The 287,128-nt window shown below is 48.3% G+C and overlaps 4 protein-coding genes across 6 annotated transcripts; 2 read left to right on the forward strand and 2 right to left on the reverse strand.

Annotated features, from left to right (window-relative positions):
• Window positions 1-2,336: 2,336 nt before the first annotated feature.
• On the reverse strand, window positions 2,337-114,756 carry MINDY4 (MINDY lysine 48 deubiquitinase 4). Of its 2 annotated transcripts, XM_065938924.1 has the most exons (18): window positions 114,622-114,756; window positions 108,563-108,682; window positions 104,845-105,059; window positions 102,220-102,466; window positions 97,852-98,279; window positions 64,298-64,356; window positions 59,206-59,312; window positions 56,377-56,493; window positions 55,087-55,175; window positions 46,484-46,582; window positions 44,797-44,860; window positions 43,633-43,698; window positions 37,371-37,438; window positions 25,772-25,835; window positions 22,308-22,469; window positions 15,814-15,994; window positions 15,159-15,231; window positions 2,337-4,629 (listed from the first exon to the last, which is right to left on the reverse strand). In XM_065938924.1, exons 1-18 carry the CDS (start codon window positions 114,682-114,684, stop codon window positions 4,581-4,583), a joined length of 2,271 nt encoding a protein of 756 aa, XP_065794996.1. In that variant the 5' UTR covers window positions 114,685-114,756; the 3' UTR covers window positions 2,337-4,580. The 2 variants fall into 2 exon arrangements, with proteins under 2 accessions (XP_065794996.1, XP_065794997.1); XM_065938925.1 differs by lacking the exons at window positions 2,337-4,629; window positions 15,159-15,231 and adding an exon at window positions 23,222-23,366 and having other exon boundaries at window positions 15,858-15,994.
• Window positions 114,757-127,766: 13,010 nt separating this feature from the next.
• Window positions 127,767-132,058, forward strand: INMT (indolethylamine N-methyltransferase). The gene is made up of 3 exons (XM_065939850.1): window positions 127,767-127,933; window positions 129,351-129,558; window positions 131,455-132,058. The coding sequence occupies exons 1-3, from the start codon at window positions 127,780-127,782 to the stop codon at window positions 131,882-131,884; spliced, it is 792 nt and encodes a 263-aa protein (XP_065795922.1). The 5' UTR covers window positions 127,767-127,779; the 3' UTR covers window positions 131,885-132,058.
• A 27,108-nt stretch (window positions 132,059-159,166) lies between these two features.
• On the forward strand, window positions 159,167-204,154 carry CRHR2 (corticotropin releasing hormone receptor 2). 2 transcript variants are annotated; one of them, XM_065938772.1, is made up of 13 exons: window positions 159,167-159,322; window positions 169,006-169,096; window positions 175,672-175,797; window positions 188,985-189,070; window positions 190,595-190,704; window positions 191,041-191,158; window positions 193,225-193,378; window positions 193,904-193,964; window positions 195,392-195,464; window positions 200,625-200,710; window positions 200,906-201,041; window positions 201,458-201,499; window positions 202,633-204,153. In XM_065938772.1, exons 1-13 carry the CDS (start codon window positions 159,236-159,238, stop codon window positions 202,771-202,773), a joined length of 1,311 nt encoding a protein of 436 aa, XP_065794844.1. In that variant the 5' UTR covers window positions 159,167-159,235; the 3' UTR covers window positions 202,774-204,153. The 2 variants fall into 2 exon arrangements, with proteins under 2 accessions (XP_065794844.1, XP_065794845.1); XM_065938773.1 differs by lacking the exons at window positions 159,167-159,322; window positions 169,006-169,096 and adding an exon at window positions 175,360-175,511 and having other exon boundaries at window positions 202,633-204,154.
• An 11,876-nt stretch (window positions 204,155-216,030) lies between these two features.
• GARS1 (glycyl-tRNA synthetase 1) lies at window positions 216,031-258,394 on the reverse strand. Its single transcript, XM_065938603.1, has 17 exons — window positions 258,118-258,394; window positions 250,724-250,825; window positions 249,747-249,849; window positions 248,589-248,730; window positions 247,057-247,145; window positions 246,567-246,643; window positions 241,084-241,229; window positions 238,515-238,664; window positions 234,946-235,108; window positions 233,083-233,247; window positions 226,844-226,952; window positions 226,284-226,428; window positions 222,312-222,397; window positions 220,718-220,827; window positions 218,661-218,754; window positions 217,918-218,108; window positions 216,031-216,329 (listed from the first exon to the last, which is right to left on the reverse strand). Exons 1-17 carry the CDS (start codon window positions 258,337-258,339, stop codon window positions 216,204-216,206), a joined length of 2,220 nt encoding a protein of 739 aa, XP_065794675.1. The 5' UTR covers window positions 258,340-258,394; the 3' UTR covers window positions 216,031-216,203.
• Window positions 258,395-287,128: the final 28,734 nt, after the last annotated feature.

Below are 287,128 nucleotides of genomic sequence, written 5' to 3' on the forward strand. Positions count from 1 at the left end.
CACAAATGCCTGGCATTTTTGCCTGGCAATTACAGCTCCCACAGGCCTGTGAGGATTAGGGAATGATTAGGGAGTGAGGAGGACTCTGATGGTTGGAGAGAAATACTTGCAGATGGACTTGGTGGCCTCTTTACCCCCTTAAAGTGTCAGGATCCAGTAAGGAATCAGTGGCCAGTGAGGATCATCCATGGGGCCGCCACTGGTGAAGGCCACAGCATTGGTCCCCCCACCATTGGTTCCTTGCCTTTCTGCTAGGACTGCTCCCCTGGGGCCACCACAGTAGACCCTGGATGTGCCTCTTTCTCTGCCCCACACCCACACCCCCACCAAGGAGAAAGGTGAAGGAAAGCTCTGAGCAGCCCTTGTCTCCAGAGAAAACACCCCAACTCAGGACCTGCTGTCTCGGGTCTTCACCTCCTCAGCCCCCTCTCCTAATCCTCAGAGCCCCTCAATTACGTCATCCCCAGTGAGACCAACCCACATCATGGATGCTGGTGGGCTCACATGGAAGGATCTTCTATCCATTCTCTGCTTGTCAGAACCCATCCTGATTCACGGTCAAGGCTAGATGCAGTACCGAGGCACCTCTCCTCACTCATGCTGGAAATATGAAGAGCAAACACTTCCCTGGCCCTTGGGATGTGCAGTCCTGCTCCCCGTGCTCACGGTGTAGTGACGCCCCTCGTCCTCATTATGACCGGATGAGGGCTCACTTTACCGATGAGGAAAGAGGACCAGACAGCTTATGTCAAGTGCTCACAGCTACACAGGCAGGAAGCAGTGATTCAGGACTAAACTCAGGCCTTCTGCTCCCGATGTGACTTCTTCCCCCTGTGTCTATATGGCATTCCACTTGCTCGCTTCTTCAGTTCTTCTTCATTATGGGGATGAATTTTGTGTTTCTAAACTGTGACCCCACTAAGCTTTAGGGCAGAGCTTCCAAGGCTCTCCCCTCACCACTCCCAGCCCTCCCAGGAACCTGGGTCCACGGTTGCCCGCTCTTCCATCAGCAGCGCCTCTGATGGGCCAGGCCCCAGCCTGGCTCCTGACTTCTGACTCAGACACACACAGAGACCCTGGGGAGCAGTCAGGTGGGGTCTGGATGAAACCCCACCTTAGGATTTTCCCCAATGCCCCTCTAATCCCTGGCCCGACTCTGATCCCCAGGGAGTTCTCGCAGCTCTTCTGGAAACTCTTACCTATGCATCCGCTGTGTAGAACTTAGAAAGACAGATGCGAACAGTTCTGCCAAGGTTGGACCATCACACCCGCCAGCTGCAGGAGAAGGTGAGAAAGCCCTGGGCTGGCGGTGGGGCCGGCCAGCAGGTGGTGAGGGCTTCATTGAGGGGGCATCCGTGTACTGGGATCCCCTTCCCCACTTCCTCCTAATAAAGCATGTCCTCTCCCGAAGCCAAGGGAGGGAGGCTTCAAGAAAACGCCTCAAAAGTCAGTCATGTGAGCCCTGAGTGTGGGACTGTCCTTGACTCCTGCCTGGGGATAATAAGATGCCGCTGCTCCCGATGGGTGGCTGAGCAGACAGGCAGGCTGAGGGGAAAAGATCCGAGGAGATGAAGATGTGCTGGGGCTTTGCTTGGTTCAAACATGGATCCTGCAGAAGGAAGACTCCAGTCTTTCTGGAGTTGGGAAAAGAGGGAGGTTGACTCTACTAGAAGTGGGGGTGGGGCCAGTGCTGGGAGCCTCCATGAGCTCCAGCTTGGGGATGAGTCACCTGACTCAGGAGGGACCCCTGTGGTTTAGAGGTTCCCCCATAAGACCAGCAGGAGGAGAAGGAACTTTCCAGTGATGAGAGCATGAACTTAAGTATTGCCATCAGCCTGGTCTTACTGTTCACACTGCCAGAAGAGCAGTGGGACCAGACTGCCCTTTCATCCAGAGGCCAAGAGACCAAGACCACTGAAAAGAAATCCAAGCGGAAATGCAGACAACGTCCCTTGGTCTCTGAGCGGGACTGGTTCAGGAGGCACCAAGGGTACCAAATCCCAAGGATGCTCAAGTCCCGTAGCTGGGCTCGCAGTATTCGCTGGTGCAGAATCCATGAATATAGAGAAGCAACTGTAATGAGAAAGAATAAAGCTGCCTCCTGCTCGCATCCCACAGAGGTCTGCTTGTTCAATAAACTGACTCCCCCGTGCACATGGAGGCCAGAGAGGGAGCAGCCAAGCCCAGGTTCAGCCCTTGAGAGGCCACTCAGCCCTAGGATATGGTTCTTAACCTTTTGGGGGAAAAGAGAGGGACTTGTTGCAAGATCAAAGCTGTGAGGTAAGCTACAGACTCTCTCCACAGAAAATTACACAAATGTACATGTGCACAAAAAGTTTAATACAATTTGGGGGCACTATGGACCCTCACCCACAGTCTCCCTTGAAAACTCTGCAGCCCAGATGGGAAATCCATGTGCAAGGAGGCAGGGCCTACATTTCATTCTTACAAGTTTGGCAGCAGCACCGTGGGCTCATTCTGATGTGTGGACCTGGAAGAGGGTGGTGTCGGGCTTTGCTCATCTTCCTTTCCAGAAAATTCCAGGCCAGGGGCGTCATACTGCACTTGTACCTGTGTCTTGGCTTCTAGAAAAAGTGCTTTTGTGATTTGTTGGAACTGATCTCCTCAAGCAATGCTGGGAATATTTTGATTTCTCCAGCTCCGCCAATGGTGCCCTGGTCAGGAGGTTAAGTGTTTTATTGAAAAGACACACTTTTCCTTCCCAGGCTGATAAACAAGGCTGCTGCAGGGAAACCGACTTCCTCCCCCGGGTCGCTCAGCTGGAGCAGCCTAACCCTGGCCAAGGAAAACAAATGCGTAAACATTTCAGGGACATATAGGAAGCGTTTCTGCTGGACGCCTGCAGTGAATGGCCACTGGAGTTTACACAGCAAACCCCACGGGGGCCTCGGCACAGCCAGGACAAAGCACTCCTGGCCTCTCACTTCCCTCCCGGCTCCTACTTGCTGCTCCCCAAAGACCCATAGTCCTGCCACTGCTTTTACCCAGCCCACGAAAGCACTAAACAGGCTCTTTAGTGGTCACCACCAAACACCAGCTTTGCCTGCTGTATATGCTTGGCTCTTAAAGAGAAGGGAGGGTCTCCTTTCGGCCAGCACTGCAGGGGGATCACAACCCCCGAGCTGTTTGTGTCCTGAGCCTTAAGGGGGGACATGGAAGCTGGTGACTGGCTGCTGTCCAGTGTCTACAATTCTCCCCAGGTCAGGGCAGATGTGGGAGGAGCGCATGCCTGGTCCTTGCGTGTGAACACTCTGCTCTGCAGGCCCCACTCAGAATCCCAGCCAAGCACTCGAGGGGCACAGCCAGGCGTGTGTGGGGTGGGGGTGGGGGGACTTGTCCACGATGCAGCTCCTGACTCCTACATGGACAGCCAGGTGACAGAGGTCCCTGGAGGCCATGTTCTACTTCTGGGTACCCTCGCTCAGTCCACTGTGGGGAGCCACGGCAGAGGGGTCCGTAGCTTCCATTTTTGACAAAACTCTCTCTGGTCTCCTTCTTCACCAGCCTCCCATTGCATTTCTATGCTTGCTCGTGCTCCTCTTTGGAATCTGTAGGATATAAATTATTGGAATGAAGGAGGCTCCGAGTACAATTTTCTCTTCTCGGGTGACTATGGAGTCTTCCCTGTTCCCACCTACTCTACCCTCAACCTGGAGTGCGAGGATCTCCATGGGCTCTGCCCATCCACATTTCAGCCAGTTTTCTCCACACATGCCCCACTGCAGTCACACAAGGGACCATATCTAGTCCTTCTCATCCTCATCTTACTGTCCTCCAGGGCCAAAAGGTCCCTCCCTAGATGGTTCTCTTCCCCATACCTGTTTGGCCAGGTGTAGCCTACCCTCCAGGTGCACATGTCCGTTCTCATAGGGCCTCACAGGCATCGAGGTCAGCCCTGAGATGGGATCCCAGGGGGCCTGAGTTACTCCTGGTCAGGACTGCTTATGGAGCTTGGTGTCTCAGACATGGGCTGATCAACAGAAGGCAGACCAGACCATAAGCCCAGCCAGGGACACCTCTGGGCCACAGGGTATGTCTCACATAGAGACTCTTGCTGGGTGATGACTGAGTCCAGAGGTCTCCAGGGCTCTAGCCCCCTCCACCCGTCACCATCCCCCGCAGCTATGAACCTCGCAAACCTTAAGCTTCCTTTGCAGCAACAGAACAAATGAGACTGGGCCTCAGCAAAGATCTGACTCCTGGTTTATAGAAACCAACTCTCAGAAATAACGAGTGCCCTGGATCCCTCGGCTGACCACATCAGAGGTCTGACGAGGGGACGGCCTGGCAGGGAGTCAGGGAGGGATGCACAGAAAAGGCAGCAGAGGTCCCACCAGCCTCCCTTGGCAGTCACAGCTCAGCTGGGAGGGGCTACACAGCAGTGCACTGGGCCCGAATCGCTCCCCGGCAAGCCCTTCATGGAAGAGGCAGGCAGGTTTTGGACACTTCTGCGGCAGTGCTGGTTCAGGTGCTGGCCCAGACTTGTCCCTGAGGCCCGTGGCTCTGCCATCACCCCTAGTGATGAGAGGTGGAGCCATGAGGCTCATCCCCACAGCGGGTCACAGGATGGGTTCCGAGCCATTCCAGTTCACTGATGCGCCCTTCCACCTAAGAACAGAGCGACAGAGAGTTAGAGCTGCGGGGCCACAGAGGAACCATCTCTTGTCTTCACTCACCTGATCTCCCATCTCCAGGGCTTCGAGGATTTCAAGTTTCATCATGTCCATGTCACCCCTCCACACCCACAGACAAACCTACACGCCGGGTCCCTATAAGACAAATGCACCCAAAACCCCTTGACAAGCCGAGTGATCTACACACATCTGAGTTCAGTCACTCTTCAGGGGGGGGCCAGATGGTGGCACTTTAAAGGCACATGGGAAGACCCAGATATGGAGAAATCCTGGAGGTTTCAAGGCACAGAAGGGGGTCCAGTTGCCGGAGCCCAGAAAGGTAGGCAGGGGGCATAGGGAGCCTGCAGGGGCTGCCACACAGGACCTAGGAGGCCTCAAAAGGATTCTGGCCTTTGCTCTAAAAACCACGAGAAGTTAGTTAAGTGCTGTGAGCAGTTCAGTAAAACACAGGTTTGCATTTTCAAAAAATTACTTTAGGAAGCTTTAAGAAGCAGTAAGTATGATTAAATAGGAGTTCAGAGTTAGACAGGGCTTACTGGTGGATCAGATGTAAAGAATCTGCCCACAATGCACAAGACTCGGATTCGATCACTGGACTGGGAAGATCCCCTGGAGAAGGAAATGGCAACCCACTCCAGTATTCTTGCCTGGAGAATCCCATGGACAGAGGAGCCTGGCAGGCTACAGTCCGTGGGATTGCAATGAGTCAGACACAACTGAGCAACTAACACTTCAGCAGAGTTAGATATAATTTAATCATACTTCAATCCCCAAATTAAAGTTATTATAGGAGAGACCAGCACTTAATTTTAATATTAGTACATGAAACTAGTTTTCTATAAAGGACTGAGAGGAATCACATTTATAGCAGGCGGAATATTTTGGAAAAATCTGGCATTGAGTGCATTATACACAAACGTACATCCTAACATTATACAAACCAGGAAACAGATGTTGCATACCTCAATAGCAGTACTAGAACATGGAGTTTGAGGCTGGGGTTTTGAAATGTTTCCCAGGGTGTGGGGTTTGGGGAGCAGACATTTTCAAACCCTAAAGTTTATAAGTCAAAATTGAAATTATCACAGAGAGGGAAGAATGGGACACTTTTTTTTACTTTACTTGTACATCTGCACTGGAAAACCCAACACAGGCAGACTTCATTTTATTGAGCTTTTCTTTATTGCACTTCGAAGATACTGTGGGGGGTTTTGGTTGTTTGTTTGTTTGTTTACAAATTGAAGGTTTATGGCAACCCTGCATCGAACAAGTTATCAGCACCATTTTTTCCAACAGCATTTGCTTACTCTGCAGTTCAAGCTGTTTCATTATTACTATCTTTGTTACCGTTATCCATGATCAGTGATCTTTGACATTATTACAAAAGATTACGACTCATTGAAGATCATGACGGTTAGCATTTTTGGCAATAAAGTATTTCCTAATTAAGATATGCACATTGTTTTTTAGACATCATGCTATTGCACACTTGACAGACTACAGGATAGTGTAAACCTAACCTTCATATGCACTGGGAAACCAATAATTCATATGACTTGCTTTACTGCATGGGTCTAGAATGAACCCACAACATCTCTGAGGTCTGACTGTATCCCTGAGATTGCACCTGCAGCAAGATGGCAGCGAACAGGTTCTCTCAAAGTAAGACTGCCGCACTTTCCAACCGAGTGCTCAGAAGTACAATGAAGTTTCAGTCGTGGTTCGCCATAAAGCCAGCATTTTCCATCTTCATGAATAACCTAGAACCCCGCTGAATTTCTCTCCTTCCTTCCTCAGGCTTCTGCTCTTTGCCTTTCTTCATGACTGTGCCTGCCTTTCAGGACCCCATCTATGTCTCTGAGTTTCCAGTTGAGAGGGACAGCCTTGCAGAGGCAGGGGGATTCATACTCGTTCTGTACTTCCAACCCACTTTCCTCCCGATGACCAGCAACTTCTTCGTCTCTGTAAAGACTGTAAGACCCCCATGGAGTATTTTTCACACTTTACATCATTCCATTTCCCTTCAAGTGAGCAAAAAGATTTCTTGTCATTTGGAGAAGAAAAAAAAACTTAGTGTAATTTTGTGCTCCTTGCTCCCATGGAAAGGTGTGGTGTGGGTGACAATATTTGCATATACCTCATTTTGGAACAATTATTACGGCATTCTCCTCCTAGCTCCACTGAGGCCTCCACCCTGCCCAGGGCTTCCATAACTCCCCAGGGAATGTAAGAATGTAACGGCTGCCATAGTCTAGACACCGGGCACAGCCCTGCCCTGTGTCATGCGTGTCAAGTGACAGTTTAAGATATTTTCATCTGGTCCAAATATGAACACTGGAATGCATCTTCTTGTTAAAACACTCGCATAAAAGGCTGTGGACGGTGGAATAGCTGCTCAGCCATGAATGTTAAACTATTTTAAGAAACCCTCCCAAACTAGCTCTGCACTCCCTTCAGTTTCATTTGGTAGCGTCCTGGGATGTTGCACGATCACACCCAAAATGGGGTTGTATGGTTTTTTGGCAAATTGGTTCTTTTCTTCTTGCATAAAAGAGAGGTACCATTTCATCACCCGAACCACTTGGTCCCTGGAATCCTTCCAGTCTCAGATACTCGGAGGCAGGTCTGGATGTGCAAAAGTTTGCATACATTTCTAGAAGAGAGTTTCTCCCAAGAGTAATTGTCAGAAGAACTACCTTAACAAGATCCATTCCAAGCATAACCTGTGATAAGAAATGCAGGATAACCTCTCATGCTCTGCCACGGACCTAACCTCTGCTTCATCATCAGTCATGTCTTGTGTATCAACAAGGTCAGCATCACCTGTTCCATTGGAATGTGGATTAAGTGATTTTTTGGTACCCGAGTGCTTTAGACAGTGTCCTGAGGTGCTGTGTTGTTCGCACTGAGATAGATCTAGAGGAACCTATTAGACGCTTTGGGGTTGAGCTAATTTGATGGAACCATCAGCATCAGAGCATCCATCACTGCTTTAAGGAGAGACACTGGGATGGTGTCTGGAGACAACATAGCAGCCCCAGAAGGAGTCAGGCTTCTCCTTGGTGAAGAGTGCCCACTGCCTGCCCTACTGGCGCAGGACCCTAATGACAGCTCACCGTAGCTAATAGAGGTCCAGCTGGTGGGGAAGACGGGTAGAGGTCTGACTTCCACAACCGAGCAGGCTCTGGAGGTAAGATGAGCTGAGAAGGGTTGCGATGACCACAGGTTCCAAGGGAGTATGTGGACCTACTGCACCTACTGGGTAAACAGCACTTGAGCAACCTGCAGCCACATAAGGCAGAGCCTCATTGATTCTACCATGCAACTTGAGGTTTTCAATTTGCTTTCTCTGCTCATCATCTTTGCAGTTTTGAAACACATCATTAAAAACCTTTTACTGTTCTGTTAAGATTTGTAGAGGAACATGTGTGTATGTGTGTTAGTTGCTCAATTGTGTTCGACTCTTTGCCACCCCATGGACTGTAGTTCACCAGGCTCCTCTGTCCATGGAATTTCCCAGGCAAGAATACTGGAGTGGGTTGCCATTCCCTTCTTCAGGGAATCTTACTGACTCAGGGATCGAACGCGGATCTCCTACATTGCAGGCAGGTTCACTGCCAACTGAGGCACCAGGGAAGCCCCGTAGAGGAGCATCAGCTTCCATGAAGTTCCTATCAAAATCTTAGACACTAGGAGCACATCCTGAATCCAGATGCCCAGATGAAAGGCAGAGAAAAGAGCAACATTCCTGCCTACAGCCTGCCTCCAGACAGGCACCAGGGACCCAGATTTGCAAAGGAGAAACTACTGCCAAGACCAGTTTGGATTCTTGCCTCCAGTCATGGAGAGAATGAGGGGAAGAGTCAGAAATAGAGTAGATTTCCTGTATCCCTATAAGATCCACCCTCAGCCTGGTCCCCAGTGCCCTTCCCTCATCCCTCTCCATGCCTCACAGCCTCACCCTCCCCATACTGACAGGCAGATAGAACCTTTTCCTCTGAGCTCCCAATTTGACAAAATAGAGTTTGGTTTCAGTGTAGGGGTGAGTCACTCTCATCTGCTGCTAGACGCCCATGTCACACCAACCAGTCAGTGAGTCCTAAGGTCCGGCTGTGGGGTTGATGTTGGCTTTGAGGCTTTCCATAGAGGTAACCAACCCACCGCACCCTGGCCAAGAGGTACTGAGGCAGGGAGAGTAGCAGAAACACAGAAAGAAAGCAGTGTACAACTACAACAGGAAAGCGAACATGTTTTAAAATTAAAAGAGCTCAAATGCTGGGATGCTGTGTTTATGAAGGGGATGAATGGTTCCCCGGGTGGATGGTTCTGAAAGTCTACAGGCCAATTACAAGGATGAATAAGAACTCTAAACATGCAATCAGGGGCTGATAGAGAAAGGGAAGGGTGAATTGGAGTGGCTTCTCGGTGGGCAGGCAGCATCAAAGCTCACTCAGCTATGAAGAAGCAGGGCTCCCCAGCGTGGGCACAGTGGGTATTTGGGGCTGAATAGTTCTGTTGCAATGGCTGTCTTGTGCACTGCAGGACATCTGACACACTCCCCCCAACCAAGGACAACCCAAAACGTCCCCAGATGTTGCCAAATATCCCCTGCGGTACAAAACTGCGGTACAAAACTGCCCCCAGTCAAGGACCACTGGTTCAGGGGTTGAGCTCAGTGAAGACGCGGTTGTCCCCATAGCTCAGGTACACTCAGCGTCCCGGGCAGGCCCATCTCATGATCACGACTGAATCCCTTTCCTCTCCAGCAGCCATCACTGAGCGGAGCAGCAGTTACCTGCCTCCACAGATTCTCAACACTGACAGAACTGGTGTATTTCAGGGGAAACAAAGCTGACTTGCTGTACCAGTGGGGAGAAGAGAGCAGGCCTGCTTTTAAAGCCGCCAGAGCCGACCTGTAGAGATACACCCCAGAATTCCTCTCGCTCATTTTGGATTTCCAGACAAGTATCCAGTGTGCCAGCATCGCATCCTAGGTGCCAGCCACTGGCAGCCAGAGCAGCTACAGAATGAGCCCCAGGGGCTGCCTCTCACTTGAGAGCCTGGCCAGAGCTGTGCCCTCTGGGGGAATCATAGCGACTGAAACCACCTATGCTGGCCAGGAACCACAGGAACCAATCACGTGAGTTACTTTACGACAGGAGGTCCTGGTAAGGAACACAGAACAAGCCAGCGTCAGACTGAAGAGTTCGGGAAAAGGTCAAAAGGAGACATGTCCGACCACCTCCCAGAATCCTTTTCACCGGCATCTATCTTGGCTGAGCCGTGTGTGCTTCAGCAGCAAGGACCCTGATTAAGAGTGACTGGCCAGAGACAACCCAGAAACTAACCCCATCCCCATAAAACCCGAGACTGTGAGCCACGTGGCAGAGCAGTTGTCCTGGGTTCCCTTACTGCTCTCCACCCGGGCACCCCTTCCCAATAGTCTCTCACGCTGTCAGCACACGTGTCTCCTCGGACACCTCATTTCCGAGTGTTAGACAAGAGCCCACTGTTGGACCGCAGAAGGGGTCCCTGTTCCTGCAACACCTGCACCTGCAATGACCATCCTCCCTCTCCACCCCGCATCCTTCGGGGTCAGATCTAGCACCCCTCCTTCCAGAAGTATCCTTCCTCAGTACCGCGGCCAGGCTCCCCCCACCACACTGTCATGGCATCTCCCTCTCCTGCTAGACTGTGAGCCCCTAACGTGCAGGGCTGGTCTCACTTGCCTGCATCCCCTCCATGACCGCTAGCTCAGTGCTGGGCTCCCAGGGGTGCTGCTGAGTGACCATGACCCTGCACACCCACTACCCCTGCTATCCCTCCTCAAACCTGGGCACCAGCAGGAAAACCTGAGTCTTCACACTGCACTCCCCCTCCCCTTTGACCCCAGTGGGCACTGAGATCTGCCCAAGGCCCACCTCCCCTCCCTTCCCTTCTGCCTCCTCCCATTCTTCCTCCTCCCCACCCATCCTCGGCCAACCTCGCGTGTGAGTCCCCCAAGGTCTCCAAAGGAAAGGGAATGCTTTCTCTCAACCTCGCCACAGCTCAGGGAAGGCACCATTATACCCAATCCACAGATGGGAAATGGAGGTCCAGATGGAACCAGACCTGGAGCCTCATGATAGTAGCAGAGCCAGGACTCAGTCAGGGTCTCCAGACTCCCGTTCAATGCTGTGCAACATGGCGTCACATATTCCATGAACAAGGAACACCATGGGCCGTTGTGCCTGTGGGCTGCAGGGAGGGGACTCAGAAGAGGGGGGCTGGGCGGCAGGAGCACCCAGGGTACTCTCCCTCAGTGGGTGGGAGGCACTGTGAAGACAGCACCGAGGCAAGAAGGGTGTTTGCAGAGATTCCTCAGGCTGTAGGGGGGAGCAGCAGAGGGAGGTGGGCACTCGGCTACAGCCCCTCAAAGGCACCGTCCCAGCTGAAATTACATTTTCCATTTTTCGTCTGATCCTCCAAACAGAAACATCTGTGGCCCAGCCCCAGGCCCCAGTTATGAGTTCTTTCCTCTTTTCTCTGGACTGTTGACAACCGTTTCATTTTTTCTCCCCCATTCTACTGAGGCTGGAAGCTTGAGAGAGGTTACTGTGTGTGCCTTGTTTGGAAATGACCATAAATCAGGCTTTTTTTTTTTTTTTTTTTTTTTTGCTGAGATGGCTAGAGAACAGAGGAGGGAGGAGGGTAGGGGACAGACACAAGCAAAGGTAACAGGAGATTCTATGAGGCCGAGGCATGCGTTACGCTAGAGAGTGGAGATGGTCCGGGACCTGGGGTGGATTCCAATTAGGATGCTCTTCTCTGAAGTCTGGCAGTCTGGTCTTGTGCAATGTCACCATGGCAACAAAGCCAGGTGGTGGGAAGTCACCCTGCCCGTTCAGTGACCTTCCACTGGGCTGGGACAGCATGAACCTAAGCTCCAGACCCTGCACCGTTCTTGACTCGGGGTGTGGCCTGGGGCCAGACCCCAACCCTAGAGAACCCTGTCCGTAGAAGGAAGGGCCATGTCAGAAGTTGTCCAAAGGCCTTCCTGTGGACCCAAGCAGGCCGCCAGATGGCCAGGCATGTGGCGTGCCTCATGCGGTTTAGTGTGAGTGTCAGAGGCTCTTACAGGGCAACAAGAGCTGAGTCTGAGGGTGGGCAGTGCGTCTCTTCCTGCATTGCAACAGAGTTGATTCTGAACTTGACTTCTGTCCATTTGTGAACTCTGAGAGCAAGACGCAAGTCTCAACCAGCTGTTTCTTGCATAGAGTCAAGTCCAGAAGTTTCATGAGGTTGGAGTGATGATGGAGAAATCCCACCTGCCCTCAAGTTGGTCTATGCTGCCGTGAGGCCTGCCTTTCAGCAGGTGCTTGGACTCTGACTGGCCTTGGAAAGGACCTGAGCTCAAGCCATACCCACTTCCTGTCAAGGCAGCAGGACCTATCCCCCAAGAGGCCGGGCCCCAGCACTAGCGGGTCTCACTGACCTTGAAGGCCACTTTCCCAAGTTTCTCCCTTTGAGCTGTTTGAGAATCTGGGATGAAAACAAAATGCAAAGCCTTTGTAATCCAACCCCTTGGAACAGGATCCCAGGAGGCTGGACCTGCTGTTTCCCATTACAATGGTATGTTATCTGACGGGTACACAGGGGGAAAAATCCCACATTCCCTCTACTCACTCACCCACTCAGCTTTCCGGGAATGATGCTGGGAAAAGTCGTGCCGTGTTAACTACCCAGAAGGACCCAACAGGGCAGAGCAAGTGATGGGAGAAGTTGAATTGGTCTCAGCAAAGTCCACACAGGGGTGCAGCACTTAGACCTGGGCGGGAAGGGGGCAGCCGCGGAGCCAGGATGGAAGTACCTCAGGGCAAGTGTGTCAGAGCAGGCCAGACGCTGGAGGCTCAGCATCTCACTTGACGGCTGACCCTCACCGGGCAGCCAGGGAGCAGGAGGGGGAGGTGGCCACCATCCCCACCAGCCACCAGAGCACCAGTTCTCAAAGGGCCGCCCTAGGACAGCAGCAGCTACAGTCCCCAGGAACTCGAGAGATACAGATTCTCAGGCCACATTCCAGACAGACTGAACCAGAAGCTCAGGGGTGGGGGTCAGGGGGCACGGGATTTGTGTTTAACCATGCCCCTCCAGGAGAGGCCCGCTGAACCCTGGGGACCACGCTCTAGAGCAAACCTTCCCTGTGAGGGACAAACACAGACATGCTAGACCACTGATCCCCAGCAGCCAGCAGGGAACAGCTCTATTCAAGGGCTCACTGGCTATCCTACCAGGGGCCCCAGGCCAGTGGTCCCAAACCCTGTGTGTTGCCCACACATGATGATTTTCTACCTGTGACGAGCACTAAAGAGCCCTGCTGGAGGAGATGCCAGGACTCAGTCTAGCCCAGGCTGCTCCCGTGACAGTGAGCAGGGATGGACGAGGGCGGGGCAGGGACTCAACCTGGACCGCCTGCCCCAGGCCAGGGGCTCAGGGAAGCCTCTCCAGGTCATTTCACATGCCGTCATTTCACTGCTTCATTTCAGGGCCCGTGGCCCCACCCCAGGGGGGGAGAGGTAGGTCCTAGGAGAAGAGACCACTGACAGATGAGGGAGAGGAGCCTCAGGCCCACGTTCATACTTGGAAGTCTCTGGACTGACCAGAGCCCCGTCATTCAAGCACTTGTCAATCAGGGCTGAGCCTACAAAGACCAATCCCTGGATCCCTGGGAGGCACCTGGGAAGCCGAGTTCTGCAGCAGAAGCATTCTCAGGAAAGGAGGACTTACTCCAAAGAGGGTCAACGGAGAGGTTCAGGGCAGTGGGCCACCGGGGAGGGCTGCAGAGGTCTTCAGGGGAAGGTCCCAGGGGTTTGGAGGTGGGCAGAGCCTGCGCCCAGGGCGCGGTCCGGAGCCCTGCTGGGCAGACCCTCCTGCAGGAAGGATGCCCGGTGGCCCCCCACCCTGTCCTACAGGAGGTGCCAAGGTCGGTGTCACCTCCTTCCCCCCGCTGCTGCCCGTCTCTCATCACTCTGAATGAGTGACCCTTTGTACATGAAAGGAAAGCGGGCTGCGTGTGCCTTTAATCCTCCCGACGAAAGAAACACCGGCACATGACCCCACAGGAATGCTCCACCCCGGCCCGGCGGGCAGGCAGGTGGACGGATGAGCAGATGAATGCATGAGTGGGGGACAAGGCAGATGTCCCCACACCTCCTCTACGTCCCTTCCTGTGTTTGTGGAGCCTATTTTCTCTCCTCGGCTCTATTCAAGGGCTCACTGGCTTGTGGGTGGCTGGGCAGCAGCCCTAGGCTCCAGGTGAGCCCCCTGGATCTCAGGCAGTCAGAGACGCGGGGCCCCAGACATGGCCCACATCCTCCGCCCCAATCGCCACCACTTCACAAACAGGAAAACAGAGGTTCCGCCCAAGGCCACTGGGAGTCGTGAACGGTTGAGACAATAATATCCAGGACTGTGCAAGGCACTTGGTGATGTTCTGGGTACTCTTCATGACAGCCGTGTGAGCCAGGCCTGGCCATCAACCCCACTTTACAGACAAAGTGAGGCACAGACAGAAGTCCAATGGCTCACTGACAGAAAGCGGCACGGCTGGGATCCAAACTCTGGGACCCACGCTCACCACGTTGGCACGTTCTCCTGCTCCCCTGCTGGAACCCGGGTCTCCTCCCTCCTGGCCTGCCCTCCCATGGCACCCTGAGGCCTCTGCGTCACCACCCAGAGGCTCTGAGAAGGGTCAGCCTGAGCGTTGGCGATTCCCCCTGCCTCCCCGCTGCAGAGTGCCGCCCCAGCTCTGGGCCTGGTCAGGGAACTCCTGAGTCAAGTGAGTTCCCTGGCCTGATCCTCAGTCTCCCTAAAGACCGAGGGTGGGGTGATAGGACTGGAGGACCCCCACTGCCTTGGAGGCTCCAGGGTGCCTCCACTGGGTGTTCAGAGGGCCCCACCTGCACCAGCAGAAGGTCCAGGGCCGCCCCTCCCCGACGCAGAGGCATCACTTCTCCAGGAGGCTGTAGCTGAGCACACCTTGGCCAGGCCGGGTCCTCCTCACTTCCGATCCTATTCAAGTGCCTCCCCGCCACCACCCCCCCACCCGACACCACCAGGTAACCTCACCTGTTCTTCCTCCTTTGGGCCCAACAGCACTCACCACATCTGGCAGCTGCTGCTTTGAATGAGGAGGGGTCTCAAGAGGCACCAGCTCACCACCCCCACTGCCTGACACGGGGCATTTTAACAAGCTGTCTGAAGACATGTCATCTCACAAATCACACGCTTCTCCCTGGGCTCCAGTGACCAGAAAATGCCACGTATGAACCAGCCCCAAGCACTGAGTCTTTCCCGTCTGCAGGGGTCCTCCATTCCCCATCACACACACCCCTCCTAGGTGGGGACAATCCAGGAACCCCATTCTCCTTCCTATAGACCACCCCCCCACCGCTGCACCCCACCCCCCCACCCCTCCGCCACCACTCGGGCAAGGCTCGGCAGTCAGAGATGAGCCTGACTCACTTGGTTCTGATGCAGAGCTCAAGGGGAGGGACGAGGCCGTTGTCTCTGTCCTCCTGGACAGTCTGGGTGGTGTCTGGGGAGGGAGGGAGGGAGAGGCACACGGTCATCAGCCAGGCCCGGGCTCACCCGAGGTCAGCATCAACAACCCTACTCCTCAGACCTGAGTCCTCGGGCACCTACCGCTCTTCTCCTCTCGTTTGGACCCTCCTTGGCTCCTGCCCGTCAGCTCTGACCCAGATACCACAGAACCTACACACTGGCCTCCCATCTCCAGTTTCTACCCCACCCTCCTGCTCCACTTCAGCTACCAGAATAATTCTTTCCAAAAACATATCTCATCCCATCACTCCCCTTGCTCCAAAACCTTCCATGGCTCCCCTTTGCCTGGAGAATAAAAACCCAAACTTGCTGGCGTGATGCGTTTTCCTGTGTAGTCTCCACCTCACCTTCTACCCTTCAAGCCCACCACTTCTCAAGGCCCAGTGCTGGCCCCCTCCTGCAGGAGGCCCTGCTCTTACTCGCCCTCTGATCCCCCAGTCCCAACAGTCGAGCCTGCATTGTTCTCTGCCTGCCCTGACTGGGCGTGCTAAGGCCGGCGTCCCCGACCAGTCTGGAGGCTCCCCAGCCGCACAGGATGGGTGGGAAGGCGGCGCACCCACAGTCAGCCGGATCTGCTCCTGCTGGTTGGCCAGGCCGTCGTAGTAGTACAGGTCGAAGAGCCGCTCGGTCCTCCAATCTCGCAGCAGCTCGAGCTGCTGGCTGAAGAGGACACTGAAGTGACTCTCACTGCACACCACCCAGATGGGGAACCTCGGAGTCTTCAGGAAGCAGCCCACCTGGACAAGGAGAGGGAGCAGATGGAGATACCTGATGCAACATGGCACCCAGAGAAGCAGGTTGGCGCATCTTCTGTCCAACCCCAGGCCTGGGCTGGCCTCAGCGAGGCCCAGTGAGGGATCCCGGCCTGTGTGTGCTGCTCACTGACACAGGGCTGTCCCTGCCCACTGAGCCCCTCACTCCCAGGGCCTTTGCCCTACAGACAGTCAGGGAGATACCCCAGCCTGAAAGCCGGGCATCACCCTCCCCTCATCTCTGGCAGCCAGTTGGCATGTGGTGCCGCCCATCGTGCCACTGAAGGCCCCCGCATGTCCAGCCCCTCTGCCCCCAGCAATGACCTCCTGACCGGTTCTTCCTACACCCTCCCCTCCCCAGCCGTAGCCACACAGGGCCTCTCACCAGTCCTCAAGCTAATCCAGCAGGGCAAGCCTCATGCCTGCGCCCTGTCCACGGGTACACCTCCCTTCTCCTTCAGGTCCCGCTTCATCCAGATGACCCAGTCAGAGAGCACGCATCATGTCCCCCTTCTGGGTCCCGGGGTGAGGATGGGAACTAGGTACCAAGTACCCACCCTCCTCTGTCACAGTGCATCCCTCTGCCCTATGACAGCATGTCTGCCTGCCTCTCGCACGGACTATATACCCTTAGCAGCAGTGCAGGGAGTATCAGTCGACACAAGCAAATGTTTGCTGACCGACGGTCCTGATGATTGAAACAGAACATGAGCTAAGAATTTAGCTTGAAGACAGGTGGGGCTGGAGCCAGGTGGAGAAGGGAGGGAAGGCCTCTGGGTGAGCATCTATGCGTGATGCCAGGACAGATGTTCAGAGACCTTCAGGGAACAGCAGGCATCAGGGAAAAGCAGGGAAGGGGAGAATAATGGTGCAAGTTCCTGAGGAGGAAATCCTTTGGAAAGTCCCCAGCAGAGGACCTTCATGGTGGAGGAGTGCTGTGGGCAAGGCAAATGCCCAGGATCAACATCAGCGCCCTCCTGTTGTTGGATCTGCAAAGGGGAGAGGCGGCGCCCGGCCCCCCACCCCACTCAGATGCGTGCCTGGTCTGCCCCTTGGTGGCCAGACTTCGACACGCTGTCTCCCTGTCACCTGTGATTCCCAACCCTGGGCCCTGGCTGATTCAGTTCTGTATGTGCAGTGGGCCAGGCTTGATTCGGCCTAATCCCCACCAGCCCCGGGGAGATGTTTGCACACTCAGGTATTTACAGCCGCAGCCTGTGGATTAAGGAAAGAATGGGAATTATTTTTCCAGTGGGGAGATGGGCATACTTTCTCTGGGGCCCGTCCCAGAAGACTGGGCCTCCCATAGCCCACCTGGAGCTGGGATGTCTCGGCCAGAGAGGCTGTGCTCTGGGGAAATGCTTGCTTGTGAACCTCTGACAGAGGGTAGTAGGGTGAACTTCACAAAGTCTTCACTTTCTCATTATCCAAGCACCCTGCCCATGTCCTACTTGGCCTGCTAGGCCCTCACCCCAGCCCCCTGGGAACAGTAAAGCGTGACTACAGAGCTCCCTCCTTGGTGAGGGGGGCGGGGAATTCACTGTCTTAAGGGACGTGGCTGGACGTGCCTAAAGCCCACTGCAAACTTGGCTTCCGTTCCAGTTAAAAGAGGCTTTTCTGGTGAGGGCATCACCTCGAACAGAGAGCTCTGCAGACTGGGAAGCCAGAGCTCACTCATTGCAGGAAAAAGTGCCGTGCAGCCCGCCAGGAACCGGCGTCTGCAGAATCAGCCACCTTGAATTTTCCAGCAGAGGGACAAAAGGGCAGCTTGCCATCTAAGCAATGGTCAAAAGATTAAGGGCAAAAAAAGCTGCCCGGGGAATTTATAAATGAGTTTTCTCATTCAGGAGCCCCTTCCAATTGGGTGACTTTTTTCCAAAGACGAAATTGGCTTCCTGTGGATTCTAGGGTAGCTGACCAAAGGCCTGGGGCGAGGAAGGAGGGTGGGGGCACATTTCCCGTCCCCCCGGCACGGCCCCAGCCTTTCTCCTAGTGGGTGAACGTGCAGCACAATCTTCAGGGATTACAGTTGACCCTTGAACAACATGGGTTTGAACCGTGCGGGTCCACTCATACATGGATATTTTTCGATAGTAACTACTACACTATTACATAGGGTATGGCCAGTTGACTCTGGAGGCAGAGGAATGGCGGATATGGAGAATCTATGATGAATTATATGCAGATTAACCCCTGAGTGGCTCAAGGGTCAACTTGCATTTTTAAATGGATTCTTGCATCTTTTGCAGGACAGAGGTGTGTGAATGCCTCCAACCCATTCACGGACTGCCAGCTTTAAAACCCTAATTTAAAAGGATCAACATTTGACTGCAGCAAAGTGACAGTCCGTCATCTCCAAGGATCGCCTCCTTTCCACGTGACTTATGCTTCAGACCCAGACGGTGAAGGACCCTAGAACAGCCTATCCTTGCAGGGTTACCCATGGGTGGAGATAGTAAACAAATAGTCACACAGACACATTCGCACCACATGTCAGTGAAGCTAAGATGCCGTCAGAGTCACCATTAGTTGTGTCACTAAGAAAGAACACAGGCTGGCAATTAAAGCCGGACGCATCATCAACTGCCACTACACACCAAAATCTCAGAAGTGTTCAAATGTGGGGCAAGTTTGCATCTCAAAAGCAATGAAATGGGATATGTAATACCAAGAGGAGGCCTGTGAAGGAAAGAATTAAGATTCTTGTGATGGAGAACAACAAGGTGGGCAGGGGGCCACAAGAGGAGACCTCTACTGAGATAGAGTGATGAGGTTAGGAAAGGCTTCCTCTTAGAAGCGACAGTGAAGTCAAAACACGAAGAATGGGAAAAGCAGGGACAAGATATAGGGCCTTATCAGTCAAGGGAAGATCTGGACTATAGTCTCTGTATTAGATTGCTAGAGCTGCATAACAAAGTTCCACAGACGGAGCAACTCAAACAACAGAAATTAATTTTCTCACAATTCTGGAGGCTGGAGGTCCCAGGTCAAGATGTCAACACGGTTGGTCTCTTCTGAGGCCCCTCTCCTTGGCATGAAGGTGGACAGCTTCTCCCTGTGTCTTCAAGTGGTCTGCCCTTAGTGTGTGCCCATGTCCCAACCTCTTCAGATAAGGACACCAGTCAGCTGGATTTGGGCCCAACCATCGGACTTCTTTCACCTTTGTTACCTCTTTAATGGCCCTATCTCCAAGCATAGTCACATTCCAAGGTACTGCCAGCTAGGACTTCAACAAATGAATGCCGGGTTAAGGATCGGGGAGAAGACACGATTCAGCCCATAACAGTCTCAGAGGGCTGGGAATCCATGGAAAGTTGTTAAGCAATGGAATAATGTGATCGATCTACTCTTTTAAAGATTACACTGGCTTCAGAGAAGGAGCCCGATTGGAAGGAGGTGGGGACAGGAGCCAGAGGCCAGCTGGGCTGCCACAGGTGTTCAGACCAGCGAGGCTGGTGGCTTGGACAGGGGTGAAAGAGGACTTGAGAAGCAACTTAGGGTGAGAGCCCCATGACCTCTTGATGGACTGGACGCACTCTTGGTTCAAGTAACTGGGCAGATGGTGCTGTTTGTGGAGCTGGACAAAGGGGAGGAGGGTGGCGCTTGTAGATCTCTCCCTGCCAACTCAGTCTTTGCCCAGGTCCCTCCATGACGGCAAGCAATGAACATGACTTACAGGTCATGGGGAAGCCCTTAAGTTAAATTCCCTGTGCTGTGTTTTCCTCCCTGGCCTGTCAGTCCCCCATCACCATGGCCACCAGGAGCCAGGAGGAGCTGGTCTTCCCAGTGCAGCCTAGCCTTCACACTGAGCCTGGGGATGCAGGGAGTAAGGGGAAGTCAGATGGGCAAGGCCAGTCCAGTTGGTCATGGAGAACAAATCAGGCTCCACAGGACACAGCCAGGCTGGAGTGGGAAGGGGTAGGGGCTCGTTACTTATGGCAGGGGTGCATTTTTTGGCCCAGAGTTGCCTCTGCTTCTCCCAGGGCACAGGAGGAATGTGGGTCACCTGACAGGACCTATCACCCCCCACAGACACGTGAGGGCCCAGAACTCTGGCTCCCAGCCAGAGGCTGCACTGAGAAGCCTGGAGATGGGCTGTGAGTGAAGGCAGGCCTGGCTCCATGAAAGAAAAGCTTCAGCCTTATCAGAACAGCTCTGCTGTGAACATCATTTCCAGGTTGCTCCAAACACCAGATCTCCCCCATAAGCACATCTGGGCTGCCTGGTGGAAAAAGACCAGGCCAGGCTGAGTGGGGGCCCTGGCTCTGGGTCCAGATCTGGGCCTGGATGCTTAACCTCCTTGAATTCCTTCTATTTGATGTGGCTAATCATGAAGGCCCTGGGGAACTCAGAACCAAAATGACGGAGGGTGGAGTTCCAGGAGATGAAAGCACTCTGGTCAACTGCCAGGCTTCCACCTTCTCCTTCAGATGCCTGGTCCTCAGAGAGCTCTGGGGAGAAGAGGAGAGGCCCAGGGTTCCTTCTTTAACAAGGCCGCTGTCCTAAGGCAGAGGAGCAAACCACCCCTTGTTTCAAGGAGAGAGAGTGCCCATCTCCAATCAAACAAACAGTGGGGACTGGGGTGGGGATTCCATGTGGATCTGAGGATTCAGATCATTGTAGGATCTGAATTTCTGCAATCAGCATTTTACTCTAAGGAAAGGATGATGCCCAACTGATGTTCCTGTCAATTACCCCCAACAGACCAAAGGAAAATAGTTTATATTTAGATCAACACCCTTCACACAAGAGTGAGATCAGGGCTCTTAGTAAGCCTTGGGATTCTGTGAGTCTGGTCAAGATTACCTCTCAGCCCGTGGAATTTTAGGTGAATGCTTGCAGAGCCCACACAGGGTCCAAGGCTCAGGGTGCCTGGTGCATCTCATGGGCCACATGGCTGCACTCCCGGGTGCTCTCCTGACATCAGCACATCTGGGAATGAGTCATTCATTCTTTACTCCCTAAGTCTTTGGAACCTACAGGGTTGCTTCCTGTCTGTGGTGGTGGGGGTGGGGGGTCACCCCAAGATGACCCCCAGATGTCATCCCCAGATGTCTGGGGATGGGGCCACCCAAACAGTGGTGTTCAATGGAGACAGCACACTTGAACATGTGATCATGCAGGAAGGCCATGATGAAACTGAACTACCCCACATACCCATCCACCTAGCATGCTCTGAGCATCCCTTGGCTCAGTCTCTGCATCCCTGGTTCTGGGGATATAAGATCTGTGAGGCCTCATCCTGACCCTCCAAGAACCTCTGCGGGGCTGGTCACTGCAGAAAGACCTCCTGCTACTCCCTCAGGACAACTCTTTCGTGAAATCAACCACAGAATAATTCTTCCCTGAAGACATGAAGACCGAGACTCGGAGAAGGCTTGGCAGCAGGCAGGGACAAGGACACAGGGCCCAGTGGTCCCCTGCCCATGTTGCCAGAGATACTGTCACCCTACCCTCTGCCCAGCTTCACCTGGGGGTCACATCCTTTCTAAGACCCCAGCTGAAGTGACAGGAGAGATAGAGGGACCAAAACACTTGCAAACCGACTGAGACCTACTACAATTGAACTGTGTCCACTATAAAAAAGATCTGTTGAAGTTCTAGCCCCCTGTACCTCAGAATGTAGCTTTATTGGGAAACAGGACTGCTGTAGGTTACTTAGCTTAGACGAAGTTAGTGGAGTAGGGTGGGCCCGCAATCCACATGACTGTCTCCTTCTAAGGAGACATTGAGGGAGGAGATGGCCGTGTGACACGGGAGGTAGAGATTGTAGTGACACCTCTACAAGCCAAGGATCACCAGGGGTTGCTGGAAAACACCAAACACTATAAGGGACGAGGAGGGATTCTCCTTGTGGATTTCAGGAGGAGCGTGGCCCTGCCAACACCTTGATTTTGGACTTATATTAGGAGAACTTGTCCTCCAGAGCCATGAAACACCACATTCTGAGGTTTTAAGCCACCCGGCTTGTGACGCTTTGTTGAGACAGCTCTAGGAAACTAACACGGTGCCCAAGACCTCAGGTCCTGATCACTGGAGAAGACGCCCTGGCCAACACAGACACACAACTATGGCCGTTTGACGCCACAAATCCCCTGAAGTCCCTTTCCTGGTGTCTGCTGGCTGTGGGTGTGAACCTGGATGGCAGGGGAGCGGCACTTCTCCTGAAGCTTTGGTGATTGAGACTGGACCCTGCTCCCGGGACCTGGAGTCGAGCTCTCCTTCTCCTCCCTGCTTCCTGCGGGTCCCCAGGAGCTGGGTTTCTGGGTCTCCGGGGGCCCGAGCGCTCCGAGGGTACCTGGCACACGTTGTAGTGCTCAAAGAGGGACAGGAAGCCTATGTCGCTGCGTGAGGAGATGCCTTTGAGGAGCGTGATGTTCCCGTTCCCAGAATCCAGCTCCACCACATCGTTGAAAACATTGGACACGGCCTTCCCGGTCAGGAGCAGATTGACAAGTTCCTGTTGATGAGAGGAGAGACCAACATCAGAGGGGCCATACCCAGCACTCTCCCCGGCCCTCAGGGAAGCTGCCAGCGCTGCTCATCAAAGCGACTCTGGGAACTCATCCGTCTTTACTCCACAGCAGTCACTGAGCATCAGCTGCACCCGGGACCCCGCTGGGGGGCAGGGGGCGGTGTTCCTGATGGAGGGAAAGAGTGGCTCCTGACCCCGGGCGTCCGGGTCTAGAGCAGGGAGGATCAGGTACGGGCCTGCATGCCTGAAGAACAATGTAGGAAGTGACCGGAGCTGTAAAAAATGTGTGCATAGAGCACTCGTGGCCCACACGGATGCGGGACCACATGACTGAGTCAGAGATGCTTTGTGGAGAAGCGACATTTGGGTGGGTCCTGAAGTGTTGGACTTTCTTTTCTTAATAAGCTTTTTTATTTTGAAATAATTTTAGAGAGTCAAAAGAAGTTGTAAAAATAGCACAGAGGGTTCCTGTGTACCCTTCGCCCAGCTTCCCCCACAGATAACATCTTGCGCAACCAGAGCGTGTTCTCAAAACCAGGAAGCTGACAATGGGGAGACACCAGAAACTCAGATCCAGGCTGTACTAGGACTTCACCAGCGAGGGCAGGGTCTTCCAGCAAGGAGGGAGAGGCGAGGCCAGCAGAGGCAGGGAGGTGGGGGCGGGCGGGCCCCGGCCTGGGCTCCTGCTCTGGCTCTGGCCCTGTCAGCAGCGTGGCCTCGGGACTCGTGCCGCACACCTGTCAGGCCGACGCGCCTGCTGACCCCAGAACCACCAGACTTGCGGAGCAGTGACTCTTTGACCATCTCCCTCAGGCAGTGTCTCCTGGGCCGAGATGGCTGCAAGGGCCCTGCCGTAAGCAGAGCATCCAGGGGTCCAGCTTCCTGTTAGGAATGGGGAATCAGGCTCACAGCTGGGAAAGGATTTGCCCAGGCCACGCAGCTGCTTAGCAACAGAGCCGAACGCCCACCCTCACTCTCCAGCTCCCTTTCCAGCGTCCCTTCCCTCTCTCCTCACTCGTTACCCCTGAGGGGACCATCTGGCCAGCCAGAGATACAAGATGAAGGGCAACTTTTAAGTATCTGCTGCACCACTAAGGAAGGTTGCAAGAGCCCAGCCTTATCGCTGGGGCAGGACCTTCTGTCTGACCCACCCCCTGCCAGGGCTGCTGTGCTTCTGAGGCCAGCCCTCAGGAATCTCCCCGGTGGTACGTGGGAACGGCCGTAACAGCCCTTGCCCATCATCAACTCTGGAGGGCAGAGTTCACAGAAGTGTTTTCCCCTGAATTGTGAGAGCAATGTGCAGGTTAATAACTCTCTCCGTCAATACCAGGATCTCTGGCCCAGAGGTAGTAAAAGAGGCCCCTCTGATGGTCGCAGAGGGGCCATTATTGAAGGGAGATGCCGAGGGGGCCTCATTGTATTCTTACAGAGGAAGCAAGAAGGAATTTGGAGGAAATGTCTGCTCTGAGATACTGCACCTTGGGGGCAGTGGCTGCCGAAGAAAGGCACAGACTTCTCCAGATACATTCAAGTGTTCACAAATGGCTTTCGACGGGGAGAAAGATCCTGCTCTCCATCTGAGGGGTATCTCAAAACCTTCCTCAGAGCAGGAAGCCTTCTCAAAATGAGAAGTGGCGACAGGCCGCTCCCTGACCCTAGTCTCAAATATCACATAGTGGCAAAGCTTAGTGGTCACCTGACACCTCACAACTCAAATTGTCATCCATGGACCAGCAGCATCGCCCTTCCTGGAAGCCTGTGAGAAATTCAAAACCTCAGACCCCAGTCCAGGCCCACTGAATCTGAGCCAGCTCTTCAACAAGATTTTGTAGGATTCACGGGCACATCCAAGTTCAAAAAGCACTGACTTAGGGATTTCCCTGGTGGTCCAGTGGCTAAGAATCCACCTTCCAATGTAGGAGGCTTGGGTTCAATCCCTGGTTGGGGAACTAAGATCCCACATGCCATGGGGCACCTAAGCTCATACACCTTAACTAAAGAGCCTGTGCACCACAACTGAGATCTGATGCAGCCAAATACATATATAAATACTTTAAAAAAAGAAGAAGAAGAAGAAGACTGATCTAGTCTCAGTGTTTCACTCTACAAATGAGGAGACCATGGTTCAGGGAGGGGAAGAAAACTGTCCCAGCCCATGCCACAAGTGAAACTGCCAACACAGCTCAGAATTCAGCCCAGGCTCTGTTCTATATCCTCTGTATACTGCTTAAGTGACCTCCCCTGAGTAGCACTGCTCTGCCTGTGTGGGGAAGCTCCCACAGAGAGGACAGGTAGAAAGACCCAGAGCGGGCTGGACCACCCCCAGTGGCTGCTCAGCCTGAAACCTTTCTCTGGGGGCTGGGCAACAGCCAACCTCACATCTCCTTGGGTGCCTGAGACAAACCACAGGCCCTGAGCTAGCCCTTGCATGGTGCCCAGATGTGTTTTCAGGACTGGCATGTGTGAGCCAGGACCCCGAGGACAGCTGGGGTCAGCTGTCCTCTGTGGGCCCAGCAGCCAGAGAAGCTCCACCCAACCAAGTTTGTGCTCCACACGCTGCCCCCAGAGGCACTTAGGGTTGGGTTTAACCGTGGCCAGGTGGCTACTCAGGGAGGCCTTGCCATGCAGAGAAAAGCTCAGGCAGAAGTCAGGTGTAGCATTTGGCTCCCAGTCCTGACGCCTGATGACAGGATCTTAAATTTATTTTTATTTATTTATTTTTTGGCCGCACCTTGCCGCATGTGGGATCTTAGTTCCTTAACCAGGGATTAGACCTGTGACCCCTTCAATGGAAATAAGGATTCTCAACCACCGGACTTCCAGGGAAGTGCCTGCCATGATAGGTAAACAGATCCTTTTCCTGTATTACCGGGAAACCGGGAGGATTGAAGACAAGCAGTTGTGCCAAGGGAGACCTGCTCTCCACAAGGCCCCTCTGTGAAGATGCAGAGGGGAGGGTGGTCCTAAAGACAACATCCTGTACAAATACAGGGGGCCAGGGCCGTCGTCGCCACAGCTGGACATGGGTCCCTCATTCACGCCGGGGCTCTGGGCTGGGCAGTGCTTGGGTCTGTCTCTTTGGCACCTCCTGTGGCTACAGGCACACATATTCGGCACAGTAAAGCCTAAAAGCAGAAGCTAACCCAGGGCCCCTTTCTAGGTCTCTGTGATGAGGAAGCCCAGCAGAACCTGAAAGCTGCTCGGGGAGAGCTAGCAGGAGCAAAGACAGAAGGGAAGAGGAAGGGAAAGACGTGCTAGGCTGCCCCACATCCTACCACGGCCCTGACCTGCGTGCAGTATCCGTGTGCTCCAATCAGGTGGCTGGTGGGGACGTCGAAGTCCTGGCGGACACTGGGGAGCAAGAAGAAAGGGCTGTTAGCACGTCTCTGCCTGACTTGGGCTGCTGGGCAAACCTCAAGGAGGGCCTGGAACTCCCCTGAGGTTCCAGGCTGAGGCCCAGGACTCCGGCTTTGTCGGGAACCCGAGTTTCTGTGCTCTGTGCCCACCCTGGGGCCGGAGCCTGGGACTCACTCTGCTCTGGGCAGCCCTCTATGGGCAACCAGAAGTTGGGGATGGAAGCATGCCACAGCAGAAAAGGGCCCTGGGTTTGGAATCTAAACCCTGCATTCACACTCTGTCACTTACTGATGGTGGGGACTGGACATCCCCTGCCCTGTCCTCAGTCTACAGGTCAGTTAAATAGGAGGAATGACCTCGAATGCCTCCTTGAGTCCAAAAAAAAAAAAGAAAGCTACCGCCACCTGGGCATAAACTCTGTACGAGGCCGAGTATAGTCACTGTTTCCTAAACCCTGAAAGAAAACCAAGGCTCCAAGAACTGACTTGCCCAGGACACTCAGCTCATGGTTGATGGCGCTGGAGGGGGACCTAGTTGCCAGTCTCAGTGGCCTGTGTTCCCCTCGCCCCACGTCACACCTGTGGCTCCACCTTCAGAATGGGTGTCCCCGCAAAGGCACAAGGAGAAAAGCAACTTTGCCAAAAGAAACCCATCAAACTGAAAGAAAGAGGTTTCTAGGACTGTATGCTATTGGGGGCCAGAACAATGCAGGGTGTCACGTCAGCAGTGGCCCTGTCACATGTGAGGTCAGTACTAGGACGCAAGCCCCTTGCCCCTAAATCTCAAAACCATCATATTATATGGAAAACTCACCATAAGGACATGACTCCTTTTACCCCAAAGTAAATCCCTTAGGACACAAAGCATTGTTGTTGAACAGAGCTGTGCGATGGGTAATAGGAAAGGAGCTCCCCTCCACTGACTGCACTTATACAGAGGACACCATTTCAAACCTCCAGCCACCGGGGGAAATGGCAATTACTATATATTATAGACACGGCAGGGCTTCCCAGGTGGCGCTAGTGGTAAAGAATCCACTTGTCAATGCAGGAGACGTGAGAGATGTAGGTTTGATCCCTCGGTCAGGAAGATCCCCTGGAGTAGGAAATGCCAACCTGCTCTAGTATTCTTGCCTGGAAAATTCCATGGACAGAGGAGCCTGGCGGGCTACAGGCCATGAGGCTGCAAAGAGTCAGACACGACTGAGCTTTTATAGATGTGGAAAGAAGCTCAGAGGTTAACACCGGGGGTAGGGTGTTACGTGAGGCCAGGGAGCTGGCTCCCCCTATAGTTGCCCACCCAGCATGGGCCGTGGCCTGGCCTACCCCCTACATCCCCACCCCAAAGAGAGCGCCGAGAGATAGCCCAGAGGTAGAAAGAGCCAAGTAATCATGACGTTTGTTTTTCCTTCCAGTGGAAGAGAAGAAAAACCTGGCCTCGGTTTCATGTGTTAAATCTAAGACCTGCCGTAAGTCCATAAACCTAAAACATATTACTGTGGTCAAACGGGGATGGTCCGTGGTCCACATGGCCCTGGGTTAGCACTGCAGGGCCCAGCCAAAAACCACTGAGGTGGGAGTCCTTCAGAAGGGCCCTGGAGGCTGGCCCACCAGACATGGCCCAGCAGGCCTGGGAAGGAGCCAGCTGGGGGGACGGGGGGACAAATGGCCGAGGGTGGCATGCAGCTGGTGCTGGATCGGGCAGAAGAATTGATGGAAATACTCCTTGTGGCATACACAGGCATCTTCTGAAAGGAAGAAAATAACCTCAGAGGGGCCCTGGGTAGACTGATAAGCATCGCTGGCCCCGAGCCGCCCCAAAGCTTTCAGAAGCAGTCTGATCTTCATAACCTCACAGTCTCATGTTCACCCAGAAGGGCTGAGCGCCTGCGTCAGCTGAGAGCAGAGGGACGGGCAGAGAGGACAATGGGAGGAAATGGTAATTGCATCCTTAGGTGCAAACATGATGGGAAATTCAGAAGTAGACTCAGATATTAAAAGGGAGGAACATCTGTATTTCATATCAGGGCATTTGGGAGACGCCAAGGAGCAGCTTATGGCTTAAGAGATTTACAACTTTGGCAAATCTAGATGCCCAGACCTCCCTCCAGGGGAAATCCCTGGAGAGCTGAAAGTGAGGAGTCTCGAAGCAAAGAAACAGCAGCTTCTGCTCTGCCCAGAGATGAGGCAATTCACATGGCAGGGCCAGCACCAGGTCTGAGTTCTAGCCCCCGTTCGCCGTAGGGTCACAGACCTCCCCTCTCTGGGTGTCAGTCTCCCCTTTTGAAATATGAGGGGCTTTGCGCAAGGTCAGGCAGTGTCCCAGGTGTAGGGGCTGAATCAGTTGGGGGGGGGAGTAGCACTGAAGGGCTCTAGGGTCCCTACCTTCTGGGCTTCTGAGCTTCAAGCTGCAAAGGGCCCTCCCCTAGGACTGACCACCATTCCAGTCTAATGAGCAGGTTATTACTTACATGGTCCTTCTGGGGGCTAGACAACACTGGACCCCAGGGGAGTTCTGCAAAGCCCGAGGACCCAGGCACCAGGCTGGGTGACAGGAGCCAGGAGAAGCCAGGGCCTGATGAAGTCTGTCCCCTGAGACCGTCCTGTACTGGGGACCCCCTCAAGGAGCAGGAACTTGGCCTGGGTTTTAGATCGCAGGAAGTACCGAGCGGTGGGAGCCTAAGTGGACCTGCCCAAGGCAAGGAAACTTACGAGGAGGGGCGTGGCTCTCGCTGCCCTGCCACCAACCTCCTCGGCATTCTGGAAGCCAAGGGCCAGAACCTGGATCAATGGTCTGGGGTGATGAGCCAACCCTGGGCGTGTCCAGTCCACCTGCTGACAGAGGAGGGGCCTCTGCCCAGGGTGCCAGCAAGGACAGTTTCTCCCAGCTCTGCCTCTGTCGGGAGGTCCTGAGATGCTGCTCTGCACCAAGAAACAGAACGAAGAGGGCATCAGGGCTAGCACATCCCCCAGGGCCCAGCATTGTGCAGATGGGAGAATGAATGGCCAGAGAAAGGATGCAGCTGGCCCAGAGGTAGTGACAGGTGCCAGCTCACTCTCAGGCTGAAGCTGGTCTGAGAGCTCCACTGGCTCTGTCCAACGCTCCCTCCAGCACAGGGCTCAAAGGGACAAAGGTTCTGCCTCTGAGCAGCTTCCAGTGCACAAGCCTCGGACCTGCAGAGTCTGCGGTCTCCGACACTTTCAGGAACACCTCCCTAAAGCCTTGGAGGCCAGTAGGCAAGAACCACCATCTCCGTGATGATGGGGAAACTGAGACCCAGAAAGGAGAAGAGACTTGGGGTCATACAGATTCGGCAGGCCAGGACTGTGTCCCTGACCTGACGCCAACATCACACAGTGCAGCCTGAAACACATGATCATAGTCAGCCCGGTCGGCCAGCTCCAGACAGGTACGGGAGTCCTGCAACCCCGCTGCTGGTTGCCACCCTCCCTGGCTGAGACACATTTTGTCCCGTCACTCTAAAGCCTACCCAACACGCGAGTGAACATGTGAATCTGGGCATTTTGTGCAGAATTTCTGAATAAGAAGGATACGCCCAAGTGGCCGAGAAATAGGGTTCTGATCTATAGCCAAAATTCACCTAAAATCAGTGTCCACGAGAGGCGGGGTCAGTGGGGTCCTGGCCTGGCTGGGTGACCTCGGGCAAGTCACTGCCTCGCTCTCAGCCTGTGTCTTCATTTATAAAACCAGAGGCCTGGAGCAGAAAGGTCTCCAGGGACCTTCCAGGATGTGAACAAGTGTGTCTGGTCCACAACTCTGATATTTAAAAAATCATGCCTAAAAATAGTTGGTAATTAACCAACTATTTTTAGCAGGAGGACCTCACCAGCCACCTTCCCTCCACCTGACCTCTGGGGCGCCAGGCCCAGGGCACCCCCAGACCCCACTGGGCCAGCTCCTGCCTGTCCCTCCCAGGAGACCCTCCCCTAGATAATGCACCTTCCACTGTACTCCCGGCCACCTGCAGTGGCCTCCAAAAACCATCACCTATTGCGGGGACTTCTATTGACTCTTGAGGGCAACATCAACAGTGAAAGGACAGCTGCGGAACAACTAAGAGAACCTGGACTCTCAACTCAGGGACACTGGGATTACTGCCCTCTCTGAGCCTCAGTTTCCCCACCTGCAAAATGGGTATGTAGACACCTCTTTCTATTACAGAATTGCTGTGAGAACTGGATGAGATGAACTATATAAAGCACTTGACATTTGGGAAATGTCACTTCCTTTTTCCTACGATAACAGCCATAACAACAACAACAAAAAATAACAATGACTGAGTGGCCACGATTCCTGGAACTTCGACTATTCGTATCACGGCCAAGAACCCAGAATAGATGGAGGCTCCACTCCCAGTGACTGAACTGTGGCCATGGATATCTTAAAAGGATCTGGATGTGGTGGATACTGACTGTTTTCTCAGGAAGGTTGACAGGGAATTGACAATGAGTCACAACATCTGGGTGTCAGGTCCCCTCTGCCACCTGCACTGTGACCTTTGGTAAATTGTTTTCTACCTCTGAGCCTTGAGTATGGCATCCCCTGACAGGGATAACAATAACCACTTCAAAGGGTTGTTGCGATAAGGGATGAGCCCATAAAAAAGACTCGCAAACCCCAGACAGCTCCCCAGATGGGAGGGAACGGGTGCTATTTCCATTCTGCCGGCAGGGGCCCTAAAGAGGAACGGGTAGATGGGGACCCAGGAACAGGGCAAGGTGTGGGGATGGTGAGAGGGACAGGCCTAAAGGAAGTAAGAGAAAACAGAGATGCCCAAGCCCCTCGCTCCCCATCCCCTTTCCCCCTCACCGCTCCTGTTCCTCCCGCCACGTGCCAACACCTTCCTTCCAACCACACCTGGAGGATCCAGTCCCTGAAGACCTCTCAGCTGGCCTTCGCCTGCTTTGTCCTTGCTGCCTGCCACGACCCTTCCAGTGAAGCCCTCAAGCTCTGCTAAATGTCATCTCATCCATAAAGAGACACCTCCCATGCCCCAGGAGAGAGATGCCCCATCTCTCTGTGGACACCCCCTTCTGAATAGCACTCCCCCAAACCCACTGCTTTCCGGGTGCCAACCTTGCTCCTCCAAGCAGCAAGGACCTGGAGGGTCAGGGTGACACTGTGCATCCAGCTCCACAGCGCCCAAAACTGGGCCCTAACCACGCAGGTGCACAGCGGATGGACCCCAAATGATGTGAGCCTGCCCACACCCATCTTATGGAACAGCCTCTGGAAGTGGGGTCCCAGGGCATGGTCCGAGGCAGGCAGAAACAAGCTTCCCACCCAAGCAGCTGGAGAGAGACTGGAGATTCCTTCCAAAGGTGAATGGTCTCTTCCTCCTCCTACCCAGGCATCTGAGCGAGCCTTTCGTGGAACAAGCAGATATAGCCCTAGGGTCAATGGGTAGGGCTGCTGGGTGCACCGGGCATCAGGAGACCCTCCCAGCTCTGCCCCTAACCCCGGGGTGGTTTGGGCTTGGTCACCCTTCTCTGCACCCAGCCCCCGGGCTCTGCCTGTGGGCGGACCTGCCGCCTTCAGCCACGCCCTGCTGGCTCTCACTGGCCATGACTAGCCATCTCAGCATCTAGGACCAGACCACGCTGGCTGAAATGGAGTGGAGAGTGAAGCCAGAAGACAAACATCAGTTTGTTTGGGACTCCCTGGTGTCCTGTTTCCCACTCTCCTTCTAAGTGGGCGGACATGGAACAGAAGTGCCTGTCATTCCCCACCCAGCCCAGGAAGGGCCATGTAGGCACAGGATATGCGGGTGATGGCATCAGCTGTGTGCCAACCTGCCCTGAATCCTCAGAGCCTTGGTCCCCACAACTGCAAAATGGAATAATGACTCCAGGCCTATGGGCCTGCTCCTTGGGTTACCGTCAGCCCCCAAAGCCCAGGGTAGGCTGTTTTTGCCCAGCCTCAGCTGAGTGGGAGGGATGCCTGCTTCTGCCCACCTCCAAACACTGCCTGGGACCCAGCTTCTGGAGGCTGTTCCAGGGGCTGGGTGTGGGCAGGCTCACATCATTCGGGGCCCATCTGCTCTGCACCTGCAGGGGCCCAGGGCCCTCCCTCTCCCCTCCGCTTCCAGCCGGGGCTGCACCCTCAGAACCTGGCTTCCTCGGGGTGAGAGAGCGGACCAGAGAGCTACAGGACAGTACTCTGATCATTGCACAGGAGCTGGGAGACGTGGGAGCTGCGTGCTCCCAGAAAGGGAACCCAGGAGGAAGCAAGGTCAGTCAAAGGAAGGGGGCCTGGGGAGAGTGTCTGCTATTTCCAATGACAAAGTATAGGCAAGCCCTTTGGGTCTGCCTCCCACATACCACCTTGACCTCTTCAGACACGTCTGCTGAAAGCACTCACTACCCGGCCTCCTTTGTTGTTCAGTTGCTAAGTCTTGTCCGACTCTTTGTGACCCCGTGGACTGCAGCATGCCAGACTTCCCTGTCCTTCACTATCTCCCGGAGCTTGCTCAAACTCATGTCCACTGAGTTGGTGATGCCATCTAACCATCTCATCCTCTGCCACCCTCTTTTCCTTTTGCCTTTAAATACAGCCTCCACTGGAATTCGAACCCAGGTTAAAGATGACCTGGAGTTCACTGAGAAAGTTCCTCTCCTCCAGTCTCCCACCTATAATCAAAAGAACTTGCCATGTCGGGAATGAGGGCCATTCACCATTTCACTTGGTCCCCATGTCCCACCTGGAAGAGACAGGGGAGAGAGGCCAGGCTCCATTCAGGGCTGCAAAGCAGTGTGGAGTCAGGGCACCCGGTCTGGGCAGTTCTGTGTGCACCTCCCTTCCTGGACTCGAGTTTAGGGGCTGTGACAGGAGGGTGGAGGAGAACACTGATGAGAATCCTATCTATCCCTTTCCACCAGGACTGCGTGTCTGCGGCCACCAAGATCCTGTGATTCTCAGCCAGAACAGCCCTCTGCTCAAATCCCTATGTCACCAGCCACCAGCCAGCCCAGCCCCCCTGAGGCAGACCAGAAGCTTCACCACTGCTTCTCTCCATCTCCGAGGGTGTCCTGCAGGGCCCAGATCTAACCCACCCTCAAGCTCAAGCCCCCTCCAGCTCCTGGATATGTCCCACACCTCGAGTTCCTCACCACACAGCCCATGCCTGCCCCATCCCTTCCCCAGCCAGTGTGGTGGGTCCCTGGGTGGGGGAGGAGGGGTTGACCACCTTCGGGGGCAGCTCCCTGAGTTCACAGGCCCCACAGTAGTTGCAGCCCAGGCCTGGCCACCGTGAGGTTTCAGAAGTGGGGACACAGCACAGCTCCCTGCAGGCTGAGGAGTGCCAGTGAAAAGGCTCCCTGGAGCCCGCCAAGCAGGAGGCTCCCCTGGGAACACGGCGGAGACACAGGGAGCAAGAGTGAAGAGACAGAAGGGAGGACACCCAGTCCCAAAGACACTGTTTGGGTTTCTAGATCCAGCCACTCCCAAAGCCCTGGGCTTCGACATAAATCAATTAATAGAGCGCTTTCTGCTTACGGTAAGAACTGGCTCTGTTACTTGCCTTTGCCTGACCAACGCTCATGGCTAGCCTTCAGTTCCAGGCTGTTTCACTGTGTTGCTGTTTCCACTGCGGAGACGGTTACAGAGAGCACAGAGCCACATGCAGCGGGGGCTGCTCGACACCCTCAGGGCCTGGCTTGTGCTGCTCAAAAATTACTTCAGCAAATGACAAAGTACTGCCTCGTCTGGACTTTCAAGACTGCCCTTGGGAGGAGTCGGGTGGGTAGGGAGGTGGGAGGGGGGATCGGGATGGGGAATACGTGTAACTATATGGCTGATTCATGTCAATGTATGACAAAACCCACTGAAATGTTGTAAAGTGATTGACCTCCAACTAATAAAATAATATTTAAAAAAAAAAAAAAAAAAAAAAAAAAAAAAAAAAAAAGACTGCCCTTGGGCATCGAGAGTTGCCACTGCAATGAATGCCAAAGGTCTACTGAATGAAAAGGTTTTCTTCACAAGCCGTCCCCCCACCCCACCCCCTGGGCCTAAGTCACCTGAGGGGCGTCGCCCGAACCCTCCCTGTGCCGAGGGGCTGGCACACCCCTGCGCTGCCCTCTGCAAGGCCTGGCACGGAGCTGACCTTGACCCCACAACCCTGAGCATCTTTGGAGTTTCTGAGAATGTGCTGGGGAAAGTTCTGGGCCAGGCGGTTTGGAAAGCAGGGGGGCTAGGCGAACATGAAAGCTTGCATGAGATTTACTGTAAGCAACTCGAGATCTTAGGAAAGAAAATAGATGGCTTGAAATCAAGCAGAAAAGTAATAAAGCCTTCTCAGGCTTTGCACTCAGCCTAGAGTAAACAAAACTCAAAGGCCAGCTTTGCTGCTGTTCTTTCAGCCTCTGAGGGTGAAGGGGGCAGGCTGCACCCTACAGCATCTGTCTGTCCATGGTACCCTCACCCAGGCTCCACCCAGCGCTGGGGATAGCCCATGGACAGGAGGAAATGACTCTGGGGGGACAGCCTCCTCTGGGACTCAGACATGAGTCTCAGAGCCTTGCTAGGGGGAGGGTAGGCCATGCCCTCAGTCACACTCACACTCCCGCACACACACAGTCAAGTCACCCTTCCCACAGTCTCAGGCACAACCAACAACACCCACATCATCTCACACCCGAGCCTGCAGACTCACTCATCTCTCATCCACACACATCCCGCCACACACGCACACAGACTCACACTATGTTTGTGAAGAACTTGGTGTGTTTCCCAGCCACCCCTGCCCCGCTTCTCCTGGCTGAACAGCATATGATCTGAGAGACTTGTGCTCTCTTTTGGGTTACCGCATTATGCCCCAGATCACCCTGAAATGGTATCAAAGGATTCAGCAAAGCTAAATCTGAACCCCAGAGCAGGAGGCCCTTAGGTTCGCCTGGTCCCGTGGTTTTTAAGCAGTGTTTGCAGAACTGGGATTTCTGCAAGGAGCAGTCTCCAGGCAGCAAGGAGGACCCACCACCCATTTGCAGGACATCCCCATGGCCTGATCTACACCACGAGGCACCCAGCCAAGAGTGAAGGCAAGACAGGACAGCACAGGACAAGAGAAGCTCTGAGCACAGCTAGGATAGGACTGGACTAATCACAGCCGCCATCCAAGACCTCCCACCCCCGAGGACCTGCTAGCCACACGACAGGTATGTCTGCATTTAACCATGTGAGGTTGGAATGATCAGTCCCATTTTACAGAACTAAGAAACGGGCTCAAAGGTGTATGGAGGCAGGCATGAAACCAAGCCTGTTCTACTCCCAAGTTCAAGTCCTTAAACAACAAACCCCAGAGAGTCCTGTCTGGGACCCGGCTGCCTGAGGTGAGCTGTGTAATTCTTGGGCAAATCACTCGACTCACCTCTCAGAGCCTTATTTTCTCATCTGAAAGATGCTGACAGAGGTGGCAACAGTGCCACCTAACAAGATTTCTGTGGGGATTAAACGCGTCTTGTGTAAAACGTTACAGCCAAGGACCTGGCAGGCAGGAAGCTTCCTAGATGTTGGCTGCTGTCCTTCTTACTTCTGTTGAGAATGATCTCTATGCTGTCCATTTAGAAGAAGGGAAAGGGGAGCCACAGGAGTAAGACAAACCCCGCCAATGCGCTGCCAGGGTCAATGCTTGAGCAGGTGTCTGTGAGGTCCTCCTGGCAGGCAGGGGCCAGGATAGCTGTAGTTGCCCAGGAAGGTTTCAGATCCACAGGCCTCCAGTTCGCACGGAAGGTCCTCAGGGGCCCTGAGCAGGACAGACCATCTTTCCATACTCTCTCTGGGGCCAAGAGGACCCCCACAGTGTCGTGTCTGCATGTGTATCTGTGTGTCTGAGTATGTGTATGTCCCTTTCTGCATCTGTGCGTGGTGGAGGCGGAGGGGCCTGGCAGCCCCTTCCCACAGGCGTGAGGTTGTGCTGGTCCAGCAGGGCAGCCTCCCCAACACAGATGCCCCACAGGTACCATGGCTGAGGCAGGCACCTAGGGGTCTGACTTGGTTGGATGGGGCAGGGAGGTGGCAGAAGCCACCCCAGTGATGGAGCTCCAGAGAACATGAAGCAAAGCCTGGATGGGGGGCCCCAAGGCCCCTCAAATGGACACGGCTGCCCGAGCAGCTCCCTAAGGAGCATGCACATGAACAGTGGGCCCAGCTTCCAGGCTGGCAAGTGGCACCAAGAACAGAGACACTCTAAGCACAGAGGCCTTGATCCCCACAGTCAGGGGGTCCCCGTGCAGAGGGGGAAATGGGCCCAGAAGATTGCAAAAAGGCCTGGTCCTCCTGTCAGGGAGCTCAAGAGTATCCCCCACATACCCATCAGCCCAGGGATTAGCAAACCCAGGCCTGGGGAGAACACAGCGCAGCGGCTTATGGTCTCCATGCACGTGAGCCCAGCCAGGAATGAATCATATCATTATGGCAGGATTAGAAGAAAAATGCCATTAGAAAGTGCACACACACGCATTTAATAAGGTCAGTAGCAGTGAGCAGCAGGCCGGTCCGGAGCACGAGGCTGCAGAGCCCCGGCCTCCCGCTCCTCCCACCAGCACCCGAGGCCTGGGGGAAAGTGGACAAGACCCACTCAGGCCCAGAATCAGGGAGCAGGCAGGCGCCTCCTTATGCCGGGCCCCCCGCCAGTCTGGGCACCCCATGGCTACTCTTTCCACCTCCCCAACTCAGAGTTGCTTCCAAATCTTCCCCAACACCATACACATCCTGCTCCCCTGTCAAGTGAAATTTTGTCCCCCTAGCTCTCCATGTCCTCTGGGGTCTGCACTCTGCTTGGAAGTGGATGGGGTAATCGATTGTGTTTTACAAACCTCTTAATGTGCTATTAATCTGTTACCCTCCCTGGTGACATAATGCTCAGGTGACAACTATGGAAAAGAGGCCTAGAAAGCACCCAGGGAATGAGGGTGATGGCAGAGCTCCAGCTCTCAGGAAGCCTGGGGGCCTGAGTTTGACGGGATGCCCAGAGTACAAGTTGGGTACCCAACCTCCCTGCTCCCCCAGCCTCTAAGGCCCTGGTGCAGCCCCAGACTCAGCCCTCTGAGTTAGCTCTAGACACAAACCTGGAAGCCTTTGGGACTACTTTGGCCCACAGCATGTCCACAGGACTCTTGGTCATCTCCCAGCTCCCAGTCTCAACTGTCCAGCCCTGCACACATCCAAGGGAGTCCACATGCACTCTCAAGCACTCGCCCACTGCAGTGCTGCTAGGACCCCAGGGGTGCTGTAAGCTCTTGACGGGGTGAGGGGGGATGTCTTTTGGATCTGAGTCCCCTGCGCCCCCCCCCCCCCCCCCCAGTACATGCAGGGAGATGGAGGAGAAGGTAGTGCTGCCCACGTGTACAGAGGATGTAACTGTTCTCTCCCCGACTAGCCTACTGACCCCCAGTTCACTGCTCCATTCATCCTTTCCACCAGGTTCACTGAGCACCCACTGCCCACCAAGCTCTGCAGTGACCAGACAGACAAGCCCAGCTCTGGGAACTAGGAGGGGAAGATACTCACAGTTCTGTGGATCTGGACAGGATGGCCGACAGTGTGAGCAGGACACATCCGTAAGGGCCTGCTTCAAACTGGAAAGAGGAGAAAGCAGTGAGAACTATCAAGTGTCTGTACCTCCCTTCTCTGTGTTCCTTGGGGACCATACCCCAGGGAGCAGGCTGACTCCAAGCCAGCCAGCGACTTCGAGCTGGGTCCCAGAGGTGGCCCCACAGCAGACTCCATGCAGGTCTCCCAAACCAGATTCCCAAAGGGATGAGGAACACACAAGCCTCAGTGGGAGCAGAGCAGATGTGGTGCGCCTGAGGAAAACACCCATGACCTCGGAGTCTTGGAAGCTCGCGGACAGTGGTGGCCTCCACTACCGTGCAGGTGTCTCCTGCTGATTATCACATCTAAAACTACCACGGGCCTGTAGGATAAATACCATATTCACCTCCCTCTGCCATGTGAGGAAATGGGGGCTCAGAAACTGAACAACTGGCCCAACGTCACACAACTTGCAGGCCGCCCACTGGGAATCCTGGGGGCTCCCTCTGATTCCAAATCCCTTATTCCTAAGGGGTCCTAAGAACTGCACTGGTCAGGGAGCAGGCTGGAGGACGGTCAGGTGGGGAGGTGCCAGTGAGGTGAGCCTGGCAAGCGCAAGGGCAGAGCCTGTCTTTTCAAAGTTTTTTGCTGTTCATCATGAAATTTTTTGGATTAATTTTTAATAGTTTTTAACTATTGCACTAAAATATTATTTGTGCTGATTACTATGGTTTGAGGGGACCCCTCTGAATTTGAGGAGTGCCCCACTTGCCTTCCCCTAGTCTCAACCCTGGTCTGGAGCCGGAGGTCTGCTGCCTGGGTTTACATCCCGGCTCTGCACCCCCACTTCTAGCTATGTGACCACAGGGAGATTTCTTAATTTTTCGTCCCCAGTCTTCTCATCTGTAAAATAAGGATAATACAAACAGGAACCATCCTCATGAGGCTGTTGTGAAGATTAAGTGAGATCGTCCTGGTAAAGTACTTCCAACAGGGCCTGACACCTGCATTAGCGGTCAGTATGGTGCTGGGTCCTCAAGGCCCACCTGGCCAGTGAGCGCAGCAGGCCCAGCAGGCCACGAATGACTAGGATGGACTATGTCACTTTTGCTTCCGAGAGGAACGCTCTCCCCGCTGCAAATGGGTGTGAAGGCCTTACTATGGGGACGATACCACTTCCGTGAGTTATTGTTGGAAATGCTACCTGCAATAATAGTCACTGTTATTAATGGGTGATCAGTTTCTTTTTGAGCTTAAAACTGAAAAAAAAGTTTACTTTCCTGGAAGAATGAGAATTATATAACTTATCATATTTCCACTTTGGTTTTGCCTTGGCTGCTAGGAGGCTCAGAGCCAAATATGATGTTCAACTACTCAAACTATTTTAGCTCAAACTTCTGATAATATTTTCTTTTCATCAAAATTATAGAGTTTATCAGGGGAAGACAAATACTGCATGTTATCACTTTTATGTGGGATCTAAAAAAATTAATGAATTAATATAATAAATCAGAAACAGACTCACAGATATATATCAGTGAGGAGAGGGAAAAGGGGAAAGGCAAGAAAGGGGTAGGGGGTTAAGAGGTACAAACTATCTTGTCAAAGTGAAAGTGTTAGCCTCTCAGTTGGGTCTGACTCTTTGCAATCCCACAGACTGCAGCCTGCCAGGCTCCTCTGTCCATGGAATTCTCCAGGCAAGAATATGAAGTGAGTAGTCATGCCCTTCTCCAGGGGATCTTCCTGACCCAGGGATCAAACCTGGATCTCCCGCATTGCAGGCACTTCTTTACCATCTGAGCCACCATGGAAGCCCACAAACTATGGTGTATATCACACAAACATATTGTACAACACAGGGAAATACAGTCACTATTTTATACCTTTAAATAGAGTATAATCTATAAAAATATTCAACTGCTATGTCATACACCTGAACTACATTGTAAATCAACTACAGTTCAATTAAATATGTATGTATTTTCTAAATGTTACATACACATACAATCTTTATTTTCACCCAGTCATTTAATTCGTCAAGTCATTCCAAAAAAAGCAATTACTGGATGAACTTTTTGTGCCAAGAGGATGTGGCTGCTAAAGCTCTACTTGGGAACTTGGGAACAAGGTGGACATAGGTCTGCCCTCACAAGAAGTAACTCAGGAAGGAAAGAATAGCAAGCAACTTGAAAAAAGAGGGGTGGGAAAGGGACTCTATGCTGATGGGAAATACAAGGTTCCCTGGAAACCCATAGGAAGGGCCGTCAATACAGACCTGAGGCTTTGGGAAGGAGGGAGTGTCAAGAGGGAGTGTCAAGGAAAGCTTTCTGGAGGAAGCAATGTCTGGACAGAAACCCAAGGGACAAGGAGGAATCAGAAGAGAAGGGAACTTTGTTCCAGGTGAGAGGAAAAGCATATGCAAAGGCTCAGATGCAAGACAGGGCAGGTTTATTACTGTTGAAGCACCGAAAAAACAAACACACAAAATCCAAGGACATCATTTCTTATCTCTGTGTGAGCTCAGTCATGTCTGACTCTTTGCGAGCCCATGAACTGAAGTCCACCAGGATCCTGTGTCCATGAGGTTTTCCAGGCAAGAATATTGGAGTGGGTTGCCATTTCCAATTCTAGGGGATCTTCCCGACCCAAGGCTCAAACTCGCATCTCTTGCATCTCCTAAGTAAGTTGTTTATTTTTTTTTTTTTTGGAAGGGGGAAAGGAGGGTGGAGCAGAAATGGAATGAATGAATTAACAACAATCTTAAATCAACTTCATCTAATTCTGTGACCTCAAGCTGGTCACTTCACTTCTGTTGTCTTCAGTTTCCCATTTGCAAAATGGGGATAACGAGTATCTCCATTGCATGTTTCCTTCCTTGGGTTATGGGGCACATCCTATGAGGCCAGGTCGGTGGAAATGCTCTGACAATTGCAGAGTAATGCTGATGTCCTTGCATGGGGATGGGGGTGTGGTGGGGGGGACAGAGGTCCAGGAGGATTCAGGCCACCACTACCCTTGTCATGGCTCTACTACAGGCTTGCCTGTTGCCTTAGGGAGTGACAAAGCTCCCTGGATCTCAGCTTCCCCTTCCGAAATGCCTACATACTTCTGCCAATTGTCTGGGGAGGCCACGGCACTTCCAGGGCCTATTTCCCCCTCTTTGCAGGACTGCAATGAAGTAATGAACACATATGCCTGTTGTAAGCCTAACTCTCTCTGCAAATGTAGAGAACTATTATTATCCTCAGGCCAGCCTTTTCCACAGTCCTGTGGACATCTCCAAGCGGCACTCACCCTGAGCCAAGGATATGCCTGTCTGTGTGGACAGGTTAGGTGAGACTGGACATGACCCCCACCCGGGGCATCTGGCCTTTGCCGGAACACGACTGAATGACACCAAATATCCCATTTGGTTTTAAAAAACATTTATTAAAATTATCTCATCAAATTCCAGCTGCCAAGCCATGGAAGGCCACAGGGCAAAGTGCCTGCATTGAAAGGAGAGCCCAGGCAGGCAAATGGGCCGGAACGCACCAACAGGGTCTGGAAAAATGTCTGGTACTGCTTGGGAAGAAGGGGCCATTCCCCTGAGCTACTGGGACTCTGGAGAGACCCAAGTCCACTGAGAAGCCCAGTAGGAGGCAGGGGCGGGACCATCCCCCAGCTCACAGAGGGCGGTGGCCAGACATCTCACCAAGAGGGTGAGCTATAATGAAAACACAGCAAGGAGGCTATTTATTTTGGGCAGACGTGGCTCAGTGTTCATTTCCAGGCCTGGCACGAGGAACCCCTCTTAGGCCCAGGCCATGAAAAATGAATTTGGTGAGGGTAGTGCTGAGATGGCTCAACAGTTTCCAGCAAAAACACAAATTCAACTGCAGGTGGGAAACACCGCCTTCCAGAGCAAGGGCCAAATATTGACTGCGCGTACCCAGAGACCAGTGCCAGGAGAGAAGGGAGAACTGCCCTGAGCCCAGAGGTGTGGCGGGAAGGCGGCAGCTCCCACTGCTGACGAGGACCCCACTTGCAGAACCTCTTTCACATTCACTGCCTGGCTTGGGCTTCATCGAAACTCCTGGGGGTACAGGAAGAGGGAGGAGGGAGACCCCATATAAATGGACAAGGATGCAGACGATCTTCGCGCTGAAGGGTCACTGCAGGGCCATCAGAGCAATGACGGGGCCTCAGATCTTTGACCGTGTGAGCAATCACCCCCTCCTATGACCCACAGTAGCCCCACAGGGCTTCCCTCTTCCAACTCTGCTTCCCCTGACAGTGTGGACATAGGTGGCCTTGGTCCTGGCCTTCCTGAACGCACATGATGCTGTCAGGAGTTGCTCATCTCTCAGATGCATTGCTGTATGCTCACACTGCTCTGGTGTGTTTAATAAAAGGCGTCCTTTCTGCCTGCTTAGCTTGCCTCATATGTAATTTGGAAGACATTCCTTCCCACGCGTTTAAGGTTCTTCTTTAAGAATCACAGTTGGACGACAAAGAGCTGAAAGTTACCCACCAACTGCTCCACCTTCTGGTTTCCAGATGAGGCCACTGAGACCTGGTGACATTCCTGAGGCCACATGTGACCAAGGAATAAGACAGAGAAGGTCCCAGAGCCCCTGCTCCAGGCCGGTGGTGAGCGCGCTGTGTCGACAGACTGCCCACTGGGTGATGCCCGTGAAGAAACAGAGAAAGCCGGTGCAGGCAGCCAGTGACAGCCTACCCAGGACTCCCAACGCCAAGGGCAGGACCCCTCCTACATCAGATCCCCTCCCACATACCTCCGGGGCAGGCCAGGCTCTGGGCCCCTCCTCAGGGAAAGTCATGCCCAAGGCAGCAGCTCTGGGGAGTGGACTGCAGGTGGCCTGGCACCTCGGGGACCGCACCCTCCCTGTGCAGGTCTCATGCAGGTCCCCTTCTTCTACCTAAGGGGCATCTGTGCTGTCAGGGCCAGAACACTCCCCAGGCTATGCCTGGACCCTCAGCGTCTCCCAGGAATTGTCCCCGAGGAGGGTGTTCTGACAGCAGGCGTGTTCAGCCTGGTCCCATAACCAGTGTGTCCTCCCGCCCTCTGGGCTCACCACCAAATGCTCTCATGCCTTCTCTGGAGCCTGAAAGGGCCAATCCCACAGCCTGGACAGCTGAAGGGAGCGTGGAGGGGAGGGAGGGAGGGAGATTGGCCTGTGCCCCAGAAGAGGGTGGTCTCGTTGCCTTTCTCTCCTGCAGCCCGGCACACAGACATTAGAACCGTGTGGCCTGGTGATTGGGAGTCTCACAGGGCGTCCGTCCCCAGCCATGGCTCAGGCTGCTTCCTCTCGGCCATGCTTCCCTCCCACTTCTACCTGACTATAACTAACCTGTCTCAGGGTTGTCTTAAGAGATCATGACCCGCCCACAGTGATAAAACGCCCGCAGTGGAAGCCAACAACCACTGGGAACGTGGAGCAGGCACAGTGCTCCAGGCTCTCCGTACGCAGAGCTGAGGCTGGCTCCATCACCATCCTCACGCTCCATAGGAGGAAACTGAGGAACGGAGGGTGCATTAGGGTGCCCAAAGTCCCAGAGCTACCAAGGGGTGTAACCTAGATGCAAACACAGGGAGATGGCTCCAGAGACAATGTTCTTCACTCCTGGAGCCCCATGGCTATAAGCCACACTCTGAATTCCCTCAGCTCTCTGAACCCTGGCTGGGTGCTGCCCCATCTCACAGTCAGGAGTCTGACGTATGGCTCTCCTCCAGTAGAGGCACACCCCAGTGGCCCTGGCCAGCCCAGCCCTGCCTCCCAGGACACCACGCAAGGTCCTCTATTATCAGGGTCTCCAACAACAGTGCACACACCTCCAACCCAGCCCAGGGATCCACGTCCTAGGCACCTCCCCAGCTGATATGGGGCCCCACCCACTGACAACGGGGTCTTTACCTCCAGAGGGAGCTGCTCGCCCTCAGACAAAGAGAAGGCTCTCATAATCACAGTCTGATCACAGCTTCCCTTAGTCTGATCCCACTCCATCCCTGCTTTGCTTCTGCAGTCCTGGCTACGGCAGCTCCTTTTATCTGTAGCTGTGGCCCAACGTCCAGGACTCAGTGACAGAGGTCGGATCCTCGGCCTCCCAGCTGACATCACCCCAACGCCCCAGGCTGGGGATGAATGGGGAACAGCCCCAGCTCACCAGCATCTCTTTGGCAAAGAAAGCAGAAGCTGAGCAATGCACATCCCAAACACTAAACCATGGTTCATACCTGATGGATGCTCTGCTGAAGAAAAGTCACCAGCTCCTCATAGCAGGTCAAACTGTGGAGGATGAGCTGAGAAACAAACATACAGGGTGAACTGCCCAGGCCCGGTGGATGGACCCCATGCTGGATGAGCTTCTGTGGCCCTGACTCCCGTAGTGAGCGGACCCCACTGGGGAATGAGTCTGCAGTCAGAGAGTGGTGACCTCGGGAGCAGAGGTGCAGAGGGGCTCCCGCAGCTATGTGTGACTTAAGGGCTGCAGGGTCCAGTTGGGGTCTCTGGGGCTGCCAGCTTGCTGCAACACGGGACCTGCCTTTAGCGATCCAAGGATTCAAGACATCGTGGGACAAAAGCCCAGGAGTCCGCATATCATGTGAGGTTGACGGGTGGGGCCGCACCCTGAGGGCTAGTCTCAGATTTCTGAGAAGCACCTTGAGGGCAGGGTGTCCAGAAGGGTACAGGGTGAGTGACCCTGTACCAGATCACCACCGCCAGCCAGTTCTAAGCCCAGCAGGCAGCGTCCTGAGTTCAATGCAAAGCAGTGGTCATGAGTCTCCTGGGCTTTCTCAGGCAGGTCAGAAAAAAACACTTTTCTAGAAAATATTCAACAAAGTGAGGTCCTCAGGTGGGATCCCAGGACACATATGTCCAAAAAGAAATAAACAAAGTAAATGAGAAATTCTCAGTGAAGCAGTTAACGTGTGGGAAAGTGTCACAGTTTCTGCATGTCCACACATCACACATTTCTTTCCCGTCCTTGTCTTCCTCGGGTCTGGCTTTGTCCATCAAAGCTCTTCTCTGCTCTCTACTTCCTCTCCCTCCCACCCACAGCATCCTCTCACTGCAATCCCAGAGAGGATGCTATGACATAAGAGGGCACAGGGAAGGCTGGGTTGAGCCAAAAGGCATTACGTACAGAATGCTGCAGGGACTTCAGATTCTGTACAACCTCAGTGTGACAGGGCTCCTGTCAGCCTTTTAGCCATAAAGCCAGTTCTGGCTGGAGTCCATTGGAAAGCCCCCCACCTCAACCCCAGGTAGAGGATTCTGCTGGCCTGAGCACAGGGAGGGCTTGCCCAGCCCCAACTGAGGGAGGATTTACTTATATAAAAGGAGACTGTCCCCAAACAAAGCCAAAGTTTGCGTGATAATTTTCCAGAAAGCCGTACTGTTTCTAAGACTCCATCTGCTTTGTATTTCCCTGTTGGACTGAAGTGCTGTGTTCCCGAAGCCCTAAAAAGGAAAGGGAGATGCATGAGTCTCTGCTCTCAGAGAAGACATGCCCTAGAGCCAGGGCGAAACCACACAGCCACTCAATGAGGACAAACAGAAGGGTGGCCCAGAGGAAAGAAGGGAGCCAAGTGCTTCTTCTGTGACTTCTTTGAAGTCACCCACTAAGCTGGTCCCGAGAACCCCACTAACAGGCGGGGGTGGGAGGTAAGGGGGTTGATATAGAGTGGGAAGAAAGACAGCTGAAGGAGAGCCTGGGATAACAAACCCAGATCCTGGCAGCCAAAAGTCTGCCTCTCAGCCACTGACGAGCGTATTTCCAGACTAAGGAATGCTGACTTGCCCGTGGTTTTTAGGGACTTGAGGAAGTCCAGCCTCTGTCCTTTTGGAGGTCATCTGTTTACACAGCCTCTGTGTGTGCAGCCAAAAGCAGCAGGGACCAGAAGTGGCATCTGGGTTTGGGGCCACTATGACATGAGCCTGCTGGGCAGCCTTGGACTGGCCACTGCCCCTCTCTGGGGCTTGTTTCTCAATCTGTAAAGTGAGGAGGAATTGAACTTTTCTCCATCTGCTCTCAGGGCTGCCACGCAGATCCTAAGGGCCAGGGTTTGTAGGTTAACTGGAACATGGGTACCAAGGACAAGCACTCGATGAGAACAACAGTGGTGACGACGATAATACCTAACACTGACCTGATACTTAGTATGTGCCAGAACTTATCCTGAGTGCTTCATATGACTCTTTATCATTTATTTATATGAATAAATGATTAAACTGATCAATGATACTACCATTTATTATATATCATTTATACTGACTCATTCAATCCTCACAATCACTCCATTAAGCAATCACTGTTATCACCCCTATTTCCCAGATGAGTAAACCAGTTAGGCACAGAGAAGTCAAGTCAATTAATCAAGGTCACACAGCCAATAAGCAACAGCACCGGAGTCAGCCTTTGGAGTCTCTTAAGTGCTGTGCCCTCCTGACCACTGCGCCCCGGCGGGGTGACCCCCTTGACTAAAGCTTAGCCACACAGCTGGAATGAAGTGAGGCTTCCACTCTCCAGGGTCAGGCTGAGGAACCGGCAGACCATCCCTGTGGATTACGGGGGTGGGGTCCTCCATTAGCAGGACAGGGCAGCAGGGAGAAGACTGCGCTGGCTCCACCACGCCATCTCACCTCTGAGTCTCCCCATCTGAACACGGGCCCAAGAGACACAGCAAATGGGAGCGTACTTTGGGGACTGGGTCGGCCTAGAGGCTGTTTTCCAGGGTCTTCAGATTAGAGAAATACAGAGGGGAACAGGCTGCCAGGGCCCAGGGGTTTTCCCTGGCAGGTTACAGCCCCCAGCACTCCCTAGGGATGGGATCCCTGGATCTGACACCCTCTCAACGGAGGCCATGCGGAGGGCTGGCCCTCTCCCAGGGCAGGGCTGCCCAGAACATCAGAGCGACTCTCTGGGCTCCCCCTGACCTGGAGGACACAGACACGGTCCTTCAGCCCAGACCGCCTGCGTGAGAAGACGATTTCCCCAATGACGAGAAGACACACAGCCAGCGTGCCTGCAGCCCGGCCCGCCCAAGGTAGAGCAGTACCAGCACAGCCCTGAGAAGCACTTACAGTGTGACCACGGCTCTCTCGCGGCCCCCGGCCCGCCACACAATGTCTGCAATGGCCAGGGCCAGGCAATGGGTCCTGCGAGCGTTTGAAGGCTGCAGCCTGAGGACAGAAAGGGAAACGTGCTTAGGCCTGTAGTGGCAGAAGTTAGAGACGGCACAGCCGTGAGGCAGAGGACCTGTCCTTTCCTCTGCCACCCAGAGGCCTCAGACAGAACCTGGGACGGGGGCCTCCGCAGATGAGGACCAAGACAAGAGCCGAGAGGAAGGGGGCCCCTGCAGGGCTGGAGGAGGAGCAGGCTGAGAAAATCACCGACGGGAGCCAAGGGGCCTCTGGAGACTTGGCAGGACCCTGAGGTGTGTGCAAGAAAAGGCTTCGAGTTCTGGCAGAGCCCAGGAGACGGGGCCCAGAACTGCTGCCGCCCCACGCAGAGGCACAGCCCTGACCCACCCTAGCTGGGCCAGTCCTGACACCTGGACCCCGGAGACAGCGGATCATGCAAGCAAAGAGGTGCCCTGTGCTGCTCCAGCTGATAGGGGATGAGACCCAGAGTGTGAAGGGAAGTGGCCTGACTTTCTGATTACTTAGACACGGGGTGTGGAGACGTGGGAAAGGAAGGATTCCTGAGGACTGCAGGGTTTGGCGTGAGCGTATGGTGAAGCTGAAATGTGGGCACAGGGCGGGGAGCAGGGAGATAGGAGATGCATGAGGGACCTCCCCCCAAGGGCCCCCCATGCCCGCGCCCTGCCTCAGGTGAAGCTGTCGTTCTAATGCCCAGGAGAGCAGCTTGGGCTGAGTAGAGGTTTATGGAACACCAGCCTGTGAAGTGTCCTGGGCAATCTGAATGGCTATCATTTCCCAGAGAGAGGATGAACGAGGCAGAGGCGGGGCCAAGGCTAGAGTCTGGTAGAATTCCAATATATGAGGGAGGCGGGGAGGGAGGCAGGAAGGGCAGAGCTCAGAGAGGGGCCAGTACTATCTTAGGACTAAAAGGGTTTAAGAAGGACAGGCAGTCAGCAGTGTCAACAATGGCAGAGAGATCTCTGGTGGTGCTGGTGGCAAAGAACCCACCTGCCAATGCAGGAGACATGAGACATGTGGGTTCGCTCCCTGGGTCGGGAAGATCCCTTGGAGAAGGAAATGGCAACCCACTCCAGTATTCTTGCCTGGAGAATCCTATGGACAGAGGAGCCTGGCGGGCTACCGTCCATAGCGTTGCAAAGAGTTGGACGTGACTGAAGTCACTTACACACACACGAGAGGCCCCTAGTGCACGAAGTCAATAAGGGAGAAGAAGCAGCAGTCAAATGCAGACGCCCTTTCTGTCTCCAGGGCGCCACAGAGCTGTGCTTCTTGCCCAGCCCAGGATCCTGGGAAGCTTTCCTAAATTCCTACAGAGGCAGGCTGAGTGAGTGTTCTGCTACCGAAGGAACAAAAGGGGCTTGATGCCGGGGCTCCCAGGAGCATGGAGGGAGTTCCCATGCGTTCAGTTACCAGGTACCCTGAGCTCCAGGCTGAGCTGTTGGGAGAAAACTGGTGTTTGTCCTTCTTCCCCAGGGTAGGAAAGGAGACCCTGGAGACCAGGACACAGGTCACCATGGGGGGCAGCACACGGTCACAGCCTAGAACCTGGGACACAGAGCCGGCCGTCTGCACCTAGGCTGTTGTGATGCAATGCCTTTAAAGTGGGAGGCGACGTGACATAGGGTCCCTCCATGTCCCACTTCCTAAACTGGCCATAGCAGTCGTACTTCCTGCATCGTGTCAGGCGATTTACATGAGATGATGTGCGTCAGGTTCACGGCCAGTGCCTGGCGTGTGGAGGATGCTCCTTAAAGGGTACCTTTTGCTGTCGTCTTTATGGAAGTGTCCCCTCTTGACATTTGGCTGTGGCCAGAGAGTTGACAGGACGGTGAGCCCCTGACATCTGGTGTGTAGTGATGAGCCACCGACACCAGGCAATCTCTCAGCGAGACAAGCGAGCGCGCCACCACTTGAGAAACGAGACCCAGTGCCTGGGGTGTCCGCAGCCTCAGGAAGCCTGCCTGCGCCTCTGGAAACCGTCACCCCGCCATCACCACCCGACACTGGGGAAGCACTGGCTGTGGGCCACTGTCAACTATGAGAACAAAGGTGAGGAAACATCGCTCTGGGACTCAGGAGCGGCCGCCAAGGACCATGGAGGGGCGGGAACACAGGGCTTGTCAAAGGAGAAAGGACTAGACGTTCATCTCTTTGCAATCCGAGCCCATGGATGTGGACTCCGTCATCCCCACAGCTCCTGTTTCTGGCCCTGCCCCCAGCCAGGTGACAGTCAGTCATGCCAGTCCCAGCTCCTGAGCACCCACGCTCATCCTGGTCTCACAGGTTTTAGTTACAGACCCCCTGAACATGTTTCTGCACAAAGTCCTGGTTCTCTCCATTGGCTTCCATTTAGCCCCCCCAATCCTTTCCTGGGCCTCCTCTAGAGCTTTCTTTTGAGACAAGCTTTCCAAAAGGTGGCAGCATGGGGGCAAGTGCAGTGGTGGGGACTGCGTTCCATTCCTGGTTCACTCGGGGAAGCCCCTTGCCCTTGCTGGCCTTAACCTCCCCACTCGGAAATGCAGACACCGGACCAGATGTCCCGAGCATCCTTCCAGCCTCGCCCTCTGCCATGCAGCCAGCTGCAGGGTATCCAGGGCTGTGGTGGGTGCAGATGACCAGAGGAAGTGGGGAGGTGCTGTGCTGAATCACTGGGCCTCCACTTTCCCGAGGGGAACTCAGTGTCTGCCTTCACTTTGATGACAAGGGTGGTGCTGAACTGCCTTCTTCCAACCCCGACCATGAACCCAGCACCTGGCCGCGCTCCTAAACCAAGAGAGGCTTCTTTGCTGCTGCTCAGCACTCAGTTGTGTCCGACTCTGTGTGACCCCGTGGACTGTAGCCCACCAGACTCCTCTGTCCATGGGATTCTCTAGGAAAGAGTACTAGAGTGGGTTGCCATGCCCTCCCCCATGGGACCTTCCCAACCCAGAGATTGAACCCGGGATCTCCTGCATTGTAGGCAGATTCTTTACTGCTAAGCCACCAGGAAAGTATCTTTAAAAGAATCTAATTCCTCGCAGGAGCAGTGCAGGATTTGTCTAGGGATGGCGATGGGGGTCAAGGAGGAATACGTCCTGTGTTTGGCTTAATTACCCAAGTCTTTCAGATTAAAAAGATGGCTCTACCACCCTCATTAACTCAAAGCAGGCTCTCCTGTCCACTCTGACATGCCTGCCAGTCTGAGCCTACAGAAGAATCAGAGGAAAGCTGGCGAGCGACTTCGGGTCTTTCTGCCCCCTTTCAGGGTCACATGCTGCCAGCGCAGGCCTGGGGACCACTGGATCTGGAATCTGAGCCTGGCTCCACTGACCAATGTCTGGAGGGGCCTTGGGCAAGCGCCCCTCCTTCTCTGGGCCTCAACTTCCCCAGTTGAGAAGGGAAGTGGAGGCAGGAGGACAGCTCCCTGGCCCATGGTGTGTCCCAGGCCCTCAGGGGAACGAGGCTCACCATCGCTTCCCACGAGCTGAGCCGGCCGGCGCAGCCCCTCCTGGAGTGGAAAAACACCAAGTCCTGCCGTCCGGCTCCATCCTCCCCAATTGAGCAGAGGCCGGCTGCCGGCCTGATGGAATGAGTCTTAATGAAGCCAGACAGCCCCGCAGAAAAAACACCACCGCTGCCAAGAAGCCTTTACTTCAGCATGATTTCCCTGGAGGGCGCAGTTACATCCTTGTGCGGCTTTCACAGAACCGTTTCCCCATCATTTGTTGGGGAGGCAGCGAGCAGAGGGGCATCCCCACCAGGCCTGCAGACGCAGTGCTGGAAGGCCCACCAACCTTGGTCCAAGAGACCCCCAAGGGCCCAGTGTGACAGCTGCGGATGCTGTCCCAGTCCCTGTGTGACGCGAGGGCCTTTGCAGTGTTCCAAAGGGAACAGAGGAGCTTGCCTGCTTTTTTTTTTTTTTTTTAAGCCGGATCATTTCTGAAATCTCGGATTTCAGAGTCAAAAGGGAGGACTGAAGTTTCAAACCCAGCTCAGTGCACACAGCTCATGCAGCAATGTCAATGACCCAATCAACGTCGAGATCATACAAATAAATCCATGCAGCCAGAGGGGCTGGGGCTGCAAGAGGTTCCTGCAGAGATGTCTAATGTCACCCTTTCCTCACATGAGGCAGCAGATCCCCAGGGGTTCACTGGACTCTTCGGCATTTTTTTTTCCCCAAATTAGGAAAAAAGGGGAGGTTCCTGCCCAGAAGCCCTTTGTGAACTATAGCACCTACAGAGCTGTACCTATGTCACTGAGAGTCTGTCTGGGGTCCAGCCCTCGAGTGTTTTAAGCCCACGACACTTAGCCTCCTGGCGCCAGCCCCTTCCTGGCCTCTCTGGCCATTCTGGTACTCTGAGTTTCTTGCGGGGCACAGTATGGAGTCACACATAGGGTGTCATGTACCAAGCTTGGCTTTACCTTGGAGGCCAGGTATGAACCCTAGCATCTTTCTGTCTCTGAGCCTCAGTTTCCCTGTATATACCCTAGTAGGTATATACAGGTCCCACCCACTTGCACAGTTCTTGATTTATGAAGGACTAGGTTTCATTTCCTAAGTCAGTCTTGGGCAGGACAGAGATTCACAAATGGAGAAAGTGAATCCCACAGGCCCACGGGCTGTAATCCAGGTCTTTGGCCAGTCCAGTACTCTCTTTAGCAGCCCCCATCCTGGGACAGGCTAAGACCCCAGAGCCGAGCACTGCCCCAGCCTCAGCACAGGCACTGACAGGGTGCACCGACACCCACTTGGCACGAACAACTTTCTATGGCCTCTGATCTGCAGGGCCTCACTTCTGCAAGCAAACCCAGACTTTTACCCTTCCATCTCTCAACTGCCAGCCTCAGGCCCCAGCCCCGCGCTCCCCTGGCCTTTGCTTGACCCAAGTCCTAGCCTGAACCCAGGAGGACTCTCTCCTCTCACCCCCAATCGCCTTCCAGTCCCAAGGCAGCTTCATGCCTCAGCAAAGTCAGGCCCACTGCACGGCAGTGGGAGGAGGAGACACGGGAGGAAGGTGTAGAGGCAGCTGGTGTCCCGTGCCCACAACCTGTCACCACTGGGACCTCCCTGAGCTGGTCCCCCACAGAGCCACATCTTCCTGAGTCCCCTCAGGCACTTGCAGCGGCTCTGGCTAGACAAGGGAGCCTGGGTCCCTAGGCCAAGCTCTCTGTCCCTCCCTCTAGGCTGGTCATGAAGAACACCCACTCTTGGGTCTGCATGGCCGTCAACGTGAGTAGGAAGGCAGCCCACTCTGCTAGGCCTGCATGGAAAGCAGCTCTCGGTGCAGGGCCCCAGGGAAGGGACTTACCAGGAGCACCTCAGTTGTGGGGCTCCAAAGAAAGGTGAGTCACTCTTCTGTAGCGTGAATCCCTCCATGCCTCTTGTGTGAGGGGACCCTGTCTGGCCAACCGGCCGAGCTCTCCCGGCCAATCTGCACAGGCCTCCTCCAGCCTGGCCAGGCCACCATCCCCCAGAGCGGGGTTCCTTCCCACCAGGCACACCCCACACAGAAACCCCAGCAGCCAGCAGCTCCTTCCAACCTCCTCCGGCTATGCACCACCAGCTGGCCCCAAGGGCCCTCAGTCAAGGCTGGACCCAGCTCTTCTCTCTCTGCTGATACAGGTTTCTTTCCACCCAGAGCCTGTCTTGGGCCCCTAGCTGGAATGGCTTTCTGCCTCCCAAACCCTGACTTCCTTCTCAGGTGTGGAAGGAAAGCAGAACTCTCTCCCGAGGACATGCCTGGGGATCCAGAGGCTGTCACACCCCTCAGTGGGGCTGCAGGGTGGGAGACGAGAAACCAAGTCTGCCATGTGCACAAACAGCCCTTCGGGGAGCCAACTTCCTGACTGTTGGGAAATGACCCACAACTTCCCCTGAGAAGCCCAAAGTCCAAGTTCAAAAGCAGCTCTGAAGGGGCATGGGGCTGAAATGAATTATAAAACATCTTCCACAGTGGCCAAAGCCAAGGCTTGACCTGAGCAGGCTGCTGGGCCCTGAGGGCCCTCTGGTAGCCCCGCCCTTACCCACCCACCAGCCCTGAGCCCCACCCTGCCCCTCTACAACTCTGCCCTGGTCACCCCAGGCAACTCTCAGCTCCTCTCCCTGCCCTGGGGCCTCTGCACATGCTGTTCTCCTTACTGGAATACCATCCCCTCCCCTCCCAGTCAGCCTGGATAACTCATGCATTTGTCCATGGCTTCATTCAACAAAAATTCTGAGGGCCTTTTCTGTGGACTAGGTCCGGGGCTGGATGCCAGGAACGAGCTATGGACCAAGAAGTCCAAGAAGACTCCTGTGCTCAGGGGTCTTGTGTTCTGGGGTGCAGACGATGGGCGGGTGATGACTTGGGATAAAAACGGCATCTAGCGGTAGGGGGCTTGCAGGCAGCAACTGGGGAGGTCGGGGAAGGCCGCCCTGAGGTCACAACGTCCGCACAGTGAGGAGCCAGGGGAGGAGTCTGAGGGATTTGCTGGGAGAGGAGAAACCAAGGGAGGAACAAGCTCAGGCAAGGATGTGTGTGAAGCCAATTGGGAGTCCTGCTCACGATCCAGATCTCAGCTTAAGATTAAAGTGCCATGCGTCTCCCCACAACCCTCTATACGCCCGGGTGGGCCCTGAGCACTTGGCCGGTCCCGTGACCTCCCACTCGTCTGGTCTTGTATTCAGGCGTAGGTCCCACGAGGGCAAGCCCACAGTTGCCATGCCAGGCCCCGCACTCCCTCCAAATGCCTACTAAGTCCTCTCTGCATGCATCTCTCCTGTGCAAGGAGGGAAAGGGGACAGGGGGTGCACATGTGCTCAGAGAGGATCCCTGTTCCCCTTGAGAGCGGGCAGCCAGAGGCCCCTCACTCGGCCAGTCCCGCCCAGCCAGTCAGGAGCATCCGGGACCATCACGCATGGCACGCGCCTCTCCCGACCACAGCACGGGCAGCACTTCACTGGACTGGACTCCCGAGCAGGCAGAGGGGGGAGGAACAGGACAAAGTCCGACCCTGCTGTGGAAATGCCATGTCACTGGGCTTCTGGTGACATACGCTATGCCTCTAGGTAGCATCTTTCGGCTTGAAATCAAACACCTTGATTATCACTTCGTAAACTAATTAGACAAATCATCTTATTGGACAACTTATAAAATTTCAGGCATGAAAAGATACCTTCACTTGGACTGTCTAAGGCCACATGCTTTAAGCTGGTAAAACATGTTTCATTTGTACCAAGCTTGGCAGGGTACCTGGAGAACTAGTATCTTTCCCAGTAAACCGAACATGAATAAATGGGGGATATGGGCCTTGTTGTCTTTGGAAAAAAAGAAAAAAAAGCTACCAAAATGCCTATGTCAAGAGTCCCTTTAATTAGGGTTCAGGAACTAGCAGAACTAAACTGTGACTTTCAAATCTGGTTAATTACAACTTTGGAGAAGAGAATGGAAGTGTCTACTGGGTATGAGGAATATTTTCTTTCTGGGAATATTTTCTTTCTTCATCTGGGGATGTGTTCATGGGTGTGTGATTTTGCAATAATTCATTAAACAGTACAGGAGTTGTGCACTTTCTTGAGCTGTGTACTCTTCTGTATGTATGTTGTGGTGGTGGTTTAGTTGTTAAGTCATGTCCAATTCTTGTGACCCCATGAACTGTAGCCTGCCAGGCTTCTCTGACCATGGGATTTCCCAGGCAAGAGTACTGGAATGGGTTGCCACTTCCTTCTCCAGTATGTATGTTAGATTTCAACTGAAAAAAAAAAGAAAAAAAGAACAAGGGCCAGAAGTTCTTCAAATCTGAGGGTTACTCAAAACAATTGGGAATGCAGTTATAGGTTAAGAGAGCTGCGTCTTCAAATTGGCCAAGCTGGTCTGCCCCTGGCCAGCCCCTCAGTAATCCTTCTAACTGAGCACCGACCACGGGGTAGGGTCAAGGTTTTCTCTCTGTCCCTCAACCTCACAGAGCACCCTGGAGAACAGAGAATGCATCTATTCCTCTCTATATCACTTGTGCCTACACAGAATGTTCCAGAAACATCTGTTGAGACAGTGAGCGTGAGAGTGAGCGTGAGAATGAGCTGTGTGCAAAAACTCAGCGTGTGCGGTGGAGAATGAATGGCCGAGGGTGGAAGCCATGTCCGGTGGGGCTGGTTGGACCGTGTGTGGGGAGATGGCTGCTGGCAGAGATGGGGTAAGGAGGGGAGGGAGGGGAGGCCTGGGCTCAGCACAGGGGTCAGTGACCTGGGTGTGGACAGGATTCGGGCAGCTGCTGCTCCATTCCTGGGCTGGGGGGTGGTGAGGATGGCCTGAGTTTCAGTGCTGCTCCAGCTGCTGCTTCTCATGTGGAACAGGACTTAACAAGCCTGCCCGCTCACAGGAGACAAACACATTCAGGTCATTTAAACAGGCCCGTGCTGGCCCTGTTAGCCAGCCTCCACTTCCCTTTCCAGAAGACGGGAAATATCAGGGAACAAACACACGTTTCCTTGCTTATTTGTTCTGGACAGTGAGGAGAAGCCTTGGGAAAAGAAGACATTGCCGGAACGAGCGCTGACTTACCGAGCGCAGCCAGAGCTGCTATCTGCTTCAAACAGGAGTTTCTGCAGGACACAGCCCTGGACAGCCGCCAGGACCCCACAGGGACCACCCTGCAAAGAAGGACACGCGTGAGTGCCTGTGAGCACTGACCCATGGCTCAACCTTCTGCTCCTCCAGAGCCAACCTCCGCCCACAGGTGACAGAACACGGGAGCCCAGGCCCCTCAAACAGGGGTCTCTGTCATGGTGTCTACTCCCCTGAAGTGCTGACTCTCAGCCACGGGGAGAAGGTGGTCAAGACCCCGGCACCCACTGCTAGAGGAATGTATGTGTGATGTGTGAATGTGAGGTGTGTGATGAGAGGAAAGCAACTCTTCACAACCCACCAGAGGCCATCGTCACAGATGTCCAGTCATCCAGAGACACGGTTCCATGTTCACAGGCTGAGGGTGTCAATTATCTACCCATCCTAAAGGCCTCCTCCTCCAGGAAGGCTTCCCTGACCACCTCAGCTAAACGCAACCCTCTTGGGCCACCTCCACTTGTGTGAGCAGCACTGTCCCCGGCCAGTAGCCTGTCTCGGTACCCAGTAGGTGTGTCTCAGAGGGAAGGGGCTCCTTGAGGAGCTCAGCCCTGCAGCCATCAACAAGTACAAGTACTGTCAGAGCAGGGTCCGCAGGTGCTCTTGAACTCCGGATGCAAGAAAATGTGCCGACTTGCCCAAGGTACAGGCAGAGGCAGGTGGTCTTGGGGTTTTTCCTCCCCCTGCCCCACGTCCTTGGGGCAGTGTGGGTCAGGGGGAGGCTCCTGAGGCTTGAGAAATAGAATCTGGATGAACTGCTGGATTTTATAATATCTTCTGGCCCTGAAGATACGCCTTCTGGGAAATGTGTTTAAGCCATGCTCAGATCCTGCCACAAGCTACGTACGTTTCCCTGCCATTTATGCCCTCTCCTCCTCAGGTCTCCTGGTTGCACACCAGATACTTCTGCCCCCTTCTGCAGTTCCTAGGCATTCACAAGCCTCCCTTTGTTCAAGGTGCCACCTGTTTCCAGCATCCTTTCTCCAGCTCTACCTGAAAAATCACCACTCGAGGTACTCAGCTAAAGGACCCTCTCTGGTAACCCCAAGTAGATAGAGGGGGCCCCACCCAGTTCCCTCTCAGTGAGGAGTCCCACATCATGCAGCACTTACATTAGGGGTCATGTTCCCCAGCCCTGCTCTGCCAGCCACAGTGAAGTTCCTGAGATGGGTGACAATGTCCCTGATGCGCCCAGAGAAGGGTCCCCGGGGGCACGTAAAAACAACCTGCCTTGTTCTGCACAATGCCATATTTTAAGGATACTGAGTCATTAAAGGAAAAACTCTGAAGTTTCCACTCTTCATTGAAACAGCAAAAGCTGGAACCAAACAGAATGGTCTTTATGTCCTGTCAAAAGAAGAAAGAATTTTATTGATTGTTTTAAAAGCAAACAACAACACACGGCTGGGTGTTTGCATTCCCACAGGAGCTGGTCTTGAATTCTATCTAGCAGGGTAGTCTGTTTTCCAGCAGGGTCATCTATTCCTTTTTGTTTTGCAAACCCATTTTTCTCATATTTGAGGAAAGAGAAAATTGACCCTGAGGGTCTTACCTCTGGAACATCTGTAAACCTAACCAGCCTGTGCTGACTCAAACCAAAATCTTTTTAGGTTCCTTAGACATTCCTTAATACACAAAATTTTAGTCTGACAAGGGACCTTGGGGATTCTTGGCTGCACATGATAATTACCTACAGAGCTCCGAACAATCCTGATGCTCAGACCCCATGCTGGACCAACTGAAGCACAACCCCTGGGCGTCATATGCTGTGATCTGTAGTTGTAAATGAGTTCAATGCACAGCCGAGTTTGAGAACCTCTAGCAAACTATGACCCACAGGCCAAATCCAACCCTCTACTTCCTTTGTAAATACCGTTTTACTGAAATGCAGCAATACCCATGTGTTTACATATTATCTGTGTTTACTTTTAGATTACAATGGCAGAGTTGTGTGGTTGCAATCGAAAGCCAAAAATACAGGATCTAGCCCTCTGTGGAAAAAGTTTGCCAGCCTCACACCGGTACAACCCCTTCCTACGCGTAAGAATCTCAGCATCGCCAGAGGGTGGTGCCCGGTGCTCCCCAGAACTTGAACACCCCGACCACCAAGTGAAGGGGTTCCCACTATCTCCCAAGGCAGCCCCTCCATTGTTTCGCAGCTCTGTCTTCTTCAAACTTCTGGCTGACACTGCTCTCCCATCACACCAAGCCTCACCCTCCAGAGCCCCAGAAAGCGCCAACAATTCCCCAATGACCGGCCCTCAGATGAGAAGGCGGAACCTCTCCCCAGACGTCCCTCCCTATGCTGGCTGCCTCTCCTCTCTCTGTCATGATTTTACTCCCCAGGGGATCTGAAGGGCCAAGGTGAGGATTCTGTCACTACACCCTCAGAGCCCCTTTCCAGGTCATATCTTTCCTACAGACTCATATCTCCCTCTAAGATCAGTTCTTTCTTTTCATTGTGCGTGCAGGCTCAACAGTGCCCAAATTTTATCGACCCCATGGACCATAGCCTGCCAGATTCCTCTGTCCATAGGATTTCCCAGGCAAGAGTACTGGAGTGCGTTGCCATTTCCTTCTCCAAGGGATCTTCCCGACCCAGGGATCAAACCCACATCTCTTGCAACTCCTGCATTGGCAGGTGGATCCTTTGCCAACTGTGCCACTTGGGAAGTCCTTCTTTTCATTAAGTACAGGGGAAAACTCTGTGACAAAGCACTTTTCCCCACGTCATCAATGTGGGCTGACACCACACAGGAGAGAGGGGTGGCTAAATCAGGGCTTGGTTCCCCTTCTTGTACCAACTACAGTCATCCATGTATTTGGACTGAGTTTCCCGAGAGCCTAGAAACTATAGGAGCCTGAGTTTTCTGGCTGGAGCCTATGCCTGTTCTCTCAACCACAGAACGACAGCTCTCACCTAGGCATCGTATAGTTGCCAGGTCACAGGGCTGCGAGCCTGGAAACCTGGGTTCTCCTCGCTGTGGGTGCCATGCGTCCTGGCTCGTCCTTTCTCTGTGGGGGCCTCCCTTCTTTCTGCTATTTTTTGAGATGCTAATACTGGGTGGTCTTTAGGGGCCTCTGAGGGCCCCTCCCAAAATGACAGTATCCACTACAAAGAATCATAGCCTGTGGCTATGTCTGTGGCTAAGGACAACCAGAGCACTTACTGCCAGGCGTGGGACTACTTAAGACCGCTTGCCTGACCCCCTCCCTGTGGTTTCAAAAGAAGGAAGGGAAAGAGAGGGGAGGGATGAAGAGGGACAAACTCTAGAAAAACCTTTGACTTTTCATCTGTGTCCTCAGCAAATACTTGGTAAGTAGGAAGAGAAGAGGGTCAGCTGTGTCCCCAGGAGTTTTATTTTCTCTTCCTGAATCCTGGCTGAAAAGCCAGTGGAGGACAGCAGGAGCCTCATTCCATCCTGCAGGAACTGCTGGCCATGGGGAAGGGCGAGGCCCTCTGGCACTGGAGATGGAGAGGAGGCCAGGACATCCCCGCAGAGGAGGCTGCTAAGGCCCGGAACTGGCTCCCAGAATCCTGTGGCTTCAGGAGGCCACGAGCATGACCGTAGATGGTGCTGAGACATTAGCCACACTCCCCTGTCCTTCCCTCGCTGCCGCCTAGCCTGAGCACTGCTCAGGGGACCAGTGGAGGAGCAGAGTCGAGCTAATGAGGATTATTATTCTGGTCCCAGCTCTACTCTGGAGCTGGCGGGTGCAGACCTGGTGAAGCAGCTCTGGGCCAAAAGAAAAGCTGGATCCTGGAATGTTTCAATGAAAAGACGTTGTATCCTCACCTTTACTCTCGGAGAGGGAGAGGGAGCTGCCAGCACTAGGTCCCCGTTTTCCTGACTCCCCGCTCATGTTTTTTCCCACATCACATGCAAATTTACATTTCAACAATGACTGAGAGATTATAACGAGATGAATGAAGGCAGAGAGAGGAAGATCATCTCCTCCCACCAACTCAAATCAAGACACCTTCAAGTCATACCACACCAATTCACACCAATTCAAATCAAGAAATACATCACCTCATTCTTTGCAGTTCACACCTACCTTCGCCACCGAGAGGTCAATGGGCTTGGATACTACTTGCAGCTTGAGCATTGATGAGGCTGGAGACAGGATGATTTCTTCCCTTACCAGTTCATCTTCCACATCCTCTGAAAGAAAATCGTGGCCATGTGAGCTCTTCGTCATGATGTACAGAGAACAGATTAGAAGGCCATTTAACACCCAGGACACTGATGAGTGCTGAGAGGGTTGGGGAGGAGGGGTCCTCTACCACCCACCCCCCTGTGGACCCTCTGGGGCTCCCAAGCCCCCATCAGAAGGGAGAAGGCAGAGCAAGAGCCCGTGCTCCTTGTCACCCCATGCTGATCCAAGGACACTGGCAGCTGGGACATGGCTCTCAGTCCACGAGAAGGCTCTGCTTGTGGACATGCAGGAACAAGGGCCTAGGCCTAAGTTGTTGACTCAGGCCCAGAAAAGCCTGGCCCAGATTTGATTCCCCCAAAAGGCAGACATGACCCACAGATCTGTCCCCCCCGAGGATAAACATGAAAAGGGCAAACTTAGGAAAGAAAGTGCTGCCCTTCCTGAGAGAATAATGACAGTTATAATAGATCATCACTATTGTGGTTTTCACTACCTATGTTTATCCCCTAAGCCCCACTCTCTCCTCAAGAGAGTAATTCTTATCACGCCCATTTACAGACGAGGAAACTGAGGTTGAGGCAAGCTAAGTCATTGACCTAAAGTCACCCAGATGGAAAGTTACAGAGACAGAATATATCCCAGAGAATATCTCCCAGGCCAGCTCCCAACAGAGAATACCTCCAGAATATATCCCAGAGAATATCTCCCAGGCCAGCTCCCAACAGCTCTGCCATCCTGCCAGTCAGACCTCCATGGATCTCCAGCCAAAAGGGACACTAAGTCACATTGCAAATACAGCCTTCTCACAGCTGGAGTGATGGAGGCCCAGGGAAGGTCCCGGAGTGAGTGCTGGCAGCACCAGCCTGAGCCTTCCCTGGCAGGCGAGGCTCCCTCTCGCCATTACACCTGCTGTGGCGCCACTTACCAGAACCCTCAGATGCGGGACCCACATGAAAACAGCCCAAGGCAATGATGCTGGTAGAGCTCAACAGGTTGCTCTCCAGGGAGCCTCTGGAGACTTTCTCCCACCCTTTTCCCAAGACTAAATGATTACTTAAAAAGCATGCCACACTGTATAGACCTCAACATCATCTGCCATTAGTCTGTGCACGTGGGACCATAGAAATGTCACAGTCCCTGCCGCGCATCTTCTGAGATACTGTCCAAAGGTCAACATCCCCAGGACACGTGCCTTAAATCTTACTCTACAGTCTCCTTTTCTTCCCTGGAGAAGGACCAGGCACAGCATGAGGCCAACTCCTAGAGGCTCAGTCCACTGAAAAGGAGAAAGATTCTACTTTTAGGCTGAAACAGAAGTTTCCAGTAAGTCTGGAATTTAAATGAGAAACTTTCTTAGTGAGGGTCTCAGAGAAAAGCCACCCTATGACCATGGTCTTACAAAAACACCTGAAATAAAGACCAGAAGTTCACACAGTAACATACTGTTATGTTACACACAGTAACCGGTCTTGAAAGCATGCCACTGGGTAGAGAAAGTAAGAAAGAAAATGCAATTTATAACACAACACAACACAATTTACATCCAGTATAAACACATGCACGCAAAACAACTCCAAACATTTTTGCATGAACACACACAAGCGAAAAGAAATCACTAAATACACAAGGGTGGAGTGGTTGATAGTGAGGAAGGTCATGGGAGTGTGGGGTGGGGCTCAAGCGAAATCAGGAAGGAAAGGTAAAAGGGAGGACAGTGGGCAGCTTTTCAAAGATCAAAACTGAGAAAGTTCACTAAGGTATGGAGATGTGTGATTAATTCAACCCTAGGCATCTAAGGCCCAAAAACAGAGGAGGAGAGGAACTGAGTGATTCCACCAGGCCTCAGCAATGCCTCAGCCCGGACTGCTTCTGGGAGGCCCAGAGAGGGCAGGATTTAAGCCTATTTGGAGGCTGCTGTTTAGTCTGGGATGTCCCAAAGGGAACCAGGGCTGAAACGTGCTCTGCTCAAGCCCATGAACTAAGTCTAAGGATGGAGGCTGGGGGCTCACGGGAAGCTGACTGGGTGGAGCCCACAGAAGGAGGCGGCCTTGGCCTCTGCCAGGAGGCAGTTGGCGCCTGCACAGGGAACTGGTTCAGGACAGCTAGGCAGGCGCAGATGTGGCGGGATCGCCGTGCAGGGGACAACAAAGCACTCTGGCATGACATGTTGGCCATGCAGACAAACCCAGCTGCAAATGCTGATGGTTTTCAGTTGCTATTTTTAAGGCCCGGTGTAAATGTCTGGTCGAAAGAAAGCAAGGGATTTTATTTCCCATACCATTTAACTTACTCTTTGGAAAAAGAAAACATATACATAACCTCAGAAGTACTTAATAGAGGCCTGTCTTTTTCCAGGTCCCCACTCAGTATTTCCCATTGACTACAAGACATCTTCTGCTGGAAGTGCCCCAATGCTCCAGACTCAGGAATCTCAGCACTGAACCCCTCCAGGCTTCTATTTTGATTACAGAATCCATCTCCCCAGCCCTCCACCAGGGACCCAGGCCAAAACCTCAACCCTCTCCCACAGAGCACACTGCTCTAGCCTCCAGGTTATCCTGCCCCCAAAATGCCTCATAACACTGCCCACCTCCCACACTTTCCCTCTCCACTTTTATAGCAACGTGCCACTATTTTTCTATTTGCTCATCAAGCACTTTACTGAACACCCATGATGTGCCACTGGGTATGTGGGACAGAAGAGGTCCAGAGATGATGAAAACACCATCCCTGCCTTCAAGGAGCTCACTAACTAAAGAGGGGGACAGAAACCTAAACAAATAACATGATGTCAGTGCTAAAATGGAGATTAGGGCAAAGGTTCTAAGAGCAGAGAGGAAGAGACAAGTAATCCTGCCTACAGGGTCAGAAAAGCTTCACATAAATGGTAAATACTTGAGCAGGGTCTTGAAATACCCAGAGGATTTCCCCAGATAGGACAGGGGCTCAGTCACCTCTTTTCTAGACTATTCCAAGAGCCCCCCCACCAGTCTCCCAAAATCCAGGCTTTACCCCTAAAACTCATCCTCCACCCACATCCAGAGACGGCCTCAAACATCATTCATTTCACATCTCTGCTTAATAAGTCCTTGTCCATCCTTCAAAGCCCAGTCTAAATGATATCCACTGTGGAACCCACCACAGACTTGGCTAAATCGCCTCTTGAAGCAGTGAAGAGCTGCTGGTCATTTACTTTGGTGTGGTTTTCAGAAAACACCTCTCTTCCTTCATCCTACCCAACTCCGCCCTCCAGGAAAGCAAGAGCACTTTTCATCACCTCCGTCCATGTTCAACAGTCCTGTTTGTGCCCGGACATGTAAAAGCTAACCAAAGTGGGCAGAAGTGAACCCAAGAAAGATGAACTAGGGTGAGGAAGGGAATGCTGTCCCTCTAAACAAACTGCATTCCTTGTTTCTGGTTGACCCACCCCAAACTTCTCCTCCACTCTCTCTGGGTAACTGGGTTCCATAAGAGGACTCTGGGCCTCTGATCTTTTATCTCAGTGTCCTCCTCTAAATCGTTAGCTGAGCCACCAGCAAAGAGAGGCTGGCCTCCCTCTGGAAAACCACACACACTTCAAAGAGCTGGGTTCTGAGAGAATTGCTAAAAGCCTTCCTCCCAGCAGAAGCCCTCTGGGTTCTGAGGGCCGGGAACCGCTTCACTTTACATCCAGACAGGAGTGGCTTTCATTAGAAAACCTTAGAATGCTTTACAGAAAGGTTTCAGATGCCAGTGTTTTCTGGCTCCATGCTTCATTCTGCACAGCCCTGTGCCCAGTGAAATCTGCCCCTTCCTGGGTGGGCCAACGATCCCACCAGCCATTCCTGTGAGGAACGGTTACCTCTGAAGAAAACTAAGTAGAATAAACAAACCCCCTGCTTCCATCACTTGGAGGCCAGTCCCTGCCTTTCAACTTCATCAAAGCAAACCATCAGACAGCCTGTCTCACACCAGGCACTTCTAAAGGGCAAGCTGCTTTCTTCCTTCGTGTAAAAGGGAGTGCTTAAAAGGAGAGGAAAAGGATGTGAGTAGCTCCCAGCCCTTGTATGCCAAAATGGTCCAGAAGGTATCAATACATTGCCGGCTTCCAGGAGAAGAGCAAAGGTCAATGGCACTCAAGCCTCGTCCTTTCATGTCTGGTCCTTGGTTGTCATCCTTTATTCTATTCCCGGCTTTTGCCAAGGCCTGCAAACATATTAATCTTTGGGGAATAGAGAATTCCAGAAAGAGGAAAAATGGTGGCTTCAAAGAGAAAGAGTGGATGGACAAGTTCCTGTCTAGATCTTACAGAGGAGGTACTCAGATGCACACACAGGTGGAAGGGCATGATGCACCCCACGATTTGTATTTTACACTTCAGTGAGGTGGTGTGTGTTAGTCGCAAAGTCGTGTACAACTCGTTGCGACCCAATGAACTGTGGCTTCCCGGGCTCCTCTGTCCATGGGATTTCCCAGGCAAGAACAGTGGCGTGGGTTGTCATGTCCTCCTCCAGGGGATCTTCGTGACCCAGGGATTGAACCCAGGTCTCCTGCATTGCAGGCAGATTCTTTACCATCTGAGCCACCAGGGAAGCCTCAAGGATATGTGGGTAACAACTTTTAAAGGATGGGCTTCTCCAGGCAGAGATGTACTAATATTTCAACTGCGCACTGTCTTCTAGAGACTTTTATAGGTTCTGAGAAGCCCTAAAAGAACCCCCAAATGCAGAAAATGCTACTCTGCCCCCTCTCTCCCAGTGTAGATCTAGAAGTGTAGATTTCTAGATTTCTCCAGGTGAGACGGGCAGTGGAAGATGGATTTGGACATCAACCAAAAAAGAGAGAAACCTGCTCTACTCTCTCGGCCAGTCCCTCCTTCCCAAGGTCAGGTGGGAGAAAAGGAGCCCCGCCCCAGCCAGCAGAAAGCCCCACCACCCACTACCTCCCAGACAGACCAAATGAAGACCACTGGACCCTATTGAGCAAGCACAGAGGCCCCAGTGGTACCTACCAAGCTGCAACACCTCCAGATCACCTTCGACCTTGTTGGACACTGACAACTGATTTTTCCTAGAGGAAAAAAAAAAGGGAAATGTCAATGCAGCATAGGAGAATATCAGAGAAATGCAAACAACAGAGAAGAACAGGAGGAGTGCCGGCTGGGCCTTCAGGAGGGGGGTTCTCTCCAGACCTGGCCCTGCCTCTCTGTGTGTGCCATCTACCAGCACTCTACCTTGCTGAGCCACAGGGTCCACGTCAGATGGGATCAAATCACTTCTGGGGCGCTTCTCAGTTGTGCACACACACAAACACACCCCGGCCAAGACAGGATGAGAGACCCTGTAGTCTGACACTTGCCAAGAGCTGAATGCAAGCAATGTTGCTGACGCCACTGTAATACTGCTGGGAAACCCTCGCACGTGCACATGCACACACGCACACACACGAATCAAGTTCCTGCAATCACTGCACAGATTTTCTTATCTCATTTTTTTGTTTGTTTCCTTTCTCCCAGCTTTCTTGTAAAGCTATCAGCAGCCATTTCTCAGAAATCTCTAGAATGCACCAGACAGAATACCTTCTGTGATTCTGACTAGTAGATTTAGGGATGTGCACACAGAGCCTTCTTTAAACAGCCCACCTGTATTTCAGCTCTCTTTAGATTTTCTTTTCCTTCAGCATGCTTCATGTGAACTAAAGTAAAATCTTTTTTTAAAATGTATTAAAAAATAACAGCATTACATCACCCTCTTGAAAAATCCATTTACTATGTTAAAAATGACAGCTCTTTTGAACATAGCATTGAAATGTATTTTCCTCCAACATCCTTGCAGGATAAGATATGATTGAAGTAACAATCGTAATCTTGCCACAGTAGGTTCTATTGAATTGGTTTCCTCCTGAAGATGCATGAAGGGGTGCTGAGTGGAAGACCGCAGAGGACGCACAGTACTGAATCCCCCAGCACTACCGCTTCGGACCCCAGGGTTCCTGTCTCTGGCGCTGGAACACAGAGCACCTCCCCATCCTTCCCAGGCAGCCCTGAGCCTCTCGCGTCCCCCTCCACTCAGCGAAGCCCACTTTCCTCAATTCGAAACCACAAAATTCCAGGCTACCAGGGTTCTGCAAGCCTTCTTGTGGGGAATGGTGAAAGAACAAGTTAACTTGGAAAGAAGAGCTAAGACACGGAGGGGCAGCAAGCAGAAGGACGTGGTGAGGAGGGTGCGGTTAAAAGAGAGGCTGTGCCCCCGCCCCACCCCTACCCCGCCCCCGCCACAGCGCCCAGCAATGAAGAGCTGTGTTTTCATCAGACACCTCCGCCGACCCCACCTCCCCCAACCACCGGCGCTGCAAGGGAAGGCAAGGACCCAAGTCCCACTTCTTCTATCCCCTCTGTCACCATTTCATCCGGAGACTAAGGCGCTGTACCTCAGTGTCCCGGTCTGAAAAACCAGGACTTGGGTGCAGGTGCTGGATGGCCTCTAAGAGCCACCTTGAACCGTTCTGAGCTGGAAATGTCAGGAGGAAAGATGCCTCTGGACCATTCCACTGCCAGCATCTCTCTGGTACCCATCTCTGCTCTCTGCCTCTCACAGCCCTCTAACTGGTTTCCTGACCCCAGGGTGATGCCCTACCTGGTGCTGGCCTCACATCTTCATGAGTATCAAAGGCATCTTTCCATAAAGAAAGTCTGACCATGCCACGGCCTGGCTGAAATTCTTCAAAAGTTCACCATCATCATTATCATCAACGGTCATCTTATTTATAAAAATGATGGCAATTATAACAGCAGATGCGTTCTGATTTCTTTGACTGTTGCAGCATCAAAAGTTATCTGCTCCTCAGAAGAGCCTTATGAAGTGGTCAGTGCACTGAGTCTCAAAGAGGTCCAGTAATCTCCCCAGAGTTACAGCAAGTAGTGGCAGGACAGAAATATAAACCCAGGCAATGACACTGTCAACTAAAAAAAAAAAAAGCACAATGTGAGGGTTGCAAGTTTTATTGGGGACAATATGATGTCTACAGCCTGGAAGATAGCTTCTCAGGTGGCTCTGAAAGACTGTTCCAAAGAGGTAGAGGGAAAAGACAGTATATATGTGATTTTGGAAAAGGGGGAGTACATGCAGTCAAGCACATACTTTTTTTGTAGAAAGTTTCTGCTGATCTCATGAAGCTTCGGGTAGTCACAAGAAACAACCATCACCAGGAAGAATTTTAGTCCTTTTCTAGATATGAGGAGATACAAGAACTGGGCTCATAAACTCCGCCCTGAGAATATCTAACTATCTAAAGACGTGTCCTGCCAGTTTCTCAGAGTACAGAGTATCTCACTCTTCATCCTGAACTCCTTTAGGGAGGTGTTACAAGTCAGCAGCTGCAGCAGCACAAAATTTAATCCTTGTGGAATTAGATGCCAAGCACCCACGCTAAGTTCCAATTCATGGTTGACAACGCCAAAGATAATGGCAGCAAACACGACATATACTGCTTGCTCATAAAACAAGACCCAAGCCCATTAGTGTGCCCGCTGGGCTGCTTGTGACCTGGCCACCTACCACCCCAGCACCACCTGCCTCTGCACCCTCCCACTCCACCTGCATATCCTCCGTGCTAACTTCTCAGCCCACACTGCTACACCTTTGCACAAGCTGTTCATTCCTACTAGAATATCCTTTGGCAAACTCACACTCATCCTTTTCAGCCCAGTTGGAATGCTACCTTCTTCTCAACTCCAAAGCGTGCATGTATTCGTTTCTTCACGCAGTCACCTAGCAAGCGTGTGGCAGATATTCAGTAGGTCTGTCTCCCTGCCCCAATGAGACCCAGTTGTGTACAATAAACATACACAAGTTGCAATATGACATGGCACAGTAGGCTGAATAATGGCCCCCAGAGATATTCACATCCTAATCCCTGGAAATGGAAAATGGTAACTGATATGGCAAAAAGAACTTGCCAAAGAGATTAAGTTAAAGATCTTGAAACGGAAGAAAGCATCCTGGATTATCCAGGTAGGGCCAACCTAATTACAAGTGTCCTTATAAGAGGGAGGCAGAAGGAGATTGGACACAGCAGCGGACAGGTAGGATGATAATGGAAACAGAAGTTGAAACGATGCACTTTCAAGATAGAGGAAGGGGCCATAAGCAAAGAAATGAAGGTGGCCATGAGGAGCTGAAAAAGACAAGGAAACAGATTCTAGCTGTTAAACAGCTAGCCCTGCCAACACCTTGGCTTTAACACAGCGGAACTGATTTCAGACTTCAGTCTTTCAGAACAGCGAGACAATAAATTCATGTTGCTTTAAGTCACTGTATTACTGGGTGATTTGCTGGAGCAGCCGTGGGAAACTAATACGTACAGAGAGAGAAACACCAAGGAGGGACAATGGACTACAGATTCTCTTGATGGCCTCTGTGTCCTGCGTGCCCTGCACCTAGTCGCTGCTCCAAAAATGGGGCCAAATACCAGAATGACCCTCACACAAGCTAGGCGGCTCACACGGTCACTCAATTTAGAGGTGCCAGAGCCAGGGCTCAAACCCAGGCCGCTGGCTCCAAATGCTCTTTTGCTCTTTCTTGTATTTGGTGCCTCCTTTCCCTGCCCAGAACCCTGTGGACCAGGGTTCTGCCTGTGGACCAGAAGACAAAACCTACAGCCCCGAAGTGGTCACCTTGGCTCCCAAGCGCGAAGCCACAGGAGCACGCAGACTGGCAGGAGCCACGGGGAAAGGGCAGGGATGATGTTCCCGCCGTGCAGGGCACAGCTGGGCCTCTTCCCGGTCATGAGACTTCCACCCTGAGGCCATCCATCAGCCACGAGAGTCGGGCTCAGATGCTGTGTGCCACTTCCCATAAATCTCTTCACCAGCGGAGACTTCAGTCGTGCTCACACTTAGGGAATGTGCTATTGTTCCTTTCATGTGTCCCTTTGTGGCATAAGCATAACACAGTTGAAAAGGTCAGTTTAAAGGCATGTTCTTGCCTTTGAGTGAAAACTATTATAAGCAACAATGACAAAAAGATAAATCAAGGATTCAAAACACTTGAATCAAGGATAAATCAAGGATTCAGACAAGTGTCAAAGTGTGCATCTAATAAATCTAGGGGAGCCAGGCTGGAAACACCCACTTGCCTGCTGGAACCAAGGCCTCCGTTTTCCAGCCAAGACCCTCTGTGGGCTCCATACTCCCCACCCCCAGGAGGGGCAAAGGCTATGGCACTGCAGGTATTCAGGGCTACAAAGAGCCAGGACTCAATCCCTGGATAACTGGGTCTTGGGTAGGTAGAAAGAGCCACTCAGAGACCAGAGTTTTTGCCCTTGATCCCCCAACTCTGAGTGACCCCTAGGCAAGACACTCACCTCTTCAGGCATCAGACATCTCAGTTATACCTTGGAGAAAGCCTGAGCATGGCTGTGGAACATGGCCAGGTGGGCAGGCTCTGAGAGGACAGACATGCCCAGCTCATGCTATTCTTGAAGATGTTCAACTGCTTTTGCACCGAACACTCAGGATAGTTCACCAGCTCTTAGCATAAAAACAGACAAGGAGCTGTTCTTTCCCCTGTGTTTGATACTGGATACTTGACTAAATTAGTTATGATTATAAAAGAAAGCTGTCCCATGAGAAGAAACACATTGATCACTTACTATATATTCTATTTGATGAAAACATGGAACCCAGTGTGAATTGATCCCACTCATGTTGCTTCCCTGGTAGCTCAGATGGTAAAGAATCTGCCTGCAATGCAGGAGACCTTGGTTCAATCCCTGGGTCAGGAAGATCCTCTGGTGAAGGCAATGGCAACCCACTCCAGTATTTTTGCCTAGAGAATTCCATGGATAGAACATGGGGTCGCAAAGAGTTCGACAAGCAACTAACACAACAACATGTTGCACAAGAATCCAGAATGTAAGAAATTTACATAAAACTTCCCAGCACACCTCACTGAAGCAATGTAAAATTATCTGGAGAGACACTTCTACAAAGCAAGTCACACAAGCTTGCCCAGGAAAGAGAGATTTTTTAAGTCCCAACTAAAAATATGCTTAAAACAAACAAACAAAAAAAACTTAAATATATGAGATGATCCACCATAAGTAAAAGTCAACTGACACAACAAGTAGGACTCTCAAGAACTTGAGATAACAGAACAACAATCTAAAAGAGGCTGTAATTAGAAAGAGTAGGGGAACATTTTTAAAAGGAATGGAAATTATACGAAAAGAAACAGACACTATAAGAAAAAGATGGGCTACTCTGACAAGCAAATATAGTCATGAAAAATGAGAAAACTTGGGGCATACAATGATGGTGATGGATAATACCATACAAATACATATTCTGTTTTAAATCCATGAGTCTGCTAATAGAGGAGGAAGGAGGGGCAAAGGCAGGTAACAGAAAGCTCTATGAAACATGCCACCTAGTAAATGGGAAAGGAATGATAAAATGACAAAACAGGAAATCACCATTTTTTACATTTCTAATATGGGAAAAGATCATCAATGGATATTCAAACCATGGGTTAAGAGGTTTTTGAGGCACAGAATATTCACATGGTCTGAAAGTTAGAGTCCTTATTAATTGCAAAGGGGAAGACTGCCTTTATGATAACAGAGAGATTGGCAGAAAACCTAGAGGACTAATACAACTTAGCATCGCATCACCAAAAATAAACTGACATCATGTGCTCCTGACGTTAAGTAATGGGAAGTATACAGCATCACATAAGTATTGTCCTTAACCAAAAACTGTTTAACATAAACCCAATAATGAAACAGACAGATCTAAAATGTGGTCATTCTATGAGACAAGAGCCTATATTCATCATGAAAAATTGAAAAGAGACAGAAATTATTTGAGATTGAAAGAGATTAGAGAGACATGGCAACCAAATATAGGTGAACCTTAAATGGATCCTGGGTTGAAAAACTAAAGCCCAAAGAACATTTTGGAGCCATCTGGGAGAAATTTGATCATGGGCTTTACTTTAGTGGATGTTACTGAGTCAATGTGAAATTTCTCGGTTGTGATACTGGTGCTATGGTTATATTCTTGTCCTTAGGAGATGCAAACTGAAATATTTAAGGGTGAAATGCCATAATATCTGAATCTCAGTTTCAAATCAACCAGCAAAAATATTTGTGGATAAGGGAAGAAGAGGAGACAGAAAACAAATCCAAAAAAATCTTAGAATTACAGAAGGTAGGTTTCTTTCAACTTTTCTATGGGCTAGAACATTTTTACGGGTGGGGGAAAACTGTTGAAAAACTTAAAAAAGGAGATTAGATACAATGAAGAGATAATAAATTACTAGGAACAATGAGATGACATTTATTCAGAATGCAGCTCAATCAGAGGTCAAATATATGAAAGAACAAATAAGAGACATGGAGGGAAAAAAATTTTAAGCCTAATATACATCTAAAAGGAGATCCAAGGACTCCCCTGGTGGTACAGTGGTTAAGACTCTATACTCCCACGGCAGGGGGCACAAGTTCAATCCCTGCTTGGGGACCTAAGATCCCACTTGATGCGTGGTGCAGCCAAAAAATTAATTAGTTAAAGTAAAAAAAAAGGAGTTCCAGAAAGAAAGCATAAAGAGAATATGAAAAAGGAAATTATTAAAAAGATAACTGCTAAGAATCTACCAGACATGAATCCTCAGAGAAACATAATAAATTTCAAACAGTACACATGAAAATAAATGCACACCTAGACACGTCATCTTGAAACTACCAGAATACTAAAGACAATGAGAAAAACCTTAGAGAAGGGTAGATTATCTATAAGCAACAATTACTTTAACAAAAAACATCTTTAGTATTAAAAATATTAAAGGTAAGGACAAAATGAAAACATTTTCAGACAAAGACTAAAAATGTTAACCATCATAGACCTTCACTGAATGAACGACTAAGAGACTTACTGCAGGAGAAGAAAACTGAACCCAGAGGGAAAGAGCAGGATGCACGCAATGGCAGAAAAGAAATCTGTGAACATTTAGATAAACCTAAATGAGAGCTGACAATAACAACTAATCTAGAGAAAGCTTTTAAAAACAAAGGGATAATACTAGACAATAATAAACAGGGAACCTGGGAGGGGGAAATGATCAGAATTAAAGCTTTCTAAAATCCTTGCATTTTTTTGAGGGAGCAGAGATACTGATTAAACTGAAAACTTTAAGTCATCTCAGCTAACACATAGCAATTACTCTGCCAGATGTTAGTCTCAGCACTTGATGTATTAACTTGTTGAGTTCTCACCACAAATGTTTGAAGTAGGACAATTATTAACCATTTTACAGAGGTTCATGTTGGGCTAAATTTTCATGTTGAATTCCTCCTTTTGTTATTCTGTAAAAAGTAGGTTTATCACTTATAATGCTTTTTATCCTATTTTGATTTTTATCCAATAGTGTTTAGCTACATTAGCTTTTAAATGGTTGGCATGCAAGTGATATGTTTTTTCCCATTTCTCCATGCTTAGTTATTCTCCTTTTCTCCACATGTATCATATGAAGTACCATGTTGCTAATTTAAAAAATCGATTTGAGTGTCTTTGTCTTTTAACTGGAGAGTTTAATTTGTTCACCTTCAATATAATTATTGTTATACTTGAATTCATTTGTCCTGTTATATTTTACACTTTTCTTTTGCCATACTTGTACTTTCTTTGTTTTCTTCTTTAAAATAAAAAATCAGCCATTTTAAAGTGAACAATCCAGTGGTATATAAGGCACTCACAAATCTGTGTAACCACCACCTCTTGGTAAAGAATGTGCCTGCAATGCAGGAGACCTGGGTTAGGATCCCTGGGCTGGGAAGATCCCCTGGAGAAGGGAAAGGCTACCCACTCCAGTATTCCTGTCCTCCCAACAGTGACTCTGCACAGTCCTGGCACTTAAAGGCTCTTATTAAAGACTGAACTTCGGAAGGGGTTAGCCTTGGTGAGGGGGATCCCTGAGGGCAAGCCAATATAAAAAGAACTTTAAAAAAAAGTTCTCCATAGAAGAAAAGATCTCTTCTTTCGATTTTCCTGCTGTTTCTTTCTGGCTTCCCAGAGAGGCTCAGCCAAGCTCCCCCAGAAGAAGGCGCAAGGTGCAGGATCATGGTGAGTTAGACTTGGAAGGCGCTTGGGTAGTAACCTGGCATAACCTTTGGACTTACAGATGAGGAAACAGTGCTCTGGAGTAAGGGGGCTCCGCCAGTGTCTCCACCTTCCGGGTGCTCAGCCCGAGGGATCCACGGCCCAGCCTCGGAAAGAGCTCCACCTTCCTGGGCCGCCACATCCACAGGCGTTTTTAAAATTAAGCCGTCAAAGAACAAGAGGTCTCATCAACGGCTGGGTTATCAAGAAGTCATCATGTGTACACATCTCAGCTTTATACCCGGCAGTTGTCAGTTCTCCAACTGTTGACCTTCAACATATAAAAGGAATCTTTTTTTTCCCCTCTCTTTTCTCTTACGGATGTGGAAAACCTGACTAGAACTGCCTGGTCTGACATTTCCTGTGAGAAAGCACTCTGCTTGGATACTGTGAAAGCAATCTGCCTTAACAATTCAGTCCAAATAAATTATCTTCCTGAAACGAGTGAATGACTTTAATTGGGAATTGGGCTGCATACCCAAGACTCTCTCATCCGGGCTGGACAAAGGTGGGACAAAGATAGGGATCGCCTGGTGAGAACGGACTGGGAGGGGGGTCCCCAATGGCCCTGTGTCCTCCTGGAAAAGCCATCGGCTCAGCCCATTGAGCTGGAGAGAACACACGTACTCTCCACCTCCTGAACCATTGTTCTTTGGGGGGTGAAGATCTCTCAGTTCAACTATCTTTCTGTGTGCGCCCCTCCCCACAGGCTCTGGCACACACACCCTTGGCCAGAAGCGTGCAGAGCCAGAGCAAGATCCAAAACCAAGTCCGACAGTTCTCCTTCCCTGAGCTGGGCTGGATTCTGGCACATTCCAGGAGCAGAGAAGAAATTAACCCCGGGTCACCAAGGCATCAGACTGGGAGGGTTCCTCAAGGGCACACAATTCACAAAACAAAACTGTACCAGCTGCGACCTTCCTTCAAGTTATTCTCCCAATTTGGCACAAGGCCTCGACATACAACTAGTCTTCAACGGATGCTCCCTCTGAAATCCAAGGGGGTATCCGGAGTAGCCAGTGCCTTGTCCAGGGGATCTTCCAGACCCAGGGATTGAACCCGGGTCTTCCGCATTACAGGATTCTTTACCGTCTGAATTCTTTACCAGGGAAGCCTCACCCAGCTAAGGCTCATGCCTCTGTAAGGGCTGGAAACGCTAACTCAGACCAACTAATCTAACCCTGCCACCCTGTCAGGGGTGGGAAGGGGAGGGAGAGCTTTTACTAATACCTAGAACCCCTGTGTAGTGGGCAAAGCCAGAAACAGAATGTTAGGCTCCAGATTCTCACCACAGTTCATTTTCATCTATCCCATGTTGGATGTTGGAGGCACCAACTGTGTTTTCTAAAGACCCAAAATGCACTGGGTCCGGTGGTCGCTCTCCCCTTAATGAATGCACGCTAGCAAGATTTGTGGCTCTCCCAACTCCTATCTGCCTGCCCTTCTCCCAGGCTGCAGTTTCCTGGGTGTGGCTGAACTCAGCTCCACAAGGTGACTGGTGCTGAGGGGCAGGCATTTGCTCAACAGGCAGTGAAAAAGTGGGTAGAGAGGAGGTGGCTCCAGGGGAAGAAAAATATCCTCTTGAAGGACAAGTGGTCTCCCCGGAGTACAGCTCTGGGATGCGGCCAGATCACTGAGTAATCACTCATTCACCACCCGCACTGTGCAGCTAGCTCACCAGGCAGAGTGCCGCCAGCCCGTGACCCTACCTCCCCTTGCTCCCACCTCCACCCCTCTGCCCACCAGCACGAGGCCGTGTGGCTCCGCCAAGCCCAACCATTGTGGAATGCTTCTTATTGTTGTTTAGTCACTAAGGTATGTCCTACTTTTTGCGACCCCACAGACTACAGCCCTCCAGGCTCCTTTGTCCATGGGATTCTCCAGGCAAGAATACTGGAGTGGGTTGCCATTTCCTCCTCCAGGGGATCTTCCCGACCCAGGGAACAAACCCGCGTCTCCTGCATTGGCAGGCGGGTTCTTACCTCTGAGCCACCTGGGAAGACCCCGTGGGATGCTGGAAGAGCCCAATCACCAGGGCTGATGTGGTACCTGGCCCACACCAGGAGCCTCGCCCCTCCCACCAGGGGCCCCAGACTGCGCACCCAGCAGGTGGGGTCACTAAGGCTGTCTCTGATTAGGGCTCCCGACAGCGGAGTGAAGACCTGAGGGGATGATTCTGTCAGAGACAGATCCCCCAACCCTGCCCTCCCCAAGACTCGTGTGACAGCCCAGGATGGAAAGGACTGCCTCTACGACCTTGGCCCTGTCCCAGGAAGTCTAAAGTCACACTTGGAGTTATAAAAGGGAAGGTTCCAAAGTGTGCCTGAGAGGCATTACATAAGAGTTGCCGCCGGTCTCCATCGTGGATTGGAAAGCTGTGCGGAGATGTTTACTTAGCTGCTAAGAGAAGCTGCTTTTTGGCACCAGGACTGCTCTTTACTGTCCGAATAAAGGACAACACACCCCGGGAAGGAGCTGTCCCAATGACCGAGGCTGACTTTTTCCGAGTCCCATTAAATGTTAAACCCACTTGAGTTCTGTTTGGTAAAATAGGCCAGAGGGTGGCTTAAAACAACTTCTGGGGTGAAATATTTTAATTTTGAACTCACAAAACGTTTCCCTGCGTTAAGCATTAATAAAAGGGCCTAACGCAGCAAGTTTGAAACAACACTGTCTGGGCCCAAGGTTAACTTCATATCGACCCAGAGGAATCGGGTGGAGAGGGAGGTGGGAGGGGGGATCGGGATGGGGAATACATGTAACTCCATGGCTGATTCATGTCAATGTATGACAAAAACCACTGCAATGTTGCGAAGTAATTAGCCGCCAACCAATAAAAATAAATGAAAAAAAAAAAGGAAAAAAAAATAAAAAGAAGAGAGGGAGGCAAAAAATTGGTCCTAGAGCAAAAATTGGTAAAACAAAAACCAGAATGAACTTTAAGTTTGATCTTTCTATTAAAAATGGCAAAAGATTAATTTAAAAAAAAAGAAAGAAAGAAACTGGGGTTCACTTACTTTTAGAAAAGGTGAGGAGGTGCACACTTGAATGACACCTTTTTTCTGGAGCTCCTGTCTTTCCCCAAGCAGATGTGGATGAATCCTCCCTTGCCCTGAGCTTCCACTGTCCTTTCTGTGACAGTCTGAGGGTTCTAATTTTTGTCCTTTCAATAAGTGTTTATTTGGGTGCTTATTTCTGCTTTACCAAGCACAGTTTTTTATTTATTTCTGACAAACAGCTTTGCTGCATGGAAGCAGCAAAGGGACGTTTTAGCCCTATTTTCAAAAATGAGGACACTGAGGTTTGGAAAGGTAGAAATATTCCAACACAGATCAGTCCTTGGCACACAGGTCTGTGACCAAATGGGGGCCATAGGTAACAATACAGTGAATCTTTCCTTAGGCTTAATTTGTTCATTTCAAAGCTGGGACTTTTCTTTCAAGATTGGATATATATTTAAATTTTACAGAATTGTTCTAATGTTCTTACTTAGCAAGAAAAATAAATAATAATAACCTGAAGAGTGTCTGATTTCAGTTCAGTTCAGTCGCTCACTCATGTCCGACTCTTTGCGACCCCATGGACTGCAGCTCACCAGGCATCCCTGTCCATCACCAACTTCTGGAGCTTGCTCAAACTCATGTCCATTGAGTCAGTGATGCCATCTAACCATCTCATCCTCTGTCGTCCCCTTCTCCTCCTGCCTTCACTCTTTCCCAGCATCAGGGTCTTTTCAAATGAGTCAGTTCTTCACATCAGGTGGCCAAAGTATTGGAGCTTCAGCTTCAGCATCAGTCCTTCCAATGAATATTCAGGGCTGATTTCCTTTAGGATGGACTGGTTGGATCTCCTTGCAGTCTCTCAAGAGTCTGCAAGAGTCTCTCAAGGGACTCTCAAGAGTCTTCTCCAACACCAGAGTTCAAAAGCATCAATTTTTCAGAGCTCAGGTTTCTTTAGAGCCCAACTCTCACATCCATATATGACTATTAGAAAAACCATAGCTTTGACTACACAGACCTTTGTTGGCAAAGTAATGTGTCTGATTTACCATGAAGTTACTGCGACTTAAGCTTCAGGGATCCTCTTGCACAGGCCCTGTTACGAGGTCCTAGTGTTGGCACAGTCTTCTATTTTTGTCAAATTTGCAAAAATGAGGTAGGTGTATGCTCTTTATCTTCAAGAGACACCCAAACTGTGAAAGTTTCAGACACACCGTGTCTGGATCTGAACATGAACCCAGGCAGTTTGTTTCGGCATTTTTGTTTGTATTTTGCTAATCCATGAACCCCACCCAGAGATGACCCATCCTACCAGTAGATGCCCCAGCGTCTCCTCCACCCCAGGCACCCTGTGAGTGTCTTGTCCAAGTTCATACAGAGCTTTCTGTACCCAGCCAAGACTGGCTCCTGAAGCCCCTCTTTCTTCCACCCCACGCTGTCCCATCACACACACAAAAAAGGAATCTCCAGGAAATTTTGACCTACTCCAAAAACACAGAAGACTCATTGTTTTATGGGTCTTTCTTAGAAAAAGGAGAAAGGGATGCTGTTTAGATCCAAGTGAGCTTTGCAAACTTAGAACATTACACCACTCAAACACATAAAACTGGAGAGCTATGGAATTTCCCTAGGTGAGCCAGTCCCCAATCAGGACACGCACACCCTGGACTAAAATTAGCCATGTCCCTGAGCCAGCTCGGCCGCCTCCCTGTGCCTCTCCAGGCAGTGTCTGCACTTGATGTGGAGGGTGAGGGTCCTCAGATACCAAGAAGAGTGTGACAGCCCTTGCTCTCCCCTCTTAGGGTTCCCACCCCTGCTTCCCAGGAGGGTTCCCAGAATTCATCATGGGGGGCTCACAGGTGGAGAGCCTGGGAGGCATGGGTATTCAGTGGGAGGTGGGACACTGATAAACACAGCTGCTCAAAGGTGGGGAATCTGTGCTGGAACTTTCCATGAGCCCCAAAGTGGGGGGTGCAAAGGATCCCCCTCATACAGAAGTCAGGAAGTAGAGACTCTGGATTTTAGCACAGGGCAAGTATTCCTTCCCAGATCCTTAAGCTGTAACAATATTCCATGAGAGTTTGCAAGAAGGAAAAAAAAAAAATCAAAGCAGCACATTCTCTTTTCTCCTTGATAGTGAAACTTCTGCAGAAGTGGAATGAAGAAGCCCTTTGGCAAGGCTCTGGCTCCCTCGGTTTCTAGGGATCTAAATGCGAATAACATACCACGCAGGAGACTGAAAACACACGCCCTGCAAAGCCCTCCGGAGTCCTGCTCCTCCAGGCGGCCACACCCTTCTGCAGGAGTGACCTGGCCCCCGGCAGGGTGGACGTGCAAGGACTTACAGACTGCAGCCTCTGCTGGGCTGCGTGGGTGAGAAATGGTCCCATAAGCACGGCTAACAGGAAGAGCATTGACCAGATGTGGCTGGAGCCTTTTCCAGGACAAACAGAAAAACCAGATGAAGCAGCTGGACCCATGTCGGGCAGTCTCCTGTTGGAAATGTCACGTTGAGCCTCACAGTGTGGGTGCAATCAAAGGATCGTAAGTTTTGAGAAAACATCCAGAAGGTCCTGAAAGGGAAGATGTGGCCAGTTTGTACTGTGGGCGTGCAGATTCCAGGTCCAGCAGTGTGGGTGAGGGAAGATGGATGTGGGAAGGGAGCTAAGAGTGGGCTTCCCAGTGCCACACAGGACGACAACAATGGAGGCTGCTTTCTGTGCGTCTGGAAAACATATTCAAGTTTTGTTTCTGTCACAGTCACTGGTTCCTTGGAGATCAAAGGACTTGAGGATGCCCATAAGAAACAAGAAGAAGCTGAGTTAGGGTGTTCCCTCCGTGTCTCCTAGGCTCGCCTTGGGTCTATACTATCACCTACCCAGATTCCAGCATCTAATGACCCTATTACATTCTTCGTGATCTTTACTGAGAGATAAAAAATAGATCCCACTGACTATTCATTTTTCCTATTTGTTCCATACATATTTTCCCTTTTTATTTTGAAAAATGTTAAACCTACGGGAAAATTGAAAGAATGAATACAATAACATCAGTATACTATTCACTAACAGTAACAAATTGTTAATATTTTGCGGTATTTGCTCTCTCTCTCCAAACACACACACATATGTACACACTTTTTTTTTTTTTTTTTGCTGGCTGGGCTATCTGAAAGCAAGTTGCAGATATTACTATAGTCTTAATTCCTAAGAACAAGAACAGTCTCCTGCAAAATCCACTTTGGGTTTATTTGTATGACAACACTTTTTAAAACCAGAATCTTTGTTTAAGCTCTCCCAGGTTCCTGCATCTGATAAGTCTATCCTTTTGGAGTTATTTTCTTTAAAAAGAATCATAAATTAGTCATGATGTCTTTAATAGGCCAGATCTGTTTTTGATTTTTGTCTAACATGGATACTTTCAACTTCTCTTTTCTTCTTTTAATACACTGTGGGAGGTGAGGCTCTGGGTTGTAGAGTGGTGTGGATGGATTTCCTTGGCAGCTTCTGGCACTGGTTCCTAGACACTTGTTGAAATGTCCTTATAAGTTCATCTGCCCTCTGCATAGTAGCTTCTGGAACAGGAACACTCAATGTGTCATTGCTCCATGAGGAGGTGAGTAAAAAAATGAGGCAGCCTTGCAAAAGAGCCTCCAGTCCTCAGATGAGCTGTTGCTGTTGCTCAGTTGCTAAGTCATATCTGACTCTTTGCAGGCTTCACTGTCCTTCACTGTCTCCTGGAGTTGCTCAAACTCATGTCCATCAAGTCGGTGACACTATCCAACCATCTCATCCTCTGTGGCCCCCTTCTCCTCCCACCCTGAATCTTTCCCAGCATCAGAGTCCTTTTCGGTTTGGTTTCCATCAGTGACTTTTTGAGTTTGCTCCATTTTTCTTCCTTACTCAAAATAAGAAGGGGGAAGGTCAAACAAAGTGAACTGGGATCAAAGGAAACACTGTCATCACTTACAGGAGCTCCATCCTCCATCAGGGACTTCCGGTTGCTGTTCACTCCCTTACAGAATCTAACGGAGCCTAGGGCCCTGAGCAGCAGCCTTGAGAGCAGGGACCACAGCTGTGTGGGCCAAGCAAGGGCAGTTCACTGTGCCAGCCCACTCTCCAGGCCCGGCCTCGGGAGAGCTTCTGGAAAAGAGAACGGTGTGCACGCAGCTCCCCTGGGTCCTCAGTGCACGGGGAGTCCACCCCCTACAGAAAAGGGACTGCCCTAAACCCGGGTCTGGGACCCCAACCCATGCTCCAAGCCTCAGCATCCTTGACTGTGACCCACACAACAGGACTGAACATTGCTCTTTGACCATCACCGTCGTGCATAATCTGCCTCTCATCTCTCACTTCCCATCCTTGTCTTACAAAATGCCCATTTATTCAGGAATACGTCCATCCATTTGAGACACAGGGCATTTGGGGTAACTAAATAGTCGGCAAGAACATAGGTGTTTATTAATTATTGTAGGCCCAACATTTTACATACATTATTTCTCTGACACTTCACAATATAAAAATTACATAAACATAAAAGTAGGTACCCCGTCCCATTTTTAAGATGAAGAAATGAAGTTGTAATGATTTTTTTTAAAACACACACGCACACACCATCTTACTAAGAGGTAGATCCCTCCAGTTCTAAATCTTGGGCCCTTTCAACCCACCATGCTGAGTTGCCAAATATATTCTAGATGGAGAGTCCCATTGCACAGTCTCAGAATACAATAAAATGCTATGTTTCCCAAATAGCAGTCCTCAGTAACTTAACAAAGCTTTGCTTAATTGGGATACATTTCAAAGAACCCAAAAACTCTGCTGAGCAGAATTGGCTCTTTCACTGAGGATTTAAAAGGTACTCTGGGAACTTGTAATGCCCTGGGCCCGTCATTATGGACATCAATTATCATCATGGAGCGTGGCAGAAAATGAATCTGGCTACTGTGGCCGCTGCTCGCTCCCAGCCTGCCCCAGCAAGCGCTTCCTGCCTCCTTGGGGTCTCTGTGAACCATCAGCCTCTCCCCTCTGGTGCTGGCACCTAGCCCTTGGCTTACAGACGTGCTCACATCTCTCCGTCCTTGAGACAAAGACTCTGCTCCCTAGCCCTCTCCCCTTTTGAACTGCCATCCTGCCCTACCTTCCCATCCCCTCTAACTTCTTTGAAAAGCCCCATGTTCTCATGTGTGTCCTCACCCCGCTGCAGGAGACCTTCTGTCCCGTCCCTACTGAAGGTGCTCTCTCCGAAACCACTCCATCACCAGTCCCAGTGACCTTCCCAAATTCCCAGCCAAGGGCTCGAAGCTGCCCACAACCTCCCACTTCTTGCAGACCCTGTTTTCCCTCACCTCTGGAGTCCTTCTCCGCTCCGACCGCTCCTCTTCCTTACCACACCAAACATGTGCTTCTCCCACTGCAGGACTCTGACCCTGGCACCTTTATCCTAGACCCTTGGACATGACCACCCGCTCCAAGGACTTCGGCTCTCAGCCCCTCCCAGACACCCCTCTCTCAGTCCCTCGGAACTGTCTTTCTGCCTCACTCCTGACTGTGGAAACAAGAGCCCCACTGGACATCTCCAGGAACAGCCTCCTCCTCCGCTTCCTGACCCAGTGCCTCCCCCATCGAGTCCCCTCTCCCTGCCGTCTGCATGCCTGGCCTCCCGAGCCCTCCAGGCCTACAACCTCCCTGCACGCCAAGTCCCAAGGACTCCCCTCCCAGGTCCCCTCCTCCTCGCCCCTCTGTACAGTTCGGTCAGGGCCCACCACACCTTCTGTCAGGCTCCTGCTCCCGGTCACCCTTCTTAGTCCTGCAGCACCCCCAGGCTAATCTTCCTGAAGTACAGCTCTAACTAGTTAAAAAAAAAAAAAACCACCACCACCACCACCTAACTAAAAACGCCAGAGGACTTTCTGTTTCTCTCTACTGCTCTTTAGCCTGGCTCTCGAGCACCATCCAGTCTTTCAGCCTTCTCTCATCCCGGTTCCCACACATGCCCTGGGTTCCAGCTATACCACCTCACCCGCCTCCTCACACTTGCTCACACTGGCCTCTCAGCTTGACATGCACCCGCTCCCTGAATCGCCAGACCAGCCCTCTCAGTCCTTGCCCAGGTCAGCTCCCCATCAGTCCTTCCTCAGACAGCAGCCTCAGGATAGGGGTTAAGATTGAGGTGCCTAGCGCCAGACTGCCTGCAAGTACTCAGGCTGGTTAGTCATTCTGTGCCTCAGTATTTCCACCTGTAAAATGGGACTGATAACCCTCCTAGTACTGTCAGAATTAAATGAGGTGATACATCGAACGCTCTTACAATCTTACAACAGAATAAGTATTCGATAGATATCAACAACTTAATTATCCCTAAAACAATACACACTCCAGCTCCAGACCTGTCCCCTTCTCACTTTCTTTCTTTTTTTTTCAATTCTGTGGAACAGTTATGTGTATGGATGTCTCAGTCTCTTTGGGGCAAGAACCACATCTTCAGCATCTCTCTCCCCAACACTATTCGAACAAGCAAGAGGCGCTCCATAAACACTTTGTTGAACTGAATAAAATTAAATAACAGGTATTTTGATAGAGATCAAGGACTGTTTACTCTATTGGGAAGCGGCCCTACTTCTGAGGGACCCATGGCCGCGAAACTGGCCTCAACAGGAAATGGAAGGAATCCCATGGCTTTAGTAACTTCTTGTGGAATGAGCAGAGAAAACAAAATAGAATTTTCTGGAATGAGGCACACACACGGAATTCAGCTATACAGGAAACCAACCCGGCGGGTCATCTCTGTGATTTGCAGAACTCTGCCCCGAATGCCCCTGATAGAACTCAGCCTCAGAGGCCATCTTTTCAAGGTGGTGGCAGCAGCCCAAGTGAATCACGGCCACCATTTAGGAAAAGCAGCTGAGGGCCTCACGAGGGAAGGTTCCAGCCAGCAGGATGGAGCGGGCTTTGGCAGGGGAAAGACTTCAGCTCTTTTCCCCAGGCCCCAAGGTACCAGCCAACCCTATCAGAGTTATACTCAGGGTGGGAACAAGGATGCCCATTTTTGTCCTAAATCAATGCCCTTTCCCAATCCTTTGGAAAGTTCCAAGTTTAGGCTCTTTCTCCATGAGCCACATCCATGTATGTGCACCATACATGCACATCAACCAAAAATATCGCGAATGCAGTAGAACACAATGCAGGCCCCAGGAAAAAAAGGAGGGGCTGAGGAAGATCCAGGGAGCCGCTTCAGTCTTTAGGAATGAGATCCCAAGGACATGAGCAAACTTCTCCCCCTAAAATCTCAGGAGGAAGGTATAGAAAAGAGATGAGTATGTCAGGCATTGTAGTGAGGCCCTTGGCTGGCCCCCAACTGGTCTATCCCAGCCCTGCTCTGCCTCCAAGGCCTGGCCCAGGACAGCCCCCTCCTCTAAGATCGTATGGCACCTCAGGGGCACCATTCATCTGGCTCTGGGACAGATGCTGCCTCCTATTTTTAGGTGACCTCCCTGCTTGCTAAACCACTAGTCCCACTCTCCTACGTGTCTGCTGAGCTCCCCAAGGCAAAGCCTATCATTTAGCTCCATCCGATACATTTGGAACAATTCTGAACAAAATTGAGGGAGGCACAGACAACTCACCTCCATACTCAGATGGCTGACAATCCAGCAGCAGAAACATAGGAGTCTGTCAGCTCCCTCCAGTGTGACATGTGCTGTGAAAGGTATGAGAAGGGGCTCATGTCCAGGTATAGCAGGGAAGAGATCAGAAAGGCTTCCTAAAGAAGGCAACGTTCAAGATGACTTCCATACGGGACATCACAGTTGTAATGGGCTGTGCTGGTAGGTTGGTGAGTTGATGTGTTGGTGAGTTAGATAGTTGGTTGATTGGTTTGTTGGATGGATGGTTAGTTACATGAATATATGAATAAGAAATTAAGGAGTGAATGAAAGCCACCAAGTGAACCTGAAAATAAAGTTTGGATTGTTCCAATTCTATTAAAGATGATCAACTTAAGTTTCGTGACATTGTCCCAAACAAATCAGCATGATTTTCCCTTTCATTCTCCTTATGATGCACATGCTCTCTTTTGCTCAGTATAGATTTCAAGGTCCAGGGATATAGCTAGGAAAACAATGACAACAAAGAAATACAGCCCACTCCAACCTCAGAGTTCATGGAAGTAAAAATGAGTTATCAATCATTGTGCTCTATCAATGATTATCCATGATACTAAGGAGTAGAAGGGAAGCAGCCAGACTATGGGCCAGGCTGGAATTAGGTACCTAGGATGCAAAATTTAAGGAGGCACTCAGTCTCAAGTTGATGGAGGTGACTACGCCACAGGTGAAACACCTTAAGAGTGAGTGCCTCCTTAAATTTCACTCGGATACCTCTCTGGCTTCATTCTCATCCTGACTTTGTTGCTGATCTCTGTATGGACCTCTCTCTGGTTCTGGTAGCCAGGGTCTGCTGGAAGATAGCTCATAGACCAGCCTATAACGTCTTGGAGTAAGGAAAGAAATGCAGCCAGGAAATAGTTTCCATATACCTCCTCTGCTGACATTCATCTCCCCCAAATTATTCCTGAGCATTAATGGCCTCTTTCCATCTAGCAGTAGCAGCTTCCACTGCATGGAATATCTTTCTGTCCATGTGCCATGGACCCGGGCCTGGGGCAGAGCTGGCAAGGCTCAGGCGTGGGCAGAGGCGGCTCTCAGAGCTGCCATTCTGATGTCCAGAGATGGACAAAATGAGACCATTCCTCCTTCCAAGGAGGGGGTGGAACCTCTCTTCCCTCTTTAGCCACACTTTCTTGATCTCAAAGGAAATTTGAATCATGAGAAGTCTCTTTGCCCTGGGGGATGCATTGGATCAAAGAAACTCAGAAATCCCAGAAGTGAAGGTATGTGGCAGCTTTAATTACCGCACAGGGGAAGAGCGTCAACCCCGCTCATGGAGGACTCCAAGTGGCCCCTAATGTGTGCTAGAGTCGGTTCTCATGTTTACTCTCCTGCGCAGTACTAGGGAGAAGCCAGCATTCGGAGGAGACAGAAGTGGCATTCCACTGGGGGTTGGGGGATGCACGTGTAGTGTCAATGTTGGGCAAGAGGTGGGAAGGAGAACCTGCTGGGCACAGGGACCAATGGCGGGTGTGAAGGGCAGCCGTGCCCCCCCAGAAGACTGGTCCCCGGGGCCAGCATGAAGGGGAAGCTGCACAGCATAGGGGCCCCAGGCAGGCCACCTGTCTACACGGGGCTTCTGGCCCACAGGAAAGCAATTGTGTGTGATCTATGTTTCAAGAGTCAGCTAATTTCAAACCTCCTTAGTCCGACATAAAGTCCAAATAATGTGCAGAGACAAATGAAAGTGGGATTCTCTCCATGACTCGTCCCAGGCAGTACAGATGTTGTCAGACTTGGAATCCTCGGATAGAGGGAACAGTCAATAAACCGCAAACGCCACATCCTCTGCTCAGCCTCTGCCAGGCCCCAGAAGGCAACATTTGCTCCCTCTCACGACACAAACAGGCCTGGGCTCATGATCTGGAGCCTGGGCGGGGTGAGAACCGGAGGGACTGGATCTCATTCATCTGTCTCCCACCCAAGTGTGCTGTCATCCTCATCGGTAGGGGCCTGGGGAGAGTCACACAACAGGGCCACCCAAAGTCTCTGGGGGTCCTGAAGATTGATGCGGGTCTGCTGCCACCTACTGTCCATTTTCCTGCAAAACCAGAAAACTGGACGGGGCACACCCAATGTCGGTAGTTGAATCCCTGAACTGACTACTGGCTTTGACAGAGGTGGGGACACTGATGCTGTGGTGGGGCAGTGGCTGTGCCCAGGCTGCAGAGACCCACGCAGAACACGGCAGGCTAATCACAGCTACTCCTCACCCAGTGTTACTAGTTCACCATGAGGTTTTTGCATTAAATGCAGCCTCTTCAAGCCCAAGGCTGCCCTGCCCTGTCAACAGAGCCCCCACCTGCTTCTGGATCTTCCACTCTTCTGTGAGGACCACAGTTAAGCACCCGATTACACAAAGCATGGGCTTCAGAGCAACCAGCCATCTCATCCTCTCACATCCCCAGTGCCAGATTTGGACACCAAGAAAGCTCAAAGCCACCTCCTGTCTGAGACAGCAGAGCATTGCTCAGCTATGATGCCAGTGATGGGTTAACACGGTGCTCTCACAATAAGAGCTGAGGGGGTCTCGATGGGAGGGGCTGTCTGCGTGCCTATATCAGGTTTCACTCCAGCCTGCCCCTCTGGGGTCTGTCTCCTCACCTGTAAACGACCCCTGTTTGGCCTGCCTCACCAGGGCATCCTATGCACCAGAGGGGAGAGCCATGAGCAAGCTTTGGAAATGTCTATTTCCATTATCCCACTGGGAGCTGGGGGAGCATAGAAGGAATCATGAGGACTGACATGGAAGATGCAAGGAGTCCCTTGCCTGGTCACCCCCATCCCAGGTGCTGTCCATGTTGGCTGCTAACAGCTCACAGCTGCACCCTTTGCCAGAGACCAATCCTTCATAAAAGTCAGCCAGGAGGTGGCATGCTGCCCCCCAGCATGGGCCACCCATAGCCAATGGCTGACACAAGAAAAATAGGCCCTCTCCTGGCTTAAAGGTGGAAGTGGCTCTGGGTCAGTCCACACTCTCATCTCCCTGTGGGAGGAGCCTGCCCCCCCAACATCCTCCCCTGCCCTTGCATGTGTCCCTCACTGCCTTTCTCCTGAGGGCACACTCCCGATAGATTACATGTGCCTGACCCTCCATCTCAGGCTTAGCTTCCAGGACACTGGTTCTCCAAACTCGGCCTGCAGCCCATCACCTGGAGGGCTTGTTAAAATACACTACCGGGTTTCACCTCCAAAGTTCCAATTCCGCAGGTCACACAAGTTGTGTTTCTAACGCATTCCCAGGCGATGCACGTGCTCCTGGTCCAGGGATCAGAGTCTGAGAATAGCTATTCTTGGGACTTTGACCTAAGATAGAAATCATTCAACAAGTAACAGGCAAAGGGGCTGGAGGTGTCAGGATTAAACCATGTAGCACTCAGCCTGCCTCCCAGTCAAAACCCTGCAGCTGGAACAGGAGATCACCATGCCTCCAGCAACAGAACCCCATGCTAGGGGCTGGAGGAGAATCTGGGTTGCCAAGTCCTGCCTGTATCATTTTACAAGAGATCAGAGGAGCCCACAGTCCAGGAGGGACTCCCAAGGCACAGAAATCCAGTTTGTACGCTCATTCTCTACACAAGGTGAACATCAGGGGGTCAGTCAAAAAGCCTGTGATTCCTGGATCTCAGACAAAGTGGAAGTTTGAACTGGACACAGACAAGGCCATGTGTAAATGGAGGATGAGGGGATGTCAGGGACTGTGGTGGCTGTTGTTGTCACTAAATTGTGTCTGATTCTTTGCAACCCCAGGACGGATAGCCCACCAGGCTCCTCTGTCCATGGGATTTCCCAAGCAAGAATACTGGAGTGGGTTGCCAGTTCCTTCTCCAGGTGATCTTCCCAACCCAGGGATCGAACCCATGTCTCCTGCATTAGCAAGCGGATTCTTTACCACTGAGCCACCAGGGAAGTCCTCAGAGATGGAGACGACCCTAAAGAGCAGTCCATCCAATCCCTTCCCTTACAGACAGGAGCACAGAGGCCCGGAAAGGGCTGGAGATCTGACCAAAGCAGACCTTCTACCTGCAAACACAGGGAAAATAAGTGCTCGATTTAAAGGCAAGACAACTGCTTTTACTGTCCTCAGAGAAGAGCTGTGAGCAATCCTATTACATGGCCTCTAGTAATAGTCCTGGTGTGGGAAACAACCTCTTCACAGCTTCACTAAGACCCCAAGGCCAGAAGAGAAGAGAATTGTCCTGTCACAACAGCATCAACAGGGCCTGAAATGAGAACCACAGGACAGCTGACTGCTCACATCTGCAGATTCCAGACACAAGGTCCCTGACTCACAGGCCACAGGGAGGCCAGTCAACAAAGAAACACAATTGGCTTGATAAAATGTATCCCGACAGGTGGGCAATGGACTGTGTCCCAACGTCCATGACCTAACCCTGCTCCTTCCACCGTCTTCCTCATTTCAGGGAAGAGCAACTCCATCTCCCAGTTGTTCAGCCAGAAACTTTGGCATCATCCTTGCCTCTCTTTTTCTCTAATGCACACATCTAATCCATGGGCAGATCCTGTTGACTCAACCACTTACAGGTTCCCCTTCCACTCAAAAGTAAAGCCTTCCCATGAAAGCTTTCCTAGGCTGAAGTGGGGTAAAGCCAAGAAGCAATGACCTTCGGACACATCTTGTTAACAGAGGCACAGAACAAACTGAGATCCAGCCCAGAGGCTCAGGAGCACAAGGCTGAGGGTGGTTCCAGGGGAAGGAGCTCGGGAGTGCCGCTCTGATGGCTGTTCTCGGTGAAAGCTGCCTTTGTAACAACTTAGTGCAAAGCGCTGATCACTATTTTCACTTTTTGTCTTTTCCTTAAAAGTGAAAATCCTCTTTGGATTTATTTTGCTTAACTAATATAGGTCTTTAGTAAAAGTGAACTGGAATAAAACTAAACTCAAAAAGCAGAAGATCCATGTATGTGTGTTTCCTCTAGCTCATGTCTCTTCACCTTCACTGACACTACCCGATTCAAGCCACCGTCAGCTCTCCTGAAGACGGTTGCATTGCCCCCTGCCCATTTTCAGCCTCGTCTCCTGAATCTATTCTCAACCCCAACCAGCAGCCAGAGGGATCCTACTTAACACGAGTCACCACAGGCCCTGCCTCTGCCTAACCTCCAAAGGCTCCACCATCACCTAGAGGTAAAGCCAGCACCTTCAGAGGCCTCCAGATCCCCCTGCTCCCTCACCCCCTCCCTCTCCTCCTCTCTCCCTCTTCTGCTCAGCCTGAACAAGCAACCCCAGGACCTATGCATGGCTGCTCTCTCTTTGCATTTGCTTTCAGGGATCAAAAGTTGGTTCCCTGTCTTCCTTCTGGTCTCCTCTCATGCATCTTCTCAAAAAAGGTTTCCCCAGCTACCCCTTTGTAAAACAGCTGCCCCAAAGAAAGGGCTCTCCATCACACTTCCTTGATTTATTAATACTTTTCCTCGCAGCACACAGGTACATTGTATATTTACCTGTTGGGTGGTTGTGCTGGCTGCCTCTCCCCACCAGAAGTATATACTCCGTGAGAGCAGAGACTTAGTCTGTTTCATCCACATGGAATCCCCAGTGGATAGAGCTATGTCTGGCACACAGGAGCCCATCACAGGTGGAGTACTGGCAGAAGTTAACCATCTCTCCAGGGTGAGTGAGGGGGATGCTAATTTGCAGCATTTGCCAATTTTCTGGGGCTTCCCAGGTCATGCAATGGTAAAGAATCTGCCTGCCAATGCAGGAGACACAGGAGACGCGGGTTCAATCCCTGAGTCGGGAAGATCCTCTGGAGTAAGAAATGGCAACACACTCCAGTATTCTTGCCTGGGAAAATTCCAAGGACAGAGCAGCCTGGTGGGCTATAGTCCATGGGATCACAAAGAGTCAGACATGACTAAGCACGCACACATAGCTAAACATGGTTTAAACACTCCTACCATGACCAAGTTCAAGTTACTACCTTGACATCAGACATGGGAACACTGGGCTCTGTGAGCCAGGACAAGCTGGCTGTAACACACTATGGCATTCATTAAAGAGTTATTAATAAGTTAACTGAAAAAATGAAGATTTACGCGAATTGATGTGGATTTTTTGAGGACAAGCTCCATCAACTCAGGGTCTAAAGTCAAGTCTCTCTAAAACCAAGGGAGTACTGCTTGAGGAATAGGAATGTCACATGTTGACTGGTGACAACTGTCCTGGAGGCTTATACTGAGAACAGGAAGGGTCCTACATATTTTGAGCAAAAGTTCTAAACATACCCTGACAGTGAAAGCAGAGCTTATGGAGGGACTGTAGGACACTTGCAAGAGCTCAGGTGAGTCATCTCCCCTCTGGTCCCTAAGCCCTGCTCCCCAACTGCTAAATGAAGGGCTTGGATCCTGAGGACCTTTCTACCCCTGACAAACTATAAGGTTAAGAATTGAGACAGACCCTAAGGCAGCATCTATTCCACTCTGCTTTTAAAACACCCAATTGAAAATATCTTTTTTAAAAAATTCAATGAAATTAAACTTGAATTTCATGGATTCCCATCATTCTTTAAGCTTGTCTTCTGGGAAAACATTCACCGTCCCCAAGGTGACATCCATCAGTGTTCAGGAAATTCATAACTGCCCTGAGCTCACTGGACACACCATGGCAGCCCCAGAGCCAGACATCTCCACGCCTAACCCCGGAGCTCCCAGGGACCGACCAGGCTTCCCTGGTTCCCTTCCCACAGGTGATCCACATGAAAAAGACAGACACATAAAGACAGTCAAACAGGGGAGAAAGCCTAGAAAAGGTGAAAACAACACAATTTCTTCTGAGAGTGGTAGAAAGGGCTACCTGAGAGGCTAAAAGTAAGCATTTTAAAAATCATAAGGAGACCAAAAAGATTTTAAACACTGCAAGAAAAAACCAGTTGCCCTCTGTAGCAGGCAGGTTAATGTTAACCCCTAATAATGCTCATTTCTTAAGTTCTGGAACCTGTAAAATGTTGGGTTATATGGCAAGGGAATTAGGTTCCAGATGGAGATAAGGTTGCTGGTCCGCTGATCTTGAGATCAGACTATCCTGGATATTCCTGATGGAACCCAATGGAACCAGAGGGATCCTTCAAAGGGGAAGAAGGAGGCAGAAAAGGGAGAACCAGAGAAATGGGAGCCTGAGAAGGATGCAGCCAACACTGATGGCTGGGAAGATGGAGAAAAGGGCCACAGAGCAAGGGAGGTGGGTGACCTTCCGAATCTGGAAAAGACAAGGAAACAGATTCTCGCCTGTTGTTCAATCGCTCCGTCGTGTCCTACTCTTTGCAACCCCATGGACTACAGCACACCAGCTTCCCTGTTCCTTCACTATCTCCCAGAGTTTGCTCAAACTCATGTCCGTTGAGTCAGTGATGCCATCCAATCTCTGTCGCCCCCTTTTCCCCTAAAGGCTCCAGAAGGAACAGAGCCCTGCCATCACCTTGACTTTAGCCCAGTGAGACTCAATTCTGATCTCTATCTTTCAGAAGCTAGACATTGCCGATGCGGCCACTGCCATGGGTTGAACTCCCAAGGGAGGCCAATGGTACTTTTTAACTTCCTGGCCCTGATTACACCCATGGTTTCAAAGGAGACTGGGCAAAAAGTACATGGCTGCAGCTTCCACAGCCCACACACATCTGGAAAACATAAGTGGAAGACAGTTCCTATTTTCAAACATCCAGCATGTTGTGCGCTGAACTAATATGCAGAAAATCAACCACAGCATGGTCCAGGTGGCCATGGGAAGGCCCAGGGGTTCACTCTGAGTAACTCCAACAAATGACCGGCCACCGTACCCCGAGAGAGTGCTAGAAGCACCACGAGTGAGGCTGCTCCCAACCAGACTATCAACCATCCCCAAGTGCCCCTTGGGGAGCTACAGGCTTGAAACAGTGAGCTCTGGGACTTGTAAATAAAGAATTGGAAGATATGCTCTTAGTATTGCACGTGAGGTTTCTAAAGGGCCTAGTCTGGGTGATAGCAAGACATGCAAATGTGTCGAAGAGGCAGAGTGAGGCCAGGGTTACAGGATCACCTTGGTTGGGGCCAGAGTTCCAGCAGATCTGACTGATGGTGAGAGAAACACACCAAGCGCAGTCCTGACAAGCCAGCAACAAATGACAGGTGGCCCCAAACCGCCGCAGCCCCCACTGTGAGAGCCCAAACGGCTTAAATATTTTTTAAGTATCTTCTAAAGTCAAAGGACACCAGGAGGAAACACAAATCAAAGCAGAAAATAGTTCCTTCAGCAACTGAGTCAGATCTCAGGAACCAGGGCCAGAAGGGGCCTGACTGCACAGATATGCATGTTCCCTGGCATCTCAGCAGGTCCCATCCTCCACCTGTCCCCTCTCCCAGGACACACGCTCACTCCCCCGCCCCCAGGTACAACATCCATGGCCATCCCTGAATCTGATGTTGCAAGGCCCAGCAAAGGCCCCCAGTAGCCACCTTCCCTCCAGCGTCATTAGGCCTGAGTGATGGAGCATGTGCCATGCATATGAGCCAGGTCTGCTGTCCTCTCACTGTCCCTTGTCAGTTTTACAAGAACTGCATATGCACACAACTCTCTCACCTGAAGAGTTCACGGGATCTTATACACACTAGGACTTAGCCCTATGTTTACTGAATTGAATTTAAAAAAAAACAAGTGATGGGCAGACAGAGCTGCTGGAGAGGGGCTGGGAAGGACAGGAGGTGGTGTTCTGCGGGATTTATCAGGTGGGATTACTTTGGCCCTGGTTGCAAACCAAGCGTGCTACAGCTTTGAGCAGGATAGCTGCCAGCAGCACAAAGCCGCCTGACGGAGGTGACCTGCATCTCCCCAGAAACTTGACAGGTTCCTTTAATCCTCTGTGCCTCAGCTTTCTCACCGAAAATGCAATAATAATTGCTGGGGAGGGAAGATGCTTGTTCTCAGCTCCCAGAGTGTCCTGGGTGTTTGGAGGAAGTTCTACTGGTCTACCCCATGGACCTTTCCTCTCCTCCTTTCTATTCACTCCATCCTGAGGACTATGTCTTATCTGATGGGCTAATTGGGGAAAGAAAGGAAAAAGAAACATCAGGCTCAACTGCACTCTGTCTCTGCTGGGAGTGAGCTGCTCTTCCAGGGCCACCCCTCCCACCATGCGGCCTGGGCCTGAGTCGAGGTGAAGAAGTCTGTCCCACTCAGAGCACGCGAGGACTCATGGCCTGCTATGTCTTCTATCTTTCCATTATCAATCTCAGAGATGATATGCATTTTACCCCAATCTAGTTAATACCCTTTGTTTTATTTGGCAATCTGTTCAGAACTCAGGAGAATACTATTTAATGACAAACTCCCCTCTTCACCAGAAAAGAACTAATAATATCCACCTCAATGGATTATCCTAAAGAGCAAATGAGATAATATACACAAGTGTTTTTGCATGGTGCTCAGCATACAGGGAGTAAGTAGAAGGTAAACAACAAAGCTCCCAAAATGTTTACTGATATAAAGATCAACACTATGATCACATGTTAAACACTCCTAGTTGTACCTCACCTGGTCCTGAAGGAGGGGGCAGTAGCAGCATGTTTACCTGCCACCCACCTCTTCCTATAAGACAAAGTTCATACTATCTTTCAAAGGCTTGATAACTGGTCAAAGGCCACAGTTTTTATAAAGGGCAGAGGTGGTTTGCCAGTTCAAGTCATCAGACTCCAGAGCCCATTTCAGGCAATGATAGATGCTGTAATAAACAATAAAATAGGCTAGAGGTGATGGGGTGGAGGTAAAGTTAGTCAAAGAAAACCACTATGAGTACAGAACATCTGATTGACAAGAAAGAGACAGTCATGAGATGGTTTGAGAGCAGGACCTTTACAGCAAGGGGACGAACCAGTTCTTCCTCATGTAGAAAGAAGCAAGAGAATAAAGATCTGTATTGTCAATCCTAAAAGAAAAGAGAAGTAGGGAACTGATCCTACCAACATAATAGGCTATAACTACAATGCAATAGTACTAAAAGCTATGGTCATGTGTTTTTTTTAATTAAAAAAAAAAAGTACCAATGAAACACAGAGAGATCAAAGACAGATCCATGTCTACATGGGTAGAGAAGGAAAAGGCAACCCACTCCAGTATTCCTGCCTGGGAAATATCATGGACAGAGGGGCTGGGCGGGCTACAGTCCATGGAGTCACACAAGAGTTGGACACAGCTTAGGAACAACAACAACATCTATATGTGAACTTAGAAAAGAATCAAGACAGCTCCATAAATCTATGGGGAAAGAACAAATTGTAGAGTAGGTGATGCTAGGAAAACTGTCTTACTATTGAATATATGGAGAAAAATAAAAGTGAGTCTTTCAGCCTAACAAATACAAAAGATTAAATACCTAAATGTGAAAGCTAAAATTATAAAGTTAATGGAAAAACATAAGAGAATATCAGTGAAATCTAAAGGAAAGAATGAACTTAATAAAGAAAAAATGCAAATCATATGCCAAACAAGAAATTTCTTAATTATGTCAAAATTAAGAATTTCTGTTCAACAAAGGAGATAATGGACAAAGTTATGGGACAAATAACAGAATGACAGAAGTTATTTCACAAAGTCTAAAACTAATGAGAGATTAATATCTACTTAAAGAAAATTAACTTCTCTTAACCACTACAATTATTCCTATGCAATGTCTGGAATTTAGTTTATCAATGCAAAGAAACAGGACAAAATGATCAAAACCTGAAAGAAAAAAGGACAGTATCAATAGACCTATAGGTGATCCAGATATGGAAGTTACCAAACAGGACTTTAAAATGACTGTGAATAATATGCTCAAGAAAATAAAAGATGGAGAATCTCACAAAAGACTGCTATTTTTTAAAAAGAAATAGAAATTATAAAACTGAAAAATAATTAAATTAAGAATTTATTATATATATTTAATAGCATGGAAAAGAGAAGAAACATGAACCAGAAGGTAGCTCAAAAGAGAATACCTAGATTAAAGTAGAGAGAGAAGGGGAAAAAAAAGATGGAAAATATAGGAAAATATTCTTTCCTATCTAGTACATGTGTAACTGGAAGGCCAGGAGAAAAAAAGAGAAAATGGGATAAAAGTAATATTTGAAAAGATAATAGATAATAATTTTCAAAACAGATGAAAGGTAGCAATCCCAAATTGCAGGAAGTTCTACATATCCCATTGTGACTCAGCTGGTAAAGAATCCGCCTGCAATGCAGGAAACCTGGGTTTCATTCCTGGGATGGGGAGATCCCCTGGAGAAGGAAATGGCAACCCACTCCAGTATCCTGGCCTGGAGAAGTCTATGGACTGTGTAGTCCACAGGGTCACAAGAGTCACACACGACTGAGCAGCTTTCACTTCACTTCACTACATACCCCAAGCAGAATCATCAAAGAAAACCATGTTGAGGCACATGATAGTAGCTCTGTTGACATTAAAGAATGAGAAAATCTTAAAAGATGGGGGGAAAAGCAGCCAGAGTAAAAAAAAAAAAAAAAAAAAAAGACACACTACCTCCAAAAGAGTAACACAAAGATAAGACAATGGAATATTTAAAGTCCCGAAAAAATAAACCACCAATCTAGAATTCTATACCCATTGAAATATCCTTCAAAAATAAAGGTAAAATAAAGACATCACTAAACAAAAATTGAAAAAAATGTAACATACCTGTTAAAGAAATACTACAGAAAGTTAAGTTCTGTAAGCAAAAGGAAAATGCAAATGCAATAATTATTTCAACTAAAGCAAAAAATTATCAGACAAGATTTAAAAATCCAAATACATGCTGCCCATAGGAGATAAACTTTAAATATACACTAGACCATAAAGAAATCTTAACAAATATCAAAGGACTGAAATCATAGAGAATATTTTATGAACAATGTAGAAATAAACTAGAAATCAACAACAAAAAGATAACCAGAAAAATAGCCCAAAGGCTTTGAATTAGTCGATACATGTCTAAATAACCCATGGGTCAAAAGAGTAAATCACAACAGGAGTGAGAAAATAACTAAATTATATGATCATATAATATATTAACGTGTGGGATACAGACAAAACATTACTTAGAGGGGAATTTGTAGCTTTAAAAGATATTACAAAAGAAGAAGGCTGAGGTGGGTAGAAGGTGGGAAAAATGGGTGACCTGTTTTTGTTCTGCTTTCTTTTAGTTCAGTTTAAATACTTAGCTTTTAAAAGGAGAAAGCCTGGTAAACCCCAAAGGCTTTTAGTTGGCACCCTTAAATATGAATAAATAAAAGTAAAAAGATGGAAAAGATATACCATAAAAACACTAATCAAAGGAAAGCTGTGGTAGCTATTCCTAAATAGACACTAAGGCAATAAGTATTACTAGAAATGCTCATAATAATAGAAAAGTTTCTCCAACAGAAAGTTATAATAATTCTATATGTATAAGTATCAAATAAACTAGCCAAAAAATGTCTAAGCAAACTGGCCCAGCTTATCCATGGTCACAAAGGGACTTAATGGACTACATCTGTTTAGCTTCCCTTGTACTACCAATGTCTGTCACACATTAGATGCACAGTAAAAGACTAAAACAGCAGAACTACAAACCAGGATGCCTATCTTTTTTTTTTTTTTTTTTTTTTACCATTTCTGACCATTCACCCTCAGGGGTGTTTCAAGCAACCAGGAAATGCTGTTGATCTTCTCACTGCTGTCCGTAGGTTCCTGGACAGGATGCCTATCTTATACCAATCCTGCAGAAATTACTAGTGCTTAAAGCACTGCAAGTAAATTACTAGTGCTTAAAGCATACACAGGGGCTTCCTATCTGATGCAATGGTAAAGAATTAACCCGCCAGTGCAGGAGATTTAGAATACACGAGTTAGTTCCCTGAGTTAGGAAGATCCCCTGGAGTAGGAAATGGCAACCCGCTCCAGTATTCTTGCCTGAAAAATTCCATGGACAGAGAGGCCTGGCAAGCTACAGTCCACGGGGTTGTAAAGAGTCAGACATGACTGAGCACACACGCACTTTCTTAAAACCTATACAACACACGCAAACAAAAACACGGTAACCTAACAAGTATAAGATGGTGTTTACAGGCATGATGGGCTTTGAACTCATCTGTAAGTTGAGGACTACCTCCTTGCTGGTTTAAGAAATATTATAGAATAATATATGAAAAGTGTCCAGTATAGTGTCAGGCGCTAAGTAAACACTCAATGGTAGCAATTAATATATGTAAGAAATATTGAACATAATTCTGGAATAGCAGTCAACAAACCCCCTAAAAATTAAAATCAGAAATGCCAAAAGAAGAAGAGGAGGAAGAAGGGACAAAGAAGAAAAAGTGGCTGAGAATCAATAATTCAAGATACATATCAATAAAATAGAAAATAATAGCAAACTAAACTCAAAGAAAGCAGAATGAAAGAGTGGAAATCAATAAATTAGAAACTAAACCTACAACACAGAGGATGAGATGGTTGGATGGCATCACCGACTCAATGGACATGAGTTTCAGTAGACTCCGGGAGTTGGTGATGGACAGGAAGGCCTAGCTGCGGTTCATGGGGTCGCAAAGAGTCGGACACGACTGAGTGACTGAACTGAACTGAAACCTACAAAGCCAAAAGTTACCTCTTTGAAAGAAAGAGCATATAATTCACAACTCCCTACTAAAACTAGTTGGGAAATAGAACACAAATTACCAGTATCAGGAACGGAAACAAAGACAATCTTGAAGATCTTACAGACTTTAAAGTGACAATAAGAAGACATTATAATTACACAATTTTATATACATAAAGTTAAAATATAAATTAAATGGTTAAATTCCTTGGAAAAATACAACTTGCCAAAACTGACACAAAATGAAATAGAAAAATTTAATTATACATAAAAACGGATGCTTAGTTGTGAAAATACACAAATGATACCTAGAAAGACAAACAAATGCTAAACTGCTTGTGATTATGAATGACTGTTTTTTGCTTCTTGTGTTTTTTGGTTTCCTATTATGCACATGCTAACTTTTAAGAAATAAATGCTATTTTTAAAACATTTAAAAAAGATAATTTTAATTAAAAATTTTTTATTTGAATTCATAATTTAAAACCTTTTAATTCAATGTTCAGAAAATTCTCTCAAATATTTAAGGAAGAAATAACACCAATCTTACACTAACTATTCAAGACTGCTTAAAAAAAAATAAAAGAGGAACTACTTCTAGCATATCCTAGATATAAAAATCTAACAAGGCTGTTGTTCCAAGAAAAAAATTTGCCAGTCAGTCTCCTTTATGAATTTATATACAAAAACCGTACACAAAATACTAATAAATTAAATCAAACAATATGTACAATTAATATATGACAGCCAAGTGTGTTTTATTCCAGAAATGTAGGGTTGGCTTAACATTCAAAAATCAACCAGTGTAGGAATCCTCAAGGCCCACTGTGAAAGATAAACAGAAGGACTCAGGACAGGGTTTTTAAAAACTGCCCCTCACGGAGCCTTGTGGGAGCTGATTCACCGTCATACCTCTGGCCTCCACACACCCCTTATACCACGTCAGCCTGACCCTTGAGAAGTAAGGAGAGCCAAGGAAGCCTCCCCAAAGCCTCCTGCTGTGTGGGCTCTGGCCTGTTTTCTCCCTGGTGGGATGACGAGCATCACCTCTCCCACTTCACAGCCACACTGGGAGCCCAGGGAGCCACTCGGGACTGGACGGTTCTCTAAAAAACCACCACCCGGGCACAGCACACTCACCTGAGGGATGGGGGCGGGCTCCCCTGCCGTTCAAATGCTCCCTCCGGCCTCTCCTGGGTCATCGGGACATTCCCATTGGACAGGGAGAACTTCGAGGCAGTTTTGTTGGCCTCTGAGCCACCGTCCATGGCTGGACTGTCTTTGGAAAGGTCTCCCCACCTGCCACTCCCCCTGGGGGGCAGCTCTTTGCCTGGCAGGTGAGGCGGGCTGCCAGGCGAGGTTCTCCGCCTTTCCCTCGCCAGCTCGCTGAGCGGGCCCCGGGGGCTCCTAGAGGTGGAGGCGGTGCTGGAAGCTGGTCCCTCCGGCGGGCTGGAACAGCTAGAGGTGTGAGTAGAGAGCTCGGGCTCTTGCGGGCTCCCGTCCTTGTGAGGCTGGGCAGCACTGCTCAAGGCCGGGGACCGCCTCAGCAAACGTCTGCGGAGGGAATCCTGAAAGGGACAAGGACAGAAGCAGAGGTGAGGATCCCCTTGGAGGAAGGTGGGAAATAACCTACTCCAAGACTATGATGCTCCCTCCCCAGGGAATGTCTTTTCCATCCTCAATTCCTTCTCTTAAAATTCTACCTACCCTCTGAGGAGACTCTCGGGGGCCCCACTTCTCTCTTACTTTCACAGCACCCCACGAGCATAAACCCCAGGAGCATGCCTCAGCCCCCTCCCATACCCCTTACAGAGAGCTCCAGGGTCAGACGTGTTCTAATTCCTGAACTGCCACCTGCTGGCCATGTCCCCTGTGACAAGTCATTGAACTTCTTTGTCCCTCACTTCCCATTCCTGTAATCTAATCTGTCTACAATCTGCTATCTGTAATTTCTAAATCCCAAAACCTCTAAAAAATGAACATTTCTGTTGGATTCCTATGGCAAATTCTTTTTAATTGTTATGAAGTTCCTTGTAGTCTTTTTTTTCCCCACCATATCATGGGGCTTGGAGTATCGTAGTCTCCTGATCAGAGATCAAACCCTGGCCCTCAGCAGTGAAAATGAGGAACCTTAGCCACTGGATTGTCAGGGAATTCCCTTGGGGTCTTTTTTCATGCATGAATATTCATATGTTTTGTTGCAGATATGTTTTGTTTATGGGATGCTACACCAAACCCTACTTCAGATGTTCTGTGGTACATGGTTTATGCACTCTATTTCCTTTCTGAAGTTTAAAAAAAAAAATCTAAATTATAAAACACGTTTGGCCCAAAGGTTTTGGATAAAGGACTGGGGACCTGCAGTGCTGACCTCCCACAAGATCACGGTGAGGGCTAAAGAAGAGACCCAGACCCATGTACGGCAGTAGCACAGAGCCAACCCCTCGAAGCAGCCGGCAAATGTTATAACACTACTGCTTAGTATCTTTGCCCCTGTCTCCACATAATCATAGCCCTACCCCGTCCTGCCAGTAGACCAAGTGATGGGGGCCGTTATTCCTTCCTCTCTGGTGTCCCCAGAACTTCCCAGTTCAGTGACCTATACCTAGTAAGCAATCAAGTCTTGCTCACTTCCGAAATGAAGGAACTTCAGAGGAGTCAACTGAAGTGTCCTCTCTATCAATCATTAACCAGTGAAATGGTTACATGCTGTTACCCATCTGAGGTGGAGGAGTAGAGGGAGGGGACAAAAATACACCTGCTGAGCTTTTTCTGGACCTCTCAGCAATTCCAGAAATAATCCTGAGCCAAATGGTAAAGCCTGTGCCAAAAAAAGAACATCTAATTTTGTCCTGTTCCCACCCAGTGGAAATTACTAGGCACCATAAACCTCCTCCGAAAGCCACCCAGGGCATCCCTTGCCACAGAGCAAAGAAAACATTAGTCATTGTTCCCAAGGAGACCCAAAAAACTTCCGGCCAAGGGCAGGGAACCCAGCCTCTTACTCAGCCTTCGAAAGTGCAGAGCGGACCTAGCAGTAAAAAATGATGCAATACCTAGCAAACCTCGCTCTTTTCTCTTGAATGGCCAAGGCACTCAAAAGCCCACAGGACACCTTCCAGGAAGGTGGGGAAATTCTGGGGAAATTCTGCCTCAGTGTCCCTTCACAAGATTCAGATACCCCAGGAGAAGAGAACACCTCAGAGGAGAACTGCTTCTCCTTTGGGGAGGAGTTTGCAGCAATCTCTCAGTAGTAAAGGAGGTCCAAGCCCTCGCCCTCACACCTCAGTACTGAAGGGGACTGAACTGCACAGACTTGATGATTTGAAAGTTATGGTAGGCAGGACCTCCCTGGTGGTCCAGTGGCTAAGATTCTGCGCTCACAATGCAGGGGACCCAGGTTTGATTCTTGGTCAGGGAACTAGATCCCACATGTCACAACTAAAGGTTCCTCATGCCACAATGAAAATCAAAGATCCCTCGTGCCCCAACAAAGACCCGGCACTGCCAAACAAATAAATACATATAAAAAGAGCAAGTCATGGTACGATAGGACCCTAACATTCAACTGGTCCACCAGTTCTCAAAGTATAGCCCATCAACCTTAGGGGTCTGCGCCCAAACACTTTCAGAGAGCTCAAAACTATTTTCATTATAATAATAAGATATGATGTGCCTTTCTCACTATGTTGATGTTTGCAGTGATGGTCCAAAAGCACTGATGGGAAAACCTGCTGGCCTTCAGCACGAATTAAGACAGCGGCGCCAAACTATACCACTGCTCGAGGTATTCAACCACACTTACAACAAAAATGCTAATTTCACTTAAGAATGCCCATGCTGATGCACAGAAAATGTTCATTGCATCCGATCTTGATCCTGTGTTAGACATCTCTTTAATAATCTATGTGACAAAGTAGGAGGTATATATAAACATTGTGCGGGATAGAGATGATGAAGGCTGTGACTAGGCAAAGCCCTATATGCAGCCATCTGAGTTGTGAGCTGAACTTGCTACTATTTTTTATGGAACCACTGACAGATGAACTATGGTTAATTCAGACAGGTATTTGGCAGGCATTTTCTTGAAAATAAATTGAACTCAAGGGAAACAAATGATATATTGTTGCCAGTGATCAAATACAAGTTACCTTAAAAATCAGAATTTGGAGAAACATGTTTGCCATTATGAACTCCAGGGCTTCCTGATACTTAAAAACTTTCTGATGAGTTGAGTGATAACATTAACAAATGTGATTTTTTATATGGTTTCTTGTATAATGAAATGTGTCAACATTCAGAGGCTCTATATAACTTCATAAAACAATAACTTTCACATGACCAACGCATCATGTTACTAAGCCATGCAGTGGTAAAAGATTCATTCAAAGTGCAAGACAAACCAATGAAAACTGATAACACACAAAAATTTCATTGGGATGGTTTCAGATTCCACATTAAGAAACAACTTGTCTAGCTTTGATGTAATAGTAAAGAATAACCCTAGTTTTCTGAAAAGACAATGAAGAAACTTTTCCCTTTTCCAACTGCATGACCATCTCTGAGCCATGAAATTCCAGATCTCAAAAGAGGTCTTGGACACCTGGTCTAACAAACAAGACCATGGCCAAGAGACCATGTCCAAAAGACCTTTAGATTCTGTCTGAAAATCTCACAAGATGTAGGCAGGGGCAGAGAGAGTGTCCACTGCTTTTTGCCTTTAATTCCAGATGAACGGGAAGAAGAGTGCTGGCCCCTGAAGCCTCACCCGCATGTATACATGCTGCCCCAAGAGTGAGGGTGACCAGCGTGGACACAGATGCCCTGCTTTTGGTTTGCTCAGGCGCCCTGATTTGACGGACACCACACTATGAGTTTGGTGTTTGACTTTCCCTTGTTCTGTCCCTCTTTTGTTTTACAAACTCCTTTTACATTCATCCTCTCCTTTGCTTTAGTTTCTCATCTGACAGGACCCTACCATAGCCTCTTTTTAAGGGAGACTATAGAACATTGGTGTTAAATTTTTAGAATTTTTTTAAAGCAAAACCAAACTATAAGGATTGGGATTTCTTTTTCTCTTTTCACTGTCATGTTTTTAAAAATCAAAAATATGTTCTCTAGACTTGGCTGGGTCCCCCACTCCTGAACTGCAAAGATAAACCTTGGTCGATGTATTCTCACTCGGCAAAGGAACATAGAACCATGGTAACTACCTGGTTGATAAGATGGGTAAACTGAGGGCAGAGTAGGTGATGAGGCCATGGCCCCACAGGGAGCTGGCAGGAGAGCTAGGGAATGATAAAAGGCCCCTTCTTCTTGCCCATCTCACGATATATATCCTCCCTTCTGGAGCTGTCTTGTGGGGCACCCTAAATAAACCCAGACACCCCTTAGCCATGCTTATCCTCAATTTCCACACTCATAGCACCAAGCTCAAGCATCATAGCTCATAGTTCATAGCTCATAGCTCATAGCTCATCATGCTCATAGTTCAAGCATCAAGCCCACCTGTGGGGAGCTGGCAACGGGCCCAGCCATCATGCCTCGGAAAATCAGGCCAGACTTTGGCCTGACCTTCTCTCCCATCCTCTTCATGTCCAAGGAAGGCTCTGACATTGGAAGCTTGTCCATCTTCTCCCAAGCAGAAGCCACAGGGGGGCCTTCACCTGGGACAGTCTTTATGGGCCTACTTTTGTGCGAGGACCTTTTGGATGATACAAAATGACCAAGTACATCCCCATCAAGACTGTCTTGTCTGCAAAAAAGGGATATTTCCATTAAAACAGAGTCCTCAAAGGAAATCGCTAGCAATAATAATAAATTGCACAGTCCACAGGCACTCACAGTAAGCCCATTCACAAATCTGTGGTGATTTCTAACCAGTTTTATCATTAAAGGTAAGGAAAAGAGCAGACTTCGGTATCTGGGCAGGTCTGGCCTACAGAATGAGACCAGAACCAAGAAACAAAATCAGGGTTGATGACTGATGCTAGGATTCCTTGAATTGTCAGCATAAAGAGCATCCTTGTTTCTCCCAGACCCCAGTGATTAAGGAAAACTGTCATCCTTCAATAAAGTAGTCCCCCACTCCACCCCACCTATAGTATATATAGGGTTTAGTACTAACCAGGGTTCCAGGTGTTTATTGGGGGTCTTGGAATGTATCCCCCATGGATAATGGGGAAGGATGGTATAGTCTTGAAAGGGGTGGAGCCCCATCACTGCACACCATTCAAGGTGGTGGATAGAGACCTTTGACAAACTTGGTGTTCCCAGTTAAAGTTCAGCAAAGTTAGGCATGGCAACAGCTTCTTTTCTTGGGTTGCTTGGCATTGAGAGAGAGAAAGAATAAGAAAGAAAGATGGTGCACGTGTATGTGTGTGTATGTTTAAGAAAGTAAGAAAGCAGGACTTCGCTAGTGGCCCAGTGGCTGAGATTCCACACTCCCAATCCAGGGGGCCCAGGTTCGATCCCTGGCTGGGGAACTAGATCCCACATGTTGCAACAAAAATTGAAGATTCTCGTGCCACAGGTAAGACCCAGTACAACCAAATAAATAAATAAATAGTTTTTTTTAAAAAAAGAATGCCAATTCATTTTTTTTCTGAGTTCCTAAAGGACTTATTTTTCAGATTTTTTCATCTCTCCAGTGTTCTGTGGCCTTTCAGAATTCTATAGCCATTTTCAAGAACATGCAAACAAAGGAAGCCCTTGAACCTTCTGAATCATGGAAATTAAATTACACATTTTGAATCATAAGTATCCTCTATCACAGAGTGGTCCATTCCCATGGCCTCTAGAGAAAAATAACAGTGCTCCATGACAGGGATTCTGAAAACACAGTGTGGGAGGCTGAGTGACAGCCTCCTGAAGATGTTCACACCCTAAACCCTGGAACCTGTGAATGTGTTACCTTAAATGGCAAAAGAAAGGGATTTTGCAGACATGACTATGTTAAGACTCTTAAGATAAAGAGGGAGGGAATAAATGTATACATACAAGTGACTCACGATGTTGTACGGAGGAAACCAACACAATGTTGTAAAGCAATTATTATTCCAGTAAAAAATAAACAAAAAGAATCTTGAGATGGGCATATTACCATAGATTGGCTGGGTGGGCCCAGCACAATCAGAGGGGTCCCTCTTAGAGGGAGACAGGAGGATGAGTCAGTAGTAGATGTGACAACAGAAGCAGAGGTTGTAGGGATGCGCTCTGAAGACAGAGAAAAAGGCCACAAGCCAAGGAATGGAGGCGGCCTCTAGAATTTAGGAAGGAAACAGATTCTCCCCTCAAAGTTTCTAGAAAGAACCAACCCTCCTGACACCTTGCCATTAGCCCAGTGAGACCAATTTCGGACTTCTGACCTCAGAACTGTAAGGTAATAAATTGGTGTCACTTTAGGACATCATGATGGTTCAGTTTTGTAGGTCAACTTGTTTAGGCTATGTTCCCAAAGTGTTTGGTCAAACACTAGTCAAGATGTTGCTATGAAGATATTTTTTAGATGTGATTAATATCTACAATCAGCTACTTAAGTAAAGGATATCACCCTAGATAATATAGGTGGGTTTCATTTAATCAGTTGACGACCTTAAGAAAAAAAACAAAAGTTTCCTAAAGAAGTAATTCTGCCTCAAGGTTGTAACACAGAAAACCTGCCTGAGCTTCCAGCATACTAGTCTGCCACATAGATTTCAGACTTGCCAGCCCCTACAACCACATGAACCAATTCCTTAAAAATAAATCTTTAAATACATAGCATTTATGCATACATATATTTATGCATGTGAGCTAAGTCACTTCAGTAGTGTCTGACTCTTTTAGACCCTGTGGACTGGAGCTCTCCAGGCAAGAAAACTGGAGGATGGTTATCATGCCATCCTCCAGGGGATCTTCCCAACTCAGGGATCGAAACACATTTCTTAATGTCTGCTGCATTGGCAGGTGGGTTCTTTACCATTAGCACGACCTTGGAAGCCAATGTACATTTATACCTATACACATTTATATATCCTATTGGTTCCTGCTGGTCAGGTATCTCTGGAGAACCTTATTACAGCCACTGAGCTTATCACAATTTATTACAGAAGAAATAAGAAACTAATCCACAGTATAAATGAGAAGAGATACCTGGTTTTACTTATTTCTGACAATGATGTTCTCCAGCTCTCATCTTCATCTGCAAGGTCATATATGTTTATCAAAGCAGTCTCTGAGCTTCTCGATGGTACTGAAAGTGCAGGGATTGATGTTTCTTGAGTAACATTGTTACCAATATTCCCAAAGTGATCCAGAAAGTATCTGGTAATGAGTTCAAGGTTTGTTTTTAGAGGATTTTCCTTTGCCTATCATTGGAAGAAAAAAAATCCTTAATTTATTCACAGCTTTAGAGGAAGGGTGGGAAAAGCAGCCACTGCAATTCTTTGACATAGTTTATTAACTTCTTACTCAATCATACATTCTCTCAGCAAACATTCACTGACTACTTATTATATGTCAAGTTCTGTGTTATGTAGCAACAGAGATAAAAATAAAACCAATACCTTCAAAGAACTAGCATCCAATGCTTGAGACAGGAGATTCAGTGATAATAAATGTAATAAAATGTGATATGAACAGAGGCATACCTAATCAAATTTTCTCTTGGTTTTTTTCGCCTGGAAATAAATTTATAAAATATATATCCTTTCATTCAAAAAAAAAATTAAGTCTTTATGATCACTAACTCTACTAGTTTATAAACATTTGAGACCTGAATGATTTCTTAGTTTGTGTACACTATGTGTGTGTGTGTGTGTGTGTGCTAAGTCACCAGTCTTGTCCGACCCTTTGCGGCCCTATGGACTGTAACCTTCCAGGCTCCTCTGTCCATGGCATTCTCCAAGCAAAATCCTGGAGTGGGCTGCCATGCCCTCCTCCAGGGGACCTTCCCATGGAGGATCTAACCCTGACCCAAGGATCTAACCTGTGTCTACTGTGGCTCCCGCACTGCAGGTGGGTTCTTCCACTGAGCCACCTGAGAAGCCCCTTCTGAGTCTGTGGACTCTACATCTAACACTGCACGCAAGGAAGGCCGGACAAACAGCAGCAGCTTAGTGCAAGAGCCCAGAGAGGCAGTCAGGATTGACTTAGTGTACCTCCCAATCTCTGCAAAAGATAAAACGAAACCCTTTGGTAGTAGATTTTGGAAACAAGTGGTATCAGTACTTTCCTACCCTGACAGCACTAAATATTACCTTTGAAGGTTTCTTTCAAAGACAAATTCTCAGGCCTTGCTGAGTCTTAATAAGCCAAAATCACCAAAGATTAGAGCCCTGATTCCTTTTAGAAGTGCCCCTAAGTAATTGGCATAGACAGAGTTATCCAAGCTGGTCTCAGGAGCTAGCCCATGTGTCAGTCAGCACCCCACCTGCCGGGTAACATTCAGGCCCTTCGGAAAGGCAGCCAGGCATGGGGCAGGTGGTGAGTTTGCACTCAGAGTCATAAAGTGCCTGATAAAGAGCCTGGCACAAGGCACAGAGCCTGAGCACTGTGGGACCAAGACCCACAGGTTATGACCAAGCTCAACAGAATCATCAGGCAGTCAAAATCAGGGGACAGTTCTATTTTTTAGAACGGGACCCAAACTATTTTGTCTAAGTCTAAATGAAACTTACAAGGAAGAGAGTTGGGGGTGGGGGGTGTTGGGGACATTACATAATTTACTTCAATCTTCTTATTTTTCTTTCAGTATGAGAGATTTGGGGCCCTAAATACCTGAATTATACATTGTGGTTTTTCATCACTTTGCTCATAAAGATACAGCCTTTATACGAAACGAGATACCATTTTTCAAAACCTTAGTTTTACATAAGCATTTTATCATGGCATAGTTAATAGGGGAAAACAAATTACTAAAATTAACATTAAATTGCAGGGCTTTCCCAGAATCACCCTAGTTTTGAGCTGAGTGAACATCAAAATTATGATGACACAGATAAATGTGTATATTTTCCTGTAAATTATTAGCCCCAATGTGTAGTATAATAGCTAGTAACTACTGGATAAATCGAATAATCAGGGTACTTATCAAGATCTAATGAAAACACCTTAAGGATCTTAAGATAATAGCTACCCTTAGGGAGACCATACTACAGTGAAGAAATAAAAATAACTTAAACGGCAAAGGTGCTTCTGGAAAGTTAGGTAAAGTTGCACTTTTACAAAAATCTCACTGTGCCACAATGGTTAATTGAATTTTCTGCTTAACTGTCTCAACTCTCTCTGGAAAAAAAATCTTTGTAAAATGTACAATGCACTCTCCTGCCTTGTAAGAGTCTTCTGTCTACAGGACTTCAATCAAGTGCGAACAGGAGATGGAGGGGCCCGTGTGTCACCATAGGACCCCGAGCACGAAGGTCTTTCCAAGGCTTCTGGAAAGACTTCCACCTGGCTTCCACTGTTGATAAATGCTGAACAACATGTCCATGAGATTCTTTCCACCTCTGACACTATGCCCTCCCACAAGGCAACATCTGCTGGAGAGCCCCTTCTTGAATCTGTCAGCTACAAACTGGCGCTTGCTGAGGGCATTTGCCATCTGCCTCTGTGGAGATGACTCCTGGCTGCTGCAGCTCCTGGCGCATCCTGGGGGAGTTCAGGGTGGAGACTGAGGCACTCTGAGCTCCAGGGAAGCTGGTGGAACAAGTCTTAAGACAGTTTTCAGGAACTGATATTTTCAGGATATCGCAATATTTTTAGGAACTGATTTCAGGATCCTAATCCTTGCAAGCTCCTCATCTCTAGAAAAGCATTAAAACCCTTCATGATGACATCAGCTCCTTGTGACTAGCAGAAAATCTCTTGTAAAGAAGCGCTTGACTGCACTGAACTCCTGCTGCACCAAAATCTTATATATCGCCCTTCCCCCACTGCCTCTTTGGTGCAGTCTCTCAGAGCCATCTGAGATGCTGCCTCCCAGGCTGCAGTCATCGCTTTGCCCCAAATAACACTTAACTCACAACCCTCTCATTGTGCATCATTTTTAGTCGACAAGTCAAATCATAAGATTCTTCTAACAGAAAGAGCAATTAATTCAGAAGGATAGTTTTATTCATTCATTCGTATCTTCACTCACTTGCTCGTTCATTCATTCATTCATAAATACACACTATTTACTATCTCATCAAGCATGTATGAAGTATGCGGATATAACCGGTAACCTAAAGTGTCCAGAGTAGTGGGGGAGGCAGATCCTAAGTAAACACCCACACAAATATTCTATTATAAGCATAATAAGCACAACAGAAGAAAACTATGCAATATCCTGAAGGTTTATAACCAACGGTGGGGGGATCAAGTAAGCACCCCCATCGCCACCCAAGGAGGTACCTATTCCATTTGCTATCTCAACTCCAACACACCTGGGTTAGTTGAACCCAAACCCCCCATCTGCCTGAATTAAATGTCACAGTGGCCTTAAGAAAAAGGTATTACTCAGAGCTGAAGAAAGAAAACCATTTGGAGGCAAAGAATGGAAAATTTAGCATAACTGAATGCTATATTCTTCAGTACAGTCTTAACTAAAAATAGTCTCTCGAGAGAGGAGGGAGCACAGGGAATAATTGTTAACAGACTCAGGCCCGGGTGCAAAAATGAGCCCCATACGGTGCAAGCGTGCTCTGACAGTGGGGTGGGGCAGACAGAAGCTGGAAACCCAGCACACAGTTGGGATTTGTCTGTTTCTCCCTGACCGCAGGTATGGCAAGCCTCCAGCCACTGGTCTCTGATGACCTGGCAGGGCTCATGAGTACCATGACATTACCAAAATCCATTCCAGAACTCCCCACCACACTTTAAAAGCATGTACCTTGTTCTCCTTGTAGAGAAATTCAAGATGCAAAACCTTTCGGAGATGGTTTCTGCTGTTTATGCTGAGATCAGAGCGTGGGCGTTCCTGGTCCATGGTCACACACGTCTTCTTTAAGCCCTGAGGGAAGCACTCTAAATCACTATTTACCATTTTAAATCTAAACCTTCCCAGCTCTGACGCAGAGGATCAACAAAAGACTGTTGATGTTCATTATGGTCATCTCCCACCTTCCTCACTGGATATTGGGAGGACTGAAAACTGACTTAAGAATTTATTCTTATGTAACTTTTACACTTGACATCATCTTCATGATTATTATTCCAAATCTTACAGCCACACTGTGGGCAGAGCTCAGGCTGAAGCTGTCAGCACATTTTAGAGAAAAAGAAAGTGAAATCCAGGTAACTGTCTCGCTGCCCACCACTGGCTCAGGAGCTCAGGGTTTGGCTTAGATTTGGGGCCACGAGATATGAAGCTTTAAAAATAAACAGGAGGAAATACATAAGCAAAAGGTCAACAGTCATTCCCTTCTTTTTGCAGATGGGGCGCCAGGGTTGATTTGTCCAACATAACAGAATGGACTCACAGAGCTGGAGATCTGACCATCCCGGACTGTGAGGAGGTGACACCAGGACCAGACTCACAGGAAGCACGTGGTGAGCGTCTGCTGTGTCCCAGCGCAGCTGCTTTCCATCCTCCAGCCCTGAACTCCCAAAAGGCCCGGTCCTTGGTGCCCCTTAAGAGTCTGGTTCCTCCTTTTGAAAACAACCAGAGCAGCTGCAGCCTGCCCACCTCCCCAGATAGCGATGAGCACCGAAAGGCAGAAGAATGGGAGATGCCTCACACGCAGCTCAGCCTGGCACTAAGGGATCCCCTTGCTCTTGATGGATCCAGACTGCAGTGTGAGCCAGGCTTCAGTGGCTCCCCCAGGCTTTGCGTTCAGAATTGTGCAGAGACTCTCAGTGGTGGGAGAACAAGAAAAAAAACTGCTGCCTGCCATGAGCTGGGCCAACAAGAATTTGTGAAACAAGACATATGAATACAACCTTGAACCAAAGAGAAAAAAAGGAAGTTTCTAGTCAGCTATTTACTGACCATCATCCATGTGCTCACTCCTGTTTTCCAGTTTCCCTATCTGTGAAATGAAAGCAACAAGCCATTAGTCCACCAGTTTGTCTGCTAGGGGCAGAGTAGTGAAAAGACCAAAGTCCTGACCCTCATAGAGCTCACCCAAATGACAAGTACAAAGGCCTCGTGGCAGCTACAAGGAGACCAGTATAGCTAGAGCCATATAACTAGGGGAAAGTGGCAGGAAATAAGGTCAGAGAGGTTGCCCAGAGCTTGCTAAGCAAAGGCCTTTGTTGGCTTTTGTGAAATGGGAAGGCTACTGGAGGACTGGGGAAAAAGGAGCATTCTGAACTAACATATTTGCAAAGGATTGCTTGGCTTCTAGGTTGAGGATAGACTATATGGGACAGGGGACTAAGCATTAAGACTAGGCTATTGAACAATTCACATGAAAGATGGAGGTGGCTTGGACCAGGGTAGTGGTAGCAGAAGTGTACAAAAGTACGCTTTATGTACATAAAGTATTATGTACTTATGTACATAAGTATTCTTTACGTGCTCTGATGGTAAAGCTTACAAGTGTACAGATGGACTGCATGCAGGGTGCATAAGAAGGAAAAAGCCAGGGATGGTTCTAGAGGCTTTGGCCCAGGCAGCCATACAGTTAGTGGTGTTACTGAAGTGGGAAAAATTGCAGGCGGTAGAATCAGGAATTGAATTTTGAATGTGTGAAGTTGAGATGTTTATTGGATATCCAAGTGGAAATGTAAACTAGGCAGTTGGAAAGAATGTAAGAGTTCAAGGAGAGGTCTTGGCTAGAGACAGACATTTGGAAATTGTCAGCATGTCGATAGTAATGGAACCCACAACAGTGGTGGAAGTGGCTGAAAAATGAGAAGAGAAGAGAGTCAGAGATTAAGCCTTTAAATCCACCAGCACCCACATGGCTTCCCTGGTGGCTCAGACAGTAAAGAATCTGCCTGCAATGCAGGAAATCCCAGTTCAATTCCAGGGTTGGGAAGAGTTGCTGGAGAAGGGATAGGCTACCCACTCCAGTATTCTTGGGCTTTCCTTGTGGCTTAGCTGAAGAATCTGCCTGCAATGAGGGAGACCTGGGTTTGACCCCTGGGTTGGGAAGATCCCCTGGAGAAGGGAAAGGCTACACACTCCAGTATTCTGGCCTGGAGAGTTCCACGGACAGAGGAGCCTGGCAGGCTACAGTCTATGGGGTTGCAAAGAGTCGGTCACAACTGAGCAACTTTCCCATGCACAGCTTAGGAAGCCACAGGAAATTTGCCAAGAACCCGAGAAAGAGTGACCAGAGAAGTACAGAAGGAAAACCAAAAGGAGGTGATCTCCAGGAGCCAAGGGGAACGAGCTTCCACGAAGGACATAACCAGCTGAGTTCAACACAATTGTTAGACCAATAAATGTAAAGACTAAAAATAAGAAGTCACTGATGAAACTGACAAGTGCTGTCTCCATGGATTGAGGGGGACAAAAGCCTGATTAAAGTTTGAGAAAACAGGGAGAAGAATTAGAATCAGAGCATACATAGTCCTTTCATACAGTTTTGCTATAAAAGGGAGAAGAAAAATAGACTAGTAGCGGGAGGGGCTTGGGGGTCAAGATGGACTTTGTAGGAGCATGTTTACATGTTGATAGGACCAATCCAGTAGAGAAGGCAAAAATGTATGATACAATACAGAGAGGGGATGGTAACTGCACCAGTGTCCTGGAGCACACAGAGGCAACAGGCACACGGGGAGGGCTTGGCCTTACCCAGAGGATGGCGAACTCATTCCCAAGAACAGGAGGGAGGATGGGGCAAATGGTTCAGGCCCAAGAGGGTTTGTTACTGTAGGGCATGATGGAGTTTTCTCATGAATGCTTCTATTTTCTTAGTGAAATTAAGAGGGAGAAGGGGCTTTGGAGCTTGAGGAGAGAGATGTGTGAAATGTCCATCTAAGACTGGAGACTAGAGAAGGAAATGGCAACCCACTCCAGTATTCTTGCCTGGGAAATCCCATGGACAGAGGAGCCCGGCAGGCTACAGTCCATGGGGTTGCAAAGAGTCAGAAACAACTGAGTGACTAAGAACAAGACTGGAGAAGTATAACCAGGTGGGCAGGCATCTCTGAGGCATCACAGGAGTGAGAGACCACGAATTGATGGTGAAACCATCAACATAACGGTGTGCTTTTCCCCAGCCTCATTCAGCTCCGCAGTGCAAGCAAGGAGGAGGCCAAATACAAAGAAGGGAGAGACAGACACGGGAGCTGAGTGGGGTGTTGAAGGGTGATGTATGGGTAAGATGTGGGGAGAGGCCACAAGAGGGCTGAGGGACCATGAAAAGTTGGCAAAAACAGTGGAATGGAGATGCGAGTGAGGCTGAAGAATAGTTTATATTGGACTGCTGCTGGGAATGAGCTGGAAGTGAGGATGATGGGATACTTGGAACTGGGATTATGGAAACGACAAGCTTAAGGCATGACCACCTGCAAGAGGCGGCAGAGGCAGGCTAGGACATGTTCTTGCAGGAGAATGCAGCTGGGGCACGAGCCTGGTGGATCCTGCCACTGCCAGGAGACTGTCCTGATTCTCCCTGTGGAGGGATCACACTTGGAGGAGGCCAGCATAGCTGGGCATGATGTAGGATGGAGGGTAAAGGAAGCAGCAGTAGAAGGTAAGGTTCAAGGGGGAGCTGGCAGCCAGGTTGTAGGGAGCCTGGGAGGCCCGGGCAAGGCCTTCCCTGGGATTTATTCTAATTGCAAAAGAAACATATGGGGGGCACGGTTTGGGCAGAGGAGTGGCATGATCTGACCTGCTCACCCCAGGCAAGTTTATTCAGCTCCCAGTCTTATCATAGTCTTTTGTGAAAGGGAATAATTATAATGTATTTCAGCACTGTTACGAGGGTTTGAGAAAATAAACAGGCACCTGGAAGGTACCTCACCTCAGGATGAGAACTCCCTTGGTTAGGTAGGTAGGTACCTGCTTTGCACCAAGCCGCAGGGACAGTCCACAGTCTCTGCCCCAGAGCAGAAAGCTGATCTGGGCTGCAGTCCCAGCTTCCATGCCTTTCTGAGTGACTGTGGGTAACAGACTCCTTTCTCCTCTTGGGGTTTAGTGTCTCCCGACGAAAAGTCAGAAGGAAGAGAGGAAGCCAGGTGAACCAGATAACTGCAAAGGCTCTGCCCAGTTCAGTATCAGCAATGTGAACCTGTCTAGTGGGTGAGACAGGCAGATGCATAAACTATAACATGAGTGCTCATGAGCAGACCACAGACAAACGAGTCAGTTCTTCCAGCCACAGGTACCTGAGACCTCTTGAAGGAAATGGGACTTGGGATGGAATGTGGGTGGAATAGGGGAAAGCATGTGAGAGAAGCTGGAAATGAAACTAGACTGGTAAGCTGGGGTCAGGCTACAGGGGAGCCTCAAACATCAGGTGAGGATTTTGGATTTCGTTTCCACTCAAGGGAGGACAGACATGGGGAAGACTCTCGGGGAGTTCCTCTTGGTAGTCCAGACTTAAACAATGGCAGTGGTCATCCTCACAGGGTGTATCATTGATAACCTGTGTGTAGCCAGGGCTAGGTGATGGTGGGTCAATTAGTCATAAAAACAGAGCTGATACAGTTGAGGCCACACTGCATTTTAAATAAAAATACATTTTCGAAAAGCAAAGAAAGACACTTTCAAAACAGGGGCACATCAGAGATGTCGAATGTCTACTATGTGCCAGATACAGTGGCTGGAACCTGTCTGTAGATCATTATTAATCTTCACTATAAATCTGCCATGGGCAGGTCTTATTATTCCTCTTCTGTTGTTGTTTAGTCACTAAGTTATGTCAGACTCTGCGACCCCATGGACTGTAGCCTGCCAGGCTCCTCTGTCCAAGGGATTTCCCAGGCAAGAATACTGGAGTGGGTGGCCATTCCCTTCTCCAGGAGACCTTGTGTGTAAGAGCGATGGGTTCGCTCCCTACACTCCTACTATACATGGTGTTTAACTCCCAGCAACCTCTTCCCCAGCCCGCTTTCATCTCCACTGTCAGGACAGGTGACAGCCAAGGACCTCCCCAATTTCTGAGTTCTCTGAAAACTCTCCCAGCACAAGATAATGTGCTCCGCTGTGCTTAGTCGCTCAGTCGTGTCAGACTCTTTGCCACCGCATGGATTGCAGCCGGCCAGGCTCCTCTGTCCATGGGAGGCTCCAGGCAAGAATACTGGAATGGGTCGCCACGACCTCCTCCAGGGGATCTTCCCAACCCAGGGATCGAAATCCAGGTCTCCCGCATTGCAGGCAGATTCTTTACCGTCTGAGCCATCAGGGAAGCCCAAGGGATAGGCTAGGTAGGGATAGGCTACAGGAGTGGGTAGCCTATCCCTTCTCCAGGGTATCTTCCCCACCCAGGAACCGAACCGGGGTCTCTTGCATTGCAGGTGGATTCTTACCAGCTGAGCCACCAGGGAAGCCGGATACAAGATAATAGAACTTAAAACGACCTCCCTCGATTGAACTTCCCATTGATGAACAGGACTAAAGGGTTTGACTGGCAAGAACTTTTTTTAGCCCTCTGGGTTCCCTTTGGGAGGAAGTTCTTTCCTAGTGGGATGTAAGTTTGATTACATCAGAGTCGGGCAGCCGTGCTGGCCTGCTGGGCTCCCAGTGCCTCGGGAACTTTAGGAAGATGAGGAGGGCGCAGGCCCGGGCTTCGCGAGCCGGGAAGAGAGAGATCCCTCTAAGGGCGGCCGCGGTCCTGTCCCTGCTTGCAGGAAGTGAGCGGAGACAGAAATGGCTCCTGGGAAATGTAGTTCCCAAAGCCCGGGGAAAGGGGCTCTCACAGCAGGCATCTCCAGGGCGGGCCGCGGGCAAGGGAAGGGCTCCATCCCAAAAGGTCTCCAGAGCCGGAGAGTCTCCAGACTGCTCCCCCACGCAATCAAGCAACTTCCCAGAACTGAAAGGGCGGCGCCACGTACCTTTCTGCTGAGAAACTCCCTGACCAGGGAGGCCGCCACCTCCTCCACGAAGAGGCTGTCCATGCTCCGCTTTGGCCGCGAGGCCGCAGCGCCGCAGACCCAGACCCCGGGTCCGTTGCGGCCAGTATGGCCGCGTTGCCGTGGCGACGGTGTCAGCAGGGCCGGGGAACTCCGCCCCTCCCCTGGGAGTGAGCCGGTTGGGAAGGCGGGAGGAAAGGGGAGGAGCATCCTTCAAACTTGCTCTGAGAGCGGGAAGCAGAATCCAGAAGGCACAAACCCAGCGCATCCCAGGGACCAGGCCGCGGGCTCCCGACTTGTGCGTCCTGGCACTGGCCTTGTCCATCTGGGTTTCCTGGATCAAGTTCCTGTTCCAGTCTGAGTCCCCACCTCTCAAGGTGTGAATGGGGGAGAGTGCCTGCCTCCTGATTCCTAAAGGAGTAAAGCCACAGTGAAGTGGCCCCTAGAGGTCTAACCCCAGGACCTCCACCTTCTGGGTTCCCACAGGCTGACTAACCTCCGTTGGCCCGGGCTGCGAGGAAAAAGAGGCCCAGGGCTTTCTGCTGACATGGTGCTGAACTTAAAGGATGAGTCCCTGGCCTCCCTGGTGCCTGCTTTCCCATAAGGACACTGCCAGTTACTGAACAGCAAGAATTTACATACATTATCACGTCTTTAATCCTGCAGCCTCCAGTCCAGGTGGTCACTATTGGCCTATGCTTTAAAAACAAGACACTGAGATTCAGAGAGGTTAAGATTGTGCTAAAGGTCACACGGGCTTCCCTGGTGGCTCAGTGGTAAAGAAACCGCCTGCCAATGCAGGAGACGCCGGTCGATCCCTGGGTCAGGAAGATCCCCTGGAAAAAGAAATGGCTACCCACTCTAGTATTCTCACCTGGGAAATCCCATGGACAGCGGAGCCTGGAGGGCCCCAAAAGAGACAGACATGACTTAGCAACTGAACAACAACAACAGTATTTCAGCAAAAAAACAGAAGAAAGGATAAAAGCCACACAGATGCTCAGAGCAGAGCTCTCCAGGTAGAAGCAGCAGCAAGTATAAATGTCCTGAGACTGCATCAAGCCTGAGTGCTTGTGAAACAGGGAGGCCAGGAGGGAATGGGGCAACAGGACCCACGATGAAAGCCTGTGACTGCAGAAGGACATGGGCTTTTACTCGGAATTGGGCCTTGTTTGGTTTCTTTTTGTTAATTATTTATTTATGGCTGCTCTGGATCTTGGTTGCTGTGCGCGGGCTTTCCCTATTGTGGCCATCAGGGGCTACTTTTCCTTGTGGTGCATGAGTTCCTCATTGCAGTGGCTTCTCTTGTTGCTTCAGTAGTTGCAGCAGGCCAGCTCAGTAGTTGTGGTACATGGGCTTAGTTGCTGTACCACATGCAAGATCTTCCTGGACCAGGGGGTAAACCCCTGTGCCCTGCATTGGCAGACAAATTCTTAACTCGACCACAGAAGTCTCCTAAATTGGTTTTTGAGCAGGCTTTAACAGGATCTCCCTGGCTTTGATGTTGAGAATTAACTGTAGAGGGGTCAGTGGGGAAACAGAGAGAAGAGTTAGGAGGCAATTACAACAATCAGTAATACAGGTAAATTTTAAGCTAGACATATCAGTGTGTGTGTGTTATATTTTCCTGACTGTGGTACTTTTTTATTTTTTTAAACACACTGAAATGGAATGGTTAAGCAGGAGAAGCCCAGGAATGCATTATTTTTCCAGACACATAGCTGAGTCCTAGGGATACAATTACCTTGAGATAACTTTGCATGTCATGCTCAGTTGCTCAGTCTTATCTGACTCTTTGTGACCCCATAGACTGCAGTCCTTCAGGCTCCACTGTCCATGGAATTTTCCAGGCAAGAATACTGGAGTAAGTTGCCATTTCCTGCTCCAGGGTGTCTTCCTGACCAAGGGATTGAACCTGTGTCTCCTGCATCTCCTGCATTGGTAGGTGGATTCTTTACCACCGAGCCTCCTGAAATAACTTTAAAATGCCACATAAAAGGGGACAATCTGCTCAGTAGGGGAAGGGTGAAAGGTGTCCTGCCAGCAATCTGGGGGAGGGAGTAGGTTGCATCATATATCCCATTTCTTACAACTGATCCCAGCCAGTCATCCTGACTTTTTCACATTGTGCTCTTGTCAGTTGGAGAAGCCCACAAAGAACTGTAAGACAGTTTAGCTCTTCTGCCAGAATGTGAGTGGTGGTTGAGGTCCTCAAAAATGACTCCTTATAATGAACATGCAGAGATGTGACAAAAACATCATCAAAATAAACACCGAATCATTTATACTCAGTAGCTAAGTCATGTCCGGCTTTTTGCAACCCCTTGGGCTGCAGCCCACCAGGCTCCTCTGTCCATGGGATTTTCCAAGCAAGAATACTGGAGTGATTGCTATTTCCTCTTCCAGAGAAATCATTATAAATACCAATAATAATCATTTTTTAATGCCTTTCCAAGTTCCATAAATGGGGATCCACCCCTGGAGCCAATAAATAAACAAGAGCTCTAGAGCATGCAATCACAATTTCTTCATGCCACTTGCTAGCCTAAAACCAGCCGTAGTAAAGACAAGCATTGCCTCACTACTAATTAGCAGTCATATTATTTGCCTACTCAGAAATTCAGTGAACTATTCAGTGGGCTTCACAATAGAATGGTGAGTGAAAAAGTTAACCCCCAAAAGATTACATACAACAGATCTCTGTGTAAACTTAAAACAATGTAAACCAAAAAATCATAAAATTTGCAAGAAACATGACTTCAGCATAGCAGGTCAGGCTTCCCTGTCCGTCACCAACTCCTGGAGCTTGCTCAAACTCATGTCCATTGAGTCAGTGATGCCATCCAACTATCCCATCCTCTGTCAGCCCCTTCTCCTCCCGCCTTCAGTCTCTCCCAGCATCAGGATCTTTTTCAGTGAGCCAGTTCTTCACATCAGGTGACCAAAGTATTGGAGTTTCAGCTTCAGCATCAGTCCTTCCAATGAATATTCAGGATTGATTTCCTTTAGGATGGACTGGTTGGATCTCCTTGCTGTCCAAGGAACTCTCAAGAATCTCCTCCAACACCACATTTCAAAAGCATCAATTTTTCGGTGCTCAGCTTTCTTCACAGTCCAACTCTCACATCCATACATGACTACTGGAAAAACCATAGCTTTGACTAGATGAACCTTTGTTGGCAAAATAATGTCTCTGCTTTTTATTATGCTGTCTAGGTTGGTCATAACTTTTCTTCCAAGGAGCAAGCATCTTTTAATTTCATGGCTGCAGTTATCATCTGCAGTGATTTTGGAGCCCAGAAAAATAAAGTCTGTCACTGTTTCCACTGTTTCCCCATCTATTTGCCATGAAGTGATGGGACCGGATGCCATGATCTTAGTTTTCTGAATGTTGAGTTTTAAGCCAACTTTTTCACTCTCCTTTTTCACTTTCATCAAGAGGCTCTTTAGTTCTTCTCTTTCTGCCATAAAGGTGGTGTCATCTGCGCATCTGAGATTATTGATATTTCTCCCGGCTATCTTGATTCCAGCTTGGGCTTCATCCAGCCCAGTGTTTCTCATGATGGGTCTCAGGAACCAAAGCAAAAGAAGGCAGCCAAGAGCCCTCAGTTCTTTGCGTTTACTCCTGTGCCTGATTATTTTGGTTAGCATTAGGTTAATTCGAGAGTGACAAACAAGAGCAACTTAGTAAGAAGTGCTCCAAGAATGATGGGGACATGTCAGAGAATACACAACCAACTTAAAGGGACTCCTACTGGCCAAATCTTTACATCAAAGGAAGTGATAACAATAATGTAGATCATAACCTATGGAATAAAAGAAGAATCCATGAGTCCATATTTACAGTAGGAAACAAATCAGAAGAAAGAAAGAAAGCTCCTTATACATTTTTATGTCAACTAATAAATGTATTGAATAGGAAAATGATAGAATTAACAAATCGCCATTTGACAACTAGCATAATAATAGTTCACTCAGGCAAGAAAGAATCATTAATGGGAACTTCCCTAGCCATCCAGTGGTTAAGACTCTGAACTTCCAATCCAGGGGGGCACGGGTTCGATTCCTAGTCCAGAACTAAGATCCTGCTTGCCACTCAGCACAGCCAAAAAGGAAAAAAAACATTAATGGGTGCTAAAACTGGTGGGTAAAATTTGGTGAGAAGTGGGATATTTTTTATAGTCTCAAAAGTATCTGTCTGTAAGATATTTCTGTATTACAAAGGGGAAAATAGTCACTTTACAGTAAAGAAAGTTGACTGATCCAACATTAACCAAGCAGTAAAGTCAATCTACTGAAACCAGGTTAAGTGGTAAAGAAAAGTGCAGCATTTTTTGCAGGGCACCAAGCAAGGAGTTCAAGGCAGTTAGGTTCAGTTCAGTCGCTCAGTTGTGTCTGACTCTCTGCGACCCCATGGACTACAGCATGCCAGGCCTCCCTGTCCATCACCAACTCCCAGAGTTTACCCAAACTCATGTTCATTGAGTTGATGATGCCATCCAACCATCTCATCCTCTGTCGTCCCCTTCTCCTCCTGCCCTCAATCTTTCCTGGCATCAGGGTCTTTTCAAATGAGTCCAAGGCAGCTGGTGCTCAAGACTCTCAAATTCCCTAAAGAGTTTCAGGGAAGGGAGGGTGAGGAAGGAGTCCCAGGATATGTAAGACAGCTTGTGCATAATTCTCAGGTTGGTTGATGGTGTGGTAACGGGATGGTGTTGTAGGGGTTAACATCATCAGTCTTTAGGGGCCAGTAGGTCTGGGGGCTACATGTTCACAGGCTTCAAGTAGCTAATTTCTTCCATCTGGTGGTGGTTTTAGCATCTGCAAAACAACTCAGGAAATGAGTTAATACTCATCAGATGCTGTTATCTGGTACTTCAAAGAAGAAATAAAGCAGAGGATATGGGAGAGTGATCTATGCCTGGAAGGCCCCATAGGGTCTTGCTTGGTTACATGGGAAGTTGTCTTCTAATGAGTATGGAGTTTCAGTTTGTGAAACTGAAAAGCATTTTATGAATGTAGATGCCGGTGATGATTGTACAATGTGAGTATACCTGATACAACTCAACTGTGCACTTAAAACAGTTATGATAAATTTCATGACATGTGTATTTTACCATAATTATAAAAAATAATTTTTTTAAAGTGGCTGACACTTAATATGAGCTATGAGGGTACGAGTTATTAACATTAGCATAAGATCTGTATTTGTGTTATCTTTCTCTCTCCTTCAGTGCCTGCGCTGAAGGAGTTCAGTCTTGGTATAATGAGCAACTCATAAAGGGCAGGGTGGGGGCTGAACATGCACAATTCATGCAGAGCAACTCATGGAGGTGGATTAGAGGAAAAAGCAAGGAAGATTCCAAACAGAAACTGCCTCTAAGGAGAAGTGGCAAGGGATAAACCTCGCCCGGGATGAGCCTGGTGAGCGCAACGTGAGACAGAGAATTCACAGAGCAGGCAGAACCCGAGGAGGGTCGGGAGCCCCTTTCTCTTCAGGGCTTGGGCAGGATACCTGCAGCCATCGTATGGTATACACCTCCTCTGAGTTTTCCCATTAGTGTCTGAGAAGCAGCTGTCACATTAAGGACAGAGCATCTAGAAAGGGCATGGGAGAGACAGACTCGTTGAGCTTTAAGAGCAGGCTCTCATCCAATTCCCAGCAGATCCCACTGAAGAACATGTGAAAGGGGTCTGAGGCAGGTACAGAGAGTGGTCTGCTCAAATAGACACGCATGTCAGAAACAGCCAGGACTGCTGTTGCTGACCAAGCCTGTCCTAGGAGAGACCCATGCCCTTCCAAACCTGTGGGAACACCTAGTGGGGTGGAAGGTACACTGGACCAGGAGTCAGGAAACCCGATTCTCACTCCAACTCTGTCACCAGTTTGCTGTATGTCTCTGGGCAAGTCACTTACCCTCTCAGGACCCCTTTCCTGGCTGTATGACAAACAGATTGTACTAATTTCAAAGGGCTATTCCAACTCCTTTTTTTTTTAACTTTCCACTTACGTCCCTACTTTCTTTTTTTATTATTAATTTATTTTTTCATGTTCCAACTCTTATTTGGGGAAATAAAGCCCATATTCAGTTTGTACCAAGCCTTTTCATTTCAAAGCACTTTCACATCAATGATTTTCTGCTCTCAGAACTTCTTTGTAGATTATTAGATTAGGTTCCATGTCTCCAAGTTCATAGAAAGGAAATATGAGGCCCAGGGAAGGGAAAAGACTCACCTAAGTTCACCCAGCCAACAAATGGCAGAGTCAACACCCGAATCTGGGTCTCCTGACTCTTGTCCGGGTCACTGTGTCCAGCTAAGCTGGTTTTACCTCACCCAGAGGTGTAGTCTCCAGGGAAAAGGAGACTGCAGGGCACTCAAGGCTAGGACCAAGTCAGCCTGAGGGAAAGGACAGCTTTCTCTAATTGGTCTGCCCAGAGGGGCACCTGCTTTTCATAGTTCTTCCAGAGACAGAGGGAACATTTCTTTCCCAATTAATCAGCACAGATGGCACCTTTCTACAATATCTGTCTGTCTGTCTGTCTGCCTGCCTGTCTGTGGGAGCACCTTCCCTTAATTTGCACAAAGGCACCTCCTGTGTTAGCAGCAGCCCTGACTCCTGGGTTGTGCCTCCTTCCATTAGGGGCTGGGGTACAGCTGCCAGATGGAATAAAGAACGCTTAGTTATATTTGACTTTCAGAGGGACAATTAAGGCTTAGATAATATGTCCTATGCAAATTGGGGAACACAATTATCCTTTAAAAACATATTTTGCTTATCTAAAATTTAACTAACTGGGCATCCTATACTTTTGCTTGTTCACTCTGCCAGCCCTCATCTGGAAGCCACGGTGTACTCATTCTGACCTGTACAGCTCATGAGAGCCGATGGTTAATTTTCTGGGAATTTTGTGAGCCAGTTGTTCAGCCGCTGGGAGCTTAAAATCAACCACGGTGGGAGTATTTACAGTGTGGAATCTGGCAGTCACCGCAAACCAGCACTTTTCTTTTTTTAGAGCTGGCTGTGAAACATTTAAGAGGGTTTCCCAGGTGGTGCTAGTGGTAAAGAACCTGCCTGCCAATGCAGGAGACACGGAGACACAGGTTCCATCCCTGCCTGGGTTGGGAAGATCCCCTGGAGCAGGGCATGGCAATCCACTCCAGTATTCTTGCCTGGAGAATCCCACGGACAGAGGAGCCTGGCAGGCTATAGTCCATAGGGTCGCAAAGAGTCGGACACAACTGAAGCGACTTAGCGGCACCCATACGTGAAACATTTAGCAATATTTCATTGCCCAGAGGCTTCCTTGTCTTTAACACACAGAGTCAAGACTCTGAAGCCGTGTCATGGGAGGCGCATACCCAGGGCCTCCATGGAGGGCAGCCTCACGGGGACCTCTGGTACTAAAAGCACTTCCCACCCAGGGGGACTACCTGGCCATCTGCTACCTAACCCTCCCTACCATGGCTTTGACTGCGACCTCTTGTCCATGGCTGAGAGGTTCAAATCTAACCTGGAGTTTCATCACAAGGCCTTTGGCCAGTGGGCAGAGAGAGCCCTCCTTCACCCTTCTCCGCAGCCCTTTGAGCATCTCTCCACCAGGCGGGATGCAGGATGGGGGAGGTTTCCGGGTGGCTAGCTGAGGTGGAAAATTGGTCTTCTCTGGGGCTTCAGGGAGTGGGGTTGAAGTGGGGGGCTGGTGGGGCCCTGCCCCTCTCTTCAAGCACATATTTTGCAAGAGGGTGTCCTGGAGCGGAGTGCTGGACGAGAAAGCAGGAAATGCTGTGGGGAGAGGACAGTGCCTGTTCCCAAACACTCTCCGTCAGCCCCTAAGACTTCGGGGTGAGGCGAGGAAGGCCACCCAGTTTGCCAAACCCAGCCCTGCCCGATCACCAGTGCCAAACAGGGGTACTGTGGCGGGGTCAGGGTGTGGGTAACCAGGTTCTGGAAAAGTCCTACACGGGGAGTCAGGAGTGCTGGGTAGGGTCTCAATCCTGTCACAGACTCGCCGGCAAGACCCTCAGCCTCCAAGGGCCTCAATCGAGCCATCTGTAAGATGTTTCTGGGCATCTGCCTGCCTCTCAAAGATAAGATAATCCTCTCATGCTGACACGGTGATTGGGCAGTGGCCTCTGGGCTCTCATGGCCATAAGGTCACTCAGCACACTTGATTGGGGAACAGTGGGGGGAATGTCCTGGTGAGGAGGGTGGGAGAAAGTTAAGAGGCCACTAGCCCTGGAGGAGTAGGAGGGTTAGGGAGACAGAAATCAGAGAACAGCCTAGCCCTGCAGGCTGAGAGATGGCCCCAAGCCTGGACCCCAGACAGCCTGTTGGAAGTCACACTTCACTGTGGCTTCCAGGCCACCCTAAACACAGCCCTGGGCTGTCTTCCCAGGTCATCTTCTTCTCAGCCCAGCCGTCTGACCCATCTGCCTTCCCAGAGCAAGTCATCCAGGCAGAACCAAACATGCAGGGGAGGCTCCCAGTCAGCCTTGAACTTACAGGCTTTGCTCTCAGGACGGGCTCTCTGAACACTCCAGCCAGAACCTTGTCCAGATCTAGGCCTGGGGCTCCTGTTCTTTGTCCAGGAAGGCAGAGATTACGCTCTTGGTGAAGGGCATTGGGACAATTGTTTAATCTTTCTCAGAATCAGTTTTATAACCTAATTAGTCTAGTTACTCAGGGCCCTCCAGAGAAGCAGAACCAACAGGCTGTGGGGTGTGTGTGTGTGTTAGCTGCTCATACATGTTGACTCTTGGCAACCCCATGGACCGTAGCCCACTAGGCTCCTCGGTCCATGGAATCCTCCAGGCAAGAATACTGGAGTGGGTGGCCATTCCCTTCTCCAGGGGATCTTCCCAACCCAGGGACTGAACCCAGGTCTCCTCATTGCAGGCAGATTCGTTACCATCCGAGCTACCAGGGATGCAAATATACATACAGAAAGATTTAAAGGGTTGGCTCACACAGTTCTGGAGTGTCATGGAGGCAGACAAGTCCAAAAACTGCAAGATGAACCAGCAGGTTGGAGACCCAGAAAGAGCCAATTCAATGGCCAGTTCAAGTCTGAGAACCATCTGCTGGCAAAATTCCCTCTTGCTCAGAGGAGGTCAGTCCTTCTATTCAGGACTTCAGCTGATTGGATGGAACCCACGCACATTATGGAACACAATCTGTTTTGCTCAAAGTTCACCAATTTTAATGTTAATCTCATCTAAGAACACTCTCCCAGAAACATGCAGAATAGTGTTTGACCACAGATCTGAGCCCCAGGGCCCAGCTAAATTAATACACAAAAGCAAGCATCCAAGTTCTCCAGGGGGAATAGCAGGGAGGAGCCATTGTCCACCCTAGACCCAAGGCAGAGCTGTACAGACAGGGCTTCCTCAACTGTCAACAGACAAGGAGCTGAAGAGCAAACACCCAGACCTATCTTTCCTACCACCCTTCAGTAGCCAGCAAATTCCAGAGGGCAAGGGAGCCACTAACATAGTCCACATAAGTTAGTCTTCTGGCGTTCACAAGAGAATGAAGAAGGATGGAGAGTGAATAGTGAGAGACGCGTGGAAGATGCTCGGCTTAGCATCTATTAACATTTCTAAAGTGAACTGTGGACATCTACGTACCCAGAACCCCAGCAGTGGGATGCCAGCATCCAGGGTCTGCCCTGCTTAGGTGAAGAGAGACCACTCTTTCATTCATTGTGCTACAGTGGATGTCCTGGAAGGACAAATGAGGCGTACCCCAGCTCAGGGCCTCCAGTGCCTCATGCTGCCCAGTGGAATGGATCCAACCTCCTCCGCTCCAGCAACATTCCAGAACTTCTACCATCTGACCTCCACCAGCCCACCCTCTCCATCCCAACTCACATCTGACTCTGGCCTAGCTAGGAGTCTTCACAGAGCTAGGGTGATCTGCTCAAAATCAAATCTTGTACAGATATGTTCTAAAAAAAGGTGTCTCCATGTCAGCAACACTGAAATTTCAGGCCAGATAATTCATCTCCAACTGTGACAAATCAAATATCTCCAGATATGGACAGATGACCCCAGGGCAGGAAAGTATACCCCAACCCTCCAGCCCAGTGGAGACCCACTGTGCTAAGGTTTGCCTTCATCAATTTGACAGCATTTTGTTCTTGCCAGGGTTGTCTCAAACCCTGTTAAGAATATCTGCCTCATCTTAAACATCTTTCTATATAGTGACCAGAATAACTCAGAGAAATTTCCGTTCAAGGGGACTTCTCCCTTAATTTTAACACAGGAGCACATTTTCAAGCTAACTGTCAAGAAAACAAATTGCTTAAGAGTCAACCAGATGAGAAAAGAATCAACCTTATTCTCCATATTAGGAAAGTGACTATCTAAGCATCCCGTTATCTTTATTTTCACATGAGCCTGTGGGGTGAAGAAATAGTCCAGAACTTGCATACGTAAGCATACTTTTCTCCAGTGAATTGTCAGCAGCCACACAGAACCTCATCTCACATCAAACACCAAAATAATGGGTAAATATTTTTTAAATAAACAATCACAGAAACTATCACAGTCAGATGGCTCTCAGAACTCTGAACAGGGAAGGATTTTCAAAGCTTAGGTAGAAACAAACCCAAAGGAAAAAAAAAATTAACACATTTTATTAAAGAAAAAAATAAATATTTGTCCTGAAACAAAGAAAAAGTAAAAGGCATTTTTTCTTAGAAACATAATTTGGCAAGTGTTTACCTAATTTATTTGTACTAAAAGCTTTAAAACATTGATCCATTAATCCCATATTTAGGAATCCAGCCCAAAGCCTGACTCTAAACTCTAAAATACAGAAAAAGCTGACTACTGATTACAAGGTTATTTATAATGATGAACACCTCTAAGTCTATTACCTGTCAATCACTTGAGGAGCAGGTAGCTCAAGTTAACTTGAACTTCTGTGTACTGTGCATTAGGCAGCACGGAAAATGGACATTTCTAGCACATTTAAAGAGACATGGAGAAGCGATGCTGACCCCGTGCCAGGACCACCCAGCAGGCGTGGGGGTCACACAGGGTGACACAGCAGTCCTGCAAAACCACTGCCGGTTCACGTGTCTGCTGGCAAATCAATCATAAGAACCCCTGGGGACAACATGATACACTCAGTGTCACCAATCCCTTTAATCCTCCTAGATTTTATGTTAATTGAGTTTGAGTATAAAATTCTCTTCTAACAAATTGGAGAGAAGTCTAACTTTATTTTCTTCCAACCGGACAGGAAGCTGTACCATCATCATTATTACATAATCAAACCTGTTCCCACCAAGTGGAAATAGCACAGAGTTCAGGTTCTAGTAACTGCAGTGAATAAAATCAGAGGTTCTATTCTGCAGGAACTCCAAATTCTGAAACATAAATGTTGATTCTGGGCAGTAGGATCCAGGGCTGTGCCGTTCACATCACGGTGGCCTCAGAATATTCTGGGATTATTATAGCTGTAGGATCTCAAGCATCACAACCTGCATTTAGAGGGATCCTCGGGTGATTCCTGGGCACGCTAGTTTGAGCAGCACAGTTAAGGGACCCTGCTAGACTGCACAATGTGATGCTGCTGCTGCTGCTAAGTCACTTCAGTCGTGTCCGACTCTGTGCGACCCCATAGACGGCAGCCCACCCGGCTCCCCCGTCCCTGGGATTCTCCAGGCAAGAACACTGGAGTGGGGTACCACTGCCTTCAATCGTGTGATGAGGAGACAATAAATTTGGAGTGAGTCTTCATTTTGGCTTTGGATGCTGGCCTTATATCTACTCCTAGACCTTGTCACTTGCTGCCAGGACCCCCTTGGGAAAAGGCTTCACTTTCAGCTTCCTAAGCTCCAAGGAGTGAATAGGTCTCAACATCTACTCTAGAGTTTGTCACAAAGAAGGCAGAGCAAGAGGGTGAGGGACACACCCAGCACACTTTACAGACCAGGGCCCCAGGCTTGCACATTTGCAAAACACATTAGAGTTTGCTACCTGAAACCTCTGATCTTAGGTGAATTTTTGGAAGAGATTTGGAAACACTTTTTTTTTCCTTTTGGAAACACTTTCTTTTTTAACATAACTTTCTATTTTGTAGATTCACATGCAGCCTAGGAAATAATACAAAGAGATTTGAGTACATTTCAATGATAACATAAAGGTAGCATCTTTCAAAACATAGTATCACAACCAGAATGTTGTCACAACCAGAAGATATGTTGGAAATAAACCAGCTCCTACCAAGAAGTCATTCTGAAACCTTCTCAGAAGTGCAGGCAACCCTTTTGATACAACCCATTGCTCTCATTCATCTTTTACACCTTTTACTAGTAGTTATGTGTGTGTGAGTTTCTGTGTGTGTTTGTGTGTGTGATTGTTCATGCAAGCAAATTTCACAAAATTTAATCACATGTTCTGTTTATGAATGTCAGCACTTTCCAAATGATTTGGGCAGAGGCTTCTCAACCTTTTGGGGGACCCTGGTTAAGTTTACTTTTATCCTCAGGAAAATAAAGGTTGATTAAGAAAATAGAGTAAACAGGATTGAAGACAGGAGGAAATATTTAACCAAGTTCAAGACAAACAATGTTAAAGAGCAAACTCACTGACCTCAGTCAGTGAAATTTTAACCATTTCTGCATTTTGTTTTCCATGCTACAGGGTTTTCCTTTCTGGGTTTCATTTTCCCAGCAAACCCAAAGAGAGAAGGATACTTGACCTGATCCAGATGCTTGGCCTCTCTGTGCCTTTGTCTTTATCACTCTTTGCCCATCTCTGTCTCTCTCTTTGTTCTGTGGCCCAGACCCTCTGCTTCATTCTCCCCCAAATCTAACCCCTGCCAGCAGCATCTACATTCAAAACATCACCTCTCAGAAGTGAAATACTGAGACCCACACCCCCCACCCCCGGGAGCATTTGTTGACTATCCTGTTGCATTTCTGTGTTTTGATAATTACCAAACAGATAAACCCCAGTCAGAAAGCTAACATGTGGCCTAACTCCATGATGTGCAATCCCAGCTCCTCCCTGGGAGGGAGGGTCTCTCTGATGACATTACGACACTCCCGATGGGAAGGGCCTGGGAAAAGAGGGTAGATATAATGGGGAACTGCAGCAGTGGGAGATGCAGCAAGGTTTGCAGCCAGAATGGAGGGCAAGGTGTACACAGGAGACGACTACAAGACAAAGTTCAACCCCAGGGACTACTTAAAGACCTACTATGCCTTTGATTCAGGCACTGTAGCTGAAAACGAAATCTTGAAATTCCTCCTGAATAATCTCTTCGAAACTTTCTCTCCAGGTGAGTGTCTGGTCTCCATCTCAGGGAGACCACGGGGCTGCACCTTTCAGGAAGGGCTTTTGGGGGCAGGGGACCCAAACTCTGGGACACCGCTCACCTAGGATGCTGAAAAGGCAGCCCAGCTGTGAGGACCGTTGCTGGGTGGCCACTCGGTGGAAACCAAGCACTGGCCTTTGCAGCCCAGGAACCAGGCCTGAATCTCTGATAGTCCACCTCAGTTTCTTGCCCTGGGAAACAGGAAGGTAACTCCTGAACTGTGGAGCTCATCGACTCATGCTGGTAGGGATAGGAGACAAGAGATATGAACATACTGCTTGCCTCCCCTTCAGTGACCTAAAAGCGGCTTACAAGCCTGGGATCATGAGCCCCCTTGAAAATCTGATGAAAGATATGGTATACACACAACACAGAAACACTCCTAATCTTTTACACAAAATTAAGGGGGTTCATGGATACCCAAAGCCAAACCACAGAGCTCAGTTTACAAATTTCTGCTCTGAGGTGTCAGGCTGGGGGGACCGGCAGAGATTATCACCTGAGTCTTCCATGCACACAAGCAGAGGCTCAGGTGGAAGACACCAGGGTGGCCAGCCCATGTCAGACCGCATGTCAGTGGCAGCCGAAAATCTCAAGATCAGTTCATGCAGGGCTGTCTTGTGCACAGTTGGGCAGGGAGTGCACTGAACAACTAGGGAATTACTCAGTCAATCGACAAATCTTGCCTTATGTAATCAATGCCAAGAAAGGGATATCAAGCAAGGTTCACAGAAATACAGACAAAAGAAAGCTTAAGCCTCACAGAGAAATTTTAGGAGACTCTAGAGGAAGGACTGGGATTAATGCTTGGAAAATGGACTAGTTTCAATGGAGAAGGATGGAGGGAGGAAGCAGGGAGAGAAGGGTGATGTACTTATATTGCTCTTCCCCCAACTCATCACTAGATCCTCTTGCCTTCTGTAATTGGTTGAGCCAGTTTTAAACCCCCTGGCTCAGCTCTCATCCTTTATCAGAAGCTCTGTCCTTGCAGCAAGGAAGTGGGAGGGGGGCCTGTGGGGTCACTCTCACCATTGCTTTAAACCCAGAGTCAGAAGACTTGCCAATAAACCAGCTTGTACCAAGAAGCCAACCTGAAAGCTGCCCAGAAGGGCACGACTTGCCCTAACAGGGCTCCAGAAGCAACCCTTGAGGCGGCAGGGGGATCTAGTGTGTGCTAGCCTGTGCCCCACCCTCCTCTCTCACCCTCCTGAGCCCCCGGCGTAAGGGCTAGACCCCCACACAGTCCAAGTACTGCCCAAGGGAGGGTTGGGCCCCTGAGAGTCACCCTGGGGAAAGGGCACAGACCGGCATCTCCATCCACCACAACTGGCATGGAGCCAGGTGTCTGCCCCCCACACCTGGAACACGCTACCTCCTGCAGGAGGCGTGGGAGGCGACATCCTGATCGACGTCGGCACAGGCCCCACCATCTACCAGCTGCTCTCGGCCTGCGAGGCCTTCCGGGAGATCATCGTGTCAGACTACTCGGACCTCAACCTCCGGGAGGTGGACAAGTGGCTGAAGAAGGAGCCGGGGGCCTATGACTGGTCCCCAGCCGTGCAATACGTGTGTGAGCTCGAGGGAGACAGGTATCCACAGCCACCATCCTTCTCCCCACCCCCACAGGCCGGAGGCCAAGCCTGCCACCCTGCATCACTGGCCGTCTCCCTCTAGGTTGTTCCTAACCCACCTGGGTCTCTGGCCCAGAGGACATCCCTCCCTTTGAGTGTGTCTCACCTCCAGCCTCAGAGTTGCCTGTGCTCTAAGCTTCGGTTACCTTATTTGCTCTCCATGTTCTGCATCCCATCCATCCTGTGGGACCTATTTCAGTCCCACCTCCTCCTGGAAGCTCCCCTGATTGCTCCAGCACACGCAGATCTCTTTCCTCTCAAAACTAGTGGTTCAGCTTCCACTTTACCTAGTGTTGGAGGGGCACTTGTTATGGGAAGACATGGGCTTCTTGGAATCGCCCACATCTATCTCCTCAGCACTGCTACCAAGTCCCAGAGACCAACAGCACTCACCCCCTCCAGGCACTTCCCCTTCCCATTCACAGAGAGGGAATCCATCAACCAGAGTCCAGGAAACCAAGGCCCAGACGTGGAGAGTGCCCTCTAGGCCACCTTAGAGCAGGACAAAGACCAGACTTTAAATTCCTGCCCCATCTCTGGTCATGGGGGCCTGACCCAGTTACAGACAGGGGCAGCCTGAAGTGGAACAGGGCCTCAGGATGCAGAGCACAGGGTCTCTGCATCAACCCAGCCTGGGCTTCATACATTCTTGTCATCATTCACAGAGAGCATTCTGAGAGTCAGGTCACTTCCAGATACTGAGACTAGCACAGTGAATAAAGTCTGCCCCACGGAGCTCACATTCTAGTAGGGAGGACAACATCACCAAAGTAGATGGAGGTAGGGATTCAGGGAAAAACAAGTGTTCTAGGGAAGACTCTCCAGCTGACGGGGCCTGGAGAAGTGCGGGTGCTATGTTAGGTGGCAGGGTGTCTTACTCACCTTGAGCCATCATACAAGATGCCATAGATGCAGCGGCTTGAACAGAGATGCTCTTTTCTCACTTTCTGGAGGCTGGGATCTCAGGATCAGGCCTTGAACTTGGTGAGGGTGCTCTTTCTGGCCTGTAGATGCCGTCTTGCCATGTCCTCTGAAGAAGGAGCGGGAGAGTAAGCAAGCTCTCTAGTCTGTCTTCTTGTAAAAGGCACAAATCCCATCATGAGTGGCCCCACCCTCATGATCTCATTTACCTCTATTTACCTGCCAAAGGCTCCATCACCAAATATATCCACATACATGTTAGGGTTTCAGCATATGAATATGATGGGAATTCAATTCAGTCCCCAGCAGATGGCAAGAGGAGGCCTCTCCTCTAAGAAAGAGCCCTTGGAGTAGCTCCCTGGGAGATGTGAGGGCGAAAGGATGAGACGACCTGGAGAAAGAGAGTCAGGCAGAGGGGATGGCAAGGGCAAAGGCCCAGCTGTGGGAAAGAGCTAGTTTAAAGAAGGATATTTACAGGGTCAGGGGCTACAGGGAGGAGGAATGGGGATATGTTGCATAATGGGTGCAAAGTTTCAGCACGGGTGATGACAAGTTTTGGAAGCAGAAAATAGTGATAGTTGCACACATTGTGAATGCAATTAATGCCCCTGGATTCTACAGAGTGACTGAAACGGCAAATTTTTGTTATGTCTTTTACAACTTAAAATTAATAATGCAATATGCTAAAATTGAGTTATTCACAAGAAAGACAGAAAAAAGGAGGAAGAGGAAGAAGGAGGAATCAGATGTCAAATGCACTGTCACCTATCAGCTGTGTGGCCTTGAACAAATCACTCAACCTCTGTGTGCCTCAGTTTCCTCATCTATATAATGAGGGAAATATGATCTTCATAGGCCCTTAGGAAGGCCACCCTGGGAGGTGGGGGATGTTGTCCTAATTGTCATTGTCACCTCATTGACCCTCCCTCACAGGAGCAAGTGGCAGGAGAAGGAGGCCCGGCTCCAAAGGACAGTCACACGGTTACTGACATGTGATGTGAACCAGCCCCGTCCTCTGGGGTCGGCCCAGGTGCCCGCAGCGGACTGCGTGCTGACCCTGCTGGCCCTGGAGTGCGCCTGCCGTGACGTGGACGCCTACCGGGCAGCCATCCGGAGCCTGGTCGGCCTACTGAAGCCAGGCGGGCACCTGGTCACCTCGGTGGCCCTGCACTTGCAGAACTACATGGTGGGACCCAGTAAGTTCTCTGGCCTCCCACTGGAGAAGGAGACAGTGGAGAAGGCCTTGCAGGAGGCCGGCTGCCAAGTGCTAAAGAGCCAGTACCGCCCTATTAACTACTCAGAGGCCTACTGCATCAACGAGGGCCACTATTTTGTGGTTGCCCGCAAGGGTCCTGGGGCCTGAGTCCAGTCTGGCAGACAGGGCCTGCCCGGAACGGGAAGTCAGGGTCCCAAAGTCTAGTAAGTCTGGAGCCCCCCACTGCAGAGTCAGCCTGAACACCATCCCTTCCATCTTATTACTATGTCCCCAGGTCACAGGTGAAAAGCGAGTTCTCCCTGCCCCCAGCCCAGGTATCCATCCCCCACACCCTTTTCCATTTCATCCTGCACCATAAGTCAGGAAAATAAAGTGGCTCAGCCAGACTCTGTCTTGATTTGGGTCACCCACTCCCCGATGCAGATCTGAAACATGGATTTGAGAGTAAACAGTTTACCTGTGAGAGGATCCCAGGAAACACACAGGAACGACAGAAGAAAAGAAGGCAGGCAGGCGGGCAGGTAATGAAGGTGGGTCATCAAGTTCGTCAGAACAGTGGCAACAGGTCTTCGGTTGGGAGGCCTCAGAGTCACCCATCCTCAGGAATCTGGGGCTTTGTCACCAGTATCATGATAGAGCCTCAGAGAATGGTCAGCTGAAGCAGGCCAGGCAGGGCAGGGAGTCCGGCTGCCCCTCCACATGACCAAGAATTGGAGCTTTGGGAAGACCTGAGTCACGTCTCTAGAAGCACCTTCATGAGGCCTCGTGTCTCTCAAGACACTCCCTGTCCACACAACTGGCCAGCTCGCAGCCCGACCAGCTCCTGACCCTGGGCTGACATGTTCTCTCTGGCATGTGGGAGAGTGTTGGCCTTCCACCACCCGCGCCTGGCTCACGTGTGAAGCCCTTAATGCTCTCTGCACTGGGGCAGGAGCCCCTCACAGCGCCCACTGTCCACCGTAGTCCATGCCCCACACAGCAGGCCCCCTGAGCAAATGCAGTCAAGCCTCTGGACCCAGGACCAGGTCTCAACAGGTAAAAGCCTGTAAGTCCCTCCAGCACCTGGCAGCTGCCTCCCGTCCTGAAGTCACCACGCAGGGCTCCCTGAACCAGTCCAGCCTGCACGTCCTCCCTACACAGGCTCGTTCTGTCTCCTCCAGCCCATGTTCCAGCTCTGAACAGCTTCCAGGAGGAAAGGCCAGTGACAGGGAGAAGAGCTGAGCCAGGACGCTTTACCCAGTTGCTAGCCTGCTGCTAAAGCCCGGGGTTTTCCCAACTGCTTCCATTGTGTTCTGGGGGTCCCTGAGCCTTCTGGCAGAGGGCAGCAACAGGAAAGTCCTCTTCCTTCCCACCTCAGGTGGGTCTTGGGGTTCAGGCAGCAGAGAAGGGGCGATGCGGTTGCCATGGCTCGCGATGGCCACCAGAGGGCACTGCAGGGCAGGAAGCAGCTGGCAAAGTGCAGGAAGGACAGATGTCAGGGGCCTCCTTAGGAAAGAAAACTCACCCAGCAGAGAAGCCATGACCCGCATGCTCAGAGGAACCCGAAAACCCTTGGAGAGTGAGCGCCTCCATGAAGCTAGAACTTGTAGTCACTATGGGTCCTGGACCCTGCATTTCAGCTAGGGCCCAGGAGACCAAGGCTTTGCAGAAGAACGTGCACGTGAGTCAGCTGGGAAACTGGTTAAAGAATGGATTCTGACCCAGTAGGTCCAATGTAGTAGAGCCTGAGATTCTGCCTTCTCAGAATCAAGCCTGAGGCTATCCTAGGCAGCTAATTTGAGGGCCATTATTTTGAGTAGGCAGCAAGAAGTGCCTTTTGTTCTGCTTCTCCCTGAATAACAGGACACCCTAACTTCCTGGTTCCTGTCTCCAGGTGAGAGAGGGCGAAGCCTAGCACTCTTCCCGGAAGACACCCCCACCCCTTCTGCCTTCTCTTACCCTGGGTGTGGTGGGCTCTCCTTCCTATGCTCCTTGATGACCTTCCCCGACAGATGGAACCCCTCGGGGTATGAACTGAGGGAGCCTCCGACTCCTTGCTCAGCAGTTCCCTGTCTGGCCTGACAGATTCTGCTGCTCCTGATGCTGGTGTGTGTTTCAAACTACATGCCTGCCCCAGCCAGCTGTTCGTGGCTCTTGACCTTCCCTACATCACCACCCCTACATCACCTCCCCTCCATCCCCACCCCTACATCACCTGCCCTCCATCCCCACCCCTACATCACCTGCCCTCCATCCCCACCCCTACATCACCTCCCCTCCATCCCCACCCCTACATCACCTGCCCTGCATCCCCACCCCTACATCACCTCCCCTCCATCCCCACCCCTACATCACCTGCCCTCCATCCCCACCCCTACATCACCTCCCCTCCATCCCCACCCCTACATCACCTGCCCTCCATCCCCACCTCTACATCACCTTCCCTCCATTCCCACCCCTACATCACCTCCCCTCCATCCCCACCCCTACATCACCTTCCCTCCATCCCCACCCCTACATCACCTGCCCTCCTCTGAGCTCCTACAAACCAGAGGGCACGGGGTGGTTTCACTTGAGGCCCAAAGGTGCAAAGTGACTTCCACAAAGGGTCTGCCCTCCAACACTGCCAGCTCTAGTCCCTCAAAGATGACTGGGTAGGGATTGGGGTTTGGGTCTCACCCCGGATATACATGAGAGTCACCCAGGGAGCTGGAACCTTCAGGCAGCCTGGGCCTTCCCCAGACCAACTATATCAGAAGCTCCAGTTTGGGGGTAGGGACCCAGGAAGCAGTATTTCATCACGTTCTCCTGGGGATCCGAGTGTGTAAACCCAGTGGAGTACTACTCACCTGGGCCAATGCTTCTGAAATGCTCTTTTGCTCATGAACCATCGGGGCTCTTATAAAACCCAGAGTCTGAGTCTGTAGGTCTGAGGTGGGCTGAGAATTTGCATTTCTAACCTGTCCCCAGGTGATACCTCTGCGGCTGAGCCCAGAGCCAGTCTGGAAAACAAGACTACACAGAAGGGTCCACCTCTCAGCCTCCAGCCTGGGCGCACACTAGTTGGGGGGAGTTTAGTTCAGCTGCTCAGTCGTGTCCAACTCTTTGTGACCCCATGGACTGCAGCACACAGGCTTCCCTGTCCACCATCAACTCCCAGAGCTTGCTCAAACTCATGTCCATCAAGTCAGCGATGCCATCCAACCAGCTCATCCTCTTTTGGCCTCTTCTCCTCCTGCCTTCAGTCTTTCCCAGCATCAGGGCCTTTTCTCATGAGTTAGCCCTTCGCTCAGGTGGCCAAAGTATTGGAGCTTCAGCTTCAGCAATCAGTCCTTCCAATGAATATTCAGGATTGATTTCCTTTAGGATTGACTGGTTTGATCTCCTCACAGTCCAAGGGACTCTCAAGAGTCTTCTCCAACACCACATTTCAAAAACATCAGTTCTTCGGTGCTCAGCTTTCTTTATGGTCCAACTCTTACATCCATACTTGACTTCTGGAAAACCCATGGCCTTGACTAGACAGATCATTTTTGGCAAAGTGATGTCTCTGTTTTTTTAATATGCTGTTTAGGTTTGGGGGAGGTGTACCGAGGAATAGGGCTTCCCTGGTGGCTCATATGGTAAAGAATCCGCCTGCTATGCGGGAGATCTAAGTTCAGTCCCTGGGTTGGGAAGACCCCTTGGAGGAGGGCATGGCAAGCCACTCCAGCATTCTTGCCTGGAGAATCCCCATGGACAGAGGAGCCTGGCAGGCTACAGTCCATGGTGTCACAAACAGTTGGACAGGACTGAGTGATTAAGCACAGACCACACAAGCCAAGGAACATTTAATAAAGTGGTCCAAGTGCAAAGCAACGACTGCTGATGGACCACCATATCCTTCAGGCCTGGGGTCTTGAATGAGTCGCAAGAACCTCCTGAATCACCAAAGATGTATCTCTCTGCAGAGCCTCTACTAAGTCCTTAGGAGCATCATTCCTTCTAGAAGCTCATCCACAGAAGAGCTGTGTGCATATTAGCCATACCTACTCTCTGCCCTCCCGACTACAGTGTCCAGCTGCCTTCACTTCCCTGACCTCAGCCCCTCTAACTCAGCAGATCCAAAGGCAGAGGCCCCATTCCCCATCCTTGCTCCTCTCTCACATCCCCACCCTAGTGAAGACACTTCTGGCCATGCCCTCACCCATCCCAGCCTCCTTCCTCTCACCCTTGGTCATTACTCTGGCTCACCTGGACCTCTTGATATTACCTCCTAAACAGCTCTTCACATCCACCCAACTGCTCTGATCCCTGTCACTGCCTGAGTCCAGCTGTATTATCCTCACGTCAATTCTGCCATGGTTTCTGGATCAGTCCTACCTCCATATCTGCAATTTTGTGTCTGTTTCATCTTTTCTACCAGCCAAAGAACTCCATGGAGCACACAGGGCATGCACACAGGAGGCATTTGATAAATGATGCCTGCCTGAAAGAGTCAGGGGCCCTGGTGTCCAGTCTTAGCTTGTTCACTCACTCACTGATATTTGGCAAGAACTTTCTTCCCCCTAGCATCACTCCCCTCATTTGAAATGGTACCCAAAGATGCTTAAACATCACTTCTGAGATCCCTGTGAGTGGGCTGTCATACTCTGTATCTTATTCATCCTCCAATAGCCAAAGGGGTCAGCTGAGTGTCCCAGGAGAAAACAGCCATGGGGTTTCCTCTCTCCCTCTCTCCTCACTGCCATCCAAACCGTCTCTGAACCTGGACATCCCAGCCTGAGAAGGCTCAGGGTTCCCACACCCCTGGACTCTGGCAGCAGGATGGGCATCCCAGGGAACTCGCTAGAAATTCAGATGCTCAGGTCCCAGTCCAGACCTGCAGGAGCAGAGCTGCACTTTAACAAGATCCCTGCAAAGCACTGCTACAGACACGCAGAGCTGAAGGCAGGACACGGAGGGAGAGGCGGGCCGTGGAGGGGGGTCAGGGCTCCTTCCCAGTAATCTCCTCTCCAGCCCTCCTCACACTCACATCTCAGCTCAAGGCTGGGGTTCGTGCCCTCCCATGGAGCACATGCTCCCTCCTCACCCCTCCATCCCCACCACATCACCTGTCCCTTCATTGCACCTGTCATTCTGCTCCTGTGTCCCCCGCTTCCCTCCCTGGAGAGGACATTCACTTCCCTGCAGCTCACCCAGTGCCCACCACGCAGCGTGAATGCACAAGTATTGCTGAGTAAAGGCCTGACCTGAGTGAAAGTGACTATTATTGGTGCTGCCACCCTCACCCTCTGATCTTCAAAGCTGCTAAAGCCGTCTAATCCAGCAGTTTTGTCTCATTCCCTCTACATGTCAAGTGGGCCCCAGTCCAACAACTTGGTGTTCAGGCAGAAGACTGAGATATCAAAAAGTGTGTGCGTGAGCGGGGAAGACTGTACAGCTGACCAAAAATCTTCCCTTCTCAGCAGACAATCTGTCTCATCAAATGACTTTGCTTTTCCTCCCACTGAGAGGACAAGTCCATTTCTCACCATCACCTCCCCACTCCCAGTCTGACTCAGTCACGTTTCTTGGTTTGGTGGATACAACATCAGCAAATACAATGCCAGGAGGGGCTTGCAAAAAACTTGCACATGGGGCTTGTTCTATCTCTTGCTGCTTGGTACTTATCCAAGTACTTGAAAACGTATGTCCAAACCAGCATCTGCACACAGAGGTATACACCAGCTTTATTCGTAACTGTCAAAACTCAGAAGCAATCAAGATGTCCCGTAGGTTAAAGGATAAATAAACTGCTCCATATAATAAAAGAATAAAATGACGTGCTAAAAAAGAATGATCTCTCAAGCCCTAAAATTCATGGAGGAACCTTAAACAATGTTACTGAGTGCAAAATGCCCATCAGAAAGGCTACATACCACCTGATTCCAACTCTATGACGACTTCCTGGAAAAGGCAAAACTATGGAGATAATAAAAGGATCAGCTTTTGCAGAGGTGGGGGAAAGGAGGTATTAATAGGCTGAGCACAGAAGATATTTAGGACAGTGAAACTGCCCTGTATGACCCTGTACTGGTGGATATGTGTCTTTATATGCAGTTGTCAACACCCATAGAATGTACCCCAAGAGTAACCCGATGCAAACTGTGGCCTGTGAATGGTAATGACACGTGAGTATAGATTCACTGATGGCAGCAAACGTGCCTGTCTAGCAGGGGCTGTTGATAGCAGGGGAGGCTGAGCAGGGAAGGAGGGCTATGGGAACCCTCTCTATTTTCTCTTCAGTTTCACTGTGGACATAAAACTGCGCTAAACAATAAAGTCCTTTTTTAAAACAATGTGCTCTACACCGGAGCTTGTTTCCTATCTGGCTGCTCTGGGGAACCCTGCAGTTTGGAGCACGTGCAAAGGCCCGGTGGCCTCTGGATCCTGGTGGCCATGCCGTTGCCATTGCCCCAGCCAATATGGAGCAACCTCCAGACACGTGAGTGAGGGCCTCTCGGAACGTCCGCCCTGTCAAGGCGCCAGCTGAACGCGGAGTAGCCAAACCCGCCCTGGCCAGGAGCCCTGAGCAGCCAAAGCACAGGATCACAAAATGATATAAATGTTTCTTGTTTTTGGTCTCTGGTTTTGGGGGAAGTTGTTATCACACAAAACATAGCTGAAACACGGAGTTTTCAGTTCACGATGGCAGACGTCAGAAGGTGTCTGGGGAAGCAGGAAGGGCTCAGGTGGCAGGAATCCTCCCTGGAGGAGGGCGATGGGGGCTTGACACAAGGAAAGACAGGCATTCTTCCGCCGAGGAGCCTGGCCGGGGAGTGCATGCACGGGTGTGGGAGAAGGGAGTGAGCTCCACATCACCAGGGGCTATGGAAGCAGAGCTTGAGGGCTCCTGCAGGAAGGAAAGAGGGGCCCCGGCAGCCCAGCACCCAGGGGGAGCTTAGTCTAGAGGAAGTACCTTCTGGCCCTCCCTTTAGTCCCCAGACTGAAGGTGAAAGTCTGGCATGAGTGTGCCTGGCTGCCATGAGAGGGGGCCCAGTGAGGGTGAGCACCAGGAGAGAGAGGAAAGAGCTGGAGCCCCTGGGAGGGTCATCAAGGACTCCTGCAGGAGCTGGTGTGGGCATGGGGGGGGTTTCCACAGGTAGACTAGGGGTTAAGGCCTGGAGGTGGGGCCATGGGGAGGGGGCTGATTATCCTGGGAAAGAGGTTGGTATGATCTAAAGCAGAGGGTAGATGGGCAGGAGTGGGGTGCCCAGATCAGAAAGACTGGGTGATGGTAGGTGTTAACTCAATGGATAAGAAGATGGAGAAGCAGGAAAGGTCTGAATACATACGGTCTGGCATGTCAGGATGCCTGACGCCCCTTCCTTGGGAAGGGGAGGGCCAGCAGCAAAGCACAGTGCTTCTCAATGGCTATGGTGGAGGTGGGGGTCAGAGGCTTTCCCAGAAGGACCAGGGTTGGAAATCCTTACTCTGCAGACGTGGCCATGCCCACTGGAGGGGCCAGCCTGGATGGGAACCACAGGTTACAGAAGGTCAGGGAGCACATCTGTAATGAAGGGAGAAATCTGTTTCCCACTGTTTGTAGACTACCTGAAATGCAGAAAATTAAACAAGCAGCCTCTCTTTGTAACGATGACTTCTGGATCTGAGAAAGAGGTCCGCTGTCAATTCTGCCAGTAGTAAATTACACTCCCGCCTCTCCCCTCACCGAGTTATAGTCCCTTTTTAGACCTCAAAAAGCAGAACTGCCTGTTTTTCTTTAAATATCACAAAGAAGGAAATCTTTTCCACTGTGGCAGCAAAGGCAGGAAGCTTCTGAAATCCATTAGGAGAGCCCAGCATTTGGCTTTCAGACAGTAAATAACCCCCTCACACCTGCACTGCGGTGCTGGGGGTGGGGTGGGGAAGGGGGAACAGAATCCCAGAGTGTTTGGGAGAGGCCACCATGGATGGAACCCGCCTGCTGTCAGCCTTCCCAAGAGCTGGCGGGAAAGGGGAGTCCCAGTGCAGCCAGGCCCCTGAAGGCCGTGGAGTCAACTACCCAATCTCAGGGAAAACTGAGATTCCAGAGGGAGGGGGAGCAATCTTTGGGTTTGAAGCTGAATGGTGACCTGGTGCCCTGGAGCTGGGAAGCCTGGATTCCAGGCACAGCTGAGCCTGTCGTCAGCTCTGTGGCCTTGAGTGTAGTGGGTCGCCCTTTCCTGATGTGAGGTGGTGGAGGGAAGGTGTTGCACGGGCTCCTTCTCCATGTCATCTCAGTGGCGCACCAGAATAAAGGCAAGGGGCCTGGTGGGGCACAGTAGTGTCCACTGGAGGGCGGCCAGGGAGGGCCTCGGCGACCTTGGCGTCAGGAGGTGAGGGAGGGAGCCAGGAAGGCATCCAGGCGGGTACCTCCCAGGCAGAGGGAAGAGCGGGGGTAATGACCCTGAGAGGGGAGAGTGAGCGGCTGGCGAGTTCCAGGTGCAGAGTTATGCAGGTGCATGCATGTGCATGTGTGTGTGTGTGTGTGTGCATGTGTGTGCAGGCATCTGTGTGCTGTTCAGGCAAGGGTCTGTTTGTGCGCACAGGGGACACATGCCTGCAGACCTGGGTGTGAATGGTATGGGGTTTATGCAGGGCTCTGCATTTCTCTGTGTGTGTGTGTGTGTGTGTGTGTGCAGGTATCTGTGTGTTGTTCACGCGAGGGTCTGTGTTTGTGCACACAGGGGACACATGCCTGCAGACCTGGGTGAGAATGGTATGCGGTTCATGCAGGGCTCTGCATTTCTGTGTATGTGTGTGTGTGTGTGAACGTGTGCCCATGTGTGGAGAGCCTAGAGGGCCCCTGTAAGGCCCAGGCCCTTCCTCTCAGTGAGGTGAGAGTCATTTCTGGCACTTGAGCAGAGGCGTGACAGGATCAGACTTGACTCAAGGCCCACTGAGGAGGCCGTCTCTGCCTGGGCCCCTGGCTGCCGCCGCGAGGCCACTCCCACCCAGGCCTAGGACTAGGCTTAGCGGTGCCTCCAAAGCTCTGCTCACTAGGCAGGAAGCAGGGGCTGTGAGAGAGGGGCGGGGGTGCAGCAGACTTGGGGCAGGGTGAGGCTGTTGGCATCAATCTGGGCAAGTAATTGGAGAAGAAAAGCCCACGTCTCCCTGGGTCAGGGCTGCAGCTCAGAGGACCTTGTAAATAATGCTCTGAATAATTACAAAGAGGTTGTGTCCCCCTCCTCCTGCCTCTGGAGAGGGATGTTCACCTACATATAATTAAAACTGAAACCAGCATCTGCATGACTCCCACACTCAGACTCTGTGTGAACCTCTGGGACCCCGGAAGATGCCTAGGCACCAGGAGTGGTTCAACTCAGCTGCTCAGCTCAGCCCTGGTGGGCATCCCAGCTTCTGGCCCCAGAGTCCGGCTGCCCTCGGTCTCTTATTTCTGAGCCCAGAGCACTGTCCACAGGATGGGCGAGGGGGAACGGGGATCACTAGGCCCCCTCCACAATGAGATGGGTTTCTGGTGGGGCAGGACTATCTGTGTGGACGGCTGTTTGGGCCCAGTGCCCTCTGACTTGCTAAGGGGCCTCCACTGACCATTTGGGGGCAAGAAGAAGACTCTGGCTGAGAGACTGCGGGAAGGGCTGTTGGTGTTGCTGGAACAGGCCTTCAAAAAGAACAGCAAAAGGCCATGCAAATCAAGTTAGGATTATATCATGTAACTGAAAAATAGCAACAGGCGTGAGGCTGAGCCCTACCTCTGGGTGGCTGAGAAGTCAGCTGAAGCCCTGAATCGAGCGCCAAGTCCCCGCGCGGCAGCGACATTCCCCAGGGCAGGGGGCTGTCTGGTGGGCCTTAATGAGAGTCCTGGCACCAGGTGGGCCTGAGAGAGGCCGTGGGGTCTGGGCCCCCACCTTGGAGCTGGTCCCTGTGGTCACTGCTCCAGGCCCACCAGTGGCAGGGGTCTGGCCCAACTGCTGGTTAACCTGCCCCAAGACACCTTGCAGGTGGAAAAGGCCCGGGGGGATTCTTGGAACCTAGAAGGTCAAGCTCTACCTACCAGGCGGATGTGTCCCACCTCAGCCACAGGCTCTCCAGGTGATGGTTTGCCTTGATGAAAACCAGGGCACTCATTTTGTCCTGGCAGAGGCCCAGGGAGGAGAAATGGGATCTCTCCCTCCTCCCTACCTCTGTCTCTGTCTCTCTGTCTCTCGCTGTCTCTCTCTGACACACACACTCACGCACACACACACTGGAAAGACGACAGGCCTCCCTCCCAGCTCAGGGCTCCAGCCGCCTTGCTGCACACAGCCTGCACGCAGAGCGCTCTATCTCCCAGCATCTGTGACCTCCCCAGTCCCGCAGCCAAAACCAAGTGCCGACTCCCAATGAATTCACTCTTCCCAGACACTGAACTCCCAGGTAGAGCAGCAGGGATGCGCTGAGGCCTTCCTGAAATCATGAAAGGGAGTCAGGTTAAGCGTTCTGAGTGGGGGGCTGCAGAAGCAGATTTGTCCCTTTTCCATCTGCTTAAAGCAACAGAACCCTCGAGAACTCTGTGCCCCCGCCAGAGAGCTGGAATCTGATCAGATGGAGGTATTCTCCCCCTACTGCCCTGGGGAGGATTATCTGGGCAAACTTTGCTTTCAAGTCTTTGTTGGCAGTGATGGTGGTGGTAGTAGTAACAGTTATCAGTTATGAAGCACGTACTGTGTGCCAGGCACTGACTTCCTCTTACCTATGACCTTCTACTTGAGCTAGGTGCCATTGTTTGGATTTTACGGTCAAGGCAACTGAAAGCTGGTGAAATCAAGAAACTGGCGGAAACTCACACAGCGGGCGAGTGACATGACTACATGAGAATGTAACCCCTAGGCCATCCTGCCCCATCCCTGGCACTCTGACCTTCCCTCCTCTCCTTCATGTCACCCCATCATAGCACCTACCTCCATTACTATGACTTGATTTAATCATCTGTTTATGGCCTGCCTCCCACCAGAGTCTCATATCCACAAAGACAGTGATTCTCATCTCTTCTGTTCCCCAGGACTACAACAGGTGCCTGGCACAGAATAGGCACTCGATATATAGTAGCTGAATGAATAAACAATATGTTATGAGATTGTTCCAGGCCTTGCTCCCTGTGCTCCAAATCCCTGTGATCCATGTTGAAAGGAGACAGATGTCCAAAGGGACGTAGGAACAGTTCTCCTGAGAAGCTGAAACCGGCAATGGTGAGGAGGTGACCTTTGCTGTAAGCCCATGGAGGGTGGGGAGGATACACCTAGCAACAGAGTTGAGGGAAGGGGCTATTCCAGGCCTAGGCTGATATCAGCTAAGGACCTGCAGAGAAGAGGAAGCGTCTGGAAACCTAGAGCAGAGCTGCCCCTGGGTACGGCGGTGACTGTGGGGCTACACGCTTGGCTTTTGTGTAGACTAAGGGGGGAGATGTGAGGTCAGAGGAAGCCCAGGGGAGTTTCACCCAGCTAGGCAGCTTCATCCCAGGAGATACAGCAAGCCTTCTCATCAGAGTTCCAGAAACATGGACTGCCTTCCCCAATGGGGCTCCAAAGTCATCATTACCGCCTGCCGCTTTTCACCTAGCCTCTGAAATCCTGTATTCCCAGCCCACGCTGGAGCTGGAGTGGGAAGACAGAAAGCCTGCAGGGTGATTGAAACCCTTCACTCCAGATGAATCACACCTCTAAGTGGCCCCCCACCCACCGTGTGTGGCAGGATGTTGCCCCATCTAAGCAAGCAGGGACCAGAGGGGGCTGCTGATGAGCAGGAGACCCAGCTATCAGGGCCAGACCTGCTCCTCTCCCCTGAAGTTTCAGCTTGGCAAGGGCTGTCGGGGAGGGGGGTGCAAAAATCCAGGGCCTCCTGGAGTGAGCCTTGGCTCTGAATCAGATGGAGCCTCCAGGGCTGGGAACCTGGCTTTGCTGCTCTCCAGCTCCTTATTTTCCAAATTTACAAGAAAAGATGCCTTGACTCTCTGGGGTTTGGAACTGGGATTCACAACAACCTGGGAACGTTGAGAACTAGGGGACTGAGGGTACTCCCTGAAGGCAGCCTCATAGAGCCCATGAACATGGGAAACAGAGAAAATGGGTGTGCAGGGGAGGCCTTGGTGCCCGCCAGGGAGCTGGGGGTGGGGGACAGCCTGAGTGATTGCTCAGTTTTTTCAACCCAGACCTTTCCTCTGCTGCATTTTCTGGCCTAGGCTTCTCTGAGACACCCCAAGTCCTTATAAATTCTCCTCTTTTTCTTCAATCAGTTTTGAGAGGATTTTAATTGTTCCAAATTGGGGTTTGCAAAGGTTACAACAGTCTCTCTCAGCCCACATGCTCTTTTGCAATTGGCCCTGCCACTCCCCCACAAGAGTGAAATCTATGTCCCCTCCCTTGGCCCTGCAACTGGTCTAGCTGGTAGAATGAGGCATCAGTGATGTTCCAGGGCTTCCAGTTTGGGCATTAAGAAGACCTGGTAGCTTTTACTTATGCAGGCTGAGGGGAGCCAATGGCCAGGTAAAAAATCACCATGCCGTCAGGAAAGCTCAGCTAAGCCACCTGGAAAGGCCATGAAGCACAATGCCCAGTCAGGCCCCAGCTGGTCCAGCCACCTTGGCCCAGGCTTCAGCTATGTGAATTTAGAAGCCTTCTTGCATGATCCAGCCCTAGTAGCCAACTCAAAGAGCTGGCCATTAACAACTGAGCTGTCACCGTTGAGCCCTCTACAAACCGCAGAAGTGTGAGCAAACCAATGATTGCTGTTGTCCTAACCATTACTTTTGAGGTAGTTTGCAATAATGGATAACAAACAAATTGTAGCCAAAAGTCTGCAATCTTCCCTAGAGTCCAAACAATGACAGATCCCATCGTGAGGGACATCAAGTTAGGGTGGGACTTTATGAGTTGAGAAGAACTCGAGTTCAGGTCCCAGCCTTGTCCTGGGTCAGGAAGAACCCCTGGAGGAGGAAATGACAACCCACTCCAGAATTCTTGCCTGGAAAATCCCATGGACAGAGGAGCCTGGCAGGCTACAGTCCATGGGATTGTAAAGAGCTAGACACGACTGAGCATGCATGTGCTTTTCTCTGTTTAAGTGTGACTCCATTGTTCTAAGTGTCATAAATGCCTTCCTCACCCTGTACCCCACCAGGTCCTGTGAGCATCCCTCCTGGACCAGTCCACAACCCGGACCTCAGAGCGATCTACCCTGAGCTGCAGTTCTCTTCTCCTCCTTTCACAGTATCTTTACTCAACACCTACTGCATTCAGTGAGAGTTTCCTCTACGAATGGCTAATAACCATATTGAAGTATGCTCAGCCTCATGAGTAATCAGGGAAATGCAAATTAAAGCAAGAATGAGATTCACCTTCCTGTTTATCAGATTGGCAAAGTGAAGATGGATATAAAGGCTCTAGTGGACATATTGGGGGTCTTAGGCAGCGGGAAGCCAGCAATGTGGAGGACAATTTAACAGCATCTATTAAAATATAAAATGTCCGTATCCTCCTAATCAGTAATCCCACGTTGGAGTTTGTGCCCCAGAGAAATACTAGCACATGTTACATGAAGAGGTGTGTGCAAAAAGTTCTCTGCAGTGTAGGAAAAAACTGTGAACCTCTGGAAAGGGAGAATGCCTCCATTAACAAGGGCACTGTACCCCACTCTGGTACACAAGGCTGCCATTACTATGAATGGTATTTCCTGCCATTTTTCTGCCATAGCATTGATGACACACATATATGACATACATAAATGGCATTTACTACATCAGTGCTGACACTGAAAGACCTCTAAGACATATTGTTAAGTCAAAGTGCATCTTTGCAGTATAACATTTGTGTAAACAACCTCGAAAAATAGTACAAAAATTCAAACGTAAATGCAGAATTTAAGGTGTGAAAAGGAACTCAGAAAACATAAAATGTGTTCTCTGGGGACGTGAATTGGGAGGGCCAAAGGAGCCTCTTTTAGTTTTATTTTTTAATAATGGTAATATATTTGAGTGTTTCTTATGTTACGAGACACTTTTTTAAGTCAGTGTTTATGAACACCCATGGGTGCAGATGAGAAGGAACCAAGCTGGGGAGAAGAGCCAGGGCTGCAGTTTGAGGCTCAGACTCAGGGGGAGCACAGGAGTGGGGAGATCACTGGGCCCAGGATGGTCAAGGAAGGCGGCCAGGAGGAGGCTGCCTTTGAGGCTGCACCCCAAAGGCTGTACAGTGAAAATAAACTTCGGGGACTTCCCTGATGGCACGGTGGTTAAGAGTCTGTCTTGTAATGCAGGTTATGGGGGTTCGATTCCTGGTCAGGGAACTAGGATCCCACTTACTGCAGAGCAATTAAGCCCACGTACTACAGCTGGAGTTGTGCACTGCAACGAAGGCCACCTTATCGCCACAGCTGAGACCTGACACACCCAAATAAATAGATAGTATATTTTTTAAATAAAATAAAAATAGCATTTGAGAAAAAGTGAAATAAACCATAAACAGGTACAAAATATACATTCATATTTTTATTATCAGATTCAGCAAGCCTAAAATTACTCTGTTAATTGTCGTAAAAATTTCCATATGCTTACTCTCAATTTCTGCACTCACTGCAGGACGATAGTCAAAAGTTTACAAGCTGACAGCATCCACAGACCGCCTCCCTACTCTGAAAAGTCCTAAGAGACACCCTGTAACTCTAAGGGCCAGTCCCAGTCGGACAAAGATGACCAACAACCTAATGCTACCTTCCCCTGGAGAGTCACCTCTCTCCTCACTGAATGAGCTCTCAAATCTGGATGAGCATCATATCCTCTTTCCTCTGTCTACAGACTCTATCTTTCATAAGGGCCAGAACTGGGAGATCTTCTGCACTATTTTTTTAAAGCATCATTACTGGGACTATCACTTAGAGGGGACTTGCTAAGAAGCACTATTTTCTTGCAGTCAGATTCCTGGTTGGGAAGTTAGCAATTCTGGGTTCTGATCTTCGATCTATCACCAACTAGCTAAGAGGCAAATAATATTTCTCTTGGTGTCACCTTCTCCCCCGCCCCCATGAACTGCACAGAAAGGCATCTTCGGACCCTACAATGTCACCAGTGTGGTTGCAACGATCTAGAAAATGCACATGGCCCTGTAGGTTCAGACCTTAATGAACAGGACAGAAATCATGGTGAGACCCTCTTGGAAAGAAGTTTCTGGTTAACTAGTCACACAGGTGATAGGTCTTATTGAACCAATGGCCTCTGTCCCTCCCTAGGTGAATCCTGGCACCACTACAGTGCCAAACATGCTAACTTGTGTTTGCCCTTTCCCAAAGGCAATCTGCCGATTCTTTGACCTTCAAACCTCTGACCAGTTCAGAGTCATGGACAGAGAAGTGAATGTGGAGAAGCAGTGCAGACCCCATGCAGAGGGACACAAGTCCTGTCTCTAACAGAGCCTCACTGAGGGGGCTGAGCACACCCCACCCCTCACTGAGCCTCAGGTTCCACATCTACAAGGAAGGGAATCAAAGTAGATGTTCTCTAAAGTGTTGAAGGTGTTCATCGCTCAGTCACGTCCGACTCTTTTCGACTCCATGGACTGTAGTCCACCAGGCTCTTCTGTCCATGGGATTCTCCAGGCAAGAATACTGGAGTGGGTAGACATTCGCTTCTCCAAGGGATCTTTCTGACCCAGGGATCAAGCATTGCAGGCAGATTCTTTACCATCTGAACCACCAGGTTAGCCTCTCTATTTTGCATATCAACTTTCATCATAACATGAGTCTTTGTAAAAGACCAATGTCACTTCCGGTCTGGATCACCTGGGTGGCTTCCTGCATCCTGACCACATTTTGCATTCACTTTCCCATGTAAACCTGTCATAGCAGCTAGACTCGCTGAGAGTAAACCACAGTCCAGGCACTGAAGTGCCTTCTGCTTTGATCAATCCATGTCATCCTCAGAGCCATCCCAGGAGGCAGGGACTACAATAGGCACTATTCTGAGCTCTACTATACAAAGAGAACTGTGACCCAGAGAACTGAAGCAACACCCCCACGGTCACACAGCTAGAATACAGTGGACAGTCCGGCTTTAATCAGTGTCTACTGAGCCCCTTTGAGGCACACATAAGACCTTGCACAGAACGAAAGTTTGGGGCAACCTCTGATGGTATTTATGTTACGTTCAAAAATCAATTTCTCCTTCTTCCTGAGCAGCCAAGGGAAATGCAGGACAAATATGAATTTCCTTTGTCAACATTCTATATTCACGCCAAAGAGAACATTAGCAGATTATGCCAGGAGATGCAGTTCTCCGAACAAACACCTCCTATTATCACTGAATCAATGGCTCCAGTGCTCAGTTTAAAAGCACTGTCCTTAAGGGAAGAAAAGGCTTTTGAGTAAAATTCCAATTCTCCCTTTATAAGCAGTCTCCTGGTCAGACCAGCAAAGGGGCCAGGTGGTTGATGCCCAGCTGGGCTTTGAAATGCAGGAGAGCTGGGTCTGGGGAGAGTTGAGGTTCTCACTTCGTAGAAAACAAGAGTGACATTTCTAAAAACCTACAGACCTTAGGTGGCCCTACCTGCAGAAAGACACCTTAGCATGGTGGCTAAGATCATGGCTTCCTGACCCTCACTGCTTGGGTTTGACTCCTCAGGCCATTACATATTGGTCCTGTGACCCTGGGCCCACTGCTTAATCTGTCTGTGCTTCAGCTTCTCCATCCTTAAAACAGAGACAACAGTAAGGTTTTGTGGGAATTATGTAAGTCCATACTGTCTATGTGAAGGGATTAGAGTCATGCCTAGCAGGGAACTCGGCTATGTATGCCTCAGTTGCTATTATTTTAATTTCTGGTAACTCAGAAAGTCCACTACTTGAAAATACAGAAGTCAAGAATTTAAATGTGGGATTTCACTTCCTCATGAAAATACTTCCTTATAAGAAAAGTGTGATGACCTTCCCTGAACTCGAGGCCATAGGAACGACTTTCTTTCCCTTCTTCTCTCCACCGACTAAGTGTATCCATCCTTGGGTTCTTATCTCCTCTCCTTCTCTGACTGTTCTAGCACCCATGGCCTCCACCCCTCCTCAACATACTCGCAGCCTCCAATACCCCATTCTGGGCTGTTCCTTGACTGGGGCATACTCAAAGCCCCAGAAAATGGGGCCTGAATTTTTCCTCTGCTTATCCTCTCATCCCCCTGGATCAGCCTGGTTCACCTCTTCCCATTCTCCCAGAGAAAGGGTGAGAGAGGGCTGGGTCCACAGAAAGGACTGGGGCAGGACTAACTCGTACCAAGTGACCACGGGGCAGAGGCTGCTGAGAAGACAGTCTGGGGTGAAACGCTGGCCATAGCTCATCTGCAAGCTATCTATAGAGCACGGCCTTCAGCAGTCCTAGGGGCCTGGTCTCTTCTCTGACTCCCACCAGGACTCTGCAAAGCCTGGTTGGAGTTTATGTGTGCACTTTGTCCTCGTCTGACCCCAAAGCAGCTCTCTCAGTATTCCCTCACCCACCACTCCCTGGGGGTTTGTATGTGGGGTAGGGAGAAGGACAGGGAAGTCTGGTGTGCTGCAGCCCATGGGGTCGCAAAGAGTCAGAAACGACTGAGCAACTGAACAACTATAACAACAGAGGGGAACCAGGCACGCTAGGTCCAGGCCCTGAGAACCCAGGGGTCTCACCCTCCTTGCAGCCCTTGGCCCCCAAGTTTCCAACTAGAACTGGAAACCATGAGCCTGTTCAGCGTGATGAGGAAAAACTCAAGCCTAGGGGTCAGAACCCCTGGGTTCTCCTCCACAGCAGCCTTGCTTAAATGCCCTCACAAACCCACCCAACCTGAGAGGTCAAGAGAAACCCTTTCTCATTCCCTAGAAGAAACATAACAAATTCCTACATTTTAAAATAAATTTTTCTTAATATTAAAAAGGACTGGGCTTCCCTGGTGGTCTGGTGGTTAAGAATCCACCTTACAAAGCAGGAGACATCGGTTCAAATCCTAGTCCAGGAAGATCCCACATGCTGCAGAGCAACTAAGCCCGTGTGCTGCAACTATTTAAGTCCATGCCCTGGAGCTTGTGAGCTGCAACTGTTGAGCCCTGTACCCCCGGAGCCTGAGCTCCGCAGCAGAAGCCACTGCAGTAAGAAGCCTGTGCATGGCAGTTAGAGGGTAGCCCCCACTCACCACAACTAGAGAAAGCCTGCGTGCAGCAACAAAGATGAAAGAATTTCCCCAAGTGGGGGTGATGAAAGAACTTTTCCCCAAAGATGAAAGAATTCAGCCTCAAGACTGCCACCTAGAAACCCTGCCTGCATTTCCAGTCTATCTGCCTTGCCTGGCATATTTCAGACTCAAGACTGCAATACAAACTCTCCCCTGAATCTCCAACCTGGCAGTTAATCTGGATTTCAGACTTTCTAGCTTCCACGTCTGTGCGAGTCAATTTTTCAAAATGAATCTCTTTTTTGTGTGTACATATCCTAGTGGTTCTGTTTCTCTAGAAAGCCCTGATGAACACAGGCAAAGTCAGGTAGCAGAGTAGCTCTGAGACCCAGGAGGGTAGGTCAGGGCAGACCAGAGACTGGAGGGAAGGACTACCCTGAACGCACCATGCTAGTCTCAGTCTCGCCTCTCTGGTGGCCTGTGGGCACACCCATCCATGAAGGGAACTGTCCACTACACACACCCAGTCAGTCAGTCAGTCAGTTCAGTTGCTCAGTCATGTCCGACTCGTGAGACCCCATGGACTGCAGCACACCAGGCCCCCCTGTCCATCACCAGCTCCCGGAGTTTACTCACTCATATCCATTGAGTCGGTGATGCCTTCCAACCATCTCATCTTCTGTCATCCCCTTCTCCTCCCACCTTCATTCTTTCCCAGAATCAGGGTCTTTTGCAATGAGTCAGCTCTTCACATCAGGTGGCCAAAGTATTGGTGCTTCAGCATCAGTCCTTCCAATGAATATTCAGGACTGTTTCCTTTAGGATGGACTGGTTGGATCTCCTTGCTATCCAAGGGATGCTCAAGAGTCTTCTCCAACACAACAGTTTAAAAGCATCGATACTTTGGTGCTGAGCTTTCTTTATAGTCCAACTCTCACATCCATACATGACTACGGGAAAAACCATAGCTTTGACTAGATGGGCTTTTGTTGGCAAAGTAATGTCTCTGTCTTTTAATATGCTGTCTAGGTTGGTCATAACTTTTCTTCCAAGGAGCAAGCATCTTTTAATTTCATGGGTGCAGTCACCATCTGCAGTGATTTTGGAGTCCCCAAAAGTAAAGTCTGTCACTGTTTCCACTGTTTCCCCATCTATTTGCCATGAAGTGATGGGACCAGATGCCATGATCTTAGTTTTATGAATGCTGAGTTTTAAGCCAACTTTTTCACTCTCCTCTTTCACTTTCATCAAGAGGCTCTTTAGTTCTTCTTCGCAGCATCTCCTTTGGGGCTTCTAACAGAGGACTACTCTCCCTCCCCATTTCCCAGCAGACAATGCACTGGGCTCCGCACATCCTCTGTCCCCAGGCAGGGGTGAGTGGGGCCAGGGCCTGGCAGGGGTGAGTTTCAAGGCAGCGGATCCAGGCACAGCCAGCAGGAGCAGGAGGGTCTTGGCTCAGCAAGAGGAAGAAGGGTCTCATGGTCGAGCTTCCACATAGCAGGAGTAGCCGTACCCGGGTCCGTGGTCAGGGGCCCAGGGGAAATACATGTGTGGGTCTATGCAAGCCAAACAGAGAGACAAGGGCAAGACAAGAGGCCAGCAGAAGCTGGGACTCTGACCAGAGGTGACCATGAGAACATGAGCATCCTGGAATCCATGACCACCCGGAGAGGTCACTGAACCTCCCCTGGGATGTGGGATAACGTGCTTACACCAACTTGAGCTAAACCTCCAAGGACAGCTGTTGTCACATGGAAAGAGCTATGGATGGGCAAGGCCAAGGGGAGAGCAGTCCCCTGCCCCCGCCCACGGATGGGACGCAGGCATATTGACTGGAAGGCAGGGCCCAGGGCGGCCCAGCGTCCTGGTTCAGGACTTCCTTAGAGCTTTGACTAAATGTTCCTTGTTTCTGGCCTAGCTCTAGCCTTCGGTACAGTCGATTTTTTGTGTATCTTGGGAAGATTAAAGGGGGTGAATTAGGAGGTTTAAGTCTTCAGCTGTCATAACCTTCATGTCCCATAATTTGTCATTGTCAGGTCATGTTCCAGCAAGGGCTGAGTACTGTGGGAAAGAGATCAGAACGGAAGGAAGCGAACTTTACCCCACAGCACTGACAGGCTGGCGCTGGACGACGAAGCAAGGCAGAACTACCACCCTACCTCAACTGTACCCCGGGACAGGAAGTTATCAGAGTGTCTGCCCGAAAGGCCATCAAACAAACCCCACATGGAGAGGCCTCGAGCAGAGACCAGGGACCCTGACAGGGAGACCAGACCTCTGGGAATCTGAACTTCTCCAGCCTCTTCCATGACCCGGAGGATGATGTAAGGCAGTCTAATCACAGACATCCTTATCCCCATTTGACAGATGAGAAGACTGAGGCCCAGGAGGTGAAGCTTTTTGTCAAGGGCTGACAGCTGGTAAGTTATGCAGCAGGACTGGGCCCTCCTCCCAGTGCAGCCTTGGGGTCAAGTTCAACCAGATGCTGCCAAGCTGCCCAGTCACTGGGCCTGATCTTTGCCAGCAAAGGACTGAATCCAGGCCCCACCAGCCTCACAGAACACTCACCTTTTATTGAGCTATGTCTTGGGCTTTTGCTGTCTGGGGTACCCACACGTTACCCTGAAGCAGAGGCAATCTGGCCCAGGAGAAGATGGGGAGGGGACCAGCCGGCGGTGCAGCCTAGGAGCAGCCTTCGGAGGGGCACCTTCCTGCACTGCCCTCACTGGGTCTTGGCTTCTCATCTGTAAAGTGGGGTGGGAACTGAGTGACTGTTAAGGTCCTTCCAGCTCTGATGTTCTCTGGGGAGCAGCGTCAGGACCAGGACTCGGGCCACCGCCACTTCCTATCCTTAGAGCTTCCTGACTTGTCTCCTGCCTCTGGGGCATGTCCCAGCTGAGCCCCTGCCCACTCTGTTCTCTCTGCAGTGCCCATGTGACCCTGTGACCCCCACAGCTAGTTCCTCCACTACCTGCTTTATCCCGCCCACATGCCCCCTGTTCGGGGCTCTGCCCACTGCTCAGCCTCACTTCAGTGGTCTCACCACCTCCCCGTCCCCACCCGTGACTAACTCCACCCCCACGACCTCCCGGCCGTCCCCCCCACCCCCTCCCCCAGACTCTCGCTTATTTACTCTCTCTGAGAGGCCCTCTGTCCTCCTTGACTGCCCCTGCTCTGGCCTCCACACTTCCACCCTCACCCAGTTGAGCTCTGCTCATCCTCTGCCAACCTGGGGGCTAGATGGTATTAGTGACCCACACTCACCAACCCTCACAGCCCTTGCCTATTCACTAGTCTGTCCCCCCACCACTCTGGGGCAACCACTATATCTTACCTCTCTGCATCCTGCACTTAATAGGTGCTCCAGAACTGTTGAATTCATACTAAGGACAGTCCTCCTCCTTCCTGCCCAGCGCTCTTACAGGAGTCCAGGAAAGGCAGACTTGACAGGAAGCATTCAGAGTCCGCCCACTGTGCCAGGACCTTCTCAAATCCCTCTGTCCCTGACTGCTCCAAGCCTCTTGCTCCAAGACTCCTGTGGTCATCCCCAGTCATCTGCTAGCTTGACAAACACTTGTTAGGAACCTAGGCCGTTCTAGGCACCCACATTCATACCTTGCATAGGACCTTGCACATAGTAGGTCCTCAACATTTGTTGATTTTGAACTGAAGAAGCAGAGTGACCACAAAGATCTTCCCTTACATTTCCAGGAAGTGGTTGTTCGCCTCCAATCCTACTGAGAATAGGCATTCCTATTTCATTTTACAGGTACAGCCACAGAGGAGTAAGGTAGAGAGAATTAAGCCATAGGTGCCACGCAGACCCTGGAGCAGGGTGGACACCAGAGACCAGACCCTTTCCCCAGGGGATAGCAGCGGACTGGCCTGGCCTGCACCGCCTTCAGGATCCCTTCCATGGGTTTCTGCCCAGTCCAACCCACTGTGCCCACCCCTGGGAGGAGCCTGCACAGGTCACAGGGGCAGCTGTGAAACCACAGACACGCAACCAGGAGCCAGACCCCAAGTGCCACTCAGCCCAGGAGTCCAGGCTATTCTGGAAAGTACAAGTCCCACAGCTGTTCTCCAGGCACGAAGTTCAAGGCTCTTTGGTGAGTCGGTAAGAACTCTGCCAGAGCTGACTTAATCCCCATTAATCAAACATGATGACTTGTTTTCCTTTAGAGACGAGTGACAACAAAGCTGATCATAACTCAGACTTGGATCTGACTTCCCTGAACCAGGATTTGGGAGGCAGAAAAAAGACCAAGAGAGAGACCAAAGTAATAACCCACAGAACCCACAGAAAAAATAAAAGCAAATAGTGAGCAAAATCAATGCCTGTTCCTTCAGCAATGCTATAACACAGTGTTCTGAAATTGCATCACAAAAGCATACTCTGCAGTCTGAGGCTAAATGCGTGTGAGCACAGCTAAAGTAAGGAAATAACGTCATAAATGGCTGGGGGGGGCAAGATGAGAGATGATGTCAGGGCAGTGGCCCCAGAAGGCAGGACAGGGAACCTGGCCAACGTCCCCTTCGTGGTGCCGACTCTGCCTTCCCGCCAGACTCAGGACTGAGATGTCCTCTTATCTCTTGCCTGGGCCACTGCCCCAGCAATTCTGCTTTCTCCTTAACTTCAGATTTGTTGCTCTGACCCAAGACCAACTACTCTGCTGCTCAAGCAAGCATTCCAGAAGCAGATCCAGCCCTGTCCCTCCCCTGCTCAGAGACACGTGCAACCCAAGTGTCCTCCAAAACCACCCTTTTCTTTCCAGCCAACACCATGACCTGACTGTGCCTGCCTATTAGACTTACAGAAACTCAGGCTGTCCCTGACAGTTCTGGTTCCCAGACATGGGGATGGGGTACCTTCCATTTTCCTGGTCACCTTTTGTTCTCAACTCTACTGTTCAATTCTTTTTATTCATTTATCTAGCTGTGTGGATGAGGCCTTAGTTGCGGCATACAAACTCTAAGTTGCAGCATGTGAGATCCAGTTCTCTGACCAGGGATCGAACCCAGCCCCGCCACACCCCACCCCACCCACACTGAGAGCTTAGAGTCTTAACCACTGGACCACCAGGGAAGTCCCTCTGTTCAGTTCTTGATCCTTCTGTGTTGATCAGAATTCCTTGGACTGTCAACACAGAAACACACTTGAGACTAGCTCAGGGTGTCAGGGAAGATTTACTGAGAGTTCCTTCCTGGGGGCAGAAGCACAGTGGGTTTCTGGATGGACTGGAACCAGAGACTCAAAGGTTACCAGGACCTTCTCCCGTCCTCTTTTCTCTGCTCCCCTTTTCCAGCTTGGCTTTCCCCAGACAACTGTCAACATTCTGGCAGTTGCCGCACTTTGCATCTGTCAGTTTCTCCAAGAGAAGAATAGTCTTCCTCTTAGATGCAAAGTTCAAAAACCCAAGGGAAGACCTCTGATTGAGTCAGTTCACATCAACTGCCCAAGCTTGCACCAACCAGCTGTGCTCAATGGGGTGAGGCCCTCTTGTCTGTCCAGCCTGATGGATTGCATTGGGCCAATGCAATCCACATGGCTGAATCAGAACATGCACTCTGGGGGGAGGTGGAGGAGAAAAATCATGCTCCTAAGGAAGCAAAAAGTGGTTCTTGGAAGGCAAGATATTATAAGGGTTGATGGCCCACCAAAGAACTATAGTACATAAACAGACACAGAATATGTCTGTGGCATTAAAATTTCATAGCGGGGAAAGAAAATAGGAAAAAAGAAATCTAAAATAGCCGCCTTTTGGGTGGAGGAGTGATAATGAAAAAATACATTGAGAAACACTGGGACAGAGAATGGAGCATTGCTCAGAAGGACAACACCATTCCAGACAAAACAATGTCCAGTGCCCTCCCGCTTCCTACCTCTGCTGACCCCGCTCCAGCCCTGTCCATACACGGGCCCAGCATCTGGCCTCGTTCTCCAAGCATCATTGGCACCTGCTCTCTCGTAGGATGCACTCTTTCTAAAGGCGAGGGTAGTGGAGGAGGAGGGTAATTACAGCCCTATCGCTAATGTTCACTGACCATTCACACCGCTGGGAGGACCTTCCAGCCCTCCCCTCCTCAGACCTGGCTTGCTCTGCGGTCCTTGTCCCCCTTTTCTCTCTGAGACCCTGGGACAACCCTCAGCTCAGATTCCAGCCCTTCTACTCCTTTCACTGTCACAGATGCCAAACTGAGCTAAACTTCAGAATTTCCACTGCTTTGTTTTACAAAGAAATCACCTACCTCCCTTCTAGACCAACCTCAGTTCATCTTTCATAATCTAAAAAGGGCCATAAAGACATTTTCATAAATAAAAGTGTCTTCTGCCCCAGTTTTCCCTTAGGAACAGAAAGCTTATAAATGACACTTTGTATTAGCCTTGCCCAGATCAATAGCTTCAGGCGGGGTCTCTTCTGCCACCAACAATCTGTGAGAGCAGAGAAGAGCTGTCCAGGGGACAATGGACAATTCAGGGGCTCGAAAATGTTTGTATGTCTTGTATTGTTGTTGCTATATGTTTTTAACCCATTCCATTTAGGAGGGCCAAGTCCAGACTTTCCTAACCTTCTAGGCTCCTGTAGGTCCCCAGCGATGAGATGAGAATTCCCATATAGCACTCATGAGGGAGGTGCCCCCAGAAGAGACTGGTAAGAGAGGGGGGAAAGCATGACAGAGAGGGGAAAGGAGACCCGAGGCAATGAGATGCGTGGGAGCCCCAAGTCTTAATTATGTCTGGAGTTGGTTCACCTCCAGGTAAAGGAGCACCAGCCAGTCAATGGCAAAGCAAGCCCTTGGGGGTTGGAAGATGTAAACCTCTGGGTTCCTGGAGATCAATTCCTACGTTGTTGCAAAATGTGGCTCTAGTTGTCCAAGAGATGCCCTCCTATGAACATTCCAGGCTGCGGAAGAGCACTGATTTTGAAGCACACACAGAATGCCTGGCCAGAGAGGAATCAGGACCCAGCACCCTGCCTGCTTTGTAGACCCTCCTAGAACTAGAGCAGATCTAGCTTCCTTGCAGCCTGTCTTCCGCCACCTGGTCCCCCGCTGTCCCCACCCCAGCCAGACACCCAGGCCAGTCAGCTGTGTTTGCCCATCTCCTAGCTCCCGCTCTCCCTAACCTCCCTCTGGAAAGATCTCTCCCTTCTCCATCACTTTAAATCACTCAAAGGTCTCCTGTAGCACATTTTCCCTGGAGTCCCCCCATCACTCCCTGAGCTGCCACGCACCTTGTACCATCTCTCAGCTCCCTTCACAGTTACTTACACCCAGACCTCATTGGCTCCACATCTGCTCCCTCTGCTGGCACTCTCTGCACAGGCAATGAGGCCGACCTTGGGGTCAGAGCCTCTGCTCTCTGCTCACAGCACCCACTGTGAGGTTGGCCGTGGAGGTGTTCTGGTAACACGTGCTGAAAAGGACTGGTGATCCTCACGATGACCCATCAACTCTCTTTCTGAGTCTCCCCACCCTTCAGTCAACGTCATGCTGAGTGGTCATCTCCTTCCAGGAGCCCTCTCTGACCAAGCCTATCAGACTGGGTCTGGTAAAGCCACATCCTGTCATCTTCAAGTGAATGGGGATATCTGGTCGACCCCTCCTTTGCTTTCCCTATAAAGATGCCTGTGCACTATGGGAGCTAGACTCGGACAACAGGAAGAAATAAAAAGAAGTGCCTCCAGCCTCCTGGCCAAACTGGTTGGAGACCAACCTTATTGAAGGGCCTTCAGCAAACAATGCACATCAAGGAGGAGCCACAGGCTCAGATTTAGGCCCTAAGATTTTAGGGAAGGGCGATGTGGAAGCTGAAGGCACAGTCAGGAAGGGCTACCTGGAGGAAGAGGGTAGAGGAGGGGAGGACCTGAGGGACAGAAAAGTGTCCCAGGCAGAGGCCAGAGTGAATATAAAGGGTCTAAGTTTCTTGAACTTGGGCTGCACCCTCCCAGGAAAGCTCAGTGCCTCACTAATCACATTCCTCAAATGCTTTCCCCTCAGATCCTAACAACATTGGAACTGCTGCTTAAGCTTTTCAACTCTGCACACCAGGCCCACCTGTTTGGACAGTTCCAGAGGCTGCTGCAAGGGCTCCCAGAGAACCAGCCTCACCTCCAGCCCCAGTCTGGACCTGTCCCCATCTGAGGGCAGCATCACTCAGCCCTGCATGGTATCAGGATCCCTGTGAAATCTACTGAAATGTGTCAATGCCTGGGCCCCATCCCAACCTATAAAAGCAGAAACTCTGGGCGGGGCCTGGCATCGCTGCATTTATTGTCCTTGTTTTGTTCTTTTAATACAGTTTTTAGCTTTTTATTTCGAATTTATAGAATACTTGGAAGAATGATCCAAAGAATACACATGTAGCTGCCCACATTTCCCAATTATTTACATTTTGCCTCATTTGGTATATTGTTCTCTTTATCAGAGTGTATGTGTGTGCATACACGTTTTGCCTCATTTGGTATATTGTTCTCTTTATCAGAGTGTATATGTGTGCATGTGTATGTGTATTTCTGAAGCATCTGAAAATAAGTTTGAGACATGGTGGCCCTGTAGCCCTAAATATTACTCAATAAGAACAAGACTCCACAGTGCAGTCATCAAAATCAGCAAGTTGAACAATGATACAGAGCTATTATTCAATGTGGCCTCCACATAGGAATTTCAATTGCCCCAATAGGCATAGTGTGAGTCTCTCGTCATGTCAGACTCTTTGTGACCCCATGGACTGTAGCCCAGGAGTCTCCAGTGTCCATGGAATTCTCCAGGCAAGAATACTGGGGTGGGTTGCCTTTCCCTTCTCCAGGGGAATCTTCCCAACCCAAGGGTTGAGCTTGGGTCTCCTCTACTGCAGGCAGACCCTCTACAGTCTGAGCCAACAGGGAAGTCTCCAGTAGGCATGGGGAGCCTGGTAAAAGCTCCCGGGGATAATTAGAAGATGCGGGCAGGGCTGGAAAACCTGGTGGGGATGTGATCTACCCAGCCTATTCAGTGCTCTGGCCACAACCACCGCCAAGACCCCCTCCTCCCTTTCTCAGTTCCTCTCTCCCCAGAGCAGGCAGCTCCAGCCCTGGCAAAGGTGGCCGGCTGGTGAAAGGCATTAACCCCTTCTCTGGGGGCAGAGTCTGGGCTCTGGCTGCCTAGGCAGAAGCCACTGCCCAGCACCGCTATAAATAACCTGGAGGGGGCGGGCCGTGGGGCGGTGTCCCTGCGGGCGGGGGAGGCGGGAGGTACCCCCAGTGCCCCGGGCCACACCTTGGCCGCCCCGGCTCCTTGGGGAGGGAGGGGCCCACTCGGCTCTGGCCGGTAGCGGAGGAGGGTGGGAGGCCCGGGCGGCGGCGGGCGGGGCGGGACGGCAGCGCTGGGAGGTGCGCTCCTGTCCGCGGCCGCAGAGGGCATGGGGGGTCCCGCGGGGCCCCCACGCCTCCTCCACGTCCCGCACCGTGTCCTCTGTCTGCTCTGCCTCCTTCCGCCACTGCTTAAAGTAAGTGTGGGCTGTGGTGGTGGGGGGCTGTTCTCAGGGTCGGGGTGCTGGGAGCTGGAGCTCCGTGCTCTGCTGACTGCGAGGCGGTGGAGGTGGGGGGTGGGGGGCTCACTTCCTAGGTACTGGGCTTAGTTTCACTCAGCCCTGTTAGGAGATGGATGGAAGAGGTCTTAGGGCTTGGTGGCTGGGATGGAGTTGGGGATCCCTGTATCCGGTGATGGGATGGAGATGTCCTGCCTAAATGAGGGGGAAGGGGAGGGAGATGAAACTCTTAACACCAGCTAGGATGGGACTTAGCAGCCCTTACGGATGAGCAGAACGTGCAGGGAGACGCCCTAGTGTCTAGGACATGCCCTTTCCTCAGGTCCAGGAATTCCTAGTCTCTGTCCACTTTGTCCCCTCCTCCATGGATCGCACTTCCCCTCCCTTGCAGGAGCCTCAAGTCCCTTCCTCACCCCATCCCAGTTCTGGTCCTTCCCCACAAGGGATCCCCAGAGAGCTGTCCCATGTCTCCTGCAGGCAGGCTCGTCCCCACCCTCGGCTCAGGGCCTGAAACCAGGCAGCCCTCAGTACCAAATGAGCAATGGAGCCAAGGGGGTACCTGGGGGAACCAACCTTGCCAAGCACTTCTCAAAGCTGTGAGTATCCCCCCATGCCCAAAGCTGTGGGTGTGCGCACTGGCCAGAGTCAGGGTCTGCAGGTGGGAACTGGGGGTGTTGAGATGGGGAGGAGCTGTGCCGAAAGAGCTGCAGAAGTGGGGGTGAGGTTGGGAGTGATACCCAGAAATGGATGTGGGAGGAAGTGATCTCTAACTCTTTCCCCATTTTACAGATGGGGAAACTGAGGTTCAGAGAGGAAGGGCCACACTTTTCATGAAGAGCCACGACATTAAAAGGGTTCGAGGCCATGCGGGCCAAGGGTCAGAGCCAGGATGGAGGTCAGGAGGCCTGGTCCCACCCCCATATGTCACAGAGGACTCGTTGAGCATCCACTGTCTGTGGCAAAGTGGTTTTGCCGACAGACGTGATCAAATCCCTGCTTTGCTGATTGGTGTGTCACCTTGGGCAGGCTTCTCACGTTTCCCCTCAGTTTCCTCCTGGGTAAAATGAGGATGGTTTTGGTGCTTAATGAATAAGGTTGTCATGAGGAATGACTGTGACCGTGCCTGGCACAGAGTTAGCACTCAGTAAATACAGCTGGGGTTTTGTACCAGGTACTTGAGATGAAGACATGAGGGGCCCTGCGCTTTGAGGGGATCTGGTTAGGTGGAAGAGAGGATGGGCAGATAGTCCCCTGAACCTGCCAGATCCTTTTAACGACATTGCAGGGAGGGGTGGAGGCTGTGGAGTAGATTCACTACCACCCACAACCGCTCATCCCCACTCCTGATGTCTTGGGCTCTGAACTCTTTTGCCCCCTCGCACTTGTTCCCTGGGTGGGCGCCTTCCAAGGGAGCTGGTGTTAGGACCAGGGTTGCCCTTTGGCCCTGCCCCTCTGGGAGCCGTGATGCCAACTGCCTAAGCTGGTTAGATGGAGAGGGTTGCTGATTGTTGTCCAAGACTCCAATGCAGGTAGAGGAGTCTGTGGGAGATTACCCTGGGTCCCAGGGACGTTAGGATCAGGAACTTCGGAGGCAAGAGTCTGCTCTCCCCTTAGAGTCCACCCAGGCCCTGCCCCTAGCCCCCTGGATGGCCCAAGACTAGAGACTAGTTATCCACCCAAAGTTATCATTGCATAACTGCTAAAGAGCCTGTGGTCTCTCTAGCCCCAAAGAGCAGTCTTCCTTGCTCTGGGTCTTCGTGGTAATGCTATTTATTTCTGGATCCTTTTCCAACTATTCTGAGATTTCTGTTGTCTATGAAAATAGAGTAAGTGACCTGGAGCAGGTGGTAGGGAAGTAAGTGAACCCAGGAGGGACCTGGCCTCCAGCCCTCTCATTAATTCAGTAATACTTTATTCAACCAGTATTTAAGGAGGATCATGTGTAGTAAAGACACAAGGGTGAAAACATCAGCCTTTACCCTATAAAGTTGCTAGCCTAGAGCAGACATGAGCAGGAAGAAAATAATGGTGAAGAATTAATTGTGTATTTACTAACTGGTCATGGGAACTGATGGCTCAGCAAGTAAAGAATCGCCTGCAATGCAGGAGACACCAGAGACGCAGGTTCGTTCCCTGGCTCAGGAAGATCCCCTGGAGGAGGAAATGGCAACCCACTCCAGCACTCTTGCCTGGAGAATCCCATGGACAGAGGAGCCTTATGGGCAACAGTCCAAAGGGTCTCAAAAAGTCTGATATGACTGAGCGGCTAAGCACACACATGGGAGCTAAGAACAAATGTGTGCAGATGTAAGAGCCTCTGCCAGAATTGCGAGGAGATCTGGCGGGAGGTGGGCAGGAAGGTGGGGGTGGAGATGGGGTGGTCCTAGATAGGCACTGAGAAAAGAGCAAGCTAGAGGGAAGGCTCCAGGGTCCCAACCCTGAGAAGAGATGGTATGAGGCTTCAGGGAGCATGGTGGTTGTGGTGGACCTGATTTCTATCCCTGGGGAACTCAGGGCTCACTGACCTGGGGAGGAGCCTGATCTCACTATTACAATTGTGAAAGTTCCAGCAGGCAGTTGAGTAGTGAGGACACCCTGGGCCAGCCCCCACTGCAAGGGCCTGGAGGAACCAAGCCTTGACTCTGGTGCTACTGGCTGCCCTCTGAGCCCTTGAGAAGCTACTTTGAAAGCAGTGCTGAAATCATGCAGCCTTCTTGGGCACCAGACGCCATGCCAAGCCCTTTACTAAAACACTGGGAAGGTGGGGACATTTATTTACAGATGGAAATGGAGGTCAAGTAAGGCTAAGGAAGATGGTGCTGGATTCCAAAATCCTTGATTAAAACTGCCTCGCCCCCTGTGGCACTCTGGTAAAGAATCTGCCTGCCAATGAGGGAGACACAGGTTCGATCCCTGGGTCAGGAAGGATCCTTGAAGAAGGAAATGACAACCCACTCCAGTATTCCTCCCTGGAGAATCCCATCCATAGAAGATCCTGGCAGGCTACCATCCATGGGGTCGCAAAAAGTCAGACACGATTTAGCGACTAAAAAGCAACAACATCGCCCTCTGTGAAAACCCCAAGAGTCTTATCTGGGTCCAGATCCTCAGACATCTGGGCAACAAGATACTCCCTCGGACCTCAAAACAACTTTTCTTGCTTCCTGTGGGGTCATCTGTACCAAGAAGAGGGAAAGAGGGAAAACCCAGAGTCCAGAAGACTGGACCCTCCCTGACCTGCACAGCCCTCCCCAGGACCAAGGCCAGGGGCCAGGACACCCCCGCCTGCCCCCCATACCCAGGGTCTACAGGGTGGGGGTGGGGGAACTCAGAGGCCATTTACCAGAAGTTAATTCATTTAATAACTCTTCCCCCAAATTCAAGTACTCTCTGAGTGTTTTCTAACCTAATCAACTAATTTAGTCTCTCCATTTTTGCCATTTTGTTGATGTTTTAGTATGTTTTTAAAAAACCAATTTGTCTGAGGGCACTGCCCATTTAATTTCATATTCCTAGTCAGTCTCAGATTTGCAGCACTTTATGAATTACGGGACTATTCTGTATTCTCTTAACTGTCATTTTCTACTTTATCTAATTTTAAGCATTTTTAGGACTCCTCAGTCAGTTTGTCTCAGGTCATTGTATCCAAAATTCTGTTTTTTTTTAAGATGTCATTTCAAATCTTCCAGAGGGAGAGGTATATTATTCCATAAGTTTATTTTGTTTATTCTCTTTAGCATCTGCACTGGCCTTACCACATGCTTGATACTGTTCTGAGCCCTGAGACACATTACTGGTTTTAAGCTTCACAATCACCCTGGGGCATAAGACCATCATTTACTTACCCCCATTTGACAGGTGAGAAAGCTGACACAGTTCACGTGGTCAATCATCTACTGGTAGTAGGGCCAGGATTCAAAGGAGATAGACTGACTGCAGATTCAGTTCTGTTAATGAAAATGTAAGATATTCAGATACCAAAACAATCAGAAAAAGGTGACTCTAAGGTAGCCTGACATTAGATGAGTGGATCATTAAGAGATCATTTGAGGCCTCGTGACCTGTTATGAGACCGCTCCCTGCAGTTCCTGCCTTCCCTCCCTCCCACCACCCTCTGTATCCCTCCTTGCTGGTCCCTCAGACATCTGTGTGCAGAACTCAGGGTGTGACACAGGACAGAAGAGGGACAGAGGTGAGAGGGCGCCACGGGCTTTCAGAGACGAGGGAGAACACTTGGCAAGGAGGGGCCTGGAAGTTTCTCCAGGCAAGCTGGTGGGCTGGATGGGAGAGTGGGACATCTTGGCAGAGGGACCTGGGGAACATGCAGGGAAGGGAGATCTGGCTGGAAGGCGGCTATGGACTCCTGGGGTCTTCACTCAGAGGTCTGGGCAGCTGATTTTTTAGAACAGAGCACCTTCCAGAAAGTCTGCCCAGATACTCCAGAAAATAATCACCTACTTCCTTCGTCTGACTGCCAGTCCCTCAGCCTCTGCCTCGGCCAGCCTCAGCTCCAGTATGGCCTCCACTGTGTCTGCTCAGGGCCCAGCTCAGCCTCCTCTCCCCCACGTTTCTGCCCTCGCTTCTGCCCCTCTGTCTCCCTCTATTGTTCCTCTTCTCCTCTCCCCTTTCTTCCCTCTCTCCTCCTTCCTCCCTCCCCTGTCCCCCAGTGACCTCATCTCCTCCTCCTTCCCGGGGACAGGGCCTGAGTTTCTCCTGCCTCTATTCCTAGCTCAGGCTCAATGAAACCGGTGAATGAAAGCGAACCCTGGGGAGGACTCCTCCCCCTCCCAGAGGAGTCCTCTCTGACCTTGGGCAGAGAGGGGGGAGGCAGGGTGGGAGCTCACCCCGTTCCCCTCCAGTTACTGGCAGCCTGGCTACAGGACCTGTGGTCCCAAATCTCCCAGGCTTAGACCAGTGGCTAATTTTAGAGGAAGCCTTGTCGCCAAGCCAGGAGGGAGCACTAGGCTGGGCCAGACCCCCTGGCTCCAGGGAGGTGGCACCTTTCAAGCCCGCCTGGCCCCTGGGGCACAGGTTCTGCCTGGACAGGGCCCAAGGGTGGAGGAAGAACAGCTGGCATCTTGGCTTCAACCCACTGCCTCCTCCCCCTGCCAGGGCGACTCCTTTGCCCTCGTCTAAGGCGAGAACTTCCGACTCCAGACTCACCGAGGCTGGAACTAGGACCCCAGCCATTCTCAAAGGGAGAATTCAGAAAGAAGGCTGCCTGGCAAGCAGGGAAGCCCCAGAGCCTGAGCTCCCAGAACTGGGGGTCAGGGTGCCACTCTACCTGGTGGAGGGGACCATGGTCTCATCCACACAGACATTTATTGAGCACCTGCTGTGTGCCAGGCTCTGGACTGGGAACTGTGACCTGGATGTGAGTCAAACAGACATGGGCCCTGAGGTCCAGCAGCCTGTAGCTTCGTGGGGCAGGACTGAGGCGTCAGGACAACTCTCTGCTGCTGTAACAGCCAAGAGCTGATCAGCAGAAGCCCAAGGTGTCCCCCACATAAGAGATAAAGAGGTCTTCAGGTGGCTCAGAGTCAGTTCCAGAAGCCAGACTTCTTGTCTCTCTTGAGCACACCCTGCTCTACTGACTGGGTCTGCCTCCTCTCCTGCCATGACCAGCTGTCTGCCTGAAGCCCCCCACTCCAGTGGTGAGAGCAGCTTCTTACTCACCCTGTTTGGAGCCAGGGTCCTCCCAGCATCCGTGGACCAGAGGCTTTCACCTTCTTACCCAGCTCTTCCGTGTGTATCTTAACCTACTAGACCGTCTGTCCAATCCTGCCTCTGCCCCTTATTCACTCATTGTTTGGCCTTGAGCAGTGACTTCACCACTATGGGCCTCAGTTGCCTGACCTATAAAATGGGATCATTACAGAGACCACAGTGGCAATTGTGAGGATTAAATGGACTTTGCTGAAGCATTCAGAGCTTCATCTAGCACATAGGAAATGCTGACTACACATCAAAGAAGCCTCTTTCCAACCCTCTGCTCTCTTTTTAAAATTTTATTTGTTTTTGGCTGCATTGGTCTTCATTGCTGGGGTGGGTTTTCTCTAGCTGCAGTGAGCACAGGCTAGGCTCTTGTTGCTCTGTGCCGGCTTCTCATCAAGGTGGCTGCTCTTGTTGCAGAGCATGGGTTCTAGGGCAGGCAGGCTTCAGTAGTTGTGGCTTGTGGGCTTAAATGCCCCGTAGTATGTGGAATCTTCCTGGGCCAGGGATCGAACCTGTGTCCCCTGCATTGGCAGGCGGATTCTTAACTGCCAGACCTCCAGGGAAGTCCCACCCTCTTAATAACATCCCTAGACCAGAAGCTCGCTGCTTCCTGAGCAGGCCGTGTGCTTCACTGCCTCTCAGCCTTTGCTTGCCCACCTCCTGCCCCTAGCATTTCGTTCTGCTCCTCTTACCCTTCCTCCTCCCTTGAACTCGATTTCCATGCCCAGTTTCTTCACCCAGTATCCATTGAGCACTGCTGAGCAGTGAGCCTGGTGAGGGAGCTGCAGATATACGTTCAGGGGCCACTGTCTGTGGAAGGGGGGCTGCAGAGAACTGAGGGGGAGCTGCACTGGCTGGAGGGTTTGGAAGGTGGAACACAGGGTTTCCAGGAGGTTTTTCTAGAGGAGAAGGGCTTGATTCAGGCCATGAGACTCCCTCTAATGAGATTTGAACCCTCTATCTCTGAACTCTCTAACTAGACCCCTCCAAGAGTCCATGACGAGGGCTACCATGGAACATGTGTCTTCTATGTGCCAGCTCTTGATATTCAGTAATTTGTTTAATGCACACAAAATCCCAGGGGCCTGTATTATCCTCATTTGAAAGGAGGAGGCCAGGATTCAAGGAAGTTAAATAACTTGGTCAAGGCCACAGCACTGAGGAGCAGCAACCACAGAGCCCTGAATGTGGGCGTGTTTGCAGTCTGCCAGGCGGTCATCACCCAGCCCTTGGGGGTATTTATTCATGGTTGTGTCTCTGCTCTCCCTGGCCCACCGTGTGCTTTCTGAGGGCACCAGTCTCTTCATCCTGCCCCCTGCCCACCTACCGCTCACCACCACCCGCAACAGCGGCTGTGTCCAAAATAGGCACCTCCAGGGTATGCCGCAGGTTTGAGCTGAGTCAGATCCACCCAACTGGCCCCTTGAAGAGAATGAATGTCGTTGCCAGCTTATTGGACCAGCGAAGAAGGAGAGGGAGTCCAGATCTGGGAGTTATTCCAAACCCTTTCTGATCTGCTCACCATTTTGCCCACACTTGAACAGCACACACCGATGCTGAGCGCAGCGGCTGTGCCCCCTGCTTTACTCAGCAAGAAGACTCAGCTGTGGCCTCAGGTCACAGCGACCGAGACAAGGACACCCCACAAAGCCTGAGTCCAACTGGAGGATGTCCTGCGACCCTGTCCGTGAGCTTAGCACCGCGTGTTCAGACTCCCACCTAATGTTGAACACAAGATGACTGAGTGACTAGGCCATAGTGTGGCCTTTGGGGGCTTTGAGAGAAGGAGCTTGCATCTACGATGCAAAATCTGGTCGGTCAGAGTCCACCATTAACGCTGAGTGCCTCTGCATTGAGCATTGCTTCTCCAATGACCTCCAGAGGTTGGTGGCTTCCTCAGAACTCACCCCATCCCCCAAATAAACTGTTACCAGCTGCTTCTCAAACAAAGAGAAGGGGGTTGGAAAGGGGTAATGGGTCAGGCCAAGACCCGCACTTTCCCCAGACCAGCTGAGGGTGGGACACCAGAATTATTCTTGGAGGATCTTGGAACCCAGAGTGTCCCTCCCCAGCCCACCTCACTCCTGGCAGGCAGCTCTCTGGGCAGCTGGGCCTTCCTGATGTCCAAGAGCTGACATTGGGTAGCTCCTGGCATCCCTGGGATATGTGAACAACGGGACCATGGCTCCCAGTGTCTGTCCTGCAAGCCAAATGGCCAGAGCTCCTGGCCGATGGCTGAGGAAGCTCCTTATAGCACACACACGCTATATGCATATTATTCACATACACAAGCCACACCCAACACAGACATATACATGCCCCGCACACATACCCCTTATGCACACTAACCTCACACACGGGACTTCTGCTCTCCAGCAGTTCCTTCTGCCCTTAGCCCTGTGGAGACAGTTGACAGAACCCAGGAGCAATGAGTGCTTGTAGGTGCCACCCTCGCTCTCCCATCTGACCAAGCGGGGTAATTAATTAGGGGTTCCAGGCTGGCGTGGTGAGGGTGAGCGTGTGGCCTCCAGCCCCAGCACAGGAAATGGACTAAGCCTGATGTGAGGAACGTGATGTTTGAGGGCTGTCAGGCTCTGGTCCTGGGAATATTGTAGGGCAAACAATGACCCAGCTGCCAGGGAGGGAGCATCTGACAGGCAGGAGAGAGGGGAGGGGCTGCCCACTACAGGGGCAGTCTTCCTAGAATCAGAAATATCAGTGTTGGGGTGGTGCAAAAGTCATCTCATATACACACACACAAGTGCACACACACACACACACACTGGTCATAGGATAAGAACAGCAGTGGTCTTGGAAAGAATGGAAGACAATGGTTAGAACTGTAGAGGGCATTGCTTTTGTTCAGTCTCACACCATGCATTTCCCAACCTCTCTGGTTTTTGCACATGTGTTGTTGTCTACCTGTGACACTACCCTTACCCTTATGACACCACCTCTATCCCAGCACTACCCTTACCAACTGGGCAAACTCCTACTCAACCTTCAAAGCCCACATCCGTGTGACTTCCTCTGTAATGCTACCCCATTCCTTCTAAGCAAATTATAGACACTGTAACAAGTTGGTTATCTATCCATCTTTCCCACCAGCAGATGGTCCCCCTCGAGGACAGAGATAACCACATCTACTTTATACCTCCATATCTAGCATTCCCTCATGACTTTTTCAGGAGATGTGATCCTGGGTGGTTTCTGTCTTTTGGATGGGATTGCCATTGTTACAACAACCATATTTGTTCCCAGGCAAGTCTCTGCATTGGCACCGTGGTCCCTTCCTTTCCCCCTACTCGTCCTTCTGGCTGCCCCCAACATGCCACTTCTTCCAGGAAGCCTCCCCTGTCTTCCCAAGTTCAAGTTAGGAGTCTCTTCCACATATTAACCTTTGTAACTGCCTGTTTACCTGTGTGACAGGGAAACAAAGTCAAACTATCCACTCTTCTCCCATCTCTTCTGAGCCTCAAGTCTAGGGGGTCCCTACCTGACGTGGGACTACTTTGAAGACTCCCACTGTGTCCCGCAGTCAGGGCCTGACACACAGTCGGGGTTGTACAGTGTTTGCTGGGGGATTGAAGGGCTGGTGGGCACCCCCACTCCAGCTTTGCCAACCGAAGAGCACAGGGCATATCCCATCCTGGGGAGGAAACCTTAAAGGGCTGAGGGGTGGGCAGAGCGTGTTCTTCCCTGGGTCACCAAGCTGCACTAGACCACCTCTAAAGTCTTTTCAGAGTTCCAGGCCTGGCCGGGCTGCTGGTCTGCTGTGTGGGGCCTTGAACTTTCCCTCCACTTTTTAACTCTGTATGATATAGAGGAATAAGGGACAGGACAGGGTGGGGCAGGGAGCAGCGAGGGGTAGACATATGCTGTCACTCTCTAGCCAGAGCCTGACCTTCATCCCTCTTGTCCTCTAGGTGGGGTCCAGCCAGGCTCCCAGAGACCAGCCCGTGTGGGCACTGCTGGAGCAGTACTGCCACTCCGTCAAGACCCTCGCCAACCTCTCAGGTACGCCAGCCCCCGGCCCCCACCTGCAGCAGACCCAGGGAGATGAGGGCGAGCCTCTGGGCCTGGGGGAGAAGCGGGCCAAGCCAGGCTCAGCGGGTGGTAGATGGAGACTGGCTTCCAGGCCTGGGCCTTGGGTCTGTCCTTGGGCAGCCCCCTTCCCCACTGGGGGCACAGGTCACTGATGAAGAAGGGCTTGGCCGGGAGTCCTCCTGTGTCTAAGGAAGCGGCGGGGCTGGCATTCAGGTGCCCAAGAAGGGGGCACCTCTCTGCTTCAAACTCCAGCAGAAGGTGTAAAATACATTTCCCGTTGCCGTGGCTACAGGTGTCACCTCCCAGTAAGAACCTGTGAAGTAGCAGCTGGGTCCCTGAGTTCTGACCCCTTAGAGTTTCCTGGCAGCTGATTCAGAGTCAGGGGCAGCCACTGCAGAGCTCAGAAGAGCCCTGGGTCTTCATGGGCTCTGGAAAGACGTCCCCAAGGCTCCGCCCAATGTCCCAGCCTTCTCAGGGCTGCATCCACAGAGGCAGCAAGGAAGGAGGAGGGCTGCGGCGTCCCTGGGGTCTGGAGCTACTGCCAGAGCACAAGGATAGACAAGAGTGCTGGCCAGAACTGGGACCCGGCACCAAACGCAGCTCGAGTCGCGCATCAAAGAAGAAAACCCTGTCGTCTGCCTTCCTTACAATGGGGTGGTCAAGAGCTCAGGTGCTGGGGTCAGTCAGACCCAATCCGAGATCTGGATCGCAGCTCCTTCACCTAACAGCCGCGTGACCCTGAACAAGTCACAAGACCCGTTGTATTAATTTGCTCGTTAGGCACTCAGTCGTGTTCGATATTTTGTGACCCCACAGACTATAGCCCGCCAGGCTCCTCTGTCCATGGAATTCTCCAGATAAGTATACTGGAGTGGGTTGCTGTTTCCTTCTGCAGGGGATCTTCCCCATCCAGGGCTCAAACCCCAGTCTCCTGCACTGCAGGCAGATTCTTTAGTGTCTGAACCACCAGGGAAGCCCATTAATTTGTTTGGGCTGCTGTAAAATACCACAGACTGGTTAGTTTAAACAACACAATCACAAGGCATCCCCTGCTTGACTTGTAATGTCATTCATCCAATTTATAAATGGAATATGTAATATATGTATATATTTAATTTGGAAAAAGATATTTTTAAAAACTGAAGAAGACTATTAATGCTCATTATCCCACAACCCAGGAATTTTTTAATGTTTCTATCTGCCAGAAGTTTATCACACCATAGAGTGTCGTGTTTTTTCTTTTTTCTTTTTCCAGAAAACCAGGATGATCCTGTGTCTACAGTTCTGTAACCTGCTTTTTCTTCTTGTAACTCAGAGTGAACATTTCCCTGTGTCATTAATTATTCATCCACCACATTGCTGGTGGTGCTGCCTAGCAGCCACCGTGGGGATGCATCATCCCTCATTAACCATGCCCCTGCAGTGGGCGGTACTGGCTGCTAGGATGCCCTTGAACTTCAGGAATAGTTTCTCTGGTCCCCACATGATAGGTATCTCCTTTTAGGTGTCCACCAATCAAGAAAATGCATATTGACTAACCTAAAGCTCAGAAACAAGTAAAACCAAACAACCTATTGTTTAGATGTATGTACGTGTGATAAAACTGAAAAAACTAAGAGCAAAGGAATGATAAATGCAACATTCAAAAGAATCTTCCCTCTGAGGAAGGAGTATATAGATAAATTTGTAAGTGATTGGTAATGATCTAGTTTTGGACTGGGCAATAGATCATTATATGTGCTACTACATACAAACTTCCATAAAAGAATAGGCTAAAATAAAATAAAATTGGGCCATGTATAGGCTAATGATGACAAAGGGTCATGAATCAAAGACTATGATCAATTAAATTGCATGACCCTAAGGTCCAAATAAAGAAAAAACACACATAATCACAAGAGACTTCAGGCAGGCTTTAAATGGATTATTTCTGTTTTTTCATCACAGAGGAATCTAATAGAGCATGTACTGTAAGTTGTAAGGCATATTATTTTTTCAGTCCATAGGCAATGTAAGGGTCCAAATGGAATCAAGGATCCCTTGGAAATAACTCCCTAATCCAACACACAAACACACACACTCACACACACACACCTGGACTGATCATATGTGAAGAGACCCTTGGATCTCAGGAGACAGGGCTGCTGCCAAAGCATCCATTCCTTCAGTGGTGATTTGCTGAGCACAAGCATGAAGCACTCTGATGGGTGCTGGGGACTGGTTAGTGAACATGACCAGCCCTGCCTTCCACAACACAAAAGCCAATAACCTTGATGTGATACAGGCTAGCCCCCAGCAGACCGAGGCATGAAGAGCCACCCACCCCAGATAAGACAAAGGAGGTGGGGGCTAAGCTGAACATTAGAAGGGTGGGTGGGAGTCAGCTGGGTTAACTGAAATAGAGCGGTAAGGGCATTCCCGGCAGAGGGAACAGCAACTATGAAGGTGTGGAGGTAGAGAATGCTCCAAGGGAATGGCGAGTGGACCCCAAGGGCATCTCAAGTTAAGCAAGAGGAGAGGATGGGGAATAGACAATCATGAAGAGTGCTGTTTGCGGTGCTAAAGGGCTGGGCTTCATCCCAAGGGCAACGGAGAGCTGCTCTTGCAAGAAGAAGTCACACAATCTTAGAAAAATCACTTCCTCTGCCCAGTGGAGGAGGCAGGGAGCCCAGTCCGGCTGCTGTGGAGAGGAGGATGGCCTGGGAGGGGTTGGAGGGGGAAATTCCTTTTCCTCCTCTGGGCCTCCATTTGGCAATCTATAAATGAGAGTGTGGGGCTGGACAGTTGCCAGGGACCCTTCCTGCTCCACAGCCTGGTCCCATGGCTCCACTTGAAGACACCAGGCCATCTCCCGTGTGCCAAGGTGGAGTGAGGTAGGATGGGGAAGGAGTGTCTGGCCTGGCCTGGGGCACTATCCCCAGTGCTACAGGGCAAGAGTGGGGCACCTTCTGGCCTCTCCCAAGCCTTCCATGCCCTCAGCAGCCCCACTGTAACCAAGGTGAACCCCCACAGCCTGTCCCAGTTCTGTATACTCTTCAGCCTGACTGAGCACAGCCCCTCAGACATGCAAAGACAGGCTGTCCCCTTAAATCCTGGTTTCTAGCGGATATCTGATGGGTGGTGGGATGAGTGAGAGAAAGTGTGTACTCTGCAGACCCATGACTGTGTGAGATGCCGTGTGTGTTTCCATTATGCTCTGCACGCCTGCCCGGGGTTCAGCTGAACCCTGGAGCATGTGGACTGCCACTGCAGCTGCCATCAGAGGTGGGCCAGAGGTACCTGCCCCCACGCTGCCCATGACACACAGGTGTCTCCCCCAGCACCTGTCTCACTTCCCTATAACTTACCTGCAACCTGTCCCACCAGCCCAGGGGCATACAGACTGTCCCGAATACCTCTGCCCCAGTGCCTGGCCTGGGAGCTCACCTCCATCCCAGGGACCTCCCACCCACCTCTGCTTCCTTAGCTAGCAAAAAGGCCCAAACTTTAATGGTAGTTGGATTTCATCTAGGTGAGGAAAGTTTTTGCTCTTTACAATGTCTTACTCATTTACTTATTTGCAAACACTAAAATGAGCTGTAAAATCCATTTGTTCCAAAGCTGCTCCTCTTTTCATTTTCCTCTCTGTCACATCTAGAATAACAGACAATCGTGCTGGTGATAATAAACTCCACAGTGAAATGCCACTGCATTGGGTCTGTGGGCCTGTGCTCAGGTCCCGACTGTCCCGTCAAGATGCAGAATGGCCTTTAACTCTGCCCCTAAAATGCTCACTTCCCAGAGCACCTTTCCCATGCGCTCTCCAGTTAAGAGCAGTCTAGGTCACCCAGGCCAACCTTCCATCCTGCATGTGAGACGTTAAGTCCTTGGCCTCTGGTCACTGGGCACTCACCTCCCCCTGAGACAGCTGCTTTTCCTACGCGGTGGCTCTGGTGATGAACAGGTTAATAACTTTAGCTTGGGTTCTCCTTTCCCTCTGTGCTGGGATCAGTGTGTGGAGCACCCTCCTTTGTGCATGAATGAGACTACTTCCCACTGAAGAAATGGGCTGATGCTGCCAGCCACAGTCTAGCCTGTGGGGGACACTGGGCACCAGGGCTTGGTCTGGGACCCGGGCCGAGTCTCAGCCTGGCACTGGCGACAGGACTCTGCCTAGGGTTGGGGTTGGGACCCAACTGATCCTCGCCTGCTCCTGGCACTGGTTATTAGGGACAGTAAGGGACCTCTGCCTCTGCAGCTGCCCAGAGCTGAGCCAAGGGCTCTGTCCATTTAAAAGGCAGAGGATAGACCTGGCTGGCTGGTCTGTACCTCGTACCTGCCAATCAGCTGGCCCCAGACAGAGTCCCATGCTTGCTCTCTGGCTCTGCCTGGGCAATGAGAACAGCATTAATGTGGAGATTGGTGAGATGGGAGCACACAAACCCAGCCCAGTCTGCCTCTCCCCTCGCCCTGCTCAGGGAATAATGCTGGCTCAGGATGCTCTTAGCCTTCTCTTGCAGCTTTGTTCCCAGTGGAAGATGGCAAGAAGGAATAGGACTAGCCACCTTGGGGCTTCCAGCCCAGCTGGGACTGGGTCTCAGCTCTCCCTGCCTTCTAAAGATAAAAGCACACACATACATATTCACACACATGTACATCTCCCTCAGTCTTTGCATCTCATAACTCAGGACCAGAGTCTCAAGGCTGGGAGGGGCCTTGAGAACATTTCACTGATGGAAGAACTGCCCCAGAAGAGAGGGTGAGAATTGGGGTGACATGCAAGGAGAGCAGAAACAAAGGCAGGCCAGAATCCAGCCTGAGTTGAGATGAACCACATCCCAGGCCCTGTATCTTGAGCCCAGATCCACCCCCACCCCCCTCAGTAGGCCTGAGCAGTGGACCTGCCCTCGCATTCAGAATGGAACCACCATGGGGAGTTAAGGAGCAGGCAGTCCTGAGGGGCCTGGACAAATCCCAGGTAAAGGTTTTCAGCTCCTCCACACTTGCTGTGGGGTCTGATCTCCCCTCCACACTTAAACACACACACACACACACACACACCCTGCTCCCCTCCACACTTACACACACACACACACAAATACACACACACACACCCTGCTCCCCTCCACACTTAAACACACACACACACCCTGCTCCCCTCCACACTTACACACACACACACACACATACACACACACACACCCTGCTCCCCTCCACACTTACACACACACACACACACATACACACACACACACACCCTGCTCCCCTCCACACTTAAACACACACACACACACACACACACACACACACACACACCTGGCTGTGGAAACTAGTTTCAGGTTGCCCTGCCCAAGCCAAGAGGAAAAGAGGTTGTCACTTCTCGTTTTATTCCCTCTGAACCCCAGGGCAGTAAGACTTGGGTGTTTGAGGTTCTTCAGATAATTTCAGCCAGTTTCTCCCCTGGACTTCTCCATCTCAGTGAATAGCAACACTACTCCTGTCCCCAGTCACCCAGGCGGGAGACCTGGCATTACCCCTGCCTCCTGGCTCCTGTTGGAAGCCACCCACCCACTCCTCTCTCCAGTCCTGCCTCACCAGGGCTGGTTCTCCCGGAAATCCCTCTCCACCCTAGCCCCCATGGGCTGGTACAGGTCTGCACCTATTGAAGTCTCTTGATCTCACCAGCCTCTCTCTTGACTCCCTTGATTCCCTCGACGCCCCTCCAATCCACTTCTTTCCCAGAGGTCACGGGGGCTTTTCTAGAGTGCAGATCTGCTCGTGGGCTCTCCACTCCCTCTGTCATCCCCTCCGGTGTCCTCGATCAAGGAGAAGAAACAGAAGGCGAGCTCCTTGGGTGGGCGGGCGCGCTTTCCAGTCCCCAGAGCTCGACCCTCGGGCAGGTCATTCCGCCACCGAAGGCCCACACTGTCCATTCCCGCCGCCCTCCTGGGGGCCTGGTATGAGCCGGAGAAGGCGGACTCTGGGTTGGACTGGTGGGCCGGGGGCGGGAGCCTGGGCCCGGCAGAGAGGAGCCGCCCGGCCCCGCCCCCTGGTGCAGCCATTGGCCGCGACCGAGCGGGTGGACCCGCAGCAGGGTGCGTTCTGCGGCTCCTCTCCGCTAAGGTCCAGACCTGGCAGCTCCCGACGTTCGAGCGAAGCGCCGGGAGGCTGTCGGCAGGCCGGGGCTGGGCGGGAGGAGCTAAGACTCTGCGCTCTCTCGGCCGCTCACTCTCGAACCCAGCCCCTGGCAGCCACGCTGGGCGCGCAGTCACACTCCCTCTCCGCGCGCGGCTCCGGGGCGCAATGGACGCGGCACTGCTCCACAGCCTGCTGGAGGCCAACTGCAGCCTGGAACTGGCCGAGGAGCTGGTTTCGGACGGCTGGGGGCTGCCCTTGCACCCCGAGGGTAGGCGAGAGGCGAGCAGACCCGGGCGGCGCGGGCTCCTTGTCTGGCTCGTTGAGTGTGCCTGGTCCCCGCGCTCGAGCGCCTCGCGCCCTGCGTTCTGCGGCGCCCCGCGGACCCCAGCTGCCCCTCTGATGCCCGCTCCGCTCTCTCCCGTCACCAGGTCCCTACTCCTACTGCAACACGACCTTGGACCAGATCGGGACGTGCTGGCCCCGGAGCGCGGCCGGAGCCCTGGTGGAGAGGCCGTGCCCCGAGTACTTCAACGGAGTCAAGTACAACACGACCCGTGAGTGTCCCTGGGACCCTCCGCCGCGGGCTCAACGCCTGACTCCCCGGAGGGCGGTTTAGGGGGTAGCGAGGGCTCCGAAGCCAGCGTCGACGACGTGAGAGCCAAGGCATGGTCATAGCGCCGGCGTTAAAGACATAATATTAGGGGCGCTCCCTCTGCCCGTACCTCACCGTAGCTTCAGACATCGGTAAGACAGCGGTTTGCCCACGATTCCCGTGCTCCATGCGCTGAGAACCCAGAAAAAGAAGGAAATCCTTCCTTTTGAAACCAAATATATCTCCCACATTATATACTCTGGGTGCCTGAAGTTTCTCCGTTAGGGCTTCTCTTTGTTTAGCCAATTTCCGCCCCGCATCTCCCCGGGGCGGTGGGGAGGGATGGGGCGCTTAGGCCATGTTCCCAACCCCCAGGGTGAGTGCGGTGGTCAGACTCTACTGTGGGAGAAGGGGAGCGCAGGAGGCAGGAAAGATGGGGTGAGGCTTGTGTTGGGGCTGGGCATGCGAAGCGTAGCTGTTTCTGGACCAGAGTGTGGGGTGTAGTCTCTTCCCTACCTGGATGTCCCGGGACTGGCTCTCTGGGCTGTGAGTCGGGGGCAGTGGTCAGCATTCCTCCTGCCGCTCAGCGTGGTGTCTGAACCAGGCCTGCCCCTCACCTCCTGGGGAGAACAGCCTGTGCCCCCTTCCTCCTGGCAAATCACTGGCTAGCTTGCCACTCTGGAGGACAGCAGCAGATGCTACAGGAGTCACACACAGTATCCTAGTGGGGTGGTTCCGAATGGGCCCCGGGAGGGGAAGGGGGTGCCTGAGTCTGCCCTGTGGAGGGTCCAATGGGAGCCAATGGCAGTGTCTTGAGAGGCTGTGGGATGCAGCATCACTAGCCCACCTTGAAGGGCCACTCACATCTCCAGCCCCACCCACATGAGCAAAGAGCCTTCTGAGACGCTAGGCAGCAGAGGAGGGCACATGTTTGTCTGAAGCCCCTCATCCTAGAAACATCATAGCAACCTCTGTGTGTCTGAATAGTGGCACAGCTCCCCCATCAGCTCACTCACGCGTGCTCTCGTGCACGCACCCACCCACACACACAAACACGTATGTCTGTCCGAACTCATACCTTCACCCAGAGAGATGGTTAGTGGGCTAGACCGCAGCCTCTGCATCTGATGCTAAGCAGCATTGCCCTGTCTGCACCAGCGGAGGGCTCTCATGGGCCCAGAGAGCAGCTTGCTTGGAGGAGTCCAATGGCAGTGGTGCCCCTGATGGAGGGGGGTGGGAGACCTAGTGGGGCTGCTGAGGAAGGTTTCTGCGTCATCTGACCATGCTTCCAACCCATGATTAAGATAGACCTTCCAGGGAGGACGTGAGGTCCCTGATCCAGGAGATGCGCAAGCAGAAGGAATGGCTTCCATGCTCCTTGCCAGTCCTGGGATTATAAAACTGTGTTTTTAGGATCCTGTGAGCTCTGTGGGGTGGAGCAGTGGAGGTCAGGGTCCCTGATTCAGTCTGAGCCAGAGATAAACGCTAAGTGAGGTGATGCGGCTCCTCTAACCTTCAGCCTGTGGACCTGAGGCAGCCCTGCTCTGGTTCCTACCCCAGCCTGGGCTGTCTCCTTTCTCCTCAACCCACCTGGAGCCCCCGAGGACAGGGCCTGGGTCTCTTCTCTTCAGACAGTTTATTAAACAGCTACTATGTGCCAGCCACTGCACTGGCGTTGAGGCCTTCACTCACAATTGCAACAGGCAAAAGGATACAGAGTGAGAAATGCCAATGATGGGGGAGTGCAAGGGGGCTGTAGATGAGGAAGGTGGGAGGGGAGATGGGGAAGGCTTCCCAAAGGAGGTGTCGCAGCACTTCCCACACCACTCTCACCATGTCAGATGAGAAGCCAAGGAAAGGTCGGGGCACCACCAAGGTTGGCACATGTAGTGCCGACCAGCCCCTGGTACTAATGAACCACTGTCTTCATTTGGACCAAAGTACAGCCCACACTCTGACTCCTGGTGAATGGGAGAAGCATGGGGGCAGAAGGAGCGTTGCTATTAATCAGTGTGACAGCTGAGGTGTGAAGAGCCTAGGCAGCTAATGTCAACGGCAATGATCGATTTCTCTCCCCCGTGCCTCCTGGCCACTGCTTCCTTCTGCTCGGTTTGCCTTTTCAGTGGGATCTTTCCTGGAGAAAGGACACAGGGAGGAAAAAAGGTCCTCTGAGAAGCCTGGGGGAAGAGGTGCAAGGGTCCTAGCTCTCTTCCTGCCGGATTTTGTTATGCTGCAACCAGATCCCCGCTGAAGCCTCATTGTTTAGAGGGCAGGCATTGTCCGGGTGGGACAGCAGTTTAGGCATTAGTCCTTGAGAACTTCCACCCACTCAGCTGAGCAGAGAATCGGCCACCAAACTCCCAAATGTGGACCATGGTCCAGGTGCCAGCTACCACTGAGAGAGCTTTGTATACGTGACCCCCCACATTCCCACCTCCCTAAGGCCCCCTGAGATATGTACTGCTCTTGTGCCCATATTGCAGATAAGAAAACTGAGGCTCAGAGACGTGAAGTAACTTTTCAAGGTTATAACCAGTTCCCTCAGCCCTCACTCTTAACCACCCGGCTGCATTGCCTCTGTGAAGGATGATTTGTGAGAAGAGCTTAAAGGGACAGGAAGAAGACTCAGGCCTTCACCCTGGAGGGTCAGGGAGTATTTGACCTCTGAGCTGGACTTTTAGGGACAGGTGGGATTTTAGCAGGGGAAAGTGTCATCGGTCTAGGGGAAGAGATGGGACCATCCTCTGTGCCTCAGGACTGGCTGGTGTTATATGGAGTACGGGTAGCAGGAGAAAGAAGCAAATGAGAGCAGATGAGTGGGTGTTGGTCAAGTGATGTAGGGCATCACAGAAGACCTTCACCTTTGGTGTGGCAGGGAGCCTGGGGCAGCTTGTAAGGGGAGGAATTCAGCTTCAGGGCTTAGAGTCTCTGGCCGCAAAAGAAGGGGTTAGGAGACACTGTAACTGACCCAGGTCAAGTGGAGGCTAGGGAGCAAAGGAGGACGCATCTGTAACTGACAAGACTAGCGTGGGACAGGAAGGGGGAGGAGTCAGAGGCCACACCAGGAACTCAACAAGCACAGCTGAGGATATGTGGACTCCGGGGAGCTGGAGGGACATCTGAATGAAGATGCAGAGAAGGCAATTGGCTGGATGAGGAAGCCCAGGCAAACGCCTTGGGCTGGAGACAAGGTATTCGAGAGTTCTTATGTGGCTAGCTAACAGTCACGGGAGTGAGTGTGGGAGGCTTGATCAGAGCCTTGTTATTCTTACCCAGAGACTATTTCTGGATGCAGCAGTGGCCACGAGAAGAGAAGAGACTTGTTCAAGGCCACTTATGCTAGTCTGTGGCAGAACCAAGTTAAGTGTCCATGAGTCTGAGTCCCCTCCAGTGTTCTCCCCACCTCCACCTCCTCCTGCTTCAGTGGCCCAGGTTCTGCGTGTCTGTACTGTCATTTGACCTATGTTAACACACTGATCTTTACACTCACCCAGTGGCAGAGACATAGTATTATCCTCATATTACACATGAGGAAACTGAGGCACAGAGGAGTGACTTTGCCAAAGTCACACAGCTTATAACAGGACAAGGACTCTAACTAAGGCTCTGCTGCCTCTGAGGAAGCAACTCTGATGGACTAAGCAGAGAAGGGACTTGTTGCAAGGATATTGGGAAGTTTATGTAATTATTGGATAGGATGGAGAATCAGATATGGGGTCCCCAGCCAAGAATTTAGAGCAGAGCTGCCCTAGTGAGGGAACCCCCACTCTCTCTGAGTGGGCTTTGACAATGCCATGAGCCCTGGTCACCCTATGGGCCTCAGCCCTGCCGTCATCCCTGCCTTAGGATCTCAAGCTTTCCTGCAGTGGTCCTCAGGAAGCCTTCTCCCCATCTCCATGTTGTGGGCCCCCAGCTCATGGATTTCCTCGATGCCAGAGCATCTGAGGAAGTGGGGAAAGGGGAGAGCTTTTGGTTCGCCAGTCCAGCTCTGGCCGCAGGGGAGCCTAGAAGGGGAGGGCCTTTCATTTCAGCTCTATGGCAGGAGGTATTCTCTGCCCCCCACCCCGTGCCCATATGGGAAGCAGGTTCAAATTCTGGGCCACCTAAAACTAACATAATGTCCATATACAGTAGAACCTGGAGCAATCCCGCCCCCTTCTCAGGCCCCAGTGCCCCTGTCCCAGGGAGAAGGCCGGTGGTTTAGCTCAGTGGTGGTTTGGCCAGAGGTGGGCGCTGTGTTCCATTTTCCTCCCACCTCTCACCTGTGTTCCACTCTGGTGCCCATCTCTGTACGTGGGTCTCTCAGTGTTTCTCTCTTTGTCTCCGTGACTCTATCTCTGTTTTTGTTTCTATGTTTGGTGCTGTCTCTGTCTCTGGGTGTATTTTCTCAGTGTCTCTTTCTGTGTGTATGTCTCTGTGTATTTCTGTCTCTCTTTTGTTTTCTGTGTGGTTCTCTCCCACCTTAGCTCCATCTTCCCTCTCTGTCCTCCCCTCCATCCCCCCAGATCCTCTGTTTCTCCCTCCTCCCATTGCTCACTCTATCTGCCCTGCTCTGACACCTCCTCTTGCCTGTCGCTGTGGTCCTCGTGTTTGCAAAGGAGGGTCCTGCAACCACGTGGGCCGGGTCATTTTCCTCCTGTGGAATCTCTAAGCCCAGCCCGGCTCAGCCTCAGCTCCTCCACCTCAGGCTCCCACCAGGTCCTGTTGAGAATGGCAGGCCCATCAATACTGAAGCATCTTCCAGGATAGGGAAGATACACTACACCTCACTCAACCCCATGGGGAGGACTGGGGTCCCCACTTCCCAGAACCCCACTCTAGAAACATGCTGAAGACTTGGTTGTATTAAAATGGAAACACATAACCTAGATGGTCTCCAGCTAGGGGTCTTCCCCCTGGGTCTGCCTGCTTGTACTTGGGAACCAGGGGTGATGAAAAAGGCTAAGCTATCTCCTCAGAGAGCCCCAGGGTGCTTAAAAATCAAGTTCACCCAAATCAGCCATCAGGGATTGGAAAGATGAGCTTGGTGGGCACTGGAGCATTTCTGGAAGGCTTCCTGGAGGATGGGGGCAGGACTGGTTCTTGAGGTCTTGAAACAGTGGGGACATTACATTTGAGGACAGGCCTGGTGCCAGGGTGGAGCCTCAGCTCCAGAGTCCCAGGAACATGGCCCTCTGGGTTGAGAAATAGAAACTGTGACTCCAGGAACTCATGTCTGCATTCCTAGTCCCCAGTGAGACCCAACCACACCCTGAACCCTGAAGCCCAAGGGTCAGCAGTCACCCTTTTGAGAACTGTCTCCTGCTGGGAGAAAGGGAAAGTTGGATGCCTATCACTGAGGGTTTGGCTGAGGGAAGGAGGAGGAAAGAAAGAGCAGAAAATGATGCCTCTCTGGCCATCCAAACACCTGAGAACTTCTGTGCTGAGTCTGGCACTCCCCTCCGTTGCTGCTTAAGACTGGGAGATGCTTGGTCCAGAGAGGAAAAGACACTTACCCAGGATTCCACAGAAAGCCAGGGCCCTGAACAGTCTCTACTGGCTCCAAGAGCTCTTGGCCCACACTCCACATCTGCATGCATGGGGCCTGGACCACTGAGAAACATTAACAGTGGACTCCCAGCTGTCCCTTTGCCTAAGCACCCTTCATCTCAGGCAAGACCAAAGGTGCGGCCTCCCATGACTTTCCTTCACCCCCTCACCAGGAATCCTCCACTTAATATCCCTGCGTTGGGTTTATATGTTTCCCTTTCTCCACTAGAAACAAGCTCTTCAAAGAGTCATAAGACCTGAGTCAGCCTTCCAGGGTCTCCTGTGCTATAGAGAGAGATGTTTAAAGAGAACTGTTTGGTATTTGCTCTTCAGTGAAATAGCACAGTCAAGGCTGTAGGAATACATGGAAGGCAGTTGGTTCCAAAAAGAAGAGAAAGCAAGTTGGGAAGGCTTCATGGAGCACGTGCTGTGGAGCACACCCTTGGATAATTAAGCCAGTGATGTGTCAGGTGGGAGGGAGAGTGGGAACAGAGGGAGAGAGGGAGCAGGCCCAGATCATGGAGGCCTTGAACGCCAGGGCATGGGCTTCAGTTCTGCTCACACTGCTCAGGTCCCAAGTGCTCATCCAGAGCATCATGAGGCAGGACTGGAATACTCCCGAAGGGTGCTGCTCGATGTTCAGGATGTACCTTCTAAATCTGAATCCAGATTGGCTGAGAACTTTGACCTTGTCCCTCTCCTCCCTTCCCTCCTGCTGTTAAGTCAGAAGCTGCAGCGTCCTTCGCTGTCCACTCTCCCTCCAGCCTGGCAGCCCCAGCAGGTTCGGGAACCCCCACAGCAAATTCCACCCCCGGTGACTCTCAGGGACCACCTCAAAGGACCCTAAAGGCAGTCCACCCACCTCAAACCAGGTGCTCGAGTCTGGCCAGAATTTCCCTTTAGAGGACCTGCAGGGGTGGGACTGGGGATGAGGAATAGCAGGAGGAACCCAGACTCGGCTTCAGGGGAGCCCACCCAAGTGCTGGCTGTGCTGGGATTCACTGAGTGGATGGGTGGCAGATCCACCCCATCTGAGTCTCAGTTTCCTTGTCTGTGTGAAGGACACAGGAACATACTGACCTCATGGGCCCTGTTGCAACCGGGAGACAACACCGCCTCGGACTCGCTGTGCACAGCCAGGTTGTGTCGGCAGGGCGACCGGAGTGTGGCTTAGGATCTGGAGGGAGGAGGAGGAGCAGTCGTGTCTCTGGGATCGTGTCCTTGAGGGTCCCACTCAGACCAAGGATGCTTGTCCTCCTTCTGGGGTGGTGTCACCTTCTATTGACCCTGCGAGGCACCAAGCTGTGTGGTCTCTGGATGGTGTCTTGGGGCACCAAGAGAGGGCAGTCTGTCTACACTAAGAGGATCTGATCCCCAAAGGTCTCCGGGGAGAAGTGACGCCCTGGCCCCCAGAGACCCCTGTGTTAACAGGAGAACAAAAGACTGCCAGCCAGAGATGCCCTGCCCCCACCCCCCATCAGTTCACAGAAACGATGGTTGGGAGCCAGTTCTAATTCTACCTGGCTCACCTTTGGGCAGGTTTTTCTCCTCTTTGAGCCCCAGTTTCTCTGTATGAGGTGGGAGGGGAGCTGGATGAGTTCCTGGGGCTCCCTTCCCCTGACATCCTCCTCTCTACAGCAGCCTCTGCTTCGAGGGTCCTTCTTCCAGCCTCCCTCTGCTGGCCGGCGTCATGGCGACAAGCCGATGGAGTGTTGCTAGGCATGACTGGAAGGAGGGAGCCTGCACAATAGCAGCCTGAACAAGGGTAGGCGCCTCCTCCCACTTGCCCCTTCCCTGGAGAGGCCAGTGATCTCACACAGTGAGCTGGATTCTACTCATACCTCTTCCCTTTCTCATGGACCCAGTGGGGTCTGGTTGTGTCTTTCTGACTCAGTTTCCCCACTCTCTGCTGTAGGTGTGGACATTTACCCCTCCGACACTTACTCAAGGACAGAAGGGCAGAACTAGAGAGCTGGGGGGGTTGGGGAGGTCCAGGGTGATGGTGGAGTCTGGAGAGCAGTGTCTACACAACACAAAAAATGGGAAAGACGTTCCCTTCCCTCTGTCACAAGCAGATGGCCCCTTCCGAACCTGATGACTGGGTTGATGAAGGCAGATTCTCAGTCTCTCAGTGCGACAGGTGGGTTCTGAATTTGGGTCAGCATCACCAGCTGCCCCCAACTCTACCCCCACCAATGTGCAGTAATCAGATCTAGACAGGAAATGTGCAGGCTTAACTCAGGGAGACGCACATTGTTTGGGTAGCTCAGGGAAATTGCTGTTGGCTCAGGGCTGAATGTGAATGTGGGATGGGGGTGGGCTTAGGGTTAGGTCTTAGGAGCTCTCCAGTTCACTGAAGCGGCATCCACGGTGAGAAGCAGGGAGTGGGAGCATTCTGCTATCCGTGGTACTGAAAGTTTCAGTCCTGCACAGTGACCTCATTCCTTCAGTAAATACTGCTTCTGGCCCTTCCCATCTCCCTGTCAGGACCTTTCTGCCCTCACTTCTTGCCATTTTCTTTCCAGACAACCAATGACCACATTGCTGCTCCTCCACCGCAGTCTCACTCATCCCCACGCCCCACCTGACTCTTGCACTCTGTCTCATAACTACCACTAGAAAAATGGTCCCTCATGGTCCCCATCTCCCATACACTGCCGGTTCAACTATCAGAGATAGAAGTGCCAACCTCAGGAGTGCTTAAAAGTGATGTATGGATGTCTGAGGTTGTTACAGTGGCTTGAGGGTACTCCTGGCATTTAGCAGATTGAAAAGTCCCGTGCAGCAAATACTTGACCTGCCTGAAATGCCAATACAGCATCACTGAGAAGCAGTTTACATTACTTTTCATGAGTGGGGAAGCCGAGGGCGAAAGGGATGGGACTTAATCAACATCACTTAATCAGCCAGAGACAAAACTACAGCTAGAATGTAGGCTTCCATTTTCTCCCAGCCATGCTCCCAGACCACTCAGGTGACTGCCCAAACCAGAAACTCTCATCACAGTGTCAGCATCTGAAAGGGAGAGAGCATATTGTAATGGGGGCTTTCAACAGGCCAGGGCCACTCTGGGGGCAGAGTCCTGTCATGCTGCCAGGGTTAGAGTCCGGGCTTCCCAGACCACAGAGCCCTGGAAGAGAAGACCTTGCCTGCATCATACAGACCCTGATGCCCCTGGAAGACTGCACTGCACACCATTGGCATCAATCTTTGGTGGGGGCACCTGTGTTGCTGTGGTAACAGGCACCCACCTTGCTGCCTCCATCCCCGCAATTCTGGCCTGACCACCTGCCCTCAGACGCTCCATGCCCATCTCCCTTTGGTCCCCAGGGGGGACCCTTCCAGTCTTCCTTTCTTCTGTCTGAGGCTGTGCCTGAGGGCTCAGCATCCTCATTAGCCAACTCTCCCGAAGTGCTGGGGACATCTGTCTTCCAGCCTCCTGGTCCTCAGTGCGTATAACCAGAGCCTTATTCTCAGCATGACTGGGTCCCCAGAGGGCAAGCCCCCTCACACCACTGCATCCCACTTCTCAGACCCTACTTTCCCAGGTTTTGCTAGATTTGAGTTAATTTGATTCAGCCCACATGTACTCAATGGCTCACTCCTGAGGCAGGATCTGTTGATTCCAGTATGGTTTCTGTCTACTTGTCCGTCCCCAGGGAGCTTAAGTTCAGTAGCAAAGAAAAGAAGGATCAATTCTAAAGAGATGAAGCCCATAGTGAATGATGGCAAATGCTCTAAAAGATTTTTCTTTTTCAAATGGTGTTGTACCATAGCAGATTGTGAAGTAAATTTAGGGGGTCATGACTAGCATTTGGGTATAAAATACATATAATTCATTAAAAAAGAATAGAAAGAAAATATTATAGCCGTGGTAAGATAAAATTTGCTTTGTGAAACTGGATTTGGTCATGTGAGGGATATGTGTGTGTGTGCTCTGGACTATGATATGAAATGGATGTGCTGCTTTAGTTCAAGGGTAATAGAGTGTGAAGACCTATGTTTCAAGAAATGGGAAGACATAGAGGAGGTGTTTAGAGGGAAAAGAAGAGATTACATAGTACCCTAGGTACTGGGGAAGCCTCCAGGAGGAGGTGGCATTAGAGATGGGGGTCAAAAGAGAGGTAGGATTTTGTCAGTGAGTAGTGGGTGAGAGTGGGTGAGAGTCTCGAGGGGTAGTGTGTGCCAGGTCTGCTGGTGCAAATATCACCAGCCATGTGGAGAGGTAGTGATGGGTCAGGAAAGTTCTGCTGGGGCCCGAGTGTCAAGAGCCTTGATTAGCACACCAGGAAGGTTGGACTTTATTCTCCAGAGTGATAAAAAGCTGTTGATGGCCTTTATTGGGCTTCCCAGGTAGCTCAGTGGTAAAGAATCTACTTGCCAATGCAGGAGATGTAGGAGTTATGGGTTCGATCCCTGGGTTGGGAAGATCCACTGGAGAAGGAAATGGCACCCCACTCCAGTATTCTTGCCTGGAGAATCCCCATAGTCTGAGGAGCCTGGTGGGCTACAGTCCATGGGGTCTCAAAGAGTCGAGATGACTGAGCATGCATTTTTTATTTAGAAATCAACATGAAATGGGGGTAAAGGACAGAGGGTTGAGGGGAACAAGCAATGAGACAGGGAGGCAAGAGAGGAGGCTGCTGTACCCGTCCAGGCAAAATGACCAGAGAGGAGGTGGGTGGGGGGGAGACGGGAAGGGTGGACTTTGGGGGAAAAAAAAATAAAGGAGGAGACAGAATTCCATAGAGCTTGGTACCCCAAGGGCATTGATGCAAAGGACCAGAAAGGTCTCAGATCTGCAGCCTGTCTAGCCTGACCCCTCCCATCCTCAAGCCCACACATGCTCAGTACCACCACAAGATACCGTACTTGGGAGATGAGTATTCTCAGCTTAGGGGTAAGAATTGATGCCTTGAACTGTGGTCCTGGAGAAGATTCCTGAGAGCCCCTTGGACAGCAAGGAAATCAAACCAGTCAATCTTAAGGGAAATCAACCCTGAATACTCATTGGAAAGGCTGATGCTGAAACTGAAACTCCAGTATTCTGGTCATCTGATGTGAATAGCTGACTCATTGGAAAAGTCCCTGATGCTGGGAAAGATTGAGGGAAGAAGAAGAGGGCATCAGAGGATAAGATGGATGGATGGTATCACTGATGCAATGGACATGAACTAGGGCAAACCTCAGGAGATGGTGAGGGACAGGGAGGCCTGGCATGCTGCAGTCCATGGGGTCGCAAAGAATTGGACACGACTGGGCAACTGAACAACAATATCCTCAGGGAGCCCCACACTGACCTGAGACACCAGACTCGTGCACCTGAACAACTCAGGTCCAAGTCACATGCAAGAGCTTAAGTGTGGGGCTCAGGCTGTCAGGACTGAGGAGCATGGAGGTATTGGGAGACTCAGGAGAAAGAGACTCTTTAGATGGAAGCAATCACAAAGTCCTTCCTGGAGGAAGGAGCTTAGCACTGAACTTCTGGAAGGCTGGATAACATCTAAGAACACATCCATAGAAGATAAAATTTTCTGCCTTTTGGACTACAGCCAGGATCAGAGTCTGTCTCATCTTACCCAGGCCTGTTGAGAGGGACTCTGAACCCCTATCAGGAAGGGACTGTTCATTTAATAAAAGCAGCCATCCTCCCAAAATGCCTTTCCATTGGTCTTTTTGGCTTCACCCTATACTCTTCCTTAGTTCAGTGACATCACTGATCCTATGCATCACATTCTCTTAACATACAACTTTTCTGTATACAACAAACCTGTTGGAGAAGAGACCCCACTGGGGTTGGTGCCATGGCTGGGGGCAAGGAGCTGGTGTCCTTGCACTGGGTCAGAGTCAGTGTCAGACCAACACTGGCCTAACTGACTCATACCCTGGTCAGAGACCTCGCTGACAGGTGACAGGCCCAGGAGTCCAGAGGAGGCCAGTAACAACCCCAAATTTGAAAAACCTAGGAGCTCAAATTTAAAAAACAATTAGACTAACAGAATCTCCGCCATTGTTTCTGCTCTTCAGCAAGTGTGCCTTCATAATTTCATTGCTTTTAACTCACTGTTAGCTCAGCGGAAGTGGATTTTTAAAGTAACGTAATTATTTCAGAATTCATTGCTTCCAAAAACAATCTAAGGTTCCCTCCTCCAGCTCTGTGACTCTGTGCTCTGTGAACCATTTATTTTAATTAGCTTTGTATTGTGAATCAAACGTAAGCGCAGAAGAAAAATCCACAAACAACTGCCCATTAGCCAGAGAGCAGAACCCTGGAACAAATTACCCCTAAACAATGGGTGGTTTAGAGTTTCTGAGTAAGCGGGGGAGGTAAGGTACAGAAAACAGCAAAATGCCCAGCCGAGTAGAGGCAGCAGAGGGCTTTGGAGTTATCAGGTATGAGAGGTTCCTTCTGGCTGGAGGTGACCTGGAGAGGGTGGCTATCTGGAGAGGGTGGCTTAGGAGCTAGATCTTGACAGTCAAGCTAGGATTTAAAGAAAATATGAGCATTCTTTGAACTTCATACATCCCCCTTCAATAAAGCCCTCATTTCTCTATATCAGACACAGATGTTCTGAAATGTCTTTTCCCACATCGCACTCCAACTCGAACACAGAGGCAAGTTCTCAAACACGTAGAGATCACGTGGTGGCCTCCCAGGCAGCCGCAGCTCAAGGTCAGCAGCACAGTCTTCTTGTCCCAAACTGCCGTCATTCCTGTACCACTACCCAGTAGCTTAGGGGCTAGGAACAGAAGCCCTGAATTGGACCTTCTGTGTTTGAATCTTCTTATCTCTGTATCCTTGGCAAACTGCTTGATTGCCTTGTGCCTCACTTTTCTCATCTGTAAAATGGGTTAATCTTAGTACGTCCTCCATCGGGTTGCTCTGAGGATTGAAGGGGCAAGTGTAGATAAAGCAGTTAAAAGAGGACTTGGTACAGGGCAGACACCTGCTGTGTAAATAGTGGCTGTGGTGAACATGAAAGTGCTGATCCTATGGGGAAAGTATGGATCTCAGCAGCATAAAATGATTGTGATAAGTTTGGAAACTATTCATCGTGCTGAAAGTAGTGAGTCTTCAGCCACATCCCAGGGCTCTCACTATGGGGTTCACCCTTTTTCTTTAATGTTTATTTACTGCACCGGGTCTTAGTTACAGCACATGGGATCTTCAATCTTCATTGAAGCATGTGGGATCTCTAGTAGTGCCATGCAGAATTTTTAGTTGTGGTATGCAAATTCTTAGTTTCAACATGTGGGCTCTAGTTCCCCAAGCAGAATCAAACCTGGGCCCACTGCATTGGGAGCATGGAGGCTTAGTCCATTGGACCACCAGGGAAGTCGCTGGGGTTCAGTTTTGAACAAAATTAAAGAAAATGTACAAATTGCTAGTCAAAGATTGTGTCAGAAATGGGTTTTAATCATGCCTTTTAGCCACCCCGGGTGGTAAGCCTTCTATGCACTTTTCACATTAATGACTTTCACGTGAACGTTCAGACGTGTTGTGTTTGCAGGTCTAGAGAGCCTGAGACGTAGGGACCTTGACCTGTGGGTACCAGGGAGCCAGGGAGAGTTCTTGAGAAGTGACCGCCACCCCTGCTTGGTGCTGGCCATCTTTTGTAGGGAATGCCTACCGAGAGTGCTTGGAGAATGGGACGTGGGCCTCGCGGATCAACTACTCACAGTGTGAACCCATTCTGGATGATAAGGTGAGTGTCCCCACCTGCCCCACCCTTGGTCCTTGTATAAGTGTAGGACTCAGACGGAGCACAGAGGATCCCAAGGGGGCAGAACCAGCCCTTGTGCCAGCCACCCACCCCTTTTTGCACCTCTTGTTCCTGCCTTTATGTCCCGTCCTGTGCTCAGTGACATTGTGGTGGGCAGAGAAGGGGACACAGAGCCCATCTTCGGGAGAGCTCGGCTGGTGAGGGGCCCAAGCAAGGTGGCGCATGACACATGCAGGGAATGACCGTGTGACCAGTGTCCCCACATCTAACAGGCTGTGTGACTCCTCTCCTCTGGGCCTGTTTCTCCATCTTGCATTCTGATTCTACGACTCCATGTGGAAACAGGAGGGCTCAGAGGGGTATTCTCTGCAGGAAGCTGCGCCCCCCTCAGACTTCACCCCTCCCCTTGCTCTGGAACTGGATTCGGTACTGTCTGTGGTGCCCACCTCCTCCCCTTTGAAGCTACTTCTCACTGCTGACTCCAAAAGATACATCCCACCTCCATCTTCCTCCTCATTCACCCATTAAAGCCCCCAGTGAGGCTGTAACTTTTCCCCAAAAGAAGTTCACATTCAGACAAAAAATATTTGTCTACCCTGAGAAAGTGATTCTACAAAAGGAGGTCTACAGTGAGGCCACAAGAGGGGCAAGCGGGACGGTCATAAAGGAGAGAAAGTGGTCCCCTCCAGCCCTCCGCCTTCACTCCCCATCTCCCAGTGCTTGAGGTGTGAACACTGGTAAACCAAAGTGAGGGTGGGGTGTCGGGATAGCCTGCCCCGACAGGAAGGACTGTCTTAATCATTGCCTCTGTTTAGAATTGCCAGCGAGCGGTGATAAAGCAGACTGACTTTTATTTGGCCTTGATACTGTTCTTAAAATCTCTAGAGACAAGACACCCCGTCACAGCTGTACCCAGGGCAGACGGATCCCACGGGACCCCCAAACCTGCCATAGATAGTTGACTGCTTCAGAGATGGGAGGGCGGGTTGGCTCCATTATACAGAGTCCCAGAGGTATAAGTCGGTGCACTCTGAGTGGCATCCCATTAGGATGTGAGCCGAGACAAAACACAGGTGTAGCTACTTCCATGCCAGAATTAAAAATGAAAATAGAAGGGATGGCATGGGGAGGGAGGTAGGAGTGGGGTTCAGGATGGGGGAAGACATGTACACCTGTGGGCTGATTCATGTCGATATATGGCAAAAAACACCACAATATTGTAGTTAGCCTCCAATTAAAATAAATTAATTACAAAAATAAAATAGAGTCTACATCCCCACAACTCTGGCCTAGCTCAGGATATGTTGTGTTCAGATCTGCCTCAAATTGCATGTCGGGACTCCTGACCACAGCCGTTCATACCAAGAGCCACTCAGGGCTGACAGGAGAGAGCTGTGGGAACCAGGTGTCTGGTGCCCCCGAGGTCAGGACGCACTGGGTGGCCATCGCTAGCGTACCCACGTGCCCCAGGCCGCCAGCTGCCTGTGTGTCTGTCTGTCTGTCCAGCAGAGGAAGTATGACCTGCACTACCGCATTGCACTCATCGTCAACTACCTGGGCCACTGCGTGTCCGTGGCAGCCCTCGTGGGTGCCTTCCTGCTTTTCCTGGCCCTGCGGTGAGTCCACCCCACCCCTGCTTTTTCTCCAACCTCCCCCGCATGGCATCTCCTTCACCCATCCCAGACATTCTCACCTCCACTCCGGCGACCCTGGGGCCAGTGGACAAAAGGGGCTTGGGGAGGTACCAGAGCACTGACCACTAGCAGGCATGCAGAATGCAAAAGGGGTGCTGGCCCGAAGACTGTCTTGCCTTCATCCCAGGCTAGGTCTCTCCCTCACCTTGGGTCAGAGGGAGGGTCACAGGCCCAGCTGACCCCTGTCCCCTGCCCCAACTGAACTCTGAGCCCAGGTGCAGCCTGTCCCGGCTGACAGCTATCCTGGGTCTCACACAGGAGCATTCGCTGCCTCCGGAATGTGATTCACTGGAATCTCATCACCACCTTTATCCTGCGGAATGTCATGTGGTTCCTGCTACAGCTCATCGACCATGAAGTGCATGAGAGCAACGAGGTCGTGGGTGGAGGTTTGGGGCTGGGCCTGGGGGGCTCTGGGGGCTCCCACCTCTCTCACCCCATCTTCACATGCAGACCTGAGCCTGAGCTCACCTCTACCCCATCATTGTCCCTCCAGAGCCGGAGATGGGGGAATGGGGCTCCAGCTGGGGTCTTGAGAGCTGCTCAGATCAGACCCCAGACTTTATCTTGTTCCATTCCCTGTCTTGTGCATTTAGTACCTCCCGAAGATCCCTTAGAGGAAAGGGGGCTGAAATTAACCTCTATTGAGCTTTAGCTCACTTGATTCCAATTAGAGAGTTGTAGGAATTTTCCTACATGGAATTTTCCAGACATGGAAACCGAGGCTCAGAGAGGTTAGATGACATTGTTATGATGCCTCTGCAGCTGGGCCATCGGGACACTGAGCAGGACAGCACGCTTGCTGCCCACTCTGGATTTGTGTCAACCGCCGTTGTACTGTGTCCAGGTTGTGAAACCAGAGCCTAGACTGGAGCCATGCACAGAGCTCTTCTGTCCACTGTTAGAGACTGCTCAGTACGTTGTCTTTGGATGGCTAGTCCTGAGCACACACCCAGCCTGGTTTGCCTTTTGAATTGGCCCCTCATCGAGCCTTGCCTCAGCATCAACAGAATTCAATCAGTTTGGGGTGTCATGCAGCCCACTGTTGGCTTGTATTGACAAGGCATTGTTAACCTGGGGGGGGAGGGGAAGCAGGGTTTGGAGGAGGAGATCTTAGGAGTCCCTCCTCAGCAGGACTTTCTCAGAATAGAGAAGACAGACGGCCACATGGAGCCCAAGATCAGGACTGGGATCATGGGGGGCAGCCACAGAGGCTGAGATCAGCTCAGCTGATGCTCTGACAGCCGAGGCTATTAGAGGCTGACAGAGAGGGGCTGAGCCGTCCACAATCCATTCCCATGGCAGGGCTCCTCTGACCGCCATTGCCCACGTCCTCAGCTCTGAGGGTGCCCTGGGGACAAATCCCTAGGAAAGATGGCCAGGGAGGGTCCATTGAGAAGAGGTCTGACCTGAAGCCGGACCTGGCCGTGGCCCACGTTGGCTCTGGGCAGGCTTGTCCTCTGAGGGAGTGGTAGTAACCCTGCTCAGAGGGACAAGGACAAATTCCCCTTAACTGAGAAGGCACTTGGCAATGGCATTCATTTCGTGGTGCCTGCCTTTGCCACCTCCATCTCCTGGAGCCAGCCTGTACGATGGCATTATCTTTTTCTCTACAACGCAGTGAGGTTCAGAGAGGTATGGCCACTTGCCAGAGGCCCCAGTGTTAGTGAGGCCCCAGCTCCAGAGACAACAGTGATCACGCTAAGCCCAGAATTTCCTAAACCTAGGAATCTGGGAGGATCACCTCCAGAGCTGTGGCTCACCTTCACAGACCCTGTACTGTTTCAGTAGCAGTCTTTAAATTGACTCACTATTTTTTTTCTGCATGAAATTTCATAGTCTGTCCCTGAATGGAAACCAGGCTGATTTGCTGTGAACTGAAGGTGATCCTCGAAAAAATAGGCTTCCCAGGTGGCTCAGTGGTAAAGAATCCACCTGCCGAGGCAGGAGACATGGGTTCAATCGATCCCTGGGTCAGGAAGATCCCCTGGAGGAGAAAATGACAACCCACTCCAGTATCCTTGCTGGCAAAATCCCAAGTTCAAAGCAGCCTGGCAGGCTACAGTCCATGGGGTCGCAGAGAGTCGTACATTACTGGGCTACTGAGCCCAACACACATGCTGGAGAAAATGACAGTGATACACAGCAGTGCGGTTCAGTTCTAGCCTCTCCCTGCAGAAAGCTCAGAGCCAGACTCCCACTTTCTTTTATGAAAAAGATTAGAAATCACCAAGGAGAAGTCAGACACCCTGGTGTCAGGGGAGCCTGGCCCCTTAATCTGAAAAACTGAAAGAGAAATGATGAAGGATGAAGCTTCCCAGAATGAGATTCGAGAGTGTTTGTGTCCATGACCTAATGCAAATGACTGCCCTCTGTCAGCACCCGAGCTGCACACTGGGCCTTGGCTCCAGGCAGCTGCTGACTGCTGCCTGCCGCTTGCAGGTCTGGTGCCGCTGCATCACCACCATCTTCAACTACTTCGTGGTGACAAACTTCTTCTGGATGTTCGTAGAGGGCTGCTACCTGCACACGGCCATTGTCATGACCTATTCCACCGAGCGCCTGCGCAAATGGCTCTTCCTCTTCATTGGATGGTGTGAGGGTCCCGGGGAGCCTGCAGGGTCTAGTGGGGAGAGGATTCTGCTGACCAGGTCACCCCCTTTCATCTTGGGTCCAAGGACGGGACCACATTGCTGTCTACCATCCCCAGGATAGTCTGAGGAGGCAGCCACTCTTCTCCAAGTGGACGAGGGAGAAGCAAGTAGTCTCTCCAAGAGGACAGTCCACAAATGATCCTCCTCTTCTTGCTTGGAATGGCCGATCCAAAGACCTTTGTCTCTCACCTTAAAAGAGAAGCTGGCCAGCTCCACTTCTCTATCAAAAAATCTCAGAAAATCACACTATCCCCTCATCTCTCTGACCTGCTTGGAAGGGATAGCTGAGAGTGGGGGAGGGGTGTGGCAGGGGTCTAGGAACAGGGGCCCCCAAGGTCCTTGATGGCCTGCAGTTGAATGATTGGAAACAATGTCCTCGCCCTTTGTGGTCCCCTTACTCTGTGCTCTACAAGAGGGTCTCCTGACCATCTCTCTGTCCACTGCAGCTTTGTCTGTCCTTCTTTCAGGCGTCCCCTGCCCCATCATCATTGCCTGGGCCATTGGCAAACTCTACTACGAGAATGAACAGTAAGTAGGACTGGCCAGCTGTGGGCTCTGGCCAGACCACGGGGTTGGAGCTGCAGCCAAGCCAGGACAGATTCGCTTTTCCATTGTTTTAAAATTGAAAAACTTTCCCCGGAACCTAGAGGTACTCATGTGATAGGTGTCAAGTCAACTTGGTGGAATTGAGTTAGGAATCATGGTTCCTTTAGGCATCCAGTGCATGACCCTCTTGACCTTTGGTGAGGCCTCCTCCTGGAGTTGGGTGTGGCAAGCCTGGCCTGGGCCATATGGAGGAGGCCAAGGACTCCCAGGTTTCAGGCCAGAGCACATCCAGGATTGTGGCATTGAGCCACTCACAGATGCCCCGGGTCAGGCCACCGGACGCTTGTTTTACTTAGTGTCCCAGTCTCTGCCTTGGGTACAGTGTTCCATGCTGGGACCCTCTGCACCAAAGACTTTGAAATAGCCTCAGCACAGATCGCAGCAACAGGGCAGCCAAGGAACAATGGGGAATTCGGGAGCCACCCGCTGAGAGAAGAGAGGTCAAGGAGCGTCAGTCTCGATGCTCAGATCTTCTCACCGTCTCCCAGGCTGGAGACAACAGATGAGGTTTAGGGGTGGGGGCAGTGATGGGGTAGGTTCCAGGCTCCTAGCAGTAAAGGCTGCCCTAGAGTGAGAGGGCTGCCTTGAGAGGTAGTGAGCTTCCCGTCATGGGGGCATTTAAGCAAAGGAAAAAATCCCTGTGCTAGGAGGGCAGCAGTGAGGGCACACACCTAGGCAGTGTGCACTGGATGGCCTCCAAGGTTGTGGAAGACATAGAACTTCCTGAAGTCTGTGGGGCCCTTTCTGAGGTCCAATAAGAGTTGCTGACAGAGCTAAACTGGGTGCTGGGCTAACCCTGACCCCAGGCCCTGAAGCTTCTCCACTCCTGGCATCCCCAGAGAATAGCCAACCAGCGTAGAAGCAGGCTTCCTCCCCTGAGTGAATGAGGCCGGGGATGCACCAGGAGAAGGCTCCCGCCTCCGCACCTGCGGCTTTGTGTGGCTAAGTGCCTGGCACAGGAGAGGCGTGTTCCCAGCAATGCGGGAACAGGTCGTGCAGGTGGTTGGGCTTTGGGCCAGCGAGGGGGAGCCCAGCTCTCCATTCATGAGCCTCTTGTGGGTCCAGCCCTGGGCCCAGCAGACTGGGATGGGGGTGGGGGAGTGAGGAGGAGACCCGGACCCTCCCTCAGTCTACCTGAAGAGACCAGACCCTCCACGTAGGGCAAAAGGCAGCTCAGGAGTGGCCCAAGGAGGTCAGTGGGACGGGGGCGGTCCATCCAGGCTTTAGGGGGAGGAGCAGCCATGGAGATGGGGCCTCAGGAAGGACAAGCCAGAGGACCCTGGCTTCAAGGCTGCAGTGGTCCCAGGCTCTGGTTCAGCAGGCCACTTAGAGCCTCCCCATCTTTGCAGGTGCTGGTTTGGCAAGGAGCCCGGTGACCTGGTGGACTACATCTACCAGGGCCCCATCATCCTTGTGCTCCTGGTAGGTCCGCAGTGGGACCTGGGATGGGGCTGGGCACCCGGAGGACTGCAGAGGACCCACCACGGAGATGCTGGGGAAGGATGTGGCCTGGAGCAGCCCCGCCCCCGCCCGCCCCCCACACTCTGTACACAGTACCACACTGCTTGGCTCTCTGTTCTCTCTTTTCCAACACTCTATACCCTGATGCAGCCCCGTTCCCCTCTCTGGCCCTTGGGTTCTTTCTCTGGGCAGAGAGTGGGTCTGACTGGCAGATTTCTAGTCTCTCGGACATCTGACATCCCCTTGCCAGGTTCAGCGTTGAGACAGCCTGGTGGGGGGAGAGGGGGGGCAACTGGTGGCAAGAGAAGGGTCTGCAGGATTTGGTTCAGCCCAGACCTACCTCTCCCTCCACCCGCAGAGACCTCCTCCAAGGTTCAGCCCACCGCCCCCAGCCTGGAGCAGTGGGACCAAATGAAGCAAAGCATAATGAGCAATTGTTCCTTACCCAGCTCCCCACCCTTTGCCAAAAGTATTCACATCTAAGATATAATTGCAGCCATGTCTCTAAACCACAGCGAGCTTTAATTAAGGTAGAGTTTAAGTAGAGGCTGCATTCTGCAAAAAAATGAACCCATTATATATCATACATTAAAAAAAAAAAAAGAAATGTACAAAAAAGCACCATAAGAAATTGGCATTTACGTAAGACTTATTTCAGGCTTGGTAATTTCAGGCTCCTGTATGTACCAGCTTCTTTAAAGGGCCACTCGCTTCCTGTGGGAAGCTTGAGAGGGAATGGTCATCCCCCTCTTGCACACAGCAGGTGCCTAATGGTCTACCTTAGAGACAATGACTGTTTATCTCTTTTTATCTCCTTACTCTCCACCCTTTTGTCACTTCCTCCAGGATTCATTTGACCCCTTCTTTGGAGTGTCCTTGATAAATATGACTAAGAAGGTTTTTTACCCACTGCCTGAAACTCTACCATCAGGGCTCCATTCATTTCAGAGATGGAAGCCAGTCGTTGTCAGCAGTCAGTTGGGGGGATCATTGTCCTTGGATTCCCAGCTGCAATGAGTCACTGATCCCCACCCTCTCCACCGTGTGAATGAAAACCCCATGAGACCCATCCCTTCCCCACCAGCAACTGAGAGCCCATTCTGGAGGGAGAAGGCTTCTGATGAGCCTGAGAACCAGCCAAGGAAGGCTGACCTGGGTGGGGTGTGAGCCCCCTCTGCAAAGATGTTGGACAGCAGTGAGGAAATGCACAGAGAAGGGGGACAGTCTTGGAAGGCCCAGTGTGTGTTTGTGTGTGTGTGTGTGTTAGTCACTCAGTCGTGTCAGACTCTTTGCCACCCCGTGGACTGTAGCCTGCCAGGCTCCTGCCCGTGGAATTCTCCAGGCAAGGTTACTGGGGTGGGTTGTTACACCTTCTCCAGGGGAATCTTCCTGACCCCGGGAACAAACCCCGGTCTCTTGCATTAGCAGGCAGATTCTTTACCTTCTGAGCCGCCAGGGAGGCCAGGAAGGCCCGATGCCAAGACCCAGTTCCCGCCTCCTGTCTATGCTCCCTTCTTTGGTTCCACCCTCACCAAGGGCCTTGTCTTTCCCTGTGGACCCAGTCCACATACTGCTATGTACATGGACAGGGCTTCCAGGTTCTAAGTTCAACCCTGCTAGAAGCTCTATCTTCATTTCCAGTCCTCACACCCTTGAAGCCTAGAGATATGGATAATGCTCCTGTTTCACAGACGAAGAACCTGAGAGATGAAATGGCTATACAGGGGTACCACTAATAGCTAGCTGAGCTGAGACCTAAGGGGCAGATCACCCACCACCTCTTGTTGTCCTTTCCATTGGATGCGAGCTCGGTGACCCTGCCACCCCTGCTCACAACTGTCTGAGAGACCCATGCTCGTTTCTGGGTTCTGGGAAGTGAGTTCGCTTGGTTGGGTTTGCAGGAGGCTGTTGTCACTGTTGTCAGCGTGGGAAGAGCACAAGCTCAGTGCTCTCCATGAGTGTTTGAACGTGAGCCGACCTTCCCAGACAGGCTCTGTGGCAATCCCTGCTAGACGAGCAAGGAAGCAGAAGCTCAGAAAGGTTATCTAAGCAATTTGCCCAAGGCCACGCAGATTCTAGTTGGAATAGCTGAAGTTAGAACCATGTGTGTTCATGTGGGAGGTGGTCCCCGGAAGCAGAATGATAGTGAAAGTAGAACACAAGGAAGGAAGCCAGCGAAGGTGAACCGATGAGCAGGCTTCTTCGGGGCAACAAGTGGAAGAGTCTCAGAACTGACACTCGGTTGGGAAGTCAGGTTACTTACTCACATATTTCATGTCCCATCAGTGGCCGATGCCCTGGGGACCTGGAATCCCCACGTTTCCAGGCCCCTCTCTGTTTTCTGGCCAAGCTAGCTCCCCTGGCACCAGAGAAAGTCCCAACCTGGGAACTGCCCCCTGCAGCTATAGGTGAACGGAGGATGGCACGTGAGGTCTGTCTGGCGAAAGACTTGGCTCTTTGTTCCATGGATGGTGTCTTCCTCAGCAGCATCTCAGCTTCCCTGTTCCAAATGCAGATTCCAGGGCCCTCATCTGCCACTGGGAATCTATGAGGTGGGTCTAGGATCTGTATTTGGAATAAGCACCTTTGATGTGCATACTCTAGTTGAAGAACCGTGGTGTGTCCAGCGACCTTGTGGTCAGGGATGTGAGTCATCTGGGCTTTCTCCATGGCCCAGATAGGGCCCTGTCTATAGTTGGTCTCAGGACCTGGGCCTCTGAGACACTATAGATCCAGGCAAGACTAGCAGGCTGGCTATGTTGCTTGAGCCAGTGAATGTGCATGATAAGAAGCTGAGGCCGGGAGAGGTGGGAAGAGAGATGTGATGGCAGCACCCCAATACCCAGAACTGAAGGGATGCAGAGGACACCCTCAAGGGCTGGGGCTTCCCCTCCTGGCCTGGGTTTAAAGGACAGGAGGAATCACGTCTGAAGCCAAGAAGGAAGAGATGCCAGGCTTCCTCCCTCCCCGCCTGCCTCTGCACATGCACAGACAGGGAAGGTTTGGAAAGTGGGGGGTGGGTGGGTGGGTGGTGTCAGTGCCTCTCTGGGGAAGGGAGGAAGGTGCCTGCAGTTAAATGAGGTGGAGAAGATGTTGTAAATGGGGAGGCTGGGAGCCAAGCTCATAAGGAAAGAGTGACTTTGGGGCTGCACAGACCAGGCTGAGATGGGGTGGGAATAGTGTCACCAACTCCTGCCTGGTGTGAGGAGAGGGGATAAGGCCTTGTCTCCCAGACCCTCCACACCAGCCCCTGTCCTGCTCTTGCCTCACAGAAGGGGCCCCGTAAGTCAAAGGTGCTCAGCAACTGCTTATATTGGGTGGATGGGTGGGTGGGTAGGTGGTTAGTGAATCTGTGTATGTTATCTGTTAAGTGAGTGAGAGGGTAGATAAATTGATGAATAGAATGTTGAACAGATATTTAGATGGATGGATGGATGGTTGGATGGATGGGTAGATGAATGTCACACATTAAATAAGTGGGTAGGTGGCTAGAGAAGTTAATAAAAGGATGGTCGAGTAATACTTGGATGGATGGATTAAAGGAATGATGGATAAAAGCAAGGGGATAATTGAATTGGTTAGAGGGTTTATGGATGATTATTGAATAAGGTTTAAAATGCAGGGAAATATGGAAGAAATGAGAATATATTTTGATTCCAATAACTTCTATTCTCAGAGAAGTTAGGAAGAATCAGAAAAGGTCAAGTGTTTTGTATCACTTGTATGAGAAAATTAGGATCTACCTATGTGTCCAAGTGACCTCATGATCCAGGAGAATATACCAGAAACCCAGCAGCTAGAGATTAGATGAGCCTTAAGAGGAAGCAAAGTGCATTAGGCCATGGCAACCCTGGCTGAACGCTTCCACCACCCCTCACCCTGGGTTTACCAGGCTGTGCCACTGTGGCTCAAAAGCAGCAGGCTGTGCCTGAGGAGGGACCCCCCACCCCAGGCCCCTGGAGCATCCTCAAGCTCAGGGGTGATCCAGAGGCCACAGGGATGTCTGTGTCCCCAAACTCCCTGTCTGGGGTCCAGAACTTAGGAGACTTCAGAAATGACAGAGTCTCAGGCCTGGGACGGGAGGGGTGTGTGTGTGTGCGCACACATCTCAGACGTGTGTAGACGCATGACCCAGCAGCCACCCCTGGGCTAATATGTATCTCCCTCTTTCCTGGGAGAGATTCCTAGGGTGTCAGGCCTACAGTGCTCACCTTCTTGTCTCCTTGTATTTGGAGATGGATGAAGAGAGACACAGGCATGTCCGCGTCCCCAGATTCACACTCACACATGAGCACGCTCCCAGGCAAACGTCCCAGCACAGAGCACAGACCCACATGGAACATTGAGAGAGCAGCACACAGGCACACAGACAAGCCAACACTTGCACACCTACAGAGACCACACACAGCCTGAAGCTGCCTCCAGGGGCCACACGGGCAGGTCCTGGGGAGAGGCTGGGTGTGGCAGGCTCCGACGCTGAGAGAAGGCTCAGGCTGAAGATAAATGAGGCCCTTCTAGGAGCCTCGGAATCAGCCCAGGAGCCTGTTCATCCCCATGGTCTCAGAAGTGTCTGTGAATATTTTAGAGTTTTCCTCTAGAAATGAATGGTGAGAGATTAATCACTCCTCCCAGGAGCTAAGTCATTTATTGCTCCATCTGGCTGGGTCCACTCCACCAGGGCACGGCCATCCTCTGTCCAGGGGGCCTCCAGGAGCCCCTCAGTTGACACGTGGGGGCCCTGCAGCAGGGCAGTGTGGGAGGAGGGCCAACCAGGGCCATCGGTTACTTTGGCATCCCTGGGGAGGGCACGGATTTGGGGACTCTGAGGAGTCGTGCCTTAGGAAGGAGTGAACACTCCCTCCAAGTCTGTGTTCCCTCCCTTGGGCCTGCGGGTGGAGAAGCAGGCTTTGGAACCCTCAGGTGAGGGGACTGAGGTATCTACTTGCCCTTAGGAGGAAGGAGCAGAGGCCTTGGGACCCCATGCAGGTGCTGGGGTAACAGGTGGAATGGGAGTATGCTTGGGACATGGATTTTCAGGGGGTTGCAGGGGAGAAGGCTGTCTCTCAGCTCGTCCCCACCTCACGGCTCTTTCTTTTTCCCTCCCTGCCCTTCTCCCTCCAGATCAACTTTGTATTTCTGTTCAACATTGTCAGGATTCTAATGACAAAGTTACGAGCATCCACCACATCGGAGACGATCCAGTACAGGTAAGTGATGGGTGCCTCGACCCTCAGCAGGGAAGGAATGAGGAGGCCATCTGGGCCATCCCCTGGCCTCTGGGCAGGACCCTCTGAGTTTCACCTGGGGGCCTCGCTCAGGCTCCCAGAAGAAACACCAGCCAGTGAGGACCCACCTGCAGTGTGGGCTCAGATGGGTCTCGTTAACCTTTTCCGCCCCCCCAGGAAGGCGGTGAAGGCCACCCTGGTTCTCCTGCCCCTTCTGGGCATCACCTACATGCTCTTCTTCGTCAACCCTGGGGAGGACGAGCTGTCGCAGATTGTGTTCATCTATTTCAACTCCTTCCTGCAGTCGTTCCAGGTGGGTCGCATGGCAGGATGGGGCTGCAGCGAGCTTCGCTGCCCTGGATTGCTCAGGCACCCCTGCCCTCACAGAGCACTTCAGTGGGGCTGGCCCCCGCGGGGTTCACTTCATACACACTGAAGAACAAGTGTGTGCACACCCAGGGTCAGGTGGGCCCACCCCCGCCTGGACCAGGGTCACCCTTGCCTGCACCTGCTGCAGGCCCCAGCTCCTGCTCCAAGGACTTATGGCACCCTGTGGCTCACAGTGAACCCTGGTAAACCTGCTCCATGATGGGGGTGCCCACCCAGTTCTGAACCTCTGGGGTGCCGAGTCAGAGTGTTCCCCCAGCCATCCCATCCCTGCTCCAACCCCCACCCCCCAGGCAGAGCGGCTCCCCCACAGGTCACTGACCTCTCCCTCTTCCTTCCCAGGGTTTCTTTGTGTCCGTCTTCTACTGCTTCTTCAATGGAGAGGTACGACGCCTGTCCCAGGGAGACCTGGACTTTGAGGTCCTCAGACCCCCCTCCAGGGCAGTTTGAGGGGAGTCCCTGACTCCGGAAAAGGGAGAGCCAGAGAAACCACTCAACTTTGGGGAGACAGGAACCTGTCTCAGGGACTCCAACCAGTTTAGAAGGTCAACTCTGCAGGCGGAAACAATACACCAGCTCTCCACAATGCACCCAAAAAGCTGGGTGGGCAGGAGCCCAGGCCACAGAGGCTCATGGGAGAGGGAAGTCAGCACATGGGTGATGACAGGAGAGCACTTTCCAGGAGTGAGGTGTGGGCTGTGCATCCAGGCTTTTATGAACCAGGGAGCAGAAAGACAACAGCGCATCCTTTCCCATCTCCCTACTGCTTCAGGGACAACAGGCCTCCAGATGGTTTCAGGGAGCCAGGCTCCAGTGAAACCTGGTGAACTTTACAAAGCCCGGAATCCTAGCAGAGCAGACTTGCAGGAGAGAGGCTCACTCAGGCCTCTGGTGGGTGAGGACCCATAGTGGGTGCTGGGGCAGAAAGCAGATACCCTCCCAGGGCTCGAGAGTTTCCACACGCCCCAGAGGAATGCCAGTGACATCCTGAGGCCCCTTTACCTTCCCGTGCACAGGGTGATAGTGGGGTCTGCATGCTGGGGTCTCTGTCAGTTAAAGCAGACCGCAGGTAGGAGAGTCCACAGTGGAGACCGGCATGGGCTGCTAGAGAGAGAAGGAACCACTAAAGCAAGCCAACAGTGAGTGCTTGTGGAGCATTTATTCTGTTTAGCCCTGTGGCAGGCCAGCATGTGGGGGACATGATCCATTTTGCAGAAAATTCTTTCATTGCACTGCAGATGAGAATAGTGGCACCAGTGACAGTCAGGTCTTAAAATGGGTAGTGCTCCATCTCCGCTGCATGCTGGGGTAAGCAGGGCATATCTTGCAGGGGCATAGAGAAGATCAGGGCTGCAGAGGACATGCAAAGGACCCTGCTTTTGGAACCAGCCCGTCCCTGGGTGTGAGGGTGGCAGTCAGGTGGGTCACCTCAGCCTCCCGTGACGGCCCAGCAAGAGTCAAGGGGCAGGGGAGAGGACTGGCTGGGACCTCAGGATCATCCTCCCCCTCCCCTGCAGGTACGCTCAGCTGTGAGGAAAAGGTGGCACCGCTGGCAGGACCATCACTCCCTCCGAGTCCCCGTGGCCCGGGCCATGTCCATTCCCACATCGCCCACGCGGATCAGCTTCCACAGCATCAAGCAGACGGCCGCTGTATGACCTCTGAGTGCCCCCATCTCGCCCATCACTTGACCACCAGAACAGCATCCCCATTTTCCTCCAGCACCTTTCTCTGGGTTCTTCCAGCCATGCAGGCCCTGGCAGGGGCAGAGAGAAGGAAAGCACAAGGGGGTGGGGTCTCAGGAACCAGGGCCGGCGGGGTCCCAAGTCTCAGTGCAAGAGAGAGATGAGCCGAGAAGTCACAGGAACCCTCAGAGATGAGCAGGTCACAGATCTTCAGGCATTGCCCACACCAGCCTCTGGCTGGATCCTTACTGTCACCTGTTATAAGACGAAGAACTGAGGCCCAGAGCCAGGAAGGGCTTTCATGACAGACCAGGGGCTCCTCTGCCCCCACTCACAGCTAAGGGTCTTCCCACCAGCAGCAGGGTGATGGCTGGCCCTTCCAAGCCTTCTGCCTCTGTGTTCAGTGGCGCCCCCTGCAGTTGGAGGGAGGCACAGCAGCTGATGAGATGAATTCTGCTGGCTTCATCCCAGGGACTCTCAACCTAGAGAAACCTCACCTACCCCCCACCCCTGACCCCATCCTCCTGCCCCTGGGCTCTTAGAAGGATATGCTGCCTCCTTTCCTGAGGGGCCTCTTCTCATCCTGGTCCACAGATTCAGAGCCTGGGGGCAGGGCAGGTGAGGAGGAAGATGCTGCCAGGATGGCACATACTCTTAGACCAACCAGATATGCAGTACAGGACGAAACGGGAGAAGTCTGGGGGGTGAGTTGGGAGAAGGAGTAGGGTAGAAAGAGCAGAAACCAAAGTTCGACTCGTGACTGGAACTAATCCCTGAGCCCCCACCTGAGGCTGGTCTTCAGTCTCCCCTTCAGAAACATCTGTGCTATCTGAGAAATAAACCATGCTATTGTGGAAACACAGCCTCCCCTCAGGGGAAGGGGTGCTGTGGGCCAAGGGTGGTGGGCCGGGTCCACCCTCATTTGCAGAGACTCGCCCTGGCCTGGGGCCCCTCTCCACCAATGCCTGCGGGTCTCTCCTTTATGTTCACCCAGGCCAGTGTCTGCCCTTCCTGCTAACGTGAAGGCAGTTTAATTCAGCATGAAGGAGAGGTTCATCCCAGCAGGCTGCGGTCTCTTCTTGTTTCCTGTTCTGGAGTCTTGAGGGAGGTATAGAACTGGCCCTTGCCGTCCCCATGGGTAATAACCACGGCTGGCTCCATCTTGGTCTCCATCTGCCCTTCCCTCCAGGAGAGGGTGGGAGTCAAAGGCCAGGAAGAGCCATCAGGCTGGGGTTTGAAAGAGCTTTTGCTCTTGGTATACCGCCCCCCCCCCCATATTTTTAAAATTATGTATCTCATCTTGCACATTTTTAAGTTGGCATCTAATATTTTTCACATGAATTTTAAAACTTGTGAAGAATGTGATTTTTGGCATTTGGTAAATATTTACATTTTAAAATAAAACTACCACAATGCTTTACAATACATCATCTGAAATCCAAACAGTGGTGATTTAATACTCTCATCTATTAAAAAAAAATGCAACCTGCTCTTCCTTAACAACTGGAAATTTTAGGATGTTCCTTTTTTCTTGAAACTTGTACTTTCATCCCATTCCCCCTACAGAATTTCTTAGTAATGCAGCATTTTTTATGGTTGAAAGTTTATTCCTCACCTTATCATACTTCTCTGCCACAAATAATTATTTAGAAATTAGAATTGAAATAACTTCCTATGACAAAACATTCTAAGGGTTTTTTTAAAAAAAGTCTTCTGAATTATTACAACTGATTTTTAACATAAAATATAATGTACAAGTGATTAAAACAATATAGATGTCTAAAATTTTTTATAAGTAATTGCTGAACCTAGAAAGGAAAATATTGAAAACACATCTTAGTGAAACAAATAAGAAATTATTTGTGAATCTGTGGATGCATCAGAATCCAGCCTCTTTATTTTCTTCCATTTTTACAGCTCTAGATGCTGAGAAGCCTTTCACACAAATAAGTATAACAGTGTCACCCTCCGAACTCTTTTTGACATGTGTGCCAAAAATTGCACAGTGATTTATCATCAAAGGTGATCTGTCAGCTGGCCACATGATTAAGTCCCCTAAATGAGGCTGCAAAAAATGAAACGAACAACCTCAAACTTGTCAAGGGCTTTGCTGTGTGGAGAATATGCTTTATGGGTGGTTCACCCAGAGCACCTGGACTTCCTCGGGCACTGGGGCTGGGAGGGGTGGGGTTAAGCCCCGGGAGGTGCTCGAATGAGAGGTAGGAGGGGGTGGTCTGCTTCACATGTGTGCAGTAGAGAGAGGTGGGGGGCCCTGACTCCCAGGTGCAGAGGGAGGTCTTGGAAAGTCTCCCTGCGCCCTCAGAGGTGACACAGTGGCTGCTTCCATCGTGGGCCCTCGCAGAGCAAGGAGCAGCAAATGACTCAGGCCCAAGAGGCCACTTGGAGAGCCCTGCTGCTGGAGGAGCTGAGTGTTCGTAAGAACAGCGCAGAGAACTCGGGCAGCTGCAGAGGCCCAGTGCCATGTCCCAGCCGCTCATTATCCCGCCAGCCTGCTCCCTGGAGGGCCTGCCCCGGAGCGCCCCCGAAGTTGCTAACACTTGTGGCAGCAAGGTTAGCCAGAGGGACCGTTTGACTCAGCTCCCTCAGCAGTTTGGAGAGGCCCCTCTGTGGTCCTGCGCTGACCCTGCAGCCCCTCATTACCGGGGCTCCTGGTCACGGCTCCAATGAGCTCTGGCTTGAAATGCCACCAGAGCCGTTAGGCCCTGTCACTGGGTCCCCCGCTCATTAACCTCGTTCAGCCCCTGTTCCTCGCAGCCAAGCCCATCCTTTTTAGCATCTACTTTAGTGTAGACAGCCCCTTGTCTGCTGGCCTTCCTGGAAAGCAGCCTCATTAGCAGGCTCACATTTTGAGCAGGCAAGTTCCCAGACCCCTGTGCCCTTAGGCACTCCTGTTTAACCCTTTCACCTCCCCGATTTATAAAGCTAGGAAAGACTTGAGACCACAATGGCAGTCCTCACCCCAGGCTTCTGGCTCTCCTGCCTGTCAGAGACCACAAGTAGAGCCCTATCCCCAGTATGGCTGCCACCTCCTGGCTCATCACCACAGTGAGGTCACAGAGTGCCTCCTGGGGTATGAGCCAGTGATGACACATATGCCAGCAATCGTGGCAGGTGATGATGGCAAGCGAAAGGCAGGTCTGACATTTCCCTCCTGGGAGGGTCTGTTTAGAAGCCTCCAGACCCCTGGTTTCCAGTGGAGGACAGTAACTAGCAGAACAACAGAAAAGGGACTTCAGGTGGAGATAAGGTGCAGAAACTGAGGACCAGCAGGTGGACTTACACAGAGCTGGAACACACAGAAGCTCAGAGGCGTGGAGGCAGACACCTCTGAGGCCACAAAGGGAGGCCCGGGTGGACAGAGAAACACCTAGGGGTGTGCAGAGGAGGACCCAGACACTGGACGCACACCTGTCCATCAGCCAGCCATTCCCCATTTAGTGAGCACCACTGTGTACCCAGTGTGGAAGCAACACAATAAATTAGACAAGCCTCCCATTGCAAGAAACTCAAAATCTAGTTGAGAAGAAACAGCTCCCAAACAGTACAAAGGGTAAAGTCAGGAAGCAGCACTGGTGCTCTGCGTCACGTTTGTCTGAGTACATGGTAGGAGTCAGAATGCTGCTTGGATAAGTGAATGAGAGCAAGATGTACAGAAACTTCCAAGTGTTAACCACTGCACTTTGAAAAGAGAGCCCAAGGAGAAGGAGCCCTCTGAGGCTGAGTCCAAGTCCACTCTGGATATCTGCTTGTTTGACAGACCCATGAGCGGGGCGAGGAGGGAGGCGCTGATCTAACTCCAGAAGATAATCTGCGTTGAGCATCTGTGGTGAATAAAACAAAGTAATTAATTGTGATTCTTAATTAGCTCTGCAGAGCACTGAGTAAGGCCCCCTCTGGTTCCTGGAGGCCTGACAGCGATTAACAGTCTGGATCATGGATCCCCATGGAGGCTCCTTTGCCCACGCAGGCAGAGAAATTCAAAGACCTGTCACTTCTCCCTGCCTCCTCCAGTTCCGGCCTCCTGTTCTCTGGGGAGGATTAGTGGCAGGCCCGCAAGCAGCCCTGCAGCTGCCTCCTCGCTTTCTTATTCTTTCAGCTCAGCCCAAGTACCTCGTCCTTTCAGGGTTTTCCAAAGGGTGCACTATGGGGTCTGTGTCGCTAGTTCCTGAGCCCTGGATCTTCCCCAGCCCTGGATCTCCAGACCCATCTCATTCCTCCACCTGACAGATTCTGGGCTCTCCTCGCATTGTCAACATGCAGACTTGAATGTTAAAGTCTGCATCTGAAGGAATGAGGAGAAAGTCCTTCCTTGGAAATGTGATGGATTCTTTTCCCTAGAAAAATTACAAATGTGTAACACACAAACATATAATGTATTCGATAGTGCATGTCTATACAAATGCTCACAGGAACCATGGATCCAAGTTTAAAAGCCCCTGACCTCAGGATAAAATTACAATGCTCTAATTTAGCTAGTGGGTTTCCCAGGTGGTTCAGTGGTAAATAATCCACCTGCCAATATGAGACTCAGGAGACATAGGTTCAATCCCCGGGTGGGGAAATATTCCCCTGGAACGGGAAATGGCAACCCATTCCAGGATTCTTGCCTGGAGAATCCCATGGACAGAGAAGCCTAGTGGGCTACAGTCCACAGGGTCGCAAAGTCGGACATGACTGAGCACGCACACACAGCAGCGTGCACAATTTAGCTAAAAAAAAAAATTCCCTGCATTGATAGTGTGGGTTAGAAGCACAAGGGCATTTGAAGTCACACAGGTTTCTGAGCCCACTCCAGACCTCCCAAAACATGGAGAGTGGAAATTCAGACTTTTAATAGCCATCCTCGCATAGAAGGGCCCTGGGGGCCACCAGCATACACGGCTATTCTTGGCTGTATCTCCCACTGTGCCAGCCTCTTCAGGCAGTGGGCAACTCCTCAGTCACAGGCCCCTCCTTGGTGTCAGGTTGGGTTATTAAGGGTGTGAAGGCAGGGCCTTGTCTGCCCCAGCCCTGAATTGTCATTACCCAGGGAAACGTCAGGGTTTCAAGAGAGATTTCATTTGAACTAAGGGTTCCAAAAGGATGAATCTGAAAACCACTGAATTTACACAATTTTAGTCCCTTGGTAAGGGGCTTCCCTCATTAGCACAGTTGGTAAAGAATCTGCCTGTAATGCAGGAGACCCAGGTTCGATTCCTGGGTCGGGAAGATCCCCTGGAGAGGGAAATGGCAACCCACTCCAATATTCTTGTCTGGAAAATCCCATGGACAGAGAAGCCTGGCAGGCTACAGCTCATGGGGTCACAAGAGTCGGACACAACTTAACGACTAAACCACCACCACCCTTGGTAAGAACTACTCGGAGGCTTCAGGGTTTTTGCAGTGTGGGAAAGATGTGTGTTTTAAGCTGAGTCAGTCAGTCAGTCAGTCCAATCATTCAGTCGTGTCCGACTCTTTGAAACCCCACAGACTGCAGCAGGTCAGGCTTCCCTGTCTGTCACCAACTCCTGGAGCTTGCTCAAACTCATGTTCATTGAGTCACTGATGCCATCCAACCATCTCATCCTCTGTCGTCTCCTTCCCCTCCTGCCTTCAATCTTACCCAGCGTCAGGTCTTTTCCAGTGAGTCAGTTCCTCACATCAGGTGGCCAAAGTATTGGAGCTTCAGCTCCAGCGTCAGTCCTTCCAATGAATATTCAGGACTGATTTCCTTTAGGATGGACTGGTTGGATCTCCTTGCAGTCCAAGGGACTCTCAAGAGTCTTCTCCAACACCACAGTTTAAAAGCATCAATTCTTTGGTGCTCAGCTTTCTTTATGGTCCAACTCTCACATCCATACATGACTACTGGAAAAACCATAGCTTTGATTAGATGGACATTTGTCGGCAAAGTAATGTTATAGTAGTAATGTAATTTAAGCCGAGACTTAAGTTATATATGTATCTCTGGGCTAGTCATTTTGAAGTAAGCCAGTTTTTACACCGAAGTACTGAATGTGGCAGCTGCCCTGGAGAAGATGCTTTCAGAAGTCATTCAAATATTTCTTGAGCCCCGACTGAATGCTAGGCACTTCTCTGGGCACAAGAGAGGATATAGACTTAAATGAGGCAGATTCAAATTCTTGTCCTCATGGAATTGTTGACTTAAAAAAATGCACAATGTGACAGTTGTGAGTCAAGTTTTATTTAGGGCAAAATGGACTACAGCCCAGGAGATAGCTCTGAGAAACTGCTTCAAAGAGGAAGGTCCGTATATATGTGATTTTGGTGAAGGGGGAGCACATGCAATCAGGCACATATTTTTTGCAGAAGTTTCTGCAAGTCACATGAAGGTTACTGCTAATCACAAGGAACAGACCTCACCATGAGGGATTTCAGTGCTTTTCTAGATATGAGGAGATACAAGAATTGGGCTCCTAAAACTGGCTCCTGAAAACATCTAACTATCTGAAGACTTGTCCTGCCAGTTCTCCCCAGGGCACAGTGTACCTCATTTCTGCTCTCTCCTCTGAATTCCTTCAGGGGGTGTTGAAAACCAGCAGCTGCAGCAGCACGTGATCTAATCCTTGTAGAAGCAAGTGCAATTTGTAGTTGATAAAGTTTATATTCCAATGGGGACACTGAAACTTAAACAGACAAAGAAGCAAAGTATATTATTGAGTGTTAACCACGAAAGAGAAAAGGAGAACAAGGAGGAGAGTATGAAATGTGTACGGATCTGAATGTTCTGAGGAGGTAGGCAGGGTGTTGCTCAGTGTTGAAACGGTGGGTGAAATGGTTGGGGGAAGCCTCATGGGGGTGACGACTGAACAGGTCTTGAAGGAGGTAGGGAGAAGACGTGAGGATTGAGATGAAAAGCACTGCAGGCAGATGAGCAGCGAGGGCCAAGGAACTGCTTCTAGATGTGCTGGGGCAACAAGACAGTGGGCTGTGTCTGTATGTGTGCTTGCTGGGGAGAGGGGAGAGGGGCTTCACGCAGGTGTTATTCTTTAGTGAGAAGAAAAGCCACTGAGTTTTTAAAGTGAATGGGACCACTCTGACTACTGGGTGTAAATAGATTGTGATGGGGTACAGGTACGGCAAAGAGTTCGTGTAAAAGCCCAGTAGACCAGGTGGGAGATGGCCAGGTACCTTGGACTAGGGTGGTGGCTCGATTCTGAAAATCTAGTGAAGGTGGATTTGATGGCCTCGATGTGGCATGGATGAGAAAGAGAAATCAAGACTGGCATCCATTGTTACTAACCCAGAGGACAGGTTAATGGAGTGGACCAGTGGACCAGTGCAAGCCTGCTTCAGAATTCTTTTTAGCAAGATAGAAGATCTGACCTCAATTTTAAAATGAATGTTCATAAAGATTTTTAAAAGCTTGTCAGTGCTTTTTTTTTCTTTCCCATAATCTCATCGTGCTTAATCTCACTATCAATTAACTCACCCTCAGATGCAGAACAGTGGGTTTTGATGAGCCAAAAAAGGTTTCAATTAGTCTAAATTGTTTCAGTTAGCATAACTGCTTCTGCACTAATTGTTGGTGATTGAGTTTTAAGACCCAGCAAATGTAGACACTGCCTGGAAAAATGCTCCTGGGGCTCATGTCTGCGCCAAGTCCTTAAAGTTGAAAGAGGAGGGCAGAAAGCATTGGCTCCCAAAGAGGAAGGGCTCTCTTGTCCCAGTCCCAAGCTCCAGAAACTTCCATGAGGCTCAGGTTCAGGCTGTGGCCTGGGATGGAAGTATGAGGGTTAGAGCAAGGCTGTCATTGTTAGAGTCTCAGAGTCAGGACCAGAGTACACTTTACTTGGCTTCCGGCACAAAACTCACAGCTGCACCCACCCTCATTCAGCAAGATCATGGGTCCTGAATTAAGGTCACCTGGGAAAACTGCAGTCCATTGCTCAGTTCCCCAGCCCCACACCTGCTGGTCTAATTGTCTCACTCTTCTTGTAAATATACACTCTCAAAGGGAAACCCTTTAAGGAGGGCAAGCAGTCCAGCATTTCCTATGGCCAAGAAAGTGCACAGTGGTGCAAAAGTAGGGAAAACACAACAAGAAACAAAAGCAGTGACAGCCCCTTTGAGGGATCCCTTAGGGCTCACCTTGACTACATTGTCCCTGTCCCCCAACACACACAGTCCACAGATTCTGGGCTCCCACACGGGCAGACAGCCAGTGCACATTTGCTCGTGCAAACAGGCCCCCTTCTCTGAAAATCCAACAGCACGTGACCAGACAGCCAGTGCACATTTGCTCGTGCAAACAGGCCCCCTTCTCTGAAAATCCAACAGCACGTGACCCAGGACTAGATTTCTCCATCTAGCATTCACAACAGTAGTTCTGCAGTCTTCTCTCTAGCCAAGTTGGAGTGGATTCAGATTTTGAAAATAAAAAATCAACCTTTTTTCATTTAACACAAGAGCCACACCATACCCTACCCCCAACCCCCAAGGCCCAAGACAGGTTCATCTGCCTAAAGTTCTGCTGATGGAGGATTTTTTTCTTCTTATTTCTTTTCAAATGACGACATAGCTTCTTTAGTAGTAAAGGGCTGTCAGCTCTAGTTTAGACACATTGCCCAGCACAACACTGCCTGTGTGTCTGAGTCCATTTACCTGTGGACAAGTCTGCCTCCAGAGTCAATGCTTTACTGTGATAATATCTCACCAACAGGAAATGACATTGAGCAGGAAAAGGAGAATGGTCACGGGTTCCGAACCCAAGGATCAACCAGCACAGAGAAGTCAGGCCAAGGACAGATGCCTCCCACTCAGCCACCTCTGCTGGTGACTCCGAGGAGTAAAGGAGAAAGCTTTTACTTAGTCGTTTATGGACCGACTTACTAAAATCTGAAATCATTCTGTTAAACCAGGTTTCAGAAAAGGAAATGAACTCTCCAGGAGAGCAGAAAAAAGACTGAGTGATTCAGGTGACAGCTCTCCGCTCTTTAAGCTAGAGCCTCTCATGTTTCCTGCGTAATAACTCTCTTAGCCCTCCTCACAGCCCCAGACAGCAGACAGCTATGCATAATTTGTGCTCTAGCTGCGGGACCGATGGCCCAGATCTGACACATGTCCTAACCTGGGCAAAGAACCTTAAATGACTACGCAGATGATGTCCAAATGGTTTTGGCAAATCTACATATTGAGGTATACAGGAAAGCTGTGAATCTCCTGATGCTAAGTAAGAATTGTGTTTTGTGGTAAATACCCCAAACGGGCAAATGTTGACCAGTGGACAAGAGATTAAAGTAGAAAGATGAGCAAGGGGGAGAGAAAGAGAGAGATGGGGGGAGGCAGAGTAGAGGAAAATTTGAGCTTGATAGGGTGTTAAGCAAAACTGATGGTTGAGGACAGAAATGGGTTTGTGGAGACAGAAAACATCAATGCTGTAGTCTACCACTGAGCCCATGAGTTTTCCTGCCTCTTCCTTCCTTCATCGTCATCTCTAGTGCTGGCAACACCCTCCTCAAAGAGATATCTACAGGCACAGCTTCTCATGAAGTTAAGTCATGGCTGAGAAGGCTAGACTTCCTAACCTGGCTGAGAATCTGCATTCACAAACTCCAAAGTGTGGGACAAGAAGGAAAGGTCCTGAGCTGTAGGGCGAGGGTTATATACAAGTAAGCATCTCCCAACAGCAGCAGACTGTTCGGAACTGTGTTAATAAGCAACTGAGTGCTCAGATGCTAAAGAATCCACCTGCAATGCAGGAGACCTGGGTTCAGTCCCCCTGGAGAAGGAAATAGGAACCCACTCCTGTATTCTTGCCTGGAGAATCGCATGACCTAAGGACCCTGGTGGGCTACGGTTCGTGGGGTTCCAAAGGGTCGGACATGAATGAGCGACTAACATTTTCACTTTTTCTTCTTTTTTAAAGGACAGTAATATTTAAATTACCGTAAGGGTGAAAAGAGACAACACAAAGGACCTCTCTTAGAATAGAGCCTGGCACGTGATAGGCACACAGCAAACCTGCCATTCTCCCTGGAAACCCTGAGCTCCAACCACTAAAGTCCTGAAGGGATATTGGGCAGAGGAGAGGCCTGAACCCCCAACACTGGCCAAGGGAAGCTGGATATGAGCCGTGGAGGGTTCATGAGAGCACGTTTACTGACACCTCACCGGAGCAACATAAAACAATGCCTGCTAAATTCATCTTTTCTGGAAACTTTGGTATGTTTAATGACAACTTTTAACCTGTGGTCAGTAAAAATTTTGTTCAGAAGATGCTTCCCCTCTCTGGAGTGGGGTGGGAGAGGACAGGGTTCAGCCTTTTTATGGCTTGAGCTGAAGTATCTGTTTTAGCAGAGGTTTTCCTAAGGGGCTTTTGAAATTTTGCTGTCTGAACTTCAAAACTCAGTAAATTGGTTTGAAGGGTGCATATACATGAGCATTTTTCAAAGTTCCAGTGATTCCAGTGTGCAGGCAGGGTTGAGAACTACTGTCCTAACTCTTTCACTGCTGCAAAAGGTTTAAAAAGATGTATCCTTAATCATGCAAGAAAGGCATACCATCGCAACTGGGAGAAGAGAAGTCACCAGCACCAGAAAATCTCCTGGCAAGAGGGCAGGGCCATAGGCTACAGCTCTCAGGCATTTCCTGGTGACGCTCCAAAATAATAACCCAATTTCCAAAAGAGCCATTAATCCTTTCCACATGATCCTAACACAATTACTGCTTAGACGCATCCCAATAACCAAGATTTATTGAAGAGACAGGCGAATTTTGAAGCACAACAAAATTATTCATCCATTCATATGCTGAATCTTCAACTAAACTTCTTTGGGGTGGACAAATGCCGAGCAAACAAAACCTGCCTTACACATAGTCAGACTATCAGCAAAGATGCTGGTGCAAGGCTCTTTAACGTGATTGATGCTACCAATAGATGATAGATGAACCTCTTCATCCTAGCCCCACCCAAGAGATGCAGATTAATAGTTATCCCTAGTGATAGGTTAATTTAAGTGCAGCTGTATCCAGAGAGAGTTTGGATTTATTTCTGGTTTATTTGGTTCTCTTGTGAATAGACTGCACTGGGCAAGACAGTCACTATCATTAGCCCAAGATTATATTGGTTAAGGGACTAATAAATAAGGGTCTAGAATGAATCTATCAAGGGACTTGACAAAATAATTTTTCAAATTGTTATCACAAAGACCTTTGAACACCTAACATCTCTAGTACCATCTCACCTGACTAGTAGGATCATTTATTTATATGACTTCACAATGAATTCTGGAGCACTCTATATTCAGTATTTTACTATCATGAGCCGTTAAGCAGTATTAAGTTTCTGGACTCCTGCAGAACTCAGGCACCAACCACCTTTCTAGACATAACTCCTATTTGTCTGAACATCCTGAATTCAACCTAAGTTTTCAAGAAAGTTTCAAGAAACTACTGTTTTCTTAATGTACATTCCATGGAAATCAGTTAGACTGTCACCCTTCTTCCTATTTTTGAGAATGGAAAACAGGTGTGACTTCTGGGACAGTGCTACTTAGCCAGCTCCTGAGATAGCTCACAGTTTGATACAAATGCATAAATAATAATGGGCTGCATAGCACATCAAATCAGAAAGTCCCTGGCTTACACATTGGACTTGAACAGAAGAGAGGAGTTGTGCACACACAAGTCTTTGGTGTGTAGAGCCTCTTTAGAAAACAGCTCTTCTCCTGACTGCTTAAAAGCAAGCATATGAGAGAACCATCGGCTACTGACCCAGCTTCCCCACGCAGGTAATTAATCACTTTACAGGCAGTAGGGCTCTATGGGGAGAAATCGTGCACTGCACCTGGAGGAAAGACCAGAGAAAGCAGGGCTTGTAGAATTCGTGTCCACCATCTAACTCATGACAAATGTGTTTGCCAATGAAAAGTGAAGAGAGCTTTGGTTCCGATCCTTTTATGATCCAAAGTAGATAAATCTACGTGTTTATTTTTCCTATTAAGGAGTTCTTAACAATGCCTGAGGTTGTGGTGATTGACTAGGGAGGTGCTCATTGTGAAAAGTTAAATATTAAGTAGTAAAGACAACTGCCCCCTACACCTCTGTCCCAGCCCCAGTGTGAGAATGCTAGAATACACACCAAGTTAAGAGCTATAAGTGGTGAAAAAAATCCTTAGAAAATAAAAACTCAGTTTATTTAAAAGCTAGTTGCTTCTCACTTAATAATGAATACTTTGAGAAGAATAGGTTAGAAGAGAAGTAAGCATCAGTGAAATGATTTCTTCCCCAGGGGTTTGTTCAAAATCAAGACTCATGCAAAGTCTATTTACTGACTACCTACTGTGTACAGCACTGTGGTAGGCACCATTGGAGAAGAGATAAAGATGAGAGAATCCCAGTGGAATTCTTCAATTGCTCTTCATTCTCAAGACAAGGAAAACATTCTGGATATGGCACATCCCCTCCCTTCTACTGTCGGAGAGGACGATGAGAGGCTAGACAGTCTTAACGCAGCAAATAAAGAGCTGATCAAACTCACATACTTGAATTTTTTCCTAACAAATGAACACGTGTTCTGACTCTACAAAAACATCATAGAAGTGAAGTCCCTCAAAAGCTGAGCCAAAAATTACTAGGCTAAAATCAAGACACTGTGACGGTTGAGAAGTGCTAAGTCAAGACCCTGCAGATGGGATTCCTCTAGCATCAGGAGTTCAGCAAGTTCCAGGGCTATCTGGGAAGCCAAGTACAAGCATGCCTTAGAGTTTAGATGGTTTCTGTCGAGGCACCCCACCTGGACACTCTGAAGAGCAGAGTGTCATCAGCATATTGGGGTTAGCAGCCCTGGCCCCCACCCCAGCAAGTCTCTTCCTTCTCCACTGCTTCTGCAGCCTCCTCCACACCTCGACACCTCCCAGAAGCCAGTCCCCGTACTCAAGAGACTGCTGCCTCTTCAGCACAATGCATCACCTCAGAAAAAAAGAACAGAAAAGGCAAATCCATAGAGACAGAAAAGAGATAAGTGGCTGCTTGGGGCTGCAACACCCCAAGAGATTTCTTTTAGGAGCGATGTAAATGTTCTAAAATTGGATGGCGGTACGGCAGTTGCACAACTCTGTAAATACACTAAAGGTCATCAGTTTGTTTAAGTAAATTTTACGGTCTTATGAATAAAGTCAAGTTTAAGGTGTATTCACTGTTTCACATTAAGTCATGGGTGTCTCCCCAAGGTAGGAAAAATAGAAACGAGAGCATGTAGGTTACAAGTCTGTTCAGAATTCCTTCAACTTTAATCGTGGGAGTAAGATCAGGCAGCCACTGAGGATAAAATGTAGTCCTGGGGAGGAACTGAGATGCTGCTTTTTTTTTTTTTATAAAGTGAACATAATAAGAGTTATTCTTTTATTAGAACAAATGGTCAAAAGTTGCCAAAACTGCTCTCATTCTTCGATTGCTTCTTTTTTCCCAGTTTCTTGACCTTCGAAGACAGGATATCTGGCCTCCACATCCGCCCACATGATGCTGCCATTGGCCAAATCGCGGACAACACTGGGCAGTTCAGAGACCTGGGGTAAAAGAAAAGAGAAGTCCCAGAATCAACCAACTGGATTAGGCTGTCAAAAAAAAAGGATTCACCCTGCACTCAGGAAACAACATAGTCAAGTCCATGTCTACACAGTGACAGGATCCCTCCAAAAACTGGTCCCTACGGTGTGTTTCTAAGTGACTCCCACTGAAGCCTCTTTATCTAGTTATGCTTACCTCCCTCCCAGGCTGGGGTCCTGCTCTTCCTCCACCCCAGAAGCCCTGCCAGCTACCTTGGGTACCCCAATTCCCCACAGAGCCTTTCCTAGTCATTCCAAACCTCCAGGCTACCTGAAGTTACTTCATATGTATTCAATTCAACTCTTAGAACCATGGTCAGTCAAGTAACAGGAGTGAAGGGAGTCAGGAAACTGGAGAGCCCCTAAGGAAGGGGCCAGCTGTTCATCAGCCAGAACCAACGGCGGCCTCCACACAGCAGCAGTTCTCAAACCTGAGTGGCCAACCATAGGAATCATCCGGGAGGCTTGTTTCTTTTTTTAAAGATTTTTTTTTTTTTGATGTGGACCATTTTTAATGTTTTCATTGAATTTGTTATCATGTCATTGCTGTTTTCTGTTTTTGATGTTTTGGCTGTGAGGCATGCGGGATCTGAGCTTTCTGACCAGGGATCAAGCCTGCACCCCTGCACTGGAAGCGCAGGGTCTTCACCCCTGGGCTGCTAGGCAAGTCCCTGGAGGGCTTGTTAAAACAGTTCTGCCCGCCCTCTCTCTCCCTCCAAACCCCAGCTCCATCCCCGTTTCTGACTTAGCAGGTCTGGGGTGGAGATTTCTCTTCTCTAACAAGCTACCAGGTGATGCAGATGCTGCTGGTCCAGGGACCGCACTCTGAGAACCCCTGCCTGACAGGAATATAGGTTCAGAGTAGCCAGATCTGGTACTGTAAAAAGATGAGCCAGAAATCTGTGACCGCTATAGTAGACTGAAAATTCCCTTGGGAAAAAAGCAGACTTTCCCTTCTGTTTTCCACATGACAAACTCTCAGTAACAAGCAGAGCAAATGAAAAGCACTCTGAATACAAACTTGCTCAACATAAACTGGTCAGGCAGCTGTCAAAGAGGTCCCTCCTTCCTTTCCTCGTGTACTTTTCCCATCTCCATTGTTCCCTTCCCATCAAGTAAAATTACTGACATATTATTCACTGTTTTGAATTGATTAGCATGAAGAAGTTTATACATACTCGTGTGTACACTTATATGGAAATATAAAAATAAAACTGTCTAAGCCCCCCAAAGCCTGCCAATAAAACTATGGCAACAACCACTTGCGATCATATTTCTCTTGCTCAAATAAACAATCATAAATGCAAACTGTCAGAGAATGAGCCCAGAGTGATACAAATGGCTGTAAAATATTAGAGAAGTGTTAATGAATATTTTCATAATTAAGCCTAAGGGATTCGGGAAATCTGTGCTCTGTCTGATACAAACTTAATGATTAAAATGAAAAAGACAAAAAGAAGGCATGCATAAACACAACAAAATCGATCTCAGCTCAGAATGAACCAGTACACATTTTTAAGACTACAAATGCCAAAGCGAAGGCAGTCACCTCTGCTCTGATCTGCCGCATGGAGTCTCGGTCCCGCAAAGTGGCTGTGTGAGGGGTTTTGTTCACTGTATCGAAGTCAATGGTTATGCCGAAAGCCACCCCAATCTCGTCAGTCCTGGCATAGCGTCTCCCGATGGATCCCGAGGAATCGTCCACTTTGTGAGAGATGCCGTGCCTGGTCAAGGCTTCCGCTACCCAAAATAAATTCAGTAAATTAAAAATGTCATATGAGCTCAGGAAACTTATAACAGGAGCTAACACAAAAGAGCAAGAAGTTGCAGCTGCAAGAGACAGAAAAATTCCCGAAGCTTAAGCCCTTGCTGGAGCCCAAACCCTCACTCATCTGGGTTTCTCATTCGGCTATAGGGGCACAAGCAGCCAAGGTGAGGAGACTGGTATGGCCCCGAGCAGCTTAGTGGATGCCTCCCATCTCCCAACTCTGAAACGTGTGGGCCACACCAGATGGCCACAAAGATCCCTTCCAGGGCTGTGAGCCCAGTGGCTACAGATTCACAGGGTGGTCACCCTCCACTGAGTATCCCCTGATGATGTGACCGGCCGAGTCAGCAGGAGAAGCAATATGCAATCCGACTCTTGGGTCCTACCCCAACTCATTCAAATGCTAGGAGAAAACACCCCGAGCAAGCATACTCTTTATTCAATACTTTTTTTTTGAGACACTTCCTAAAATTCAGTCTGCCTGATAGTATTCCCATGGAGATTAACCAACTGGATTTACTTACATAATTCCTTGACGAATGGCATGAACTCCTGGTTCTGGCTCAATGGAAGGACGGAACATTTGAATGGAGCTACTACGGCAGGGAAACTGAAGAACTAGATGATTTAAAAAGACATTCAAATGCGTTAGTGTATAAAGATCTAAACATTAACGTCCAAATTTCACTATCGAAATACCGGAAAACAGGGTGTGAAAAAGCACTGCGATAAAACAGACAGCAGGATAACCAGAACTAGAATCAGAAAGATTTGGTTTTCAGCTCAGAATCTGGAACAACTCAGTGAACTCCACCTCTCTGGAACTACTTCTGCTACTCTACTACTGTTCCTCTAGGAACACTCATAATTCCACTCCTCTCCTCCTCCTGTGATAATTCCATTTAATGTGAGAGAGAAGTGGGGAACTGGCTTTAAAGAAAAATGGGTTTTTTTTGTTATCTAACCAGCAATGCTTTTACACCAAATTTATAGGAAAATGGATCGAGGGACTATGTGCTAATAATTTAGAAACATTTTTGGCTTCTTACAGCCTAATCAAATTCCTCTTCATGATGAAATCTCTATGTAATTCATAAAACACTGTAACTTATTCTTGCCTAGCCTTTAAGAAATTTCTATTACACTTTAGTTTAATCTCTATAGAGTCAAAGGAATAGCTGAAAGCTTTTTTAAAAAAACCTTTTCATTAGAAAAATAAGCAGGAAAAGTTTGAAGCAAACTTGGCCTTTAAAAAAGGGCACATTCAGTAAAGTATGATGTCATTCCTCAGGAAGAACCATTCCTTATGTCTACATCTCTGGGGTCCAGGCTCAGGTTCCTGCTATCTGTTAATGAATGAAAAGCCACTCCTTAAATGTCAGGAAATGAAGATGTGACTTTAGGGCAGAGAATAAGAGTAGCTTTATTAGCTGTACATTATCAACAGTTATGTCAAACTTTTAAAAATACTGGTGCCAAGAACTCTTCGGTTCAGTTCAGTTGCTCAGTTGTGTCTGACTCTTTGCAACCCCATGGATTGCAGCATACCAGGCTTCCCTGTCCATCACCAACACCCGGAGCTTGCTCAAGGTCATGTCCATCAAGTTGGTGATGCCATCCAACCAAGAACTAATCAGTTCATCTTTAAGGCTAAATGCCCTAGGAAAAACTACAGAGCTGATGTCCAGCATTGTGTACACACTCAACTTTAGCTGGTCATGCAGGTAAGAATGCTTCTTTCAGTTAATTTGACCTGTACAACCTTTCCTCTCTAGCATTCTTTTTCTGAGTGATCTTCCTGGAAACCTGTAGTTATATATCAAAGGAGTATAATTTCCACAACCACAGATGAGGTTGAGAAAGGTGAAATAAGCCATAATGAAAAGCTGTGTGGAAGACATGGAGCAGTAATTCAAAAGCACTGGAGCCAAAAGAAAACTTGAGGGATGAAGACTTCTTAAAACCATGCAGCGTTAGCTAGGTTTGAATGCTGGGAAAGCCTACACATCACATACTTCTGCTCAATTTATGATCTGTCAATATCCCACAATGAAATCATCTGGGTTTCTTATAAACACACACACACAAAACTAGATCCTGGGATCTCAGACCTAGTGAATCTGTATCTCTGGACTAAAACCTAGGAATTTACATCTTTACCTTCAAAATACCTCAGACAATTTCATGCAGTTCAGGTTCCTTTTAATGCTTTACCAAAATATAAATACAGTTTTTAAGTTTGTCCAAATTCTATAAATCATCTCCTCCTTCCCAATTTTCTAAAAACAAGTATATCCAGAAAGGAGCACTCCTCCCATTGATGCAATACAGACAGCTCTCTCAAAGTAATATGTTGTCTCAGAACTCAGATGCAACTAAAACAATGGCATCTGGAATAACCTATACATTCTAAAGCACAAATGAGATAAGGAAGTGCTTTGCTTTGTAAACAGTTAAGCAAAGGTGTTAATATTCCAGTAAATAATAACTGATTATTTCAGAGTTGTCTTAACATCACTCAGTAAATGTCATTCTCTGACACTGTAAGACAACAAACAGTACACTCTACATGACAACTCACCGTTCTCTGTTCATCTCCCTCTCGAACTTGGAATGTATGTTCAAATACCGTATACATGATCCTGCCCAGGCCAAAAGAGGGTTCAATTACACTCGGAATAACTTCTTCCACTGCAAGAGAAACAGAAATTCAGTAAGGCTCTCTTAAACCCCACGTAATGCACTTCGGGTCCTCTCTAAACAATTCTAATTGGTCCTAAAAATATCTCTATTCTAGACGGATTGTGATTGACCCCGTACAGCCGGACAAAAAAATCAGAACATTCCTAAAAACTATTTCCTGGTAGAAAACATGATGCCTTTAAAGAGAAAACTGGAGAGGAAAACTTTTTTTTTTTTAACCAAATTTAATTGTTTATATAGCATAAAAAATAAAAAACTCTAGAGCTTCTGTAAGACTTTGTTAGAATTAGAAATCCACCACCACAGTCGGCAAATTTAATAAAAACAACTCCTACATATAAGTATCATGTGATTTGTGCTTTATTTTTTATCTTACTATCTAGATGAGAACTCCTCAAGAGTCAGGTTACTGCTATTGTATTTCCAAGGTTCTGGGGTCAGGAGTCCCTTAGAGAAGAGTTTGCTCAGGTACCAGCAGTCAGTCAAAGACCAGGGACCCCACAGCTCTTCCCATGGGTGAAACTATACTTGTGGTATACATAGGAATTGTCTTCATTATTACTCATTATTCAGAAAGGAACCATGGCTAAGCACTATCCACATCTAACTAAACTGACCCTAACCTTGAGAACTTGTTTCAAGAGAAATGAGATAACTGGAACCAAAAACTCACACATGAGAGTAACATTTGAGAAATGGCCAAGGCATTTTCTGCCCATCCTTTGGTGGCATCTGAGCAATGGTGAAGGACAGCTCTAAGCCAGCTGCCAGGATGTGGCTAAAAGGCCTCAGAGCATGAAGAAGGGTTCCTTTGCTCCCTCCTATCACGGCTCCGACTGCTTTTACAGCTCCGTGCAGCCTAGCAACAATGAGGCAAGCCAAAAACAAATGGAAAAGGAGGCCAGCTCGTTCGACGGGCAGTAGTGTCTCAAATACCCACTACTCTCAGTTTCCAGGAGCGTCAATTCAACCAAGAATCCTTCATACCTTCTCCAAAATACTCATTGATCAACTCATAGACTTGTCCTACAAAAAAATAATCATCTCCTTGGCTTTTAAAAAGCATGAACGACCACTAACCTAAATGACTTTTAATAAGTTAATCTGCCAGAAAAGACAGTGTGGATAAGTTCTCTCTTTTGCTTAAAAAATAAAAGAATTTTTCCTTAGAATGAGAGAAAAAAAAAGACGCTTTTAATCAAAGAGATAATCTTCATATGTGTCTCGGTCACAGAAAATATAAAGATGGCATTATAAATTATTTTTCAGTATGAGTACAATTATTATTTTAAAAACAAAACAAAACAAGATAATGCCTTGAACATATTCATCAAATTTAGGGCTATATTAAGGATTCATTTTTTTCTTCAAATTTTCCATAAAATAGTTATGCTATGAAACTTTAAAAAAAAATGCCATTAAACAGTAATGATTTTTGTCTGCTTGTTCCTTAATTATTTTTACAAATTTACCATGTAGTGTTTTCTGGAATCTCTTCACATTGACCATATCTTTTGTCAACTGAAATGTTTTCCCTTCAGTTTCAACAGTAAATTCCCTACAATGAAACAAAGCACATATTAGTGAAAACACGTATGCCCATGCCTTAATTTAAAGGAGTTTTACAGATTGCTAAACCTCTTTTCATTTTAAGTGTAATACAACTTGGTCAACAATCCAGATATAACAACTGAAGTCAAATTTATATTTTTCATAAGGAGTACCAAATTAAATATTATTCTAACAACAGCACCAAACAGTATTTTGGGAGGCACCCAAATATGTAGCTAGTCTCATAAAATTCCACAAGTGACTTAGTGACCAACTCCTTGATTTTGAGATCAAGGTAAAACCAAAGAAAATTTTTTTAAAACTCAGTTATAGAATAATTACAATAAATTTGTCAGAAACAGGTCTGCTGGCAAAAAGACCACTGTTCTCCTTACTGTTCCAACAAATGTAAAAACGACCAACTTGTCATCTTACAGAAAGAATTTTTAAAACTCCCACACTTTTTCCAAACTAAATTTTTTACTTATGCTGATGAAGATCAGCTTAAAAGAAGTTTAAAGATTCTGTTTGATATGTCAATATAAAATATTATCCCCCCCAAATCACTGACTGCTGCATGCTTATATCCTGAGATATGCCCATTCCATTTCAGGTTATAAGAATTCACCTTTATAAAGCACTTCATGTAATATCTGTATTTTAGCTTATGAGGTATTTCATCACATTATGATCAATTTGGATGTGTCTGGTCTCACGAGCAGCTTGGTGCTGAGAAAAGAGAGCCCTCATGTGGTTGTCCTTGGAGCTGTATGGCTGGTACATGGTACACTGCATTCTGGTAGTTTCTAGCAGTGATAATCTCATGCATCATATGAATGATTTTCATTGATTTCTTCCATTTTTGCTATTCTGTCTGGAATTTGTGCATGCATGTATTAAAGACTCCACATAGACAGTATCATATACATTTTCTCCGTGAGCACAGTCTAAGTGTAGGGTATGTAACAGTTATAAAAAAGCTGAAATTAACAAGGAGATAGTTATTATTTAAGAATAATTTTTAAAAAGCTGTCTTGTTTGTACATAAATCTGTTAGTAACCTATGTTAATTTTAATGAGATATGACGTTATTCTAGCATAAACAGACATTAATTCTAGGAGATCAGAAATGTTTTAAAATTTTCCTATTGAAATAGATAATTTTATCTTCAACTTACAAGTGTTCATCTTGCGATAGCTGACAAATACACATATTCATGCACCCACCACGGCCCCAAAAGTTCCCCTGGGCCCCTTCTCTTTTGATCCCCTCCATTCTCACTCAACCATTGAGGTGCTTTCTACTACTCTAAACTAGGTTTGTCTTTCCTAGAGTCTGGCATATCATCTTTTGTGTAAACTTCTTTCACTTAGCCTAATGTCTCTGACAAGGTTTGGCAAACTTTCTGTATAGGGCTAATTATGAAATATTCAGTTATAAAATATTCAGGGTTTGCAGACCGTAAGCAGACTCCCATACTGGATTTTTTTTTTAAACAACTCTTTGAAAATGCCAAGTCATTCTTTGTTGGAGTGATACAAAAAATATGAAAGATGTTCCAAATGTACTTAAAAGTATATACTCTTCAGTTATTAGGTATTCTACAAACAACAAGTAGGATGATTAATAGTGTTTATATCTTCAAACTCCTACCAATTCTTTTTTGTCTACCAATCACTGAGAGGGGTATAAAAATTTCTAACTGTAACTGTGAATTTGTCTAATTTTCCTTTCAGTTCTGTCAAGTTTGCTTTACATATCTTGAGGTGATTTTTAGTGGCATACATGGGTAGAAATGATGTATGTTCTTGATGAATTGATCCCTTTATCATTATGAAATGCAACCTGATAATTTTGCTTGTTAAGCTTCCTTTGATGTTAATAAGTCACTCCACCTTCTTGATCAATGTTTGTGTGGGAAATACTTTTAAAATATTTCTTTTCCCTTTAAACTTACTTGAGCAGAAGCATACCTTGCTTTCTGTGCTTCACAAGAAGCACAAGCTTTGCACTTTTTGGCAAATTGAAGGTTTGTGGCCACCCGGTGTTTGCGCGTCTATCAGCACTACTTCTCCAACCACATCTGCTCACTTTACGTCTCTGAGTCACATTTTGGTAACGTTTGCAATATTTCAAACTTTTTCATTATTATTATGCTTGTTATAGTGATCTATAATCAGTAGAAGACTTTGATGTTACTAAAGAGTTCCACTTGCTGAAGGTTCAGATAGTGGTTAGCATTTTTCAGCAATGAAATATTTCTATACCAAGGTACATTCATTGTTGCTAAAAATATAATGCTATTGCACAAGAGTACATTATAGTGTAAACGTAACTTTTACATGCACTGCGAAACCAAAAAAATTTGTGTCACTCACTTTATTGCGACAAATTTATTGCAGTGATCTGGAACCAAACCCACAGTATCTCTGAAGTATGTCTGTATTAAAACTACAATCGGTTTCCACAATATTTAACTGGGTCTTGAATTTTTTAACCAGTCTGACATGGCTATTAATTTGAGTGTTTGAATCATTATATTTAAAATAACTATCAATACTGTTGAGTTGAAATCTACCATTTTCTGAGTTGTTTTCTATTTGTCTCATCTGTTCTTTGTTCATTTTTCTTCTCCTATCTTTTTCTAGAGCATTTTTTATTATTCTGTTTTAGCGCCCTTATTGTTTCTATTACAGCGCCTTTGGTTTCTGTGTGTCTTACTCAGGCAATCGCTCTAAAGTTGACTACATGTCCTTTTTGATTAAACTTAGCATATGTAACATGTGCACCTTACAAAAGTATACATATTCTTACATATTCCCAATTCTTGGCTCCCATCCTTTGGGCTACTGATAACACAAACGCTATTTCTACACATTACAAATTTCACAATACACTTAATATTTTTCTCTGAACAACCCATTATCTTTTAAAGAAATTCAGAGATGTCATTTTAAATAAATGAAAGAAAATGTCACTCATATCACCCACATAGCCATCACTTCTAGAGCTCTTAGTTTCTTTGGGTAGACCTAAATTTCCACACTTCTGCCTGAAGAACTCCTTTAACAATTCTTGTAGTGTAATTCTGGCTGACAATGTATCCTCTAAGTTTTCTGTCTGAAAATATTTTCTCTTCTTTTTCCTCAAGTTTTTTCAAAAGACATTTTTGGCGGGTATAGGCTTTTGTCTGTAAGAACCTGAGAGGATTTCATTCTACTATATTGTGGCTATGTACACACAATTATCTTTGTGATATCACCTCTACCTAGATGTTCCATTTGGTTTTTTAAAATATGTCATTTGCATTTCCCACCTCGTATGTTCATGTTTTCTCTTATGACCTTGAGCACATGAATACTGTTTTAACATCCTTCTGTATTATTTCCATGATGCTTGTCACTTCTGAGTATTTCTTTTGATTGATTTTTCTCCTTATTTTGGATCTTTTCATGCTTTTTCATATGGCTAGAGATTTTTTATTATTTGCCAGACATAGTAAATTTTACATTGTTTAGTGCTAAATTTTGTTGAATTCCTTTAAAGATTCTTCTCTATGGTTTTTCATTTATACTTACAACAATTACGCTCAGGACTCCAAAACTCAAAAAAAGGGTATTTACTTGAGCGATAGATGTAGTTTCTAATTACCGTGGATAAGTCTCCTCCTTTAAGAAAGTTATTGGGAGGAAAAAAAGATCTTTGTAGTCCACTTCAAGTCTATTTCCAGGTCACAACGCCAAAAATCTCAACAAACAATCCCTTAAAAGTAGCCAAGAGGTGGTACTCACTTGCAAAAATTTCTAAAGAAACTAACCCCTAACTTTCAAAACATGGCAAAGAGAACATAGCTGACTGGAGCCCATGTTAAAGGACACATCTTAAAACTTACCCTTTTTCACTCAGTAGTTTCTCCATTTCTGTAATGTAACACTCATCACAAATGGCAAGGTACTCCATCACCAGCTTCGCATCCTTCTTATACGCCTTACCAATTGCTCCCTTATTGGGTTCAAACTGAACAACATTGACGGTTTTGTATGAAGGGGTCAAGGAATACAAAGCTACAGAACTGCCCCAGGACTTCCAGAAATGATCCTGAGGACAAGCCTTCACCGACTTAAAACAACTACCAGTTTCCTACTGGTATCCAAGATCCTCTTTATGCTGATTTCAAGTGTATGTATGCAGATGCAGGTGTTGGAAACGGCTGAGAAAAGCTGGTCAACATCCTGAAAGATACAGAGCATTTTTCTCTCAAGGACCAAACACAGTGGGCACACGTTAGACTATAGGTAAAGAGAACAAGAAAGAAACAGTGAGATGCATAAAATGATAGGTTTAAATAAAGTGCCAAAACACCTCAGTTTATCCACAGAACAAGGTACAGTCTTGAACTTATCCATTTCCAAGATGTTTACTCTTGAGTTGCAGAAGTGACCAGAAAGGATATGGGCTCTTTCAGAGGTTTCTCAGCTACAAGTGGGACTTTGGTGGCCCTTGCATGACAAGACAGGTCATAACAGGAACGGTCAGCACATCCAACAATCTCGATCCAGCCCTAAGAAGACATAATAAACATCTGTAAATCACACAAGGTTCATTCACAAATGCATGCAGATTATACATACTCACGAATAATTCGATTACAGAATTTCCACTCAACTTTTACAAATGTTTAAAATGGGTACAGTTTTACACATCAAGCAGTAGCAATCTTATAAAATATAATCCACACACGTACACAAAGTAGTCTTTTTATTTTCTGGACAGAATTATTTTGCCACATTGTGAATGTGGGGTAAACTAGTATTTGCTGGGATTTAGCTATGGAAATAAAATGTGAACCTAGACAAAACTTGTATATCTCTATCAAATTTTTGACCAGGAGTCAAAATGAATTTGGTAGAAACCACTAGTAAAACACTCTGTTCCATAAAACAGTTTAGCATTGATGGATTCTGGCATCTACAAGGGGTCACTGATGCAATGGACATGAACTTGGGCAAACTTTGGGAGATGGTGAGGGACAAGGAGGCCTGGCGTGCTGCAGTCCACGGGATCGCAAAGAGTTGGACACGACTGGGAGACCAAACAACAATAGCAACAACAACAAGGGGTCTTAAAAGCAATGCCCCATGGATTCCAAAGGACAACTGTAATGGTTCCCCCCTGCCCATACAATTGTATTGTTAAAACTTTGGCTCAAATCAAAGAATTTACACCTACAGTCATTACTCTCTGTGCACTTTTAAGAACTGCCAAAGAGAAGGGCATGGCTAGTTCAGAAGAGCTCTACAGTAGCAAGTAAATCACAGTCCTGGCCAGAAGTCGACCCCCCCGAATTCCACAGGACACACACAACAGCACACTCCCAGATACTTCCTATCGCCGCTCACATTGAGGACCCAGGGGTCAACCAAGCTCCCTTCTGTGAGTCAGCACAGAACATATGCACCCACAAATCTAAACGTGGTGCTCACCTCAAAAAATGTGGAGAAGGAAAACAACTTTCATAATCTTTTAAAAGCAGGGAAGACAGTCAAGAGGAGGAAGAGTTTTACCAGTCTTTACCATGGAAAACAACAGTCAAGGGTGAGTGACCCAACTAGCCCCTTGAAAATCTCTTGTGGGTTCAGAGATCAACACAGGTGACAAAAAATAAGGTCAACAGTAGCTGCAGGAGGGACGGCAAGGATTCACCAAAGGGATTGGCAATCTGGGAGGAGGAGACACTACAACATCATGGCATTACAATAGAAGAGCAGCAGAAACAAGAACATGCTATTAGGATGCTGTGGTGATGGTCACTCTGAACGTAAGTGACAAAGATACGAAAGTAACACATGTGGGGGGAAATCCACAGGGAGTTAAGTTATATCCCAGCATGCCCTGCACCTATAGTCTAGTTTATAACTCTTCACTGGAAGATATTTATGGGAAATTATAAGGAAAATAATACAGCATGTATACATTTATCTGAATCATTAAAAAGGAAAGAAAAAGAAAGACTACACTGGAGGAGGAAATGAACAGAGTGCTAATGCGTCACATCAGCCTTGAAGGATAAACAGAATGGACATATGCCAAAATCAGGACTCAAGAGATCAAGGAAAAACCTAAGAACTGAGAGGAATGTCAGCATGCCGGCCTAACAATGATGGGGATACCAAGGCCACACTCGACTTTTGTATATTAGAAAGGCATTATTAAACTGCAACACAAATATATTAAATGTCATGTTTCCTCTTCTTTTTAATCTGTTAATTTAAGTGGGTAAACTCTGTAAGTACTTATCATATGGAAAGGTCAAAGAAGAAATCATATAAATGTAAACTGAGCTCAGAGAGAACAGATGGACAAAGAAGAAAAAGGAACTTTATCTATGTTGTTACTTCATTGTTTTATTGGCCGTTTCCCTCTAAAAAGTTATTGAAAAACTGTAAGTAGATTCTGAAGGGTGTATTTAAGTGTTAACACCCAATAATATAGCCAGTCCTCTGTATCTGTGGTTTCTACATCTGCAGATTCAATTGTGAATCAAGTATTTAGAAAAAATTTTTCAGAAAGTTTCAGAAACTTAAATTTACTGCAAACGTGGCAACTATTTGCAAAGCATTTACATTATGTTTGGTATCATAAGTAACCTAGCTAATTTAAAGTGTATGGGAGGATGTGCATAGGGTCTACATAGATACTAAACCTTTTTTTTTTTTTAATATTTATTTATTTCGAGACACCAGGTCTTAGTTGCAGCATGCGGGATCTTTTGATCTTCACTGTGACATGCAGGTTCTTTAGTTGCAGCATGTGGGATCTAGTTCGCTGATCAGGGATTGAACTACGGTCCCCTGCATTGGGAGTGCAGTGTCTTAGCCACTGGACCATAAAGGAAATCCTAGATACTAAGTCGTTTTTATGTAAGAGACTTGAGCATCCCAGGATTTTGGTGTCAGTGGGGGTACTGGGACAAAACCCCAGCAGACACTGAGAGATGACTGCATTCTCTTTGTACGAAGTGTCTACTGCTCTCAAAACTTGGCATCAGATGACTGTGCTAAACACAGATCTCAGCTGGCCACAAATGTGGGCATTTGTGCTCAATCCAGTTTCCTACCCAACAAAAGAAAACTCAGTAAAGAACAGGTACTGTTTAGATCACAGAATAAAACTTAATAACAGCATTACTATCACAGCAGTGGCAGGTTCCATTTCTTATTAATGCCCAAGTCACTTTTCAAAAGCACAATCTAAAGTGTTTTCAAAGGCTCTTAAGAACCTGTTATTTGAGTAAGAACCAGAGAGGTAAAAGGCTTATTAGTTCAGCAGATGTCTAGTTAGTCCTTCTCATAAATACTTATTTTTGCCTTTGATCCAAAGAGTTTGGGAAAATTCAACCATCATACCTAATAAGCTTTTCAAGTACATGTTATGCATGGGGTGTTTCAAACAAAGAGGCAAAAATAAAACTCATATAAGCTCAGAAACCCCAGCACATAAAAGCAACAAAACAGGAATTAAGGGAGAAAAAAAAGGCTAAAAACATGTAACTTGATCATCTGAGTCACTAAAGATGCCAACTAATATATCTCTATTCTTAAACATACACTTACTCATTTATCATTTACTAAAGATATTGATGAAGAAGATACTTAAGTATTAAACGGTGAAACTACAAAAACATGCCTAAGAATGGTAGATAATTTTGAGATCATGGTGACCCCTTAGGAGGGAGAAGAAAATGTTAGAGCATTAACTGTATCAGTAACTTTTTTATTTAAAAAAATACAATATGAAGCACACAAAAAGAAAATATTCAAGTCTCTAAAGGCGTTTCCCCCTCTCTTTAAAAGTTTACTACTTCAGAGCTTTTGGTCTTGTTTAGTCCAGTCTTCTTATGATCTTACACAAAATGTGAGGCCTAATCTCAAAGCTAGGCCCATTTTTCCTTCTTAATTTTTTCTTTAATTCTTTTAAATTTAGGTATAATTGACATACACAATATTAGTTTTGGGTATACAGTGTAACAATTTGATATTTGTATATATTACTAAATGATCACCACGATAAGTCTAGGTAACATCCGTCACCACACACCGTTATAATCGTGTGTGTGTGTGATGAGATCTTTTTCAATCCACTCTCTAAGCAATTTTCAAATACACAATACAGTACTATTAACTGTAGCCACCATGCTGTACATTACATCCTCAGGACTTCTCAGGCCCACATTTTCTGATTTCCCATCCTTGAGGGTTTGGCCACAGCTCACAGTGACACTGAGAAAAGGATGAGCAGGAGTGCAGTAGGGTTTATGAAAGCAGGGTAGCACCCTGGTTAAGGGCAGGGGCCTGGAATCAGACAGCCCTGGTTCACATCCCCGCTCCACCACCCCCTTGCTGAGGCTTGGGCAAATCAACTAACTTCTCAGCACTTCAGTCTCCTAAGAAATAGAACCAGTGAATGGAATTATTATGAGGATTACATAGGCTAATACACTTAGAATGGTACATAGCCCTTGACAATTCCAAATACTGAATGAACAAACAAATGAAACGCCATCCAGACAGGATTCAGAATCTAAATTGAAAACACCAAGAATTTGGTTCTGGTTTAGCTTCTCACACAAAACACTTTATTGGTTTAATTTGAAAATAAAAAGAAATTCCAGAAAATCTAGTACATGTAAAGAAACTAATGATCACCTATAATCCAAAACTAATTACCACTATCATTTAAGAAAACATATGCCAAGTAAGTTTGTGAAGAAAGCAACATAACAAGAAAAACCTAATAGATTCTTTCCTAATTCAATAAAGGAAAGAGTATATGTTAAAAACAATATCAATAATAGTCACTACAGATATATGTATATATCATTATGCATGTACACACATGTATTTTTTAAACATTTTATTTTTTAATTGGTGAGAAACTGCTTTATAATTTCGTGCTGGTTTCTACCGTACCTCATAGTTTTGATTTGCATTTCTCTAATAATGAGCGATGTTGAGCATCTTTTCAAGTGTTTATTGGTCATCTGTCACATGTGTATATGTTTTTAAAGCATATAAAACTATTTTGAATAGGGGTTAACAAATCAAGGTTCATGGAACTAAGAATGGTTTTTACGTGTTTAAAGGGTTGTTAAAAAAAGAAAAAAAAAAACTAAACCAGAAGAGAGCCACAGAGATCCACAAAGCCTAAAACACTTACTATGTTTACTACAGAAAATGTTTGTTGAGCCCTGATTGAGAAAACAGACATGAAACACTCTTGGGGAGCACACAGTTGGAAGTTTCACTTTTTATATAACACACTTAAAGAATTATTTTTCACTTTCCGCTTTACAAAAAAGGGTCATCATTTTTTAAACGACTTTTTTTTTTAACTGGAGGATAACTACTTTACAATGCTGTTAGTTTTCGATGTGCAACAACGGGAATCAGCCGTAAGTACACATATACACAGATCCCCTCCCTCGGGAGCCTCCTCCCGCGCCCTCGCCCCGCCTCCAGGACGCCAGAGCCCCCAGCTGGGCTCCTGTGCTGCGGCAGCTTCCCACTGCTGTCTGTCTCACACGTGGCGGCGCAGGTGCCTTAATGCTACTCTCTCTGCTCCACCTGCTCCTTCCTACCCTGTCCACATGTCTGTCCTCTACGTCTGCAGCTCTATTCCTGCCCTGCAAATAGATGCATCAGTACCATTTAAAAACTTTTTTATTAAAAGAAAAAAAAGGAATCTGGAAGGGAGGTGGGAGGGCGGTTCAGGATGGGGAACACATGTAAATTCATGGCTGATTCATGTCAATGTATGGCAAAAACCACTACAATATTGCAAAGTAATTAGCCTCCAACTAATAAAAATAATTGGGGGAAAAAAAAGAATCTATTTTTTCAAATGAAGGCACTTTTAAAAGTTTTACTTTTTAAGAGAAACCAAGGGCATGTGAGAAGCAAGAACCCTGAGTTAAGTCTCTGTACGGGTGAGGAGTCTCTCCAATATCAAAGAAAGGAAATGCAGAAGACTCTGGGGCCCGCTTCTCTCGGCTGCTGCCCTGTCCCCACTGCTACCAGTGCTAAAGCATCTCCTATATCCAAATGCCTTTCAATCCTAAACTTCAGTACTAATGTTCACATCTGGGGGTGGGGGTGGGAAGGAACAGTGAAGAGGTAACCTGGAGGTCTTCTCTGAAATATTATTAAATACACAGAATTTGAGAAAAGGTAGCTCCTAAACAAGAGATCAGAATCTCCTAGCCTATCCCCCAAATCTACCAAACAGTTCTCCAAACGAAGAGCACTGTGGGCTTCTTTACTCAGCCTGGCCACCACTTCCAGCATCTGTTGGGGTCCCTGTCAGGAAGGTGACCACCGCATCTTAGCTGCGTTCAGGCATGTTACCAATCACACTGCCCACACCAGCAAAGGACACTCCAGGAGCGCATGTCACCAGCGTCCTCTCTCTCTCTGTAAGAGCCATCCATATCTACAAAGGGATCCTGGGATATAAGAGGAGCTCCCCTTATGAGAGCACAGTGGGCCAACTACTTTTTCCATTTTGCTCAGGAAGAGATCTCTTTCCTTTTTGTTCCACTCTGACAAGAAGCACACAAAAGGCAACTTTGATATCCATGCTTCTAAGTTAACAATGTGAAAACCACATGGTTAGAGCCACTGCATTCTACTTACATAGGATGTTTTGGATTCAGCATCCCAACAGTCACAGGCATAATGGGCCATCTCATTCTCCATGTGCTGTCGGAAGCGGAGCTTCTCTGGAGAGACTCCAACCTTCACGAGGTAGAGGTAGATGCGGCCAATGAAATAGCCCAACACTGAGTTGTTAATCACACCCTAAAATAAATGAATAAACAAACTCGTAGATAAGTAGGCAAGCAACATGCAAACAAGCACAGAGGAATGAAAAAAAACCACAAACATTAAGGCTGTTAAGGCCAAGGTACCATTTTCCATTGAGTTATTTATCATTTACTGAAAAATCTTTGAAACACAAAGCAAGATAATTTATACAGCTTTCAGAATGATCTGAAATACCCAAAAATGTGATTAAGGCTATTTTCAAAAGTTTAACTGTCAAGCTAACAAGCAGATAATAATGAATGATGTCATTCAAAATCTTTCCACCATACTCACTGGGTCAGCAAAAATTCAGCCTAATACCTCATACCTTCTAAATCTACAGTACTAAAAATGACATTCATAATAATGACTCTATGGAATGGCATATATTCCTTCTGAATAAAAATCTTAAGACATGTTGAGGGGACATCGCTACTGCTACTGCTACTGCTAAGTCACTTCAGTCGTGTCCGACTCTGTGCGACCCCATCCCTGGGATTCTCCAGGCAAGAACACTGGAGAGGGTTGCCATTTCCTTCTCCAATGCATAAAAGTGAAAAGTGAAAGTGAAGTCGCTCAGTCATGTCTGACTCGTCACGACCCCATGGACTGCAGCTTACCAGGCTCTTACGTCCATGGGATTTTCCAGGCAAGAGTACTGGAGTGGGATGCCATTGCCTTCCCTGAGGGGGGACATTAATGTATTCCTATCCACTGAAATTTGTGAACCCCATATAGTATAAGTCCCCTTACAACTTTAGTACAGAAGGGATTTAGAAATCGTCTAGCCCCATCTCCTACTACCTGCAGGGCTCTTCTCTGCAAAAGGGCTGACAAATTATCACTCAGCCTCTACCTGAATATTTTCAGACAGGAAGCTCATTGTTCCCAGGGCAATTCATTCCATTATTAGGCAGCAACTACTGTTACAAAGTTTTTACTCACTCATTTCTCTAGGCAAATAATTATAGAGAAATTCTATTACATGTAAGACCTTATCCCAATTGTTATGGGTAATACAGAAGAGTTTAAAATAGAAAGGGCTTGCTTCCTGTGAGTCAAAATGTCTCCCCAGAAGCAGTCCATATTGTTAAAGTCAGATTGATGGGGGACCTCCCTGGTAGTTCAGTGGTTAACAATCTGCCTGCCAATGCAGGGGACACGTGTTCGATCCCTAGGCCAGGAAGACTCCAGCTGTCGTGGGGCAACTAAGCTGGTGGGCCACAACTACTGAGTCTGAGCTCTACAGCCTGCAAGCTGCAACTACCGAGCCCACACACCACAACTACGGAAGCCTAAGACCCTAGAACTCGTGCTCCACAGCTAGAGAAGTCACCACAATGAGAGGACCACACTGCAACTAGAGAAAGTCTGTGTGCAGCAATAAAGACCCAGTGTGGCCAAAAAAAAAAAAAAAAAAAATTGATGCGGTACAATTCAAACCAACAAATTTTTTCCAAGTGCCCTGCTAAATATTTTTTCATGTTAGTCCCAATGGCCCACACATTGGCACATTCAGGTAATTCCCTCCCACTATAATAATAGTGTATGATAAATACTGTAAAAAAAACCACATACTGTATCAAAATAAAGTGACTATCAAAATATTTTATCATCCAGTACACAGAATCTGCTGAGTGCTGAACTCCAGGAACAGGTATGCTCTAAATTAAGTTAGCTATGGAATCTTACCTGTTCAACAGCATCTCCCAGGCGCATTTTCCGAGCAGACTGTCCGCTGACCTGGGCTTTCGCTGAATACAAATAAAGGTAGAGGTCTGCCACATTCTGGAACTTGGGATGGTCTTTCTCACTGGGATCTACAAAGTGCTCAATTTCTGCCATTGTGAATTCTCTGAAAGCAAAAACATAAGGGATAAAAGTGGCGCACTTAAAAAAATAAACAAAGCCCTTATTTTAAACTTCATTTTACAACAACACAGAATAATACGGAAAATAGTTGTTAAAGAACAGATTGATACAGTATTTTTTTAATTAGGAAAACCCATGAACTTCCCTGGTGATCCAGTGGTTAAGACTTTGCTTTTCAATACAGGTATGTGGGTTCACTCCCTGGTTGGGAGCCAAGATCCCACATGCCTCCTGGCCAAAAAAACAGAACATAAAACAGAAACAATAATGTAACAAATTCAATAAAGGCTTTAAAAATGGTCCACATCAAAAAACAATCTTTAAAAAATAAAATTAAGAAAATCTGACCAAATGTCAGACACAAACAAAAAAATGAGATACTGAAATAGTGGCTTCCAAATAAAATGCTTTTCCTTAAAGCACTGGCAAGTCTTTACTAATGCACACTAAATGAAGTGCCTGATATTCACTTTTCAAAGAATGGGAAATTAAAAATGAATTTAGCTTTTAAAATAGTCTGATTTCTTCCTTTTTATTGCTCTGAACAAGTAAATGACTGATAATGGCACCATACAGCTGGTGTCTTTACAGTAACAGCTTCTTAAATGATGTGTTATTCAAGGCAGAGAACATCAGGCATGAACTGAACACGCTAACATCAAGTTAACTGCATAATGATGAAATAAATATGCACATAGTAATGGTTTCTCAAAAAGATTTCCCTGAATGGCAATTTAGTAGCTATTGGGGGGGGGGGGGAATGTTTTAAGCTAATTTTATGAGTCAAAATCAAATCTCTCTTCTTTAAAACACACACACACAATTTACTAGGGCACTTCCATGATTATCTTAGATGGTTTAGAAGTAAAGAAAAATTGCTTAAATGGGCCCTAGAAATACATGAAATGCATTGCAAAAGAACTTTTTTTTTTACTTTTAAATGTCATCTCTTATTTAGTCCTGCAGCACCTATATCTTAATGGCCTTTCAAAAGCTATCAAACATCTTCTGTGAGCACAGAAATGAGAGACAAACAGAGAAGCTTCACGTCTGTCCTCACAAAGCTTCCACCCAGGACAACAGCAAGAGAACACCTAAAATGAAGGGCAGATCAAAATAAGGACCCTGTCCAGAATCCCAAAATAATCAACTGCCGAAGCCTCTCCATCTGTTCTGTCAACTAATCCAAGCTCACAGACAGGAGATGGAAATCAAGACCAGCACTGACTACATCCGCCGTCTCTCGTCTCTGAGTTCAGAGACTCCACCTTGAACCGTGGAGACAAAACAGTCATCAGACTAGAAGACAGAGCCAGCTCCCCACCTAAACCAAAGGGATCACAGCTGTACAAAGACTTACCACCTGCCAACCCCAGGTCAAGAAGAAGCTGTAACATTACACAAGTCCTAGCCCTACAATGGACTAAAAACCACGGAGATACTGACTTGTGAAGGATGAATGGATTTCCACCCAGGATCCTGCAGAGGCACATGACAAAATCAACCAAAATCCAGACAACCAGGGAAAAAAATGGCAGGAAGCCCCAGTGGACTTTGCCCCATTAACTCCTGGGACCGTTTCTCTGTTCTAAACTGCTCTCCCTGTTTATCAATTTTTATTCCACAGGCCCCAAGTTCTGCCTTAATTCATGGTCCTTTACAATCATCCAACGGTTATCCTCTTTGATGTAAATCCTCTCCAAAACACTGGCTTTAGACAAGCTCAGTCTCAGACAGCTTACTCAATATTCTGAACGCAAGCTTGCAGACACTTCCTTTTCCAAAAGCAAAAGGAAAAAAGACATGAAGAAACCCAGAGACTGAGAAATAAGACAAATTCAAGCCTGACAAGTTTTTCAATGTTACAAAAGCCAGTTAAAGTTTAGGACTACTTTTCATTTTGCAGCAAGGCTCAGCGGGTCCTCCCCATTCCTCTTCTCTAAGCTCCTTCCTCATGAACTCTCCCTTTTCTAGACCATTCAGCTGAAGGGACTACAGGCCTGAAGATAAAGTCCGGTGAGAACATAGGAGCGTCTCCTCAGAGGGTGTCACCAGGACTCACAAGCTCAGGCAGGGGCTTTGCATGATCTTGTGAGCAAGTAAGAACCATAGTTCAGTTGGTAAAGAACCCACCTGCAATGCAGGAGATCCCAGTTCAACTCCTGGGTTTAGGAAGATCGCTTAGAGGAGGGCATGGCAACCCACTCCAGTATTCTTGCCTGGAGAATCCCCATGGATAGAGGAGCCTCGCGGGCTAGAGTCCATGGGGTCACAAAGAGTCGGACACGACTGAGAGAGGGAGCGCAGCATGACAAGAAAAGAATAAAGGAAATGGGTGGGCTGCTGGAGCTGTGGAAAGTCTAAGAAAGTGAAGTTTACTGACATAGCCCATTTTTATATAAAATTTATTACCTTAAGATATCAGTAAGAAAATGTATAGAAATTGCAAAAACCTAAGTCGTAAATAGCTAACTCATAATGAGAAAAACACAACTCAGCAGTGCCAAGAGGCCTTCCTGCACATTCCTGGATCCATCTGACAAAGGGAAGTTATTAGCACAGAGATAAGAGACTGTCTGAACTAGAGTCAACAGAGGCAAGCTTCCTAGCTGGACTGTCTGTCATAAAGGTGCCCCAAATATGTGGAGGAATACCAACTGACTCCTGAAACACCCTCACCCCAGCACCAGCAACTGTCTGCCCTGGATATCTAGGTGGCCCTCCTGCCGTAACCCTCACCTCCTTCTACCTCACCCCACTCTCATCTCCACCACCACTTCCAGGAAATGCCTGCGTCGACAATCAAGATCTTACCATCCTCAAAACAGAACATGAACAAGGGGAAAAGATCATTTTGGAGCAGATGTGAAACGTCAGCTATTCACCCCTTCCCTTCAAACCACACAGTCACTCAAAACCGTCCATCATCCCAGAGATTACAACTGAAGTTAACAAACATAAACTTTTTTGGAGGATAAAAATAAAGATATAATCATGTAAGAAAGGACTCCCCTGGTGGTACAGTGGATAAGAATCTGCCTGCCAATGCAGGGGACACGGGTGTGACCCCTGGTCCGGGAAGATTCCAAGCACCGGGGAACAACGAAGCTTGGGCGCTACAACTACTGAGCACGCAACCTAGAGCCGGTGCTCTGCCACAGGAGAAGCCACCCCAGTGAGAAGCCTGTGCACGCAACAAAGAGTAGCCCCTGCTTGCTGCAACTAGAGAAAGCCCGTGAGCAGCAACGAAGACCCAGTGCAACCAAAAATAAATCAGTTAAGAAATGATGTAAGAAAGAGGAAAGCTGTTTCAAATCAGCAAGCCTTTGTTTCCACTTCAATGCAAAAGTCACTCACTAATTTCACCAGCAGAACACCATGGGTGGTACCTGACTCGGATCAGTCCAGATCGCGGGGAGATCTCATTTCTGAAAGAATTTCCAATCTGGGCAGCAGCAAAAGGCAACCTTCCTTGGTTGAATTCCAAAAGCCGTTTGAAATTCAGGAAAATCCCCTGTGCAGTTTCTGGTCTCAAATATCTATAAATTTAAACAAATCAGTCTGTTACAAAGGAAGAAATCATATTTTCCAATAAATCTGAAATTCTAGATACAAATCCTAAAAGTCCTAAACATACTATTCACACAAAGCTGTATAGGCTCTAAAAATGTTTTAGAAATGGATATTTTCCTCAGTAGCAAACATTCTCACACAGGTAACAGAGAAGGTAACAGGTGATTGGTATGGAAATACCACTGTTAGAAATGTCATTTTATTTTATCACTCCAGTGAATCAAAGATGACTTCTCTTATGATGTCTCTAAAACCTTGGATATTCTCCTGATTAATCACTCACTTTAGAGGCAGATGATAATTTTAGATCCTTTTAAAAATAAAGTTAAGCATCCCTCTGCTGTTAACCCACATCAAAGCATAACCATGGAACTATTAAAAAAATGAAGCCTGTACAGGCTGACAATTAACATCAGAACTCACTCAACAAAACTATTATACCACGGCAGGCAATTTTCAAGGCTTTTCATATCATTTTCTTCTTTGTACCCAGAGACACAAAGAAATAGGGAAATCCAGAATGATCAAATCTTTGTGGTATTTTGTATTTTCAGTCCAAGGCTGCTTCTGATTTTCTCCACATTTTAAAAAGACATAGTCACTCAAATATACCATTATAGCCACTGTTCTCTTTTCAATTTCACAGAAAATATTCTGTACAAAATATCACATAAGGAAGCACTGAAAAGAAACATTTTATGGAAAAACATTTTTAAAACAAAAAATAAAAATTTACCTTCTTCTCACTCTAATATACCAATTCTTAAAATTTTTTGGTTTTTATCCAAATGTAAGCATAGTTACAGTTACTATGCATATTTATTAAGTAGAATGTACTAAAATATGAATTTTCTTTTATGCTTTTCCATTTTATAAAAAACAGTAAAATTTTCTTATTTAACAGTTGCTGAGTATTCTACTAAAATAAACTACTATAATTTATTTAGCAGTCCTCAAGTTACTGGATGCATAGGTTATTTTTACTTTCAATTTATATACTCTTTTTTTTTTTTTGGCAAAGTAGTCACATTTATTTTCACATCCAAAATAAAATCCCATTACATCATTGCTTAAAGACAAACAGCAAGAATTAGATGTTACACACCACTTTCAGAGCACAGATTATCTTGAAGTACAGATTATCTTGAAGTATCTTTTAAAATCCTCTTTTAAAGTAGGAATAGTTAATGACATATTAAAACTAGCTGGGCTTTTTTCCATCAAGAATTTTACTGAACAACATTTTCGCTGTTTTGTTCCACTATCTTCTATCATTAATTAATACACTCTTGATAAGTATACCTTCCTTTCCTTTTGAATTTTTTCCTTAGATAAATTCACAGCAGTGGGAAGGCAGGTCAGAGGTCATGGCCCAATTTATGACTCTGTGTATTAACAAAATGAAAGGCTCATCCTTTGCCTCTTTCCACAAAATATCCTAAATCAGCCCATTATCTTACTAAAATAATTCCAATAATACATTGTCACAATTCATTTTCTGTTATTCTTTACTCTCTACTCCAGGAAACATGACCTAGCTTTATCTAGCAAAACCTATCCTGTCTTACCCTAAAATGAGACCATGAGAAAAATATCTGAGGCTATGAAATGGAATACTTTGACTAAGTTTGCTAACAATGAACAAAGAATTTGTACATATAAATTCTAGATCATACTGCAAACTGTTATAGGTTTTCATTCTTATCTGCAAAAACCACCTTTTCATGAATCAATAAGCTAAATGTATCCTGTCCAACAGGGTGGGCCACATGTCTAGTGATTAAGACTGTTTCCACCAGAGGGGCCACAGGTTCCATCACTGGTCAGGGAACCAAGATCCCACATGCCATGTGGGATGATCAAAAAATAAATAAATAAATAAATAAGTTTAGAAATTCAGTTCCCCAGAAGCACTAGCCCCATTTCAAATGCTCAACAGCCACATGGTAGTTGCTAGTGGCCACCACATTGGACAGCAACAGCTTACAGAATATCTCTACCACTGCAGAAAGTTCCATTGGGCAGTGTGATCTACAGTAAATGGTTTCTAAAGTCTCCCTCAACAACAAGTTCAATATTCTTCTAACTCATGCTTCAACTCTCTCTCCTGCCCTATGCAGTAATAACTATAAGAACTGATGATTACAGACTTCTGTATTTATGCCCTCCCCAAAATGACAATATATACTAAAAAAAAATTATACTCAGAAAGAATTAGAAGAAATAAAATTTTAAAATATATCTATCATTATTACTCCTTAATATATTGGTCTGCACTTCCTACAAATCATTTTTCAAACATTTTCCTTCATGGTTGATATTAATATTTACCTTTTATTACAAATAGTTGGTAATAATATTACATAAACAATAAGTGATACATACCCAGGCATGTTTCCTCCAGGTCCAATGAAGGTCTTAAACATTAAGTTAAAAGGCACTGGAGGGGAAAGATCATTTCCAGTGGTGGGAGATTTTACATTGTAGTTTACAAAAAGATCTGCAAGTTCTTGCTGTCCATAGTTATCGAGCTAAAGAATACATCAAGAAAATGATTAGTGTAAGAGACTGAGAAAAAACAAGGCATAACAATAAAATATTATATATAAAACCCCACCCACCATTAAAATTCACCCAAAATAAAGATATCAGATTAACCTAATCTTCAAGATATCTATATTAAAACCATACCCAATTTACATAGTTTACATTCACCAACAGAGAAATGGAGTGTCTTTGTAGAACAGACCTAAATTCACAGGCGTACCATTTCACAATGAAAGGCAAAATATCTCGTTCAATTATAATAGTTATTGGTTGACAAGAATCATGCAAATAAGCTTACACAACGAATTTTACTACTCTGTATACTTAAGAGTCAGGTGCACTTCCCTGTCTATTAATTAAATGTGCATGTAACTTTCCTCTCCCATTAGATATTATGGGAGAAGCTTGAAGGCAGAAGCTGTGTCTTATTCACTTCTGCATTTTCAGTGCACTGCACATCCTATACATTGATGACCAATGCCAAACCCTCTAAAATGATATATGATCTCCAATTCAAAAACCTCAAATGACTATGATAAACCATCTAATAGTAAAGAATATTTAAAACTTAAAAAAACATCTAATAAAAATAATTAGATAAATCAACTAATGATTTACGGCCATTCGGGATCAGAAGATCCTGAGTAAATTGCCCAACTCCACCCACTTATTGGTTGTATGATTCAGGATCAAGTTCCTACCTAACCTCTCTGAGCCTGTTTGCTTATCTGTAAAATGGGGTTAACAGAATCTACCTTGCTTCTTAGCCACAGAGGGTGAATCAATGCCTTTTAGATAAACTATTAATATCACGCTTCATAAAGCTGAGAAGGAATCACAAGCATTAACAGATGCAGAAAATGCTATTATATGCTGAAGCAACAGGCCCAGGAAATCCTTTGGGGCCATTTCAGTATCAGGCCACTTCCATGGGTTTCTAACACTTCACTGAAGATTAAATTGACAATACAGAACTGACCCTTGAACAACACATGTAATTTATAGCCAGCTCTGTTTATCCACAGTTATTCTGTATCTGCAGATTCAACCACTTAAAAACTGTGTAGTACTGCAGAATTTACTACTGAAACACATCACAGTGTTAAGTGGGCTTGCACAGTTCAAACCATGTTGTTCAAGGGTCGACTGTGTGTGTGTGTGTGTGTGTGTGTGTGAGAGAGAGACAGAGAGAGAGACAGAGAGACAGAGAGACAGAGAGACAGAGAGACAGAGAGAGAGATATCACATATATGTATGACATGGCAATCAAAATCAAAATCCAAACTGTTCTCCTGGAACATGTACCTGATGAAACAGAAAGTCAGTGCTCAAACTATAAATTATGACTTAACAAAATAACTACTTCCTGTTTCTGACAACTTACTTGGAAATGAACAAAGCTGTTAAGATCAAAGACACATACACACAAAACCCCTAATAAATCTAAAATTCTGAATGCAAAAGAGAATAATTTAGGTGTAATCTGAGGTGCTTTTCATGTCTTCTTTCTAGTAAGGGTCATGTCTTTAGAAAAGGAAGGGAATGAGAAATGAGGGTGCAGTTGTAACAGTATCAAAGTACAAGAATTCATTTTCTAAACCATAAGCAACAATGTGGAAGAAATGAGTTTCAAAAAAGGAATAAAATATACTTCATATGGCCCAAAATAAATTGGCAGATGAGCCAATAGCCAGAATAAGAAGTTTTTCAATTTAAATAACGAAGGAGAAAATTTCTCAGCTAATGTTGGGAAAGCCAGGTACTGCAGAGGAAAATCAGCAGGTTTAAAAAAATCAAGGCAACAGTGGAGAAGTGTCCAGTAATTTCCAGCAGAGGAAAGCAGTGTTAGGGAGTCCTCAGTTTAGTCACTCAGTCGTGTCCGACTCTTTGCGACCTCATGGACGCCAGGCTTCCCTGTAAATCACCAACTCCCAGAGCTAACTCAAACTCATGTCCATCAAGTCAATGATGCCATCCAGCCATCTATCCTCTGTCGTCCCCTTCTCCTCTCGCCTTCAATCTTTCCCAGCATCAGGGTCTTTTCTAGTGAGTCAGTTCTTCGCATCAGGTGGCCAAAGTATTGGAGCTTCAGCTTCAGCGTCAGTCCTTCCAATGATATTCACGACTGGGTTCCAACATTCCAATATTCCAATGAATATTCATGACTACGACTGACTGGGTGGATTTCCTTGCAGTCCAAGGGATCCTCAAGAGTCTTCTCCAACACCACAGTTCAAAAGCATCAATTCTTTGGCACTCAGCTTTCTTTACAGTCCAACTCTCACATCTATATAGGACCACTGGAAAAACCATAGCTTTGACTAGACGGACCTTTGTTGGCAAAGTAATGTCTCTGCCTTTTAATATGATGTCTAGGTTGATCATAGCTTTTCTTCCAAGGAACAAGCATCTTTTAATTTCAAGGTTGCAGTCACCATCTTCAGTGATTTTAGAGCCTGAGAAAACAAAGTCTGTCACCGTTTCCATTGTTTCCCCATCTATTTGCCATGAAGTGATTACACCAGATGCCATGATCTTAGTTTTCTGAATGTTGAGTTTTAAGCCAACTTTTACACTCTCCTCTTTCATTTTCATCAAGAGGTCCTTTAGTTCTTCTTTGCTTTCTGCTGTAAGAATCGTGTCAACTGCATGTCTGAGGTTATTGATATTTCTCTCAGCAATTCTGATTCCAGTTTGTGCTTCATCCAGCCCAGCATTTGGCATGATGTACTCTGCATATAAGTTAAATAAGCAGGGTGACAATATACAGCCTTCATGTACTCCTTTCCCGATTTGCAAGCAATCTGTTATTCCATGTCCAGTTCTAACTGTGCTTCTTGACCTGCATACAGATTTCTCAGGAGGCAGCTCAGGTGGTCTGGTATTCCCACCTCTTGAAGAATTTTCCAGAGTTTGTTGCGGTCCACACAGTCAAAAGCTTTGGCATAGTCAATAAAGCAGAAGCAGATGCTTTTCTGGAACTCTCTTGCTTTTTCAATGATCCAATGGATGTTGGCAATTTGATCTCTGGTTCCTCTGCCTTTTCTAAATCCAGCTTGAACATCTGGAAGTTCAAGATTCACATATTGTTGAAGCCTGGTTTGGAGAATTTTGAGCATTACTTTACTAGTGTGTGAGATGAGTGCAGTTGTGTAGTAGTTTGAACATTCTCTGGCATTGCCTTTCTTTGGGATTGGAAAGAAAACTGACCTTTTCCAGTCCTGTGGCCACTGCTGAGTTTTCCAAATTTGCTGGCATATTGAGGGCAGCACTTTTGCAGCATTATCTTTTAGGATATGAAATAGTTCAACTGGAATTCCATCACCTCCACTGGCTTTGTTAGTAGTGATGCTTCCTAAGGCCCACTTGACTTTGCATTCTAGGATGTCTGGCTCTAGGTGAGTGGTCACACCATCATGGTTATCTGGGTCATGAAGATCTTTTTTGCACAGTTCTTCTGTGTATTTTTGCCACCTCTTCTTAATAGCTTCTGCTTCTTATAGGTCCATATTATTTCTGTCCTTTATTGTACCCGTCTTTGCATGAAATGTTCCCTTGGTATCTCTAATTTTCTTGAAGAGATCTCTGCTGCTGCTGCTAAGTTGCTTCAGTTGTGTCCGACTCTGTGCAACCCTATGGCCAGCAGCCCACCAGGCTCCTCTGTCCATGGGATTCTCTAGGCAAAAATACTGGAGTGGGTTGCCATTTCCTTCTCCAGAAGAGATCTCTAGTTTTTCCCATTCTATTGTTTTCCTCCATTTGTTTGCACTGATCACTGGGGAAGGATTTCTTATCTCTCTTTGCTATTCTTTTGAACTCTGCATTCAAATGGGTATATCTTTCCTTTTCTCCTTTGCCTTTTGCTTCTCTTCTTTTCTCAGCTATTTGTAAGGCCTCCTCAGACAACCATTTTGCCTTTTTGCATTTCTTTTTCTTGGGGATGGTCTTGATCCCTGTCTCCTGTACAGTGTCACGAACCTCCATCCATAGTTCATCAGGCACTCTGTCTATCAGATCTAATTCCTTGAATCTATTTGTCACTTCCACTGTATAATCATAAGGGATTTGATTTAGGTCATACCTGAATGGTCTAGTAGTTTTCCCTACTTTCTTCAATTTAAGTTTGAATTTGGCAATAAGGAGTTCATGATCTGAGCCACAGTCAGCTCCTGGTCTTGTTCTTGCTGACTGTATAGAGCTCCTCCATCTTTGGCTGCAAAGAATATAATCAATCTGATTTCGGTATTGGCCATCTGGTGATGTCCATGTGTAGAGTCTTCTCTTACGCTGTTGAAAGAGGGTGTTGGCTATGGCCTGTGTGTTCTGTTGGCAAAACTCTGTTAGACTTTGCTCTGCTTCATTTTGTACTCCAAGGCCAAATTTGCCTGTTACTCCAGGTATCTCTTGACTTCCTAGTTTTGCATTTCAGTCTCCTATAATGAAAAGGACATCTTTTGGGGGTGTTAGTTCTACACTCAGCCTTACTTATTCATACACAAGGTAGAGCAAATCTTACTTCTTATATGAAAAAAAAAAAAAAGAAAAAAAAAGCATTGGTTGGGTTTTTTTTTTCATCCAAGGAAGTAAATAAAATTTAAGAGATGAGCTGTGGATTTCATGATCAAACATGGTGCTGGAGAAATACTTTGCTTAAAAGGATAAATGAGCTGAGAAGTCAGCAACATTCACATATAGGCATGTGACCCTCCCGGGGCAAAGGTATGCAGTATTCATCAATTTTTAAAGCAGTTTGTGGCCTGCCAAAAAGGGTAAGAACTACTTCTGATATAGAAGGTATTTCTGCATTTGGCTAAAAGTCATAATAGATGATCTCAATGCCTTCCCTAAAACTTGTCAACTTAAATATAAGACTAAAGGTCTACAGGAAAAGCAGAGGCCTGCTCCATCAGGTTCTAAGAATAGCACATAGTCAGGGACAGTCCAATCAGAAGTAGATCAAGTGGCTGATGAGACAGTCTCACACAGATGTCTGCCCCAAATCTCCACACTGAACACTACCCATCGTTAGACATTGTCCTGGTTTTTGCTATTAAATTCAGAAAACTGGTTTCTGAGGAGAGAAAACTAATTTCACTCCTATTTACACTGACTTGCTAGTTCAACAGAAATAAAGGGCTAACCATAAAACACTGACAGAGAAAATAAAAACGCAAAAATAGATGATACGAAGGACAGAAGGTAAGCTCTCCTTCTTTACTATTGAGACCAGGTCAGCACAACATGGAATTCAAGTCATCAAATGCTGAAAAGAAAGACAGTGCCTACCTGGGTTATCATGATAACGTCTCTCAAGTACTTACCCGGACCAAGACACTTTCCATCTCTGATTTCTTCTCAGCAGAACACTTCTTATCAGACATCAATTTCTGTAAATGAGCTGCAAGAATAGTGTTGTACATGTCAATTTCAATCAATGGGAAAAAAGAACAACGTACTTTTGAGTTTCAACACTGGGCAGGGAAAAAAATTAACCCAAGGATAATGTTCTTAATTTATATGAATCCTACGGCTGATTTTACAGAGACAGGCATGATACTCTCTTGATTCTTTTGGTGACTTAGAATTTCTAATTATCTGTACACATGTGTGTGTGTGTGTGTGTATATATATATATATTTCTTTTTGTTCAATAAGGGACTTGTTCTATATACTAAGATCTGTGCACTTTATTCTTTGTATATTATGTCCCAAGAAAAAAAATGTAAAAACTTGAGAGAAAAGTTTAATCCAAATCCTTTGCTTTGATCAATCCTGCTTGAAAAGGTGTTTACCTGAGATGAAAAGCCATACCTTTCAATAGATGGTCAGCACGGAAACACTCTCCATTTTTTAAATCTTTCACCATGAAGTCAGCAAATTTGTCTACATGGCCAGAAGTCCTAAGTTAATATCAAGTCAATTAGTCATTTTCATACAGCTTAACACATAAATTTTACCTTTTAAGACAACCTCCCATCTACATATTTATCCATAGCTTACATCTGTGTATCTGACAGATGAAAGCTCCCATATCTATTATGGAATATCCCATGGTAGATAAAAATGTATGCCAAAGAAAATTCTTCCTTAAATCAATTCCTACCTGCTCCCCAAGTTCTCCCTTCCCTTAGGAAAAAATATATTAACTAGATTATACTTTTTCACACATTGTCAATCAAGGTCTGTGCTACTTTTCAGGATCAGTGACTCCACACCTATCCCATTATTATTAGTGATCCAAGCAAAAGCCAAAACCATGGGGAATTTGGCTAGCCAAGAATTTGCGAGAACTCAGTATAGACACTGAACCTTAAAGAAAGAGCTTTCTGCCACTGAAACCTGTAGGGACACTGGTGTTATTGCTATGTGGCTCCTACTAGTGGAGCAAGTAGCTAATAGGTTGTCCTGATCTTTTAGATCTATCATCAAGAATTCAACTTATTTTAATTGCCTGAAATTATTGAGAGAGGGCCTAAAGTACACAAAAGGCTCCGCTGGTGACTCAGATGGTAAAGAATCTGCCTGCAAAGCTGGAGACCTGGGTTCGATCACTGGACTGGGAAGATGCCATGAAGAAGGGAATGGCTGCGAACTCCAGTATTCTTATCTGCAGAATTCCATGGACAGAGGGGCCTGGCAGGCTACAGTCCATGGGGTTGAAAAGAGTCAGACATGACTGAGAGACTAACACTTTCATTTTAAAGTACACAAATAGTGAAAGTTAGCTCTTTAATAGGCAATATTAAATGAAATGATGAAAAAGAGTAACAATTCCTCTTTCAGTTTCATATCTGAGAAATCCTGACCTGCTTTCAACAATGTTGGCAGGAACAATCTACATTTCTGCATTGAAATGTCAATACAAATGATAGTATTTAATTTAAAATATGTAGACAGCTTTGCCCAGAACTTCTATGAATTTATACTAAAGAAATCACCAGGATATAAAAAAAATTCATCTATTAGGATGTTCAGCACAATCAAAACTCAGAAACTAAACTTAAACACCTATACTAATGCACCAGCTAAGTAAATTATGCCACATCTGTAACAGAGAATACTATTCTGCCATTAAAAATACTCTTGAAGCTTATTGACATAATGTTCACCTATATTAGGTGAAGAAAAGCACTGTGCTACTACTAAACACCACACTATGCTACTCCTAAACTTAAAAAGAAAGGATAAATACAACATTTTAAACTGGCTATCTGTTGGTAATGACTATATATTTTGTTTTTATTTTTCAGATTTTCACAATGAACATGGGTAATTTTTTTTAATCAAAAAGTTACTTAAGTATATAAATTAAAGAATTTCAGCCTTCAAAGTAGAAATCTTACTTTAAAACTGACTCAGGGGTGAGCATGGTACAATCAATCTCCAGGATCTGTTCCTCTTGAATAAAATGCTGCCTCCAGGTCTGAATAATATTGTTTTTCAAAGCACATCCAACTGGGCCAAAATCATAAAGACCACTAACACCTGCAAAATGAGAGGAAAGCGTACTCTACCTTATCACTCTGAACAAATCAAAGCAAGAAGATATCAGAAACTTGAAAGACTCACATATTCCCAAAAAATGTACTCAAGCCAACACTTCAAATCCCCCAATACTAAAGACTCTTATCTCCTACTAGCTGACAGAATTTTAAACTGAAAAGGTCTTACTCCATTTACTATTTCTGTATGTGAAGTCTGAAATTTCAAGTAGGATTACAAAAACCTAAAATCGAAAAGAAGTTTTTCCTTATGCAAGAAACAAAATGAAAAAGCAGATTATAGTTTTCTGCTATAGAAATGAGAAAATTACTTGCTGCATCAGTGGAATAACAATGATGCCCAATACCCCATTCTCCAATCTAGTCTTGGTATTTGGGCCACTATTTAAATCTCAAGAAATAAAACATTTAGAGATCTGTTCAGACTAAAAATCAAATCAAGTTTTGGTGGCAAAGTATTGAAAGTTTAATACTGCTGCAATAATCTCCATTACTTATGAAAAATATCAGTGAATTATATTTGTCTATATGAATTCATGCAGTGTTCAGAGGGATGTAGAAATGTATCTGCATAGCTAAGAAGAATGTGTTCACCTGGCACATGAGTAACAGAGTAACTAGGGTTCACCACTGCCCGTGTGGGGACGGCACAGTACAGCTGGCCAGTGCTACAAATGGCCCTCTACTACTCCCAAGTCTCCACTGGGATTTTAAGAGGAGTCTGATACGTACATGGATACATCAAACACCAATATCTGGCTACCCCTCCAACTCCGTAAGTCCTAATGGAAAAAAAGCCGTCTTCAAGAATAAGGAGGGTAGAAGGAAATAAGAACCGATATCACACCAAATGAATGACTAACCAAATACATGCAAGGTATCTATCCTCTGCTTTGCATGACCTGATACAACGAGACATCAACTGGCAAGTCGTGCTTTTCATTTAAGAACCATATTAAAGCCACTAACAACACGCTTTTTCCTTCATTAATCCCCTACCTCCATAAATAGCAAAAGCTTGATCATAAAAAAACCTCCTCTTCAGGGTATCTTCCATTTTTGCTCTGTCTACAACATCATCTTTGGGCTGCAATGCTAGCTCCTATAAGAGATTTTTAAAGAGAAAATATGTGATTGAAGGAGTGAGTGGGAATTTCAGTTTACACACCTAAATTTACTTTATTCTTCAGAATTCAATATAAAATTTATCAGACAAGATTTTCATACCCTTAAAACAATAGAAACCTTAGGGGTTTTTCCCTCTGAGTTACAGAAAAGATACCTTTACTTAACTATTTAGGAAAATGTATGACTATTTCCAAGATTATAAAACTAAGCTTACTTAGATGCAGATACTGATAAGCAGTATCTAAATTTTTAGAGGATCACTGTAGTGAAATAGTGACTTAAAACTCCAAATGAGGCATTCTCTAGCTTCCCAGTGGTAGGACTGGACGCTATCACTGCTGGGGCTGAGTTCAACCCCTGACTGGGGAACTAAGATGCCACAAGCTGCGCAGCTTGGCCAAAAAAAGAAAAAACTCCAAACGATTTCAGTTTAGTGATGTGAGATAATTTGAAAGGTTTGCGAGCAGGTATCAGGTGAATAAAACTTTTCCTTAAAAGAAAAAATTTTAAAACAGCATAACCATTATTTGTAAATATAAAAGAATTCACCAAGAAGAACACAATTGCCTTTCAGGGAAATTCATGGAACACAAACCAGTCTAGGTTTTTTGTCTGGTGGGAGAAGGAGTAGGTTAGGGTGAGGAACGTTTTGTAGAAAAGCTGACATTTTGAATCACACACTGAAAGGAAGGAGTCTTCCAAGTAGAGAAGGAGGAGAAGGCATTCTGGATAAAGAGAGATAGAGCAACTTTTAGATTTTTTTCTAGGTCTCTCCCACCCACAGGGACTAAGTAAAGATGAGCAATTCTACACCTACTTACGTTCCTTTCCAAGGATCCAAGACTCACCTTTGCTTCCAGAATCCTCTTCCGGGCTTTGAGCTCAGCTACTGCCTTTTCTACATCTACTTGGGGTGCTTTATCTTCTTTGAGTTTCCGTACAAGATCTCCCTAGCCAACAAAGAGAATCTGCAGTCATGACTGGTTTCAGAAGTAAAGTTAGAAATGTGCTTTTCAGCATGTCTTTTAAACAGTATCTGTGCGAGAATGAGGAAATTCAAAGGTTTATTATGTGAAAGGTCATTATGAATACTGTAGGTCTCTGCCCTCAGCATGTATAATCTAAATATATAGACGGGTACATAAAATAAATACACTTGCAGAGTGATTATTACTGGTTTGTTTTCTTTATGGGGAGGAGATGCACAGAGGCAAGAAAAGCACTGATCAAAAAGTAAAAACCCTGGTGGTCTACTGGGTAATAATCTGCCTTGCAATTCAGGGAGATGGGGGTTTGATCCCTGGTCAGGAAACTAAGATCCCACATGCCGCAGGGCAACTAAGACCACGTGCTACAATTAGGCAGCATGCACTCTGCAACTAGAGAAAACCTGCTCCCTGCAACAGAGGTCCAGCACAGCCAAAAAAAAAAAAAAAAAAAGTAAAGAGCAAGGTAAGCACTGAGAACTCAGAAGAACCAATGAATTGATTACCATCTCCTTGATTCTCTCTTTTTTTCTTGCGTACAAAAAAAAAAGACTGTTTTAGTTTTCTGCTTACTTCTCTGCCCATTTGTTCTCAGTCACTTACCTTCCTCTGCCCTTTACTGTTGCATTTTTTTTCCTTGCTAATTTCTTTAGATTACTTTATTCACTTTCAACAACCTACCACCCATTCACTGATTTTCTTACTGTAATGTGGTAGAATAAGTAACCTGAGAGAACAAACAAAATGTTACCACGTGGTCTGGGAAATTTCAAGATGAGAAATTAAAAGGTATCAAATTAACAGAGCCCTGGGGCGCCCAACAGAAGCAACTGCTCTCTAAAGTAGACCTTCCATAGGCCTTTCAAGACTTTCTGTTTAAGATTACCAAAATAATAGGCACAGCTCAAAATTTTAAAATCCACAAGGAAGAAAGCCACCATGAGTAAGACTCAGCAGAAACAACAAATAACAAAATTAGATCCTTTAAAAGTATTTGAATGACCAAACATACTTTTTAAATGCTCATGATGTTTAAAGTAAAATAAAAAGAGGAATCAAAAACATGAGCAAAGAATAAGAGACTATCAAAAACAGTCAGGGGCCTTGGGAAAAAAACCAAGAACATTAGGAAATAAATCACTGAAACTAAAAACTCACTGGACAGTTTAAACAGCAGATCAGAAAGCTGGAGAATTAGTGACTTAGAAAAAAAATTATCCCTGGATAATTTTCATTCCATGGAATGGAACAGAAAAGACAAAGTTGAAAATACAGATAATCAAACACAGAAAAGAGAATGGAAATGTGATACACGTTCTCCTTATTCCCCTCTGTACTTTCAAACTGACTCCTCTTTTCTCTTTCTAAAACCCCAACTCCTTTGAAGGGCCTACCATCATCCTTTCCCCATTGTGGATATTTTCCCAAGCTCCTGCCTACTTTCCTCATTCAGTGAACAGAACTCCCTCTCCTGTAATTCATGCTATTTCAGAATGTCCCAGTTAGGAGGCAAAAAAGCTATTTAAAATTATCTGAACTAAGAACCTAACTCTGCTTATAAACGAGAAATATTTCCCCAGTTTTAACATACATTGAATTTTCCAGGGATGCACCCAGGAAAATGTAATTTAAAGGAAGACTAAAATCAACTATGCATGGGTCCTCAGTCGCTCAGTTATGTGATTTCTTTGTGACTCCATGGGCTGTAGCCCACCATGCTCTGTGTCCATGGAACTTTCCAGGCAAGAATACTGGAGCGGGTTGCCATGCCCTCCTCCAGGGGATCTTTCCAATCGAGGGATCAAACCTGTGTCTCTTGCATCTTCTGCGCTGGCAGGCAGATTCTTTACCACTGCGCCACCTGGGAAGCCCCCAAATAAACTATACCTCAGCTAAAAAAATAAAAAAAGAAATCTTGCTTTGTTCAGAATTTTAGAAAGTTGCTATTGTTTGAAACAAAAAACAAAGAAGACATGTGACTACTGGCTATGCTGCTGCCCTGAGTAAACAATGCAATATATCTTTATCAATGTTCATTAATAGCAACTGTTTTCACAGTAAATCTGTATAGGGGTATAAGCATCTGCTTTGGAGAAGGCAATGGCACGCCACTCCAGTACTCTTGCCTGGAGAATCCCATGGACAGAGGAGCCTGGTAGGCTGCAGTCCATGGGGTTGCTAAGAGTCAGACACAAGTGAGTGACTTCACTTTCATTTTTCACTTCTCATGCATTGGGGAAGGAAATGGCAACCCATTCCGGTGTTCTTGCCAGGAGAATCCCAGGGACAGGGGAGCCTGGTGAGCTGCCGTCTATGGGGTCGCAGAGTCGGACACGACTAAAGCGACTTAGCAGCAGCAGCAGCATCTGCTTACTTCAGTGGAGTCATACCCCCAAACTTACGTAGTGAAATACATATTATTTATTATAAATTACTTTTTATTTGTATTACATTTAGAGCACTATATGTACATATATTTTTCTTATGAAATATGATATTTCTGAGACATGAATTTCATTACAGGGTAGTAATGAATTTAAATATGTGGTATAAAAGGGGACACTGAGTCTGAAATCACTGAGAGTCACTGAGTTGGTTCTTCTTTTCATTCTCTTATTACATACAAATAGGTCTGGTCTGTTATTATACTAACAGCTTTTATTATCTTGATCTCTCTAGCTAAAGCAACATCCTCAGTTACCTTCTAATTTTAACTTCTTTAACACAATATCTGAAATCACCCCATCAATGGACTGGCTTAATTATTTACATACATTTTATCTGCCCCTGTCATTATACAGCAGGCTCCTTTAAGACAGGAACCCTAGAATGTCAGTTCTGGCACTCAAATATTTCTTGCCTGATATCACAACCTAAACCTAGCACAATCCCAAGCACTTAATACTTGGTAAATATCTACTGGCTTAGTCTTTACACATTCAGGGGTTCTTTTCCCTTACTCTACCTGTCAGAACACTTGTCTCTTAAAGGTTCACTAACAGTGCTTTTTGATGGGATAAGAACCTATGAGAGTCTGTGTTCTGAAAAGAAGGTGGCAAGCAGTTCTTTTGAATACCTACCTTTGTGTGTCAAGTACTGGCACTCCCATCTTTTCTTCTGGAGCTTTTCAAAGGACACTGGGCAAGCAAGGCCACAAGTGGTAAAGGTAAGAACTTAAAATTCATTTTCCTGAATCATTTTTTCCTGTTTTTTCAAGTTCAGGCATAGAATGAGGCACACATACATACATTTAAGGAGACGCTCACTCTCAACAGAAGCAGTGGGAGAGTCAGGAATCCTCCACTGAGTTAATCATCTCCGAAAATCTCAGTCAATTAAGAACATAATTGACCTATAGGAGTGGGATGAGGAGGGAGATGGGAGGGAGGTTCAAAAGGGAGGGGATATACGTATACTTATGGCTGATTCATGTTGAGGTTTGACAGAAAACAACAAAATTCTGTGAAGCCATTTTCTGTGAAGCAATTTTTTGTACAGCAATTCTGTGAAGCAATTTATCCTTCAATTAAAAATAAATTTTTTAAAAAAGAAAATAATCGAGTTTATTCAAATAATGGAATAATTAAAACCATGATTTATAATGATCTAATTCTGAAAACAAAAGTTGGAGTTGATCTAAACATGGAAAGAAAGTACTTATGGATTCCTAATTTCTAATTATTTTCTCTCCTCTTTCTTCACCACTGACTATTGTGTGTGTGTGTTGAATGAGATCAATGTGAAATATCAATATTTCTAAACTACCTTTAAGATACATCAACTAGAAGCTTAATTTCTGCGTAAATTCTTACCATAAAGACATAGATTAGAACTAAAAGTCTATGTTTATAAAATGAAATCATTACAGATGAGAAATCATTCCAACAGACCTTTTTCATTCATCCTTCATACATATCTTGGTGCATATTCAGTCAGCCAAGGAAAACAAGAAAACATTATTTAACGATGTTTAACTTACTACCTATGGACTGAGAGGGTTCTTGTTAAGATTAATAAACTAATTTCAGATTCCCAAGTGTTTTACAACTATTGACAAAAACTTCATAAATGTATCATTTGCCCTTTGTGGATTAAGCAAGAGCTTTAATGGGCACTCTTAGTTCATAAAATCAAAGCAAAGAAAAATCCAGGGCTCTAACATATCCCAAGACTGACTTTATTGGCCACAAATACCATCAGTTGCTTTTTTGAAGTGACAGTCTTACTTCACTCATTTTATAGAAAATGAACGAATGCCCAAAACCCAAGACTGAATAACACTGTCTGTCAGGCATTTGAGTATGCTTCATTCTTGCAACTCAGTCATAAGTGCTTTTCCTCAATCAACACACATGAGTGTGCTTTATGCATACTTCCTCTTTTGTCACACAATATTAAAAAGATGTGTACACAGAGGTCTGAATTTAACAAAATTAGTAATTCTTACTGCTTTTTCAAGGACACTCTAAAGCAAAACTGAGAGAGGATTTTTTGGTTTGTTTTCAGTGTGAGACTGTGGTAGAGAACATGAAGGCTACTTGGTAAGTGCTGCAAGCCAGCAGTTTTATTCACCACGCTTCGCACCATCAGTGCAAATGTCCACAGAGTGAAAGATGCCAATAACATCTTAATTTTATCATGAAAATGGTTTTGACCCTGGAGACCTCTAAGGGTTTGCAGACCATACTTTGAGAACCGCTGCCCTAGAGCCACTTCCCAAACAAGACACTCCAGGATATGTTCATCAGCATGGTGGTGGCTGTGGCGGTGGGGTGGTATCAGAACATTTTTCTAATATAAAAGACTGTTCTTTATTCTGAGTTATGGCTTGTCCTATCTTAGGTATTAAAATATATTTTCTGTTATGAAATAAAAGGGGAAACCAGATGGTAGTTTCTTGATTGCACTGCTTTTTTATTTTAAATGCCCTTATTTGGCAAAATGGGGCTTCCCTGGTAGCTCTGTGGTAAAGAATCTGCCTGCAATGCAGGAGAACCGAGTCTGATCCCTGGGTCAGGAAGATCTCCTGGAGAAGGAAATGGCAACCCACTCCAGTATTCTGGCCTGGGAAATCCTATGGACAGAGGAGCCTGGTGGGCTACAGTTCATGGGGTCACGAAAGAGTATGACACAACTTAGCAACTAAACAACAAATCTGGCAAAATAAAGTCTGGCCACTGTATGCTAATTCCCAATTTTTTTAGCTCAATGCCCTAGGGTGTCCTTCATCAAACAATTAACAGTTTTCTAGACGCTCTGAGGCCCTTTTATAAGCTCCAAAACTAAATTCTTCAGGAAATAACTAAGAATATGCCATGGTGAAACACATTTCAGCCAGTCAACAAACCAAATCCGTAAAAAACAGCAGCATTCACATGGCATAGCAGATTGGCAAATTTATACGAACTAGCTATTTATTTGAAACACATGCCACTAACGAAACCCATTATTAAGCACCTTCCAAATCCCACTCCAAGGATGCCTTCAAATTGCACAAATTTCACAGTGGAAATTATATCTCATTTCGTCGAAAACATTAAAAAAAAAAAAAAGGGTTAACCAGATGATCTTTAAATTCCCTTCCAGTTGATCCTGAAATCAGTGCAATTCAAAGTCCCAGGTAGTTAACTGATTTATGTGTGGTCCTGAAAAATTAGGAAAAGAAAACACAAACTGACTTACATAGACTAACTTGCATATTTGGAAAATAGCTTGAAGTACCAAATATCGAGCAATCAAGCCAACATAAACAATACACAAGACAGTAATAATAGCGGAAGGCTATTCCCCCATCAAAGTTTACTTCAGTTAACTAGTTCCAAAGTCTTACTACAGATGGATAATGTGCACTGCAGTTCCAGGCTAACGTGGCAGAGGGAGGGGTTTGGGTGTGCGTTTTTCCAAATTAGATGTATTCTCCCTTCTAAAGTGAAGGATATGAAGAAAGAGGGGGAAAAATAGTTGAGAGAGAAAAGACAAAGGAATCACACTTAATTTTATTTAAGGAGGGTGTGTGGAGGAAGATGGAGAATAAGCATTCATAAAGCTCTGATATAAAGAAAAAAGAATAAATTAAGCCCACAGTAAAACTTCAAAACTAAACAGGATAGAATCAATCAGGCTTAAACTAGAGAAAAGCAGATAAAGTGGCAGAATTTGCCTAATTTTCTGCAGCGCTGCCCCAATGAATTATTTCTGAGAGAAGGATCCACCCTCCGTAGCCAAGGCAAGTTATTGCATCAGGCGCCGGTGCTGGAGAAACCCGTTCGGTGCTTCCTACTAGGTCATTTACTCTTGGGGTTCTATTCCGAGCTTCTGGTTCTACCTGACTGGATGTGAGAATACCCTGTCCTCTCTGAATTCTGATGTCCATGCAGCGCCCTAGGAAAAGGAGGCCTGGATTAAACCACCAAGCTCTCCAGCCCATGAAACCTCCCTCCCTTCCGCAAAATCAAATTTCAAAATGTTCCATACGAAGGATGGCTGCCTTCACCGATTAACTCAGGAACATTTACAGCCTCCCACGTTTACGATCTGAAAGCTCACTCGTTTCAAGTGGCCTTTTCGGAAACCAGAAAATGACAGGAGCGAAGGATGAACTCACATTATTAGAAGAGAGAAAGTTCAAAACCTCCCCTTATCCAGGTTTCAACTATTTTGCTTTCTCAGCAGACCATCCGGCTAACTAAGCACCGAATGAAGATGTCAAGGAGGAAACAATATTTAAAGCATCTTGAAGATTAAAAAAAGAGAGTCAGGCGGTAAGAAGAGAGAACCCGCATCCTCTTTGGCTCGTAACTGACCAGCTAGGAATTAGGGATCTCGCCACCCAGGAAGCACAAAGAACATAGCAGGGACAGGAAATCTAAAATTGAGGTTATTGAGCTAGGACAGGGTGGAGAAGCTAAGGGTTACAGATCCCAGCGTCATCGGAGAGCGAAGAGGCACAGCAGTAACAAGGACTGCGAAAGGAGAACAGATCGCGAGAGAAGGGACGCAGGATGTTGAGGGATCCGCGGGAGTCACCCAAGGAGAGGGACCCACGGGAGGGAAGGTGGCCGGCGCACGCGGGGACCTGAGTCCAAAGTGAAGGAGGCGAGGAAGATGCCTGGAAACCAAGGGCTTCCAGAGAATGAAAGAGACGGGTAATCGATGAGGTGGACCGGTGCCCGGGAAAAAGAGAGAGAGAAGATGAGAAGGAGGGGACCAGGGGGGAGGAGAGCCGGGGCTGACTGCAAAGCGCAGAATGCCGGTACCTGCTGGCGCACGGCTAGTCTGAGAGGTGCCAGCACCTCCTCAGCCCCGGCGCCGTCCATGCTGCTCCGGGAGGCGGCGGCGGGGAACGAGGTCGGGGTGCGGGCGGGCTTGCTGATGGGCCGGCAGGGCAGGAGCGGAGGCCGGGCCGGGAGACCGGGTGGCGGCGACAGCAGCAGAGCGGCGCGGGCAGCTCGAAGCAGCGCCGGACGCAGAGAGGGCATGAGCCGGCGGCGCTGGGAGGTCGGGAGGGGGCGGCGGCGGAAGCGGCGCGCGCGGCCGGGCCGGGAGCATGATGAAATCGCCGCGTAAACGCCGCGGCGCGCGCAGCCGCACACTCCCCACCCCGCGACGCGGCGCCGGGTCGCCACCGGCCGATTCGACACAAAACCCCGGAAGGACCCGGAATCATTCAGAGCCCCGAAAGGGCTTGAGCCGCCTTGGGCGCGCAAGAGGGCTGTGGGGTCCCAGGTAGACCCCCGGTGAACAGATTTGCACAATGCGTTAGTGGACATTTAAGGACTCAGCCCCGTCCGAGACACGCGGACTGAAACTCACGAGGACCTTCAGAGCACGGGCTTGTGGAGGGGCTCTGGCCGACCCACGGGAGTACACACTTCTGTTTCCGTTCTTTCGCCCCCTGGTTCTTGAAGGGTCATGTCCGACTCTGCGACCCCATGGACTGTAGCCCGCCAGGCTCCTCGGCCCATGGGATTATTCAGGCAGCAATACTTGAGTGGGTTGCCTTTTCCTCCTCCAGGAGATCTTCCCCACCCAGGCATGGATTCCGAGTCTCCTGCATGGCAGGCGGATTCTTTACCACTGAGCTACCTGGGTAGACGTCAAAACAGAGACTTAGACTTAGTGTTGCCCAAGCTCAGATGATTCTCAGATAAGGAAACAGGTCAAGAGAAGTGAATGATCTGTTCATCTTCACCCATCCATGCCTTCCCAATGTCAAGACAAAAGCTGAAGAAAGGGAGAAGAGGAATGATAGATTTATTTGAGGAGATCAGTGCTGCCCATCCTTTGCTGGGCGAACAAGATTTGAATCAGCAAAGATGAGGAAAGGTAAGAGGCAAAGACATGAGAAAGGATGGAAGGCGACACTGTGCTGGGGAGTGGAGAGGAGCATCCAGGTGTCCCGGCTTCGCTCTGCTTGGCCCTGCCTCAGCCGACCTGACTCATGGTTAGGCCCCAGATGATGGACCCTCTGGAAGTGGCTTCTTCTCTCCCTCGGGCAGGTTGGCTGAAAAAGCTGGATTCTGTTTCCGCAGAGAGAATAGAAGAATAAGGAATGTGTTAATTTTAGAAATAGCATTACACACACCCACCAGAATGCCTAAAATGGAACTGATGGAAAATGCTAAGAGATGCTCAGGGACACTCCCACACAGCTGAGGGGAATGTGTATTGGTACTGACTTTGGAGGGTGGTTTTGAGGGTATCTCCTGAAACCAACCCTACACACCTTAGTCCAAAGTGAAGGAGGCGAGGAAGATGCCTGGAAATCAAGTCTTCCAGGGAGTGAAAGGGATCATGGGCAAGAGGACCCGTGCCCAAGAGTGTACAAGAGTACACAGGCTCAACAGACTGAAGTCACCTTTCCCAGAACTGTGAAAACTTCATATTACTTCTCCTCTTTCAGCTTGTGTTTCTAGAGAAGTACAACAACTTAGCATAAGCAGAACAGGTACAGAATGTTAAACAATTTGTATTCTTAAAACTTTTATTTCAAGATTTAATATTTTTGGATAGAATATATACTTTCATTGAAGTATAATTAATTTACACTGTTGTGTTAGTTTCAAGTGTATAGCAAAGTGATTCAGTTATACATATATATATATTTTTTTCAGAGTCTTTTCTATTACTGGTTATTGCAAGATACTGAATATAGTTCCCTGGGCTATCCAGTAAGTCTTTGTAGTATAACTGTTTTATACACAGAGAATATATTTAAGTTTGTTAACCTGACATGAAACTTAAATATTGGGCACCTGCTAGATGATACTTCATTTAGTACAAGTTTTGATATTTATTAATCATAATTTTTATTTGGCTTTACTTTATTTTAACAGGTAATTTTATATTTTTAATTGAAGTATAGTTGATATACAATAGTGTCTTATTTCCAGGTGTACAAGATAGTGATTCATAGTTTTTAAGGGAGAGAGGATGAGCTGGTTGGATGGCATCATCGACTCAATGGATGTGAGTTTGAGCAAACTCCAAGAAATAATGAAGGACAGGGAAGCCTGGCATGCTGCAGTCCATGGAGTTGCAAAGAGTCGGACACTACTGAGCAACTGAACAACAGCAACAGCACTCCACTTATAGCTTTTTATAAAATATTGGTTATATTCTCTGTATTCTACAATATATCCTTGTAGCTTATTTTATACATAATAGTTCATACTCTTAATCCCTTGCCCTTATATTGCCTTTTTATCCTTCTCTCTCCCTACAGGTAACCACTAGTTTGTGTTTTATTTGTTGTTGTTCATTCACTAAGTCTTGTCCAATTCATTGTGGCTTCCCTGTCCTTCACTGTCTCCCAGACTTTGCTCAAATTCATGTTCATTGAGTCGGTGATGCTATCTAACCATCTCATCCTCTGCCGTCCCCTTCTCCTTTTGCCTTCAATCTTTCCCAACATCAGGGTCTTTGCCAATGGGTCAGCTTTTTGCATCAGGTGGGCAAAGTATGGGAGCTTCAGCTTTAGCCCATCAGTCCTTCCAATGAATATTCAGGGTCGATTTCCTTTAGTACTGACTGGTTTGATCTCCTTGCAACCCAAGAGACTCTCAAGAGTCCTCCAGCATTACAATTCAAAAGCACCAATTCTTCAGCACTCAGCTTTCTTTATGGTCCAACTCTTACATCTGTACTTGAGCCTGTTTCTTTTTTGTTATAGTCACTAGTTTGTTTTATTTTTTAGATACCACATATAAATGGTATCATACAGTATTTCTCTGACTTATTTCACTTAGCATAATATCCTCCAAGTCCATCCATGTTGCTGCAAATGCAAAGTTAAATTCCTGTTTGTGGCTGAGTAGTATTCCAGTGTACCACATCTTCTTTATCCATTCATCTGCTGATGAACACTTGGGTTGCTTCAGTATTTTGGTAATTGTAGATAATGCTTCTGTGAACATTGGGGTCTGTGAACAAGTATTTTTCTCAAGTTTGTCTTTTTGGTTTTTCTTCAGGTATATATGCAGGAGTGGAATCATATTGTAGTTCTAGTTTTAATTTTTTTTGAGAAAACTCCATTCTATTTTTCACAGTGGCTGCATCAATTTACATTCCTACCAACAATATACAAGCGTTCTGTTTTCTTCACATCCTAGCCAACATTTGCTATTTGTATTCTTTTTGATGATAACTGTTTTGACAGGTGTGAGGTGATACCTCATTGATAGGTTTTGATTTGCATTTCTCTGATGATTAGCAGTGTTGAGCATCTTTTCATATGCCTGCTGACCATCTGCATTTCTCTTTGAAAAAATTTCTGTTCAGTTATTCTGCCCATTTTTTAATCAGGTTTTTTTTTTTTTGATGTTGACTTGTATGAGTTGTTTATATATTTTGTATATGCACCCTTTGTCAGTCATATCATTTGCAAATATTTTCTCCCACTCAGTAAGTTGCCTTTTTTTGGTCAGTGGTTTCACTTGTTATGCAAAAGCTTTTAAGTTTACTTTTGTCCCATTTGTTTATTTTTGCTTTTATTAGGAAACAAATAAAAAAAATTGCTATGAATTATGTCAGAGTGTTCTGCCTATATTTTCCTCAAGGAGTTCTGTGGTTTCTGGTCTTACTTTTAGGTCTTCAATACATTTTAATTTAATTTTGTATAGGGTGTGGGAGAATGCTCTAATTTCATTCTTTTATTAATACATGTAGCTGTCCACTTTTCCCAAAACCACTTATTGAAGAGATTGTCTTTTCTCTGACGTATATTCTTGCTTCCATTGTCATGGATTAGTTGACCACAGCATGTGGGTTTATATCTGTGCTGTCTATTCTATTGCATTGAGCTGTCTGTTTTTGTGCCAGTACCAGGCTGTGTTAATTAACTTTATAGTGTTGTCTAGAGTAAGGGAGGGTGATTTCTCCAGTGCTGTTCATTTCTCTCAAAATCATTTTGGTTATTTGGGGTCTTTTGTGTTTCCATATAAATTTTAGAATTATTTGTATTTTTAAATTTTTTATTTCAAATTTTGATATTTATTAAGCATCATTTTTGGAGAAGGAACTGGCAACCCACTCCAGTATTCTTGCCTGGAGAATCCCAGGGACATAGGAGCCTGGTGGGTTGCTGTCTGTGGGGTCGCACAGAGTTGGACACGACTGGTGACTCAGCAGCAGCAGCAAGCGTAGTTTTTGGCTTTATTTAATAGGTAATTTTGATTTTATCTTAAAATTTTTAAATATGAAAATCAATTAAAAATTTTAGATATACTCTTATTTAGATTTTTATTAAACCATGTTTAAACTCTGTACAGTTTGGATACAGTTATACATTTTTAAATTCTTTAGATCAATAATGTCACATCCATGTTCATGTGAGGATAGTCTTATTACTGTTCTCCAAATCTGTCCTTTCTTCCCTCCAGTTCATCGTCCCTACTTCTGCCTCAGTGATTATTTCTAAAAGGCAAAGCTGTGCTTCATGCACCTCTCCTCAGGATACTTCAATAGGTCCACAAGGACCTTAGCAGAATTTCCTAAGTGGTTTTCCTTAGGCATCTTAACCACTGGACCACCAGGCAAGTCTCCTCTCCAGCTTTTTGATGACTAGTACCAACGGCCAATGAAGAGACGAGTCCTCCCACCATAAGCCAAGTGAGTGAGCCATCTATGAAGCAAGGCCTCCGGCCCCACTCCAGCCTTCAGCTGGTTGCAGCCCCAACCAATGTCTTGACTGCAACCTAGTGGAAGACCCTAATCCAGAACCGCCCAGCTAAATAGCTCTCAAATTTCTCACCTAGAGAAACTGTTAGGTAATAAATGTTGTTTTTTAAGGTGATAGATTTTAGGGTCATTTGTTACACAAAAACAGATAACTAATACAGGGATCTTCCCTGAGTCGACCATACAGTCTGTTGTCTTGAGAGGTGAGTGGCCAATCTGTTGACTTTTAAAGGACCTTGTGAACCTTTGACAGTGAGAAGTCACAGCAGTGACTATAGTGTCCTCCCTGGATCTCCTTACTACAGAAGAGCCAGGCACTTATCAAATAGTCATTCAGTAAACATTTAACCCCTGAGAAGCAGAGGACTCCAAGGCTTGATTTTTATGGGTCTTCTGCACTTAGGTACCAGCAGCAATAGTGGAGGCTTAAGCAGGGAGGTGCCCTGAAAAAGATCCTAAATGTAGGAGGAGTGAACACAGGCTATGATCCAGCTGGGCTGGCTTCCTTATTTCTCTCTCACTGGCTCTTTTCTGGCTCCCGTGTGTATGTGTGTGTGCTAAGTCTCTTCAGTTGTGCCCGACCCTTCATGACCCCATGGACTGTAGCCCACCAGGCTCCTCTGTCCATGGGATTCTCCAGGCAAGAATACTGGAGTGGGTTGGGTTGCCTTGCCCTCCTCCAGAGGATCTTCCCAGCCCAGGGATCAAACCCACGTCTCCTGCATCTCCTGTACTGCAAGTGAATTCTTTACCACTAGCACCACCTGGGAAGCCCTTTCTGGCTTCTGAGTCATTAATAAAGTTCTGTCTCAACCTCCAGCATGCCCAAGCAGAGATTTGTTTCAGCCTCTGTCCTTTAAAAACTAGGAGGCAAGGTTCTGAGTGATAATATCTTTGGCTGCTTCAGAGTCATTTATCACCAGATTAATGTCTGTTTTGAGTTTACTGATGTGGAAGCATCAGGAGGAAAGAGAACCGCTGCCCTTCCCTTCCCTCCTTGAGTCCTTGGCATAGTTAAGGGAAGATTTTATCTTCCGACACTGTTAACTTAGGGGTGATGGGGGAAGATGCCTACCCAGGGGCTTGGAACATGAGGAGCAGAAGTGGCTACAGTGGCAGAATTTTCTCTGAGATGGGGAACCAAGGTCTGTGACTCAAGAAATGGAGACCAGCAACTGTTCCCAAACACCGTCCTGGTCACAGTGTCAGGGTCTTGGTGAGACAGGCTTATGCAGCACCCCTAGGGAGGCTGGAGGCAAGACCTGAGACTCCTAGTCTTTGAAACGATTCCTGTGTTCCAGCTTGGCACACAAGGACCAAACTGCTGACCTTCAAGGAACTTCTGAAGACTTGCTCAGCGAATGTCACAGCAGAAAGAAGTCACCCCCCCCCCCCAACTCTTGCATACTGCTTAAAAGCCCCGGCACCTGTCACATAGTCAGTGACATTTACAAAGTGCCTACTTGGTGCCAGACATTGTTCTAGACACTGGATGGACAGCAATGAACAGACAGACTTTCTGTTTACAAGGAGCTTATGTTCTTTGGAACCAGACTGGCAAGATAAAAATGAGCTGACTAGTAAATAGTTTCAGACAGTAATAAAAACTCTAAAAATAATAAAGTGGAAAAATTATATTAAATATGACCTGATAAGGGTGGTGTTTAGGTAGGTGGTCAGGCCTCTCTGAGGAGGCGACAGTTGAGGGATATAAAGATGACAAGGAATTAGCCATGAGAAGACCTGGAGTAATAGCACGTGCAAAGGCCCTGAGTTATGAACCTACTTGGCCTGTGTAAAGAACAGTAAGAACACCCATGTGTCTGGAATGTTGGGAGTGAAGAGAGAAGTATGAAATAATATCAGAGAGGTAAACAGAGACCAGATCATATAGATCTTGTTAGCCATGTAAAAATAAACCATTTATTTTCAGTGCAATGGGAAGTCATTGAAACATTTGAAGCAGAGGAGTAAATGGTCTGATGTGTCTTTTAATATGCCTGGCTGTGTGTGGAGATTGAACTAGAATGAGACAAGAGTGGAGATGGACAGACCAGTTAGAGGTAGTTACCTGTAGTTGCCTGTTCAATTGCCTGGATCAGAATAGTAATAGTGGTGATATTGAAAGAGGTTGGGGCGTTTTAAGTTTCTATTGGAGTATAATTGATTTACAGTATTGTGTTAGTTTCAGGTTTATAGAAAAGTGAATCAGTTATATATAAACCTATATCCTCTCTTTTTTAGAGAAAGGGATTTAGGAAATGTTCTAAAGGTAGAGCAAATCAGACATGCTATAGATAGTTGTGTTGGAGGACAAAGGAGAATCAGGAAAAGCAAATAATAAAGATGGACTTGTATGCCAGTGGGTATATTTCCTGGTGTGGAAAAAAAAAATGGGAGAGGTGCAGGGTTCCTGCTTCCGAGGACAGGAATCCAAAGCAGAGGCCATAGATTAGACCTAAGGATGAATATGGTGATTAAGGACAGAAGAAGGAGGTGGAGAACGTGAGAGGCAGACAATAGGGGTAAGGGACTCCCCTTGTGTTGGTTTTTCTGTGAAGGAGTAGGTAAAGTCGTTTGTTGAATGTGAAGAGGAGGGTTGCAGTGCTGTAACGAGGAGGGTGGAGAAGGTTTGTAAAAGCCCTTGTGAAGAACAGTAGAGTAACCCTGTTGTGGCGGGCAGGGACTTCCCCGGTGGCCCCGCGGTAAAGAATCCTCCTGCAATGCAGCCGGTGCAGAAAGCACAGGTTCGATCTCTGGGTCAGGAAGATCTCCTGGAGGAGGGCATGGCAACCCACTCCAGTATTCTTGCCTGGGAAATCCCTTGGACAGAGAAGCCTGATGGGCTACAGTCCATGGGGTGGCAAAGAGTCAGACTTGACTAAAGCGACTTAGCACGCACGCACACACCACCCCCCACTAAAATATGTTGAAATCCTAACCTCTGGTACCTCTATATGAAATCTGCAGGTTCTGAGATTACCCAGAGCGTCTTTTGTTCACCACCTGGGTTAAATGACCCCAAAGAGAGTTAGAGTCAGAATACGAGGGAGTAGTCCCGCGTGCTGGACTGAGTCCTCCAGGATGCAGACGTCAAGACAGGGTGAAGCGCGCAAGGATTTTATTGGGGGGAGCACCAATGTGACAGGAAAGGAGGAGGGAGCGAGGGAAGCCGGGAGAACCACCTGACCACAGGGAAGTCTGACCCCACGGGGAGGAGAGAGGGAGAGACAGCCGAGTGAAGCATCCTAGCCTGCCCTTTAGCCTAAGGAAGGTTCAGCAAAGCCGCTAGGAGTTTAGGAACAAAGTTGATAGTAGAGAAGTCCCCTGTACTTAAGGAACCAGCTGCGTTAGTTCATCAGCTGCGCTCAGTCAGTGGCTGCGAGCAGCCTGTAGGGGGCGTGCTTTGGCACAGACGTAAGGATTTCAAAGAGCAGCAGCTGTCGTAGGAAGTCTGCCAGGTGTATTCTTGTATCGCCACGCCTCTCATCAGATCACCACCTAATCCCGGTCTGGACTGTTTTTTTCTCGTCTTTTCCAGATCCTTTGAGTTCTAGCTAATCGAACATGACTAAAATTTGTTGTAGAATACTTCCCAGCCTATGTACCATCCTCTATGCCTTTCCCTTTTCTGCTGGTTGGGTCTCAACGTCCATATGTTAAGGGTGGCAGAGCCTGGTCCCTTCGTGACTATGGGAAACAGAGCCCCTCCCTGACTCCTTTCTGATAAGCTCTATGATGTGTAGACACTAGCAAAAAGTGAGTTTCCATTGCGTTTGAGCTATAATACGTTCTGGTATTTGCTAGAGGAGTAGCCTTGGGCAAACTTCAGGAGATGGTGAGGGACAGGGAGGCCTGGCATGCTGCAGTCCATGGGGTCAAAAAGAGTTGGCCATGACTGGATGACTGAACAACAAACTTGCTCTAACTGCTGTACTACCACTGGGTCACAAGTGGGAAAGATGGTCAGGTTATCTGGGACACAGGAGAAGGAGAGGGAGGGTAAGAAGAGCAATTTGATTTGCAAAAGTTCTGTCTGTCCATGACCTCTTAGGAGTGTGGAGTTAGACTTGCACACACGCTGATGGGAATCATCCTGAGTGAGTGGACTGACTGGTGGTCCTGGCTCTCTTCTGAGTCAGGGTCTGTCTAGCTTTCTGATGCCTCTACTTCTTTACCTTCTCCTTCTCTGGCCATTTGTCCTCCAAGCTCAGCAGTGTGCAGACTTCCCAGGAGCCCCACCTTGGCTTTCTCCCCGCCCACACCCCCAGGAGCCTAAGAGATGCTTCCTAGACCTTAGTGTAGGAGTAACGCTGCACATGTCTGGTCTCTGTGTGACTTGAGACAAGGCCTTTCCCCTCTCTGGCCTCAGTCTCCCCCACTGAATAACGGAGGAACTGGCCCTGCTACCCTCTAGTCCCTGACTGTTTTTACTATGGGTCTGTGAACCTGCAACTTAGGGAAACACATGCCAAGAAATGGAAGAAGAGCAGACTTCCCTCTGTCCAGCAGAGGGGAGCATCTCCCCACAAACCAACAGCTCCGCAGTGCGAGGGCTGTGACAGGCGTGTGGAGGCCGGGCCTTCTGGGGCATTAGTGCAGGAAGTAGCCTCTGAGCAGGGTTCTGAGCACCAGGGACCCTGCCCCCAGAACGTGACCATAGGGAAGCCCTCAAGCGCCTTCTCAGCTCTTCCCTAAGGCAGTCTGACCCTCCATACCTGTCCTGTAGAGAGTCAGTCAGTCAGCACACATCAGTGAAACTCTGGCTCTGCCAGTTAGGTGGGGAGGACGAAGCTTATGCAAGCTGGGAAGACAGGACAGCAAAACCAGACAGATAAGCACAAGGCTCACCCAAGCCAGCTGTACCCCTGGGTTGACATGTCTCCAGCTGGACGGAACCTCAGACTCCCAGTTACGGTTTGAGTTGTGTCTCTAAAAAAAGATAAGGTCACCTTCTACTGTGACCTCATTTGGAAATACGGTCAGTGAAGCTATAACTAAGTTATTATTCTAACTTATAAATTGAGTTTGTCCTGGTGTATGGCGGCCCTTAATCCAATGTGGCTGGTGTCCTTGTAAGAAGAGGGTAATACAGGGGAAACATGGCCATGGGAGACAGAGGCAGAGATCAGAGTTGTGCTGCCAGAAGCCGAGGAACACCTGAGGCTGCTAGAAGCTGGAAGAATCCTTTCTCAGAAGCTTCAGAGGGAACACGGCCCTGCCGGTACTCTGACCTTGGACTTTCAACCTCTAGAACTGTGAGATGATGAATTTCTGTGAAGTCACCTAGTTTGGGGTATTTTATTATGGCAGTCCCAGCAAAAGGTATTAGTTTGGGCATACCTAACTCTTCCTCCAGCCCCCCACCCCCAGCTTCCTGGGCAGAAGCTCTGCGTCCACTCGGTCCCACCTCTGCTGCAGACTTTGATCTGTATGCATAGAGCTTGTTGTTGCTTCCATTGGTTTTAACTTTGATTTTGTGTGTGTTTGGCTGGACCTCTCCTACAGGTGACTCACCTGGCACCTGTGGGCATTTGAGCTGTGGTCCCTGTTGCACACATCCCTGGTGCCTAGGAGGAGGAACCCTTCAGCTGCCCCCCAAACTCCTCTCAGCAGGGGCTGTTCTTTCCCTCCTCAGGCTTCCTGTCCACACCGGGCAACTCTGACCCAGATAACGTTTTTATATTGCAAAAGTCTGCCTACCTACAGCTTCTGCCCACCTGTCCTTGCTCTGTATCAGGGCCACCAAGAACCCTCTGCCCTTAGACATTTATGCACAGGAGTCTTATCCCCTTAAGAGCTGTCTGGTCCCAAGTCCCTCAGGATGTCCTCATTGCTGTGTTTTCCTGACGGACCTTACCTGGACTAGCTCCAGTTCTCTTTGTGGTTAGGGGCCAAGACTAGACACGATATACCTGGTGTATGTTCCAACAGAGTCAAGAGGGCAGGAGCATCACCTCCCTTGTTCTGAAGTCAGTATCTTTGATGATGCAGCCTGAGACCACCTGAATGGCTGTGACCATGGCAACTCCAGGGGAGAGATGAGAGATGGTGGGTTCTTTGGTCACTGAGAACACTTCCACAGGCACAAGAGTTTGGTGTGAGGATGATAAACTGCCTGCTGCAGGGAAAAAGGTGGTATCCATCTGGATGCTCAAGACAGAATTCTTTTTTTAATTGAAGTATAGTTGATTTACAATACTATTAATATGTTAGTTTCAGGCATACAGCAAAGTGATTCAGTTATATTCTTTTTTCAGATTTTTCCATCTCCCCCATCATGCCGCTCATCTCCTTAGTCCCTCCCACATGGCTTATGCCTTATACCAGGAGGGTTCCTGGATACAGGCAAGATCCCATTCAGGCTAACCCAAATGACTGGACATCTACTTGAGGTACAACAGGGAGTCAGTGGGAGCCTGGGAGCCAGGTTTAAGAATGTGCAGACTTAAGAGAGGTCTGAATGGCCAGGAAGCAGAGAATATTAGCTAGAAATTGCTTCTGGCTGCAAGTTAACAGAGACATGAAAAACAGGCATAACAACACAGTGCTCTGTTTTTCTCTCATCTGAAAAGAAGCCCAAAGGTAAGAAGTCCAGGGCAGGTGCAAGGCTTAAGGATGTTGCGGCTGAGTTCTTTAAATTTCTGTTGGCTTTTCCAGGGCTGGTTCAAGACGGCTAGTGAAGTGCCAGTTAATAGGCTCACCTCTTGGACAGGAAGGATGAAGAAGAGGTAACAGGACAGCATAGCTGTCTCTGTCTTCAGGAAGCCCTGGGTACTCAATCACTTTTGCTAACATCCCATTGACCAGCACTGGGTCATACAGTGTGATGTTTAACTTTATGTGTCACCTTGGCTAGGCCACAGTATCCAGATATCTGGGCAAACACAAATGTTCCTGGAAGGAATTTTTAGATGAGATTAACATTTAAAGCAGTAGACTTTGAGTAAAGTAAATCTCCATCATGTGGGTGGGCCTCATCCAAACAGAAGAAGGCCCTTAGGAAAAGACTGTGGTCCTCCAAGGATCCAGCCCACCCTGTCCCAGGGTAGCAGCAGGCAAGGAGATGGAAAGGACATTGAAGGGGGAGAGAAAAAACTGTCATGAGAACTAAGGGAACACTGGCAAAAGGTGAGCCCTTTAAATCTGCCAAGGACAGAAATAAGGCAATTCTTCAATATTCCTCAACAGTTTACCTGCCAGGGAGAAAAGGGCAGAAAAGTTTCTGCATAGCTGGAAGTGTGTCTCAGCCATCTCAGGGTTAGTGCAGCATCCATGCTCCTGGAGTCTGCAGACCCTGCTGGCCGGATGCCCAAATGCAGTCAGCTCACTGTGATTTGTTCCCTTTGAAAACAGCAGGTGGACAAATGGCTCTCTCAGCTCCATGGTAACCAGATCACATTCTCCTCTCACAGGAGGATCACGAGCGCACCCCTGCAGACACTGATCCATTTGTGTGCCCTGAGCTCCTTTCAAGGCTAGACCCTGGACTTGGAACACAAAAATGGATAAACCCAAGTCCCCGTTTTCAAGGAGTCTACAGGCTGGAGAAAGAGACAAACCCGAGGAGTCAACAGAATGATGATAATAATTAGTTGACTGAGGAAAGAACACACCAAGTACTTCCTCTTTGGGATCAAGAAGCTGACCTGCTGGGCTTCTCTGAAGAGCCTTGCTTGGGCTGAATTGAAGAGAATCAGTCAGACTTGGTCAAAAAGATGAGCTGGTGAAGCTTGAGAGCCACAGCACCTTTGAGGAACAGCAGGCATGGCCCGAGGACTTCCCTGGTAGCTCAATCAATTAAGAATCCGCCTGCAGTGTGGGAGACCTGGGTTCAATCCCTGGATTGGGAAGGTCCCCTGAAGGAGGGCATGGCAACCCACTCCAGTATTCTTGCCTGGAGAATGCCCATGGACAGAGGAGCCTGGCGGGCTGCAGTCTGTGGGGTTGCAAAGAGTCGGACGTGACTGAGCGACTAAGCACACAAGCGTGGCCTGAGCCCAGGGCTCTCGAGGGTCTTGGAGGTGGACAGGGAGGGACCCACGGTATCAGTCCAGAGCTCCGTACCCACACTGTTCTCACCGGGGCCCACCACCAACCAGTGCCCCATCCAGGGGCCTTTCTCCAGCCCATTTTTGGGCCCCTCCCTTCTCTCTCTTTTAAAAAATGCATTTACTTATTCTTTGGCCATGCTGCTTGGCTTGCAGCATCTTAGTTCCCCAACCAAGGACCGAACCTGGGCCCACGGCAGTGAAAGCCCTGAGTCCTAACCGCTGGACTGCCAAGGAAGTCCACCCTGCCCCTGCCCCTGTCCCCTCCCCCCAAAAAAGATCCTGTCTTGATATCATGATGATCAGAACAGCAGGATGCCACCAGCTCCTGAGGTTTCCTCCACTGTCTGGCTGCCCTAACTCACTATTCTTATTGACTTCCTCATTTCCTTAAATTCTAACTTCCTTTTCCAGCTGTCCTACCTCTAGGTGAATCAGAAACCTCCCCCTTTCTCATTTCCATCTCTAGTTCTCTTTGCATATTGGTCTCAGTTCCTCCTACCACAAGATAAGCCTTCTGTGGTGTCTGGAAATGTGGCTGCAAGAACTCCAGAGAAGCAATCCATGGGGATTCCCACGTTCACCCGTCCATCCTGTGGAAGGATGGTGGTGGTTGGGTGTGTTATTGCCCTGGAGTTCATCACTGTTACTAGCGCAATGAAGACAGTATGATTTATGCTGGGAGAAATGAGGGGCCATGATTGGCCCCATCAAAATCATACTGAGAGAAAGGCAGTTCCCAAATGCAGGTGTGCTGGTCAAGGTTGCAGCCAGGAGGTAGGAACTACATAATATGAACAAGGAAAGTTTAATATAATTATTAACTAATAACAGGGAGTTAACCACTAAAGGGTAAAGAACTCTAAAGAATATAGAAGGAGAAATGGATAAACACAATGTGGTATATATATACAATGGAATATGATTCTGCCAGAGAAAGGGAGGAAATTCTGATACAGGCTGGATGACTTAAACTGCAAACAGTTACTTTCTCACAGTTCTGCAGGCTGGAGATTCATGATCAAGGTAACACAAATTTGGTCTCATGTGAGAGTCCTCTTCCTGGCTTGTAGCCAGCTTCCTCCTCACTGCATCCTCATCTGGCATCCTCTGTGTGCGTACTCACTCCTGCATCTCCCTCTGCTTATAAAGTCACCAATCCTGTTGGATCAGGGGCCCACCCCTATGACTTTATTTAATTTTAACTCCCTCCCTAAGGGCCATATTTCCCAAGACAGTCCCATTGGGGAGGTTATGGTTAGGTCAGCCCATAACAGTGACCACGGCATGGAGAAGACACGGGTAAGGTTAGAAATTTCGGGGAAATTCATTTTGAGGAGGCTTTGCCAATGCTGGGTACTACCAGATGCCTGTCAATGGGAAGGAGCAGGAGCAGTCCATGGAATACCTTGACTCTGTGCCTTCATTGGGTGATTGTATGGCTGTTAGCATATCAGACCCCATCTTGGGACCGTACCATTTCTCCTGTCCTTCTGCTGACCCTACCCAGGGCTGTGCAGTAAATCACTTCTCTGTCATCAAGGGCTTTGTAGTTCATAGATATTATTTAATAATCACTGGGATCAGGTGGCCTCTAAACTGTTAGTCCCCAAACAATGATGCAAACTTCACTGACATATTCCCAGCACCCACAAGCCCAGCTAGTGTTCAGAAATCTTGACTTAGGAATGCATGTCCTGTTTCCAGGCACATACCTCTAGATCTTAGACTAGCTATAAAATTGTCCCCGTGGCCCCTCAGTGGTGTGGAATGCAGCTGCAAATGCTTCTGGATTGCTGACCACCTGATCTGGATCCCACCCTGTGAGTAAGTGACCCTGTAATAAACTGATCCATTGGCCATACAGAGCAGCCTGTCTCATTGTTTTGTCTCAAGATGCTTCTCAGTTCAATGGGCACGTTTCATTCCCTTGGTCCTTCGACAGTGTTCTTTACATTTTCTACTTTAGATGGTCTGGAAAGCTGAATATGAGACACGACTTTGTTTGGGGGGCTGTAAGTTCCCAACCAGTGTCAGCTATGCAGCTGCTGTATTCCTAGAGTTGGGGAGGAAGAAATGGTCCTCTGCCTTCCTAGGTTCCTCTGGCTAGTGTAGGAGTTAAATTGACATGAGACTGATCATCAGGAGAAAATCAAACAAAATTTTAATAACATGTATACATGGGAGAGGGTTTCCCAGGTGGCGCTAGTGGTAAAGAACCCACCTGCCAATGCAGGAGACATAAGAGATGAGGGTTCAATCCCTGGGTTGGGAAGATCCCCTGGAGGAGGCCATGGGAACCCACTTCAGTATTCTTGCCTGGAGAATCCCCATGGACAGAGGAGCCTGGCAGGTTATGGTTCATAGGGTCTCAAAGAATCGAACACAGCTGAAGCAACTAAGCACACATGCACGAATACATGGAAGAGGCCCCGGAAAACTAACTGTCCCAAGTGAATAAAGCCCTCACCTTAAATACTGTTTTTAGCTGAAGACAAAAGACGATGTTGGGGGTATTGGTTTGGGACCTCAAAGGGGAGGAAGGCAATTCACATGGAGTTGAAAAAGCAACTATTTGGGAAAGGAATTTTTGCTGGGCTGACAGAGAGACAATAGGACGCAGAGTGGACTCTGCTCTCCGCTGAGTTCCCCCAGCACACCTGGCTCACATTCTTTGCACGTGTAGCTGGTGAAGGCTCTATTCTAGGAACAGAGCCTCTATCTAAATTCTTTCAGGCAGTTAAGGAGAAGATCAAAGTCTCTTCCAGAGCCTTTTCGGCCTTGATTGTTTTCAGCTCAAAATAATCCGTGTGCCCAAGAGACATTTTGGGGAGGCAAGTTTGCTGCCCTACACTGGTGCCTAGAATAGTGCCTAGTACATCATAGGTGCTTAATAAATTAATTAACAAACATCAGGTGTCTTTGCCCATCTATTTATCTTAAACTCATTTGTTTCCATTTCATGTTGCTGACTTTTTTGGTTATTCCTGCCCTCTGTATCCTTAACAATATTTTCAGCAGTGTTTTTTCTTCCTTGGGCTAATTTCTATTTTCTTTTTCTACTTTTTTTCTGAGCTCGTGTTTCACCTCCAGATTCTTCACCATCCTTCCCCTGTACTCTGTCTTCTTAGAGGCAACCATCTCATTGTTGTTTAAAATGCCTAGCAGTTGTTTGGTTCCCTGCCCTTGTCTGCTCTAAGGCAGTGTTTCTGTTGAGGAGTCTGCATTTGCTACTTGCTTCTCCTCTCCCTTTCCTCTGCCCAAAGAGACTCTTTGCAGCTTCCTTTCTGATGACTCATCTTTGAACAAGTGGAGTTTTTCCAAGCTCTTTACTAAATCATTGGAGGGGAAGGGTCAGGGCAGTGTTTCCTGTTAGCTAGAACAGGAAACCCTTAGGACCCAGGGTTTTAGATGTGAGCTTGATCGGCCTTTACTTCTTAGCTCAGACATGTCAGGGCAAGTTTGACAATCCAGAGATGCTTGGCCTCTGCCAAGGAGACATGCATGATTTGACTTTCTTTCACTTATTTATTCTTTTGTTGTCCTCATGCCAATTTAGTTCAGTTGCTCAGTCATGTCCGACTCTGCGACCCCATGGACTGCAGCATGGCAGGCCTCCCTGTCCATCACCAACTCCCAGAGTTTACTCAAACTCATGCCGAATGAGTCAGTGATGCCATCCAACCTTCTCATCGTCTGTCGTCGTCCCCTTCTCCTCCTGCCTTCAATCTTTCCCAGCATCAGGGTCTTTTCAAATAAGTCATCTCTTCGCATCAGGTGGTCAAAGGATTGGATTTTCAGCTTCAACATCAGTCCTTCTAATGAATATTCAGGACTGATTTCCTTTAGGATGGACTGGTTGGATCTCCTTGCAGTCCAAGGGACTCTCAAGAGTCTACTCTAACACTGCAGTTCAAAAGCATCAATTCTGCGCTCAGCTTTCTTTACAGTCCAACTCTCGCATCCATACATGACTACTGGAAAAACCATAGCTTTGACTAGGAGGACTTTTGTTTGCAAAGTAATGTCTCTGCTTTTTAATATGCTGTCTAGGTTGGTCATAACTTTTCTTCCAGAGAGGATGTTTATGTCCTAGTACCTGGGGGCAGAGACATAGGGGTGGAAAGACAATATCTGCAGCTCAGCCTCACAAGGACCAGGCCTGAGCCATCTGCCGAGAGGAGCTGCGGGTGACAGAAGACAGGGCTCTTCTGCTTCAGGGGCCAGATGCCCAAGTGCGAAGGCAGAGAGTGCAACAGCTTCTCCCCACTCCTGCCAGGATCGGGAGCTCAGGTATGGGGGCCAAAGAGAAAACAGCCAGGCTTTGGTGTCACATCAACTGAAATCTTAGGTTGCAAGGGACAGTAACTATCTTGACCAATGTGTGCGAGCACCCAGATTTTCTTTCTCCCTCCATCTTCCATGCAGTCCTGATGCAGCCGTCAATGACAGGACCACCATTGCCACATCTGGCCACATCTCACCACCCCTCGCCACCTCCACCTGGGCCCTGGACCCAAGTCTGACTTAGAATATTTTAAGACCCAGTTAGGAGTCTCAGTGTTTGGACATCTTAATCGAAGGAGCATCTAATGTAGATAGAGGGGTCAAAGGAGGGATTGAATATTGAGACTCTGCAGAAATGGGGCTGCTGTAGAGTTTCCATGTCTCTCAAGGTCCCTGCCTCAGGTGGCTTAGCAGTAATTATTTTTAGGCTTCTAATCAGATTCAAATTCCCTGGAAAGAGAGAATTCAAGGTTTATCGATAATGTGAGGAAAGAACTAAAATGTATCAGCTGCCAAGGGCTGATGTCATCTATTTTGCTTTTGCTTCTTTAAAAGAAATGCCAGAGCAGCACTGTGCCCAAGCCTGTCCTTTCTAGAGAGAGCCCCACAGTTCCACTCCTGAAAAGTGAAGATCAAAGGAAGCAAAGGACAGCAACCGCCAAGCTTTATCCTCCATAGCCCTACACCCTCTACTCCAGATAAAAGCAAACCACCTCTTCACCATGGGTTCCAAGTTAAAAATAGGGTACATTTCTCAAGAAGTTTATTTCCTTTTAAAATCTTTTTGTGAAATCTAGGTTACCCTGGTACTTGTGTCTTTGTTTAGCTACCAAAAAGATTGATCTCAACTCAAACCCCATTCATATCCCCTCCTGATAGGAGTTGTACGGAGCTCAGGTGAAAGGCTTTCTGAAAACTCACCTGAAACCAGCTCAACAGTCTATGAGGAGTTCTCATGGGAAGGATTTGAAAACGATTCAATTAAATTAGTAAAGAGATTCTAAATTGGACCCAAGCAAGGGAAAAAAATCATAGAAGAAGAAAGGATGTTCAGTCACACTGAGAAACTAAAATCAGAAACAATTATCACTGAGAGTTTGTTCAAGAAATGAATGTTGACTCCTGCTGTTGTTCTTATTTAGTCACTAAGTCATGTCCAACTCTTGTGCGACCCCACGGTCTGTAGCCCACCAGGCTCCTCTGTCCAAGGGTTTCTCCAGGCAAGGATACTGGAGTGGGTTGCCGTTTCATTCTCCAGAAGATCTTCCTGACCCTTGTCATTGGCAAGCCGGTTCTTTACCACTGAGCCACCTGGGAACTCCATATTGACTACCTACTGGGTTTCAAACGATATATTTAATATTAAAGATATCAAAATAGATAAGACATAGGCCTAGCCCCCCAGAGCTGATTGAGCAGTAGAGAAAACACTTCAATATTTCAGTGGAATCACCAGCAACTTGTGTCAACAGTCTGTTATATGCTAATTGTCTTTTTCCTGATAATAAAAGCAATGCATGCCTAGTGAAAAGTATTCAGAAAACAGATAAAAATTGCTCTGATCTTGCCACTAGAAATAATCCTTGTTAACAATTTGTATCTTTTTTTGTAGGTATATATGGTTATAACAGGGCTTCCCTCGTGGCTCACACAGTGAATAATCTGCCTGCAAAGCAAGAGACCCGGGTTTGATCCCTGGGTCAGGAAGATCCCCTGGAGAAGGGAATGGCAACCCAGTATTGTTGCTGGGAGACTTCCATGGGCAGAGAAGCCAGGCAGGGGTCGCAAGAGTCGGACACGACTGAGTGACTAACAGTTTCACTTTCTTTCACTATGGTTATAAGCACTGACATTGATCAGTCCATTCCACGTACCAGGGGCTATGCTAGACCCTCATTTAATCTGCACATCAACCTGATGAAGTGAGTATCATCATCGTGCCCATCTTACAGATGAGGGAATGGAGGTTTCAGGACAATCTGCCCAAAATCTCATACTTAGGGATGGCAAGAGGTAGAAGTCATTCGAGATCTGTCTTACTCCCCAAACTCAGCCAGTCCAGGGACTGGAAAGACCCGGCAGCAAAGACTTCATCATGAGAGAGTCAAGCCCTGTGGCTGTGGCTCAGATTAGGCTTTGGGGGACTAACGGTCTGATTCCTATGGAAAGACAGGGGCTGAGAAACTTATATCCTCTAAAAACAAAAACAAAACAAAAGGCTTGTTCTTTGGGGGAGTTCTTTAAAAGTAATACGAAGAGGAGAAAATTCTTCGTGGTAATCTGAGAGGAAGGCTCTGGGGATTGACGGCTGTGCCTGGGGCTCTAGCGCTGCCACCTGGTGGAGAAGATGGTGTAGGACCCTGCGTTCAACAAAACCAGCCCTGAGACACACTTCCTGGGATGGGGAAGAAATATTTAGTATTTAGAGACAAATTTGCAAGAAGTGGGAAGTCTTTTTTAAAAAGTATTTATTTTTTATTTATTTATTTGGCTGTGCCAGGAGTGTTGCAGCACTCAGGAGCTTCGATCTTCCTTGCAGCATGTGAACCCTTAGCTGTGGCATGCAGGATCTTAGTTCCACACCCAGGGACTGAACCCATGCCCCCTGCAGTGGAAGCTCAGAGTCTTAACCACTGAATCGCCAGAGAAGTCCTTTTTCATAAAGGTTTTGATTTACACGACTTTGCCCGAGGAATCCCACTAGTGATGAAGGGTCTGCCCAGAATGGGTCAGACAGACTTTTAAGTCTTCACCTTGAGACCTGCAGGCAGAACTGAAGGTCATCTGAGGCTGTGTGGGAGGGCCCAGGGCATCACTAAGGAGTCCCCACATTCTGAGCCCGACTCTGCTCAGAAAAACTTGGTGTCATTAAGTGCTTAATTCCCCTGACCCTCTTTTTTTTTTTTTTTTAACTTGAATTGGAAAAGCCTAAAGATGAGAGTCCACTCTGTGTCGCATTGTCCCTGCATGGCCAACAAACACTTATTTACCAAACATTTTCTCTGGCATTTTCATATGAAATTCCTTCCTCCTTTCTGAAGTGCTGAACCACTCCCCCAACATCTTCCTTTGTCTTTAATCAAAGGTGGTATTTAAAGTGAAGATTTTAGCCATTTTGGAGAGTTAGTTTTCCTGAATCTCTCCCATGTGTAAGTTGGGGAGGAGGAAATTTCCTACTTACCCCTGTTGAGTTCTTGTGGCTGGAATAATAATAAATTGATCCAAGACAGATTAATAGGAGAAACAAACTTAAATTCATTCACACAGAGGTTCATGGAAATGGGACCTAAGAAGTAACCAAAGCAGGCAGCTTTTATACTTCGTAGACAAAGGAACCACAAGCTTATGAGGAAATGGCAGGAAAAGAAACCAGTTTTAGGAGCCAAATTAGTGAAGAATTGAAACAGAATGTGGGCTTGAGGTAGTAAATGAAAGAAGGAACACGGTTTGTTTACAGAGGCTTCTTGGCTCTGAATTCCCCATCTCTGGGGATAAAGGCATCCTTCTACCTACAGAGGCTTCCCTGGTGGCGCAGTGGTTAAGAACCTGCCTGCCAATGCAGGAGACGCGGGTTTAATCCTGGGTCAGGAAGATCTCCTGGAGGAGGAAATGGAAACCCACTCCAGTACTCTTGCCTGGAGAATCCCATGGACAGAGGAGCCTGGCAGGCTACAGTCCCTGGGGTCGCAAAAAGTCGGACACAACAAGCATCTGAGGACACACTACCTCCAGGTGCAGGGAGGGTAGCTCTCACAGGAATATTGATTTCCTACTTTCAGGGAGACAGAAAGGACGGTCAGAGTGTCCCTCTTGCAATGGCTGTTTCTTAAGAAACTTTAATTCAAAATAATCAGTATGCTATTGCTGCATATGTTGGGGTAACCTTCTCTGGGCCCCAACATACAGATGCTACTAAGCTTTTGCTTGATTTTCTTCTGCTATTGCCACATGTCAGTTTAATTCTTAGACCATCCAGAAAAACCCAGAGAATAGAATAGAGGACAGTTTCTTCCCTGGCAAGGGCAACAGCACAAAGGACTCCTTGATTTCTCTGCCTTATAAATTTGTTGGTTTCTTTAATAATATACTAAATACACAAATTAAAACCACAGTGATATATAACTATACACTTCCCAGAATGGCTAAAATTAGGAGAGCTGATAATATAAAGTTTTAATGAGAGCGTGGAGCAACTAGAATAAGCAGATATTGCTGGTGGGAGTGTAAGTTGGTACAATCACTTTTGAAAATTGGCAGCATCTTTTATATCTACCCTATGACCCAGCAGTTCCTTTCCTGTGTATCTTCCTAAAAGAAATGAGTGTCATGTTCACCAAAAATTGTATTGGAAAGTGTTCATAACAGCTTTTATACATAATGGTCCCCAATCTGTTAACACCCCAAATGTCTATGAGGAGTAGGATGTATAAATTGTGATGTATTTGTAAATGAAATTCCACGCAGCAGTGAATAATACAAACTCCTTCTTCATTCACTAACACGGCTGACTCTCACAGATGTAATATATAGCATGAGAAGCCAGACCCAAAAGAGTAAATAGGGTATGATTTCATCGACATGGAGTTCAAGAATAAGCAAAATTGATCTCTAGAAAGAAAACAAAATAGTGGTTGCCCTTGTGGAAGTGAGGAGAGTTGACTGGGCGGGGTACAGGAGAGCATCCTGAGATGCTGGAAATTTTGGTATCTTCTGAGTGGTGGCTACACAGGTGTATACATATGTAAACGTGTATTCACCTGCATAAAGTTTTATGCACTTTGTGTAATTTATTAATCCACAAAAAAGTAAAAAGAAAGTCACATCTGAAATCCATCGGGCCATCAGGCAGTGATGACTCCGTGTCCGGGAAGCATCAGGCACAGTGTGGTCTGCCTGGCCTGTAGACCTCTGCCCAGGGGACCTCCAGGCGCTGCTCTGGGTGGAGGTGGGTGTGGCGGCCCCTGCAGCCGGCCAGCCCGGGGCCAGGACGGGAGATGCAGACACACCAGGTGCCCTCTGTTGGCTGACCTTGGGACTGCAGATTTGGGGGCAGCAAGGAGAGAAGAGTCACAAGCCTGAGATGAAGAGAAGTCGGGTGAGAGGGTGGGCTGGAGTGGCTGTCTCACAACATGCTTGGCTCTTGACAGTTTTCCTGATCCAGGTCTAGTGGTTGTAGTCTGAGAGCATCTACTCATGGCAACCTGGCCTTCAGTGATTTTTGAAACCTTGTCTAAATGAGGACAACTGTAGCAGTTGGGATCTAGCAGAAATGGTGATTCACTCAGACAAGGTAATGGAGGAGAGTTTAATGGAAGGACCACTTATACAGATGCAACCAGGTTCAGGGATGGCCCCCTCCATCTGGATCCCAACCAGGTGGCCCAACTTTAGTCCTTCTGGGGGTGGAGGTGTCAGCTCTGCCAGTGGTTCTCAGTCCCAGCTAGCAATAAACTCACCTGGGCAAGCTTTAAAGTACCTCAGTGCCTGGGCTCTGCCCTCAGAAGTTCTAATTTAATGGGTCTTGGGTAGGGCCTGGGCGTTGTGCCATTTAAAGACTCTCAGGTGACTCTAACAGGCCCAGATCAATTATTTCAGACTCTCAGGAGCATGGGACCTGGACACAGATGCTTTAGCAAATTTCCCCAGTGCAGCCAGAGCCAAGAAGCTCTGTTCTGTTTTCTTTCAAAATCTATTGTTTGTTATAAACTTGAAGATCTGTTCTCTTCTGTTTTCCATTAAGGCATTATTTCAGAAGTAAAACAATATAATAAATTAAAAAACTTAAGATTGTTTATTTTCACCCTAATAACACTACTTGTACTATTGGTATCCCTGGCCAGAGTCAAGAACAGAGGAATGAAGAAAATAGCATCCATATTCATAATAGCATTATTCACAATAGCCAAAAAGATGAAATGACCCAAGTGTCCACTGAGAGATTAATGGATAAACAAAATACTTAGATGAACTATTTTTCAGCCTTCAAAAAAGGAAGGAAATTCTGACATGCTGCAATCTGAATGAAACTTGAGGAGTGGTTCAATTATGCTGGTTGAAATAAGCCAGTCTCAAAAAAGACATACTGTATAACTCCACTCATATGCAGTACTTAGGGTAATCAAAATCACAGGGACAGAAAGAAGAGTATTGACTATACTTCAATAAAACAAAAATTTAAAAAAGAAAGGTGGTTGCCAGGAGCAGGGGGAAGGGGAATGGGGGGTTATTTAACTCTGAGATACAGGGTTTCAGTTTTGCAAGATGAAGAGAGTTCTAGGCATTGGTTGCACAACAACATGGATGTATTTAACACCACTGAACTGTATACTCAACATGGTGAAGATGGAAATTTTATGTATATTTTACCACATTTAAAATAAATGTAAAGCAGAAATAGTTGGTTTAAGCTGTATGTTCATGTTCATACAAAGTTTGACAAGAAAAATTCCCCCTCATCTTTCTCACATGCCCACCCCTGTGGATTGTTCTGGACTCAGGGAGAGAAAATTTTATCAACTCACTTTCTTCATAATCGACTGATAGGAAGACACAGCTGAGCCTAAGGATACAAACTAGAAATGAAAAACAGCTGCGCAAACTCCTGCTGGTTCTGCATTTCTTTAGTGAGGATGCCCAGAACCAGCGGCTTGGCTTCTGGGAAGGGAGCCAGCAGGACACCGATGTGGATAAGACCAGGGGCAGGCTGGACTGTGGAGGAGGGCAGAGTGGACAGAAAACGTCTCTGCGAGGTAAGATAGAAGAGGACGTTCTTTTCCAGTCCTGCTGCTTTAAGAAAATGTTCTTTTTCCTTGACACGAGTCCCCAGTGTACTATCTCTAAGCATTGTTTATCATGCAAAGCTGTGGGTTTCCCATCCAAGAGTCACCCTCAGGCGCTGGGAGATCATAGGGAAGGGAGGGAGGAGCTGTGACCTCACCTTGCCCTGAGTTGGGGGGCAAATGCCAACCCCAGGCTCCTCTGTTGGAGCCCCTTGGTAATATAATTCTAAAGCAAACTCATACCTGGGGAAAGGGAGTCCTGTGGATTATCAATCTCCACTGTGCTGTTCAGGGTGAAGGAACAGATACCAGGGCAAGACCAGTCTGTGTGTGCTCACCTACACAGCTTAGGAAGCTGATGAGGATGGTTACATTTGAAAAACCCAAAGTCAGGCTAAGCATGAGAGAACACTTTTAAGCCCACTTTGGGCTTTCCTCGTGTCTCAGATGGTAAAGAATCTACCTGCAATGCTGGAGACCTGGGTTCAATCCCTGGGTCAGGAAGATCCCCTGGATGAGGGCATCGCAATCCACTCCAGTATTCTTGCCTGGAGAATTCCATGGACAGAGGAGCCTGGCGGGCTACAGTCCATGGGGTCGCGAAGAGCTGACACAACTGAGCCACTTTCACTTTCTACTTTGATTCTGAGAACAATATTTAGCATCTGGCTTATAAAAACCTTTTTCTACTGTGGAAATAGAGCCCAACCAATTGAGATCAAGCAAAGGCTATTTATTTAGGGATTGCAACAGCAAAGGAGTCCGCCAACATCTCTGGGGTTTAGCAGACACTCAAAGGCAGGCAGAGGAGTGGGAAAGTTTTGGAGTGGACAGAGAGGAAGGCTCCAGGTGTGTCCTGATTGGAGACTGTTGGCATGGAAGCCAAAGGCAGGCTAACCACAAGCACAGCCTCCTACTCCATCGGTCAGGGGAGCATATTTGCTTTCTCCAGTTGGCCCCGAGTTGGAAGTGGTAGCAAAAATTAGAGAGGCTATCAGATATGAATAAAGTTCTGGTCATTTGAGCCCAATTATTACAGGAGTTATTGTTGCATTTCTTGGACTAGCTGTTAGAGATAGAAGTCTGCTTTCAAATAAGTCTGACTTGAAGTTAATAGGTTGGCTTCTTGGACTGGTGATTCACGACTGTGGGTCAGAATTCTGTTTTTATATTTGGTCTGGCTATGGTCCATGTATATATCCAATCTCACACTACCGAAATGTAAAGAAAAAAATTACTCCCTGCCATTCCATTTCTAACAGAATGAAGCCATCAGCCACTGCAGTTGCCCACTGACAGTGTACCTGAGGGGAATTCAGGATGGATGAAAACAGGAAGCATTCTGTTCTTTGGATATACTGGCCCCTCAGGATATGTAGGAGACACAGGAAAGGCTGGTTCGATCTCTAGGTCGGGAAGATATCCTGGAAGAGGAAATGGCAACCCACTCCAGTATTCTTGCCTGGAAAATTCCATGGATAGACTAGCCTGGCAGGCTGCAGTCTTTGGGGTCATGAAGAGTCGGACGCAACTGAGCACACATGCGTATGTTTTTCCAAGCCCCCCCCAAATTCATATATAGCCTAGTCCCTCCTCCTTCAGAGAAGTTGCTCAGAGCTCAGTAAGGTTCCCAAAGAAAACTTCACACAGAACTTTTATGCCATGGCTTCTTATTTCAGTCAACAAAACCTTGGGGTGTCTGATAATTTAGTAGTGGTGGGGGGAGCTGCAGAAGTGAAGCTTTCTTTGCTCCTCCCTCTCCTCAGGCCAATGAAGCTATAGCAAGATCAGATCTAGGCAGGGACAGTGGTCCAGAGGTTCCAGGATTGACCACTACCAAAGCTGAAAGCTTTGGGGACAGTGGGGAAGCTTCTGCTGCAGTGTGGACAGACTCAGGAATCTCAGTGAGGACTGCCCTCTCCCAGATACCTAAGTGGAAGGTCACCTTGACTGCAGAACGAAGCACTCCAGTTCCATTGTCTGTGTAAGTGGAGGGAGTTCCCAGAGAGTGAACCCCTTTTTATAAAATCCCTCATACCCCTGACTTTTAATTTTGGAAACAGAGTTTGCCTCTGAGAGTTATTGAGGTTGTCAACTTTTGCTTGGATCAGATTTGTAAACAGCTCCTCCACTTCCCCTTTCCTACTATCACCTGGCCTCCACCACTAATGGTGGGAATCTTTAGAGCTGTCTCTGGGACTCATTTTCCCTCACCTGACCACCATGATATTTGGTTCATAATTCTACAGATTTTGGCTTGCTCTACAGTTTGACATTCATATTTACTTCTCTTAACCTCTGCCAGACTATAAACTGTTTTGTTTTTAAATAACCTGCAGTGTTAGTATAGGCGCTGAAAGAATCCTCACTGATTGGGGTCCTAGTGCTGGATGACATATTGAGTCACCAAATACTTGTTGAGAAGGTACTTGAAGCCAGATCAGAAGACAGACACTGGAGGGTACAAAGACAAAGCAAAAACTGCCTCTGGCCTCAGGGTGGGAGCAAAAAAGCCAATAATTACCATACAATGTGGTAAATGCTGAGTAATGGAACGGGAAAGTAAGTATGAAGTACTTTGTAAGGAAGTAGTTCCTTACAAATAAGGAAGTAGTTTGCTTTGATGAGGAATCAGGGGAGCCTTCGTGGAAGAGCTGACATCTGCAGGCTGAGTGGCGGTCTTCCTCGTGGAGAGAAGGAGAGAGCATCCAAGTACAAAGAGCTGTCGTAGAAAGAGGAGGAACTCAGGCGAGGGCACCCAGGGAAGGGCAGGTGGGGCTGGAGTACTGGGGAAGACGTGGCTTCATAGCGGCCAGATCATGACGGGCCTTACATGCCGTTTTTAAAGGCATTTGGATTTAATTCTACTGGTAACATGGGGTTCATCCAGGCTGTTAAACAGAGGGATGGCAAACATCTGTGTTTTATTATGATAATTTTGGCATCGAGTAGCAGATGGATGGGGGCATCCAGTTAAGAGGCTGAAGATGATAAGGACCTGAACTCTGCTCTTCTGGCCAAACTGTTTCTTTGGGGGGGTGTGTGTGTCTGTGTGTGTGTGTGTGTGTGTGTGTGTGAAGTTGTTTCAGTTGTGTCTGACTCTTTGTGACCCTATGGACTGTAGCCCACTAGCCTCCTCTGTCCATGGGATTCTCTAGGCAAGAATACTGAGTGGCTTGCCATTCCCTTCTCCAGGGGATCTTCCCTGTTCAGAGATGGAACCCTTGTCTTTTACATCTCCTGATTGGCAGGCAGGTTCTATACTGCTAGCGCCACCTGGGAAGTGTTCTCTTTGGTACTTTTTAGGCAATTATCTTGCCCAGAGGCAGAATCCTAGGCCCACTGTTTCACGTACTGTGTGATTTTTGCTTTCTCCTACTCTGTGGGTTTTTTTTTTTTTTTTTTTTTTTGCACTTTCTTGATGATGCCCTTTGAAGCACAAAAGTTTTTCATTTTAATTACGTTCAGTTTATCTGTTTTTTTTTTTAATGTGTGCTTTTGAAGTCACACTTGAGTAGTTTTTGTCTAACCCAAGGTAATGAACTCACCACTGTGTTTCTAAGAATTGCATTGTGTTAATTCTTACATTTCGGTCTATGACTATTTCGAGGTAATTTTTTTATATGACATGAGACGAGTTCAACTTCACTCTTTTGCCTGTCAATACTTAGTTGTCCCAGCACCATTTGTTGAAAAGTCTGTTCTTTCCCCCACTGAATTACCTTGGCTGAAAATCAGTTGACTATAAATACAAGGGCTTGTTTCTAGACTCTGTTTATTGATCTGTATTTTTTTCTTTATGCCAGGACCACACTGTCTTGCTGCTTTGTAGTAAGTTCTGAAATCAAAAGACGTGAATCTCTTAATTGTGTTCTTTTTCAAATTTATTTGGGTCCTCACACCAGGATCCCAGAAGTCCCATCAGGCAGCTTTTTTTGGATTTGTTAATTACTAGAGATTAACAAGCCACAGGAATTTGTTATTTGCGAACACCATAGGTTATATCTAATTCAAACAGACACATCTGCTATCAAATGGGAGGGAAATGTTGGCAAAGAAAAAATTGAAACTTTTTTTATGACTTAACAAACTAGTTGTATAGCAATTGTGTAAATGTGTCTAATCATGTGTTTTGGGAATGCAGATGGAATAACAATGATTGTTTCTGGCTTATCTTTTAGCTTCATGACATCCCAAGAAATTGAAAGAGTTTTAAGTTCAAGACTCTTCCTCCATTCTCTAGTAAAATAAATAGGGACTCTCCATAGAATAATATACAAATAGAATGAGCAACATCAAGACATGAGGGAAAGCTTTGTGACCCAAGAACAAGGTGTTAAATAAACTTGAAAGCTGAACCCCTATCTCAACTTACAAATGGACTGAACAAGTGTGGGAAAATAGCATATCATAAAGTAGAAATTCAGCTCTATATCCCACTATAATTATTTAGCTTTCCTGAAAGTTTGATAAGATATTTTTCATTGTATGGGTATGTCAAGGTCAATTTTGTGTTAACTTGGAGGGTGTTTTGGAATGAGGTTAATATTTAAGTCTGGATTCGTAGAAAACAAATGTACGGCTGCCAAAAGCGAAAGGGGGGTAGGATGGACTGAGAGATTGGAATTGGCACATATACACTATTATGTATAAAATAGATAACTAATGAGAATCAACTGTATAGCGCAGGGAACTCTGCTCAACACTCTGTCGTGACCCAAACGGGAAGGAACTCCAAGGAAGAGTGGATGTACGTATACATGTGGCTGATGTGCTTTGCTGTGCACAACACTGTAGAACAACTATACTCCAGTTAAAAAAATTAAGTCTGGATTGCCCACCATAACATGGGTGGCCCCATTCAATCAATTCAAGACCCTAATAGACTGAAAGACTGGCCTCCCTATGCATCAGGGAGTTTGCTAGCACACCATCTTCAGACTTCATCCACACCGGCAGCTCTCCTGGGTCTC

The sequence above is a fragment of the Muntiacus reevesi genome, chromosome 6 (assembly GCF_963930625.1).
Source record: "Muntiacus reevesi chromosome 6, mMunRee1.1, whole genome shotgun sequence".
NCBI classification, from domain to species: Eukaryota; Metazoa; Chordata; class Mammalia; order Artiodactyla; family Cervidae; genus Muntiacus; species Muntiacus reevesi.

Excerpts from the sequence above, each read along its gene's own strand:
- MINDY4 (XM_065938924.1), bottom strand. The coding sequence starts at position 114,684 with ATGGACAGCCTCTTCGTGGAGGAGGTGGCGGCCTCCCTGGTCAGGGAG. Across the intron at positions 108,683-114,621 it reads GGGAGTTTCTCAGCAGAAAG|GGCTTAAAGAAGACGTGTGT; the intron begins GTACGTGGCGCC and ends TGCTTCCCTCAG. Across the intron at positions 105,060-108,562 it reads TTCTCTACAAGGAGAACAAG|GCAAAGGAAAATCCTCTAAA; the intron begins GTACATGCTTTT and ends TTCCAATGATAG.
- CRHR2 (XM_065938772.1), top strand. The coding sequence starts at position 159,236 with ATGGGGGGTCCCGCGGGGCCCCCACGCCTCCTCCACGTCCCGCACCGT. Across the intron at positions 159,323-169,005 it reads TCCTTCCGCCACTGCTTAAA|GTGGGGTCCAGCCAGGCTCC; the intron begins GTAAGTGTGGGC and ends CTTGTCCTCTAG. Across the intron at positions 200,711-200,905 it reads TCGGAGACGATCCAGTACAG|GAAGGCGGTGAAGGCCACCC; the intron begins GTAAGTGATGGG and ends CCGCCCCCCCAG.
- GARS1 (XM_065938603.1), bottom strand. The coding sequence starts at position 258,339 with ATGCCCTCTCTGCGTCCGGCGCTGCTTCGAGCTGCCCGCGCCGCTCTG. Across the intron at positions 246,644-247,056 it reads TGCTGACCATCTATTGAAAG|CTCATTTACAGAAATTGATG; the intron begins GTATGGCTTTTC and ends CTATTCTTGCAG. Across the intron at positions 238,665-241,083 it reads CCTGGAGGAAACATGCCTGG|ATATTTGAGACCAGAAACTG; the intron begins GTATGTATCACT and ends TTAAATTTATAG.
- INMT (XM_065939850.1), top strand. The coding sequence starts at position 127,780 with ATGGAGGGCAAGGTGTACACAGGAGACGACTACAAGACAAAGTTCAAC. Across the intron at positions 127,934-129,350 it reads CTTCGAAACTTTCTCTCCAG|GAGGCGTGGGAGGCGACATC; the intron begins GTGAGTGTCTGG and ends TACCTCCTGCAG. Across the intron at positions 129,559-131,454 it reads TGTGAGCTCGAGGGAGACAG|GAGCAAGTGGCAGGAGAAGG; the intron begins GTATCCACAGCC and ends CCTCCCTCACAG.